This window comes from Wyeomyia smithii, chromosome 2 (assembly GCF_029784165.1).
Source record: "Wyeomyia smithii strain HCP4-BCI-WySm-NY-G18 chromosome 2, ASM2978416v1, whole genome shotgun sequence".
Classification (NCBI taxonomy): domain Eukaryota; kingdom Metazoa; phylum Arthropoda; class Insecta; order Diptera; family Culicidae; genus Wyeomyia; species Wyeomyia smithii.
The window spans coordinates 191,329,190-191,617,547 of record NC_073695.1 but is presented as its reverse complement, the minus strand read 5'-3'; the positions used below and the strand labels follow the sequence as shown (position 1 = coordinate 191,617,547).

Sequence of the window (288,358 nt, the reverse complement as noted above, 5' to 3'; positions counted from 1 at the left end):
GCTTTCTTGCAAGCTATCCAAAACACATACTCATTGGTTCATGGAAACTCATTTGCACCTGTTTGAAAATACAAAACTCGTGCCCATCCAGAACAATATTCGCAACTTCGGCAACTCTGTTCAGACAGTATGACATATATTCATTTCATGTAAACACTGGGGGACGAAACGAAACTGTTTCTAATTAGACATTTGAGGTTGATGGGTGAGATTCTCATTATGTGTGGATGAAGGGAGCAAAAATGAATCTGATCGTTGCATCAATACAAATGCAGCGAGTGAAGTCTTGCTGACACATGCACTGCGGTGCTTGGCTGTATGTTCTCCTGCAGAAACACATACAAGCGTATGCCCGTCATAATTTTTGTTACTTTTCGGTTATTACTATTTGTGTATAATGCGCAGTCATAAGACACAATAAGTAATAAAAAATTGCCCTAAAGTAATAAAATGCTCCCCGTTTGCGTTGGGTGTATCAACGCCTTGTCAACTTAAAGGAAGATACCACGATCTTCGAGCAACAAAGCAGCGGCTCTACAGTTCACGCCGTGAGGGACAGGAAGAGTGCACCGTATCAGCGAAATTCTTCGAAGAAAGAAGGCAAGAAACCGAAGACACTATGTTGGCAATGCGGTCAAATGAATTTTGTGAAGGACTGCTTTTTCATCAACCACCTTTGCAAGGACTGCAACCGCATTAGCCACAAAAGAGGATACTGTTCTTGTCCGGAGAAGACGAATCAAACGATGGAGATATCCTGAAGGCTCCTGCTTCTAAAGATTCACTAGCTGAACATTAAGAAGTTCAAGTGCTTCCTCCACCATCATTAGAAGCTCCACCAAAACTGATGGCTGAAGAACAACAACCCCTCCATACTGCTGAACAGTCGACGATGAAGAGCCAGAAACCCCTGATCGACCTAGACGGCTCATTTCGCTGCCTTCCAGATTCCAAGAGTAATGGCTGTTTTAAAGGGGGAGATGTCACAGCAAGGCAACCAGTGAAAAGTTGTCCTTGACATCAGAGTGGGAAATTTGATTATTCTTTGTCCAACCTCGAATAGAAATAGATGTTCTTTAGTAAAAACTCTTAAGTTCATTTAAACCTTTAGACATATCAGTGATCAACACAATTTTTTTTTATTTTATTAACACTCAACTGAACTCAATTGTAATTTAATTTACACTAAACGTACCGTAGAAAGATAACAATAACAATGTCGTAATTAAAAACCATCTTCCTTTTATCCTCCGCAAGTCGCTCCAGCGCTAATTCAGTAAATTTTTCACGATTGTTGTTAACCATCTGTCGATGCACACTCACCAAGCAGAGAGCACTCAACCGCTGTTCAACCTCAGCCAGGTTTTCACCCGACGTAATGTGCTGAACGACTGCAATTTCAATTGCTTTCAAAGTCGCAGGGAAAACAACGGGCTTTACAGCTCGATTCCAATACTCCAAGCTAGTTGATACAGGCGGATTTGCCCGGTACTTTTGCCGCTGCAATGTCCTTGGTGGATCAACTGAAAAATCTGCACAATTCCACACAACAAGCATTTCAATCAATTATTTTCCATCTGGCTGATACTTTACACAGATGTTTCTATGGGCTAAAGATGTCGTTTTGTGCTATTAGAGTTATTAAAAACAAAACTCTGCACCAATGTCCAGAACTAGAGGGAGGGGGGCTGCGCCCCCGCCCCCCCCCCCTGCCCCTCTCTGACTACGCCTACGGTCGTATGGTAGTCGAGAAGAGTACGTAAGCGTCTATTTTTCATAATGGGCGGCGTATAACAGCGTCTGATCTGGAGCGAACGGCTGATCTATGGAATGCAGTGTCTCGCCATCTGTATCAAAGATGGGAAAAACACAAATCGGAACAATCAGTATCGAGCCAGGCGAACGAAAAGAGATAATTATTGAAAATTTGAAACGTCAGAACTCTACTCGAACCGGTCCATGGGAACTTTGAGAAGTGAAGGTGGAAGTCGCAACCATTCAGAAAGTGCGGTGACCGAAGAGGGGTGAACTTGAGTAGATCCTATCGCGGAGACGACTTCCAAAAACAACATTTATTACAGAGGCGGCTACAAAGGTAAACGAGGTGTCAGTTTCGTTTACAAGGGACTGCTTATGCTTAGTAATAATCAAGCGTGGATTCTTCAATTACAGTCTAATCATTGAATACGCACCGACAAACAATAAACCGGATGACGTTAAGGAGTATTTTCATGAGATTCCCGATAAAACTTACGTAAAGTGCAAAGCAAAGCGTTACACTGCATGTGGCAAATATGTAAAATTGGGTTACGTGGGGGTGGGTTGGTATTGAAAATTGCCAAATTTCGCGTTGTGTAATCTTTGAATGGTTCCTTAGGCTGATTCGTGCCACCCTTGACAGTTTCTCATCATGCGTCAAGATAGTGGGCGTAATTCGAACCATTTCGTGATGTTGGACGGTCTAAAACAAGTAGACGGGCTCAAATCTATTGTTCAACATTGCATTAGATGGCGTAGTACAAAAACCTGGTGTACAAAGAAGCGGTACCGGTACGTTATTACTGCGAGTTCGAAGTCTCATATGCTCCTTGATTTTGCGGATGTTTTTTTGTTTGTTGACTTGTTGGTCGTCCGACCGTTCACCAGTCTAGGGCCGAGCAAATTAGAGATGTCCAGCTTCTTTTGTCCTAGACAGCTGTTCTCCAATCACCCCGTACACCAGCAGATCATGCAGGTTCTTCCATAGCGCATATTCACTTAGTGCGAAGCCTACCACAGAGTCGACGGCTCTCTCGTCAGGCATTCTGACTACATATCCAGCGCGACTGATGTCTAGCCAGACATCCACACGCATGATTTTGACCTCTCCAGTGTCATACGACTCTGATTAACTGATTTCGTCGGGACCCTGTCTTGCAAAAAAATCCCCAAAATCTACTAACGGATGGCGAGTAACTTATCGAGGATCTGTCGCAGGGTGCAATTACGATCCATTGTGGAATACGTCCGTTGAGAACTATCCTGATATTTACCTACGAAGGATTCCGTTAACGGTCTCAATATGAAGAACAGGATACGGTAGAGCACTTCGCGGGCGGATTCGAGCAATGTAATGCCTCGGATCGTCGGCTGATCTGTGATCCGTTGATCCCGCTCACTGGCATTCTTCTGCCACGCCATCAGCCTTAAATCGCTGTATGTTGAAACGCATAGTCCACTGTGTACAAGATTTCAGCACGTTTGACAATCGTGCGCGGATCTTACATACGACGAGATAAGGGTCAGAGTCAATGTTTGGTCCCTGAAAAGATCCAACATCAGTAACATTCAAAAAGTGTCGTTTCTCTATTTGGATTCCTCCAGGTGTGTTTCCGAAAATTCAAACGTGGAAAATAGGAGCTACACATGGCCATTCCTTAGGCCGTTTTCTTTGACTAGCGACTGAAGGTTATGCCTTCCTATGACCGGACGGAAGAATTCCTTTCTTCCAACCTTGCAACAATCACCAGCGATGTTGGAGCGGATCATAGAGGGACTCTTTTCACGCCACGTGCCAAATTCTTGGCCTTTGGCTGCCGAGTCACTTCACCAACGTTCCAGTATCTCAAACTCAGATAAGAGGTGGTCGGCCAACCTATCGTACACCCAATATATGAGGGACGCCGTGCCGAGGTGACTTTGTTCATACTGAGGTACGGCTAGCCAGCGTGGTCCAGAGCACTAGGTACTATTTAATACCGAAATAAGTTGGAAAGTACCTACAGGCTCATGCCTGAGGGTTGTGAGCAATATGCGTCCTAGCTTGAGCATGACGCCTATCACAGATTCTATCAGGCCATAGCTGCGTGTCGCACAGTGTCGTACGAGGCAATATGCGTCCTAGCTTGAGCATGACGCCTATCACAGATTCTATCAGGCCATAGCTGCTTTAGACAGTATCTGCATAGTTTCGGGCACATGAAATCCCCCATGTGTCCCGAGTACGTAGACACGCAGGAGACTGCTGAGCATATCCCCTTCGTATGCCCACACCAAGCGCGCGTCTGGGTTATATGGCAGCGATGAGCGGGATGGACACTGCTCCGGACAGCTTAGTGCGGAGAATGTGCGAAGATCCGAACACATGGAGGACTGTAAGTGCGGCCGCTTCCATAATAGTGTTAGAGCTACAAAATAGCCTCCCTGCCGTGCCTTATGATAACGGCCATCGGTGCGTAAACTTTGCGGCCTCCCGTGGTATGGTAGTCCGAAGTACCTTCTTTCCCATCAGGATTCCAGTCCCCGAGCTCCTAGAGGTGGAGGAGGAGATTGGCCGGCTGAAAACAATAAAGCTGCTAGAGTGGACCATCTTCCTAGCGAGCAATTGAAATACGGTGGAGAAACACTGGCTAGAGCCGTGCATTGGGTCTATGTCAAGGTTTGGGAGGAAGAACGAGTATCGGAGGAGTGGATGGAGGGTATTGTGTGTCCCATCTATAAAACGGGCAACAAGCTGGAGTGCTGCAATTACCGGGCAATCACTATACTGAACGCCGCCTACAAGGTACTCTCTTAAATACTCTACCGTCGACTATCACGATTAGCGAGGCAGCTCGTGGGGCACTACCAGGTGAGAGTCATGGGTGCCCGCGCCACCACGGATCAGATATTCGCGGCCCGGCAGGTTATGCAGAAATGCCGCAAATACAACGTGCCTACACATCATTTGTTTATCGATTCTAAATCGGCGTACGACACAATCGAACGAGACCAGCTATGGCAAATTATGCACGACTACGGATTTTCGGACAAACTGACGTAGTTGGTTAAAGCGACGATTAAAACCCGAAGAGGTTTAAGGCAAGGTGATGGTCTCTCGTGCCTACTATTTAACACTGCCCTGGAAGATGCCATTAGAAGAGCGGGTTTTAACACGAGTGGCACGATATTCCAAAAGCCGGTTCAAATGTTTGGTTTCGCCGACGATATCGACATTGTGGTTCGGAACTTTGTGAAGATGGCGAATACGTACATCGGACTAAAGGCCGAAGCCAAACGGATTGGACTGGTCATCAATGCATCGAAGACGAAGTACATGGAAGGAAGGGGTTCACGAGAGGACAGTGCCAACCTCCCACCTCGAGTTCAAGTTGGTGGTGATGAAATCGAGGTGGTCGATGAGTTCATGTATCTGGGCTCACTGGTAATATCCGACAACTATAAGCAAAGCAAAAAGCAAAGCCTTGGTGCTACACTCCGTATCGGAACTCGACCTTCTGTTTATTATACACAGATTTCGCAGCCAACTGTTAAGTGTACAGGACAATTGCGGGGCTAGCGTTACGATCCCACTGACACTAACAGTCTCTCCCGAGCCGAGACTCGAACCTACAACGACTGGCTTGTTAGGCCAGCATCGTACCTCGAGACCAGCTGGGATACAACTATACTAGCAGAGAAATTCAACGGCGCATTATGGCAAGAAATCGTGCATGCTTTGGTCTACGGAGGACGTTCCGATGGAGTAAAATTCGTCGCCGCACCAAGTTAACCATCTATAAGATGCTGTTCAGACCGGTAGTCTTCTACGGGCATAAGACATGGACAATGCTAGTGCAGGACCAACGCGCCCTTGCGGTCTTCGAGCGGAAAGTGTTGCGTAACATTTTCGGTGGACTGCGGGTGGAGAACGGAATGGGGACAGGACGAATGAAGCACGAACTGCAGGAGCTACTTGGGGAGCCATCAATCGTCCACACCGCTAAGATTGGCAGGTTGCGGTGGGCTGGGCATGTTGTAAGGATGTCGGACGACAGCCCGGTAAAAATGGCTTTTGAAACTAATCCGTCAGGGACGAGACGGAGAGGTGCACAGCGGGCAAGGTGGATCGATCAGGTGGAAACGACCTGTGTACCCTACGCAGACTGCAGAGCTGGCGAACTGCAACCATGAACCGGGTAGAATGGAGACGACTTTTACGTACAGCAAAGGCCACACAACGGCTTGGGACTGTTTGGTAAGGTAAGTAAGCTATAAAATAGGCATCAGGTTGACCACCAAAACACCGGCGTTAGCCAACTGCCAGTCTCCAGTCTTAAAAATAGTCCTAGAAGTGCCAGGAGGATGCTCAGAGCATAAAAGTCGCTCCCCGGAGCAATACCTAACGGTGACACTGGGGTGTATTATGGGCTGGAGACTTGAGGGGTTTTAGTGGGTCGAATTCCACACTGTTTGCTGGACAGAGATAAATTTCTAGCTATTTACCAACTGTATAATGGTATAACTACTGTGAAAATATAGACTCTAATGATATCCGAAGGTAACTAAGCGATCCAGTATTGAAAATCAGTTGATTTTCACCGTTCATACTCTTTCCTCCAATGCAGCGGTTTTTCAACCGGGGGAGAATTCCCCCCTAGGGGGGAATTCGACCGTTGCAGGGGGGGAATTGCGGGTGGAAAAGTTTCACATGTAATGCGCTTTTGTGATTGACGGTGGTGCGACGACATTTTTTTCAGTGTCCAATGAATTAGCTCGCAAAAAACCCATGCAGCAGTTTCATGCGCATTATTTTGCTCTATAGGTATTCATTCGTCAAATGTGCTTGTTGACGATAAATCGTCACACACACATTCACAAGAGATGCTGAATTGTATGCCCGTGTATTGGTGTTCTCCTGCTCCTGCTTGAAACCTGTTAAAAAATAAAACTTAAAAAGCCTTATATTTTTTAATTACTACAGCTTTTTTTTCATGGTTCCGATAGGGGGGAAAGGCTTGTGTAAATTATCAAAAGGGTGCAAGAAATGAAAAAGGTTGAAAACCACTGCTCTAACGCATTGAGCAGTAAGCCCTTTGGGGCCGTTCCTAAACAAAGTGGTCTTATTTTTATACCTTCCGTACCCCCCCCCCCCCCCTGGCCTTTCGTGTTTTTTTGGACATCCCCTCCCCCTCCGTCCTTTTCCGACTTTAACCACGTGGTCTTTATTATTTTTCAGAAACAGAAAAAAACGAATATATAATGATTGCTTAAAATAACTATAGCTATTCTGTTTAGTATATTGATTCTATAGCACATTTTTTGTATAAAAATATTTAAGTTTGTTTATGGTTTGATCATCTATGATACACTTAGTGTCAGGTTCAATATATTTAGTTGATATTAAGTGAGTCCTTCCTCTTTTAATTATCAAGTTTCTACAACTGGTCTCCCAATCTCACTCGATTTTCTCAGAGATGGCTGGACCGATTATCATGAAACTAATTGCAAATGAGAGGTCCAGTTGCCCCATAGAACCCTATTGAATTTTATCGTAATCGGACTTTTAGTTTCGAGGTTATGTATCAAAATGTGAAAATCACAAAACTTCAATATCTCAGTAACTACACAATCGATTTGAACAAAATTGGTATCAAAAGAACAGGATTGTTTTTTGGACCATTTTTAAATTTCAGTGTTTGGACATAGTTCAGAAGTTATGCAAAGAAACGTGTTTCGAAGACTGTTTCATCTCACTCACTTTTCTCAGAGATGGCTGGACCGATTTTCACAAAATTAGTGTCATATGGAAGGTCTTGTTGCCCCATAAAACCCTATTGAATTTTATTGTAATTGGACTTTAACTTTGTTCGTTATATATAATATTGTGAAATCAGGCTATGAAAAGAAACATTATTCTGAGACTACTTGAACTCACCCACTTTTCTCAAAGATGGCTGCACCGATTTTTACGAAATGAGTTGCAAATGAAAGGTCTAGTTGCCTGATAAGACCCTATTGAATTTTATTATAATCGGACTGTAACGTTGTCTTTTATGTAACGAAATGTCAAAATCACGAAACTTCATCATCTCAGAAACTACACAACCGATTGGAACAAAACAGGTATCAAATGAACATGCTGTCTTCAGAACCATCGATGATTTTCACAATGAATAAACAAGTGGTCCAGTAGTTATAAATATAAACGTTTTCCGATGAGTTTATATCATTCACGAATTCTTGCCTTTCTTCAAGGAAGGTATAACTATCTCTGGCAAAACCGAAAGTATACATTATAATAACGTAAGTATTATTGGATTTGGTGTTCGAGGATATAGAATTAATTCTCACTTTGACGCATTACGAAAAATTCTTGGTGCTCTTTCAACAAGAACGATATGCTTGTGCCTTGTCAAATACATGTTGTTTGCCAAAAAATACTACAGGCTAATACTAATATCGCCAAATATATATGATATTCTTTCGAGTGTTGTTGAATATATTTCAAAAAATTGATTTCCAGGGGAGGCTGTAAATAAAAATACGTACAGTCGCTGAGCAAACACCTTGATTCTGTCAGCATGCTCTGTATATTTTGTAACAAAAAATCCCCTAATTACAGTGTTTAGTCACACGTCACCATTTTATACAACCCTAGGGCTGTATACCTTGTAGTATTTTTTGAAAATCGGTCCAGTCATCTCTGAGCAAATCGAGTGAGGTTGAAAATTTGCACATACACACACATACACACACATACAGAAAATGCTAAGCTCATTGAGTTGAGTTGATTTGGGTGATATATGCCGTTCGACCGTTTGCTTGCTTTTGTCTTATTTAACTCTGATTAAATCAAATCTATAATATGGTTCTTACTTTCAAAATAATATAGAAGCCCTTACAAAGGTTCATTAATTGGCAGACATAAGAAGATATGTTAAACAAAATTAATAGCAAGTTCCAGCAAAAAACCGTAACAATCAACAATTCCATTTTTGTTTTTTGCTTAACATTTTTTTTCATTTACCTACAACTACATTCGCTGTATTACGAAGACTGCTAATATACATACGTTTATTATAGTAAAGCTTTGAATTTTCTGCAACAACAATTAAACGAATTTTCACACTGGTATGAACTGAATCGCATGGTTCTTAATCACACCAAGTGCCAGCTAATTACTTTCACGAAGAAAAACAACCCACTGAGTTTCGAGTATAATCTGAACGGCGCACCATTACAGTGTGTAGACCATGTTAAAGATCTTGGAGTTATTCTCGACGCTAATATCACATTTAAGCAACATGTCTCCTTCATCGTTGCGAAAGCTTCCAGGCAGTTGGGACTGATTATTTGAATGACACGCGACTTCAGGAACATTCACTGCTTGGTTTCTCTTTACATTTCACTGGTTCGGTCCTGTCTGGAATACTGCTGTCCAGTTTGGGTCCCTCATTTCAACAACGTAATTCATCGCATCGAAAGCATCCAGCATCGGTTTATTCGCTATGCACTCCGTTTGCTCCCTTGGAGACAGCCTATGCGGAAAACTCGGTACGAAGACCGTTGTCAGCTCCTTCATATTGACACACTTCAACTGCGCCGAGAAACAGCACGCGCCATGGTGGTCTCCGACGCCCTCAACGCTAGGATTGATTGCCTTACAATTCTCCGTCAGATCAATTTAAACGCACCCTCAAGAGTATTACGCAGAGTTTCATTGCTTCACATTCCATTCCGCCGCACCAACTACAGCGAAAACAGTGCCATTATTGGCCTTCAAAAAGCGTTCAATCGTGTTTCACAAGTGTTCGATTTTCATCTGTCTACTCGCGTCATCAGGTCTAAATTTGTTTCAATGTTCCGTAGTTTATTGTATTGATGTATTAGTTTATTAATGCTTTAGTAACCACTAGGGCTATTTCTGCCTGTTGGTAATTTGTAAATAATAAATAAATAATAAAATATCATCTAACAATTTTGAAATGTAAAAAGAGATTCTTAGTAAATAAAAAGTAAAAGAGAATCTTAGTAAATAAACCAAAAATTCACAAGCATTTGCAGGTTCCTACTCTTCTATAAATGTGTATATGTGGAATTTACTCTTTCGACACCATCCGGTCACAATTATTTAGTGAATAACGAAGATAAAATTGAATAAATATCCGTTGCAAAAATTTACAATTCTTGTTGAATAGTTTATGGTAATCATATTTATGAGATGAACTTTCAATCACCATCAACAGCAGCATTGCAGTTTTTCCTCGATTGCACACAAATAGAAATGTTCGAACATAAGTGTACCACTGCAATACGAATAGTACCGCTGCAGTATGAATAGAAGTGTTCCGCTGAAATGTACGAATAGAAGAGTACCGCTGCAATCATAAACGACGAGATACCTGCGGTTCTTTACTCCACTGATACTGGTACTGCTTTTACCGGCATGTTTTCTTTCAAGACATCAGTTTTTATTAGGTTCTGAAAGCAAGATTAGAAATTGTTCAAGAATGGGGATTGTTTCAAACTTTTCGGAAAACTTTTACCTTCGAAACATCATTTTAGTTTAAGCTCATGGAAGCAAAATTAAATTGACCTATTGGGATGGGGAGATTCTGTCAATTTTTATATCGATATTGATACATAGAATATCACGGGGAATGGTGTCCATTCACGGTGTCTGTGCAAATGAAAGTTCTAGTTGCCTCATAAGACCCTATTGAATTTTATTATAATCTTATCTGTTATGTATCAAAATGTAAAAATTATGAAACTTCATTAACTCAGAAACTACACAACCGATTTGAACAAAATTGGTTTTAAATAAACGGGCTTCCTAAAAAACCCTTAACTTTTGAATTTTATATAGATTGGACTTGTAGTTCAAAAGCAATGGACAGAAGCGTGTTCTGGAGATTATTGAATCTCACACATGTTCCTCAGAGGTGGCTGGACCGATTTTCATAAAATCAGCATCATATGGAAGGTACAGTTGCCCCATGATACCCTATTGATTTCTCCTGCAATCGGACTATTACTTTGCCTGCTGTGTTTAAAAATGTGAAATCCAGCTATGAAAAGAAAAAAATATTCCGAAGACTACTCAAACTCACTCACTTTTCTCAGATAATGTTGAACCGATTTTCATGAAAGGATTTCATGAAAGGTCTAACTTCCTCATAACACCCTATTAAATTTTACTGTAATCGGACTTTAACTTCGTCTGTAATGAATCAAAATGTGAAAATCACAAAACTTCATTATCTAAGAAACTACACAACCGATTTGAACAATACTGATTTCAGATGAACGGGCTAGTTAAGGGTTAACTGACGAATTATTATGATTGTACACGTGGTTCGAAAGTTGTGAAAAGCAAGTCATATTCGATATAGCAAAAAAATCTTACTATAAACAATCGAATCAAAAATTATATTTTAACGAAAAATATATCGAGCCTACATATAATCGAGTCCAACCTATATATGAGTACAGTGACGTTTCGATTATACCACGATCAAAAAAAAATTTCACGTCATATATTTGAAACATATTTATTTCATGTTATTCGCATGTGTTAATGTATGTTCATATATGTTTGAAGATTATGTTTTAAATGTTCGGTATGGTTTCACTGCTACCAATGATTTGTTATTTTAGAGTGATAAATAAATCCAGCAAATATTATCAAGGGGTATTTTTTTCTAAAATGAAGTGTGTCGTGTAAATCTATTTTAACAAATAATAAAGACTGGAACGCGCAAAAATTGGTCAACTTTAAATTGGTGTGTTTCTGTTAAAAATGCATTTAAAAAAACATGAAAGGTCACATTTGGAAGTTGAGTGTGGTTGCTAAAATGAGCTTTCACCGGTTGCTCTCCAGTTTTCAAAATGGCGTCCAAGCAAGAGGAACAGCGTCTCAAAATTTTGCTCGCGCCGCAAGAGAATCCGACGTTCTCACACGCCAAATTGGCAAAATTGCTGGATGTGGCCAAATCAACCGTAATATATATTTTAGAAACGTTCGGGGAGCGTCTGTCGATCGCCAGGAAGCCTGGAAACGGCGGCAATCATAATTCGGACTTGGCAGCGACGATGAAGAAGGTGGTAGCGAATTATAAGCGGAATCTTAACTTCTCCATCAAATACGTCACTGGCAAGCCCATTGTCCCCCATACTAATGTGCAGTGAGCCAAGAAACGAGCCGGGTTGTCGACGTTTGAGACGGTGAAGGTGGCGAACCCAGGTTACGAATAAAACACCTCGACGAAGCGGTGGTCCGGAAAACTGTAATCTGCTTACAAATTTACACCGTGGGTGTCGAAACTTTTGTGAAGGTTGATTTTAAGCAGCTTCCGGGACAGGAATTTTATACCGTACCATGGAAAAGAAAAGTGGCCTAAATTTTAAAACCATCAAACTATCGAAGTTTCTGAAAAAATACTTCGTGTGGCAGGCCATATGTACGTGTAGTCAAAAAAGCGGCATTTCCATCAGTACGAAACCGTCAATCAAGAGATCTACGTCCAGGAGTGCCTGGAAAACCAGCTGCTACCATTCCTAGAGCAACATAATAGGATTGTACTGTTCTGGTCGGACTTGGCAAGCTGCCACTATGGGAAAAGGGCGATCGAGTGGTACGATGCGAACAACGTGGTTATAGTACCCTAAGATCAGAACCCTCCTAACAGCCCAGATTTCCGCTCTATCGAACAGTATTGAGACATGGTCAAACGGAATATTAAAAAAAAACTAATAAATCCATCGAAAACGAGCAGCAGAATAAATCTAACTGGCGTTTGGCGTCGGATAAGGTCGATAAGACCACTGTACAAAATTTAATCAAATGGGTTAAGCGGATGGGGCGGCAGTTTGGATTTGGCAAACCAATTAATAATTGAAAATTAATAAAATTAATAATTGAAAAGCATGTTTAAGTAGCGATAATAAAGCGATTGAATGACGAGAGATGGACAAAAAGTGTCATCAAATTTCTAGTTTTGCAGTGCTTCGAAAATGAAGAACAACTTTAAGAAAATTATAGACATCATAATCGCAGGTCCTGAAAATGTATGCTTTATCCTACTTTCAACATCCAGATCCCATCTATTACTTTTGAGACTGAGACGTTGAGTTTTTTTATTAGTCAAGGAGTATTAGAATATACTCCCAGGAGTAATGTCACAAATCTCGACACATTGCAAAATACAATTAGGCGTCGTACACAAATCACGTAATGCATGAAGGTGGGGAGGGGGGTTAAGTCTGCGTTACTTATTGTTACATAGGATGGAGGGGGGGGGGTTTCTTGAGACCGTTACGTAGCTGTGATGTTTGCTCAAAATTAAAAATTCGAAGGGGAGGGGCCAGGTCTGCCCAGCGTTACGTAATTTTAGAGGGGGAGTCATATCGAACGTTACTTATCGTTACATAGGGGGGAGGGGGTCTGAAATCTAGGTTTTTAGCGTTACGTAATTTGTGTACGACGCCTTATCAATCCTTGGAGGCAAATGCCATATTAGACAAATCATTTTTATAAACCGAAATAATTTTTTTCTCTTCGTTCCAATAAATTTAAAATATGTAGTATGGCTTTAAAAATTTGATTAGGTTGGTTAATTGCTGACAAATCGCAAACCTTCCTTAATACTTATAAATTATCAAACCGTGTCAAATAAATTTAAAAAAAATTGCCAACGTTTCATTCATAACCTGGTGGCAATAATAAATTATAAGTCAGGAAAAAAGATCATTTCGTTTCACGCTAACTACTGTCTATCGGTTTTTCAGATATAAACTTATAATGGATAGAACGCTTTAAAATAATTTCTAATAATTTTGACAAGCTACGAGTACTTTACCACAGTAAGTTAAAAGAATTGAGAAGCCGATTATAACAAGCAGTTCACGAATATGAAGATTGCAAATAAACTCCCCACGGAACGCAATATCAGTACTTTGCAAGTGAAGCCTAATGAAATACTGCCTACTTAATTAATCAGTATTGTCCATTAAGGCAATTTAATCGATTGAAAAATATCGAGCGTTCAATCACCTGCCGTGCTGCAACTATCGGAACGTCATCCGACCGACAATTTGTATGAGGTTCTCTATACCAATACCAAGTAGCGAGTAGCCTTGCCGTGCCTGATGGCGAATCAACAAACAAGTTGCAACACAGCTCTGACGATGGCACGCACTATGATTGATTATTTATTCATTGCAACGAAAATGGAATGAATTAACAAATAATTTTAAGCAGTCGTTCAAATATGTGTTCGAAATATGGTTGCAAATTGGTTGCTGGAATATGCTTGCGATGATATGCGAACGAAGGAGGAAAGCGGGTAACGTCATTCGAAATCACGAAAAATGCGGGATGAGAGACGTTTTATTAAAATTTCCGTTTGCCAGCAAATTTATGCTAGGATGGAGGCATACATTTATAGTGGTTCGTGTTGCCCTACGGGACGAAACGCTCTGGTGAAAGTTCGGAAGCATGGTAATGGGCACATATTAAATGTAGCGAGCAAAACTGTCGACGGTTGATGGGCTTAACATTCCAATCCTATTTCAGTGACATGAGGACCACGCATTCTGACACAGGATGGTTCGAAAAAAAAAACGGTGTGAACAATGAATGCGCCTTGCCCATTCCATGACCCAACGGAAAGCCCAATCACCTAGAACAGGGGAACGTCAGTTTTTGCGGTGGCGTTTCTGATTATACTATTTTAACGAACCTAATCAAATGGGCCGAGTGATTTTGCTTTTTCGAGTTTTTCCATTATAAGACATTTGAAAGCGACCCGGTATTGAATACAATCCAGTGGAACGAATTTGTACAGCAAAAAGTTCTAACTGCAACGCACATATGCCAATCGACCTCAGACCGGAAAGTGGACTTTAGGAGATGGGGGGGTCTGTTCCGCGGAAAATTGTTATGAAAATGTGTTAATTTGCTTTTCATATTTCGCTTATTATGAACGAATCTGCTGCGGTTCCCGGCTGAATGTAGCCAGGTAAGCACTTAAGCTGTAACTCTGACTTTGCGTGCATTTTTGAACGAATGGGTAGAACCTCCACGGTGCTGGGAAATTGTTAAAGGGGAGAAATTATTTATTTAAATATGTATATACGTATACGTACGTATAAATTAGTGCAACAACGAAAATATATATATGTCACAAGATTGCAATCTGCTTCGTGCGTTTCGTAGGGGTTGTGTCGAGGCTCGCATACACAGCGCGTTTTACGACTCTTCACCAAATTATTTATCATTATAGCAGCCATTGTTACGGTGTTTATATTTTTTTCAACATTTTTCTGGTTTGGTTGTTTCTGCACTTTTTTTCCGCAAAATGATGATTTGTATTCATTAACAAGGGAAACGCATCGAGGCGCGTGTCTCATCTTCTGTTTCGTGACAGTTTATGGCCACTGGTTATCTTCGTATCATGCAGTAACTTTGGAGGACCATGAACGAGCGTGCAACATGGCTTCAATGGTAACTCCTCATTTACAACGATTTGCGACGATGTAATAACCGTACAAAAACAGGAATACACTAAGGTCGCTTTTTACGCGGTTTTTTTACACGGCTATTTTTACGCGGATTCCGGAATTTACGCGGTATTTCAACGCGGATTCCGGAATTTACACAGTATTTTTACGCGGATTCCGGAATATACGCGGTTTCTTTTTACGCGACACGTATCCCCCGCGTAAAAAGCGACTTTAGCGTACACTATAAAATCCCAGAAAGTAATACACTAAAGTCACTTTTTACGCGGGGATACGTGTCGCGTAAAAAAAACCGCGTAAATTAGGGAATCCGTTTAAAATAACCACATAAATTTCGGAATCCACGTAAAAAAACGCGTAAATTCCGGAATCCACGTAAAAAACGCATAAAATCCGTAATCCGAGTAAAGAAATTTCGAAATCAGCGTAAGAAAAAAATACCGTGTAAATTCCCAAAACTATAGTGGTCAAAATCAAATTTGCAATCTAAAACGAAAATTTCGCCTCAGAAACACCAAACGTTAAATCGCCAAATTTTCATCACAACGGATAAATCATAGCGCTGTAATCTAAACCATTTTATCTAGCGTATTTAAATCTATTTCAATTTTGTTTAAAATTGATTCCATTCTTCCAATTACGAGGGTATATTTAAAATAAATGAAAATTATGAATCAATCTCGAATCGATTGACTTTACCTTATTCAAATGACACGTTACTGTATTCTCTCCTTTTAAACTTAGTATATTTTTTCAACCCTAGTTTTTTTTTCTTCCCGTTACATAACACTACCCTAACAAACATGCGTTCGGCAAGAACGAATTTTAATCGTGTAAAATTGCAATAAAAACAGTATCTGACATTTTATTATGAATTTTCCACTGCGTCCGTTTAAAAAACAAGATCCCCACCTAAGAGCAAAACTGCGAAAAATAATAACTGCCGGATTGAAAAACGGCAATTGCAAGGATTGAATTGTTTTCCCAAGCCCAAGCTTGTACGGCCAACCGAAGCGAGAGGTGGTGCAAGTGGCACAAGCTGAACCCAGGATCGGGAGGAAAAACATCCAAACTAGATTGCATCAAGCTGCAACTGGGGAGCCATAGCTTCTCGTTGTTGAATATTGGGAAGCAGATTCAGATGGGCCAAGCCAGAGATCAAAAATCTCCAATCGATACTTTCGGGCTCTCTCTCATCCTCCCAGTGTCGGATTGCATTTTCGACTTAGGGTTATACGGGCACCGAAGGATTTGGGAAATGTGTGTTTATTTTTGCTCCGGAACTGTCGTATTCATTTTCCGACCGATGGCTGCCTGGTTGTTTGCGTCTACTTTTCCATGCCCTTTTGCATCATATGTGCGGCTGTATGCTCTTTTATGTTGTCATTCTCAGAACGGGTCTCAGGTTTTGCACATATTGCTGGTGCCTCTCATGTCTTACTCGACTGCACCGTACGAGTCATGATGTAGCTCTCAGTTGTTCATTCAAGTAGAAGTTTCTTAGGGTAGGTCGTTCGTTTTGGTTGTTCTGGTTTACGGCTTGGGCACTAACTGGTAGACATGAATATGTGGTTGATTTCTCTTAAACAAAACATCTGCATACGGCAGGATAATAATTTCATTATTCGTGCCAGATAACAATTTATGACGTAACATACGATTAGGTCAATGCCTTTGTCGTGAATGTTAAAAGAGGAGAAGATCTTTTTGATAATATTCTCGGGCGCACTTTTTTGAAATACAGTACAGTCAATATATGATCAAGATCAATGTTTTCAAGAAGTAAGATACGAAATATACACAGACAATAATGATAGGTTTTTTCTATACTTCATCAAAAAGAAAAGTGAACAAGAAGTATGTTTTATAGTTTTAAAGTTGTTTTTTTTTTTCTAGCTCATGTCTGTTAGCTTGACGGAGCAGGAGAGAGAAACTGGCAACAAGGCCGATTGTTTGTGCGCGCTGTGCGCTTATCTCTTATTTCTTCATTTAAAGGGTGTTTTTCGAGAAAATAAATAGTGAAATCTACTAAAATTACTAGTGTTGGTGTTCCAAACAACAGAACTATCGGAATATGTAGTCTTTGGAGGATTTTGTGCGCATTATTTTTTTAGATTTTTTTTTGTTTGAGTTGTTTGTGTTGACATACTCAATCAATTGTTTTTTGACATGTGCGCTGCGTTTTTTTTTTGCTTTGATTATCGACGTGTAGAGGTAGATTCATACAAATCTGTTTTGTATGTATTTTCGGTTGAGAGTAGAGGGAAAATAAACTAATTTTTTACTAGAATGTTTGTAAATATACAGAGGATTTATTGTTCATACGAATGTGTCACTTAACAAAAATGTTTAGAGGTTCGGGTTTATGTTTCGGACAACATTGGACTTTGTTCGCGTGGGTCTTATTTGACAATATTCGACTATCCGATTAGATGTAATGGAAATATATGATGTGGTGAAACTTTAAACTGGCTGTCTGAAGATTAATTTGCTACTAATAGGAATTATGTCAAATCGGTGGATAATAATAAGCGTATAAATACTGTCTATGTATACATTCACCCATAACCACAAAACATAAAATAGTAAAATTGCTATATAAATAATCTAAAAATTCAACTAATAAAATACATTTTCAACTAAAAAGTCGGTAAATCACAACAGCCTCAGCCTTTATTAGCTCTCAAAATTTATACTTATAATAAAACCAATTATCGATCCGCAACATCTAACAGATGTATCCCAGGATCTCCCTTTCCTACTAAAATTTCCCATCTCATGTAACATTTATGAGAGCACGTAGAGTTCTCTGCGGTTCTCTTAAGTAAATGTTGGACGAACATTCCTTTTCCGTTCCCCTAAGTTGCAAGGACGTGGCCAGAGCGGTAACAGTTCTCTGAAGACATCTGACCTTTGTTTAGTAACATTTAATTAGATCCCAAATTTCATGTTACTGCTCAGGAACGAACGTGATTTGTTCTCGTAAACAGAGTATTGTTGCTAGCACCAACTACGAAGTTGTGCAGCTGTTTATGCTATGCTATGCTATTTACGTTAGCTTGACGGAGCAGTGTTTACAATACATTTTATTTTTACAGGGTAAAAACAAACTTGTTAGAGGGAGTCATCGCTACACCCGATTCACTGGGGTTAGTATGGTTTTTCAATTTTCTGGTTGGGGGTTGTTGGGTTGGGAGCTTGAGTTCGTTTGTATTATTAAGTAATTATTAACTACAGTCATGGAGAAAATAATAAATACACTTGCAGTGTTGGATAATTTTTCGTATTTGCAAAGTGATTTTAATTGTTGTATGGTGTTATGTTACGTCATAATGATCTGCAGACACGCTTTTTAAAAAGGAACGGAGAAATGACTGGAGAAATTTATTTGTCGGTGATTCCGAAAATTTTTTGCGTGAGTTAGTGTTTTTGAAGTGGCGAAAAAAATAAAAGCACTATTGAAATATATATACAAAACAATCCAAATTAGCTTTATTTCTCTACATACCGTTTGCAAAATTACCTTTCACGTTACAAAACTCACTTTCAATATTTTGTGGCTTGTCCTTTGTTTTGTAAAACCATATTCAATCTTCGTGGTATGTTTACCACAAGGTTTTCACGAGTAGAAGCTGGACTAGCATTTCACGCTGCCTGTACGCTATTTCTCCGTTCCGCTTTTAAAAAGAGTGTCTGCAGATTATAACGACGTAACATAACATCATACTACAATTAAAATCACTTCGAAAATACGAAAAATTATCCAACACTGCAAGTGTATTTATTATTTTCTCCATGATTGTATAACTATTCTAGGATAAATCTAAACTAATTTCTAATTGTTTCAAACACGAATAGTTAATCCTCACCCTGTACACGAAAGCAGGAGCATCGAGTTTGTAGAAGGCGGTAAAACTTTCGTGGAAAACACCGAAGCCAGTGGACTCATCTAGATTAGATCCGTCAGTATCAGGGATGGTATTCTACGCTTTTTTTTGGGACTTGAAAGTAATCTACGTAGAAAACGGTATTCTACGTTTTCTACGGTAGAAAACCTCTCGCAAGTAGAAAACGCTCAAACATTCGAAAATTCACAGTATGAGTCATAAGATGCCATTCGCTGCGGTGTATTCAAGCAACGGGAGAATTAATATAACAAAAAAAAAAAAGAAACACGAAGAAGCAGGAAAGTGTTTTCCGGACTATTTTGCGATTATGGCAAACAAGCAATAATGTTGTCATCCAAAAATGCTAATGAAGCAAAATCGCATAATATACGTCACATATAATATCAGTGCAACAGGAAAGGCGCATTTAAGGCCTGTTTTCTACAGAACTATACTGTTGTTGTCAAATCTCATATATTTAGAGCGTACCCAACATCTCAATGGTTCGTGGTTCCCCTGGCATATATATAAAAAAAGCCCACCAAAAATTCCATGCAACTTCAAACGGTTGCAGGAAGAATTCTTTACACCCTCGGGAAAAATAACTTTAAAATTAATAAGTTTTGACGCATTTTCGTAAAAAGTGGAACAACTCATAAACTGAGTAAATACTCCGTAAATACGCATAATTGAGAAACAAGGCGTTTTAAAAACAGAGTGATGGTTACTCACTTTTTGGGTACTGTATTCTGTATTCTACGTTTTCTACGGTAGAAAACCTCTTGCAAGTAGAAAACTCTCAAGCACTCGAAAATTCACAGTATGAGTCATCAAAAACCATTCGCTGCGCTGATTAGGTGTATTTAAGTAACGGGAGAATTAATATAACAAAAAAACATTCGGCCCTTTGGAGCACTTTTATACTTTCGGTTTTGCAAGTGATTGCTATACCTTTCTCGGAGAAAGGCAAAAAGAAACACGAAGAAGCAAGAAAGTGTTTCTCTGGACTACTTTATAAATATGAGAAACAAACAACGATAAAGAAACTCAAAAAAGCAAACAAAGTTTTCACTCAATAATCTCAATCGTAATTCACGGTTTAACAACATATTCATTGACATCCAAAATACTGATGAAAGCAAAATCGCATAATATACGTCACATACAAAATCAATGCAACAGGAAAGACGCATCTAAGGCCTGTTTTCTACAGAACTATGCTATCGCTGTTAAATCTCATATATTTAGAGCGTACCCAACATCTCAATGGTTCATGGTTCTCCTGGCATATATCAAAGAAGCCCTCCAAAAATGCCATGCAACTTTCAACGGTTGCAGGAAGAATTCTTTACACCCTCGGTAAATAAAACTCTAAAATGAGTAAAATTTGACGCTTTTTCGTAAAAAGTGGAACAACTTATAAACTGAGTAATTCCGTGAATACGCATAATTGAGAAACAAGGCGTTTTAAAAACTGAGTGATTGTAACTCACTTTTTGGGTACAGTTTTACTCATTTCTGAGTTAAGTAGTTACTCATTGTTTGGGTTCTGAATTACTACTTAATATAATTTACAAATTTATATAAAGTTTCGAAGATAAAAATAAACATCACTGGGTTTGTTGTTTGTACTAGCTAGCATGCTTGTTATTCTCCTCGGTATGTGGAAAGAGCGGAGAAAAAATTCACCGCGCACTTCCCTTTCAGTATGTGCCTACGTGTAGCAATGCTTTCATCACACTGCTTCTTTCTCCTCTCCAAAGTGTCTCAAGTTGAGACTCTCAACCAACTTACAGAGAGACAAACACACTTTCAGCTCATCCCTCATCTGATAGAAACAGGAGGGGTGAATCACTCTACAGAGAAAACGCAGAAGTACACCACAGTGTTCACTGGCGAGTAGTCCGAAAAGTGAAGAAAAACAAACCGAGCAAAAGTGTAATAAACTCGACCAACACGAGAAACGCAGTCTATTTTTTTCTCCCAATCTTTTTTCCTCTTCTGCCATGCTCAAGAAACAAACTGTAAAGTTTACCGCAGATAGCTCTGCTGAGCAGTGATACCACATATACAGATTTATCTGCATTTATACAGATTTTTTGCGTATTTTTCATACAGATATCTGCATATACAGATTACAGATTTTCTGGAAATCATACAGATTTATACAGATTTTTTTGGTTTTCATGGGGTCGTAAATTAAACTTCTTCATATAGTTGAAAAATATAAATTAACTCAAATGCGGTGGAGCGTGTCGGATGTTTTATTATATTCATATGCTACGCATAAACGTGTGCATGAATGAATTCGCGGCAAAAATGTTAAACAAGCTCTATTGCATTTTTTTCGAGAAGGATATGTCCATTACATATGCAAATTTTATTTTACAATTTTTTTCAAATTTTACAAAGGTGATAAGATTTTTTGAGCTCCAAAATACAGATGAAAATGTGGCATCACTGCTGCTGAGTAATTATTGTCGGTGATGTCCATACGTGTGAGAAAGTACACCATAGTTCATTGTCTCGCAAGAGAGAGATTTCAGATTTCACCGCTATGCCTTCATGTAGCTCACCAGATAAAAATCGCCCGTCGTTCTCTTCAAGCATGTGCGTTGATTTGCTCTTTAGTGTGAGAGCAGTGGTTTTCGTAGTGAAACATCTTGCACTCCTGCTCTCTAGAAAGCCCTCAATTATTTTGCAAACGGGAGGTATTTCTAATCCGAAAATTTATGAAACACATCAATAACAAATTCAATCGATGGAGATTGAAAGCAAGGATTTTAGCTGTTAAATTCGTTCTCAATTAACACAAAATATTCATCATAATTAAAAATGAAGAATATTTTATAAAACTGGTCGAAAACTACATGAGGTTTTCTACATAACATCCCTACAGTTAAGTAATTATTCATTTTTTTTGGGTTCTGAATTACCACTTAATTTAATTTACAAATTTATATCAAGTTTCGAAGATAAAATTAAATATACCTAGGTTTGTTGTTTGTACTGGCTAGAAAGCCCTAGAATATTTTGCAAACGGGAGGTATTTCTAATCCGAAAACTTATGAAACACATCAAAAACAAATTCAGTCGATGGAGATTAAAAGCAACGATTTTTTATGTCAAATTCGTTTTCAACTCACACAAAATAATCATCGCAATTAATAATAAATAATATTTTTAAACTTAAATTACGTTTATTCTTCATAAATTCACCACAAAAATCTCTTTGCAGGTTTTCGTAGAATACTTGTAGAATACTCGATTTTGGTTTGGTATACTACCAGAGGTATTCTACGTAGAAAACTCGTCGAAAACTACATGAGGTTTTCTACATGACATCCCTGGTCAGTATAAAACATTTTATCACAACTCACATGTCTAAACTTTTTTGAAAAAATCTTGGGAATCTCTTGCGATCGCAATTGATCTAGGATACCAATAATGTCTTCTTTAATGGTTGTGTCGAAGAATATAGCATTATTAGAAGTATCGAAAGGTGCGACATTGAAGAGAACATATGAAGAAGGGTTAATATCTTGAGCCATATAATCAAAATATAAAGTCATAAATCTGGATTGAGGTCGACCAATCTCTCGAAATCTTCAATTACTAATAGGTTCAAAACCGTACATCGAATAAGTAACCGGTATGAGAGATTTCAAAAACGATGTTTCAGCGGAAGAATTCCCGCTAGCACTTCAAGACTCATCGTATGGGTCGACTGCATGCAACCTAAGGCAATACGCAAACAACGATATTGTATTCTTTCTAGTTTTATAATGTGTGTTTTCGCAGCGGAGCGAGAGCAGAAACAACCGTGCTCAAGAACTGACAGTATCGTTGTTGGTATAACCTTAGATGGTCTGCTGGGTGGGCACCCCACCAGGTTCCGGTGATCGTACGAAGAAAATTAATCCTCTGTTGGCACTTTTGTGTCAAATACCTAATATGACAAGCCCAGGTGCATTTGAAGTTGAACCAGACCCCGACATATTTAGTGACTAAAACCTGAGTGATTGTTTTACCCGTTAGTAGGAGCTGCTCCTAGAAAAAACGACCAGCTCAGTTTTCTCCGGAGAGAATTCGATGCCCAGCTTAAGAGCCCATTCAGACAAATTGTCTAAGGTATCTTGCTATGGTCCTTGCAGAGCGTTAGCTCCGCTTCCAGCAATGGATACAACGCTGTCATCTGCAAGTTGCCTTAGCGCGCATGAATTTGCAAGACATTCATCGATAGCCAAAAAGCTTTGTTTCGACCCATTTGTCTAACCCTAAGAGGATCATTTTTTTCATTAATTTTCGGAGGCAAGAGAGCATAGCAATCGGTCTATAAGAATTGTGATCAGAGGAAGGTTTTCCGGGTTTTTGAATAGCAATGACTTTTATCTCCCTCCAGTCGTGCGGAACAATGTTTAGCTCAAGAAACTTGTCGAACAAATTCAACAAGCGTCTTTTTACAGAATCGAGTAGATTCTTCAACAAGCTGAATTTAATTCTATCCAACCCTGGAACTTTATTGTTTCACGAAAGGAGAGCCATTAAAAATTCCAACATCGAAAATGGAGGCTCTTCCGTAGTTACTAATAACGCGTCGCGAAAGGTCTTCTGTTTCTGTCTCCGGACAGACCTTTTTGGCAAAATCGAGTATCCAGCGATCTGAATACTCTTCGCTCTCGTTTGAAATGTTACTATTCCGCATGCGCCTGGCGGTATCCCAAAGAGTGCTCATCGCTGTTTCCTTCGACAACACGTTTACAAACCGCCGCCAGTACCTATCCACGTTTTTTCGCTTTCATCAAGCTCTTCATCTGCCTGTCCAGTACCTCGTACCTTCGAAGCAACTTAACAGACCCGTACTTTCGGTAGTCCTTATATGCCGAGGACCTTTGCGCGTACAGTTCAAAGCACTCTTTGACCCACCACTTGGTAGGAGGACGCCGTCTAATTGTTACTTGTATCGATTTCGTCGGAGCTTGAGTTGCGGCGTCGATGATCAAGCCAGAAAGGAACGCGTATTCTTCCTCTGAAGGAAGTTCCTTGTGAGACACCATGAATTCCGCTATGATAGTCTCATAACGCTTCCAATCAATATTACGTGTGAGATCGTTGATTCGATTCGTGGGAGTTGAACCATTAGCAATTGAAATAACGATTGGAAGATAATCACTACCATGAAGATCATTGATTACTTTCAACTGGCAATCTAACGCTAGTGATGTCGAGCAAAGAGATAGTTCAATCACACCTTCACGTGCTGGAGGATTAGGTACACGTGTCACTTCCCCAGTATTCACAAGTGTCATATTGAAGTCGTCGATCAAGTTACAGATTAAAGAAGATCGGGCGCCGTCGTATTGCGACCCCCATTGCAAACAGTGGAAGTTAAAATCTTCCAAAATCAAAAAAGGTGCGGGAAGCAATTCTGCTATGTCAGAAAGTTGTCTCAATCCGCACGGATGGAGGAATATATATCGAAGCAAGGCAAAGGTCTTTTCCATTCATTTTTGTTTGAATGACAACGACTGCAATATTCGAGATCCGAGGGAGGTTGATTCTGAAAAAGGGAATAGCACTTTCTGATCCCTAAAAGTACCCCTCCATGATGTGAGTCTAGGTCTCGACGGATTATGTTAAAATTGTGGAAATCGGGTTGATTTTTTGAATTAAGGAAAGTTCCACAAAGCGCAAAAGCGTCACAATTATAAGTGTTTATTAAATGAGAAAATAAATCGAATTTGGGGATGATACTTCTGCAGTTCCACTGTGACACAGTGATCAAATTCCTGACCTCTTTCGACGTATTAGTCATCGAAAGATATGATAGCTGAAATGAGGGGCCAAGTTGCAGTAAGTTGCTTTAAAAATATTTTTACTGTAGGAAGAAGGGCAAAAAGAATATTTTCAAGGGAATCTGGTAGGGTTGAACGTTGTAAATATCCAGTCCACGTTGTCAAAAATTTTTATGAACCCTGTTTTTTTTATCTTCGGATCAAGAAATGGGTGCACGAGGGGTTTTTGGTGCCCCCGGAAGCGGTGGCTACTCCTGGTTATACTTGAAATTAAAACCAGGAGGTACTGGCTTCGGTTTTTCTTCACCGCTTCCTTTTCGTGTAGGCTTATTGGTAATTCCGCTAGAGGTAATCTCACGACATTTGCGAGAAAGATTAGGAGAGTTAACTATTCTCCAAGATCCTTCTGGCATGGCATAAGAACACCCTTCAAAGGGATCGTCAGATGTACCCTCATCGGTTTTCAAAAAGGAAAAGATGTTTCCTGTCGAAGGTGACTCAGCTCTCTTTAGCATTTCTGCAAAAGAGCGCTTTGATCGTTCCTTGAGGGAACGCTTTATTTTCTCCTCGCGCTGTTTGTACGCGGGACATGCCGGAAAGTCATGCAGAGTTCCTTCGCAGCAAAGACACTTTTCAATGTCCTTGTTGCAAGCGGTCTCAGCATGATTACCTCTGCATTTGCGTGCCTTGTTGCAACAGTAGGTGGCTGTATGACCTAACTGCTTGCAGTTCTGGCAATGCGTGACACGCGGTACAAACAGGCTTACAGGCAGACGAGCCCTGTCAAAAGGACGTAGTTCGGCAGTGCAAATCCGGCAAAGGTTATCCGAAAGGAATCTGAAGGGGAGAATTCCTTCTTCCCTTCTACGACGGATACTAAATGCAATTGCATGACATCCAGTATTTTTACATTTTTCATTAAGGGGTTCTTGAAACAGCCAACCCCATAACAAAAAATGTCATCGACGGTGAGATTCCCTTCGGTAATCACACCGTCGATCTCCATGTCCTTGGCAGGGATGTACCAGCGATACTTTCGCGTAATGTGCTCGCAGTTAGCAATCACGTTTGCTTGCTTCAAGCATCCCACGACAACTCGTAGTTTATTCGGTCTCACCTTGGTTATTTCGGTTACGGCAGAAAACTTTTTTGCCAGGTCCTTGCCAATTTATATAATGTTTAACGGAGCCTTCGGTACTGGGCTAGGTACAGGGGACGGTAGAGGGGAGGTGGTGGTGGAGATTTCAATTTCTTCCCCATTTGTTCCAACATCCAGGAATAATTCCACCTGCATGTTTCCATTCCAATCCCTTGACGTCAAGACGTATCGCACGCAAAATTTTTAAGCAATATATTACTAGAATCAGATAAATCAGATTTTTTCGTTGTTCTTTGCTGTGCGCAGGCTATTATCACCACGGCACTGACTGAACCGAAAACAAAACCGTAACCGAAATGTACTGTTGAGCAAAATACCTGCGAAATGATACGGACTGAAATAATATGCGTCTATTCGCTTCGCAAGCAAAACAGCTTCTGAACCAGAAGTATGTAATAGATAAATAATTCTCCGATTTTGGAAATAGGAGATATTGTATAAATTACCAATGAAATCTTAAACAATTTAGATCCATTTTATATAGGACCGTTCATAAGAACTAAAATGGATGAACCGAATTACGAAATTAAGCACTAAGACACCTTAGGGGAAACAAAGGTACACAAAAAGAGAACAAAAAATTTTGAAGATAGAAAAGCTGAAGCAAAATTATTCACAAATGACCGTATAACATGTGAAACGGAGCTTAAAAAAAGCTTACAATGAATGATCTTACGGTTCCATTTAATTGTATCATTCTCTTAAAGGGGGAAGGTGTAGTGCATTAACATTTTTAGATAATTTCGACCGTCAATAACATGAAACATGCATGCCGCCTAAGAAACCCTTGCATCATCATGCTTGACCAGACGTTCCCACATTTCAAATCGTGGGTCCCATACTTTCAGGTTATTTTTACGCGGGGAATGCGTTCCGAATTTGTATGAAACTGTGAGAAAAGACCATAAACCATTATTGAGTTGAAAAAATAACGTAGGAAACTGTTCCAAAACGTTTGAACTTGGGTTGAATATGAGGGTGGCCAGTCTCAAAGCCAAAATGCAATATTAAAAATTTTCAGTATTTACACAAAAAATTGTGAATTTGAAAAAAACAGATACAGTCATCCCAGTATAATAAACCAACCAGTATTATGGGCCAATACACTTTGTACTGGTTTCTAACGTACACTAAAGTCGCTTTCCACGTGGGGGATACATGCCGCGTAAAAAAAAACCGCGTAAACTCCGGAATCCGCGTAAAAAACCGCGTAAATTCCGGAATACGCGTAAAAAACCGCGTAAATTCCGGAATCCGCGTAAAAAAACCGCGAAAAAAGCCACCTTAGTGTATGTTAATAACTCGTTATAGTCAAATTTTGGTTTGATGAACGTTGTTTACGTTCACTAAACTTAAATTTTACTATTAAAAGTTATTGAAATATGTTAGAAACCAATACAAAGTGTAGACTGACCCGTAATACTGGTTGGCCCATAATACTGTGATGACTGTATAAGATTATTTTTGTCCTAAAACGGAAAACGTGATTGTAATGAGGCTTTGTACCGTTTTTGAGTTACTGGAGAAAACAACCCGCGTAAAATATCGCGTGAAAAAATCCTTACCTCAGATTCACAACGTCATCACAGAACAGATATTCCACTGAAGAACCAGAAACCAGACCATATCTCTTTATTTTGAGTATCAACATCTAGTGGTGGAAGGGACGCATTTTACACTCGTTGCACTTATACCATTCATACCATATTACTGCTTGTGGTGAAGAATTACAGTCAGGTTTTTTTACGCGGTTTTTTACGAGGTTTTTTTTACGCGGATTTCTGAATTAAAGCGGTTTTTTTACGCGGATTTTTTAATAAACGCGGTTTTTTTTACGCGGATTTTTGAATCAACGCGGTTTTTTTTACGCGATACCACGCTAATTCGAAAAAAATTTTCACGAATTTCCGAATCAACGTGGGTTTGGAACCAGAAACGTTTAAGTGTTTATTTAGTAAAAGACATAGTCCAAAAAAAACCCTCCGCCCACCGAAAGATCCGGAATGACCGTCAAAGAGGAACATTGGATACTGTATTAAATACTGGTTCTAGAGTGTCTCGGGTTTTTTCTAAAGTCCTTCTTGCTGGACTACTTTACGCGGATTTTTAAAAAAACGTGTTTCTTTTACGCGGATTTTTGAAATAACGCGGTTTTTTACGCGGTTTTTTTACGAGGTACGTATCCCCCGCGTAAAAAAACCTGACTGTATTTAGGTCTCAGGAGCATGAGTTATTATATCTTTTTTAAAGGCCGTTTCGCCCCACTTAACCTCAATGAAAAATTGAAATTTTGCAAAACCTCCTACCTTGAATAAACAAACGAACGCTAAAAATTTCAGCCAAATCGGAGAGCATCAAAACAACGTCCCTCAGAAAGGTGGTTGCGGCTCTCGCGAACTGGCTCTCAATGAAGCATGTATATAAGCAAATTGTTCGTACACACGAGAAAAGAATTACCATAGTATTATACATATACTTTCTTGGACCAAAAACTAAGAAGCATACTGCATGAAAATCTTAGGAGTTGTCTTGAATCATTATCTATTTCCCGCATGTCCCATTATTTCTGTTTAAATTCAATTCCCAAGCGGCTGCTGATAGTAGTTCCGTACATTCAAATCTGTACGTATGCGTATGTACGAATTTCTGCGCTATAAATCACCGGTTCTTCCTGTAGCAAGAAATAGTCGGAACGATACTATCGGGGCACCGTGGAAATAAAAGTTATATTCCCGAATAAATCAACCAAATGGCAAACTTTGGGTTCAAAATTAGAAACAGACCTTAACTACTATGCGAAGGACGAAACTATCAAAATCCGTTTGCACTAGGACGGTGACCGAATGCACCATGAATCACTTGGGGACCCAATAGCTCGAACGGAGTGTCATAAATCTCAATTTAATTCTGCTAAGTTATTCCTTTCTTTTCATACAGCCAGCCTCGTGAGCCTTGTAATTTTTAAATATAAGAAATACTTACTAGCTTTACCATCATAATTGATGCCTCATCTCTCGTATGTATGTCGTAAAAAAAATGAAACTATGATAAATTGCTTGATAGTTCTGGATTACTTTTTCTCACTCGTTCAACTAAAGAAGGTGTACTTTTTGTTGAATTTTCCGATCTAGAAAAAAAAATATTTCCGGATCGGTCATTCTAATCACCAGTTTATCAACTAATCTTTCTTAGTCAGTAAATAAAAGTTGACTATGTATAAAATGGCTCATTATCGTCTGTTTTTTACTGAAACTTCTTCAGTGTTTTTACTATATGATTGTAAAATTGCCGCAGGACACTGGCATCCAATCGGACTCCACCGCTCGACGCACGTTAGCCAGTTCCACATTTCGGAATGCTCCGTCCGTCGGTACACGTGCGCGCCATGTCCAGATAATTGAATGTGCACATTATGAAACGCCGTTACAATCAATAAAACCGATTATAATTGAAAAATAAAATGACAAAACCTGTGTGGAAATATTCTGCAGCACTTTATTTTTTAAAGCGTTCATTTGCGATTTGAGATTCGTTCTCCGATGCTGAGTACTAATGCTACCTACATTCAAGGTAATTAACAGTCTATAACGAATTAATCTAGTTGCATGAATGTTTCATTTGAACAATAAAATTCAACCATAGATTTCACTGGAAGATTAATAGCATAAATACTACGTAATAATAACGATAATTTTATCTATTTACACAATTAGAAGTCGTTCAGGGTGGAGGGTGAGACCTACTTGTTAAGTGGCAAAAAAACATAAGTGGAGTCCATTTATAAAATTTATGGACAGTGAAATAAAAGAATTTCTCCCATAGTTAAAAATGAAAAAAGTGAAATAATGATATAAACGGTATAAAACCTGAACAGAATTATTCTGCTAACTATTTCTTTTCACTCTATATTTTAAATTTTAACCGCGGTGCAAAACTATTTTTATTTGTTTTACGCTAAATCAAGTGAATAATTTTACATTTTGGAAGAAAATATTTGTTTGTTAACACAGTGAATGTGATCTTTTCTTTACACGGTTCAGTTTTATTCAAATGGAAATGTTGTCCAATCTTCGACTAATACGTTGGATTTATAATTCATTACATTTTTTGATAAGAGAGGGGGGTTTTTTTAATACTTAAGGTAACTAACGAATTTTCATTGGCAGAAGACTTGGAAATAGTTTTTTTTTTAACTCAAGCTGGCATAAAAACCCTCTCATCTTTTCTTGTTAAAAATACATTTCAAATTACAATTAAATAAAAATAGTGTGACTTATAACTAATATGTACATTTTCCTATATAACTAATAGCATTGAGGGATGATAAGTCCTTGTCTCTCGGAAATCAAAACCTGGGATGAAAAATAGAGAAAGGAAAACGATGATAAGTATTGTTCATGAAGATCTCGATAGCAAGAGAGGGACAGAGAGAAAGATAGAGAGTTCAGATATGATAATTTGTTTCTTTAATGAATTCGTATTTAGGGATAAGAAAATTGGCATTATGGCTGGCAAGTGCATCACGGACTTGCATTGTGGGTGGTGCATTCCGTTTCCGGAGGGAATCGAACAGTTTTTTTCTTGCTCTGTGGTATTTAGGGCATACGAAGACAATGTGTTCGATATCCTCGTACCCTCCACATTCGCAAAGATTGCTATCAACTAATCCAATTCGGTATAGGTGTGTATTAGCTATGTAATGGTTTGACATTAGGCGCGAAATAACTCCCGAGTTAAGTCGAGCCCTTTCGCCCATCGCCCTAGGTCGCCAGTATCTCATCTTTCCTGCCAGTTTGCTAGGGCCATTTGTCGGGGCAGGTGAAAATATTCGGTATAGGAGATCGGTCTTTCAAACGTATCTCCTTCTATGGCCCTTTTTTTGCTAGTAAATCAGCTTCTCCATTGCCTGGGATTGAACAATGAGAGGGAACCCACACAAAACAGATAGTATAAGACCGATCAACCAGCACTTCTTATATCCGTCTAATTTCCGGAAGGAAATAGGACGGGTGCTTGACCGGTTTAATCGATCGGAGAGCTTCGATAGAACTGAGGCTGTCCGAAAAGATAAAATAATTGTCTGTTGGTTTGAGCTTGATAAAATGTAGCGAATTATGTATGGCAGCTAATTCAGCTACGTATATGGAGCATGGTTGTGCCAATTTTCGGGATATGCGATGGTCCGTGTTGAAAACGCCATATCCGGAAAGCCCTTCCATTACGGATCCGTCCGTGAAAAAGGAATTCTGTTCTGAAAGGTGGCCGAATTTTGCCGAAAATATTGATGGCACAACTGTTGGTTTAAGGTGTTCGGGAATTCCATGAATTTCTTGTTTCATCGTCAAATCAAATCAAACAGAACGATTGTCTAGCGATATTAAAATCTCACGGGATGAAGCAACAACCTAAGGGTTTATCTCCATGGATATGAACCGCTGGTATACTGACATACAGGGTTTCTGAACAACTTCCAAACATTTCCCATAGTTCGCAATAAGCATTGGATTTGCTATTTCCGATTTAATGAGGAAACGAAAAGCCAACTCAAACAGCCTCTCTTTGAGTTATTATTCCAGCTATGACCTCTAGGGACATGGTATGTGTCGACTGCATGCAGCCTAGAGCGATACGCAAACAACGGTATTGAAGGTGTGAAGCTGCGACACCTCTTAAGCATATGCTGCCGTTTTCTATAACGGGCAGAATCGTGGTTCGGTAGAGTCGTATCAAATCCTCTGGATGAGCTCCCCATGATGTTCCTGTTACCATCCGAAGAAAATTGATTTTTGGTTGGCATCTTTGCTTCAGGTAATTGACATGTTTTTCCCATGTGCACTTAGAGTCATACCATACCCCGAGATATTTAAAGCTAGGTGACTGAGTGATGCAGGGGGGATCTATCTGTCAAACATCGTGTAACCAACATATTCGGCAACATGGCCTTTGTTTTGCTTTTTGTTATTTCTGGTCATGAATTTGAAAGATGTGAAATTTTATAGAACTGGAACGTTGTTTTATCCAAACTCGAGAAACCGCGGAAAACTTTCATGAATGTGTTGTGTAGTGATTTTTTCCCCCATTATTGTTCCTAGTTACAAACATCATGGACCAACAAACGTCATGGACCAGCGATGATCTGCGATAACGCACACATATATGAAATTTGACAGCAGTAAATCCCCTCTGGAGTGATGGGTCTTCCGGACAAAACGAGCTCCAAACGGGGTGGTGGTCTCTTTTTTGAAAAGACCACCATCTCCGTTTTTTCGAGCGAGAATTCAATTCCAAGACAACTGGCCCAACCGATCAGATTATCTAGCGTATTTTGCAGGCTGTTTTTCATGTCCACGGCCAGAGACGCAGTGTCTGATATTACGCAGTCGTCAGCTAACTGGCGCATTGTGCAGCCGTCCGTCAAGCATGTGTCAATGTCACTGATGTAGAAGTTGTACAACAACGGACTCAGACTAGAGCCTTGGGGAAGACCCATGTAGCTTGTTCGTATTATTGTTGAAGAACCGTGGTTGAAAAGTAAATGCTTTTCAGACAGCAGGTTGATCAAAAAGTTTGTCAATGTAGGGGAGAATTCTCTTTGATGCAGTTTCTCGGAATTAATTTCGATCGAAACTGATTCAAATGCACCTGTGATATCCAGGATAACCGAGGTCATTTGTTGTTTGCTGCCAAGAGCCATTTCCGCTTCTGTGGCTAGCAATGCCAGGCAATCGTTAGGGCCCTTGCCCCTACGAAAGCCGAACTGGATCTATGACAGTTGGTTAGTTGTTTCTGCCCAGTTGTCAAGTCTGCGCAGGATCATTTTTTCAAGCAATTTGCGTATGCATGAGAGCATAGTTAATGCGTTACTTATGAAAACACTGTCTTATGTTCTCATCACCATAACAAACATGAGGATATATTACGCATTAACTATCACTGAGTGGTATGCCGCTGAAAATTCGAAGTCGACCACGTGGTGGCTCGAAGTCGGCCATTTGTGGCTTCAATACCGTTTCACCTTAAATTTCTCCATAGAAAACGCCATCTGTACGAACTTTCAGTACCACAGCACTGCATAGTGTTTCGCAAGCTATTGTTCGACGGTTACAAAGTTTTGTTTTTGATATTTGTTGTTTTTTTTGCATAAGATAATGAAAGAAGTAAGTATTTTTGTTCTCGTAATCACTCACTTGTTATTCATCACTATTTACGTAATTATATTACGTAATTAATTAACGTAATAATCGTGTTTATTTTTATAAATTGTGTGAAAATAGTAATCTATTACAGAGAACGAGTCGAAAGTCATTTTACTTGACTGACCAATTTTGGTATAACTGTGGTCTAATCGAGTGAATTTTAGTCGAGTAGCTCGACTTGGTCGACTGCTTGCTGGTGTATCGTGTTCATATAATATTATTTTAGTCAAACGTGTATCAAGCAAATCGTCTTATGTAATAGGGCCAGGGCTGGATTTGAGATTCCGGGGCCCGGGGGCCTTGTAGAGGTCCCCTTTCCAGTTTTCGAAATTTCAATAAAGGGACATGTCATACAAAAACATACGTTAAAGGTAGGTTAAAGTAGGATTGTATTGATTTTATTAAAATTTCCTTTAATTTGAAAGTGTCACGAAATGTTTTGATTTTTTTTTATTTTGTATGAAAAATAAACTTTTGTGGGGCTTTCAAAATGTGGGGGCCGGGAGCCCCCTAAATCCGGTTATGAATAGGGCTCATACTTAAAGCCCGCAATTCCGCCTGTGACGGTTCTCTCAATTTTAGTTTAGTACGAATAAACTCAAATTATTGAGAACTGGAGCAGAGGATCCAAAGCTCCTGGAAAGGAGAAGTGATGTAATAGGTTGAACCCTTAAGCTACACACTTAGATTTTATCACCGAGTACGGTAAAAAAATTACCGAGATTTCAACAGCTGTGATCTCGGTAAAAATCTCGGTAATACATCAAAACACCGAGATTCTGTAAAAGCAATAATCAAAAACCTGTCAACTTTAACGAGATTCTCGGCAATGTTCAACTATCAAACTATTACGAGAACTTCGGTAAATTTACAGAGGTACATATTTTGCGATATTTGTTCGTCAGATAACCCAGAATATGATTAAAACGATTAAATATACAAGTTAATTTATTGATTACTAAGTCAACTGATTTTACGGTATTCGGAGCTTAATACCAAGCTTAAAAGCCTGGCTAAAGCAAAGAAACGCGGATATTGGCGTCGGCTCGTGAACGAGACGTCGAGGGAGACATCGATGAGCACTCTTTGGAACACAGCTCGAAGAATGCGGAATCGCGTAACGGTCAACGAAAGCGAGGAGTCTTCAAGTCGGTGGATATTTAATTTTGCCAGGAAAGTATGTCCGGACTCTGTTCCTGAGCAAAATATTGTTCGCGATGCGTCTCCGGGCCACGACGCGATAGAATCACCTTTTACGATGGCAGAATTTTCAGTTGCCCTCCTGTCCTGTAACAATAACGCGCCTGGGTTAGATAGAATCAAATTCAACTTGTTGAAGAATCTACCCGGCAATGTCAAGAGGCGCTTGTTGAACTTGTTCAATAAGTTCCTGGAGCAAAACATTGTACCGCATGATTGGAGGCAAGTGAAGGTGATCGCCATCCAAAAACCAGGGAAACCAGCTTCTGATCACAACTCTTATAGGCCGATTGCAATGCTATCCTGTATCCGGAAATTGATGGAAAAAATGATACTCCGTCGTTTAGACCATTGGGTCGAATCAAATGGTCTACTATCAGATACTCAATTTGGCTTCCGCCGCGCCAAAGGGACGAATGATTGTCTTGCGTTGCTTTCAACAGATATTCAGCTGGCGTATGCTCGCAAAGAACAAATGGCGTCTGCGTTCTTGGACATTTAGGGGGCTTTTGATTCCGTTTCTATTGACATTCTTTCGGGTAAACTTCACCGACAAGGATTTTCTCCAATTTTGAACAATTTTTTGCACAATTTGTTGTCCGAAAAGCACATGCATTTTACGCATGGCGATTTGGCAACTTTTCGCATTAGCTACATGGGTCTTCCCCAGGGCTCATGTTTAAGCCCCCTTCTTTACAACTTTTATGTAAATGACATCGACGAATGTCTGGCAAATTCATGCATGATAAGACAACTTGCAGACGACAGTGTAATCTCTGTTACAGGAGCCAAAGCTGCCGATTTGCAAGGACCATTGCAAGATACCTTGGACAATTTGTCTGCTTGGGCTTTACAGCTAGGTATCGAATTCTCTCCGGAGAAGACTGAGATAGTAGTTTTTTTCTAGGAAGCATGAACCTGCTCAGCTTCAAACACAATTAATGGGTAAACGATTTCTCAGGTTTTGGTACACAAATATCTTGGTGTCTGGTTCGACTCTAAAGGCACCTGGGGTTGTCACGTGAGGTATCTGATGAAAAAATGTCAACAAAGAGTGAATTTTCTTCGTACAATAACCGGACAATGGTGGGGAGCCCACCCAGGAGACCTTATAAGGCTTTACCAAACAACGATATTGTCTGTAATTGAATACGGGTGTTTCTGCTTCCGCTTCGCAGCAAACACACATTTGATCAAACTGGAGCGAATACAATATCGTTGTTTGCGTATCGCTTTAGGATGCATGCAGTCGACCCATACGATGAGTCTGGAGGTCTTAGCTGGAGTTCTACCATTGAAAAACCGCTTTTGGAGCCTCTCTTCTCGTATTCTTATTAAATGTGAGGTCTTGAACCGTCCTGTGATTGATAATTTTGAAAGGTTAATCGAACTCAATTCTCAAACCCGTTTTATGACATTGTATTTCAATCACATGTCTCAGAATATTAACCCTTCTCCGAACATTCCAAATCGTGTCAACTTATTAAATACTTCTGATTCTACTGTGTTCTTCGATACATCCATGATAGAAGAAATTCGTGGAATCCCGGATCATTTACGCGTGCAGCAGATCCCTAAATTTTTTTCCAATAAATATCGAAACATCAACTGCGACAATATGTTCTACACTTACGGATCACTTCTGGATGGGTCCACTGGCTTCGGTATCTTCAATAATCATTTAGCCGTCTCCTATAAGCTCGATAATCCTGCTTCTGCTTACGTCGCAGAATTAGCTGCAATTCAGTACACCCTAGAGATTATCGAAAAAATGCCCACGGACCATTATTTCATCTTTACGGACAGTCTCAGTTCTATCGAGGCTCTCCGATCGATGAAAGATGTTAAGCACTCTCCGTACTTCCTGGGGAAAATACGGGAACATTTGAGTGCTTTATCCGAAAAATCGTTTCAGATTATCTTAGCGTGGGTCCCTTCTCACTGCTCGATACCGGGCAATGAGAAAGCGGACTCTTTGGCTAAGGTGGGTGCAATAAACGGCGATATTTATGAAAGACCAATTGCTTACAATGAATTTTTCGCATTTGTACGTCAGAATACGATCATCAGTTGGCAAAATTCATGGACTAAAGGGGAACTGGGAAGGTGGTTACATTCCATAATTCCCAAGGTATCGACGAACCCGTGGTTCAAGGGGTTGGATGTAGGTCGAGATTTCATTTGCGTGATGTCTCGGCTTATGTCCAACCACTATAGATTTGACGCGCATCTCCGTCGTATTGGGCTCGAAGAAGGCGGTATCTGTGCCTGTGGTGAAGGTTATCACGACATAGAGCACGTTGTTTGGTCATGCCCTGTTCACCGTGACGCCAGGTCTAAACTTGTAGCTTCCCTTCAGGCCGGAGGTAGACGGCCAGCTGTTCCTGTTCGTGATGTCTTGGCGAGCCATGACCTACCCTACATGACCCTTATATACGTTTTCCTTAAATCCATCCATGCCCCAGTCTAGTCCCGTTCCCCTCCGTCTACACCCAAAAAAACGACAAGAACACGTTTGAACCTTAAGCACAAAACCAGCAACCAGACCCCGCACAATAGAACCAGGACCCAAGGACTACGAGCCTCTGTCCCAACTCACGACATCGTGGCTCAGCAGTACGAATCCATACATGCCATTCGACGATTATCAGACGACCATTGAACAACAAAACACAGATTGGAAATTCCATGCTAGTTTTAAGTTAGACTTAATTTCAGCTCGTAGTCGGCAGCGAGGATAAAAAATTTGCTTTAGTTTTTAAGTCATCAGATATAATTGGCGCCGTTAAACATTAAATTGTATTTGTGCCGTGTCAAATAAATGTTATGTGAAGAAAAAAAAAAAGTCAACTGATTCAACTAAACACAGCTTTGGTAAAAACTGTAATGTTGTATTGCTTCCAGGAAATAAAGTAACATCTATCACTCTGCAACTTCCATCCTGAGAGCGAGTTGGTGACCTACAAAATTGATTGGAGAAAGAGTTCATCGTTTTCTTCAAATATTTTTTGCAGCAAAAAAACGAGATCTGAGAAAAAATAGTGTATACTCACTCAATATTTTAGTTAATCTGAACTTTGCAGATTTCTCCATAATAATAATCAGCCGCAAAACCTGCTCCTTTTCTTTCTACACAGAAACACGAAAAAAAAACTGTTAGTGAAGCACTCGTTATTTTGACAGTTCAGTTTTTCGTAATCTCGGTAAGAGTTTTTTTTTGTTCGACGAAATTTCGGTGAAATGATGTCAGGGTTCCGAGATTCGGTATTTTAGTTTACTGAACTCGGAAATTTGCGGTTTTACGGATTTCGGTAAAAAAATTTATGGTATTCCGGTAAACACTTACGGTTTCCGATTTCTCAGTAATTTTCTTACTGAACAACGGTAAACTGAAATGTTTTCAGGTAGTTCGGTATTTTACTTTACCGAGAGAACATTAAGTGTGTAAAGTTTAATGCGACCTATGCCGAGAGATGAATGGTGAATTGGGTTCAACGCTTTTTCACAGTACGCAAGCCACTGTTGCCAACTGTACAGATTTACTCGGAAACGTACAGATTTTCAGAGTACAGATAAGTAGAGATTTTTGAATGATTACAAAAGATTAAACACGACATTGTAAGAGACTCCACAACGATGCAATGACTGCGATATTGCAACCCATACACTTGGAATATACTGCCGAGTCTTAGTAATTCATAGCCGAGACTGGTACCACTGAGTGCTTTTTGTGAACAGTCGAGGTAGAAGCTCAGAACTAACATTAACAGAGTCAATACAGCGCCGTCACAGTAACTTTTTAGGTCCTTTTGACAAGTTACGCAAGAGTTCAGAATCTATTAAACGTACCACGAATCGGAAGGTCATAATATCGCCCAACTTACTATGTAAAAAGTATCCTGAAACTTAAACTAATCCACCTAGTGGTCAGACTCAGCCTTTCTCATTTAAACTTGTTATTTGTAAAAATAGATTTACATGGCTGCTTAAATCCAACAAAGGTATATTCACTCTTTGAGTTCTAAAATATTGATGTTGAATTGGAGTATAAAATATGAAATTTACAACATAACAAACTAACAGCCTCTGTTACATTTCTAGAGAAACATTTCAAAAGGTCCTATCTGCTTTGATCGATTTTTTGATCGATCACTTTCATTCAATCACCACAACTTATAAAACTTTTTTTTAGACACGTTATTTGCACAAGTTGATAGCGGAGGGATCACTCTAGCCTTCTGAACGAAAATCACTTTTGGGACAGAGACTAGAGCTGAACCATTACCAAAATGAAAAGACACTTCGGAAAAACGATGAAAGCAGATAGAACCTTTTGAAATGTTTATCTAGATTTTTGTTTTTTCTTTCTGATCGGGTATAGTTTTGAATAGTCTTTGAATTTCTTTTCTTTCCAAAACTTTTGAACAACATATCAAATTGATATGAAGTTTGTTATTTGTAAGTTTGAGAGATGACTCGTTTGTATGACACTAGTTATGTTCAAATAAGTCGTGTAGTACTTGAGATAATAGACTTTCGTTGTTTTAACAATCTAATACATAACGGTTGCTTAAGTTCGATTATAATCAAATGAAATGAGAACGCATAGGGCAGCCAAACTTTGAAATTACGTGTTTAATCATAATTCATCAGTTAATCCTTAACTAGCCCGTTCATCTGATATCAATATTGTTCAAATCGGTTGTGTAGTTTCTAAGATAATGAAGTTTCGTGATTTTCGTATTTTCAAACATTACAGACGAAGTTACAGTCTGATTACAGCAAAATTCAATAGGGTGTTATGAGGTAGCTAGACCTTTTATTTGACACTAATTTTGTAGAAATCGGTTCAATCATCTCTGAGAAAAGTGATTAAGTTTATGTAGTCTTCGAAATATGTTTCTTTTCATAGCTGGATTTCACATTTTTAAACATAACAGGCAAAGTAATAATCCGTTTGCGAAAAAATCAATAGGACCTTATGGGGCAATAAGACCTTCCATATGACACTGATTTTATGAGAATCGGTCCAGCCATCTCTGAGAAACATGAGTGAGATTAAATAGTCTCCAGAACACGTTTCTTTCTATAACTTCTGAACCACAAGTTCAATCTTCAGAAAATTCAAAAGTTAAGGGTTTTTAGATAGCCCGTTCATTTGAAATTAATTTTGTTCAAATCGGTTGTGTAGTTTCTGAGATATTGATGTTTCGTGATTTTTACATTTTGATACATAACCTCTAAACTAAAAATCCGATTACAATGAAATTCAATAGGGTCTTATGGGGCAACTAGACCTTTCATTTGCAAGTAATTTAATTGAAATCGGTTCAGCCATCGCTGAGAAAATCGAGTGAGATTGGGAGAGCGTTACATACACACACATACACACACACATACAGAAAATGCTCAGCTCGTCGAACTGAGTCGAGTGATATACGACATTCGGCCTTTTTTTAGCCCTTTTAGTTTTTGCAGTGATTGCTATACCTTTCTAGGAGAAAGGCAAAAATGTAAAAATGACTTGTTTATTATTCGAAGAGAAAGTAAACAAAAAGTGTCTCAATGTTACTTAGGTCCTTTTGAAAAGTTACGCGAGAGTTTTCTCTAAACAATAAGCAGGAATTGTTGAAGTTGTTCCTTTTTTTCGAAAAATTACAAAATAAAAACCATGGAGGTACAGATTTCGGTACAGATTTAATCCAAAATTAGTACAGACGATTTTGCAGCTTCCAGTACAGATGAAAATGTGGCAACACTGATTCTAGTCTGCTGCGTATGGCTATCGTGATAACAAATGGAGCTAACACATTCCATGGCATGCAGTCCTACAAGGCCGCACGCAACAGGACCGAGAAGATGGAACTGAAGAAGAACTTATACTTCGACAGCAAATCGCCTGACGGGCTGTCTTCTCGATCCGGAAGTGCAGACGAATGACAAGACTTGAGTTCTCCGAGTCTCCTCGTGCTGCTATCAAAAAACTCTCCCAATCCCTTCTCGCGTGAGTAGCAGTCTGAAAAGACTGCTACTCACGCGAGAAGGCCAGGGTCTTAGCTCGTCAACCAATCGACCAGGCTAACCGGCCGAACAGCAGGCATGTCCAAACCCACCACACCACCGCTTGTGTGTTTCAAGCGATGTCACGGAGGGTATTTTGATTGCCCTTCAGTGCGTATACAAAACGAAAAACCCACAGTGTTCTAAATAAAACAGCCCTTCGAAAGATTAGACAAACACAGGCCCGAGTGTTCTTGACTTCGTGAGCCCTCGGGAGCCCGCATGCTTACACGTGTTTTCTCAAACGTTTCATTTTTTTTTTCAAAAGTACATATGAAAAAAATATTACAGGTGGTTGTATGCGTTGGCTAACATCCAACTATCCATTATTATTCCATTGTCAATTTCTACGTGGCGACTAATGCTTGTGTGTTCCCCGAAACTGCAAGCCCTCGGTTGCCTCATGTACCGAAGTTAAAACCCTCGCGTGTTTTTTTTTATTCTCGCTTATTTTCCGTCGGTCTAGTTCCGCCACTGTTGTTGTGCCAATTACCGACGCCCAGGGAGGCGACTCCACCCAGGACCCTAACTTACGACCCATTTATTAACGGACAGCGTCAACGGCTTTACTTCCTTATGCGATGAAAGGCGGGATCCCAGAGATTTTTCGCCTCAGAAAATCTCCCGGTGCCGGCTAGGATTGAATCTAGACCAGTTGGGTTGGTTGTGAGTGGATCACGCCACCTCACAACCATCGACACCTATGTCGGCGGTGGGATTCGAACCCAGGCGTCGAGCGTGGTTGGCGGAGAAGTTACCAACCACACTAGGCCCCCGCTCCGGCTCGCGTGTTAACAAATGGCTCTCTAGTGTTTTGTCTTGAGCTCGCGATGAAGGGTAATACGAAATGCCCTGCGTGGTGTATTTGTTAACAGATGGGCCACAAGCGCTTTGGAGTGCTGTGGTTTCCCCATGCCTGCCGAACAGGTCGCAAACAAGCCACATCGGTCGACTGAGACGGTTTCACCAAACACAAGCGCCAAGGTTCCGAAAAGCAACAAGCCTCAGAACCTGGCATGCACCACGAAAATCGTCGGGAGTATTCTATGGGGAAATGCTGGAGGTCACAAGCCTGTCGATCACCTCGATCGACTATCCAGCTTCCCTGCTTACCCCTGAACTTTCAAAACTATTCACCATGCGCATTGCAGACCAGGAATAACCTGTCATTATGCCCAAGTTTAGGAGCTGCCGTCTAAAAAGCGGAATCATGCAACTTTACTGTACCAATAAGGACACAATTAGACGACGGCGTCTTCTCTCAAACCGTGGGAATGAACACACCTTCATGTCTTGCACACGAAAAACCTGCCAAAGGGTTTTAAATTCATAAGGAGAGTGTTTACACCACAAATAAGAAAATTCTCCGTCTACTCTAAAACCAGAACGACGGTTTTGCTACCCCTGCATGGCAAGTATACCATCGCAACGTTACTAGAAAGTCTGTCAAATGAACGAATGGTAGAGCTGGACCAACAGTCTGCTAATCTCATAGCGGCACAGAGCTGAGCCAGTCAACGCTTAGGAAAAAGACTGGAGAGCGTTTCTCCTCTACCATAGGCCGGTGGCATATTGAATACAAAGCAAACCGTTTCATATGTGTTTCCATTGTTGATATTATTCCCCACGTAAGAAAAAATGTGCTTCGCACCATCTCGCTTCCATCCTTTCATCGGCCTTAGACCTCTGCCAGACTGAACGCCAACGCGAGCGATCGGGCGAGATTTTTGCCGTAGGTTAATGAACAGCTCTACTTACGGCTGTTTTTACCTACGGCAAGAACCTCGCCCGATCGCTCGCGTTGGCATTTAGCCTGGCAGAGGCCTTACTGTCGTGAATTATAATCACCTGACATCCTCGGATTCGTGCTGAAGGATGTCGAAGATTATAGGCTGTCATTTGCGACAGCTTGGAAGAACCAACAGACATAACGAGATGAAAAATAACAGCTCGTTTGCCATTGCTTGTGTGTGCTGTCATCAGTTACTGTCGGGTTATGTACCGAATGTACGGGGAGCAGGGAGAGCTGTGCAATGCAATGACAGCCGAATTAGTTGAAAACTTGCTGTCATGGATATGCAGTCTTTTTCTGAAGCTTGCGCCCACAAGTACGGCAGACCACGCATGCGGCAAGATGTCAAGGGTGCTCTAACACAGGCGTAAAAAGTAGGGATACCATCCGTCCTGATTTAGCAGGACATGTCCTGATTTTGAGACCCGTTTGGAGCGTCCTGATTATTTTTTTTTCATATTTTAGCATTTGTCCTGATTTTTCTAAATGCTGCCGGATATTCAGAAATGTTGAAGGTTTTTCAGTACTTTTTCTTGACCCCGGAAAGAAAAGGACTCATTTCAAACGATTTTTTTCCTTGGTTGAATCTTGACGAGAGAAGTTGTCTAGTCGTTGAAACCGTTAAACATCTGACAATTGTTAAGTATAATTTCAAACAGTTTACGTTTGCTACATTTTTGGGTATCTATTAATGCCTAAGGAATCAAAGTTGCAAAAATGAATCGTCCGAGAAATACGTTAAATAAATAAATGAGTGTTTTGGCGTATGTTGCAGAGCAAATCTCAGATTACATGTTTATTTGTTGATATCTCAGAAAAAAAAGCTTAGATCAAATTTGTGCCGGAAAAAAAGTTGTCCTGATTTTTAACTCCGACCAAATGGTAACCAGTTTCTATGTGAATTTATTTGCTACGCTAAAGTTTATACATTTATCAAGGTGGCAGCACTCAGTTGTGCGTGTGTAGCCAAAAATGCAGGCGTAAGTTTGTTTTGTGGCTGCATATTTTTCATCAAGACATCGTCACCCACCTTAAGGGATGATTCCTTTGCACCGACACGCTTGTCTCTATACTCCTTTGCATTGTACTTCGCTGTAATATCTCGGTCTCTAATTTCATCATCGAACAGAAATTCGTGCTGTATATTTGGAATAACAAATCTAAATTTTCGGCCATATATCAAAGTAGCTGGGGGTACTCCCGTTGTGCTATGCGGAGTAAGCGAGTACATATATAAGTATTCCTGTAAGGCAGTTTCTAGACTAGAACCGTTTTGCTGGCTTATTTTCAGCACCTTTAGAAGTGAACGATTTTGGCGTTCTACCTCGCCATTAGCACTAGGCCAGTAAGGGGTTGTATGCGTGAGCTTTATGCCAAAATCAACACAGTAATCCTTGAGTTCCCGACTTGAGAAATTTTTAGCATTGTCTGCTGTTAACACAAATGGCAGACCGGTTCGCGTGAACAATTTTTTCAGAAAGCGTATCACAGCTGTAGAGGTTGTATGCGACATGAATTCCGCAACCACGAAACGACTATACAGGTCAACAAGCACGAAAATATATTTACCATTGGGAAGAGGTCCAAGAAAGTCCATACTCAAATGAACCCACGGTGCTGATGGCAATTCTCTAATACGAAATGGTTCGGGTTTGCTGTTCTGTCCCACTATCTGGCAGTCGAAACAATCTCGGCAAGTAAAACGTCATTCGCAAAACAGAACTCAGTGTTAAAAGGTGCGTATCCTTTTGTAACATCTTCCCAGTGACCGTTATGCAGTGCCTGTCGAATCTTTTGAATATCCTGATCTTCCTCGGAGCTTTGAATTATTTCGCTCATGGTAAGTGCAACTGGTTCAGGGGCGTCTCGCCCATAGGTGCAACCTGTGCATTGAACACGGGGACGCCAGGCAAGAAATTAATTTCAAATCCAATATCTTTCTATTCTATTTCTATTTATATCTTTTTTTCAGTGTTATTTTTTAAAAGTTACAAAAAGGAATAACTTGCGTTTTTTCGCGGACATGATAATGATTACTTCCCCAAACTGTGATTTTCTGAATTTATAATTGAACAGGTGGGTTCAAAAGTCACGAGTCGCCCCTGAACTGGTTTATTACATTCTACAATGGAACACAAAACTTTTTCTGAAGCCTTATCAAACGTTTTCATCGCTGTTGTTTCACATAGCCGGGAAAGGCAATCAGCAATATTGACCTCTCCAGGCACATACACAATTTTATGGCGATACGATTGCATTCTCAAGACCCATCGTTCTTGTCGCTGGTTAGGAGACGATGAATGACTGAATATTTGTACCAAAGGTTTATGGTCAGTTAGTATAGTAAAATCTTATCTGCGTAGATACATCTCAAAATGTTCTGTGGCCCAAACAATTGCCAAAGCTTCTTTGTCCAACGTTGAATACTTTTTTTCAGTTTTACTCAGGCTTCTACAGGCATAGCACACTGGGCGTGTAACCGATTTCACTGTTTGTAGCAGTACCGCTCCTAAACCGTTTTCGCTCGCGTCTGTTACCAGTGTTGTTTCATACTGAGGGTTGTAGAAAGCTAGATGTTGTGGATTTGATAATGCTTGCTTGACCTTAGCAAATGCACGCTTTCTTTCTTTCGACCAATGAAATTTGCTGCCTTTGGTTGTCATTTCACGAAGCGGTGCTGTGATAGCTGATAAATTAGGTATAAATCGACCGACGTAATTTGCCAAGCCTAAAAAGCTACGTAATTCCGTTGTATTCTGAGGTCGGCGAAAACTTTGTATAGCGCTCACTTTCTCAATCGCTGGTAGAATTCAGCTCTCGGAAAGTTGGTGTCCCATAAACCTTACCGACCGTTTTCCGAATTCCAATTTCGCCTCATTTATGGTAAGTCCGTGTTCTTTCAACCGGTTTAGCACAGCCTTCAGATTGGCGTCATGCTCTATTTGAGATGAACCATACACTAACATGTCGTCTATTAAAACCTTCACACCTTTCAATCCTTTAAGGACCCGTTCGATGCATCGTTGAAAAACTTCTGCAGCAACGTTCATCCCGAACATTAACCTCTTGTAGCGATAATACGCATCCGTTGTTACGAATGTTGTGAATTCACGTGAGTCTGGAGCGAGCTCTATCTGATGAAAGGCTTTAACCAGATCTATCTTGCTGAAAACCTGACATCCGTTCAGGTGTGGTACAATTTCATCGAATGTCGGTAACGGATGTTTTTGTGGGACGATCGCTTAGTTTGCTTTCCTCATATCAACACAGAGGCGCACACTTTTGCCACCGTCCTTCGGTGTGACAACTAATGGCGATGCCCATGTTATATTCAATGGCGCCGGTTCGATGATATATTGTTGCAAAAGATCAGCAATTTTTCTATCTACCAATTTTTTTAGCGATATTGGTAAACGTCTACAAGCTTGTTGGATAGGTGTGATGTCGGGGTTGACTTTGATCTCCACTTGAACGTTTTTGAGTTTACCGATTGGCATGTCTTCAGCCTCTGAAACTTCAAACACCTCAGCAGAAATTTTTAGGATCCCTAATTCCATTGAGGTTTTTAAACCGAGGAGTTTTGCTCCCTTTTTAACATCGACTACGCATATTTCGTGATGTACTGTTTTCGTTCGAGTCGCAATATCTGCTTTTATAATTTTGTACACTTCCAGCTTCCCGTTGCCGTACACTCTCAAGGATTTAGTTGATTTTTGTACTTCACTGACTGTACAATTTTGATTCTTCAGCCACTTCCACGTTTCCTTGGTGATCACATTAGTATGGGCTCCCGAATCGATTACCCAATTCATTTTCACTCCACTTACGAAGCAAGTTACTTTTCCTGGAACCGATCCTACTGTGTAAACATTCTGTACATCGTCGTCTGAAGAGCTTTCAGAGTCGCTTCCAATAGATGAGTTTTCGGGATTCTTAACCTGGCGTATCTGCTTTTTATTTGATATATTACTAGTGGATGCTTTTTGTTGCCTTGACTTTGCCTTGCACATTTTTTTAAAGTGCCCCATTATATTACATTTATCACAAACTTTTGATTTCGCTGGGCACTTTTTATCACTTGCGAAATGACCAATATTACCACAGCGAAAGCAGACTGCTCGGCCTTGTTTTCCTATTGCATTTATTGTCCCGTCCTCGACTGGTCTTCTCTTTTCTGCTCGGTTTTTCCTCACGGTTTCTAGAACGCGGCCTTCTTCAGCTATTGCCTGGACAGTCATCAACCTTTTTTTCAAAATTGCTTCTCTTAAAGCATCCAAATTGCATTTATCAAACAATTGCTCGGTGATCCGGATATCCAAAGCGACCCCGTATTCACAGAGCTTTCCTTGATCTCGCAGGCGTTGAATAAATTGTTCAATATTTTCCCTCTCCTCCTGAACCATTTTTCGGAACACAAATCTCTCGTACGGAATATTTGCTAAGGGAGCGAAGTAGGCGTCCAGTAAGCGGATTGCTTCAGTATAAACATTTGATCCTGCTGGTGGATTCGCATCACGGCCATCAATGTTGTAAAAAATATCCTGTACGTCTGGTCCAGCGTAGTGTAACAAATAAGACCGTTTCCTAGTAGCTAGGGCTATGCAGTTTACATCCAGGAACAACTCCAGAGATCGCCTATTTCGTCCAACGTTAAACGATAGAAGTAGTGTCCAAAACGTCGAACGGCTGCAAACTTGGCTTTGGTTCCATGCTTATATCCCAATTTAGACGCAATCACCTTTGGAGGTTATGTACGTCCTATTTCAGACTTGGCTCACCGTTTTATACCGTTATCCGTTTTATAGCGTTTTATACCGAAACTCAATCCTTTATCACCGCGAACCGAAAAGTTTATCGTGTTTAGCACGTTTTAGCTCGAATTTAATCAAAAAGTCACAATCTTCGTCGCCAAATGTAATAAGTAGACGAGAAACGTGTTAACCAGTTTCTATGTGAATTTATTTGCTACGCTAAAGTATATACATTTATCAAGGTGGAAGCACTCAGTTGTGCATATGTATTATCGAACTACTACTACACAAGCAAAAAGCTCTAATGCAAAGGCAAGAAAGGTACATTTGGAGACTCCCTCGTGGAGTGTACCGCCACAACCAGCACGATGCACTCCAGCGACAGCGAAGAAGGTTTCGCCGAAAAATCAACGTGAGAGTCGCACTTACTTCGCATGCCGTCTACTGGTGGAGATGCACAGACAACCCTACCCAGCATCACCGCTGATCGCAACCGATGGATGATGGCCAATCGAAGCTCAACCAGATCCAATAAAACATCTGATATTGCAACCAACAGTGGAATTCTGGGACTGCAATTCTGTTGAACAGAAATATTAAATTTGTTCCCATGACAGAGTTCATCCAACAGGATTTGGCCATTGCGGTGGAAGTCTTAACGACTAACAACACACAAGAGATGGTCGTTGACTTTGCTTACTTCCCGGAGGACGTGAACGACATACCTCCATGACGAAGGTCGAGAATTTATTTATTTATTTATTTATTTAACTACTACCATCAGACATAAAATAACTTGTCCTAATGGCTTCTAATTGACGGAGGATGACAGGGCAGTAGATCCGTGATGTCAGGATATCAGAAACTAGCATAGCGCGAGCTGTTTCTCGGCGTAATTGAAGAGTATCGATCTGGAGGAGCTGGCACCGGTCCTCGTATCTGGTGGCACGCATGGGCTGCTGCCAGGGAAGCATTCGAAGAGCGTATCGTACAAACCGCCGTTGAATGCCTTCGATTCGATGGATGGCATTGTTGTAGTGAGGGATCCAAACTGTAGAACAGTACTCTAGTGAAGACCGCACAAGCGAACAGTAGAGTGTAACTAAGCAATGAGTATTTTTGAAATCACGTGTCATTCGGAAAATGAGGCCCAGTTGTCTGGAGGCTTTCGCTACGATGTACGATATGTGCTGTTTGAAGGTGAGTTTTTCGTCCAGAAGTACGCCGAGATCTTTGATGAATTCGACCCTCTGAATAGGGGAGCCGTTTAGAGTATAGTCGACATGTATTGGTCGGTGTTTCCTGGAGAAAGTTATCTTGGAACACTTAGTCGGGTTTAGTACCATGCGATTCAGCTCGCACCAATGGGCGAATATATTAAGTTGTTGCTGAAGAAAAGCGGCGTCGGCAGCATGTTTGATATTATTGAATAATTTCAAAGCATCAGCAAATGCAAGACGAGGACATTTAACGGAGTAGTGCACGTCGTTGAAGTACAGCAAAAACACTAATGGGCCAAGATGACTACCTTGAGCAATCCCGGAAGTAGCAGAAAATGATTCAGAAATTTCATCGTCAATTTTTACACTCAGAGTACGCCCTACTAGATATGACTCAAGCCAGCACAGCACAGCAAGTTGCCGCTGAAGCCAAAACGGTCGAAGCAATGCGATGGTTTATTTTGTCGAAAGCGGCAGAAAGGTCCGTATTGATTGTGTCCGTTTGAGATCGTCCAATAAAGCTGTCGATTACGAAACTTGTTAGGCAGAGTAAATTCGTTGTACAGGAGCGTTTCGGAAGAAACCCATGTTGTTCGTCGGCAATAATATTTTGGCATTGCGAGTAAATAGGTTGCAGTACGATTAACTCGAAAAGTTTCGATATAGCACACAGGGCAGATATTCCACGGTAGTTATCAATTTTCGTGCGATCACCCTTTTTATGGACCGGGAACACATATGCATGTTTCCAGGCAATTGGAAATCTTCCTGTGGACAGTGACAGGCGGAACAAAAAGCTCAATGGTAAAGTTAAACCAGAGATACACTTTTTTAACAATGTGGCTGGGATACCGTCCGGACCAGGACGGCGAGAGTGTTTCAGTTTAGTAGCGGCGGCAAGAATCATGTCGTCATCGATGTTAATCGAGGCCATAGAATGTCCGGTAGGGAGAACGTTGTTTGCGGCTTCAAGAACTTGATTATCAGAAAGAACTTCATTGTTGAAAACGCTCGAGAATTTTCTGGCAAACAGCCGGCATATTCCAGTGGAACTATCAGCTTTCTCACCAGCTAGCTCCATAGAGGAAGGCAACCCTGATTGCTTCCGCTGCAGGTTAACGAAATTCCAGAACTTATTAGGATCCTTCTTCAGTTTACTCTCCATGTGCCGTCTATAGTTAGAGTAGCAACGTCGCCGTAATCTTTTATATTCGTAATTTATCTGACGATAGTGCTCGCGTAAACAAAGCCTACCACTTGCTGAAAATTTTCTCAATGCGGCGTTTTTCTTAGTTTTCAGACGACGTAGCGCAGATGTTTGCCAAGGAACATTTCTCCGGTTACGTACTTTGGGAACGAAACGTTCCATCAGTCCGTAGCAGACAGAAGAAAAATCGCTGACGGCCAAATCGATGTCGGTAGGATTCAAAATATCAATCCAATTTACGTTCAGTAGTGCGCTCAATAAACCGTCATAGTTAGCTCGGCGAAAATTGAATCGGATCGAGTTAGATGTAGTCGGGTTTTAACAAGAGGGTCGGGAGCGTATGCCATCACAGGGGCCGTGTCGCATGTACTGACGAAGCAAAGGTCGAGGCAACGTCCGTTTTCGTTGGGATTACTATTGATTTGCTGTAAGCCCGCGGCGTTGTAACCGTCAAGAAGATTCAGTGCACAATCATGAAAAGTGGACTGAGTCGGGTCGGGGTAGTAATAGCCGTCGCGAGAGGGGCGCCAGAACAGACTGGGCAGGTTGAAATCTCCAACTACTATGATTTCGTCGCACGGTTTAGCCTTAGCGGTTATCGAATAAACTGACTGCAGATGAGCATCGATCAGTTGCTTATCTCGGGTACGGTCCGGTGGAAAATAAACAACGAAGATGAATAATTTTCTATCGGCCAGCTGGACAGACACCCAAATCTGTTCGAGTGTATTCCATGAGGGATCACTGATAATGTTAGCTTTCAGGCGGCGGCGAACAGCGATAAGTACTCCTCCACCGATCTTTTTCACGCTGTTGAGTGAGCTCCTGTCGCAGCGGAAACCCTCGTACTTGTCCCCAAACAAATAAGAAGACAAGGTACGATCGTCCAGCCAAGTTTTTGTTAGTGTTATGAAGTCGTAACATCCTTCTGAAAATGCGAGCACATAGTCGTCGATGATAGAATTCATGCCGCAGGAATTTTGGTAGTAAAGTTGAACCAATGAATCCGGGTTGCGACAGCTTGGCGTCCTGGAACATGTAAGTGGCGGGACTGGTGGTGCGGGTGCATTGTTGAATAGACTAGAACACGATTCGGAATGTTGGCATTCGTTGTCAGAGATATAAAAAGGCGGTGGATACTTAACTTGTGCGAGAGTCAGTTGACTCTCGCTGTCCAATAAAAAGGCATTAGGAAAGGTCGGTCTATTGGCGAAATCTGTCAGGTTTTATTTGGTCGAAGTCAAATTCACGAACGAACACTCCCGTGGGCCATGTAGAAGCACGTAAAGCAACATCCTTTAGCTCTTTGGGTATCTCCACGCGAAAAGAAATGAAATTCATTTTGGCGGGATCAGCATTTTTTTTACCAACATAATTACGTTGGGTTTTACTTTAATATCGAGGCACTCATGAGTCATCGCAACGACGTCATCAACTGTGTGGCATGGATCTAGCCTGCTTAAATAAAGCCAAAATTGCTGCCGTTCATCAGCAACAGTTTTGATTTGACATTGTACTGATCTCGTACCACAAACACCGGCCACTGCAGCACGCACTTTCACATTGTCTTCGCGGCTCCTTTTAGGTGTCGGTTGTTCTCCGGACTGTCGCTGAGAATAAAAGATCTTCTGAGCTGGAACAGCCGCGCTGACAGGGAAGTGTTTCTCGATGCGATTTGATAAATTTGTGACAACTGTATTTAATTTAGCGACTGTTTCGCACAGCATCGTTGTATCGGGTGCGGAAGGTATAATGGGAACTGGAAGCTGCAACCACTCGTTGAACTTAGTAGCACACTCATCGCATAACCAAAACATATTGTCACTATAGGTTGATATAACATCCAAGATAGAACGCTACAGTCCCGGTATGCAGGTGCGGTGAAACATCGAGCCGCAATTTCCCCGACAGACAACTCTGTCGATTCCGTTGATTAGTGAGCTGCATGTTTTGCAAGCGGAGGCCATGATTCAAAACAATAGAGGCACAGAGCCAGTTAGCGCTAACTTGAGAACGGTGATTTTGCAGCAGGATGACTGGTAATACTTTCAACTCGATATCACACACTTGACAAGTGATCCAAAAAAGCAGCTGGTAGAAAGCAATATTTATTTTTTAAACTTTTACTCGAAAAAACGTCGAAAAATAAAATAACGGTCAGTGCAAAGTAAACAAACATTGACGTGTTGTAAGTAACACTTAGCTTAGAAGTCACTAAAATCCGAAGAGACGGCGGTATGCGCTTTTCTTAACCCTTTCCCGGCGGAGAGAAATCAGATTTTACCTCGAAAAATGCCCTGCAAAATCTTATTTCTCAGCAACTACATGCATAATTAACACGAATCGTATTGAATATTGTAGATCGATTTGTTCTCTAACCGTATTAAATAGTTTCATTGTTTAAAACTAGAAGTGTTGTTGGGTGTAGAATTGTTAAGCTGCAACCAAAGTTTAGATGAGTATAGGTTACTTCTGAGGGAGCTAAAACGTCCTTTGCATCTATTTACGCGATTCTACAAAATAAGGAGTCGATTGTACTACAATTGGCAGGATCCAAGCAGAGCTTACGAGCAGAAGAATCACAGCTGCATTGGGAGTTGCGTCTGTCACAGTATTGGCAATCAAAGGGTGTTCTCATGGAGGAGTTCTCTCTTCTTTGCTCTGGTCACTGGTTGATGGATTTTTTTTTTGTTGATTAAGAAAAAAGGACGTACTGTTCGAAAAAAGTGGGCAATATTAGTAAAAGACAGTAGCCAAATTGACGCAGATTTTTTTCCAAAGTTATTGAAACATTTAAAATATTGGTTAATGGTACGTATACGTTCAATAGATTCTGAGGCAATTCAGTTTTAACACTTCGTTCTTAAACAAAAACTTCATTCATTTTTGTTCGTAAACAAAAAAACTTCATTTATTTTACTTAACGATTATTTTACTTTGATGATAGAGATTTTTTTCCTATCATTCTTCACATCTCAACCCGGTTCAGTTATAAATGAACATTTTCAGAATTATCATTTTCAAGCATACAGCGTACATAATTTGATTTTGCAATTTTGGCCTAGGTGAACACAAATTTTACGTCAATTTCTTATGCTAAATCATCCAGTAAATTCGTATATAATTAAATTTTTTTTTCGCTACATTTTTATTCCTTACTGAATAATTTGGTCAAAAACTTATCTCGCCTCTAAAAAATCAATGCTGCGATGTTAAAAAAATTCAAAAATAGCGTATCAACAGAATAAAAGTATTATTTATAAATAACTTAATTACATTAAGCCGTGTGAATAAAAGCGTTTTCTTTACTTATTCTGTGCAAATGCTATGGAAGAAACAGAGTAAACTCTTTTATTATTACTGCTTATAATGCGAAATACTCAACAAAATGCTAAGAGCGGCAACGAATTCGTGCAATATTTCGATAAGAAATGAGGAGTAAAACCAATTTATTCCTCGAGTTTGGTACATGGGGTCGTATCACAAAAGCTTCGACGAGCAATTTGTCTCATTTGAAATGCATGGTCGAACATATCTACTCGACATCTGTAATATGACACACATCATAAAAAAAAGATTTTACCATGTTCATATCGTTAAATTACAATATCCAATACAAGACTAAGAATAATGTCCAAAACATAAATTCAAAGATTACATTACATTACATTGATTACACAGATGTTTACATCCTTTCGTAAATCAATAACTTAGTTTTTGAAAAATAATATTTACATACATACTATTCAATTTCAAATGAACCAACGTTTCACGCAATGTCGAAAACTTTATGAAGCGCTCAAAGAATAAATTGCACTTTCTCTTATGTTCAAACTGCAGTAGTTCGAATTAACGTATCCGATCAAAAATATAGTGATCAAAATAATATATACATTTTGCTGTTATATGACGAAAAATTGTTGAAAAAAATAATAATACCAAGAAATTCAACTCCACTAATATGCCAGAACAGATATCCGCGTAAATCAGGCTGGAAATAAGATAAGTAAACAGATACTAGAAACACATAACACTCCGTTTTGTCTGCTACACTGCATTAATGAACACCGCATTCATGTAAAATCTTTAGTCACTCTAGTTTCTAGTTTATCTGAAGAACAATTACTGCGTTGTACCTAATTTTAACTTTATTTAATTTTAAGCACCTTTGTTGATATTTTGCGAATTTCTTTCAGTACATAGAAACTCAACATACAAAAATGTTTCTCCCTAAACAGAGTTCAGCGTGACGAGTAACGATAAGAGCCGGTCTGCGGCATTCGAAGGCAAACATCATTCGCACGCATCGATGAGAAATGCTGTCTCAGTGGTACAGTGATTAGAATAATGATTGGGTATATGTTTGACCCTGTGTGACTAGGATTGACGATCCGTCTCAACGATTCCGAATGTCTACGTCCTAAGCCGGAGGTCCTCCATTATTGATCCACTCCATTTCGACATCGTCGATGGGTTTTCTTTGGTAACGAGCGGGCAACTGCCATTCCTCAATTGTCTCACCGGATGAAACCGATCTCTGAAAACAAGTTACCTTTATAGAAAGATGTTTGGCAATCATCCAAATACACTTAGAAAGCCCAAAACAATTATGTAATAGCTCATTCTAGGCAATAAGCGATTTTTCTAGTCAAACTGTGAATTATTGGAATACTAACCGTTGAGGTACTACCGGGCGCTCCTGCAGCCGCAGCGGACTGATGTCCAGGAGCAGTACTATCTAAATAGGGGCCTCCCTTTCGAAATTTGATCATCGGGATGCGTCTGGCGGTGTGCAACATCTGTCGCAGGAAAACCATTACGACAGCCAAATCTACAAAATCACAATACGATTCAACAGCGTGTTGTGTTTGTTTTCAAACACTTGACTTTATGTCGGCGAATTATGAACTAGAATAAACTGAAATAAACTTCAAGAGGCAAAAAGTACCTCTCATCAAAGGTTGCCTTGTAGGATTCCTTTTTCTTCAACTAGGAATAAGAAAGGGAAGAACGAAAACTGTCATGATCCAGAGATGCCAGATTTTTGGCAGATGTTACGCCACACACGCTCCTTTATTTTGGTTCTATAGTGAGTAACATTTACTCAGCCTTTAATTTTCTTTTTTTTGTCCAAATAAATACTCCGCACACTTATTTGAAACAAGCGTAGCACTGGCGAAGAAATCTTCCAAATTAACTATGATTCAGAATAAACTGCTCGAATAGCCTCTACCTTGGAAAAATACTGCTGCTTGAGTAGATCAAGAGAGCCGTGCATCTGCGCAACTTCATAAAGAAAATCCCGTTCATTTTTTGTCGACTAATTTGAAAGGTGTAAGAACCAGCATTACCCGGGTGTATCTAAAAATAATGGCCAGCGTCGCGCATGTCTTTAGTATGTATGTGGTAACACTACATTTTCAAGACATACGTAACACTGATGAAGAAAACATCCACAAAATTTATGGTTAAGCATGAATAACACGAATGGTCCCTTGCTGTGGAAAAAAAATACCAAGGAAAAAAACTACTAAGCCCTGCATCTTATTTCATGCACACTCGAAGAATGCTGGTCCCCGTGGCTCTGTGGTTAGCGATGTCGGTCAGCTAGCTCTCCCACATGTTTGTGATATCGGGTTCGATTCCCGATCGAACTGGAAATTTCCTCGACTCAGCACTGGGGCACGGTGTATCCGCAGACAGACGAGCTCGGAACGAGTAGAAGGCGAATTATTGCAGTTGATCTTCGAGCAAAACTCACATTAGGGAACATTCATAAATGAGGTAGCATTCGAGGGGGTAGGAGGGGGTTTGCAGTTTTGTGACGAAAGGTGACGAGGGAGAGGGTAGGGGGTCAAGCCAAGCTACGTAGCAAATATGAAACTAAGAAAAAAACTTGGATTTTTTTCTAAATGTTCTTTTTTATCACTGTTTTGTATGTTTTGGGTTTTTTTATTATTTCCTATTTTTGTTGTTCATTTATAACCCAAGGTATGTTTTTGATAATAAAATTTGCAAAAAAAAAATTAACATGTGGGGGGGGGGGTTGTTATAAAGCTATGTAATTATCTAGAGGGGGTCCTGATTTTGTGACGAAATACTACGATGGGGGAGGGGGGTGTCAAAAAAAACCTTAAAAAAGTTACGTCATTTATGGATGTTTCCTTACGTAATGGTTTGATCGAGCATTTTTTAGCTCGAAAGTGACAAAAAGTGGTCGATAAGTTGAAGACGTTCGTTTGTACCTAAGTTTGTTGACTAAAACATGAATAATTTCACTAAAAATCTGTGAAGCGGAAAAATATTAATTTGGTAGGATTCACTAGCGAGTAGATTCAAAGTAGAGGCCAACTATAACGGAGCAAGAATTGTACTAGTGCAGTTTGGAGGGAAATATTGTATTTCAAATAGGTTTGACTGCTCCCCGCCTTATCTTGAAATGTTGACAAAACCATAAAAAAAAACAATTCTTTTGCATCAGAAAATAGCTAACTTTGTTTCATTTAAAGTAAGCCTAATTCGCTAATACTCATAATTGTTTACATTTTTGTATTCCTTAAACCATTTTCATCACTAGAAGAATCGTAAAAAAAACATTTAAAAAAATAGTAGCCAAACACCCCACATACATAAGACATACGTAACACCAGAGATGCCAGATGTTTTTGAAAAATGTCTGCAACTGCTCGCAAAACCGGAAAAATGTGCTCGAAATCTGAAAAAAATCTATCCGTAATCCGAAAAAATTTCGCTCCCGCAGGCAAAAATCTGTGAAAATCTGCACACATTTTTAGAAAATCTGCGCAGATATAAGGAGACTCTGACAAAAATCTGCAGGAACCGTGTAAAAACTGCAAATATCTGCACAAGGACTCCAAAAATCTGCGTTTTGCAAACAAATCTGCACATTTGGTATCCCTGCGTAACACTCAGGAAGAAATCTTCCAAAAAAGTTGGTACAAAATGAACTACTCGAATGGTACCTCGCTCTGAATAAAATCACTGTTTGAGTTGTTTTTTGTGCAGTGTACCTGCGCAGCCCTGCATTTGTCTCGTTCCTACTCGAAAAATGCTGCATTGATTTTGTAAATAACTTTTTGACAGTTCCTTATGGGATTTTCTTTGGGGCTCGATAAAGCCGAGAAAAAGAAAATTCAACGAGTACCAGAAAAAACGCCAGTGTTACGTATGTCTTATGTATGTGGGCACACTATTGATATATGGCGGAATATTTCCAATATTATATATATATATATATATATATATATATATATATATATATATATATATATATATATATATATATATATATATATATATATATATATATATATATATATATATATATATATATATATATATATATGTATTTATATATATATATATATTATTATTTGTTGTTGCATCATTAGACGTCGGTGTGATGTCAATGTGTCGGATAAACGATAAATATCGAAATTTATCAACTGATATCGTATTATATTACCGAATATTTTTCATGAAAATAAAGTTGTCTAGCCCCTAGAGAAATCTGACATTTATTTTCGAGTCAATGTTTGCTCGAAATAAACTGCAATAAAATTGGGGTGTAGTGCTGGGACTTTTAACCGGATATACTCGTGATCCGGTTAACCGAAGCTCGGATCACGGATGGGTAAACGACTCAATAGGATACTCGGATAATCGAAAAGTCGGATATTCGGATACCCGGATATTTACTATCCGGATATCCGCAATTTTTTTCTGTCTTTAGAAGTTCGGTCAAATAAAATGTAACACGGAAAATGGCTTTTATACACAATCCCCCACCCCTTCGTAAGTAATTATTTACATAATTCTCTTTAAACTATGTTCGGATACAAAATCCGGATATCCGACTATTCGAAAATCCGGATATCCTGTCGGATAATATCCGGATATCCGGTTGACCCGGATTTTGGATATTTGTCGGATATCCTATGCCGGATATACGGATATTTTAATCCGAATATTCCCAGTACTGTTGGGGTGTCGAAAATAATACGCAATACCAACTCCACTTCGAAACGAGTTTGATTTCTCTCGATTCGAGTTACTCGAAGCGAAATGCGCAATATCACCCCAGTTTTATGCTGTTATTATCGCATTACCTAATACACTATAGTCGCTTTTTAAGCGGGGGGTAAAAAAAAGCGTAAATTTGGTTGTTTAGCTATTCACGGATTTCCGATTTTTATATATCAACTGAAAGAGTGTAATTTTCTGAGCAAAACGTGATTTATTAAAACTTCATATCACTGTCCTTCGATTTTTAAATGAAGAATAAAAATTCGCTCTAAATCGCGACAATGACAGTTTGTATATGGGCGAACTGTCATTGTAGCGATTCGAGCATATTTCGAGCAGTTTTAAATTTCGATTTCAAAAGCGAAGGACAACGATAGCATTTTTTTAAATCACGTTTTACTTGGAAAATTCAGATCTTGCAGATGATACAAAAATCTGATATAGCTCAACAACCCAATTCCGGAATCCGCTTAAAAAACCGCGTGAATTCCGGAATCCGCGTAAAAAAACGCGTAAATTCCGGAATCCGCGTGAAAAACCGCGTAAATTCCGGAATCCGCGTAAAAACAGAAAGTATTGAATCACAAATCAAATCAAATCATTCAATAATCAGTCAACTTCCTAACCTGACTGTAACGCACGACACACTGGACAGTATCAATACACTGCTTTCTGAATTGAAGACGGAAATTAAAAAAGTAAATATTAACACAAACAATGCGTCGGCAAAAACCATAAATCGCATTTCGACGCTGTTCGGCGAACTTGGCCATGACTCCATATCGGACATATCGGACATTAGCAAAGAAAACCGGCAGCACACAAAGAACATACAACAGCACCTGGAAAAAGCATTTACTAATATAGAATCAAAAATTGACAATATGGAACACCAATTAGAAGCTATACAAAATAAGAAAACAAACTGCAGTACAACGGCGCAGGAACTAATTAATGAATTAAAAGCGCTCAAAGAATCGAATTCACTCCAGCCAAAAACAGACAATCATCCCAGTCTGGCTGAAGAACTTCGCCTTTCGTTGCCACTTCCAGAATCGGACTCAGAAGAACACCGTACTCCAAATTTCACATCAGGCTGGCGCCTAATTGGCAATAAAAAAGTATGGAAACGCGACTGGACTGAATATGACGCCAGACAGCGTAAAAGACGCATGCAGGAAAAGCAAGCAGAAAAGGCCGCTCGTAAACGTATGCAGCAACGCAAACGTCAGCAGGAAAACTCAAACCCTATCAGCATAAGTAACACCTATAAACACGGAATAAACCATTTCGCCTGCAACTCAAAGAAAATTGCTGAAATGCCAAAACAACCACTACCCTCGGACAAAGACCTCCTGGCAGCTGCACGCGTTCAATTTGCTGGGCCGCCGAATTCAGACATAACATCAAAATTTATAAATTTCCAAAAAGGCGAAACTATCAACCCATATCGGACAGAAAAAAATGCAACTAACAATGAAAATTCTGCACCGGCTCCTGCCAGCAACGCCAGCATACAATCAGCACCGCAAGACAGCCATATATATATATATATATATATATATATATATATATATATGTATTTATATATATATATATATATTATTATTTGTTGTTGCATCATTAGACGTCGGTGTGATGTCAATGTGTCGGATAAACGATAAATATCGAAATTTATCAACTGATATCGTATTATATTACCGAATATTTTTCATGAAAATAAAGTTGTCTAGCCCCTAGAGAAATCTGACATTTATTTTCGAGTCAATGTTTGCTCGAAATAAACTGCAATAAAATTGGGGTGTAGTGCTGGGACTTTTAACCGGATATACTCGTGATCCGGTTAACCGAAGCTCGGATCACGGATGGGTAAACGACTCAATAGGATACTCGGATAATCGAAAAGTCGGATATTCGGATACCCGGATATTTACTATCCGGATATCCGCAATTTTTTTCTGTCTTTAGAAGTTCGGTCAAATAAAATGTAACACGGAAAATGGCTTTTATACACAATCCCCCACCCCTTCGTAAGTAATTATTTACATAATTCTCTTTAAACTATGTTCGGATACAAAATCCGGATATCCGACTATTCGAAAATCCGGATATCCTGTCGGATAATATCCGGATATCCGGTTGACCCGGATTTTGGATATTTGTCGGATATCCTATGCCGGATATACGGATATTTTAATCCGAATATTCCCAGTACTGTTGGGGTGTCGAAAATAATACGCAATACCAACTCCACTTCGAAACGAGTTTGATTTCTCTCGATTCGAGTTACTCGAAGCGAAATGCGCAATATCACCCCAGTTTTATGCTGTTATTATCGCATTACCTAATACACTATAGTCGCTTTTTAAGCGGGGGGTAAAAAAAAGCGTAAATTTGGTTGTTTAGCTATTCACGGATTTCCGATTTTTATATATCAACTGAAAGAGTGTAATTTTCTGAGCAAAACGTGATTTATTAAAACTTCATATCACTGTCCTTCGATTTTTAAATGAAGAATAAAAATTCGCTCTAAATCGCGACAATGACAGTTTGTATATGGGCGAACTGTCATTGTAGCGATTCGAGCATATTTCGAGCAGTTTTAAATTTCGATTTCAAAAGCGAAGGACAACGATAGCATTTTTTTAAATCACGTTTTACTTGGAAAATTCAGATCTTGCAGATGATACAAAAATCTGATATAGCTCAACAACCCAATTCCGGAATCCGCTTAAAAAACCGCGTGAATTCCGGAATCCGCGTAAAAAAACGCGTAAATTCCGGAATCCGCGTGAAAAACCGCGTAAATTCCGGAATCCGCGTAAAAACAGAAAGTATTGAATCACAAATCAAATCAAATCATTCAATAATCAGTCAACTTCCTAACCTGACTGTAACGCACGACACACTGGACAGTATCAATACACTGCTTTCTGAATTGAAGACGGAAATTAAAAAAGTAAATATTAACACAAACAATGCGTCGGCAAAAACCATAATAAATTTAGTACAAATTTTCGCAAGTAAGGACGCCCTCTTCTGAGGCAGAACCATTATATTTAAACATAAGTAATAACTTGACTAACACTTCTTCGCTTCCTCGACAGAATGCGACTGAAATTCTTATCTATTGTCAGAATTTCAATCGCATGAAAAGCCCAAGCAAAATGAAAGAAATTCAACAAAATCTATTGTCGTCATCTTTTAAAATCATTTTAGGAACTGAAAGTAGCTGGGACGAAAGCGTAAGAAGCGAAGAAGTATTTGGAAACAATTACAATGTATTCCGGCACGATCGGAATTTGTCTACCAGTCAAAAAAAGTCAGGCGGTGGAGTCCTCATTGCCATTAATGTAGACTTTACTTCTGAAGAAATAATATCCGACAAATATAAAGAATTTGAACACGTATGGGCCAAAGCATTTATTGCTGGCGAAGAACATATCTTCTGTTCTGTGTACTTTCCACCGGAACATGCTCATAAAGACTTCTGTGTAGATGCATCATTGACTCCCATCTGGAAAAATGAAGCATTCCACACAGCAATTGAATATTCAATAGTAATGAATAACACTTCGTACCCCAGCGACTGCGAGTACGAGGATGTACCGGAATACCACAAAACTGACTTCGAACAAGTCAAACGTAGACTTCGCATAATAAATTGGCGTAGTATAATTTGTAAAGAAGGAAATGTCAACGAAGAAGTATCAAAATTTTATGAAATAATTAATCAAATTAATCAAATCTGACATTCGTAATTATCGTGGAATTGCCATTATTTCATGCATTCCAAAATTATTTGAATCAATAATTAATGAAAAAATCTTTCAACAAGTAAAACACCAAATTACAACTCAACAGCACGGCTTTTACAAAGGCCGATCAACTACCACAAATCTTTTGGAATTCATAACTTTCACTCTGACTGTAATGGACAACGGTAACCACGTAGAAGCTCTTTATACGGACTTTAGCAAGGCATTTGACAGAATCGACATACCATTATTACTCTTCAAGCTCGAAAAATACGGAACTGAAACAAAATTTTTGGAATGGCTGCAGTCATACTTAACAAAACGAACACAAATAGTCCGCTTTCAAAATTCCTTTTCAAACCCAATAGAAGTAACTTCTGGGGTTCCTCAAGGTTCCCACCTGGGCCCTCTTCTTTTTATATTATACGTAAATGACATTTCCTTTCTTCTTAAGTCAATACATGTGCTTGTATATGCTGATGACATGAAGCTCTTTATAGAAATAACCAATGCAGAAGACTTCGAAATATTCCAGAATGAAATTAATGTATTCTACACTTGGTGCAACAAAAGCCTATTACAACTCAACATTAAAAAATGTAATTCAATAGCCTTTAGCAGAAAAACAGTAACACCACCAACAAACATTTTCTTAGGAAACCAACCAGTAGAAAAATGCAAAATCGTTAGGGACCTAGGCGTAATCTTAGACTCCAAACTCACATTCATAGAACATTATAATACAATTATCAACAAAACAAATAGTATGCTGGGCTTTATAAAACGCTTCGGCCACAATTTTCAAGACCCATATACAATCAAACTATTATATATTACATACGTCCGACCAATTCTGGAATATTGTAGCATTGTATGGAATCCCTATATTGCCACACATGAAGAACGCATTGAATCTGTCCAAAAACAATTTCTTTTGTACGCGCTTCGTAAGCTAAATTGGACATCATTTCCCTTACCATCATATGAAGCACGCTGCATGCTTATAGACATACAAGCACTTAAAGAACGCCGCGATCTTTCAATGCTTTATTTTATCAATGACATTATTTCTCAACGCGTGCAATCTACTCAATTATTATCACAACTAAATTTTTATGCACCCAGTCGTCAATTAAGAAATCGTAAAATATTTTCGGAAAATTCTCACAGAACAAACTACTCAAAAAATGGCCCAATAAATCGCATGATGCGTCACTATAACCAGCACTGCGAAAATATCGACATCACCATGGGCAGAAATCAAATAAAAAAACGACTAACTACTGGAAATAATGTATAGAATATAAGAAAGCATTGTATTATTATAACTGTAGTCTACATTTGCTTGACGAAATAAATAAATAAAAAAAAAAAAAAAAAAAAAAGCCGCGTAAAAAAACTCGCGTTAAAAAAACCGCGACCTTAGTGAATGTTTCCTTGAAATCGAACAACGTTCAAACAAACACACTTAGTTTCTTTTACCGAACTCAGCAAACTTTTTACTGAGTTTTCAACAGCTGAGCCATCAGTAATCTGTTCGGTAATTCATTTGCTTGACGAGTGTTCGGTATTTTTTCACTGCTGAAACGTCAAATAAAAAAGATAGCTCAGCAAATATTTACAAAACGTTCATCAAAAGTTGCTGCATGAGTCGGCGTTTACGAAGCTGATGATTCGTCACAAATTTACAAGTGTTCCGCAAAATGCAACGTAAGCTTTTTCCCGGTTATAATAATATAGATAAATATGTGAATGTAACTATTCCTATATCTGCTATTGCAACCGATGATTAATTTTATACAGGTATTTCGGATTGTTCAGACCTGGGAGGGAGAAACGAATACTACACTCAAAACCGAAAACACGCACATGCGTCGTTTTCTGATAGCGTGTAACTATCTTCTTGCTGTAACGCATGCATGACTCAAACGAAGTTTTTAGTAACATCAGGAATACTGAATGTGCAGATTTCACAGACCAACTTTTCGAGTCTGTGTTTTTTTTTCAATTTGCCGTTGTATAAGTTTTTTCTGAGTTTTGAGTTCGACCGTGATGAAGAGTGTTAGAAATTGTAACCAAAGCCTTAAATCACGAGAGGCGCAAGTTTAATAATCGAAGTACGCTAGCCTGATTACTACTTAAAGCTTATGAAATTTATTATTTTACGTAAAAACAAACCAAAATATTTTGTAAAACGACAATGAATACAAAAACTGTTTGTGATGAATATTTTTTCGAGCAACGCGATACCTTTCAGTTATAACAATACTCATCGCAAAAAAATGTTTTTTTCTCCTTGGTTCAAATTGACAGTCAATGACAGCTCGTTCTGGTTCATTTTGACACTCACACAGCTTCGTATCCGTTTCTTCCTCCCAGGTTCAGACCATTATACTGATGTTTCATTCCTTTCTTCTTAAGTCAATACATGTGCTTGTATATGCTGATGACATGAAGCTCTTTATAGAAATAACCAATGCAGAAGACTTCGAAATATTCCAGAATGAAATTAATGTATTCTACACTTGGTGCAACAAAAGCCTATTACAACTCAACATTAAAAAATGTTATTCAATAGCCTTTAGCAGAAAAACAGTAACACCACCAACAAACATTTTCTTAGGAAACCAACCAGTAGAAAAATGCAAAATCGTTAGGGACCTAGGCGTAATCTTAGACTCCAAACTCACATTCATAGAACATTATAATACAATTATCAACAAAGCAAATAGTATGCTGGGCTTTATAAAACGCTTCGGCCACAATTTTCAAGACCCATATACAATCAAACTATTATATATTACATACGTCCGACCAATTCTGGAATATTGTAGCATTGTATGGAATCCCTATATTGCCACACATGAAGAACGCATTGAATCTGTCCAAAAACAATTTCTTTTGTACGCGCTTCGTAAGCTAAATTGGACATCATTTCCCTTACCATCATATGAAGCACGCTGCATGCTTATAGACATACAAGCACTTAAAGAACGCCGCGATCTTTCAATGCTTTATTTTATCAATGACATTATTTCTCAACGCGTGCAATCTACTCAATTATTATCACAACTAAATTTTTATGCACCCAGTCGTCAATTAAGAAATCGTAAAATATTTTCGGAAAATTCTCACAGAACAAACTACTCAAAAAATGGCCCAATAAATCGCATGATGCGTCACTATAACCAGCACTGCGAAAATATCGACATCACCATGGGCAGAAATCAAATAAAAAAACGACTAACTACTGGAAATAATGTATAGAATATAAGAAAGCATTGTATTATTATAACTGTAGTCTACATTTGCTTGACGAAATAAATAAATAAAAAAAAAAAAAAAAAAAAAAAGCCGCGTAAAAAAACTCGCGTTAAAAAAACCGCGACCTTAGTGAATGTTTCCTTGAAATCGAACAACGTTCAAACAAACACACTTAGTTTCTTTTACCGAACTCAGCAAACTTTTTACTGAGTTTTCAACAGCTGAGCCATCAGTAATCTGTTCGGTAATTCATTTGCTTGACGAGTGTTCGGTATTTTTTCACTGCTGAAACGTCAAATAAAAAAGATAGCTCAGCAAATATTTACAAAACGTTCATCAAAAGTTGCTGCATGAGTCGGCGTTTACGAAGCTGATGATTCGTCACAAATTTACAAGTGTTCCGCAAAATGCAACGTAAGCTTTTTCCCGGTTATAATAATATAGATAAATATGTGAATGTAACTATTCCTATATCTGCTATTGCAACCGATGATTAATTTTATACAGGTATTTCGGATTGTTCAGACCTGGGAGGGAGAAACGAATACTACACTCAAAACCGAAAACACGCACATGCGTCGTTTTCTGATAGCGTGTAACTATCTTCTTGCTGTAACGCATGCATGACTCAAACGAAGTTTTTAGTAACATCAGGAATACTGAATGTGCAGATTTCACAGACCAACTTTTCGAGTCTGTGTTTTTTTTTCAATTTGCCGTTGTATAAGTTTTTTCTGAGTTTTGAGTTCGACCGTGATGAAGAGTGTTAGAAATTGTAACCAAAGCCTTAAATCACGAGAGGCGCAAGTTTAATAATCGAAGTACGCTAGCCTGATTACTACTTAAAGCTTATGAAATTTATTATTTTACGTAAAAACAAACCAAAATATTTTGTAAAACGACAATGAATACAAAAACTGTTTGTGATGAATATTTTTTCGAGCAACGCGATACCTTTCAGTTATAACAATACTCATCGCAAAAAAATGTTTTTTTCTCCTTGGTTCAAATTGACAGTCAATGACAGCTCGTTCTGGTTCATTTTGACACTCACACAGCTTCGTATCCGTTTCTTCCTCCCAGGTTCAGACCATTATACTGATGTTTCATTCACATTCGACTAAAACAAGATACGTTTTATATCAAGGCGAATATAAACTTTTTATTAAAGACTTTATGTAAATTAATCTACTGTGGTGGTAAATTTGAAAGCACGATACCGGTTTTAGAGTTTTTTTGTCCAAATGGCTCGTAGAACACTTTAAATAACACAGCCATCAAACTTTTCTGAAAATCTCAATATGGCAGACTTCTGATGTGCGATTCTGTTATGACAGATGCAGAAAAATTACCGAACAGTATAGTAAAAAAAAACAAAAGTTCAGTAAAACAATTAAAGATTTTTCAGCAACATCTGGATAAGTACTGATAGATCGTTAAATATTTACTGAACTATAAAAAAGTGCAAAAAATATTCTAGTTTACTGAAGAGGTCAGCAATGTTTTTTACTGAACTCGTCAAGTGAATTTTATTGAAGTATTTCGGCAAAAAAGTTAACCGACATCAGTAATTTTTCAGGAAATTACATAATGATCAGTAAAATTTCAAGTTTACTGAACGCGGCCGTAATAAAAATTACCGAACAATCAAGGCGGAAATAAGTGTGAACAAACAAATTCGAAAGCAGATTATTTTCAGTGTGATAATTTCTTTTACCTGAGAAGCAACCACCTCTGGCAGCTCTGTAGTGTTTTTGCGTCAGTGAATCCGTCACCAAGTTTGGCTCTTTTTTGATGTAGTAAACAAACTATTTATTTCGTTCCACAGTTGGCTAAAATTTGTGAGTTATTTATAGAATAAATATTCAATAGTGCTTGAAAATGCCGGTGGACATCAACCGGCTTACGGACGGTTGGCTGGAGCTTGAAAGTGACCCTGGTTTGTTCACTCTGCTGCTGGAGGATTTCGGTGTAAAAAGTGTTCAAGTAGAGGAGATTTACGATCTGCAGAAAAATATTGAAGGGCCAGTGTACGGATTTATTTTTCTTTTTCGCTGGATCGAAGAACGACGCGTCCGTCGGAAAATCGTCGAAACAACGGAAATCTATGTCAAAGATGAGGAAGCAGTAAACAATATTTTCTTTGCACAGCAAGTAGTTCCTAACAGTTGTGCTACCCATGCTCTGCTTTCCGTACTGCTAAATTGTTCCGATATTGATTTGGGCACGACACTGAGTAGACTAAAAGTGCATACTAAAGGTATGTGCCCGGAAAACAAAGGCTGGGCCATCGGAAACACACCGGAATTAGCGTGTGCTCACAATTCTCATGCTATGCCTCAAGCCAGAAGAAGGATGGATCGAAACTCCGGAGTGAGCACTGGAAGGTAGTTTATACAGAAAACCATTGCTTTTGAGATATGTTTTCTAATCTGTTTTTTTTTTTTTTGCAATAGATTCACTGGTGAAGCATTCCATTTTGTCAGCTTTGTTCCTATAAACGGACATCTTTTTGAATTAGATGGGCTGAAGCCTTTCCCAATGGACCACGGGCCCTGGGGAGAAAAAGAAGTTTGGACGGACAAGTTTCGCCGTGTAATGTCTGAACGATTGGGAATCTCAACAGGCGAGCAAGATATCCGATTTAATCTAATGGCCGTTGTGCCGGATCGAAGAATTGCTATCACTCATAAGCTGAAAATGCTTCGCACCAATCAGACAATTGTTTCTGCTGCATTAGAGAAACTGCTTAAAAGTAAACAACCCGAGGGTAAATCGCAAGCAGAGCTGAAGGAAACAGTCGACAATATAAAGAAAGAAGAGAATTCGCCCGTTAAACTAAGTTCGGAGTACTCCCAGTTGCTAGATATGAACGAGAAGGAGGAATCTGCAGTCCCCATGTCCAAAGAGTTGGAGTCGCTAGTTTCACTAAATAGTTCATCTGATTCCGTTGAAATAATAGGCGAAACAGAAATAAAACAGGAGAACCCTCCCCCATCGCCACCACCTTCTTTCATCGGTGCTGGTACATTCTCTCCGAAGGATCTACTGTCACTGCTCAAAAATCTTGAATCAGAAATAAATATTACTGAGCAGCATTTGTGCGATGAAAACGAGAAACGAGCCATGTTTAAAGTAGACGACTGCCGTCGAACACACAACTATGATGAGTTCATATGCACCTTCCTGTCGATGCTTGCTCACCAGGGAAAACTAGGCGAGCTCGTGTCGCAACACCTAATCACAAGCCGAAAGCCCAGTATGGGCGGTGTTCAAAACAGTGGATCTCGAGGCGTGGTTAGAAGCTACAACAAGAAAAATGCCACCAATGGTTCTTCGCCCAAAACGCCGAACTCCAAGCGACGCCGTGGCCGGACCAAGTATCGCAAGAGGAAGTAACGAACCAGCCCTGAAAACTCCTATAAGACTGGAGAGCCTTTCGTTGCTGCGGCGGAGGGGGAAAGGGCATTTGAAGAAGGTATTTTATTTATTTCTATCTTCCTAACTAAATAATTCGAAATTTCAATAAAAAATAGGCTCTTACTGAAAAGATTGTACACTAAGGGTAGTGATTTTTCACATTTTCGGTTAACTATCGATTGAATTGGTAATTTTTAGAGCAGCTCAAGAATTGATCAACTACGAGTGCCACAAATGGTTTTTTTAAATAGTTTGAGCTCACATCTCAAATACGTATTATATTAGAAGACTCACCATCGATTGATGAACTTCAAGACTGCGTACGTTTAAGTTAGAAGCATGAGTCTCAGAAATATGGCTAGGACCATGTAACTTCCGCCTTTTCCGAAGAATTTGAAATTAGTTCAAGTCCACCAAGTAGATGACGTGACAGAATTAGGAATTTTTCGGATGATAAACATTAAGCCACGAAAATTGTCGGAACGTTGGTGAATTACAGCGATCTGGGTGAGGCGAATAATGATATTTTCTTTCCAATGGCGATCGCAGGAAAAAAGGAACAAATAAATATTAAACGGATTTCCAAACGTTTAATGATTTATTGTTCAATCTGTTTCGGCTTCAGCTCAATTTGAAAGCCTACAAAATTTCGATACAATTTTTATTTATTGGGTTTTAACTCGTATATCACTATCTAAACACTACTCACTACTAATGTTTGTTTATTGTTGCTTTATGCTCCAAACTATTCAGTGGTTGTTGGAGCTTTTGTCGCCGCTATAAGTAGCAGACTACTAATCATGAACGTTTTAATTCAGTACAATATAATTGTTCGCTTTTTAGGCTATGTCTGTTTAGTGGCTCGTATTACGATCACATGTGATTTTTTTCGTAGCTCGTTAGGTAGAGAAGATGTAAAAGTTTGGAACGCTGACTAGAGCGCGTTTTATTTATGCTGTTTGAAATCGTTTCGCCCCAACAGTTTAAAAGGGTTGTAATAGTTGCTAATTAAAGATTTTCTTTGAAAGCTATAAAAAATAATCATTGCACGGAAGTTTGTGGTGTTGAATCTTGATTTCTACAACGATTAACACCAACAACCTATTTTTTGTTGTTTACAACTTACAGTTGTTATCGAAACAAAGGCAGAACAGAACTAACTGATTGATGCGGCTTCAAAAATGTGTGCGTTTTTGCTCTTAGCTTAGTCAATAATCACTAGAAAAAAGCTCAGCGATTGATGGAGAGTGTTGATACACTATAAACTAGGAGTTTGCTATTACCAAAAATATATTTTCTGGTATTATTGCTACAGTTTCCAAACTTAGTGCCTACCAGAACTACACATAACTAAGGAGACAAACGAAATCTACAGACTAAAGAAAAACAAACTTGTGTTGATCGATGATTATTAGTTGCGCACAGAAAGTGCGTAGGGGTAAACCAGCAGCAAATGTAGGTATTTTTACTGCCGAATGTGATGATGTGAGCTGTTATTTCAGCTGGAAGGACTAACAGTTTTCTGCTGCTCAGTGTTTGCTTCCTCTACTGTACTGCTCTTCTCTGGCTTTGCAGTAACAGGAAGCTCATGCTTGTCGTGCTCCTCAAACGGAATTCCGGCAGCAGTCTTCGCCATTGTCTCGGTCAGCATACGATCAACCTCCTCTTGGTTTGCTTGTACCACAGCCGGCTCCGAGGTACCGTCTTCTTTTTGACGTTTTTCGATTTCGTTCTTTAAATTGGCAATTTCTTTGGAACTAGAAGAAACCCCAATTGTTTTTGTTATTATGTTAAAAAATGCCTATTGCACCAACCTGATTTGTACAAAAATAATACCGTTGATTGCATTCAGCATGTCCAACACTGAGCCCATCGATGGCGGCTGAATATGAATCGGTGGCAGACCACTTGTTAACTTCCCGTTCGAGTAGATATCGTTCATCTTTTTCTGTAATACCACTGCTTGTTGGGTTAGATGACGCAAACATTCGGAGGACTCCTGCGTTTTATCGTGCGTTTCACCAAGCTAAATTTGTTGTATGCATAAAATCATTTTAGATATATTTTTATAAAAACAAACTCTTCTATACAAACCTGCTGCTTGTAGATAGCATAAGTCTCCTTTTCATTGTTCAGTGCTGACCGGAAGTCACCCATACAACTTTGAGTACGTGCTACCAGGTGATAGCTTACGGCTACCTTAAGAGATTTATCACCGTAATATTTGATGTTCAGCGCCAGAGCATGTTCGAGAAAACGCAGGGAAAGTTCATACTCGCCTACAGCGTGCAGAATTAAACTTATATTGCTCTGCAAAGTACGATGAAATTTATTACTTGTTCACGAAAAAGCGCACAAAACTCAAATAACTTACATCCAACAAAGCGATGTCCGGGTGGTTCTCGCCACACACGATCGTAGCAAGGTATCTTGCACGGTACAGCAGCTTAAGGGCAGTGCTAATTTGACTGTTGGCAAAGCAGTAGAGTGCGAGAGGAGCCTGTAAGAAACAATGGCGGAATGTTGTTAACATTCAAACTTCTCACAAAAAAATGACAGGAAATAAAAAAGATATTGAAGGAATGAGGTATTCTCAGCAAATTTACCGTTTGCATGGATACTCACATATTCAGCAATCGTGTACGGATGATCGATACCATTAACGCGCTCGCTCATAAGCACCGCTCGCTGCTGAATGGCCAGCGCTTCCTGGGGATCACCCATGATGTAGCTCAAACGAGCCAGCATGCGCAAACATTGCGCATTCTCCGGATGCATCGCACCGTAAACGTTATTCAGCAGATTCAGCGCCTCACTTATAAGGTCATAACCATCTTTGAAGTAACCCTGCTGTATCTTGGTCTGGCCGGTAGTGTAGAAGTTGTACGCATCCGAAGCCCGCGGATTGATGTGCTTAACTACCGGGAACACATTGACGATATCATTCTCGCCGAAAGTAGGTTTGTTCTTCATCTCGAAGTTATATTCACGCAGCAAAATCTGAACTCCAGTCTTTAGACAAAATGCACGTAGAAGGCTAATTTTCTGCAGTCGGTAGTGAGCAACCACTGGTTCAACAGAATCATGCGAGTTCGTCGGAAGCAAATCGTAGTCCCAATAGGATTTGAGCTCTTGTTGTATTTGGTTCCACAGCAACTTGGGCGTTAACAGCTGCCACTCGTTATTGTCTTGTGTGCACTGGAATGACGATTTACCGCCTTTCCCTCCGCCCGATCGCTTGTTCTGACGACGCTGTTGTTTATTTGATGAACCAGATTTTGTTACGGAATCTGTATCAGTATGAAACACTGCGGTAGTTGTAGTCAGGAAACAGTTGAGAAAGTGACTAAGGGCCGATGCCATGCTCATCATTTCGGTGTTCTGCATATAGGTGGTAAAAATGTGCTTCGCTGCCCGATTGATCAATTCCGAAACTGCTATAGTGTGAAGATATTCGAGTTGTTTGATTTTAGCCAGTAGATTCGCTACTTTGCCCAGGTAACGTACATTAATACCGCGACTGTGTAAAGTTTCAGTCAATGTTGTTCCGTCCATTGGAGCAGCCGTATGATCCAAGCAGTCATGCACAAAACTGGGAATTTGATGCTTGACCAAAAATTCAGCAGCATCCTTTACCAACTGTTTCTGTTTCTTTAACGAATTGGCAGCATTGGAATCGTCCACATGCTTAATACCAGGTGAGTACACATCCGGATTAAAGCGGATGTCGAACTCATACTCTTTGAGCGAACCAACCGCTTCGCAAGCACGTTTAACCACTTCCTTGCTCTCGTTTTTCTCATCACTAGATAGAAGCGATTCCATTAGTTTTTTGGCTTCCTCTGTTTCTACTTTTGGCACTCCCGTAGGTTGTTTTTCTTTCGTTAACTCAGATGTTTCTTCCGATTTAACAGACTCTTCTTTTGAGTCAATATTATTGTTCGATTCCTCTGCCGGCGTTGTACCTTCCTTGGCCGACTCAATTGCTTTGGTGTTTTCAGTTTTTCCATCTTCCTTCGGTTCATGTTTCTGTTGTCGTTTTGTCGTATTAAGCTGTTGCAACTGGAAAGCTGCGTGCTTGATAAATAGCAAATACCGACTCTCCACGAAAGCTTCTAGCAATTCCTGACGCAAACAGCTGAGTTTATGCTTGTGCTCAATGGGAAATCCAAGCGTTTTGCAGTCTGTGCTAAGTTCTTCGTCCAGCTTCAGGAAATTTACATCTGGTGGAAAAGTACGCAACAAATCCAAAATATAATGCCGTCCATCGTTACCAATGATGCCCTTACATTCAACGGAAGAGCATAATTCGATTTGTTCATCCTTATCATTTAAGACACTGTGTGGCAGTATTTTCAGATGCTTTCCAGCGTTGTTCAGCAGCTCTAGATACTTTTCGTGTGACAGTACAGTTTTGCCGAAATCTATCGACCCATAAACAACGGATTGCTCCTGCTCTCGTTCTAGAATTCCCGGAATAATTGATTGCGCTGTAACTCGATATCCTCGATAGTCGATGACGACTGTCCCCAGCGTATACAATCCTTCAACATCGACCGCCGAGTAGACGCGAACTCCGTGCAGATCATTCCTCGGCGCAACAAATGCCGCTGCATCTCCACCGAGTTCCTTGTAGTGATCACGTACATCGAATCCAAGCGAAAAGAAAATATTATTCCAGATGAACATTTGCATTTTGGCGTCTTCCCCGGGATTAATCGCCATCACATTTCCATCAATAACGGCCATCGCCCCACGAGTAGCAGCCGTCACGAAATCACTATGAACCTTGAATATGGCACGTTCACGTAACAACCGTTCAGGTAGTGTTTCCCTTGGTAGCTCCCGCGTTGTTTGCAGTTCTTCATTCCAATCTCTCGTTTGACCGGGAATATGCTCCTCGTAGCCCAGCTTGGACGAAAAAGTGTCTTCTGCCCGGATGGCATCAATCGTGTGCTCCAAGGCCGGCGCTGACCAGGTATAAATCTGATATGGCGTGGCAACTCTTTCGAATGGATGCCGTTGGGTTCTCTTCTTCTGCATTTGAGCGAAGCACCGCCGGAACGTAGGCGAAATTTGCCCTAGAAGGTCGATCAATGAATGGCACAAATAACTAGGATTGTCTGGTCGTGGGTCGAATGTGTCATCCGTGGATTTGTTAATAAAGAATCCACGGGGGCATGCCGAAATATGGAATCTCTTATCTTCCATGGTTACCACGTACAAATACATCAAATCACCATGCAACTTTCTAGGTCCAGGTGGGGGGTTCCAAGCTGACGTCGTCAGTACCTTAAGCGGTTGCGGTCCCTTTTTCCCCACACCAGGTTGCAGGGGAAGTAACGGTCTATCCTTAGCCCCGGGCATAATATGCTCTGGCGGGGTACAGTCCACACTATCCGAACGACCTTTCTTCTTCTCCAAAATATCACCTTGCGTTATCGTGTGCAGGAAAGTCAACGAACTGCAGTCTATTCCGTTGTAAGCATCCGCCGGGTCCATCGATTTGAGTAAATCTCGTACATGACGCACATGGATTCTAGCCTCACGCATCGTGTAGGGTTCTTCTACAACCTTGATGATCGACCCGTCCTTAAGCCCTTCGATGTTCTTCAATTCGGCGAAGTTATCTAATGTGACTCCATCCAGTTGCAACGAAAAACACGTTCTATGACACGTATCCTCTCGATCCATCAGCAACTGATGGATCTCTTGCACCAATTCCATACTAGAAACCTGAATCGAAAGTGACTCAACTCCTGGGGAGAGAATCTGTACCGTAAATCCTTGCTCTTGGATAATTTCCATCACTTCACCGTCAGACTTTTTCTTGTTGCCAGTACTGCTTTTGCCGTTTAGCTCCGTTTCCGAAGTATGTCCGTTCAATCCATTCTCTGCGGCAGCACCGTGGCCATTGACTAGCGGATCCTTGCTCTTTCCATTCACCGTAGGTGGCGGAGTCGATTCCTTATCTTTGTTATTTTTCTGCTTTCTGCCATTGCCTGCGAAGGAGAAAACAAATAGAAAAGCAACATTAGAACAGCATTCTATACGGTTGCTAAAATTGCGCTCGGAAAAAACATGCCACTCATGGTTGTTATGTAAATTCATTCACACTGGTATGCATGAGTCGAACGTTTGCCGGCGGCAGACGACAAACAAAGCATTGAATATTACAAAAATTACCAACACAGCGCACGATTTCCATACCTATAGCATTCGGCGCATAGACGAATTTTCCCCAACAGACATCAGTCTATAAATATCAGAAATACACGATAGATGCAGTTTATGGCAAAGATTGTTGGTCAACTCTAGGGGCGCTGCATAGACATGCGGGCAGAAAAATTGTATAATCTTCTATCTATAGACTTCACTTTACACAGCGTTTGGCGTCTGACGGGTTAGACAGTCGCACACTCGTCATTACACTCCCGTCGTGTCACATGTTTAGTTTGTAGATCAACGGCGTTACGCGAATCGAAATTAAAAACCTTGAACTTCAATTATATGCTTCCGACAGGTCTTCCCGGAATAAAGTCGGTGTGGGTTATTCACTTTTCATAAAGTGCGTAATCTGATTAATTCACTGAAACGCTGTTTTTGTTTTTTTTTTGATGGCCACAAGCATTTAAGTTTTTTTTTAAATTTTTGTAAGGATGGAAATTATTGAATGTAACGAATTAAGTATCTTGAGGTAACTTATGAAGTTCTAGAAAAACTCATGACACAACATAATAGAGGGTTGGTCGCACAAGATACATTCGTAAATAACACATCAATTATCAAGTTTTCGAAGGTAGGAAGTGCATGTTCAGTCACAAATACACAGGTACCAAGTAGCTGCCCGATTGAATATTTAATTTTCTTCCGCGGGAGCGAGTTCAGACATCGGTTAGTGTGCAGTGCAGCTGCCGTTGGGGAAATAAACAGAGGCCGAACGAACACGAATCCACCTTTATCACTAGTCGCGTAATCAAATAGCAACCGGCAGTAGAAAAGGCGAACAGAAGTAGAAAAGTAGGTCGACAAGACATGAAGAGCAATGTTCTCAAAGATGACAGCCTGAAGAGCAATATTATTTGTTCATTACCTCTTAATAGAGCAAACGTAGAAACAATTAGTAAAATATTTAACAACCCAACACCAATTCAAGAAAAAAAACAAAAAAACATTTGAGATAATGTTTCGTCCTTTGTGTTTTAAAACAAATTACAACTGCAGTCCGTTGTACAGTAATCAAATAGTTGCAGAATGTTTTTAATCTTTAAACTGAGGTCTCATTTGCGCTCTTCTGATTAATCTTACAGCTAGTGCAAAATTAACTCGAATCGTATACCGCTGTTTAAATTGAAGTACACAACGCTTTCATGGCATGCGGACAAACATAGAAAATTAATACGATCACAAAAATATAATTGCTGACCGTCTGAACAAACGCTGCAGCTTTTTCGTAGATAGAATTATGTATTTTAGATATGTTTAAAAAGATTTATTTTTTCTGTACGGAGGATGTGTCCCGTGCAAAAACGCGCGTGTTTAGAAAAACCGTGTAATTTCGAGAAACCGTGCAAAAAAGGCTTGTTAAACAATCCGTGTAAAAAAGACCGTGTACAAAAAGAATCCGGTGTATATGAATATTCACGAATGACCGAAATCACAATCGGCTGAATCACGAAAGGTCGAATAGTCGTATCTCGAAAAATCGAAACGTACCAACCAAATGGAGTAAAAAAGGTGTTTTATGTTATGCTGGATTTATACAATGAAAAAAATTGAGATTACTAGTTGTTAACAAAGAACCGAATCCGCAGTCTGAGTTGACCACCGACTTGTTGTCGGAAGCGGCGGCCTCTTACAAGTAAGCTACTGATCCGAGTGTGCTACATTCATATTATAGAGCCAACTATGAAATCTCAGTGAAAAAAGTATTCGATTGGATATGAAGCCCGCAATGGTTGAAAATAGTTCCCCGACCAAAACGTTGTCTATGGACAAGGTGTAGAAAACTGATTTCTAGACTTGGAAAAAATTTCGTAAAACGTAGATTTTATGTCATTGCGAAACTTCTCAAATTTGTCGCAAGACGGAGTAAAAATTATTATTCAATTTTTTTTGGTAGAACCAATTTTTGTACAATTCTGAAATTTATATTTTTCACGAAAACATACACTTTGATTGCAAGTATTGAAGAAATTCGTCCTCGAAAGTCATACTGTACACATCACTCTGTCCTTCGCCGTAAGTTCGTAAAGAGTACTTGCCGCAGTGCAAAGATCTGGCCTATGGTGACGCGGATCCTCAATTGGTCACTGTCAGCGGCTTTGTTGTTTTTTCAAGGCTTGGGGCCGGGAACCTGTTGTCATTCGCACGTACCACGATTGATTGCCGTACCACCTTCGTCTGCAGTAAAATCGCCGTTAAGATGCTCATCTCAATTTGCATCATTTTTTGTTGGCGTCTGACGTAGAACTACGTCTTACGGCAACATATACAAATTTAAAAACCGAAAACGTCGAGAGCATCACGAAAATTATCCACTATTTAAAACTCAATCAGTTTCCAATCGATTTCCTCCTTTTAAAATGTTAGTGATTTTTACAATTGCATGATGTTACAAGGTGCGCTCTTATTATTGCAACAAGAAAACAGAGAACCGTTAACCATGTTTTTGGCAAGTAATATAACAAATTTTGAAAAACAATCAATTCATTGAGTAAAAACTATGAAAAAACAACAACTCATGCAGTGTGTCCTCCTTTAGCTCTGATGTCCCTTAAGCTGGAAGTACAAAGTCTGCAGAACAAATAGTTAATAGCATGAAAATTTAGTGCTCATTCGATGCTCATTTAATGCCATATCGCCGAATTTAATGCTCCATCATTTCTTTGAAAAATGCTTTTGTTTGCTAGCTTAAGAAAATAGCTAGCAGACAATATTTGAAAATAGCATTTTTAGTCACAAAACAGTTCTGTAACGATCAAAAACATTTAATGCTCATTAAATGCTCTTGAAAAAACCTGATTTTCATGATAATTTTATTTATTTTGTATAATTTTTTCAAAAATATGATAATATATGAATAGCTTTAATTTTTACAAACATTTTCCTTTGAAAACAATTAAAATCCTTTTGATACGATTAGATACCAATTAGATGCTTCCATATACGAGCAGTTTTAATAACTTAGGTGCATTGTTCATTAAATATATTTTTTTCAAAAATATTGTTCTGCTATCTTAAGAAAAAAGTTAGCAGAACATTGGCCAGAAACATCATTTTCAAGCAACAAGCTGTTGTAGAATGGTCATAATAATTTAATGCTCATTAAATGCTCTTGAAAAATCTGATTTTCATGATAATTTTATTGATTTTGTATAAATTTTTCAAAAATATGATAATATATGAATAGCTTTAATTTTTTACAAACATTTTCCTCTGAAAACAATTTAAATCCTTTTGATACAATTAGATACCAATTAGATACCAATTAGATGCTTCCATATACGAGCAGTTTCAATAACTTAGGTGCAATTTTCATTAAATATATTCTTTTCAAAAATATTGTTCTGCTAGCTTAAGAAAAAAGTTAGCAGAACATTGGCCAGAAACAGCATTTTCAAGCAATAAGCTGTTGTAGAATGGTCATAATAATTTAATGCTCATTAAATGCTCTTGAAAAATCTAATTTTCATGATAATTTTATTGATTTTGTATAAATTTTTCAAAAACATGATAATATATGAATAGCTTTAATTTTTTCAAACATTTCCCTCTGAAAACAATCAGAATCCTTTTGATACGGTTAGATATCGATTAAATGCTTCCATATACGACCAGTTTCAATAACTTAGGTGCATTTTTAATTAAATATATATTTTTTTTTTCAAAAATATTGTTCTGCTAGCTTAAGAAAAAAGTTAGCAGAACATTGGCCAGAAACAGCATAGCTTTAATTTTTACAAACTTTTTTCTCTGAAAACAATCAGAATCCTTTTGATACGATTAGATACCAATTAAATGCTTCCATATGCGAGCAGTTTCAATAACTTAGGTGGTGCATTTTTCATTGAATGATAATTTTATTGATTTTTTCTAAATTTTCGAAAATATGATAAAACATGATTTCCATCCTGTTTTTTGATTTTTAGATCAATTCTTTTGGCCTGAAAAAGTCGGAAAGATCGTTTATTTTTTTATTTGTTTTTTTTTTTCGAACTTAAATAAAAATATTTTTTAGCGTGCAGAACTTTTTTTATGCAATTTCGAGTGATTGTCAGGTATCGTGTACCATTTCCAATGTTGTCTTATCGGCTTTTGAATGGTTGCGTGCGATTATTACATCATCATGCCTCCATATAGTCCATTCCATTCCTGTCCATAATGCAACTGGTGATGCACTAGCAGTAATGAAATGATCGAAGTACAACCAGATCGAACCAAGCTCCAAAAACATGATTTCGAGTCATCGGTGTTCAATGTTCTAGGGATTTTTTGTAATTGGGGCTTATTACAGAAAACGCGGCGAGCGGCGAGTTACTCGCCTGACCAATTTTGATGCAGATGGCTGGATTTTGACAAGTAGCTGGCCTGCGAAACTGTTCGACTCAGCTGTCACCAAACATGTTTCACTCGCATTCTCTAATACAACATTTTGCTCGTCCGTCAGTGACTGGAGGTGAGGCGAGTTGCTCGCCTCGTCATCTGTAATAGGCCCCATAATATCATTATGAACTATTTAAATGATTTCTATTCTTCATGAATGATAGATTATTCATTCTCACGTACACTGGTGTTAATACCTAACTCAATTAAAAAAATGGCGCTTGGTTCAGTGAATTTCACAGCGCCTCAAAAAAGTGTTTTGAAAGCTCGATTCAACAGAGATAGATCCTGCAGCTCCGATTTTTTAGTTGGATCGATCCTGGGACCGCTCAGCTAAATCGATCTTTCCCGCCCAATCCCTTATTTCGTTTCCTTTTCAATAACAATAACTTCTCTGGCTATTTTCTAACAACTGTTGGTCCCTTTTTTCGATTTGTTGGGTACTATTTGGTCACTTGTTTCATCAACTGCTTATGCTTATTAGCGGCGAGTGCTTATTAGCTGAGTCAATTGACGGCCATTACCGTCTTGTTCAGTATTGAACTGATAAGATATACAAATTTTTAACCTATGACATCAAGAACGCCAAGCCGGTCAAGGTTGTCTTGAAAGGTCTCACCAACGATCAAACCGTTAATGAGATCATCATCACCGCTCAACCACCGATCATCAAACTTACCCCAACAGAATTAATTGGCATATCTAATAAAACGAAAATCACGAGGCGAGAAAAGTCAGAGAGCTGGAATTTCTATTGTTAATTATTTAATTCATTTTAACCGCACTTATCTCCCAGATGGTCTCGATGTACGATGCTGGCCTAACAAGCCAGTCGTCGTAAGTTCGAGTCTCGGTTTGGGAGAGACTGTTAGTGTCTGAGGGATCGTAGCGCTAGCCCCGCAATTGTCCTGTACACTAAAACAGTCGGCTGCGAAGTCTGTGTATAGTAAACAGGATGTCAAGTTCCGAATCGGAATGTAGCACCCAGGCTTTGCTTTGCTAATCGCACTGAGGTTAACAATTTGAAATTTTTTGACAAACCACATGCCATCCATAATGTTCAGGTAAAGTGGGAGTTATATAGAAAGTTTGGGAGAGGAGAAAAGCCCAATTGCGAATTTGCCAACGTTGTGGCCATGGTTCCATAATCTGTAACTTGGACCAAAAATGCCTCATTTGTCTCCCTCTTCTCACAAAAAGGATATATGTCTTGTGACAGAGAGTAAAAATTTTCGCTGTGCGAATTGTAACGGCAACCATATGTCAATTTTTTATCAATGCTCAGCCCGCTTAGCAATTGTTAAGGCAAGACAAGGTAAACAAAATTAAATTTTCCAATCAAAACAAAATTCTCCAAGCTGTATCGCCCATTTTTTACTCTTTTGCTTACCCGCTTAAGATATGCACAGGTAACAGGTTCGAACATTATTTCACCTAAGGTAGGTAATTCGAAAATGAACGATAATATGGGAGGTAGACAGAACGCGGCAGAAGGTAAAAATACATTGAAAAAATCCATCAACAATTTTTTTAGTACTAACAGATCAAAGTCTTGTATGTGAATTGATCACACATGCTGATTCTGACAATCTTCCAAACACTTTTTCTGTATCACATGAATCAGTTTTAAACCCTATGAGCTCTGTTTTAATTATCACAAGGCTGATTGGGAAATATATAAAACTCATATTGAGTGTAATTTCAATAATGAGCTGGATTTACAAAACGAGGTGAATATTGATTCCGCTTTGGAAGCAATAAAATGGACAATTATTGATGCCAGGAATTATTCTGTTCCAAAGGCTCACGTGAAATTTGATTCACCAATAATTGACGAAAATCTTCAACTTCTAATTCGTTTGAAAAATGTCCGCAGACGTCAACATCAACGTTCTCGTGACCCTGTTTTCAAAACTATTTGTACAGATTTAATGAAAGAAATTAAACATAGAGTTACTCTTATAAAAATCAAAATTTTGAAACTAAAGTTGAAAAACTGAAACCATATTCAAAACCCTGAGATTGATTGCAGAATTGTCAACTTTCAATTTTCATAATCAAAGTTTTGAAAAATTATCTAACTGATCGAACTCTACAGGTTGTCTACCAGAATTCAAAATCTGATTTCCTGTCAGAGTAGGTGTGCCTCAAGGTTCAATTTTGGGCCCAGTCCTGTACAACATGTTTACTTCAGATCTTCCTGAATCACCTCCACGATGCACAAAGTCATTGTTCTGCGATTACACAAGCATTTCCGTAAAAGGAAACAGTCTTCGTGTCATATGCAGTCGATTGCAGAAAAGTTTAGACATTTTTTCTTCCTGATTGCAAAAGTGGAAAATCTCTCCCAATAAGACTAGGGCTTCTTTCCTCAAGCCAGACAATAATCACGTTGTCAAGATGAATGGGGTTATTTTAATTTGGTCTGACAAGGTTAAGTACTTGTAACTGATTTACGATAGGAAACTTATTTTCAAAGAGCACATTGAGAGTATACAAGCCAAGTGCATCAAATATACGAGATGTTTATATCCTCTCATCAACAGGAATTCTAAACTTTGTTTTAAGAACAAACTTTTGATTTACAAACAAATTTTCAGACCAGAAATGCTTTATGCTGTACCGATCAGGTCAAGTTGCTGTTCAACAAGGAAGAAAACGCTCCAAAGGATTCAGAATAAAATTCTGAAAATGATTTCGAAGCGTCTTCCTTGGTTTGGTACAATCGAATTACATAGTATTACTAGTGTTGAAACATGAAGCTATGTCAAATAAAATTATTAACAATTTTGGACAAATCCTCAATTGCTACGATGAGCTTTCTTTATAGTAAATAAGTTTTGAATTAAGTTAGTTGTAAGTTTATATCCTTTATTTGACAAGTAGGTTTAAATCCCTACGAATGATCAGTCCTAATTGTGAAAGCAAACAAATCTCAATAAATTAAATTACATTTTTTAAGTTTTTGAAACTTCGTATATGGAAGCATTTAATTGGTATCTAATCCTATCAAAAAGATTCTGATTGTTTTCAGAGGAGAATCTTTGTAAAAATTAAAGCTGTTCATATATTATCATATTTTTCAAAAATTTATACAAAACTAATAAAATTATCATGAAAATCAGTTTTTTTCAAGAGCATTTAATGAGCATTAAATTATTATGACCATTCTACAACAGTTTATTGCTTGAAAATGCTGTTTCTGGCCATTGTTCTGCTAACTTTTTTTTAAGCTAGCAGAACAATATTTTTGAAAAAAATATATTTAATGAAAAATGCACCTAATTAATTGAAACTGCTCGTATATGGAAGCATTTAATTGGTATCTAATCGTATCAAAAGGATTCTGATTGTTTTCAGAGGGAAATGTTTGTAAAAATTAAAGCTATTCATAATTATATTTTTGGTAAATTTATACAAAATCAATAAATTAACATGAAAAAAATCATTCGCTTCTCTGCTACCGTTGCGATAGGAAGCATTTGAACACAGCTCCGTTATTCTTTGCTCGCTCGAACAAACAATACCGATTGGTGCGCGCGTGGCTTGTTTTTTTCGGTATAGTGAAGTATACAATAGACGTCCAGCAGTCGAAGCAAATTCTCGCGCCGCCGGGCGGTGGTTACTTCTTGTGGCACAGAAGACTGTGCATTGTCTCCAGACGATACACGTACTACTTGTGTTTTCGGTACCGATACTGGAGTCAAATCAAAAGCCGTTCAGTAGTTGGAGCAAACCCCCCGCGCCGCTGGGCGCCGACTATACCCTAGCGGTGTGGTTACTGTGCGTTGTTTGTAGACGGTCTAATGTCGTTTGTGCTACCAGTGCAGTACTATATCAACCGTTCAGCTGCCGAAGGAAACTTCCCGCACCACCAACCGTTGGTTAGTCCCTGGTGCTGGCTCAGCTGAAGGAGACTGATTGCGATTCCTGCCACCTACTGGATCAACCCAACTATCAGCCAGTGTGGCGCGTAGGTCAAAATTCGAAAAGTCTGGTGAAGTATTCACATTTGTTTTTCCTCTTCTTTTTTCTTTTCGGGTTTCAATTGATTTTTTTCGGTGAGATTTATTAAAACAAAATAACTAAATAGTTTACGTTTCAGCTTACTAATTTTTCAGCCATCCTCAGAAAAACTTCTAGAGAAGTTAGAGGGATCCACACGGTGATGCACACGAAAAAATAGTTTTTCTGAGGATGGCTGAAAAATTAGTAAGCTGAAACGTAACTATTTAGTTATTTTGTTTTAATAAATCTCACCGAAAAAAATCAATTGAAACCCGAAAAGATTAAAGTTACGGTGATTCGAACCCGGAGAACACATTTGTTTTTCTTATTATATATATATATATATATATATATATATATATATATATATATATATATATATATATATATATATATATATATATATATATATATATATATATATATATATATATATATATATATATATATATATATATATATATATATATATATATATATATATATATTTATATATATATATATATAATTTTTCTAATACAATAGTCTTTTTTTTCTATTCAACACATCTTATTTTGGAAAATTGTTTTCACATTTTACAAAAATTATTTGACCCCCCCTATATACACATATTTATATTTTGCGTGCGGTAGAGCTGAACGCTCCCGCAAAAATGGACAGCACCCAGATGGAACTATTCCTGGATGTGGAAACAAATGGGGAAGAGATTGAAATCTCCCCCTGCAGTTCCCCCTACCTACGGGCAAAAGCTTACCCAGATGCCGCTGGCGGTCCTTTCGTAGTTTTTTTCAGGCCAATTTAAAAACCATTGAATATTTTTCAAATCGGCAAGGACCTGGCAAAAGATTTTTCGGACGTCACTGAAATTACGAAAGTGAGACCGAACAAACTGCGAGTTGTCGTGAACAGCTTGAAGCAAGCAAACGCAATTGCTTGCCACGAGCTCTTCACGAGAGAGTATCGCGTGTACATCCCTGCCAAGGATGTAGAAATCGACGGTGTGGTCACCGAAGGGAATCTCACTGTCGAAGACATTTAGCGTTACGGGGTGGGCTGTTTCAAGAACCCCCTGATGCAAAGTGTAAAGGTGCTGGATTGCAAGCAATTGCATTCAGTATCAATCGAAGAAGGGAAGAAGAAATTCTTTCCTTCGGAGTCCTTTCGAGTGACATTTGCCGGATCCGCACTGCCGAACTACATCCGTTTGGACAGGGTTCGTCTACCTGTACGCCTGTTTGTGCCGCGGGTCATGCACTGCCAAAACTGCAAGCAGTTGGGTCATACAGCCACCTACTGCTGCAACAAGGCACGCTGCAGCAAATGCGGAGGGAATCACGTTCAGACCGCTTGCAGTGAGGACACTGAAAAGTGCCTTTATTGCGGTGATCCCCGGCATGACCTTTCGGCGTGTCCCGCGTACAAACAGCGCGAGGAGAAAATAAAGCGTTCCCTCAAGGAACGATCAAAGCGCTCTTTTGCAAAAATGCTTAAGGAGCTGAGCCACCCTCGACAGGAAGCATCTTTTCCTTTTTGTCAACTGATGAGGGTACATCTGACGATCCCGTCGAAGGGTGTTCTTATGCCATGCCAGAAGGATCAAGGAAGAGGAGAATTATTAACTCTCCTAATCTTTCTCGCAAAGGTCGCAAGATAACCCCTAGCGGAATGACCAATAAGCCAACACAAAAAGGAAGCGGTGAAGAAATGCTGAAGCAAATACCTCCCGGTTTTAACTTCAAATCAAACCAGGGGTATCCACCGCTTCCCGGAGCACCAAAAACCCCTCGTGCACCCATTTCTCGATCAGAGAATAAAAAAGAAACAGGGTTTATAAATTTCTCTGATATTGTGGACTCATTATTCAAAACATTCAACATAACAGATCCACTTAAAAACATTCTTCTTGCCCTTCTCCCTACAGTGAAAACATTTTTGAAGCAACAAGCAGCAACTTGGCCCCTCATTTCAGCTATCATATCTTTCGATGACTAATACGGCGAAAGAGGTTAGGAATTTTATCACTGTATTACAGTGGAATTGCAGATACTTCATTCAGATCCCCAAATTCGATCTATTTTCTCATTTGATAAACACATACAATTGTGATGCGTTTGCGCTCTGTGAGACTTTCCTTAATTCAAATGACCAACCCAATTTCCACGATTTTACCATAATTCGTCGAGACCGAAACTCACACGGTGGATGGGTACTTTTAGGGATCAAAAAGTGCTATTCCTTTTTCAGAATCGACCTCCCCTCGCTCTCGAATATTGAAGTCGTTGCCATTCAAACAAATATGAATGGAAAAGACCTTTGCCTTGCTTCGATTTATATTCCTCCATCCATGCGGATTGAACAGAGGCAACTTTCTGATATAGCAGAATTGCTTCCCGCACCTTTTTTGATATTGGGAGATTTTAACTCCCACTGTTTGCAATGGGGGTCGCATTACGACGACGTCCGATCTTCTTTAATCTGTAACTTGATCGACGATTTCAATTAGACACTTTTAAATACTGGGGAAGCGACACGTGTACCTAATCCTCCAACACGTGAAAGCGTGCTTGACCTATCCCTCTGCTCGACATCACTAGCGTTAGATTGCCAGTGGAAAGTAATCTACGATCCCCACGGTAGTGATCATCTCCCAATCGTCGAGTGGGGGCCTAGTGTGGTTGGTAACGTCTCCGCCAACCACGCTCGACGCCTGGGTTCGAATCCCACGTGGCGTGATCCACTCACAACCAACCCAACTGGTCTAGATTCAATCCTAGCCGACACCGGGAGATTTTCTGAGGCGAAAAATCTCTGGGATCACGCCTTCCATCGCATGAGGAAGTAAAGCCGTTGGCGCCGGTCCGTTAATAAACGGGTCGTGAGTTAGGGTCCTGGGTGTGGAGTCGCCTCCCTGGGCGTCGGTGATTGGCCACAACAGTGGCGGAACTAGACCGACGGAAAACAAGCGAGAAAAAAAAATCTCCCAATCGTTATCTCAATTGCTAATGGTTCAACTCCCCCGGACCCAATCAATATTTCATACGACCTTACTCGTAATATTGATTGGAAGTCATATGAGACGATCATTGTGGAATCCATCGAGTCTCACGAGGAACTTCCTCCGGAGGAAGAATATGCGTTCCTTTCTGGCTTGATCATCGACGCCGCGACTCAAGCTCAGACGAAACCGATACCCGGGTTAACGATTAGACAGCGTCCTCCCAACAAGTGGTGGGACAAAGAGTGCTCTGAGCTGTACGCGCAAAGGTCCTCGGTGTATTTGACCTTCCGAAAACACGGTACTCTTGAGCTGCTTCGAAAGTACGATGTACTGGTTAGGCAGATGACGAGTTTAATCAAAGCGAAAAAACGCGGATACTGGCGGCGGTTTGTAAACGCGTTGTCGAGGGAAACAGCAATGAGCACTCTTTGGGACACGGCCAGACGCATGCGGAATCGTAATGTTTCGAACGAGAGCGAGGAATGTTCAGGCCGCTGGATACTCGATTTTGCCAAAAAGGTCTGCCCGGACTCTGTACCGGAACAGAAAACCTTTCGCGACGCGTTTTTAGTAGCTACGGAAGAGCCTACATTTTCGATGTTGGAATTTTCGATGGCTCTCCTCTCGTGCAACAATAAAGCTCCAGGGTAGGATAGAATTAAATTCAACTTGTTGAAGAATCTACCCGATTCTGCAGAAAGACGCTTGTTGAACTTGTTCAACAAGTTTCTTGAGTTAAACATTGTTCCGCACGAGTGGAGGGAGGTCAAAGTGATTGCTATTCGAAAACCCGGAAAACCTGCCTCTGATCACAATTCTTATAGGCCGATTGCTATGCTCTCTCGCCTTCGGAAATTAATGGAGAAAATGATCCTCTTACGGCTAGACAAATGGGTCGAAACAAACGGTTTTCTTTCAGATACTCAATTTGGCTTTCGCCGGGACAAAGGAACGAACGATTGCCTAGCGTTGCTTTCTACTGAAATTCAACTCACCTTTGCTCGAAAAGAGCAAATGGCTTCTGCATTCTTGGATATTAAGGGGGCTTTCGACTCTGTCTCTGTAGAAGTTTTAACCGAGAAACTTCATTCGCAGGGACTTTCACCAAATTTGAATAACTTTTTGCTCAATTTGTTGTCAGAAAAGCATATGTATTTCTCACATGGTGATTAGACAACTTCCCGAATTAGTTACATGGGTCTTCCCCAGGGCTCATGTTTAAGCCCTCTCTTATACAATTTTTACGTCAATGATATCGATAAATGTCTTGCAAATTCAGGCACGAGAAGGCAACTTGCAGACGATCGCGTTGTTTCCATTACTGGAAGCGAGGCTAACGACCTGCAAGGACCATTGCAAGATACCTTAGACAATTTGTCTGAATGGGCTCTCAAGCTGGGTATCGAATTCTCCCCGGAGAAAACTGAGTTGGTCGTTTTTTCTAGGAAGCATAACCCAGCTCAGCTGCAGCTCATACTATCGGGTAAAACGATCACTCAGGTTTTAGTTGCTAAATATCTCGGGGTCTGGTTCGACTCTAAATGCACCTGGGCTTGTCATATTAGGTATCTGACACAAAAATGCCAACAGAGGATTAATTTTCTTCGTACGATTACCGGAACATGGTGGGGTGCCCACCCAGGAGACCTTCTAAGGTTATACCAAACAACGATATTGTCAGTTTTTGAGTACGGGTGTTTCTGCTTCCGCTCCGCAGCAAACACACATTTGATCAAACTGGAACGAATACAATATCGTTGTTTGCGTATTGCCTTGGGCTGCATGCAGTCGACCCATACGATGAGTCTTGAAGTGCTAGCGGGTATCCTTCCGTTGAAACATCGATTTTGGAATCTCTCTTATCGGTTGCTAATTCGATGCACAGTTATGAACCCATTAGTAATTGAAAATTTCGAGAGGTTGGTCGACCTTCAATCTCAATCCAGATTTATGACTTTATATTTTGACTATATGGCTCAAGATATTAACCCTTCTTCATACGCTCCTTTCAATGTCGCACTTTTAGATACTTCTGATAATGCTATATTCTTCGACACCACCATGAAACAAGACATTACTGGTATCCCGGATCAATTGCGACCGCAAGAGATCCCTAAGATTTTTTCCAATAAATTCAAACATGTTAGTTGGGATAAAAGGTTTTACACTGATGGATCTAATCTAGATGAGTCCACTGGCTTCGGGGTTTTTCACGAAAATTTTACCGCGTCCTACAAACTCGATGCTCCTGCTTCCGTGTACGTCGCAGAACTTGCTGCCATTCAGTACTCTCTTGGGATCATCGAAACCCTACCCATAGACCACTACTTCATCTTCACAGACAGTCTCAGTGCCATTGAGGCTCTGCGATCGATGAAGCCTGTGAAGCACACCCCGTATTTCCTGGGGAAAATACGGCGGTTTTTAAGTGCTTTAACAGATAAAAATACCGGGTTACCTTAGCCTGGGTCCCTTCTCATTGTTCCATTCCGGGCAATGAAAAGGCTGACTCTTTAGCTAAGGTGGGTGCTATTGATGGCGATATTTATGATAGACCAATTGCTTATGATGAATTTTTCAGTATTCTGCGTCAGAGGACGCTCAAAAGTTGGCAAACATCATGGGATGCAGATGAACTGGGACGGTGGCTACATTCCATTTCTCCTAAGGTATCGACGAAAGCATGGTTCAAGGGGTTGGATGTAGGTCGGGACTTCATTCGCGTGATGTCCAGACTTATGTCCGATCACTACGCGCATCTCTTTCGTATAGGGCTTGTGGAAAGTAATCACTGCATTTGTGGCGATGGCTTTCACGACATTGAGCATGTTGTTTGGTCGTGTACCGAATTCTCTGGTGCTAGGTCCAAGCTGATAGATTCCCTTCGGGCCCGAAGAAAACAACCGAACGTTCCCGTCAGAGACTTTCTGGGAAGCGAGGATCTCCAGTACATGACACAGTTGTACTGTTTTTTTAAAAATGCTGACGTTAAAATTTAAAATTATTTTGTCTATTTGTCAGAATACCACTATGCTGGAGACACGAAAACGAAGAGCCAACATCTATGTAAACACTTCAGACCAAAACTGCGTCACATCACTGTTACTGTTCTACCAGTTGAAAAACAAAGTGCTAAATAGTTTTAATTCAAAATTGTACCTCCCCTCCTTTAACCTTTAATCCCCACTAGCTCGTAGTCGGCCGCGAGAAATAAAAAAATGGCCTCCCTCTTTCTCCTGCTAACTTAGACATAATAAGAATTGTATCTGGCTCAGTAAAGCATAAGATGTATCGTGCCGTGTCAAATAAACCAACCTAAACCTAAAAAAAAATCATGAAAATCAGGTTTTTTCAAGAGCATTTAATGAGCAATAAATTATTATGACCATTCTACAACAGTTTATTGCTTGAAAATGCTGTTTCTGGCCATTGTTCTGCTAACTTTTTTCTAGCAGAAAAACAGAACAGAAGCAGAACTAGCAGAACAATATTTTTGAAAAAAATATATTTAATGAAAAATGCACCTAAATAATTGAAATTGCTCATATATGGAAGCATTTAATTGATATCTAATCGTATCAAAAGGATTCTGATTGTTTTCAGAGGGAAATGTTTGTAAAAATTAAAGCTATTTATAATTATCATATTTTTGAAAAATTGATATAAAATCAATAAAATTATCATGAAAATCAGCATTTAATGGGCATTGAATTATTATTACCATTCTACAACAGTTTTTTGCTTGAAAATGCTGTTTCTGGCCATTGTTCTGCTAACTTTTTTCTTAAGCTAGCAGAACAATATTTTTGAAAAAAATATATTTAATGAAAAATGCACCTAATTAATTGAAACTGCTCGTATATGAAAGCATTTAATTGGTATCTAATCGTATCAAAAGGATTCTGATTGTTTTCAGAGGAAAATGCTTGTGAAAATTGAAGCTATACATATATTATCATATTTTTGGAAAAATTTTTCAAAATCAATAAAATTATCATGAAATTCAGGTTTTTTCAAGAGCATTTAATGAGCCTTAAATTATTATGACCATTCTACAACAGTTTATTGCTTGAAAATGCTGTTTCTGGCCATTGTTCTGCTAACTTTTTTCTTAAGCTAGCAGAACAATATTTTTGAAAAAAATATATTTAATGAAAAATGCACCTAATTAATTGAAACTGCTCATATATGGAAGCATTTAATTGGTATCTAATCGTATCAAAAAGATTCTGATTGTTCTCAGAGGGAAATGTTTGAAAAAATTAAAGCTATTCATATATTATCATATTTTTGAAAATTTATACAAAATCAATAAAATTATCATGAAAATCAGGTTTTTTCAAGAGCATTTAATGAGCATTAAATGTTTTCGACCGTTACAGAACTGTTTTGTGACTAAAATGCTATTTTCGAATATTGTCTGCTAGCTATTTTCTTTAGCTAGCAAACAAGAGCATTTTTCAAAGAAATGATGGAGCATTAAATTCGGCGATATGGCATTAAATGAGCATCGAATGAGCACTAAATTTTCATGCTATTAACTCTTTGTTCTGCTGACTTTGTACTTCCAGCTTAAGGGACATTTAGCTCTGATGACAGCTTGGAGACGCATAGGATAAGACACAACGGCGCACGGTGGGACGAAATTAAAAATAGTAGGACATTGGTGTTGGGGACGAAACGTATGGTTTTAGCGTTTCGATGTCGCGATGGCTGTTATTCAATTGGAAATTTGAAATGATCGTTTTTTTGTGACGATGGAGCAAGGTTCCAGTGTTACGTCTGTTAGTCTGTGGTATCACATTACAGGATTTTTATTATTTTTACTCAAACTAGGTCATTAGGCCTAGTTGTTTGTTTTTACAAATAAACAAATAGGCATAAAAAACATTTAGTTGGAGGAGAGGCCACATTTCATCGGTTTAAATATAGAATGATATAGATTAGAAGGCATTAAAAATCATGTTTTTTTTTTACTTTTTACGTAGTTTAGTGAGTAACAGTACATTCTTCTGATTTTATTGTAGTGGAGAACTAAGCATGAATATTCATTAGGGTGGAGAATCGTTATATGAAAAAAAAAACAATAGCAGAAAGCCAGAACCAAGTTCTCGCCAAACATGTGAAAAGGGCCCATGTGCCATATGTAAACAAGCCAAATTTTCTCGTTTTTAGATTAATACAAGCGAACTCTAGCCTTACCAATAAGATTTATTGATAACAGAATTTGCTCTTATCAAACAATCTTATTTGTACGGGTAGATTAAGTTTGTATTCATTAAAAAACGTGAATTTGTGGCTTGTTTACATATGGCACATGGGCCCTTTTCCCATGTTTAGCGAGAGTTTATTTTTGTTCTATTTGGGGCCCCAAACAATCCTGAATTTATCGGAAGTCGATTGGTTTTGTCTCCGCATGGCGCATTACATTTCAAATTTATATGGAGATTTGTATGGAAAACCCAACTTTTTTGCCTTTTCCATTCAACATGTCTCAAACCATAGCTTTCATGACTTCAACTGGTAGGCTTTTGATGCCTAACAACTTGACCGAAGACACTAAAAAGCTAGGGTGTTCCAAAAACATACGAGAGCTGTTCAAAGTTGATTATGTCGAAATTTATGTTGCAAATCATGTTTTCTGCCAACACCGTCAGTGTACCGGCGTCAGTCAGATTTCCATCAAAAGTAACCTCTGGTACACGTAGTAGATTCTACCTACGCCTAAAATATTGACCTAAATGTGTTTGCTTGATCCAGCTGAGTGTATAAACTCGTTAATACAGGTTACTTCTGATGGGACGCCGGTACATTGGTAATGTTGGCAGAAAACAAGATTTTCTGCATTTTAATCGACATGATGAACTTTGAACAGCTATAGCTCTTCAGTGTCTTCTGCAAAGTTGTTAGGCATATTTTTTTTTCTTGTAGGAGCCTATGACCACTGCTACACGCAAAACTTTTCCTTATTACTTTAGAAGCAATAGCGCAAAATTGCCTTTTGGGTAACAGACCTATTACTTTAAAGGCAATAAAATTCTTCCCCAGTCAAGTAACAACACATACTGACATAAATTTAGCACGTGTTACGGGAGTACGACTATCTAATAATGGTCGTTTCAACCACATGCAAGATTTTTTCTGTCGAACACTGCTTACTTTCCATCTCAAGCAAAAAAAAAATCACACACCGTCGCATATGTTGCACATGTTACAAGTTTCTTCAATCTCCAATTCATCCGGTGTGCGTGTATTAGTTCGCATACGAAGTAGAGAAAAAATATGACAAGAGCTGCCAAGCAGCATTTTCCCCGTCATAGAGTATGCAAACGTTGATGATTTCAAAGACTTGAAATGCGTCTTTAAATGACATCACGATCTGTAAACTGCGTTAGAGAAAAACAAAAACATTCGCTTTCCTGCAAGATATCTAAAACACATACTCATTGGTTCATGGAAGCTCATTTGCACCTGTTTGAAAATACAATACTCGTGCCTATCCAGACAATATTCGCAACTTCGGCAACTCTGGTCAGACAGTATTACATATTTCCATTTCTTGTAAACACTGGGGGACGAAACGAAAGTGTTTCTAATTAGACATTTGAGGTTGACGGGTGAGATTCCCATTATGTGTGGATGAAGGGAAGCAAAAATGAATCTGATCGTTGCATCAATACAAATGCAGCGAGTGAAGTCTTGCTAACACATGCATTGCGGTGGGTGCTTGGCTGTATGTTCTCCTCCAGAAACACATACAAGCGTGTGGCCGTCATAATTTTTATTACTTTTTGTTTGTTACTATTTGTGTATAATGCGCAGTCATAAAACACAATAAGTAATAAAAAATTGCCCTAAAGTAATAAATTGTTCCCCGTTTGCGTTGGGTGTACCATAAGTTAGACATATTGTGGTATACTCCGCGTTACTTCATATGCACTGTCAGTTCGTTCCATCACTATGGGTATCAGTGATAGTCGCCCCCAGACTTTGCATTTCACCCCAAGACTTTGCATTTCACCCCAAGAAGCCGGCTTCTTTGATGAAGTTCCTTACCTTCGTTAGTTCAGCAGACCATATCTCGTTAGGCGTAAGGACACCTTTTCCAAGAATACGCAGTCTTCGCTGAATCAATGAATCTTGTTAGGCATATGAAATACTATACTTTAACATAATGTAGTGCATTATTAGATTATTATTGAGCTCTCTAGAAAGATAAATGCAAAAAAGTAGGTTTTCCTATTGAAATTTTCACTAAAATTTGAAATGCAATGCGCCAAGCGGACACAAAACCAATCGCCTTTCGGTAAGTTTAGGGTTGTTTGGGGCCCCAAAAAAAAAACTAAAAAATCTTGGTTCTGGAAAATCGATCACTTTGCCTCACCCTAATATTCATGCTTAATTTCTTTTACGTTGATTTCTTTCTTTGAAAAGTGACAGAAAAAAGGTTTTGGGATGGCCCAACAACATCTTGAGTTCCTCGATGGCGATTTGCGGTTTCTAGAAAACAGCCCTAAATGACCATCCCATATTTGATTATCTATGGAATCGTGATGATTCGCAGAGACTGGCAAGGCAATCAACTCCGCCCAGGATTCAGAAAAATAACCTAAAGTGGTATTTGGAAGGTGGAATACGTCATTATGAAATCCGAACTTCCAGTTAACGTAATATTTTTGAAGTGAATTGTTGCAATGAAGCAGTAAAACAGAAATGTTTCATAACTTTGAAATCTTCAATTGCGAGTAACGCCGGGAACGTTTAACTAGTCTCTAATAAATAGATTAAAATAAAATTTCAATACATGCGAAGAAAAATATCTTTTTATAGTACTGTGGATAAGTTTACCACTACCTGCAATGTTTTGGCACGGAATAGAATTTTTTTTCCTACTTCATGCAAATCAAATGATTGCACAGTGGTCCACTCTAGAACAAATCACGGTCAAAACCACAAACTCATTTTTGAACGATTAATATTGATGAATTATGGTTTTCTAACACCCTTGAACTTATTCCATATCAAAATAGGCTTCATATATGTAATATTTTCGGTTTTCATAGACAAATTCTTTGTTGTTTTTGTCCATTTGTTATTTTTGATTTCTTCCCAATATTTCAGTAACCACCTGATCGATTTAGCTCCAACAACCGTCAAACAAACGGTTTTTAAACCGTTCGGTCGAACAAACGGTTTAAAACTTTATGGACCAATAGGTCTTAGTTATAAACAAGGAGAGAAAAAAAACGGTTTAAACCCTATTGTTTGTTATTTGAAATCGAAATAACCGTTCCGGAGATATGACCAAAACAGTGCCTAAATATGTACATAATATACACGAGTCATCACCTGATTCTGAGCCAGACTGTGATTCATCACGTTGTTAATATCCAAAACTACCGATTGTGAAGCACGTGTTCCACGGCTACTACGATTGAATGTTCTCGTTCTCTTAAATTGTCCGAAATGAAGGCTTATGAATTTACCTTTCAAATGAAACCTATTGAATAACGGGCTCTCATGGGCAACTATAGTTTCAAGGCATATTTAACCCGAAATATGTTTATTAGACAATTTTACACAACCTATGGTTTTTTTTAAGCTTCTTCAATTAATAGAAATATGCCTTGGGCATATGTGAACAGATTCTCTGGAGATATCACTCATGCACGTATTCTGTGCGGCTACAAGATGGTCTCAAATTATGTAATGCATACAGTGATTATCCTCGAAAAACACGATGTTTGTCCATTTCGAATACTGTAAAAAAATCAAAACTCAACGGATTACACTCAAATTTTGGATTTTTGTCCCGAAAGGATTAAGGAAGTCTAGAAAAATATAATTTGACGGATTGGTTTACTTTGACTTTTGGACCATTGTGGATTGTGAGGCGCTAAGAAAATAATTGCAGATTGCCATTGTCAAGACGTGTGGAATGATTCTCGTTCTGTTGTTATGTCGGTAGCTACTAAGTTGTTTATAACAACTAGCAGATGGACAACAGAATATAACGATACGCAGTTTGAGAGTGTTCATAACTCAAATTTGAATTTTGTGAGTCCAATTGAAAATAAAGTCACACGTCAATTTGATTTAATTTCTTCCCAGAATTTTTTACCTGCAGAAATAATTGAAACTAACTTGAATGAGATTAAATCAATTATTAAACATTTCAAAAATATTAAAGCACCTGGTGACGATGGAATCTTTAATATACTAATCAAACATCTCCCTGAGAGCACAATGGAAGTTTTAGTGAAAATTTTCAATTGCTGCTTCAAAATTGCATATTTTCCCAAATTATGGAAAAATGCAAAAATTACTCCAATTTTAAAACCGGATAAGAACCCAGCTGAAGTTTCAAATTATCGACCAATCAGTTTGCTTTCTTCAATAAGTAAACTGTTTGAGAGAATTATTCTTAACAGAATGATGTCACACATCAACGAGAATTCAATTTTTGCAAATGAACAGTTTGGATTTCGCCATGGGCATTCCACAACTCATCAATTGCTCAGAGTTACTAATATGATACGAGCTAACAAATCTGAAGGTTATTCCACTGGAGCTGCTCTTTTAGACATAGAAAAAGCATTCGACAGTGTTTGGCATAAAGGTTTGATTGCGAAATTGCAAACATTTAATTTTCCAATTTTCCTAATCAAAATTTTAAAAAATTATCTTACTGATCGAACTCTGCAGGTTGTCTATCAGAATTCAAAATCTGATAGATTTCCTGTCAGAGCAGGTGCACCTCAAGGTTCAGTCTTGGGTCCAGTCCTGTACAACATATTCACTTCAGATCTTCCTGATTTGCCTCCAGGATGCACAAAATCATTGTTCTGCGATGACACAAGCATTTCCGTAAAAGGAAAAAGTCTTCGTGTCATATGCAGTCGATTGCAGAAAAGTTTAGATATTTTTTCTTCCTACTTGCAAAAGTGGAAAATCTCTCCCAATGCTTCTAAAACTCAAATGATAATTTTTCCGCATAAGCCTAGGGCTTCTTTCCTCAAGCCAAACAATAATCACGTTGTCAAGATGAATGGGGTTATTTTAAGTTGGTCCGACAAGGTTAAGTACTTGGGACTAATTTATGATAAAAAACTTATTTTCAAAGAGCACATTGAGAGTATACAAGCCAAGTGCATCAACTATACGAGATGTTTATATCCTCTCATTAACAGGAGTTCTAAACTTTGTTTAAAGAACAAACTTTTGATTTACAAACAAATTTTTAGACCAGCAATGCTTTATGCTGTACCGATCTGGTCAAGTTGCTGTTCAACAAGGAAGAAAACGCTCCAAAGGATTCAGAATAAAATTCTGAAAATGATTTTGAAGCGTCCTCCTTGGTTTGGTACACTCGAATTACATAGACTTACTGGTGTTGAACCATTAGAAGCTATGTCAAATAAAATTATTAACAATTTTCGACAAAAATCGTTGCAATCCTCAATTGCTACGATAAGCTCTCTTTATAGCCAATAAGTTAGCAATTAAGTTAGTTGTAAGTTTACTTCCCCTTTTCTGACAAGTAGGTTTAAATCCCTACGAATGATAAGTCCTAATTGCGAAAGCAAACAAATCCTAACAATTAAAATTACAAATTTCTAACAGTGTTGAGAACACACATACTCATTATTTACTAATATTTATCATAAATACTTAAGCTACTAACAAATCCCCCCTTTTTAAAAAAAAAAATATAACGATACGAGCAAGGCTCAGAAAAATCTCAACTACTCCACAACCAAATGACTTGACAATGTGTGTAACACAATTTCTAAACTTATAGCAGAATACATTGACATAAGGCAGGCTGTCGTAATTTTACTTTAACTTTGCGAACGTGTCTTGCAAACAACCTCTAACTATTTCCTCCCGTTAGATTAACTCTATTGATTTAAACTAAATCTGAGATCATTTTCTTGTTTTTGTTTTTTTTTTTTTCGTTTGGACTCCAGGTTGTTTCATTGGCTTCATTTGTTTATTTTTTTTCAGGGGAACTTTTCATGTTTCTAAATGTTATTTTTCCTATATTTTTCTGTACCTATGAAGTATTTTCCAGGTGTTTTTGACTAAATTTTGATCATATTTATACTGACCGTTTCTACCTAGTTAAACCGTTTTAAACCATTATTTCCATTGTCGTTTTTCAACCATTCTGAGCTGGATTCGGAACTTATTCTTTCAAGCTATTCGAAATACTTTCAAGCTACAAGTTTTCATGTATTTTAAATTAATTGTAATAGTTTTGACGTGGGACTACGTCTTTGTTTACTATACTGAGATGCATTCTGAAAAACTGGCAAATGTTGTGTTAGATTTCAAACGTTAATAACAGTATAACCACATGATGGATTACAATAACCAATATGTTGTTGGATAGATAAATTGTAGAACAATTTTGTAATATGCTAGTTATCACTCTAATTTCATTGCTAAGCGGTAAAATTGATAAAAAGTATCAATGACAAATTTACGCGAACAATGAACCAACTACATGCAAGCATTCCTAGCACAGACGACGTGAATGGACACCAACCGTTCCCTGTGATATTCTCTGTATCAATATCGAAAAAAGAATCGACAGAGTCTCCCCATCCCAATAGGTTAATTTATTTTTGCTTCCATAAGCTTAGACTAATGTGATGTCTCGAAGGTAAAAGCTTTCCGAAAAGTTTTAAACAATTCCCATTCTTGAACAATTCCTGATCCTGCTGTCAGAATGTAATAAAAACTGATGTCTTGAAAGAAAACATGCTGGTATAAGCAACAGTACCTGTGAAGCAGGAAGCAGCAGGTCTCTCTTCATCTATGATTGCAGCGGTACTCTTCTATTCGTACATTTCAGCGGTACACTTCCATTCGTACTGCAGCGCGCGGTACTATTCGTATTGCAGTGGTACACTTCTGTTCGTACATTTTTATTCTTGTGCATTTGAGGAAAAACCGCAATGCTGATGATGATTGACAGTTTATCTCATGAATATGATTACCATAAATTACGCAACAAGAATAGTACATTTATGCAACGGTTATAAGTTATATTTATTATATTTTAAATTCGATATTCACTGAATAATCGTGACCGGATAGTATCGAAAGTTCAACTTCTACAAATATACAAATTTATAGAAGAGTAAGAGCCGGTGAATGCTTGTGAATTTTCGGTCCATTTACTAATATTCATTCCGAATTTTTTCTTACATTTCAAAATTATTAGATGATATTTTATTATTTTAAACTTTTCCATAATAAACGTTTATTAGCTGGCTTCGATATACAGCGAATATAATTGTTAAGCAAAAAACTAAAATGGAATTTTTGATTGCTATGATTTTTTGCTGGAACTTGTTGATAATTTTGTTTGAAATACCTTCTTATGTTTGCCAAATAATGAACTTTCGTAAGGGCTCCCATATGAATTTGAAGGTAAGGTTCATATCATAAATTTGATTTAATCTGAGTTAAATTAGACAAAACCATTCATTATGATAACGTAAGTATTATTGGATTGGGTTTTTGAGGATATAGAGTTAATTCTAACTTTGACGCATTACGAGAAATTCTTGGTGCTTCTTCAACAAGAACGATAAGCTTGTGCTCTGTTAAATACACGTTGTTTGCACAAAAAATTCTACAGGCATAATATCGCCAAATATAAACGGTATTTTTATTTTAAGGCTGAAAATAAAAGTACGTAAGTCACCGAGCAAACACATTGATTCTGTCTGCGGACTCTGTATATTTTGGAACCAAAAATCCCCTAATTACAGAGTTTAGTCCCACGTCACCTTCTCATACAACCCTAGGGCTGTATACCTCGTAGTATTTTCTTGAGTTTGATATTTTTTATAGTTTATAGGTGCTTTTTTAGTTCATTAGACACTAGTTTGAGATCCATTTTTTAGTTATTTCTTATTTTAGAGACGTTTTTCTGCTACTTCGAACCGTTTTCTATTCAATTTGGTTATAGTTTTTGTTGTTGCCTTTTTGCTATCACTTTTTTCAGGCATTTTGGCTTAATTTTGATCATGTAATGTTCTGGTCGTTTTGTCATCTAGGAGTTGGATATTATTTTATTTTCATGCTTTTTAAACCGCTTTAGGAGCCATATTTTTTTTTAATGTGTTTCTCTAAGCTTTTAAAATGCTTTTAGTTCATCAAGGGTGCATTTTAGATTATACTGTTTTTGATATTTCTAGCTGCTGGGAGCGCTTCAGTTAAATTGAGTAATTTTTGCCTTTTCTAGTCTATACGGGGGATTGATTCCTTGTTGGGAGTATTTTAGAGGCTGGTAAAGGGCCGCATTTGACGAAAAACACTGTGCTACGCATATGTCCTAACGTTACCCTACCCGGAGTTATTTAAGTTTTAAGTATCTTTGATACTCTAACATAACGTGACTCTATTTATAAGTGTACACTGGGGTCTTTTTTTACGCGGTTGGCTGTACCGCGTTGAAAAAATCCGCGTATAAAAAACCGCGTAATTTAAAAAAATCGCGTAAAAAAACTCCATTCAATAATAAGATCCGATTAAAAATAATGGCACGTAAGTAAATATAAACTTGAAAAATGATATAAAAATGGTAACGAAACAAACAAAATGAGTTTTTAGTGCTTCTAAAATGAAAATTCGTTGAAGAACATGACAATAACTTATTTATAATAATTTTGCTACATGTTCAAGCTTTCGTTTCTTGAACGGAAGTAAATCGCAACGACCCTGACTCGTATCGTTGTACAATTATTAATGTATTTTTGTTCCTTCTTCCCGAATTAACGGAAATTGCCTATTTTTTGATAATAATAGCAAATACATTAAAAATATGCGTTATTTAGATTAATAAAACAGAATATCTTATTGTCATGAACCATACGATTGATTTTTACTTTATTGGATTCACTTATACTAAACTTATTCAATACCGCGTAAAAACAATCTTCCAAATCGCGTAAAAATAATCCGCGTTTTTTCAAGAAACCGCGTAAAAAAAATCCGCGTTATTGTAAAAAATCGCGTAAAAAGTCGCGTATAAAAAAACTGCATAAAAATAACCCGCGTAAAAAAAGACCCCAGTGTATACCACTTAGCGCAATTTTATTGGTTTCATATATAAGCTGAGAAAAATTTCTACTAGATACTACTTTCACATGCCTCAATGAACGTAAAAAATAATGTTCAGGAACCAAAAATATTCAGAAGTAAAACTGTTTTCAACGTATTTATATACACTAAAGTCGCTTTTTACGCGGGGAATACGTGCCGCGTGAAAAAAAACGCGTAAATTCCGGAATCCGCGTAAAAAACCGCGTAAATTCCGGAATCCGCGTAAAAAACAGCGTTAATTCTGCATTCCGAGTGAAGGGAAACCGAAATCCGCGCAAAAAAAATACCGTGTAATTCCGGAATCCGCGTAAATTCCGGAATCCGCGTAAAAAAAAACCGGTAAAAAACCGCGTAAAAAGCGACCTTAGTGTATTTTCTCACCAAAAAACGTTGCTTTAGTTTATGATGAATTAAAAAGTTAATGTTTTTTTTAGATTGTACCTATTCGCACAAAAGTAAACGATAATTTAACTAGGTGCACATATTTTTCAAACATAGTAAATTTAAAATTGTCAGTATAAAAACAATTTCATTGCATAAACCATCTTGGTGTTTATTTAACGCGTAAAAACATCTGATCACACTGTCTCACTAGAGAGAAACTATAAACGATTCCTCTCTCAAAAATCTCCTATATGGAAAAGGTTCCGTAGCCGCTTTACTTTTCAAACTAGAAGAAAATTACCGCACCGAAATATCTAATTTACGAAAGGACTCATTAGATTAAAGATTAGCAAATCGGCAGCTCACGAACAAATTGACGCAACGTAAATTTGTCATTCGGACAAAATCCAGTACTCGAAGGAGAGACCGTCGAAAGAGAGTCCAACCTCAAAACCGCATCAACGTGAAGCAAGCATTTTTCCGAGTTACGGGAGGTAATTACGTAACTGGTTATATGACTTCTGTAATCTGGTGCATGTGTTTTCCGAAGACACATCCTTTTTCACCAAAGCGGATGAAAATCACGGGTGGCAACTTTACTATATAGACTATATTCATTAATCCACTGCTTTCAACCAACCCACACTAAATTTTAATTATTCATTTTGTACTGCCAAAGTGACGAAATTCTGGGTGTGATTTCGGTAAGTTTTGAAATTTTTCCTAACCTTTTTTCTTCGGTTCTGAATTTGCCGTGTGTCCTCCCTTGCTGCCAATTGTTGCCGGTGTTGGTTCGCTGATCTTCTCCGTTCCAAGGGCCATTACGCTTACGGGATTAGAATTCGCCGGATAGTTCAAGATTGGCGCAGCAAAATTCACACTGCGCTCGATATCACATAAGATATATTCGTCGCACCGTTATCGTTAATAGCTAGAAGACACCGATAATTATGACTTTTTCAGCTAGGTACACTTCTCACTGATGAAAGGAAAATCGGAAGTCGCGTGTTTAAACGAAAACACAACCTTTCAAACGCGACGAACGAGTCCAACTGTGAAGAATGAATCGAATGCTGCTTTGATAGAAATCAGAGAGACGAGACTCAATAGATCCTTTATTCAACTGAGCACAAACACATTTATGCAGCGTAAATTGTCATCTCTCACTGTTTCGACGATTGAAGGAATAAATTTCACAATACGCTGTTTTAATAGTAGCACAATCGTTTATTGATTTCGATAAGGTATCAAAACTGTATTTACTCCAAAAATAAGGAACAATTATTACTGGATACTTGAATTAAGCACAAATCTCACGTTTCAAATTATGCAACACGCGGCCAACCACGATGTAAACATACGGCTACGAACTCACATGTGCAAAGTCTTCAATAAGAGATGCCAGATGTTTATTTGCAAAATGTCTCCAACTGCTCGAAAACCAGTGAAATCAGCTGAAATCCGAAAAAAAATACTTTAAAGTTCTATAAAATTGCGCTCGTACTCGTATCTTTAAAAACCTGCACACATTTTAAGAATGTCTGCACAAATAAAAGCCGACCTGCAGAAATCTGCAGGAACTCTGACAAAACTGCACAGATCAGCTGCATATCTGGTATCCCTGCTTTTAACGGTGTTATTCTTATTTGATAAAAAGTTGGATGCTTAGGCTACTGACATACTGAGGCGTCAAACGAAGCGAAGCAAAAAGCGTCGTAAAGGCGTCTGAGCTACTTCTTCGAACGTCTATATGAAACGCTCAAACCGGTCATACTGGAGCGGCAAAGACGCGTCGGTAGAGGCGGCGAAACAGAACGAGTAGTGTTTTGACGCGCGTATACGTACGCGGTACTACCATATTCAGACTAAATTTTTCATCGCCAGGTGCTTAATATTTGCTTTGTTTTGGTTTGGTAATTGAAAAAAAGCAAATAAAATACATTTTCGTTTACACAATGTTTAGAAAATGTTAGTGTAGTAATACCATGTTCAGACTAAACCTGATATCGCCAGGTGCTTTATATTTGCTTTATTTCGGTATTAAATCTTAAAAAAGAAAAAAAGTAGGATAGGAAATACTACCGAGAAAAGTTTTCAGGCCGTCGGAAAAACAACACTGGTATTTTTGATTGATGTTGAGTATTGATTCGAATGGTCAGGAATCTAGCATGCTGAACTTCTTTGGTCGCGAAAATGCAAGCCGCTGAGTAACTAGCTGTGCTCACATGGGTTTTTTAAATCCTAATAGATATTGTAAACTAGTTGAATGTTGCTCGGGGTCAACGGGTTTAAAATTCAGAATAATATCTTATATTTTTTACTACGTCTGTAGCGCAACTTACTTCAGTAATATTATTTTATTTCATAAAAAAATCTCTATGTTTACTAAAAACGTAATTTACCGTGCTTGAAGAAGCAAAAAAATCTCCATTGGACGAATTCATATTTCCTTCAAACAAAACCGCTACTGAAATCTAGGAATATGACAATACAACGCATTTGCGACGCTCGCTCCAGTATGTCATAGGAAGCTTCACCCAACGCTTCTGTTTATTCTGCTTCTCAAACGCTCAACGCTTCGCTTCCTTTGACGCCTCAGTATGTCATTAGCCTTAGGGTTAAGACAAGACGCGACAGCTGGCTTCTTATTTTTCTTTTCGTAACGGCCGTCATCCCCGTCGTAATTTTTTTGAACGTTCCATACCGTTGATGCCAGAATGATTATTTTTAACAACTTCTGCAGGTCAATGAAAATAAAACAAATTAAAATTGCAATATATAGGCGAATAATACTCAATTTTTATTTATTAGTTTATGTTTAATAAAGCATACTTCTACTATCAAATTTTTTCTTCCTAAGTTTCTTGGTACCCAAATTTTTTCTTCCTAAGTTTCTTGGACTTCAACCGAAATAGTAAAAAACGATTAAGCAATGCATTTCTAAGTTATAACAGTGAAATACATTACTCGGTAATATCATGTACCTTGCATACTTTTGCATCATTATTCATGAACAATTATAATAGCTAAATTATGACTCTCCAGCATCACTGCTTTACAGTGAAAAGTAACCTCGTTATATTTTCTACGTGACGATTGCGTTATCGGATACAGCCAATCAGCAGCCGGTTCAAATTGGTTGAATGTCACGGTGACCAGCTGTCACGTCTTGTCTTAGGCTTAGGGCTTTAAAAGCTTCAAATGACAGTTATAGCCAACGATGCCAGATATTTTATTACAGGGTTGAATTGGGTTGTTGAGCTATTCACGGATTTCCGATTTTTATATATCATCTGAAAGAGTGTAATTTTCTGAGCAAAACGTGATTTTTTAAAACTTCATATCATTATCCTTCGATTTTTAAATGAAGAATAAAAATTCGCTATAAATCGCTACAATGACAGTTGGTATATGGGCGAACGATCATTGTAGCGATTTCGAGCAGTTTTAAATCGTGATTTAAAAAGCGAAGGACAACGATAGAAAGTTTTTTAAAATCAAGTTTTACTTATAAAATGCAGATCTTTCGAATGATATGAAAAACTGATATAACTAAACAACCCAATTCAAATAATAAGGATTATAATATAATATATGTTGAAAAGGTTAGAAAAGATTGCGATTCGAGGTAATTTTTTTTATTCTCGCTTGGAATTAATTAATGTCATATATTGTTAAGTAACTAACAGAATCAGGATATGTCACATGTTGAAATTACTACCATCTACCAAAGAGAAATATAAGAAAATCACTCTAGGAGTTATCACATAATTTAAAAAATTCTTTCTGTTCATATGATTAGTAGGTTTTTAGTTTGTTTTCAAAAAACCGATGCAATTTATTTTTCTTCAGTGTTTTCAAATAAAAACTATTATAGTTAATACGAGTATATAAAAAAATTGAAACAGGTTTTACTTAAAAAAAAAAACAAGCAATAATGCATCCAAAATATGTTCTTGATAGTTCTTGCTTTCCCGTGACAATAATAGTTCTGGAAACAGTTTTTTTGTTCTGCTTCGATTTTCGAGGACAATAAAATGTTTCAAGCAAAACAAACATCCGAACACGTTTTATTTTTACTTTTTCCTAGTGATTCCAGAAAACAGACAACAATTTGACGAATGTAAAAAGTATGCTTTCTAACGTCGAGGCGATATGACTACTTTTCTGAACACAAGTAAAAAGAATCAAATGTCGATCTCGTGATTAAACTCAGTAGGTATTGGAGAAAAATATTAGCATTTATTTTACATTTGAATAGATAGTAAACACTTATCAGGAACCGTTGCTTCATTACAATGGACCAATTTATTCTGAACAAACAGAATGGTGTAGCATTCTGACACTTTAGTGAGATTTGTTACAGTAAGAAAAACAAGTACCGTAAGGCGCCCTAATTCTGCGCGGTTCTTAATTCTGTGCACTTCGTATTAAAATGTTAAAAAAATATCAATTAAAAGCAGATTTTCAAAAATGAAGTTTGGAAGTGATTTCCTATATATTAACTGTTAACTTTCTGCTTATGTTTCCTTTCTTACTAAACGGCATCAACATTTTGGTACGAAGTGCGCAGAATTAGGACGCCTCACGGTACTCTAATGCAATTTTCAAATCTCTGAAAAAACTTATTCATCCTTCTTCTCGTTAGATTCACATTCTAAATGATGATTGTCAGCATGTGTTTTCTCTTCCTGAAGAATTACTGTTTTGCCACCATCATGGTTTTCTAACAAGCCTTCGGTATCCCGATCTACCGTAATTGGCATTGATTTTTCATCTTTTGAGCCACAATTGTTTTCACTAGCGTTGACTTGCTGTTGCTTGTCATCGTCTGCAATTTCTGTCGTACTGCATTCGTGACTTGTACTACTTTGTGCTGTCTCATTACCATCCGCAGCACTCGATTCCTCGTTTGTATCGCCAAGCTTTTCTTCATCATCACTCTCATCTTCTTCGCTGCTCTCTGGTTGCTCTACGTTCTCTTGTTTGGGTTTCTTGCCTCTATTGGCTTTTTGCTTAGCTTTCTTCTTCAACCGTTTGGCTCGATTTTTGGCCGTCTTTTCTTCCATTATTTGGCGATTCTGTAGAAGCTTTTGCTGGAATTCTTCGTCCAACAATTCAGCACGACTTTTTTCCTGAATGTGCTTTTGCCTAGCGTATTCCTTTCGACGCAAATGCCGGTATACATGAAACTCTCCTGACCCGGCCCCAGCGCTTGATCCCATAACGTTGCGAACGAACGCCGGTACAGCGGATGAAAAATCGCGCTCCTTTGGTGAGTCTGGAATTATCACTGGTTTTTCCTGGAATGTTGTTTGTTCAACTTAATACAATTTCTTTCATTACATGTGTGGTATGTAACTTACGGGGTTTTTCATAAGCTTGTCCAGCTTAGCTCGCTGAATATCAGCAGCATTTCGAACAACGAATTTCTTTTTCTCAAAGTCTTTATCTGTAGACTTTACTTCGTTTTTGATGTCCATGGCGCTACCGTTTTCCAAGAAAATATATTCGCGCAATACATCAGCTTAGTTTAGTTTTCACCTTAAATTTGCGTTGTTATAGAATGGATAGACTAGAAATACCCTGCGTAAACACTATTACCAAAACAAAACAATTAGCAATGGGCGATATTGTATCGGTATCGGAAATATCGATACTTTTGAGACGATATTTCGATTTTTTGGATCGATGCACAAGCGTCCGATACTCGACCGTATCGATACTGAAAAACGCGATATTTGTATCGATATTCTTTTATGCATACGGACCAGCTAGCTGACATGTTACAAGGGCTAACATCTCAATGTGTACACGGAATCACCGCCACTTTTGATACGCTATGTTATGCTGTCTGTCAGCGTCAGTGGAGCCCACACATCGTAGAACCGCTGCGATGTTGGCTGCGATAAAGCAAAGCAAATCGGATGGAGATGCCAGTTAGTTGATACGAGCTGGAACCACTGAAAAGCTGCCACTGTCAGTATAAGTATCGCACAAGTCTATTTGCACTAGCAAAACTTAAGCCTGTATTACACTCTTTGACCAAGCGTCAAATATTTGACACTTTTTGACAGATAAAAATTTGGTCGAAGATAATTATTTGTCACTCTCCAATTTTAACATGAGGCAAACACGGGCAAACAACAACCATGATGTCAAATAAATTTGACCATTATGTCAGAAGGTCAAAAATTTGACCATTAGACAAAGAGTGTACTACAGGCTTTAGATGGAGAAATAGATAGAGAGAATGTTGTGAGCCAAACGAACTGTCAAAATCTGAGACAAACGCAGCATAGGGCCAAATTCGAAATTTGTTTTACTTAAGCCACACATTTAAAGCCAAAAAGGAATGCTCAATAATAACGTGTTCTCAAATACTTTCAAAAATAGGCATAGCTCTACGTTGCATTATTAAGGCACAAAACTTATATTGTTTCTCTGACAATTGATTAAAATATTGTTTGTTTACATTTATACTCAGCTTCATTTGTTTTTATTTCAATTAATTCTACTTTCTGCGTTAAAATGCATCCACAAACCCCTCAAACGAAATTCAACGTTATCAGAAATGATGTTTGGCTTCGATTTAGTTGGGCTATAACCCAACGAGCGGGAGCCCAACTAAAACGTAGCCCAACTAAACATAGCCCAACGAGCGAAATTTGACTGTATTTTAAAAACAAATATAATTTTTTTGGTTACACTGTTCAGATCGAATATTTGCAAGCGGAAACTACACACCAAATTTTATTTGCTGGAAACCAGCAAAATTTTGCTGATTTTTGGTGTGCTGTATTTCCAGCAATCTGTCCAGCAAAATGAAGTTTGCTGATCAATCAGCAATACTCAATTGCCTAAGAATGACAGATCGCTTGCTGTATGTTCAGTAAAACAAAATACTGCTTGCTGGTCAACCAGTTATTGTTTTTGCTGGAGTTCAGCAAGATTTAATATCGCTTGCTGATTTGTCAGCAATAAAGTTTTTGCTGAACGTTCAGCATAGCGGAGTACATTTTGCTGATTTTACAGTTTTTGTTATTTTTTTGCTGAACGTCCAGCAAAACAAAAATTGATTTACTAGTTAATCAGTAGGGGCCTGAACACCATGTTTTGTTCAGGCATCAGCTTTCGCCCACCCGCAGAATCATAGCCAAATTACAGTCGATATTTTTCATATTCCTTATTTTATTTTAACATTATCCAACTTAACTGTAATTTAACTATGAATGTGCGTGGGCGTAATAAAATGCCTAGACAGAATATGGTAGCCACGCACCTTTGAGTTTTCTTTATGTACTTCCAATAATAACAGAAAATAAAATGAAAATAAAAATTACAGAACATTGTGAACGAACATTAAAAATAAATGAAACAATAGTTTGAACTAAAAAAAAATTATTACGGAAGAAGTTTTAACTTTTTATTTCAATTGTAAAAGGAAGCTGTTAGTGGTGGTTGTAGGTTTCGTTATCTTGAGTACAGTAGAAGTAAAAAAAAAGTAGAAATTCGAGAGTGATGGCTCGAATTTCGTATTGAAGTAATAATGCGATTTGATCAAAGTAAAAAAAGTAATGGGTAATTCGGAGCCCGCATAGAAAACGTTTTTTCCTATACGAACGTACCCTTCTCCTGAACTGTATATAGGGGCCTTCACAATTAGAACTGGGTTTTTCGTGGCTTTATATCTCTCAGCATACTGCTCGACATCTTCTTCTGGCTGAAAATAGAGAATATTATTTGACTGTAAATTCAGTACATATTTTTTTCATTGAAGAAATAACATACATCAATCCACTCTACAATTCTCTCCAGAAGGTTATTAACTTTCTGTGAACCGTCATTTGTCCGCTTCGCGCCGCGTGATGGATTTTTTTCCTTTACGATTAGTAACATGCGGATGAAATCTAAAAAAAACAAATTAATTTGGATTAATGCATTTTTTTTTTAAATAAACATAACGGTGACTTACGATCCGGTATCGTTGAGTGTAGGTGGGCAAATCTATTGGTAATTTTGATCTGCAATGAATCTAGTTCACCTTCAATGTTGGGATTAGCGGATGGAAACATGTCATTAAAATCCAAGTTAATCTATATGAAGACACATGACTAATAAAAATAGAAAAAATAAATCTCACTTCAAAATTACCAAGGCTCCTCTGAACGCCGTAGAAAGTGGGAACATTTCCAACATTAGCTCGGGTTCGGTAACTTTTCTGCGATGCTCTTGGCGAATTTTGAAGGTCTTTATCCAGTTTGCTCGTATCATCTCTAGTGATTCGTCGGATGGCACGATGAATTTAAGGTTTTCAACCTAAAAATAACAAATATTAAGATGCGAAAGAAAGAAATTTTAACGAAAAATTCCCCTATGTAAAGGATGGTAACGCTCAAGGATACCCTCTATCCCCCCTATGAGCGTTACTTAATTTTTGATTGCCGCCAAAGTTGTGTCGAACACAGTTTTTTCACGTGTTAACTAAGAACAGTCCTCGAATTAACCTAAGCTTGCATCAGTGTCTACAACTTGAATAACTCTCGGATGGATGGACCCTTGGACACCTACTTGGGAAAAAATCGACTAGTCTTTCCAATACTCTTCTCTTGAATATATCTTACGTGATATAGTTTGCGCTTAGTTTTGTCAGGTTTACAATGTTTCTGCATGATTTGAATGGTCTTTTCAATTTCGATGGGTAGCGACGCGAAGGCATTGGTAAATTTAACTGCTGATTGAAATTTTCATGTAAATATCTATGTAGGAGCGGCTTTTAAACCCTTCTGCAAATTAATATCAGGACGATATGAAACTGACTTTATCGCAAACACGGTCCTGTATAACAATACTATAAAATGCAAGCACAATCACCACACCGAAGATTTTCCCATAGAGGTACTGTTTGTATAATAAAACATATAACAAAATCGAATAAATGTTTTATATCAGAAATTCTTCTAGGGGCCGTCCAGCTTTTTGCTTCGCTTTCAAAAGCGAACTCTCGAAAGAGAACAAGAGCGTTGGAATGTTCAAATGTGGTTGTCATCACAGAGAAAATCGAGCTTTTGTATAAACACACACATCGGGGTCCTATTACAGAAGATGAGGCGAGCAACTCGCCTCGTGTTCAGTCACTGACGAGACGAGCCAAATGTTGTATTGCAGAACGCAAATGAAACTTGGCTGATGAAGCTGGGTCAAGAACGAGTCAAACAGTTTTGCAGACGAGCTACTCGTCCAGCCGACTCGCCATCTGTAATACCATATTGGTCAAACTAGAAACTCGCCACTTGTCGTCTCCTGTAATAGCCCCCATCAACTGTTTTAAAACTATGTCGATTGGTATATGACTCGCCCGGTCAGTTTTTCGAGAAACGTTATAAGCGAGCAACATAAAGTATGAAAAAGAACTCACGATTTCTATCAAGTTTTCCTCAGTAGTTTCCGAACTGGTTCCTGTGGCATTGCTGGTTGATGCATCGAAGTTGATGTTTACATTAGGAATAACTTTGTTCTGACGGATCTGCTTTTCGTGCTTCTTCACCATATATTCAATATGGTAGTGTAGTTTGCCACTATGTTTTCCGTATCCTCTTCCGTGCGGGTAAAACCACACAGCCTAAAAAAACATGTTATACTCGATATTGAAATGAACATCTTAATCCGACAGAACCTGGGGTACCTCCGCAAACTCCGATTTCAGCATATCATATTTGTTTACCAATGAAACGGCAATAATATTTTTATAATGTGTGCTCGGATGACTGAAAAAAAGGGAAAAAAATTAAAAACGTAAAAAGTACGGTCAAAAATATATATGTACACCAGAAAACTGTTCGGATTGGACACTTCAGCGACTTAAGTGATCTCCATCAACGATCCTATTTCTCAATGCTTAAAATCTGCACATTTACCTGTGCAATTAAAATTTTACGCCCCTACCTATTCTCAACTTCAGAACTCAAATATTTTGAACAACTCGCTGAGAAATCCGCGAAAAATTACCTGCTTATTACGGTATTGCACCCTTCATTGTAAGAAACAAATCATTACTATAACTTAAAAACGCAAAACACTTGATAAAATAGAAAAAAAGCTTGGAAGTAAACATTATAAACGCTGAAGGCTGCTACTGCTCAACGAAAATAAATCAATGACAGTGTGCGCGGTGATCTCAGATATAATTTCGAAGATATAAATCAATGATGTTAATGTTGGCACCGTAATTTATAACTGATTACTTGCCTCTTTGTTTCACATCAAGGAAGAAAACATTGATAAATTGAAATCAGAAAAAAAAACATTTCAAGCCATATTTACTTCCTCGTAGAGTACACCGAAGTCATCACATCATTCGAGTAACATTACAAAACACAACAATATAAAATGCTAATCGTTGAAATCGAGTACACGTAAAACTGAAATAAAATACTTTTCAAATCAATAAAAGGCAAACGATTTTTAATTCCGTTATATCCATTACTATATTGACGAACAACCGAACTATTATACTATTTACATATTGACACGAACAAAGATGCCAGATTGCTTTAATTAATATCTGTATCTGCGCGAAACGCTCGAAACCTGTAAAACTAATCCCAGTTCGGAAAAAATGCACTTTCTCTAACAAAAGCCTGCACACCTTTTGAGAAAAACTACGCAATTATAAGTAGGCTCTAACAAGAATCTGCAGAAATTGTAAAATACTGATCATATCTGCAAATCTAAAATGCAAATTCTAAAAATCTGCATTTTGCAGATAAATCTGCACATTTGGTATCCCTGGACACGAGGGAAAGGGTGAAAACATTCCCATTAAAAATTTAGACAGCAACATCATGATTTAAATCTAGTTTATTTGATTTCATAGTTTAATAAAGCACTAAGAACAATCGGAATATTTTATCATTCCAATTAAAAATAATAAACATTTTCTCAAACGTTCGAATAATTAAATCTTGGGTATCTAAAATTCAACGGAAAACCAAAATGATTTGTACTGATTTTTGAACAGAGATTCTACCGAACGGTACAGTTGGTCTAATTGTTTAGCCAAATGAACAGAAATACATGTGGGAACCCTATGCTTCTGACATTAGCAGAGGTAAATAGGTTGACAATTGTCTCCTTGTAAATAAAAGCTGCGTCTTAGATCAAACATCAAGACAGGTAAGATTTTTGACTAAGTTTGTTTCACTAATTACAATCTCTGTTTTAGATATTTCTTTTAAATGCATGCCTTTCGCTCGGTCTTTCTCAACCTTGTCAGACAAACTGATGGTGAAAAATTGATCGTTTAAATTGAATAACGAAGTCTCTAACAATAAAATATTTTATGGTGAGTTGATTTTCAAGAAATGTAAAAGTTGATTACAGTACCGTCGCGCACAATTAGGGAGCCTCACGATAGTTAATTTGAACATTTCTTGAACTAAATATATAGGTATATATTGTTAAATCGAAAGTTCTGATAATTTAATCTAATGAATGCCTTGCCGGTAGGTGATATTGTCATTCCGTGCGGCCCTTATTCCGTACACTTCGTATCAAAATGTAAAAAAATATTAAATATAATTTGTTTTAAAAAGTATGTTTGAAATTTATATATATTTTGTCACATTTTGATACAAAGTGCAAGGGATAAGACGACGCACGGAATTAGGGCGCTGGACGGTAATGACGATCTGTTCTTGTTTACTCTTAATCTAGAAGTGGAAGTACTTACAAACCATAATTATTGATCAGGTATTCGCATAGAATTTTGGTAATCGATTTGACCAGTTTATTATTTAGCGGGTTTTTTTCTTTCAACGATGCCATGACATTTCGTCCTTCCGGAGTTTTCTTAAAAATCAAGTCGATATCGAATTCCTAAAAAATATGCTATTAAATTTTACATTACAGGTTTTGGTTTAATAGAAAATACCTTTTCTAGTGAAACAGAGCGCTGTGCCGTTGCTACTTGCGAGGTCTCTAACGTCTCATCATCCTGTTCGATGTATTCATACTGTTCGTATGAAGTGTCGCCGCCGGTTGACTCTTCGGTCATATAATCTTTAATTTCATTAATTTTTTTTTGGTGTTTTAAAATTTGTTTTCGCTGACCAGTATTGAGATTCATTCTGTTAAAATCATTTTCGTTCAACATGGAAAAAGTCTCCATATCAAGGATTCCTTCGTTCCCTGTTAAAAAATATGTTTGGATTTAAAAATCATTGTTGTAAATTCTGCGAGAAATATAACAAACACTATCGTTATATTTTCTCCAAAATAAGAACACCGCATAGCAGTGCATTTCTGTTAGATCGATCAATATGTTTTTATCTTCATCTTCGACTAAATATGCTTGAAGGGTTTCGTCAAAATCAACAGCTTCCCATGAGGTGACAAGTACTCTCACGATATCATTTATAACGATTATCTCCTGTATATTACCGAAACGTGGCAGTCCATTCTGCTTTAGTTTATGCAGCGAGATCACGCAATTTTTTCGGAATTCAATTCCGTTTAAGATTAGTTTGTTTGGGCAAAAGCATCTATCATCTGGGTTAAAATCTAACAGCTGAGATGACATTGAGTCTTTAATCATAATCACATTTCCTGACTGGTAACTGATTTTGTCCTTGAATGGCTGTTCTGCAATACTAACTGCTTGCGCAAATACTTGTCTTTTCGCTAAACTTAGACATACATTTTTGTAGTTTCGTGCTGCATTCATTTGAGTTTTTATGGCTTTATTTTTTTGTTCGAAAACACGACAGTCATATTGTTCCAGTGGCCCGATTTCCTTTATACACTGCGGATAGTGATATAAGTGATGAAGCTTATTAGGCCGATTTTGAAATAGTTCGATGAACAAATTGTGAAAAGATTTTGTATCAAACTCCAATTCTGCAATGAGGTAGTCTGGAACTGTTGGTGAAAACGAAATCCGGGTAATGTTGATAAGCAGGCTTATGAGTTCCATGTATTTGCAATCAACTGGTACTTTGTGCGCAAAAAGGAAGGGAAAGGCTCGCAACAGAAGCAGGTATTGTGACGCAGTTTGCTTCATTCTGTGTTTTGTTGGTTGTAATAGCATAGAAGCAGTAATATTGTTCGAAGGTTTGTTCTTCCTATCGTGGTAACCATACTTAAAAGACTTCAGTCTGCTATTTATGTAAGTTATAGAAAATCCAAGTTTTTTATTCCTGTAATACTGTGCCAAAACTAACTGAAGAGTCACCGGAATCACTCCTTCAGCTAGATCATGCATTACATCGAACGAATGGTTATTTGTTAGATGGAACTGCCCAAGTTCATTCAAGATGCATCCACCATGTTTCAGCCCGCAATCCTTTGGAGATATTCCATTATTCCGAAGTCGTGTAAAATTTTCCTCATACCATTGACGATCACGTAAGTGGTATTTACATGTGGATGGATGTTCAATGAATTCGTTTCGCGTTATGATACACTCACGACAAAATAAATTAGCAGATGGTCCTACCAGTCCTAATAACTCGTGCATCGCCAAGGTGTCTCCGGCCACGACAATAACTGTGCCTCTAACAAGAATAGTTTCGTTTTCAACACAAATGGTGACTCCTGTTTCCAACCTTTTTATGTCTTCAACCAGAGGTCTCAGAATTTTATTGAATCCATGAATCTTAGCGTCAGCTGATTTAGCATATATTAGTGGAAATACTGACTTCGTTGATGCATTGTATTTTTGCGGTAAATTTTGTATTTTGAAATAAATTGCGGAAATTTTGTTTTTTCCAGATCTCGAGCTCAATGCATTACAAGGTTCGACGTCATCCTCATAAATGATTATTCTCAGAGCATCAGGATGTGCTTTGAAATAGGGGCTATTTTTGAAAACCTTTCCATCAGTGAATGATTGGTATGTTCCAAAACTTTCCGTTGGCGATACATTTTGCGTACTTCTTGTTAAAGCTAACCGATTATGTGAATTTTGCATTACCATTTTCAAAGATTCAACAATCGGTATGTATTGGAATGTATCTTTAATCTAAAAACAAGTAAAAAAATAGATGTTCTAGGTGAACAGTTATGGGTTACACAATTAGAGGTCGATTCATTCAAACTCTGTTCGATTTGTATGAAATGACTCAGCAATTTGTGTTTTCTTCAGGGACAAGATTATTGCATGCTCTTAAAATTCGTGAAAGCTAAAATATACCTTGAAAGATTTTTCTTTGCCATCGACGAACCTTTGCCCTTCCCTTTCTTTTAATATTACAGCTCGAGGCTCGGGAATCGTTCCAACAAACTTATTAAGAAACTTCTTTTGCTTAGCAGATGTTTTGGCATCTTTGAAGATCTCATCCAGTTGCAGGCTGTTTTGTAGTTCAACAAGGTGCTCTGGTGGTATATGGGACGCATGACGGTCGATGAATGAAAATAATTTCTGACGGACAAAATCATTGATTTGTCCAACGATTGACTCGCAACAATTAATTACTTGCTGGAGTTTTTTATCCGTGAATGAAACGTCTGCCTTCAATCGGCATATAGATATAGCCGCAAATTTTCTTATTGAATCCAAGGTGTAATTCTCTTCGTCTTCTATTTCAGATGTATTTTCAACTTCTTGGGGTTGCCCAAAAGTGCCATCGAACTGCACATCATCATTGTTCGCTAGATTCAGGGAGTCAAATGTTGTCCTATTTTCCGGTAGAGGATGTTTCGTGACAATATGCTGTTTTAAGTTCCTGAATGTTCCATAACTCATTCGACAACCAGTTTCCATGCAGGTGTAATGAACAAATTTTTTATTGAACTCATTTTTGTCGATGTGAGTTTTTAAATGACGTTGCAATCCATCGACATATCCTTCCACAGATTGTTTGCAAAAAAAACACTGTACTTCATCTGCCATCTTTGCTTAGTTGTGCTGAAAATATGAAATTTTGTGAAAAAAATAAACTTTACTTACGGAACAACATCTCCCAGTCGAAGCCATCTCTGTTTTGCAGTATTTTAATAATTTGCTGCAATTCCGCTTCCATTTTTAGGCGTATTTTTTAAACACACACTTTTTATACTTGCGACAGCTTCACAACGATTTGGCGGTTTTCACTTATGACAGCTCGATGTAAAACTTTTGACATATGCGTTTGTTCACTGGTTTCCAGCAAACATTTTTTTGCTGTTTTGTGTTCAGCAAACAGTTTTGCTGTTTTTCCGTGAATCACTGAATCGATTACTGGTTTTCAGTAAATTGATCAATGAAATACTGGTTTACAGTAAAAAATAAATAACTGAACGGAATTCAGTAAATCGTGGTACTGAATAACAGCAATTATTTGAAAAAAATGCTGTTAATCAGTAAACAAGTGGTTTGCTGGTATGTTTCCAGCAAAAAAAATTGCTGAACCATGACAAGAAATTTTGGTGTGTAACTCATGCTTTCCGTCGACACCAGTTTAAGTACAAGTGAAAAACAAAATTGCAATATTTATTAGTTAGAAAAATTCAGCGGTAGACTTCACTATCTTATTTTCGCTGACATATCTAACTTTTTTATGTCATCAACTTCCTCATCAATTAATATGGAAGTGTGTCAATAATTTATACAAAGAAGACGGGAGCTTCACAACCCATTGGGCCAGTGAATACAAATCTTGAAGATATAAGTTGTTTAATTCATTTGTTTGCCAAAGCTCAGAATTTCTGCATTACCTGTATGTATTTGTTTGTGAAGTCATTTGATTCATGCTGCTCTAGAGAATGCGGATAGATACCAGAAAAACAACAAAAAGTCGGCACATCAAATTTTCATTGCTGGAAACCACCAAAATTTTGCTGATTTTTGATGTGCTGTGCTTCCAGCAATCTGTTCAGCAAAATGAAATTTGCTAATTATTCAGTAATGCTCAATTGCATAAAAGTGACAGGTCGTTTGCTGCATGTTCGGTAAAACAAGATACAACTTGCTGGTTGTCAGCTATGACCAGCGTTGCCAGGTATCCAGATTTAGCTGGATTATCCAGATTTTTGAACAGGTATCCAGGTAGACAGATTTGATGTCCAATTATCCAGATTTTCCATGAATGATCCAGATTTTATCCAGATTTTATTTTCTCTGTTCCGCAAAAAGGTCATCACTTCAAATTTGGCGCGAAATTTTGCAATTCTGTCACCTCAAATTTTACGTACCCCAAGACTTTTATCCGAAGAATTTACCTTTCACCCCACGAAATGACTTCCAGATATTTTCCAGATTTTTTTTTGCCTTTTCCAGATTTTTAAAAAAATTACCTGGCAACGCTGGCTATGACAATTTGCTGTTCATTCAGCAAAGCATAAATCAATTTGCTGGTTAACCAGTTAATTCAAGGGAACCATGTTTCCGTCAGGCACCAGATTCCATCCGCCCATCGGATCATAGGCAAATTACTGTTGAACTAGAGATGTATGATTATCATTTCAACCTTTAAGTTCATCTAGCCCAACAGTGACTTAGCTATGGTCCCATATTCGCTATCAGGAGCTTAGCGATGATCCCGTACCAGCTGCACAGCGATTTGGCGCATTTTACTAAGGACAGCTTGACGTAAATTTTTTGACATATCAATTCTTTTGCTGGATTCCAGCAACCATTCATTTACTGTTTTCTGTTCAGCAAATAGTTTTGCTGTATTTTCGCGAATCACTGAATCGAATACTGGTTTTCAGTAAATTCAGGGTGGCCACTCAATATCAATTTTCAATTTCCCGGTTTTTTCCCGGTTTTCCCGATGATATTTAGTGAAATTTCCCGGTGTTTTTTTTTTTAAACATATGAGAAAAAAATCAATTTTCACATGCTTATTTGTGCCTTGCAAAAATAGTGTTACAAAACTATGAAAAACATTCCTCCTTCATCGTGTTTAGCTGTTTGTCGACTTTAGCAAGTACCTTCATGGTGATCTGCTGCACAATTTTCGCCCTCTTTATCTCCAAATCGTTGACAATCTTTGTCTTCTCGCGCTTTTTTGCTTCCTTCTGCATCTTTCTCTGTCAACCTTCTCTCGAGCTTGCAGTGCTTCTGTATCAGGATGCCAATGAAATGCGTGGGATAAATTCAAGAGTTGGGGCATAGAGTTTTTGTCTTCTAGAAAAATGTCCTCAGGCAAAACTTCAAGCGGACTTTGGGAAGAAGAGCCTCAGAGTGACCAATGAAAAAAATGCACATGAAACTGTCAAGATGCATTTTGCAAAATGCATGAAACGTTGAGATCTGTTATTTCCAAACAATTTTTTTTTCGAAAAACTGAGACTTTAAAATTTTCGAGCTGGGGTCAATGTAATGTATAAGAAATTTTCTCATGGTCCGTAAAATAAATTCAACTGACACTCTGAATAAACAATTTAAAAAAAAATAATTTAGCTACTGTTTGTTTTTGATATAGAAAAAATCTGAGAAATCTTTAACAAATAGCTCTTCAAGGTGGCGTCTTTCCCCAACAAAATCAAGTAGTCAAAAGGTCCAACACAGAATGAAAAAATTTTTTTTGCTGCTTTTTGCTGCTTGTGGTTAAAATCATACCAAAAATCGGGAAGTACAAACCGGGTAGCTCCGTTCCGGTCCGGTTCGAAATAAAATCGAGACTCGAAGTTTCCGGTCCTATTTGACTTTTGACCGGATTCTCCCCGATGCGATGTCGAACACTATTCACAAGAAGTTTCAATACGCCTCCCGCGACGCTGATAACTTTTTGACTTCTTTAAAATCTGACAATATATGTTACGGAACAGTAAATTTATCCACCTGATCAAGCCTTTGACGCAGATCTTATTTGACGCAGATCTTGCTGCGAAGCCGCTGTCGACTTTAACTGAAACCAACAACCAGCTTTCCTCTATCCGGCAGAATCATGCCAGTTAGGTAAACATAAAAAAACAGGGTCTCATGTTGACATTTCCTCAGAAACTGTTGAACAAATAAAGCGGCAGACATAAAGGAGGATGATTTTCCCGGCGTGAAGCCTATTTCCCGGTTTTCCCGTATTTTTTTCCCGGTGATTTAAAATTCCCGGCTTTTTCCCGCTTTTCCCATTTTTCCGGTAGAGTGGCCACCCTGAGTAAATGTATTTATCAAAAATTCAAAAAATGATCTCAGCTATAGTATCGATACTTCTGGTATCGATACTTTTTGACCGATATTTTGAGTATCTCGATACTTTTGGTTCTTCCGGTATCGATACTGAAGTATCGATACTCTCCGTCGTATCGCCCAATGCTAAAAACAATCATTTCAACATTTTGACATTCCAAAGAACATATAGAACAAAGTAAAGGTATGATGTGTTTATTTGTGCCAGCGATGCCAGTCTCTCGACTAAAATATTGAAATATTTTAGTTTGGTGGGTGGCAAATTGTGTTGTTTAGCTATATCAGCTATATCGGTTTTTTATATCATTTGCATTTTCTAAGCAAAACGTGATTTTCAAAAAATTTCTCTCGTTGTCCTCCAATTTTTCAATCAAGAATTACAACTGCTCGAAATCGATACAATGATAATTGGTTTGTTTAGCTATTAACGGATTCCCGATTTTTATATTTCATCTGAAAGAGTGTAATTTTCTGAGCAAAACGTGATTTTTTAAAACTTCATATCATTATCCTTCGATTTTTAAACGAAGAATAAAAATTCGCTCTAAACCGCTACCATGACAGTTGGTACCTTCCTATCTGCGCAAGTATTAGTGGCCGTTTTCACTAATACAAGTTTTATTTTTGGTTGCAAATAATCAATACGCTGGTGGTAACAAAAAATTTCCTCCTGCCCCGAACTTTTATTCAAGTTGCAAGCCGATTTTTAGGCTTATTTCATCTATTTTTCCACTAAAACAAAGTTTGTTTAAACGGGTAACACTAATGAACTGGGATTCATAAGTGGAATATTTTTCGAAATTGAATATCAGCTGATTTTTTGGTTGAAAACAAATCGATTTTATAAGGATACATGACTAAGCCTGTATTGGTGAGATCTGGCGTAGAAAGCTCTATGGACGATCTGTCATTGTAGCGATTTCGAGCAGTTTTAAAACGTGATTTAAAAAGCGAAGGACAACGATAGAATTTTTTTTTAAATCACTCAACACTAAGAAAATGCAGATCTTTAAGATGATATAAAAAACTGATATGGCTAAACAACCCAATTCGCCCATATACCAACTGTCTTTAAGCGATTTGGAGCGATTTTTTTTTTCTTCATTTAAAAATCGAAGGACAATAATATAAAATTTAAAAAAATCACGTTTTGTCAGAAAATTATACTCTTTTAGCTAATGTATAAAAATCAAAAATCCGTGAATAGCTATACAACCCAATTGAGTTGTTTCAGGGGAGTTCTGCTGTCAAAATTTTGTCTACCAATCATAAATTCATCGTGGCATCAAAATTTCACTTAAAATGCCTACACACAATATATTGTTTATTGCAAGTGCACATTGTACTAAAACAAATGTTAAGTCTTGAATTTTTTAACTTATGAAAACAATTATTTGAAAAAAAAGTCAATGGCAATTATTGGACGTTCACTCTATATCTGTTGTTTTAGGGCAAACCAATTAAAAAGTGGGTACCAGAAACGCTACTACCAGAATCAATGAGTGGTAGATAGAAAATGTAAGCAGTTTGACAGCCACATCAATCCCCTGGGTTGTTTAGCTATTGACGGATTTCTGATTTTTGTATATCAGCCAAAAGAGTGTAATTTAGAGGAAAATGTGATTTTTAAAAATTTCATATCGTTGTCCTTCATATTTTTAAAGAATAAAAATCGCTCTAAATCGCTAGAATGATAGCTGGACGTACACGCTCGTAAATAATAACTCATAAACTGAGCAACTCTGACTCAGTTTAGAACGATGTTCGTAGACGTCAAAAAATGAGTAGAAGTCCTTTTTGATTTTGAGTAACTTTGACTCACTTTTTGGGTTCCCTTCATATAACTTCTTTCTGAGTAACGTCGCATATAGAGTTCTCCAGGCGCGTTTGTATTAGTGCGATGTATTCGATTTTTCTTTGTTAGCTGTAATAATTTTTTGTCACCTGTGAGAACTGTCATCTAAAAGGGAGAAAAAAAACTACCGAGTTTGATTCACACTCTCACAAATTTCAATATACAGTGTAAACCGGGCCGTGTCGTAGTGTTCGTGAGTTTTCACTTGGAGAACTCTATAACGACGTCCATTTAGAAAGATGATTACGATGTGCTTCAGTTTGTGACATATGTTTTTTAATTGTGTGCGCCTCAGAAGGCAATATAACTGTTTACTTTCATTACAAGGTAATTATTGATGTCGTTTATTGGCCGTGGCGGATTTCTAGCCAGTAATGAAACTGAACTGTACCAAAAAATGAGTAATATCGTACTCAAATTTTGAGTAATAATGACTCATTTAAAGACGCCTAGTGTTACTCAGTTTTGAGTATTTGTGGAGTTACTCAATTTAAGAGTTGTTCCACTTTTTACGAAAATGCGTCAAATGTTACTCATTTCAGAGTTATTATTTCCGAGCGTGTGTACATGGGCGAACTGTCGTTGTAGCGATTTCGAGCAGTTTAAATTGTGTCCTAAAGCTATACCAGTTTTTTTATATATTTTATGTATAAATATGCGTCTGAGCAAAACGTAATTAAAAAATTATCGTTGTCCTTCGATTTTTGAATAACAAATAAAAAACTGCGTAAAATGTCTTAAATGACAGTTCGCCCATGTACGATATATGGGCGAACTGTCATTTAAGACATTTCGAGCAGGTTTTTATTCTTCACTTAAAAATCGAAGGACAACGATAAATATTTTTTTAAAATCACGTTTTACTCAGAAAATTACACTCTTCCAGCTGATACGTAAAAATCAGAAAACCGAGTGAAACTTTAGGACCAAATTCGTGATTTAAAATAAGCAGGACAACGATAGTAAATTTTTGAAAATCATGTTTTGCTTAGAAAATACAGTTTTTTCAGACGATAAATAACTGGTATAGCTAAACAATCCAATTGGGTTGCTTAGCTATATCAAGTTGTCACCTGAAAGAGCTGCATTTTCTAAGCAAAACGTGATTTTCAAAAAAATTTTATCGTTGTTATTCAATTTTTAAATCACGAATTAAAACTGCTCGAAATAAGCTCGAAATTGCTACAATGACAGTTCGTCCATATACCAACTGTCATTGTAGTTATTTGAAGCGATTTTTTATTTTTCATTTACTAATTGAAAGACAATGATATAAAATTTTAAAAAATCACGTTTTGCTCAGGAAATTACACTCTTTTACCTGATATATAAAAATCAGAAATCCGTGAGCTGCAAAACAACCAAAATATAACTGCCAAGGTTCATTCTCAGGTTTACTCTCATATCCCCACTTTGACCCTTCCCTTACGCTAGAATAAAAAAAAAACTAGCCCCTAACCGAATGTTAGGGCCTAGCCGACGTCGTTATCGGTCTATAGAAAGCAGAAGCTGCTGAATTCTCGCTAAACATGTGAAAAGGGCCCATGTGCCATATGTAAACAAGCCACAATTTCACGTTTTTCAATGAATACATGCTTAATCTACTCGTACAAATAACATTTTTTGATAAAGAGTGAATTCTTTTATCAATAAATCTTATTGGTAAGAGCAGATTTCGCTTGTATTGATCAAAAAACGAGAAAATTTTGCTTGTTTACATATGGTACATGGGCCCTTTTCACATGTTTGGCGAGAATTGTTGTACATTGAAGAGGGTGAAATTAATCCCAAATTTACGGGTTCTTTGTGCAACTTGACTATTATATAGATCCATCACGGAGGAGCACGAAATGTGCGGTCTTTCAAGCTCAAGCTGTACTGATCAAAGGTTACTCTTTATAAGGCCGTGAAAACTGCGCTTGGAACCGACACAAGTTCAGTAAAAACGTGAATAAAATGTAAAAATTATCTCCAAATTAACCTTGCACAGTTCTAGCAGTTTTAGAAAACTTGGAGCGTTGTAAGATAGTCTTGGAAATCCTTGGTTAGGTGAGAACAATATTCTTAGTGCAGCAAAAGTTTCTTTGTCGGTGCAGCAAAAAGTTTTTTGTCGGTGACAATTTACTGCCTTATTCGGGACTACGGAGCTGCTGATGTTTGTTTGGTTTTTCGCATAAGATTCAATATTCATGAAAATTTACAGAATGACTGCCTAATAGGCCGTGATCAGATCTCTTGTTCTACCAAAGTTGGTTGGTTAAGATTGCATTTTGAAGGTATTTTCAGTACTTTACAAATTATAATGAACAGTGTACTGTTACTGTTACTATTTCCGTTACTTTCGATCCACAAGCTAAACATTATGATTTATTCGTTGCATTACACATGATTGTTTATAGATCTTTTTAAATTTTTTTCGGATCGTTATCCTTACTTAAGTCAAAACCTCGGATACGGCTTTAAGCTCTAAACTTTGAAATATAGGAGAGTATAGTTTTTTATTCGATTTCATTCAATATTAAGAATATCAATAGGTTCGATTAATTATAAAAAACAGACTGCAACACCAAATAAAAAATTTTCAGTTTTAGTTGGAACGTTGCTTCGTAGTTCATATCATGATGTATAGCAACTCATATTCAATTTCTTTCAAACTGATGGCTGATGAATGCAACTGATGGGATGAATGCAAAATAATATCTATTGGCTGCCAAATATGCGCGAACAAGAATCTAACAATATTCTCAAGTCAGCAATTTATCAATCTGCATGCAACTATCGGCAACAAATTTTGCAACGAATTTCTTTCGTCAATAAGCACAAAATACATCGGTTTTAAATATATGTTATTACCATTTTCAATAGTATTTACAAAGAGAAGTACGCCAATCTCAAATAGTTTTTGTTTGAAGAAAATTTTATATTTGTATTGTTTGTAAATCACGAGTAATTGTTTGTTTTAGAGATGCTTCAGATATTTTTTTCCTGCTAATCCCATGCCGCTAAAAGCTTCCAGTTTTCTCTGTTCATTATTTTCAACATATTGGAGGCATAGGCTTTTATCGCAAAATTTATAAAACGTTATAAAAAGAATTTACTGCATCATTTCCTTTTTCTTCATTTAAATAACTCAATTGACATAAAAATTAGAACTAAAAGTATTTGCACTCTCTCTAAACGATTACATGATGCGCAGTTTGTTTCTGCTAAAATCTCCATTTTTTTTCAATCAACCAATAGCCACTTATTTTAATGAACTCTCGCAAATCGGGAAGGAATTAATTTATGCAAACTTGCTGTTATTTTATGTTACATGTAATTGCAACACAGCATTACCGTTCACAGGATGATACAGATCGACTAGTCACGATTGTAAATTTTATTTGCTCATTCGCTCAAAATAGAATCAAATCGTTTTCGTCGAAACGGTAGCTCAGCAATTGAGAACTAAAACACCTACGATGCTAGCTGTCAGGTTAAGCCACTCTTGTCGTTCAGATTATGTGTACTAGCTCCATAATGTAAATCTATCGAATAATTCGCATTCTGCATTGTTTCGTGGGAAAGACTCAAAATAATTAGCATGAGACTAAATTATTAGAACTGCTTCCCTGACAAATTATAACAAGCAATGTTCCCTTTATAATTTTCATTGTGTTAAAGGGAAATGGGACGGCTGCCGTGGCATAGTGGTGTAGAGAAAATCGATCAGGTAGGGTTAAGCTATGATTCTACGGTTGGTTACGCGACACTCACCAGAATACTCTTTTCAGACATTGAGTATGTCAGTTAGAAAAAATAACGTGAGGAATTTTTCATTCTTTACAACTTCGCTTTTTATGAGCAATACATTTTTCTGGTTTCAAAATATAGTCATAGAGTCGTAATAGTTGCAATTCATATAAGGCTCGAATAGCAGAAATGTTCGCTAGCGTAAAGCGTGTGTAAAGTATCGATCTAACGGTTTCGAACCAATTTTGCTTGCTCCGTGGGTTCCTGTTCACATCAACTTGCAAATATCTGGTTTGCTTAATAATGCAATTGTTTTGTTTCTTGACTTGCTATAGCTAGAATTCTAGTAATTTGTATGCTTTTTCATTTATCCTAATAGCAGTAACTGTAATTAATAATTTAATAACCTTCGTTCAATCTTTTCATTTCTCTTGTTTATCTCCACATGAAAACAGATGCTCTCCGGTCGTTATGTCTGTTTAGTTGGCGTTAGTAATGGGCATTTATACAAAATGGACTAAATGTTTTGAAGACTATTTCCTCTCGGCACTTTTCGGCACAGGTTTTGCATTTATTGTACGCACCCGCTCTCGCTTGGTATCACTCATTCTCCCTCGTTTGCTCTAGCATAAGCTTCACTTGTAACTTATGGAACAAAAAAAAAAGTTTTCTATATTATTTGTGTTTGTTGTCGCAATTATTATAACTAACAGTGACAAAATAATGCACTAAATCACGAAAATACGTTCAGTTACGGTTGCAATTTCGCGATAAAAATATGTTGTAGTTGGCCTAAGATTTTTTTTTGTTTAATTGTAATTATATCTACACGGAAAGAAACACATGCTGGCACCATACAGAACAGTAAATTGCAGGGTCAGCATCGCAGCACATTGAAGGACAGCGTTCCAAAAGGCAATCAGTCAGAATACATGGTAAACAAACGTTCCTAACGACTTATAAGCGTTTTAAGTCGGGAAAACAATTCACTAACGAGTAAATGTTGAATTACAGATGATACTGAACCAGGAAACTATAAATATTAGAACTTTCAGTGAAATTATTGTAGCGTACATAGTATGCTACCTATAATCACATTCAGTTCAGTTTGACAAGTTTTGAAAGTAATGCAGCATAAAATGGTCCACAATGAGGTGAATCTTTTCCAGCAAAAGCACTCCAGATGTACTGAGTGGAGAGACGATACACTGAGAAGATACCCGTACATGCAATTGCGCGATGTGGCAAGAGAGAAGTAATCAACAAACAGTTAACCATGTGTAAATTGATTCCCCATTTTCGGTTCGTTCTGTTATTTGGCGTTCGTCTTTTTTTGCGCCTGATGTCGTTCAATTCGCATAGTGTCGTATCGTCTGTGGGGCATTTTTCGTTAGCTGTTATCTCCTTTTCTGCTGTCTAAACTCAAGTTTCATCGCCTATCGTTTGTTTGTATTTATGCTGCATTTTAGCTTCCAATATGAATTCTACTGTCTAAGAATAGTAATTATAAGAATATAATGTGATAATATGTCTGCTGTTTTTAGTTTACATGCTACTCCTGTTGCACGACTATATTCAGTATTGTTTTTGCTGTTGTGAACTTTGACCTTTATTTCAAATTTCATATTAGTAAAACTATCAGCATTGCTTCAATGCAGAAAGTAAAGAAGGTGTTTCTATTTTGAATGTTAAACTGGTTTTCTGTCCTTTTAGTTGTTCACCATGTTGTTCGGTTTTTGTAACTGCTTCATATCTTGTGTGTAATGATGAATGTTAGCGAATTTGTTTTGGTTAGTTGTAGTTGAAGTCGTTAGCATATAGATATTTTACCAGCGCTGCCCAGCTGCTGCTGCTGCGGTTGTTTCTGTTCTCATCACTATCGAGTTAGTAAAAAATGGTTGCGCAAACACGCGACCAGCGGATGTACGCTTAGCGACATTCCCAAACTTTTACTGTCGTATCCACGCTACCCGATATTACGTACGGATGAGACTTATGCATATCTGCAGATAAAAGAAAATATTCTAGAAAACGTCACAGTAGAACAAAAAACTGATTCTTACCAAGAGATGTGCAAAAGTGTGAGTGAGCATAAAGTGTCTTCATACAGCGCTTGTTGCGCAAATCCCAGACGCGTAACGTCTTGTCGTCGCTTGCAGAAATAATATACTTGCCCCCGGGGTGGAATACAATACCGCGAACCCAGTTATCGTGGCCGATAAGCGTGAATAGACATAGTCCTGAGCTAACGTCCCAAATCTGTGAAGGGAAACAAAGCTCATTACCGACTTTTCAAAAGTATTGATTTAACAGCAACATACCCTTATTGTTTTGTCTCTTGATCCAGAGGCTAGGAACGGACCCTGATGAGCTCCTTTCTTGTTGTCTGCTCCGGCTGCTTCGTTGATGGCTGCTGCCGCTGATTCCGGCGCCCAGGCAATGCACTCTACTGTATTCTCGTGTTCCCGCAATTCGGCCTGCAGAAAAATGCAAAGTAACGAACCAGTGAGTTTGTTTCTAATGTAATTCTATTTTTTGCAAATATAACCTGGTCTACTATTATGATTGGAATTGCACTGCAACCGATAATCTACTTCTTGATTATCTAATATTTCCAACATACAATAATTTATATGAACGTAGAACTAATCCAAAACTTACGATTGATAAAAAATGATTAAGCAAATCAGTGCAGATTCACTGTGGGACTTACAAATTATGCCTAAAGTATATGAATGATATCTAACCAAGACATGCTGTAACTCATGCCAGATAAACATGTTAACCAACCATCTCTTGAAAAAGTTAAATAATAGCATCATCTCCTCTTTAACGCACCTTGCACTCCTTTGAATTTGTCTGCCAAACTCGAACCGAGTGATCATTCGAGCAGGATGCCATCAGTGAGCCGTCTACATTGACCCGAACCATCCGTACCCATTCTCGATGGCCGGTGAAGGTCTTAACGCAGTACCCGGTGGCTACTTCCCACATTTTAATCGTTTTATCCCGAGACGCGGAAAGAAGATAATCACCGGCCGGAACGAATGAGACGGAGGATACATTATGGTCATGCCCATGCATGGTTTTGACACATTCATACGTCTGCTGGAAATCCCATAATTTAATCGACAAATCGGAACTGCAGGATGCTGTGGATGAGAAAATGTTATCCGGTCAGTGAAGGAACAGCAAAATAACGAGCATCATGCTTACCTAGAACTTTTCCTTGTGAATCGAATGCAAGGTCTTGCACGGAATCTGTGTGACCCTTGAGGGTTCGTTCGTACTCGCCGGTTTCAAAGTCCCAGATTTTGATGGTAGCGTCTTCGGAGGCTGACACCATCATGCTGAATACGGGATGAAACACCACCCGAGTAACTGTTGCTCGGTGTCCGGCGAGTGCAAACTTCTCCGGCGGTCGCGGTATCCAGTCGGTGGGCGTCCGTTTGGCCTTGGTAGGTGCCCCTTCGATCACTTCTTTTTCGGCCTCTGAAAGTTTCGCTTCTAGTTCCATGACCTTTTTTTGTAGTCGAATCACCGAGGTCCATTTTTTCTCTAGCAGGCCGCCGTACTTTCGTTCAATTTCGTTGGGCATATCTGCCTCTTTTCTAAATGCCTCGAGGGCGTCTGTGTATCCATTACTTCCTAGGTAGTCGGCAATCGCTTGGTTACTGCAATGTACAAAGAAATAAGAGAAGAAAAAAATGTCACTTAGCTGGCAGGAAACGTTATGATGGAGTCTTAATGTGAGTGGTCGAATGAGGCAGTGTACTTCTAGGAAGTATATAATAACTAACGCCGTAAACAAAAACGTATGTCTGACGTCGAATATTTTTAGCAACTATACTTAAAGGTATTGAATCACACAACTGCAATAAAAAGGTTATGAACTAGGAAGAACGGCGGCAGAGAACATCTTGAGCCTCGAAATTTACCTAAGAACTTGTGCAAATGTTGTCAAGTTCAGACACAATAACCTGATATGAAATGACAACCTACACTAATCCACTTAAACGGTGAATGCATACCTTTCTCATGAAGTTCAATAATCTGAAAGTAAATTAAGTTGGTCATATGAACAACAATAACAATAAAGCAAAATTGTACATTTGTTTACAAGAAAGATTGCATTCGATCGAACACATGAAGCGCTAAGTTGAGTGGTTTATGTGAAATTGTACTACTTTTGAAGCAAAATTATAACCCTTCACGATCCGGGAGATAAAACAGATAATCTAACTTTGTTTAGAAAATGGAACATCATGCTATATTTGTACCAGTTTGTATGTACGTGAGAAATATATCAAAGCCACCATACATTCTAATTTGCGCGTCCCATTAACGTTGTGTTTAGGGGTTGTTGCAGCAATCAAAATGCATCTTTCCATATTACCCAAGTCTTCTAATTAGCAGTGATTAGTAAAGATGTTGCAACCAATTGCGGTGCATGGGGCGTAAATCCGTTGGAATTTCGGATTCACATTCGTTTATCAACTTAAGTGTCCCTCCAACACGGTCTAGCTCAGGGCTCATGCTTTGACAATAGTCCGTTGCTCTGATAATAGTGAAGTTCAAAGTCTTTAGTGAAATCTCCTCAAAGTCATTCCAATTCGCAGGTACGCTCAATCTAGGTGTGAGATGGTTCGACATTGACATTGAGTTAGGAGGAATCCACTCAGTAGTCGTAACTGTTAATGCTTGAACTTGAGCGATAGCGTGCGTCGTGTTACTCAGATTCACTGAAAAATGTGTCACAAAGCCCTGTATAGTGCTCTAATTGAAGTGAAACTCCAATACAAAATGTTGCAGGGGAATGGACTTTTTCACATAAATTTTCTTTTTTCTTTTCGGTAGCGGTCAAATTCCCGGGTGCATAATTCAGAATCTGTTCGACGAATTTTGTTAAAAAAATAGGGCTTTTGCCATGACCATGACACAACTCAACAGAGGGAAAAATGTACATAATGCGAATGACATCGGGGCAAATTGTTATCAGTATACGGGGTAGATGTTATATTTTCCCAAAACTATTGATTTGATTTTCATTTGAATTGTAATTAATAACAATAAGACTACTAAGAGTAAAATTATTAATCATTGTTACAGATATTAAGCTACCTTTATGTGTTCTGTGCAAATATCCATTTGAATTCATTTGTAGTAAGATTATGCTTTAAAGGACAGAGTTTTTCTTTCATCTGGATTATTAAACCTTTTTCGTTACTCGTATGTGATGAATTATATGTAATAATGTATTCACATTGTGGCTACTTCTCAATTATTTATTAATTCGATATGAAAAAAATAGAGATCGTCGGGTTCGTCGCTCTAACTTTATGTTTACGAGAAAATTCATTTCAGTCATTGAAAAAAGTTAGTGGCTAGGGACACCAAAATTCACAGGAATGATTAAATACCTAGTTATAATCTTTTATTTTTTCCGGTTTGAGCTTTTGGAGTGCACCAGTGTTATCGAAATTCCAAACATCACCAAGAGTTTTGCTGTTGTGACTTGTGATATTTCAGGAAACTCGGTAAACAACAACATCCAAGACATTTATTCAAATCTCACTGGTTGAAGGAATATCGCATGCGATAATGTTTGGTTTCTTTTTCTTCACTTTCAGAATATTACTTCGATAAATTGCAGCTCTAACTTCTATAGTTATCCTGGTTCTATTGCAGTACGGATTGCATTCGATTATTATTACCGATCATATAGTTAAGAGTTGTATTTAAGCTTATTCGACCGCAACGCGTTTACGCGATTACAGCAGTAGTGCCTAAATGAAATAGAGCATTTATTATTAGTTGTATAATTGCAGTTGCAGTTCTACATGCAGTTTTATTCTTTATCCTTGATAATTATATGTTTCTCAAATACCAGCGGAATAAGTTTAAATATAGTCGAGAAGATGCTGTTCATAGTACGCAAGTTGTATATTTACTGTATAGCAGTCGACCAAACGCCAGTTCAGTAATAGTACAGTCCATGTGGTTTTCGTAATCCTATCGGTTGGCAAATGATATACTACTCGAGTTTGATTGGTAAGTACAGTACACTAAAGTTGCCTTCACGCGTTTTGATATTTTCGCGTTCTATACTGCCGCTCCAAGCATGACTGTCTCATACTCTATGCAAACCTTATGGACGCTGGGACAGTTATGCTTGGAGCGGCAATATACGTGTTGCGTAAAGAGCAACATTAGTATAATAATCTATTTTCTTGAGAAATAATGTTTAGTCATACTTCATTAGGATTTCTTCAGGAAAACTAGAAAACGACATCTCCGTTACAACCTTGAAAATCTAGACTTTATGAAACATCTAGGTTCGGTGGTACCTACCTTGGGTTTTTTTTTTGAAAAAAAAAAACTTTTTGGAATTTGAAAAAAAAAATGCGAAAAATTTATTAATCTAATGGCCTTTTTATGGTGTATTTGGTTACGTTTAGTTTAGAACATTGAAATTTGTGGGCCACTTCTTTCCCCCAGAAGATGTCCAGAAGACGCCACCTCAATTTCCCGGTTTCTACTTTTTATGACCTTTCTGAAGAGACTTTTGAATGCGGTAAACTTATCGCAAGGTCCAGGACAGTAGAAACCGGAAGGTGGAGGTTTGCGGTTTGCATGTAGGCTAAAGGTAACCAAATGCAGTCCGGTACGCTCTATCAGGAAGCTTGCCAAGGATGTCAACATTTCTGGAATCGATGCGTAGCATCATTATAAAAGACTTGTACGCATCTTCCACAGCTAGAGCGGACGATGGAGTACCATATCACACATCAAATCGAACCCAACGATGGGCGATGGGAAACATGTAGACCTGATGGAAAGAGACTCCCTAGCAGTCCGGATCTTGACCCGGTGAGTATTCGGTTTGGGGCGTATTGTAAAGCACCAGCCTGCAAAATATTTCATCCTAGGTTGACTTCTGCCATGACGCGCTTCCTACATTGTATTGAAGATGTCATTGATGACCAATCGAATAAATTTGTTTGAAAGAACCTCATATAGATAACCGAACACGAAAATTTAGAGATGCTTGTCTAACTTGAAAATGGGTTTTGAAGAAATACCATAAATTTTTGCTTTTTTTTCTATATTGAAATATATCCTGGGGTGACAACATTGCGTATTCGTTTCGAGTAACTCGAACAATTGGTGGTTGGCGTTATGTTTTCGTTTTTTTTTTTTTTTTGGGCCATCCACATACCATGTGGACAGATTTTGCACCTCTGACAGCGAGAATTAAAGTGAATATAATTATGACGAAGGCATCGAATCATCTATTTTATTGGATGGAAGAAGCAAAATATTTCAAAATCTTGCAAACATTTGGCGTTTGGAATAATATTACCAAATCTCGGAAGCAGATAACAAAAGCTGTTTTCACCAGTGCCTTAGAATATCAATGTTTATTTATGAGTAGATGAATTGAATTAATCTCAGTGTCAGCACATTTATTCTCTGATGCAACTCAGTAACCTATGTTCATTGCGACGATGCATGAATATCATTTCTCATATTCAATGACAGAACAGTGAAATGAATATCAAAGGCCTCGTAATGATATTCAAAGAAGCTTCGGTGATTATCAATCCAAGTAGTACAAATCTGTTCAGACGCTGTACACTGCCCAGTACAGTATAAATGGTCGAATAAGGTTAATTTTGATTTTCACTATTTTGATATGATTTTCATTTTTGACGATCGAAATATCAACACGAGTGATAAAGTTTATCTTGACGGTGTTCATCGGTTGATTGGTATCATGAATATCAACGGTCGCATGGGTAGTATGATTATCAATATAAAGACGGCTGAAAACCGCTGCTTTTGAATATCATGACAGTGAATTTTCTCAGCACTGGTTTTCACACGCAAAACTAAACACAACTGGCAGATTATGATTGCCAGCTTCTCAAAAAATTTTTGTGTGTTGCCAAAATACGGCAGAGCTTTGCACTGAAAGGAGTGCCGGCCAATGTATGTACCGCTGATGTTGCCGCTACCGCACAAAGGCAGCTGTTTATTAAAAGAGAGGTACCGCTGCAACTACCACTGAAGCTGCTACCACCACCCCCAAGTAACAATTTAAGTCGTATTGCATTCTTTTAGCGGTTTTCATGACCAATTTCGCAAAATTGCTGTTAAAACTAAAAATACTATCAGAACCTCCTAATAAGCGCTATAAGTTTGCTTTACAGCCAGGTGGCCCACCCTTGCCAAGCTTATTGAATCAATTATAAGAATGGCAATAAAACTACTTTAAAACCACATGGAAAGAGTACCGCACACTATAAGCAGCTGGCATCACCTCTTTAAGAGCGCAATAAGTTTGGTTGCATTATTGCGCTCTGCTACTTGCCACAATAAGTCCAAATCAACTTTTCATTGCTTGATAGCAACCGTAATAAGTTGATTTGTTGGGCCGTTCCTGCACACACACCAGAACATGACGCCACTTTTTTTAATAAGGAAATCTCTCGTCGCGGGAGAAATATTTCACCTGTGTTGGTTATCATCGTGCAATCGATTTTATTTGATGGTGATATTGTAGAAAGATAAGGAATAAGGAGGGGTTTTTGGTAGGTTTTGTAGCTCTCAAGCATATGCGCATGAAATTTTGTCGTTCATTTTGAGATCATAGGCGCTTAAAATTTATGCGCCATCAAAATAGTACGGGCTTACACAAATGATCTCATTGTTAGCAAAAATGAATTGGATTGTTTCAACTCAGTTTTTCAGAAAAAAAATCTAGCCGTGTTCTTCAATACAGAGATAGATCAAAGTCAACTTTGGATATTCAATTTATTTGTTAGTCAGACGACGATTCGATTTTCGTTTCAAGATTATAAAAAGTTTCAAAAATATCAATATGGCGCGGTTGGTAATTAGTTGGCATTAATCGTAGCCGCAATAAGCCTAGTTCAATGATATATATGTTGTAAGGTGCGGCAAAGGTTGGATGCCTGTATTATTAGAGAAAAATATGGTAAATCCCTGGGGCCTAGACAACTTTATTTTTATGAAAAATCTGACATCACACCGACGATAATGAAGAATCAACAAACTTTGATATAAATAAAGAGGTGCACGAAAAATGCAACGATACATACTTAGTTTAATTCAATATTGAATATATTTCGAAATATATCAATAGTGTCTTGCCCCTACCTTATTTTTAAGGACGCATAATTTAACGACATAGGAAATTATTTTCAACCAAAACAAGACAAACTGGCGATAAAATTTAAAAAAAAACTACCGAAAAGTACTAAGTTTGCTGTGTTACTTTATTAGATTTTTGGAGTTCTACGTCATCAATGTTTACAAATGCGCTGCGAGATGCTCTAAAGCATTTTACACACATCTTACGGAGACTGCGACAGAATTCTGCATCACACTAAACCAACTCAGCCGCTTTTGTCTCACCTGTATGTATATCATTGCCTGCATATATTTGTTTACAAGTTTGACAGGTTAAAAATTGTGCATTCCCGGTAAACCAGGTACAATATTCTGTCAACATTTCGAGTGGAGTGTAATAAATAAACAAGATATTAACTTTTTTTTCTGTGTGGACATTCATTACTGCAACCAGAGCTCAGATCTATTGTGATATCGCCCAGGTGTTTTCTGTACTCCGCACTTCATAATATTGGCGGTAACACTATTGAAGTAAGTGATACGCTTATCATTCATATCAGTGCTTGTGTGTAATTACCTTTCCGTTTCATGCTTACTGCTCTACTATACCGAGCCTCTGTCCATCCTAACAATATCGCCTAGTTACAATTCCCTGGAGAGAACTTTCATCACACCAGTTTATTTGTAATAGGGACTTATTTTTGTTAGGAGGAGAGTCAACAGGGGTACTGTAGAATCCAGATTGAATGAAGGATACGTGGTGGGAAACCTGAGAATAAACCCATGCTGAAAGTCCTTAAGCAACCAAATGGTCTGATTCTACTAAGATTCGAACCCACGACTACCCGCTTACCAAGCGGACTCTGTACCCTTGCGGCTGCGGAGCTCCTCTTGTTAACTTTTTAATAAAGTATTTAATTTTCCTTGAAAGAGCAATTTGTTGTTTATTCTAAGATCGGATATGATACTGATCGCATCTATGTACTATTTGCGACAGCGGGAATAACACATTCTTCTAAAACACAGTGAAAAGCTGTTTTCACACTGAAAATTTTACGACCCACATATTTTGATTGCCAACATTACAAAACGTTTGTGTTGTCAGAATATGGAAGCTTTTGAAAAGCCGCTACTGCTGCTACTTAATTAGGACTGTACTAGTCGTCATCTACTAGTGAAATGATTGGTTTGAGCAGGTACAGTCTCCCACATAGCCCAAAGAGTTAATTTCCGGCTAGCTAGATATATAGTTCCGTCGACCGTGCTAAGGAAAGCGAGTATTTAACGACCAATCAGTGGTCGGAATCTGCGTTTCAACAAGGCTTGACAAATTTCAATAGTACAATAGTTAGAGAAAACAATTTTTTTGCCATCTGTACAGTGGTCAGTAGGATCGTTGCACTAGCCCCGGAATTGTCCTGTACACTAAACAGTCAGCTGCGAAGTTTGCGTATAAAAAAACAGAAGGTCGGGTACCGAATCGGAATGTGGCACCATGGCTTTGCTTTGTTCTTTCGTTATTACTTCAAAACTTCTCAAAAAATGGAAAAATCAACCCTATTTTAAATTTGTTGAATCAAAAATAAAAATACGGTGTAACTTTTTTACCTACAACTCATTCTCATTCAGTTTTTCTATACAATCAACGATTTCAAGATACAATATTTCAGGTATTTCGAAATTAAATGTTTTTTTAGGGAGTTAATCTTTCACAAAAGATCTTTTTTTTAAGTTAGAATTTTTTTATTGTTTATTTTTTTTTTAAAGGGGGGAATTTGTTAGTAGCTTAAGTATTCATGATAAATATTAGTAAGTAATGAATATGTGTGTTCAATCACAAATGGTGACTTCTCAACACTGTTAGAAATTTGTAATTTTAATTGTTAAGATTTGTTTGCTTTCGCAATTAGGACCTATCGTTCGTAGGGATTTAAACCTACTTGTCAAAAAAGGGGAAGTAAACTTACAACTAACTTAATTGCTAACTCATTGGCTATAAAGAGAGTTTACGGTGGCAATTGAGGATTGCAACGATTTTTGTCGAATATTGTTAATAATTTTATTTGACATAGCTTCTAATGTTTCAACACCAGTAAGTCTATGTAATTCGAGTGTACCAAACCAAGGAGGACGCTTCAAAATTACTTTCAGAATTTTATTCTAAATCTTTTGGAGCGTTTTCTTCCTTGGGGGCCGTTCAATAATTACGTAAGCATATTTTTCCACCTTTTCAAACCACCCCCCCCCCCTTGTAAGGCATCGTAAGATTTTTTGATACCCTTCTCCCCCCTAGTAAGATCTTACTCCCAGCGTATATAGATTTTTAATTTAGTTTTATCATTATAAAGCAAGCACAGTACTTCGTTACTTCGTAATTTCCTTTTCATGAATTTTACCGTCCACGCTGTAATGAACATAGTTATTTGAACAGCTGCATTAATAATGTTTTTCTTATGTGAGAAAATCAATTCAGCCCCCCCTTCCTCCCTTGTAAGACAGCGTAAGAAAATTACACAACTCCCTCCCCCAATATTTGCTTACGTCATTAATTCTCGGACAGTTTTTCTGTACAACCATTTGAAAGTGAATAGTCATCAGTGAAAAGTGCTCGGTTTGCTTAGCCAAACACGTGTGCGGGGTTCCATTCAAATCAAAACTGGTCGACTAAATTTTTGCGAACTTTTCAGATTATTTGACATAGAAACGCTCATGAGCGACCAGTTGACCAAATTGCTAAATTGCATAATATTAGCGTAAACATTGCCTCGTTGGATTTATTATTTACGTCATATTACAGGCAGGTTTTCAAATGTGTCTCGTAACAACCCAATGCTCAAAAGTGTCATCCGCACTGTTTTCACTTAACAAGTACACTTCGCGCTCATAGAATTCTATTGATTCACTAAAAATATTAAAAAATAAAAGCTGTGCCCTTTTCTCTCAATATAATTCCTATCCTGTGATGCTTGTAGAAATGCAGTGGAACCCGCGTTCTCTGAACAGTAATAGTACTGTCTTTTGGTCGTGGCCAGCGTCGTTGTTGGCCATTGAATAAAGTATTGTGAACAAGTGAAAATTGCACAATAAGAATGAAATGCTAGTCCCAAGTACCATTCATCTGGTTCATTTTACAATTTTGTTGATTTAACTAAGCACGGAATGCAACTACGGGCAGTCTACCTAAGCTAAGGCTAGGATGCTTGAAATTAAACCTATGCCAAAATGCATACAAACCCTTTTAGGAAATATCTCTCAAGTCTAAAAAAACCTCCATTTGTGAGAAATACTCAGTTTTCTAAGCCAATTACGAGTGCAAACTCAAATCAGAAATTTCGATCAAATTTTTGCGTATTTTCAGATCATGTAGCGTGGTTTTAGTCTAAGGTGAATCCTCGAATATAATAAAAAAGGTGATTTCTAATAAACAAAACACCAAGTTCTTAAAAAAGAGGAAAAAACTGAAATGAGAGAAATGAATTGACAACCTCTTATCGTTTGTGGAGACTTCGTGTACATATTACGTTCTATGCTGCTTCATGTTAGTACCTAGTAGTATCTATGATTACAAGCGGTTGCTCAAGCCGCTTAGCATTCAACTATTCGACTAATGATGATACATTCTACACTACATCATCTCAATTCATTGCCCTCACGTACAAAGAACAGGAGGCGGCAAACGTTTGAATTTATCGCCACAATCGGTAAGCAACAAAAGCCAAACAACCCTTTTCCATGATGTCACTGTCTTCCTATTAGAAAATGCAACCGATAATGTAAAATTTTAAGCTCACCTCTAGAGCTGACCTTTAAATTGGTAACTAATTCAAGCGGCTTCACGGCGATCGGTATTATATCCAATGTTTTTGCTGCGGTGGCTCGTCTAGTCGTTGCTACATGAACTTCTACCAGGTGGGCCTAGTGGGCCAGAGTCATCCCCAAGAAAAACTCGTTTTCTTTAGGAACCGCGTACGTCTGTATCATGATATAATAAACAAGAAAAGCGTACCATTATAAAGTAGCAAGAATATAGCGTCGTTGCTTCGCTCTTTTGCTCCAGCGTCTTCTAATGTGCTTCGTTTCATGGTAAAGCGGGCTTCGAGCTCAAATCAATGTTGTATATTTCGACGTTATATTCGTTGGTCGAAAAGTTGTGCAATATGCAAAAGCCGCCTAGTTGAGAAGAGCGCATGTGTTTTCAAGTGCAGTCGCCGTTTACCGGTTCGTTTAATTTGACAGAGCTCATAGAGCATGTGGCTATCAATTTTCTTAGGTCTTAGCACGCAGACTCTGCTGAGGCGGGTCGGGTAAGAACACGCAAGAGGGTTCTAATAAATTCCCGCTCCCATGCACTACCTGCACCGTTCTGTGCAGCGACCGGTTCCGTAGATCCCATAATTGTCCAAGGTCAGCATCGAATCGTGGTTCAACGATCCGTTTGACTGTAAGTAGCTGTTTGCAGTTAAATGTGCGGTGCGCGCAAGTGCACTTTTGATTCCGAGTGCAACTGCAATATCTAAAATGCATGCTTGACGATCTGATCAAAACACATTGATCTGGTTGCACTTGCGAGCCCTACTGAACTAGTGACTGAGAAAAGTTACCGCCGGCACGCTCAGCCCAGCTGGGGCGCGTAGACCACCGAGTGTTATCGCGATGTATGAACTGTAACAGATTGGATTTTGAACGGCAGCTTTGCAGCTCATTGATCAATGAGCTTAATTTTAATTTAGATTAAGGTGCAATTGCAGATTGGGAAGTACCATGGTTGTAATAACGTGGCTAATAAGAAAAAAAAATCAATCTAATCTAACACAATGAACCAATTACAAACCAATATTTTCTCGCTGCAATTCGTCTAACAAGTTTGAAAAATTGAATACAATACTTTATTTACTGTATGCTATCGGTATTGTAGGAACGCATTCTCAACCTCAGACTGCATCCCTTCAGCATTGAAAAAATTATCGGCACAAACCACTGATCATGAGAAGTCGATAATAATTAATGCTATATTTCGCACCTCCTATTCCACAGTTCGTACCATTCACACCCAACTATTTCGCGCGTATACACGTACGTGTAGTCACTTACTTTCGGAAATACGAACCGGCAGATTTGTCGAGTTACCAAATCTTTGTGAATGAGTTCGTACCGGCTGACTGCTTTAATCGAAGGCGATCATCGATGCTGTAATTTGCGGTCGTTAACATCAACTTATTATTGGCAGTGAGTAACAGATCAAAACACTACACACGGAGCGCGAACCAGCAGTTGGAGGTTGGCGGCGTGTTTCTGTATTTTATGCTTTCGTTTTGGCCCTCGACACTTGTCTTTCTTTTTATGCAACCTTTTGATTTCCTCGTTGCAACCGAATGTGACCGGTAATAATCATTGATTGTGTTTTGCTAACCACCGTATCGGTGCTGCTGCAAATTCCTAGGAGCAAAATAACCGCCTATTTTGAGGGCCATCCGAAAAGAAGGGGCCGAAGCTTTCGGGCATAAACAAAACTGCGGGGCATTTCCGGCTGCTGCACCGTCGAACCTTGAGTGGACCTTCGTTCCGGCTCGACCTAGAACAACCGACTATTTCGCCCCAGAAAGTATCCTTAAAGAGTTCACCATCAAGTACAAGTAAAGATGAGTCGTTATTTCGGTTCGACTCGATTCATTAGGTTTTGGCCATACGTACTAAATTGCTTCTTTACATGCACAAATCTTTGAGCTGTGACGGATTAAAATTTTCGATCGATCAGCGTCGTTCAAAGACAAGGCTTCTCCACAGATGACTTCAGTTCGGTCAAATTTTCTGAATTTACAGCCCGTAGCGAATGAGAACTCAACATGAGCGCAAAATATAACCTACTAAGTTTAAAGGTATTATCTTGTGCTGCTGGAAGTATGCCACCTACCATCAGGCGAACCTTGTTGCCACTCATCGAACGTTTGGGTCGTTTCGGCTACCTAACCAATGAAACCAGTGAACTGGCAGAAATAGCAGTAGATGATTCGAATATAATATCGTTCTAATGGTTGATGTGGCAGAATATGTTTACAAAATATAATTTGGTCCTCTATAATTTATACATTCAAAAAGGTAAGATGGCTCATATTATTTATTCCCTGTAAATACTCACACAGTTGGCTTTAAATGGTGAATTTCTTCGTTCTTCTCATATAAATCTAGCTTTCCTATAGTTCTCATATGAAAAAGTACGTCATAATGAATAAAATACCTTAAAACTGTAGAAACGTCTTTAACTCTGCCTAACGTGTAATTATTAATTTTTTTTTATAATTTTATGGTTAACTGACCTGCAAATTATATTAAAAAACTGTGTTCCTCAAACTCTCACACTTTTGTAATTTGTAATACTATGAATATTTTAATTTATTTCACTAATTTTCATAAACTTTGACCTGAAATGATCAAAATAAAATTGTGGTAAAATGAAGCGTTGCAGAAGATTGCTTAACAACTTAGGGTATGTTACAATGCTTTTGATTTCATTGAGACTTTAAGCACTTCGCATGCTAATTTCTGCTAGGCGCATGTTAACCTCTGTATTGAAGCATATTTCCCTTGTTGTGGTGCGTCTTGGCTAGGGTTTGCAATTCCGGGAACGATTTCCCGAGAAATACCTTTTCCCAGGATTCCCAAATTCCGGGACCAGAAAATATGATTCCCGGGATTCCCGAATTCCTCGAAAAACTACGCAAGATTTACTGTATTTTCCTATACAAGAGTGCAAAAAAATTAAATACCCTATTAAAACATTAAATTAAATACCCTATTAAAGCAGCATTAAAGTGGGAATTACACGAAGTAAGTAAGTATTTGCTTGAAAAGACGGTCAATATACCGTAAATTATCAAATTTTTACTTTAACTATTTGTCAAAAATAATTGCTGTCTTATTCAGTAAACGGAAAATTAAACATTAATTTACTTAGTCTAATGTCGTTCAATGCTGGATAATTCACTACTAAGCGAATAGTTGTTTGATTTTATTCTTTGTTCAATATAATAACAAATAATAAATAATATAACAATAAATAATAAGAAATAAATAATTTAATAAAACTCAAAGTCAGTGTAACATGGGTCGTGGCCGTGATTTCAACGTAAAAATCATCTTTGCATATTAATAACGCATTTGAATGCCCCCCGTATACTCTAAAACGGAGTTATTTTGAGTTCGTATTGAACTCTAAAAGGGTTTGAAATATTGTTTTGCCTATGAAACTAGATTTGCTAGCAATTTTGAATAATTCACATCGTGCAATGGCATGGCAAACATATTTGATAAATGAGAGAAGAGGCTTTGCTACCGTTCAAGTAAACAAAGTTTCGAACGAATATTTGCTATAGTGTAATAATAGAGCATATATATTAGCCCGAACAAATATTTTGCCCAAAAAAGTCCATACCTAACATGGCAAATATTTGCCTCAGCTTATGCTTGCGTCACACTCAGTATTATCTTCAACAAACTGAAAGGATTAGACACTACAGTTTCTAATAAAATGTAGCAAGAGCTGAAATCGGTGATTTGTAAGTATTCTACAAATCAAAAAACCAGCGGTGATTCAGCGGACTTTAGCAACGTTTTACAGAAGGAAATCAGGGATGTTACGGATGTGATTTTTTAGACATCTGCAGATGAGGATGCGGATATGTGATTACGGATACAGATGTAGGAACGGGTGTCAATTTTTATGCGGAGGCGGATACGGATATCCATAGCATCCCTTGTGTTTCATTTTGCTTATATCAAATGACCATATCCCTAAAATTTTATGAAGCTATATTTTTTTCAATATCCGCATGGTATGATGCGGATGCGAATGCGTATGTCAATTTTAATGCAGATGTGCCGCATTTGCGGATACGGATATCCGTAACATCCTTAAAGGAAATCACATTATTTAGGCCTGACGGAAAATTGTCAGAGATTGTTTGACGACATGAAGCACCTGAAACCTCCTTTCCTATACAAATTTACAACAAAAATCGGTCGCGAATATCTGATGTTTTTTTTAGTTTGGTTTTTCATGCGAATTGTAGTAAAATTGTAAACAAATTTGAAAATATTTTTTTGTTATCTTTTATTAATAAATTTATTTGAAATCTCATTTTTGCCTTGATTTTTTTCCATTCCCCGGTCCCCGGAATTCCCGGGAAATGAGATTTTTTCCCGGGAATATTGCAAACCGTGGAGATGCACGGATAAACTCGCCCTAAACGTTTAGCCGAAGATCGCCCCCGTTGCTTCTATAATGGCACGTATACCTATCAACATTCGCGCCTTCCTTTCCGAAAATACTCGGGAATAGTAGTATTTAAACAAATTTTTAGGCACTTGGATGTTTCTGGTAGTGAATAGTATTCGCGCGCGCCGCTCATATAGGCCCGCGAGGTCTGACAAGAAAGACACTTATTGTTCGTCTTTGCTACTCAACTTCGCGCGCAATACTGTCCGACTCAGTCTCTTATCACGGTGACCAGCGTTGCCAGGTATCCAGATTTAGCTGGATTATCCAGATTTTTGAACATGTATCCAGGTAGACAGCTTTGACGTCCAATTATCCAGATTTTTCATAGATGATCCAGATTTTATCCAGATTTTACTTTCTCTGTTCCGCAAAAAGGTCATAACTTCAATTTTGGCGCGAAATTTTGCAATTTTGTCACCTCAAATTTTGCGTACCCCAAGACTTTTATCCGAAAAATTAACCTTTCACCCCACGAAATGACTGCCAGATTTTTTCCAGATTTTTATTTTGCCTTTTCCAGATTTTTAAAATAATGACCTGGCAACGCTGACGGTGACACAACCCTTCTTTTCGTCGCAATTGTGGGGATGCAGAGGTAAACGGTCGGTCTCCGACAACAACGACTGTTACACCTCCTTCCTTAAAACATCATTCCTTACCCTAACGATCGTGAAGACGTGACCAACGTCTTCATTTTTGCGGATTTTTTGTATATTAAAATTTAATGTTTATTTATCATGTATTTTTGTACAAAATGTTTTTCATGGTATTTTTTTTTTTTTTGCTTTATTATTGATTCTTTACAATTCATTCTCAGACAGTTCCATTTCAACAACAAATAGTCGATTAAATTATTGCGTATTTTCAATTCCACAATTACAACAAAAATGAGATAAAAAAGTGTATGGGAATATATTGGACACGGTTCATATTTGTTCGTAGGATTGTCGATGTGAAGGGTGATAAAGTCGTCGTAAAAATCTGTTTGGTTTTATCGTAAAATACCGATTGGTTTCATTAGAAGGTCATTAGAAGAGCGGGGATTAACACGAGTGGCACGATATTCCAAAAGTCGGTTCAACTGTTTGGTTTCGCCGACGATATTGACATTGTGGCTTGGACTTTGTGAAGATGGCGGATACGTACATCGGACTGAAGGCTGAAGCCAAACGGATTGGACTGGTCATCAATGCATCGAAGACGAAGTACATGAAAGGAAGGGGTTCACGAGAGGACAGTGCTAACCTCCCACCTCGAGTTCAAATTGGTGGTGATGAAATCGAGATGGTTGATGAGTTCATGTATCTGGGCTCACTGGTAACTGCCGACAACGATACCAGCAGAGAAATTCAACGGCGCATTATGGCAGGAGATCGTGCATACTTTGGTCTCCGGAGGACGCTCCGATCGAGTAGAATTCGTCGCCGCACCAAGTTAACCATCTACAAGACGCTGATCAGACCGGTAGTCCTCTACGGGCATGAGATATGGACTATGCTTGTGGAGGACCAACGCGCCCTTGCGGTCTTCGAGCGGAAGGTGTTGCGTACCATCTTCGGTGGACTGCAGATGGAAAACGGAGTGTGGAGAAGGCGAATGAACCACGAACTGCAGGAGCTGCTTGGGGAGCCATCTATCGTTCACACCGCTAAGATATGCAGGTTGCGGTGGGCTGGGAATGTTGTAAGGATGTCAGACGACAGCCCGGTAAAGATGGTTCTTGAAACCAATTCGTCAGGGACGAGACGGAGAGGTGCACAGCGGGCAAGGTGGATCGATCAGGTGGAAGACGACCTGCGGACCCTACGCAGACTGCAGAGCTGGCGAACTGCAGCCATGGACCGAGTGGAATGGAGACGACTCTTACGTACAGCAAAGGCCACACCACGGCTTGGGACTGTTTGGTAAGGTACCGATTGGTTTCAACCAATCTTATGAGACAGACTACTAAAATGAAGAATAAAAATATGGCAATGTCCTTGGAATTCTAGGGGACAACTTAGGGGGCAATTTGAATCTAGAGCTCGATAGCAATATACTTGATAAAAACTTCAATTTATAAAATTGTTATATATGATGAAACGCCTATTTTCATGTTATCAAAAATTAAGGTGACAAAAACTTTCGATGAGATCAAAAATCTAACTTTCTTATCTTTGTAGAAATAAGGATAGTTCAACAATGTTGTAGCCGCGTTGATTTATGCAACCATGTACAAAAATTTCTTTCTGCAACGATGTTACAAAAAAATTTCGAAAATAATACATGTTTTTTAGACTGAAATTTGACATACTTCGAAAATGAATAGGGGAAAGGGTGATAAAATGGACACCCCAAGCTATTTCTCAATTTTCTACACAATTTAACACTTAAATCATGAGTCGATCGCGCACATCAACTGAGCAACTAATAATTGATGCAAAAAATAGGTAGAGATACTCTAATATAGTGTTTTTCGAAATTTTCTTGAGCTTTTTAAAAAGATTTTTCTGGGGGTAAAATGGACACCTTGGACGTGAACGTTAATTATCGCTTTACTGGTAGCAAAATGTTGTTCGATTACACGTGACACAGTTATGCATTCACCTACAGTTCAATTTTCACCGGTTGTCGTAGAATTAATATCAATATATGACCTTATCCGCAAGAAACTGGGAAATTGGAGGAAGCTTGTTTTCTGGACTTGCCGCATTCAACGGCACGCTTAGCCGCTGCCATGTGTTCATCGGTTTAGGTTTAATTTTGCGTTTTTACAAACAAATACATACAAACACAAAGCATCTCTAATTTTAAATGGAAATTTGCACAATTTTTCTACCATCACTATGGACTGTCCATTTTTCCCACACAGTACGTGTTATTGAAAATACTCAAAAATATTGAAAAAATCATTCAAACAATTACTAACCTTTAATGATCTCTGGTGCTTAGTAGTCTGAGTACAGATATTACACAAAAGTCTTTACGAAAAACTGTTTTATACTAAAAAAAGGTTATTTCCTGTGAGCCAAAAATAACATCACTATCACGAATGTGCACGTGACTTTTGTTTTTGTTTAGTATATTATTTTCGTTGTTTGACTGTTTCATTTCGCACAGTTTGTCTTAAATAGCTTCCAATGCACCTAAGATAAGGGGCCAATGGAGTTTGTATTTTTTCTTTCAACGTAATAGTCGAGATTTAAGCAGGTGTCCATTTTACCACCCCTGTTCATTTTACCCACAATTCCCCTTAAAAAACCCCATTTTAAAAAGATGATCACAAAGATTATTATGGTTTGGAATGACTATAAGAACCATTTGGCATTATTGGCAGTGCATTAATATATTAAGTACCACTCAACTAATCTCAAATTGGCAGCAAGGCGGTCAGCTGATTTCCAATTTTTAAGTCCTGATTTTTTTAGAATCATCAACTGCTCTTCTCTGTCAGCTTGTAGTGTTTGTGAGATGGCAGAAATATTTAATGCTTTTAACTAATAAAACTGATCTCAAGCATGCAGTAAATCAAAAATACAATGTAATACTGGTTTTATAAACCTGATTGTTTGAATCGAATATAACTGATTTGGTATTAAAAATTCCCAGTTTTCCTGCAGTATTTTTGACACAATTAAACCTCTGTGTAAGTATAGTCATCTAGCGTGATTAAATAATCTTGTGGCCAACCTTGTTCTATTATTGAATTATTTTGAAGGTTTAATTAGTAAAGCCATTACTAACAAAATCGAAGGAGGCAAAAAATCAAATTAATTGATCTCATATAAACATAAAACACATTTTTATAAATTTATAAATAGTTTTCAAACTAAGTCTTCGATCCAAAAATTATACAATAATAATCAACTAGTTGTCATGTTTAAAAGTATTCATATGCGCTCAAATTATGTTAGCCTTTGAAAACACAGCAGTGAGGAAAGCAAAAAACCACATCGGTTGTACTACTTTTTTCCTACCGAAGAACACGAGTACAGTTCTTTTTACGGCAACTAATTGAAGTAATTTGCAATTTAAAGTGATAAAAATATATTTTCAAATAAAATATTAAATCAGTATTAGGTATTACATTTTTCATTTACAAACAAAGTGGTATGGTATTTCTATCAAAACATGTTCAAGGTAACTAATGACCTTGATGAATTCTTTAATACAATTAGATGTACGATATACTCGAAACGCATTTGACCAGTGCCATCTTAAGTGCGAGCCCCATCGCCTTTGCTTGCCCAATCAGCTTAGAATCTCTCTGCTGTTCGAGACAAGTTAGTTCCGAAGACCATTCTCCCTGCTGTTGCGTCCCACGCCTGTCGTCTGCCATCAACCACAACACAGAATGCATCTTCATCCCCGGGTGCAGTATCATGATCTAAGCCTAGAAAACTGGTTACATTCTGTTCAAGCGCAGGATCGATTCTAGCTAATAGATTCCGTTTTGTTGAATGCCACTTTGCCCACGATTCACTATCTATATTTGTTGCACCGGTATGATTGCCACTTAAAGCTGCGCACGGTAGGTTAGGTGCACATAAGCACCAACCGAACTTTTCGACTGCCAAACCCTCTGTGTGGCGAAGCCCGGCCGCTGTTGAGTAAAGCGCACGAATTTACAGTTTTCGTGAGTTGTATACGAAGACTTTTGCTCGTCAAGGACATCTCAATCTTCGCGCTCGCGACTTTCGTCTGTAACCGCTCTCGGAACCGGGTGGGAGCTTTTCTCGTTTACTTAAAACTTAAGAGCGAATCAATTCTATTTACATCCATCTCTGTTTTGCTCCTTCCTTTCATGCTTGATCACACCGGATTTATACTAGATCCAAGCCATTCATATGTATACTATTAAATATATGCTATTCCATCTTTTCTGTTGGAAAAGCAAACTTAGCTTGTCGGTGGTTTGAGAGAGAGAGGGATGATCCTTGCTTGCGTGCCACTTAAGGAAACACAGCAGCCATGCAAGACTTCCGAATCGTTCGTTCTAGATTTTGAACCACCAGTGAGGTTCGTTGCTTTTGGAGAAAAATCTTGTGTTGTTGGTTGGAAAGAATTCAGTATTCCTTCTACGGCCGTTCGGTTTGGAGTATTTGATCTCCAGTTCTATTGAGTGGTGTAACTAGTTAGCTGTTGCTTTTCGCAGGTGATCGCGGCGTTTTTTAAGGTGTCACTACGGTGTGCTAGCGGAATTATTGCCATTTTGATCGTGAATGTAATTCTTAGCATGTTGACATAGTGCCCTAGAAATTGACTAGAACCGGTGGTACTAGTTTTTCATGTATACCGAAGGACACGTGGAAATGATTTGATTCTAAGCGGATGCTTTTGACGGAATCTGGTTCAGCCAGTGTGGTTTAGATTGGCTTCTAATTGCAACGCGGTCAAATCGAGTGAACTAACAGGTTTTTTGAAGAGTGAAGTGCATTGAAATGGCCACGATGGACATGCGGGATAATTTCACGGACATATCGTGGGCCTCTAATTACATTATGAAAATGGCCTTAGACGAATATCAGGCAGAGCGAAACTGGACGCGTCTTATATACCAGTATTGGGAACTGGTAGAAGATTTGCTGGCAGGTAATTACTTAGAATAAGTCAGTTTTAATAGTTTTGCATTGCAGCAATCTTACATATTTTACTTTACAATTATAGTGTGACAATATTGACTGGAAAACGTTTATTATATGGTAGAAAAAGTAAGCTATACAATAATTTTTATGGATGTTTTACAAAAATTTTGATCGTTCAATATTTTAAATTTTTCTCGTTCGTTTAAATACGTCACACACCCGAACAAAAAGAAAAGAAAAACTTCAAAGATGTTGTTTGCCAACTTTCGAACCCTTTTTTTATCTGACATGACATGTGTAAAATGCGTGCTGGTAAAAACTAAAAAAAGTGGAGTTTCACACAGTTTGACAATAGGTAATTTAGGGCAACCAAGGATCTCAAATTAAATCATTGCTACTTCCAAGCACAATTTTCACAATTTTATTCTAGCTATTTATCTCAGCTCATCGCGGGTGATGTACAGACGGTAAAAATGAATTACACTGGTAAATATAGGTTTAACTCAAAAGCAAAACTGGAAAAGATGGAAGATTACAGCTTTTTAATAGATAACCTTTTTAGAGACTTAAACAAGTTTTCTCGTAAGCAAACACAGAAGCGACGAACCCGGCGAGCAATTAGTTTTCGGTCTTTCAACGCACTTCTGTGTTTACTAGGGGCACCAAATATCACAAGAATGGTTAAAAAGCTATAATCTTTTGGGGCAAATATTTTTTTTCGCTTTTGTTGTAATAAAAACGTAAGAATCAAAAACAAATCAGGGAAATATGCATTGCGACTGATATGCGATTATTTCTAAGATGGAACAATTTGACCCCATTTTTTTCTACTTTTCTGGAATAAAACCAAATGTATTGTGTTCTTAACCAATAGTAAAGCAAAATAAAAAGAAAATCTGATAAAAAGGCAAGTCGGACTACATGCGATTCGAGGCAAAGCACCTCTGAGCTTGAAGAAAATAAGTTAAGGCAGTGTTTTTTAAGCTTCCTTAAAATATGTAGAGTACTCGGATTCAAATTTCTTTTTACAGTACACCCGATTTATTTAAAGTATAATACTTCTCTCAGGAAGTTCGGCTACATAGGGATGCAGGGTGGCCACTCATTTTACATTTTCGAGTTGCCGCATTTTTCCGACTTTTTCCCGCATGATTGCAAGAAATTCCCGATTGTCAGAAACGGTAACTAGGTTATGTTCTATCGACGGCTGAACGTCGATTTTTAGACCCTAAATCGGAAGTAATAGCTCATATCATTTCTACCGAATTTGCTCGGGACATTCTACATAAACAGTTGATTAGTTACATAAAATACAACCTTTACAACCTAAAAATATGATATAAGCACCCTTTTTTTCAACGCATAACAACCTATGAGGGGAACAACAACAAACCAAACAGCACTTTTCGTACAAACTTTTTTTTCGTTGTTCAAACCATCGGGAAAAGTCGTGGGAAGTTAAGGATGAACAAGAAACTACTTAACCTAAGAGTAATAAATATTTTGATTGAATTAATTATTTAGGGAACAAAACTTGCGACATGGATTTGCGTTTTTTTTTCTCAAATTAAAGATATTTTTTTACATTAAGGAAAAATACTGCGATTTAACTGTACTTCGTTTATCACGCATTACATAGATTCTGAAAACTTCAGAGTTGCATTCACAACTTTTTCAGTATTTTGATTTGCTAGTTCATCAAAGTTGCATCTCGCTGGTTATCTGCCAACATCTCCAACTTGTTTGCATCCAGCGCTCAAAATGGCCAAGCTGATAAAAATGATATTGGGTGCCAACATTTCGAAATAAGTGATTTCGAAACTTAAAAAATAACCTGGAAATCAGAAAAATGATCTTAAATTATTATTTTTCAAATAAAAGGCTGCACAAACTGTCTTGCAGAAACCGTTGAAAATGGAACAAATTTATTTTTAACTTCTTTTAAACTTTTCAAGAAAAAAAAATGTTGCCCGAAATTTTCCCAAATCCTTATTAGGATTTTTTCTGAAGAATTTTTAGTTTTTGTTTCTCCATGATCATCAATAAAATATTTTTCGAAAATCAACTCTTTGAAATGTTTAATTTAAAATATTTTTAATACTCAACTACTGCCAACAACTTTGCCGAAAACATCGCACTAATCATTGCTCGATCGTTCTGGTTTCGAAAAAAAAAACTTTCAGAAATTTTAACTTCTTCCGTGTTCAAATTAATCAACGTTGTAACATTTGGCAACTTAGAACTCAAAGCTTTTTTAAAATATTCAATAATTTTTTTTCAATAGAACTACTATCTAAAGCTTTGCCGGAAACATCACACCAATCAAGCTAATTATTTTGGCTTTTAAAACATTTAAAGTATTTTTGTTTATTGGCCACAGATTTAGCAGCGGTGCACAGAACGATTGCAGGGCTAGCGCTACGATCCCGTAGACACTAACAGTCTCCCTCGAGCTGAGATACGAACCTACGACGACTGATTAGTTAGGCCAGCATCGTACTCTAAGGCCAGTTGCAATACGAAAAGCATGTAAAAAGTCGTAGGAAGAAACAAATAACATGTTTTCTTGAAAAATCTCGAAAACGATAATATTGTTTTCTTAGGGTATTTACATCAAAAATAGTTTTTTTACAATCAAACTGTATAATTTACAGAAAAAATACGAGTTTGAAATATGTACAAAAATTAGTTTCTCAAAAAATTTCAAAATAATGTTTGCTTTATTTTGTGGCAAGTTTTAAATGTTTTTTCAATCAACTGCTCCGCATAGTAAGTTCGTCCCAAACCCAAATTTTCACCAGGATTGAGTTTCTAAGCGGGAAAGGTAGCTAGTTTCGCTGGAGTTCGCCAAATACTTCTTCTAAAAGACTAGCTGAAATAAAAATCTATTTGAAAAACTGGAGAATCAGAACTGTGTGCCACTTATTTTATCGTCAATTCGTTCATTCAAACAACTACTAATAACTGGTAATGTTAGTAAGACTGTACAGTGCAACTTATTTTGCATTGCTCTTAGAAATTGAAACAGTTTCTATTGTACATATGTGAATTTATGATTAATTCTCTCACTAAGAACGTTTTCTCGACAAACTGGCAACTTTCATTCCCAGACTGCGGACCGATTTTTGACCCCGGTTTCAATTCGCTTTACCATCTTGAGAAGTCCCACAGAGTCCATTCAATTTTTTGGATACCACCAGATTTCGACATTTAATGCTATTCTAAGACATTTGGTGTCAACACTTATTTCATTTGAAAAGCAGAACTGCATAAAGTAGTCAGCTGGTCAGCGGGTCAAAACAAGTAAGTTTAGTGACTTTTTGGTCAAAAAATTGACTGCTAAAGAAAAATGTGACTTTTAAGGGACCGACGTGCAGTCCTGCACTTCCAACTTCTCCATCATTTGTAATTGCATCATGCACAATACTTCGAAAAAATCTTGGTAACAAAATCCCGATCAAATAAAAAAATTCCCGACTTTTTCCCGCATTTTTCCCGATGTAATTTAATTCCCGACTTTTTCCCGCATTTCCCGATTGAGTGGCCACCCTGGGGATGTGAAATGAAAATCTAAAACCGAAAAAAGTGAAAAATATGTCCAATTTCAAATGCTAATAAATCGGTTAATTTTCGATGGATTTCGTTCGTTTTTGCAGCAATCGATTAGAAAATCTTCTAAGATTCCTACCAGATGTATGAAATTGCAATTTTATTATTCGAACTATTGTACTATTGAAAGCCTTGTCAAAACACAAAATTCGACCTCTGATTGGTCGTTATACGATTGCTTTCCCAAGCACGGTCGGCAGAGTTATGGACCTAGTAAATTGAGAATGCATCATTTGGCCTATATAAGAACTTCATCAGATAATAAACAGACATTTCATCGGATATTAAATTGAACAACAGAAATTTGAAGAACAAAAATGAATATTTGAAGGGATAATATTTTCTCGTTTTGCGCTATAATCTAAAGTTAATTATCTTCATCTACATGCATACTCTGACTATTATTACGTGTTACGTGCGTCGCTTAGTTTTTGGCTACGGTTATGCAGAACGCAAATAACGGCGCGATGCGATTCGGCAAGACGAAATGTGTTGAAATGTATAGCTCTACTTCGCCTTAAAAAGAGCTGTACATTTCACCACGGTAAGGCGAATCGCATCGCGCCGTCATTCGCGTTCTGCATAACCGTAGCCTTTGTTCCGTTCCCGTTTAATGATGTCGTATTAAATGTGCATATTACAATTCGGCAGCACTTCAACTTCTCATTTGCACAAAATTTAAAAATATTCAATGAACATCATTCAAAATATCAAACAAAAAGAAATTACAATACTGCCAATGAACGGTCAACGTTTATTTACTAGAAAAAATTACTGACACGCAAGCAGCCGAGTTATCTTTCTTGTAAAAGTATTCTACTTCAACCTTGCGGTCGTGGCTTTGCATACAACCTTCCTGTGATTTTTTTGCACGGGGGATGCGTTCCAAAACGAAGAAAATCGTCCTAAAATGTTTAAACATCGTTTGATTATGATAGTGTTCAATCTAGAGACCAAAATGCAATATTTTAAATTTTGAGTATTTATACCAAAAATTGTGATTTTTTTCAAAAACTGATATATGATCACTCATGACCTAATACGGAAAACGTGATTGAAATGAGGTCGATGTCTTGACCCGTTGTTGAGTAATGAAGGAAAGCGATCCGTGTAAAAAAGACGGTGCGCAAAAAGAGAATCCGGTGTGTTAGAAAGTACAACTAGGACTGCTGCACCGCATCACATTGTTCAGAATTTTCGTTGCTATGAAATTCAAGAGATATACCTAATGAAAAAGTGCATGTATTTTCAAAATCATGTTCCCAACGTTGCCGACAATACCAACCAGAGTGTTGGGGTGTTGTATCATGATCGGTTTAGTTAGAAAATGTACAATAATCGGATCATTTTTTTATATGCGAGATTTCCCAACTATTGAAAAAAAACTGTATCAAATATGTAGCAGCATCATCTAACAACTTCTTTTGATGATGTTTAGAAGGTTTCATTAAGATTACTTAAGTATTACTATTAGAGAAAAAGTTTAAAAAATTAACTATTTTCGAGAACAATTTCTTCTCACAATTGTTATCAAGTCTTGTTGTCAAGCAGTGATTTCAGAATCGAATATTAAAAGATTGCAGTATATTTTCCAGTAATATGCTCCTGTAACATTTGAATTCAATGTAGGAACTCTTTTTACACGAAATACTTGCTTTAAAGTTGGAACTAAGGGTGAAACGCGAAGGCCTGTTTTGTATCATGATCGGCTTACTTCTGAGACATCACCGTTTCACTTTGCTTATACGTGATATACCCAATGAAGGATTCCACGTTTAATTCATTGGAACAGAATATAAAAGATGAAGCTTTTTTATACAGAAAGAAACCTCTCAAAAACGGCGTAAGGTTCGCAAATTAAAGCAATACCGTTTAAAACTTCACTACAAACAGCCCATTATGCTTCAAATAGAAAAATATAACTCAATGTCATCCATATTTGAGAAACCCATTTTTTGCGCGTATTTCCGTCCAGTTTACGAGAAAGTGATAAATTAAAACATATGAAAATTTATATTTGGTAATGTTCGGTTGTCATAGCTTTCATCGAGGCACCTCAAACATGGTTAGCTTAATTAAAACGGTCGTCGATATTCAATACAATGAGAAGTATAATATCTTCATAGTTTTGAGAAGTATAAAATACTAGCTTTCAGTTTTGAAAAAATAACAGATAGTACCTAAATTAAAATCGCATTGCAGCGCCTTCGCGAGATATTTCAACAAGCAGTTGAAATACTATGAAAATATAACGTTTTCAAGAGAAAGGTTGGTTTAAAATTAAAGGAAAAATTAAACAAAAAAAGTAAAACTTCTGAGTGCTTTAACAGAACGTACACCAATTGTTTTTTTTCAAAAAATACATACATCTCAGTAACATACACTATTCTAACTATTCAGAAGAAAATTTGGCTCGAGTTAGTGAAATGTTAATAAACGTTCTATATTTTAAGTGGAATTTAAATTATTTCATTGGAAATTTGACTAAAGTGTTGCATAAATATAATCTCCCAGTTGGTCTCGAGGGACGATGTTGGTCTAATAAGCCAGTCGTCGTAGGTTCGAGTTTCGACACGGGAAATGTAGGGTCTAAAAATTCAGTAGAACTTTCAATTTCACTATTCACTGCCATAAGCTTTCTCGATGGCTGAAAGCGATGCACTTAATATAGGCTCTCACACTTCAGGCATAAAAGTTAGAGCATTGCACTATACGACAAACTTGTAGTACTACTTAGGGACTACAAGTTTGTCATACATCTTTTCTATAAATTGTACTTGTGGAGTGAGCTATCGGCAAAATGAAACGGCAACCGAAAAACACCCAGTAGTTAAACAAGCAAACTTGCCGTATTTGGAACTCAAATATAATTCATAACGCTTTCGAAATAACTTGATGTTCGAAAATATGTTTAGAAGCCCAAATCAAATGCCATGCAAGTAAAGCCCAGCACGCAAAGCGAAGAATTTTTGTATACTAGACAAATATGCTTTCCCGATAATTGTGTTTTATTTACATGTAACATTAATGGTGAAATTTGACATAAAATGCGATGTACATACCTTGAAAATTGGCTAAATTGGTCCGATCATGATACATTACCCTATTTGATTTTTCTCGTTGCCACATACATTTTTGTCAATTATTGCAAGCATCGATTTACTGTAAAATCTATTGCTTATACCTTATTTTCACACTTTGTTAAGCAGATTTATACTTTCTCACACCTGTGCTGAATCCGTAAAAATGTCTCAATTTTATTTCTTTAATTGTCATTTATAATTTGGTTGGAAATTCGTTATTCCTATGGGCTGAAAATGTCAGTTGTTGCTATTATTTTTTTTATGTTGACGACTGTCCGCGTGAAGCAAGACCAAAAACCTTCGAAGACGCTTAATTTGAGCAAATACTCGATAAAAATCCATGTCAAACGCTTTGGTATTAGTGTTTACCCGCAAAGCCAGCTCCATTTCCTTTGGAAATGGTTTAAAAATGATTCTCTCTGTCCCAATAGGTTAATTAATGTTTGTTTCCATGAACTTATATTAATTTAATATCTCGAAGATAAAGGTTTTTCGAAAAGTTTGATACCATCCTCTCCCTTATTAAACAATTTGTTAACCGGCTGTTAGAACGCAATAAAAACTGATGTCTTGAAAGAAACATCCTTATTAAGGTAACAGTATCGAAGAAGTTATTGGTGCTTATTTAACAACAAAGACAGACTTGTGCTATGTCAAATAAATATGGCTTGTTAAAAAATACACTAACGGATGACAACTAAAAATGCGGAATCTCCACAACAAACATCCTCAGAGAGAAATGAGAGTATGCATATGAAAGCTCTCTCTCTCCTCTTTGTGCCAGAATTTTTGTTTTGTTCATTCATGCCCAGTTCTGTTCAAAATGGCGTCGAAACAAAGAGCATTCCACAAGCGCATTGTACAGTTCGCTATAAACTATCCAACAGTTTTAGCAGTGAACTATTAAAAAATCAAAGCGAAGCCTTGGTGCTACATTCCGATTCGGAACTTGACTTTCTGTTTTTATTATACACAGACTTCGCAGCCAACTGTTTAGTGTACAGGACAATTGCGGGGCTAGCGCTACGATCCTACTGACACCGACAGTTTCTTCCGAGTCGAGACTCGAACCTATGGACTATTTTCAAAGCGAAAATCTCCCGGTTTCTATTACATTTGTATAATTTCCTGCAAAACTTACCAATATTGCGCCAGAAAGGTATTGGAAGACCGCTAAGAGTAGTGGACACAAAAGGTCTTTTTCCTTTCTGTCTAAACCATGGTTCAAGCCTGGTGGCTTGGCTATCAATCAAAATGTATACCAGAACGAATGTTTGAACAAAATTATGATTGCATTTCTTACATAACACCATACCAATGAAAAGTATGTGTACTGGTCAAATAAAATATCATCACATTACGTCAAAACACACAAACGTTCCTGAACAACCACTCGACTACGTTTTACGTTTATCCCAAATACGCATCTCAAGGAACCTACCTCAGTGTCGCTTAATCGAAGATTTATTTGAGATTTTGAGTTTCTTTGGTGCAAAAATAACAGGTGATCAACGAACTGTAAACAGTTGGTTGGAAGAATCAAGACATGCATTCGAAAAGCCGACGTGAAGACCGAACAATGCTCTTGTTCCGGCATCATAAGAAAGCTTCGTGGGAAGGCCGGTAACGGACCTTTCTCAAATGTTCAATGTTTTTTGTTAGTTCATAATGAATGTGTCTTTATGAAAAATAAATCAGTTTTTCTTAAGGTTCATCCATCTTTTTTAGTAGCAGTAGGAAAAAATCAAAATTTTCAGTTGCCACCCGTTACAGGCAGGCAGTATAAACGAAATAATTTCAAGTATAATATTCAATATATTTTTGAAAAAGATTTAAAGGGAAGGCTGAGAAAAAACGTATTTTGCTGAACAAATGAACTGATTCTCTCGGCTTACAGAGTTAACCTTTTAATCTAACAATCATGTGGCATGTGAGGATTGTTTAGTGCTACGTCACCATTTCAACCAAGCCCTAGGGCTGTATACCTTGTAGTTAGTTTTTTCCTCTATGCAGCACAATACATACACTGCTTTAAGACATTCTCAAACATATTTGTTTATAATCCTTTTTAAATAAAGCAGTAATAATTTAAAAAAAAACAACAATTTACAATGTTGACGCTACTGACAAAACTCTAAAGCGAAGCGAGGGTTGGAGTTTGCGTTCAATCTTTCTTGAGTATCTGACAGGGCGCTAGTGGGAAAATGTTGGCCATTATTTTGGTGCAGTACTCTGTGAATGTCAATGACATTGCAGCTATTTTGGTTTCCGCATCACCCCTCATTAAAATGAAAATTACTACAACAAATACTTTACGACTGGATTCAGCCACTTGCACATTCACGCATCATTCAGCACTGACTAAAATTGATACATATAAAAAATGCATGCAGCAAATTGTTTCGACGGTATTAGAGCATTCCAGATATCACTGTACACCGTCAATACATACATTTCACAAACATAAACGTAACCACTCGTTCGAAGGCTCACTAAAAGATAGTTCCTTACCTGACCTTGCACTTCAAGGGCCACCCATTAAATTGCATTGTTATTCGGTTGGACACCGACAAGATGATCAACGCCTCAGTTGCTTGTAAAAGGCTAATATAATTATTTATGGGATTTAAGAACCAACCCCCTTGTCATTCGCGGTTTGCAGATTCAGTTCTAGATATCTCGAATCGTCCAATCATAAGTGAATGGCGAGGGTTGCATCGAACGTGGCAAAAATAAAGATAATAAAAATGAAAATAATCGTCCTGCAGTCCTTTCGTTCTTTCTCTAGGTCACGGGGTCCACCACAAGTAGAACTTCAGTGGCGTCCTTCTGGGTGCAGCTCTCCGATGTGATAATATTTGTTTTCCTGTTTTCCTAGCCATTGTCGAAGAGGAAATGGTGCTGCCTGGTAGTGATTCACGAGCCACTGGCCCATGCAATAAAGTGTCGATTCGGATGAAATGGACAAGTTATGACGGCCGGTGGCGCAGCAGTGCATTGTCCAACTAGAAGGCTTCGATTTTCTTTTGTTCAGATTTTTTGTCCCCAGAGCGTGCAAATTATGACTGAGAGGAGTGGATTCTGATTAATTTTAGTGTTATTGTATTATTAATGAGCTACATATGCTTCTCGCGTATTGTGTGCAACAGTGAATGTAGACCAGAATTTGTTGTTTAAAAGTAAACAGATTAAACAATTGAACTTTTTACTTTATAGAATGCAGAGAATTATTATTTTATGCAACCTTATCACAATTGATCAAGTAACCTAAAGCCACAATAATTGCGTTATTCTTATTTTCCCACTAATTAGACCCACGTGCGAAAAATCTGCCCTTTATGGATAATCCCCTGCCCACGCTAGGAATGATTACAACCTATCTGACGTGGGTCCTGATAATCGGACCAACGTACATGCGGGACCGGAAACCGATGCAGTTGACGAGGACTCTATTTTACTACAATTTATTTCAGGTGCTGCTGAGCGCTTACATGTTTTACGAGGTATGCATTTATCACTACAGTTTGAGTAGTTCGATCGAAACACTCGCGTTTAAATGAGCCTCTTTTCAGCATCTGATGGCTGGCTGGGCACGAGGGTATAGCTTGACATGTGAACCTGTGGACTATTCCGACGGTGCTTTGTCGAGGAGGGTAAAATCGAACGTCGTTTGAAATGAGGTTTAATTATAATTGTAAAAATGGAGCTTCAACCTTTTTTCCAGATGTTCGACTTGTGCTACATTTATTATCTTTCGAAACTGTCCGAGTTCGCAGATACTGTCTTCTTCGTATTGCGGAAGAAGAAATCACAGATATCCTGGTTACATTTATATCACCATTCTTTGACTCCAATTGAAACGTGGATTTTAACAAAATTTTTGGCTGGTAAATAGGTTACGTCGGATGCATTTTTCTGTTTACATGATTTTATTTTACTTTCAGGGGGAAATACAACACTGCCAAACATAATCAACAATTTTGTGCATACACTGATGTATTTCTACTATCTGCTCTCGTCGATGGGACCCCAATATCAAAAATATTTGTGGTGGAAGAAATACATGACCGAGATTCAAATAGTACGCTAAATAGTGCCTAAACTTGTTGATTTTTTTACCAACTTGGTTTTTTGTTCAAGGCTCAATTCATCATATGTATCCTGCACGCCATTAATGCATTGCTGACAGATTGTGAATTTCCAAAGCTGATCACGTTTTTGCTTCTCTGCAATGCCGGCATATTTTTTGTGCTGTTTATGAATTTTTACATGGAAAATTACAAACGAACCTCCACAAGAACTAAAACCACTGCCAATAGCGATTTGCCAGGGTTGGAAAACAATAACTGCATTGAATTGAAGGATATCAACGAAAGGATAGATTTTGAGAAAAATCAATAGTAGGTTTAGATTTAGCATAGACGCAGCCGAAAAAAAAACTTCAAAGTCTGAAAGGAACCTACTAGTGATTCTAGAAAGTGTTTTAGCTCATTGTTATACAGAAACAGATTTCTTCCTACTGTACTCGATTGAAATCGATGCTTGCTAGTTAGATGTTAGATGATATATAGTAAATTAAGGCTTCAGTGCTATCTAATTCACATGTAAATAGAATGTTCTGATAAATTTTAAGACTGTGAACTAATGCGACTACCAAGGCAAAATCTGTACTTGGTCAGTTTTTACATTTTTATATTGACTGTAAATAAATACACGTTACCCATTTCGATATTCAAAACAAACTATGGTTACGAAGAACCTCCACAGGAGCGTTCTTTTTTGAACGATAATATTGCTCCTGCTTCAGGTTCAACGCAAACACGACAGGATTTCCTGCAAATCATGCAAATGAATTACCTTTTAGTAGAGGTGGCACCTCCAGGATCGATAAACATAAACATAACAACCGTTGGGTTTTTACCGGTGCTTTATTGTTGAAAGGCAGCAACCCGGCTACTGCTGATTTTAACACCACACAGGACGCTTGACCTTCAACTCGGAAATTGTTAGTTGGTGGCACGCGAGGTTCACTGCCTTGGAATGAAAAATCATTACCAGACAGTTTTGCTATACTATAAAGTTTCTGCTATAAAATATTTTGGGGAATACTGAGTCAGAAAAAGTTACAGATATGTGTCTACAACAGGTTAATTTCAATTCAATAACGCGAAGTGAGATTTATTAAATTAGTGGATTAGAAGGTCCGCAGCCGGTGTGGTGTAAGGGCCTTCACGTCGACTTTTCGAATGCATCTCTTGATTTTACCAATCAACTACTGCAGTTCGTTGCTTTCCAGTTTTTTTGTACACCGAAAAACTTAAAATCCCAAAGAAATCATCGACACTGAGGCAGATTCGTTGGGTTGCGTATTTTGGGGGCAAATGGATGGGGTCGAGTGGTTGTTCACCAGCAACGTTAGTGTTTTTGGCGTAATTTGATGATGATTTATCTGGCCAAAATACTTATCTTTCACCGGCATTTTGAGAAAATAGAATCAAAACTTTTACACATACATTCGTTCTTGTGCACATTTTTATTGATAACCAAAGCATTGGACTGAAACTATGATTTAGACAAGAAGAACGGAGCCATTTTTCGTCTAGAACATTGAACGATCTTCCACTACCTTCCTGGTAAATTATTGTTGAGGGTTGCAGGAACTTATACACAGTCTAAACCGGTAGACTTTCGCTTTTAAAATGGTATGTCGCGAACTTTTTGCCAAAATTGTTGTGCAATTCAATTAGAATTGTGCAATGCGCTTACTCAATGCTTTTTGTTTCGACATCATTTTGAATAGAACTGAAAATGCATAGGTAAGACAAAAATACTGGCCATAAAGAGGAAAGAGAGTTTACATATACACACTATCATTTCACTCTGAGCGCGTTTGTTTTGGAGTAAAGAGCCACAATTTTTTTTAATATTTTGGTGCCACCCGTTAGCTTGATTGAAAAGGTCCCGGTTTTTAAAGTAGAAAAAAATATTCCTCTGATAACAGTTATCCCTATTACACAGCGCAACAATTTTTTTGCCTTGGCTCCTATGTATGAATTTTTGATGGAGTTTGATGCGAAAATAAATTTCCCTGAGTTTGAACATATTTCAACTTAAGGGGCAACAATGGCGCCATTTTGAATTTTTGAGAAACCGGTATTTTTTGTGATTTTTTCGACGCCATTTGGTTTTGAGGCCAAATATCGAAATTCTAAGAGTTTGTCCACATATTAGATTCCTTTTACTCATCTTGTGAAAAAAAAAAACAGATCTTAAATCGGACAAAAACTGAGCTCAAAACGGTGATTCTACGAAACCGGTTTTGGCATAGTTTTAGTATATTTCACAAAGCAAAATAATATCGATTATTTCTGAGTATTAATGATTATTCGCTAATATCTTAAAGTGGTAGTCAAATTATATCTTATTTTGAGTAAAAAAGTCTCAGATATCAAATGGTAGGTGTCTGATCAACGTAAAATGTCAGCAAAATGTCGATTTTGCCCCAATTCCCCTACAATACTAAAATAGGTTTATCTGCTGACATTTTACGTAGATCAGACACCTACCATTCGATTTCTGAGACTTTTTTACTCAAAATAAGATATAATTTGACTACCACTTTAAGATATTAGCGAATATATATAAAAGTCAATTTTTGTTGCACTGTGTTATTCAGCACCGACACAGCAATTCCATTGATTTTTCAACGTTTTATAACATTTTGGTAGTACGGCCTCAAAGTAGCCTTTAATTCAGCAATTACTACTCAGTACTGAATCTTTTTTAGCAAGAATTCCATTTAAGATCCTGAGAGTAGGAAAACCCATTGAGGGTCATACCAGGAAATTAAGGCCGTTGGGGAGTAATGCAATTTCGCATATACGACACATTGCTTTGTTCAAACAGAACTTTTTGACGTAGAACTACGTATTACAGCATTATAGGGGTGCGAATTGAAAAACCGAAAACACCGAGAGCGTCACGAAAATTGTTCACTTTCAAATGCTTAAAACTCAGTCAGTTTTTAACGGATTTTCTTCATTTTTACAGCAATCGATTGGGAAAATTGTTATTCTGTGATTCTAGCTACTGTTCTACTTAAAAATGGAGAGCCCTGTTTTGAACACAAAATTAAAGCTAAAATTTAGCTAAAAGTAGGCTAAATATCATCCAACATAAGTATTTTTAGAACCGGGTGGTACTAAATACTTGGTAATCGGCACCATTTAGAATTTTAAGATGGTGACTTCTGGTTTATGGATGTATATTTTTTGTGTATTTTGATGCAAAACCTAATTTCCCCGAGTTTGACCATATTTCAACTTAAAGAGCACTAATGGCGCCATTTTGAATTATTGAGAAAACGGAAATTTTCGATGTTTTTTCGACGCCATTTTGTTTTAAAACCAAATATCGAAATTAAGTTTGTCCACATATTAGCATCTTCTTACCCACCTTTAAGAAAAACAGATCTTAAATCGGACAAAAACTAAGTTCAAAACGGAGATTCTACGAAAAGGTTTTGGCATGGTTTCAGTATATTTCACAAAGCAAATTAATATCGAGTATGTCTGAGCATTATTGGTAATGCGATAATATCTAAGAGTGGTAGTCAAATTATGTCTTATATTGAGTAAAAAAATCTCAGGAATCGATTGATGGGTGTCTGATTTACGTAAAATATCGGCAACATGTCAATTTTACCCCAATTCCCCTACAATACTGAAATAGGTTTATCTCGACGTTAGATTAGCTTATTTGAAATCTGTTTAATGTAATATCAAGAGTGTAAGCGATACACAAAGTTACAATAGCAATTTGTGTTTACATGATCTTCCACCTTTTGCGGGGAGCGGGTTGCATATTTGGCCAGACTGGTTAAAACATAAAAATCCCGCTACAGCTATGCGACAGAATCATCGCGTCTTCGATAAAGTCAAATGCGACTTTTTTACTCAATATAAGACACAATTTGACAACCACTTCCAGTTATTAGCGCATTACCTTACCATTAATGCTGACGTACTCGATATTATTCTGCTTTGTGAAATATACTAAAACCATGCCAAAACCGTTTTCGTAGAATCACCGTTTTGAGCTCAGTTTTAGTCCGATTTAAGATCTGTTTTTTTTTTTAAGATGGATAAAAAGATGCTTATATGTGGACAAACTCTTAGAATTTTGATATTTAGCTTTAAAACAAAATGGCGTCGAAAGAACATCGAAAATTTCCGATTTCTCAAAGATTCAAAATGGTGCCATTGTTGCCTCTTAAGTAGAAATATGTTCAAACTCGGGGAAATTAGGTTTTTCATCAAACTTCATCAAAAAATCATACATAGAAGCCAAGGCAAAAAAAATCGTTGCACTGTGTTATATACCACCTAATACGAGTATTTCCGCAAGCGAAATGATTTTTTTTTGTTACGAAATTAAAATTACGTAGTCCATTGATGTGAACTTTTGTAATTTCGTAACATTTGTGATAGCGATTTGCTACCCAGTGGCCGTAAACAAACGTTGGACGCTATTTGCATTCTAGGTTGACCTTGCGGCCGTGTCTTATACACAGTCTCTTCAACTTTTTCTTTAAAATATGAGACAGGTTTTTTAAGATTTCATCCTTCAATCGCTTCAACAGCGTAGTAGTCACTGCTGATTTTGTTTCCTTTCGCGAGGTAGACGATGGATATCATTCCGTACACATCCCAGAATACAGACGCCAGAACCTTTTCGATCAGCCATTGCGTTTTTCCCTCGCTTCGGAATCAGAGTGAAGTGATGAAGCCATATTTATGTCACTTATTGTTGCAAAAAATCGTTTACTGCCGTTGAATAACTTTTAATTTTGTTCCGAATTATAAACACATCGTTGACCTAGATCGATTGTAAACTGAAGCGGCACCCGAATTGGACAGAGCTTCCTCATGCCCAAGCCTTCATGCATTATATGTCTAACAGAATTTTTTTGAGTCCGTAACAAAGAAGCGTCAAAAAACTATACATGTGACGCTAATTTTCAGTAAGCGTAGTAGCTATTGAGCTATTGTTTCAGGTAGTTAGCTATACTGTTTAACTTCGATAGAAATTTTTTGTGGAATTACTTATAGCCAATTCGCTAAATTTGCAGAGAAACCATGCGAGAGTAGCTTTCAGAACGTATGTTTTACTCACTTTGGAGACACTTTGGAGCTTAGAGAATACCTTTTTTATGAAAACATTATTATTAGTATGAACTTCATGCTACGTTCCGCAATCGGAACTTACCCTTGTCCTTGTTATATACAGACTTCGCGGTCGAATATTAGTGTACAGAACAATTAGCAGGTCAACGCTACGATCCTACTGACACTTACAGTCTCTTCTAAGCCGGAATACGACCATACGATTACTGTACGACTAACTGGCTAAGCTATAAGCTATAAGCTGAATTTTTATACCACAAAATCTTTTTGTTCTGCTTCAACTTAATTCTGATTGTGATTGATTCGACAATTTGTAAACAAAATTGGAACTCGGTTTACCAGTTTTTATTATCAGAAGATGCCGAAGAATTTCAGTTTTGCCAATTGGGTTTGGTTATCTATAAACGGAGTTCTATTTTTTATATATCAGCTAAAAGAGTGTAATTTTCTGAATTTTAAAACTAAATGAAGAATGGAAAATCGCATTGAATCTGTTAAATGACAGTACCTATCTTCATGGGCCAACTCACGTTTTGCTCAGAAAACGCACCTCTTTCAAATGATACTGGTATAGCTAAACAAGCAAATTCACCAAAGATTTCGCGATCTCTATTATGATTGCTCCCAGTATGATCATTTCAAATGTGTCTCATAATCAGGGTTGATATTTGTTGACACTCTTGAGTGAAAGTGAAAAAAAGCATCCATAAACGTTATTTTTTTACAATCCTTTCAGAGTTCTCCCTTCCCCTTTTTGCATAGAAGTGAACTGTCAAAACACCTCATTATATTTCATGCGATGGAAGCAAGAAAACAAATTCAGTTTATCAGTTAACGAAGATTGTCAAGGCATCGGTCAGTGCCAGTGAAAAAATGTTTCGGTGAGGTTCATTTTGGTTGAGTGGACTGTTTGTTTTTCTTTTTCGCTTTGAAGTGAAGATCATTTGGTTGGATTTGTCGTCAAATTTTATTCCGTAACCGTGAACGATGCGCGCGACCTATTTCATCTGAGTATAACAGCACGTTACTAGGACGAAAATCTAGTGTATCTGAAAGAGTGCTGCGATCATTGGAAGTGAAAATTGAAAATGATTGGCTATAATTTTCGAAGAATTTTGCTGAGGAAAATGACCTTTATCGGCACTGCTCATAATAACCTTGTGTTCAGATACTTTGCCCGCGTTACATTTTCGGCGTATCATCGTTGTAAAAGGTTAATTTGTGAATAGATAGATATGCACAAAACCCATTTTTTGTGTGATACGTATAATTGTATGATTTATTATTATCGATTATTGTATGATGTAGAAAAAATCAATTACCTATACAATTTCTAGTATACCGACACTACGATTATGATAGAATTTCAAATATATTGTGTCCCGGATTTGTTTTTTAAAACTAATACGGGACACGTCGGGATGCGGTATATTTTTCCAAATCTGTATCACATTTCCAATTCGCTTATTTTTCGCTTTCCCTTCTGCACATACTGTCTGCTTAATGAACTTGTGTTTTTTTTTTTTTTTTTTTTTTTTTTTTTTAAGGGGGGATTTGTTAGTAGCTTAAGTATTTATGATAAATATTAGTAAATAATGAGTATGTGTGTCCAATCACAAATGGTGACTTCTCAACACTGTTAGAAATTTGTAATTTTAATTGTTAGGATTTGTTTGCTTTCGCAATTAGGACTTATCATTCGTAGGGATTTAAACCTACTTGTCAGAAAAGGGGAAGTAAACTTACAACTAACTTAATTGCTAACTTATTGGCTATAAAGAGAGCTTATCGTAGCAATTGAGGATTGCAACGATTTTTGTCGAAAATTGTTAATAATTTTATTTGACATAGCTTCTAATGGTTCAACACCAGTAAGTCTATGTAATTCGAGTGTACCAAACCAAGGAGGACGCTTCAAAATCATTTTCAGAATTTTATTCTGAATCCTTTGGAGCGTTTTCTTCCTTGTTGAACAGCAACTTGACCAGATCGGTACAGCATAAAGCATTGCTGGTCTAAAAATTTGTTTGTAAATCAAAAGTTTGTTCTTTAAACAAAGTTTAGAATTCCTGTTAATGAGAGGATATAAACATCTCGTATATTTGATGCACTTGGCTTGTATACTCTCAATGTGCTCTTTGAAAATAAGTTTTTTATCATAAATTAGTCCCAAGTACTTAACCTTGTCGGACCAACTTAAAATAACCCCATTCATCTTGACAACGTGATTATTGTTTGGCTTGAGGAAAGAAGCCCTAGGCTTATGCGGAAAAATTATCATTTGAGTTTTAGAAGCATTGGGAGAAATTTTCCACTTTTGCAAGTAGGAAGAAAAAATATCTAAGCTTTTCTGCAATCGACTGCATATGACACGAAGACTTTTTCCTTTTACGGAAATGCTTGTGTCATCGCAGAACAATGACTTTGTGCATCCTGGAGGCAAATCAGGAAGATCTGAAGTGAATATGTTGTACAGGACTGGACCCAAGACTGAACCTTGAGGCACACCTGCTCTGACAGGAAATCTATCAGATTTTGAATTCTGAGACAACCTGCAGAGTTCGATCAGTAAGATAATTTTTTAAAATTTTGATTAGGAAAATTGGAAAATTAAAAGTTTGCAATTTCGCAATCAAACCTTTATGCCAAACACTGTCGAATGCTTTTTCTATGTCTAAAAGAGCAGCTCCAGTGGAATAACCTTCAGATTTGTTAGCTCGTATCATATTAGTAACTCTGAGCAATTGATGAGTTGTGGAATGCCCATGGCGAAATCCAAACTGTTCATTTGCAAAAATTGAATTTTCGTTGATGTGTGACATCATTCTGTTAAAAATAACTCTCTCAAACAGTTTACTTATTGAAGAAAGCAAACTGATTGGTCGATAACTTGAAACTTCAGCTGGGTTCTTATCCGGTTTTAAAATGGGAGTAATTTTTGCATTTTTCCATAATTTGGGAAAATATGCAATTTTGAAGCAACAATTGAAAATTTTCACTAAAAAATCCATTGTGCTCTCAGGGAGATGTTTGATTAGTATATTAAAGATTCCATCGTCACCAGGTGCTTTCATATTTTTGAAATTTTTAATAATTGATTTAATCTCATTCAAGTTAGTTTCAATTATTTCTGCAGGTAAAAAATTCTGGGAAGAAATTAAATCAAATTGACGTGTGACTTCATTTTCAATTGGACTCACAAAATTCAAATTTGAGTTGTGAACACTCTCGAACTGCTGAGCAAGTCTTTGAGCCTTTTGTTCATTGGATACAAGAAAACGTTCACCATCTTTTAAAACTGGAATAGGCTTTGAAGGTTTCTTAAGAATCTTCGACAGCTTCCAAAATGGTTTTGAATATGGTTTCAATTTTTCAACTTTAGTCTCAAAATTTTGATTTCTCAGAAGAGTAAATCTATGCTTAATCTCTTTCTGTAAATCTTTATAAATAGTTTTAAAAACAGGGTCACGAGAACGTTGATATTGACGTCTGCGGACATTTTTTAAACGAATTAGAAGTTGAAGATTTTCGTCAATTATTGATGAATCAAATTTCACTTGAGCCTTTGGAACAGAATAATTCCTGGCATCAACAATTGCACATTTTAATGCTTCCAAAGCGGAATCAATATTCACTTCGTTTTGCAAATCAAGCTCATTATTGAAATTTCTCTCAATATAATTTTTGTATCTTTCCCAATTAGCTTTGTTATAATTAAAAACTGAGCTCATAGGGTTTAAAACTGATTCATGTGATAAAGAAAAAGTTATTGGAAGATGGTCAGAATCAAAGTCAGCATGTGTGATCAAATCACTACATACATGACTTTGATCTGTCAGCAACAAATCAATTGTTGAAGGGTTTCTTACAGAAGAAAAGCATGTAGGACTATTCGGAGACAAAATAGAATAGTATCCTGAAGAACAATCATTGAATAAAATTTTGCCATTGGAATTACTTTGAGAATTATTCCATGAACGATGTTTAGCGTTAAAATCGCCGATTATGAAAAATTTCGAACGATTTCTGGTGAGTTTTTGTAAATCACCTTTAAAATAATTTTTGAGCTCGCGTGTGCATTGAAATGGTAAATATGCTGCGGCAATAAATAAAATCCCAAGTTCAGTTTGAACTTCAATTCCCAAAGTTTCAATAACTTTCGTCTCAAGATGGGGAAGAGCACGATGTTTGATTCGGCGATGAATAACAATTGCAACTCCACCGCCGGAACCCTGAATCCTATCATATCTATGAACCACGTAATTGGGATCATATTTTAATTTTATGTTAGGTTTCAAAAATGTTTCAGTAATAATTGCAATTTGCACATTATTTACTGTTAAAAAATTAAAAAGCTCATTCTCATTGGCCTTCAATGAGCGAGCATTCCAATTTAATATTTTAATTGTTTTATTTAAAATCATTGCTAAATTTTAAATTAGAAACAATTTTAGTAGTAAAATTTGTGCCTATTTGAATGGCTTCAAACATTGATTTTGCCTGCAACATGGCGTTCATAAGATCAAACATTGCCTGTTGCAAAAAAGAAAGTTTACCTGCCGTAATAGGCCCCAGGCAGTTGACATTAGAAAAAATATTTTCGGCAGCAATATTAGCTGGAGTAATAGGTGTACAATTATTTTCTAGCGTGTTTTGCTTACCCATATTAACGGTCATTTTCGAACTACCAACACTAGGCGGTATAATGTTCGAACTACCTGTAACCTGTGCATAAGTTAAACGGGTATGCAAAGGAGTAGGTAAACTATGCGTCACTGGTACGCTTGGAGAATTTTGTTTTGAAGTTGGTTTTAATTGAGAAATTGAATTTTGTTTACCTTGCCTTGCCTTAACAATTGCTAAACGGACTGGGCATTGATAAAAATTTGACATATGGTTGCCGTTACAATTCGCACAGCGAAAATTTTTACTCTCTTTCACAGGACATGTGTCCTTTTTGTGAGAAGAGTCTCCACAATTAAGACATTTTTGGTCCATGTTACAGAATTTGGAACCATGGCCATAACGTTGGCAAGTACGGCATTGGGTGATATGCTTTTCACCTCCGCCATACTTCCTATAAGTTTCCCACTTTACACGCACATTATACAAAGCATGTGCTTTTTCAAAAAATTTTAAGTTGTTAACCTCATTGCGGTTAAAATGAATTAAATAATTAACAAGGGAAATTCCAGTTCTCTGACTGTTTTCGCCTCGTGATTTTTGTTTCATTAGAATTACTTGGGTAGGGGCTATGCCAAGTAATTCTGTTAAAGTAAGTTTGATCTCATCAACGGTTTGATCGTTGGTGAGACCTTTCAAGACAACCTTGAACGGCTTGGCGTTCTTGGTGTCATATGTAAAAAATTTGTACATCTTGTCAGTTAAATACTGAACAAGACGATCACGACCCTTTACTGAGTCGGCTAATAAGCGGCATTCACCTCTACGGCCAATTTGATAGGTAACTTTAACGTCAGAAACAAACGTTGAAAGTTCCTTTTTGAATATATTAAATTCAGAAGAAATAGTTACCACAATAGGTGGAACTTTCTCCTTTTTTAAAGATTTTATATTTTGTATAGTTTCATTATTGGTAACTTCCATTTCACCAGCTTCTTGCTCAGGCAAAATATCAAAAGGATTGTCACTACAGACACTCGATGTGTCAGAAAGAGATGCCTCTCTTTTCCTCCCCGCAGCGATGCGAGGTTTCTTTTTCCGTCCAGCCATTTCAGGTGATACGAAAAAAGTTAAAACAAATGTTAAATTCAAAAGTAGGTAGTCTTGAGAAAGACTGATGGGAAATAACTTTCAGGTAGTCTTTAAAAGACACACTGACAAAACACAAACTTTGAAGCTATAGGCAGTCAAAGACCAGTCCACAAGCAACCGAAAAAACGTCTGATCTGTAGGACAGTTCAAGACGCACTGTTAATGAACTTGTGTGTTAACGGGTAAAAGCCGTTGTTAAAAATAAAAGTTTAGTTCGAAAAATTTCCTGACATTCCTTGATTTCCAGGTTTTCGCTACCCTGTAAATATATAGCAAAATTCTTCAATTTTCAAATTAACAGAGAAGTTCGATCATAAACAACTTTTTTAAAACAATGAAAATGCCAACAACAGCCAATTTCGAAGTTTTCCTGATTTTAACGGTGTCTAAAAAAAGAAATTTCGGATAGTTTCAAATTTGCTCAATTTTCCAAGCGTTTGACGGACTAAATTAAAATGCTGTAACAGTGTTAAGGTTCACTGAAATATGATTCAATACTGAAACGACTAAATTTACCCTGTCAAACCCAGGGAAAGTTAAATATTTAAAAAATTCATATATGATGATGGCTATTCACAGTTACGTCATTAATCCTACTGATAATGCTTGTAAATTGACAATTAGAAAAAAGAGTGCAAATTATGTCCAATCCGTTTCTGCGATGTCAATGTTTCAGACACTTCACACACGATGATTCGAATGGCATTGCACGTTTTACTGTTTCGGGTTCATTTCTCTTCTTCCGTTTTTATATTAATAGAGAGGAAAAAATGTACGAACAAGTGTATTGACGATTCGCGCTCTGCGTCCTCGTCTGAAGGGCCAAAAACTGGTTTGGATGGTTGAATTGTTACAGTGCGAGGTTTTGATAAATGATAGTACATTTTGCCAGTGGTGATTATATCACATCTATTTCGGTGCATTGAGATGTTCGAAGAGGGAAACACTGATAGAGGGAATTCATTAGGAAAACAGATTATTGACAAGTTCATTTTTGATTAATAGTTAAGTCTCGCAATACCGACACCTTATCGTGCCAAAGTACTCTTGGATGTTTGTTCAATATAGAAAATAACCTTTTTAAAACAATACCTGTAGGTGAGAATTTATATTGGGTGTAACTAAATGAAGAAAGTTTTGAATCTTGTTCCAACGTAGTTAATAGATACTTAGTAGTAATCAACATAACTAAACCAACCGAACAGTCTACCATTTTACAGTTAAAAAATAGCACTATTCAATTATCACGTATGAAACGATCAGAACCGTAAACAAGCAACAAAGTCACGAAATACAATTAATTGCTTGAGTGTCACGAAAATAATTTCATTGACCCCTAAGACCAATCTCCAAACGGATTGCGCTATTAGGTTATCGAACATGATCATACAAAAGCAAAGCAGCGCAACATTTATTTTGTTTCCTGATGTCGTGCAACATTCAGCACAAATCTCACAAACAGATGGCGGTGCAATGCACTTTTAAAGTTAACGAGAGATGTTGACACAGCTCGAATTAAAGGGCAGTTTTATTCAAAAACTGGTAGAGTGTAGAGATCCTATTGAGTGACTCATACGCTTATATGCATGGGAAAATAATATGGGAAATAATTTAGAAAAGAATATTAAATATTTAAGCTTTATTAGCATTATGACACATGAAAATAATCAATTATTAATCAAATATAATGCCAAGAGCTGTATAATTGTGTTTATTATTTACACAACCGAGGTACATACGCACACTTCAGTTTGTGAATTATATTAGCAACGGCCAGTTTAATTCAAGATCAACCTTGCCCTGCACACTACTTCTGCGTTTTTGCGAATGTGGCAGGCACAAAACGATCACTTCGGCGCTGGTCGCTCGTTTGTGACAACATTTAGCGTCCGTTTGAACCGCACATGTATAAATATTGCTAATGGTGATAATAGCGATGATTAGTGGGTGGACGTTTGTTCGTACTCACACACTTAATCATTTTGAGGGCCGTCAAGGTTCGGAAATATAGTGCATATCCACGGTAGAAAGGTTCCGTGTTTGTTTTGATATAAGAAGTGATCATTAAAAAAATCATGTTCTAGAGCAGGTTGATGTGACCATATGGTTGATGTTACTCGTCTCTTCGAAGTAATTAATGCAACTCTAATACAAGTCGAAGGAAAAAAACACTCCCCCAGGTCTACCACCGACGAATCTGAATGTCGCGAAAAATAGCGCGATCGCGAATGGTTTGTTTATTTTTTATTTACTGCTTTTCGCTGCGGACTAGTGACTTGTCCGTTCTTTATGTACCGTGGAATACACTTCGTAACAGATGTTGAAGTGATCGGGAAGTGAGTCAACATTTAATGACGATTTATTGGAAGCGCACGTTTATCGGAATCGTTTTCTTGGCTGAATCGTCCACCTCGTATCATGACTAGATAACTTTTTCTGCCCTAGTTTTACTGTCAAAAAAAAACTAGATTAAAATGATTCGTTACGGAACCCAAGATTTTTTACATTCCAAAACCAAGTTTTATGTGAACTCTTCTAGTCCCTCCACTGCAGTAAATAAACAAATTAGGTTAACAGGATTCGCCATGAGCTCGAAGATTTTTCAAAATACAAGTGCAAGAAATCTAATAACCAATAACTAATAATAACCAACTCTAATAACCAATAACTACACATACTTCGAAGCCACCTATTAGTGTACAGGACAATTACCAGGTTAGTGCTACGATCTTTTCAATACTCACAGTTTCTCCTGAGCCGGGATTCGAACATACAACAACTGGTTTGTTAAGCCAATAACGTACCTCGAAACCCGCTGGAAACAATTGATTTCAAACAACACCATATCTATTGTCTTCGAAAGAAACAGTTAATAAGTACAAAAAAATAATAATACGTCATCCAATTGGGTTACGCAGTATTTCAAGTTCTACTAAATGTCGATAAAACCTACAACGGTGGCAAGGTTCCTAAAGTTATAGGTTCATGTTCACACGGTAAGCGTCGGAAGTAGATGAAATGTATAACTGGTCAGTCACGACGTTAAACGTTATCCTCAAGTCACGTGGATAATTTAGTATTACGATACCGTACGCACGTACAGGTGAAACGTGATATCTTCCATGTGGGTGTACTACGTTATAGCGTAACATTAGAGCCCGACAGAACTTTGCTGATGATTCGATATATGTTTATCAATAAGGATAAATTCTGGCCTCCACTGCAGTAGGTTCAATAACATTATGGTATTGTTGTAGGTTTTAAACCATATGATTTATAGGCACAAATTTTATTTGAGCTCTCAAATTATAATTACGAGTGTTCTTACTCCCGCGCCGTGTAATAAGCAGTTTACTTATCCCTTTCCTATCATTGCAACCGCTACCTAGTTTAAGAGGAAACTTCCGAAATAATTCTCTTAATGAACGGTTCTCAAGTGGTACTTTCACCAACCGAAGATAAAACAAACCGAAATCTGCAGTCTGGGTCGCAACCGAGTTCGACATATTTTTGGAGCATTCGTCTCCTTTGCTGAAAACCGTCGCACTGAGTTTCTTTGGTTATCTTAGAGTTTCCGTAGCAAAAACAAAAACATTCACTCCTAAGCCATACAACACAGTTTGGTAGATTAATTGAAAACCAACAAACAATTGAAGCTGTTCAAAGAAGCTCGATTGAACGGTGTTCTATGGGCTATTGAAACGGAAGAATATTGCGACCATCAGATCTAGAATCAAATTTGAAGGTTCGCGCTCAGGTCTGCAGCGTTCTATCCGGAGCAGAAGTCCAGATCCAACGAAATATTATTTTTATCCACGTCGGCAAAGAGTATGGAAAGCGATCGACACAATTTCGGTTATTTTTAGTGAGACTAACCATCCAACCCGATGGTATCCGATTTGGTGTTCTACAATGAGTTTTGAAATGGTTGACTTTTTACAGAAAAGCAGCGGTCACGAGCAGCGTTGCGCATCTGTTTGGATGCACAAGAATTGGTGTCTGAAATAGAACGGTGACGCTTGAGACCGGTCTGTCGGTCACAATTGATGATATGTCGTCAAATGATCTGTTGGTGTTAGGAAATAGAGCGCAGTGTGAACGGTTGTTTGTAGGCACTCTTATGTTATATCCACTAACAGATCAGAGAGGAAGATTTGCGGTTGGACATCATTCGACCGTTTCATGCATGTACAGTATAAGAAAAAAAATCAGATTAACTTACAGCTCCTCGCGCTGCCGTTGTGACAACACCATTTTCATGTTTTTGATGGCGGTAGTAATAGTGATGCTTTATGTTGGGATCCAATTTCTGGTATATATCGTCACTTGTTCTGACTTGATTGGCTAGACAAATCCAGCACACACCGTCGTCGGTAGCCAATTCCGACAAATGCAGCAAAAATATAACTTCACCTTTCACTTTCACTTAACCAATAGGCCTGAAAAATTACTGCTCAATACGGCCAAAAAATGATCCTCCACTGCCGCTGTGTCACTCACTGACTTTTTCAGGTTAACACTTCTTAGTGCCAAAATTTCACACACACAATGGTTGGCAATAAAACAAACAGATAAAGATTCACTCCAATATTGATCTTTCACTACTGAATGCTTCGCTCAGAAATATACGACCGTATAAACGATACCTTCGAGATCACTAAAAACAACAGACAGAAAGAGGGGTTCACTGCCTAAAATTAAAATTTATTGATGTGCTCCACAATAGAATCATCTGGAAAGAGAAAAGGGGGAAAACACATTAGACATGTTGTATCAACTGTTAATGGGAGAAACATTAGCATTTCAATAAATCAGTATGTATATATGTACATGTATATAAATCAGCAGAACAGGCTCAGGTGACACGTTTTCCGTTTGCGGTATAAACCGATAGCACGATAGTAATCATTTTTAGTGTTATTATAAGTATTATTAAATGCAATATGTTGACCCCCCCACGCCCTGCCCCCTATCAATTCAAACCTTATTGTATACTTACGTCAAATTGCAAAGTTATGTGCACACAATAAGGGGTAAAACAGTGCCCAAGCGCTTCAATATTATTGAGGCTACATTAGCAAAGCTACATTAGCATCGCAAGCTTGGAACGGTTGTTTAGGAATGCTTGCAGATCAATTTAGCACATTTCAAACGCCGAACTTACCATTTTCGTAGCAACTGCTGGTGGTAAGATTACCTTGAGATGTTGGTATTTGCATTAATTGAACAAAAAAGCTTGCAGCACCCGCTCTCACACGTTCCAAAGAATACTGTGTGCGAACAGTGCCCCGTCCCAGTGCACGAAGTTCATCTTCAAATGCCAGTCACCAGGCTCGAGCATGATGGAACTACTACTTGAATGCCTAACGCCAGTTTCAAATTGCCCTTTGCCGGAGGTATTGTTTACAGAGCAGATCAACAATAAAAACAAAAACAAAACTCAGGCGCAAGTAAAAGTTTCAGTCATCGCTATCATTCCGAAACCGCATCTTTGTGAACCCATCGTCGACTCACTTCGTGTGGTTCTGTCACGCAGTGGAACGGTGCTCACACACACAAGTGGACGGGGCACCGCGGGCATGACCTGAACAGGTATGACACTTGATATGACTTCATTTTCACGTTGAGTTTGCCTGTCACCGAATAGTCAGCAAACAGATGTTGATGCGAGTCATATTTTCTTCATCTCTTCGGGGCGCGAACAAACCATTCCATTGTCAACCAACCGGTTAGACTTACGTCTATTCAATCCAACATTCAATCGTGTAGAAAAATCTACATATGGGTGCATAAAATATTTACTATTATCAAACACTAGTCGGTTAGTTAGGAGGGATACAGGTATCGAGCAGCAAATACAAATCAATGAACATTCTGCGTCATCTGTGAGGTGGCATCAATCATTCGCGTGTATTTGCGAAATTGAGATTTTCTTGCTATTCATTCACAGTAAAAGCGAATCACATTTCAATTTTGCAATCCCGAGAAGCATGTTGCTGTAGGATGACCATTGAAGCAACTGATAACGAGGTTATGGAATTTTCAGACGGCTATTTTAATCTGTTCATGTCAGCTGGAGCGTGATTGTGACAGGTTAACCTCTCCTGATAAAATTTATTGAAATGCATGAATGAAATTTGAAAGCTAAAAGTAAAAATCTTTGAAAAATTACAGATGAATGCAAATAATAAAACAGTGTTTTGGGAAAATCTACTTCTAGCACTCAACCGAAATCAACCAAAATCATGAATGTTGTTTTCCGACAGAATCATGACCTATGACTCATGATATCATGATGTCAACCCCGAATGTCATGAGCTATGAAAAGCGTTTTCAAGAATGTGACTCATGGCTATTATAAGCGTAACACATCGCTGTCGCATGGACTCATAGAATCATGAGTTATGACTCATGATACCATGGGTTGGACTCTGAATATCATGAGCTACTCAGAGCGTTTTTATAAATACGACTCATGACTGTTAAAAACGTAACACATATCTGTCAAACTGTGCGCCGGTATATTCATTGATTGCAAGTTTAGAAACCGTGATTAATACCGTAGGTGGACTAGCGTATTTCATGTGCAAAACAAGGTTTTCGCGAGTGAACGTGTTGATAAAACATAAGACGAGTGTCCGGTTGCATAAATTTACTCAACACAGTATTATCAAGTGCGGTTGAAACTGAAACAACTGTGGTAGAGAACATACGATTGCTGCTAGAATTGATGAATAAGAAGCTGTGCGGCGAGTGTCATCTGCCTATTAATGATTTGAAACCAGTGCCCTTTTGTCACATCGGCTAGCAATGTTGTGAAATAAACGGTCGTGCCCACAAGGATTCGCACAAAGGAAGGCAATGCTTATTTGTCCCGCCTGTAAAGATAAATTAGGCGGTAGAAGAATTCGTGCCTATTTTGCCGAAAACGAACGCTGTTCAATTTAAACAGCTGTGTGTGTACGTAATTCTGCAAGCCGCGGCAGTAACTCGATCGATTTGAATGATCTTTCGGTTGCATCTATCACCCCCGCTCCCCAATCAGTTAGGTGGCGGTTGTATTCGCTTCGCATGAACTGTAAACCGCAGATTGGTGAAATACCTGTGTGTTCTCCAACCAGGTTTTCTGACAAATTTCGCTAGCGGAAATTTGGAACTGTAAACTATCTTGACACATCACTGAAGTTGAGCATAATAAAGACTTGTTTTTTTAACGTAGAACTACATTTCTCAGGAAGATCGGCTACATTGGGGTGAAAATGAAAATATAAAAACGGAAAAGGGGACAAAATTTGTGTTTTCACATGCTTATAAGCCGCTCAGTTTCCAACGCATTCCCGTCGTTTTTGTAGCAATCAATTGAAAATTATCCACGCATGAGCTCCCAAATACAGACGATTGTAATTTGATTATTTGAACTATTGTAGGTAGCGAACGGCTTCGGCAGTGGTTAAGATTGCTGCAGAAAACCTGCCGAAGCCTTTCGCTACCCTACTATTGAAAATTGTTATTGAAAAGTGTTAAAATAACAAGAATTAAAACAAAATTTATTAAAAAGTCTTAAAAAAGCAATCAGTTTACTAGTGAAGGATGGGTGCTAACTATGTAGCAGCGGGCAGCAGCGATAGCGAGTGCCAGTAGCGGTGGTAGTAGCAGCGTCAGCGGTAAGTGTAACGGTATTACCTTTTCTAGTAAAAAGCTGCTTAAGTGCGGTAGCGACAATTCCTCCAGTAAAAAACTGCCGTATTTTGGATACAAACGGGGGTGTTGGCAATCAAAATCTGTCTGTCGTCAAATTTTTAGTCCGAAAACAGCTTTTAATGTCAGGAATAGCACAGAGATGGGATCAGCATCATATCCTAAATTGAATTAAAAAACTAATTGTCTTTTTAAGGATGAACTAAATAGTCAATTGAAGAGTTAAAATTTTGTCGTTCATACATTACACCTTAATCAAAATGTTGGTGTGCCTCGATATAGACGATTGTAAATTCGATATGATCTTTATGTCTAAGTACGAGTTCGAAATTTAAGTGTGCACCAAGGAACAAATAACTGAGTGACCAACTTTTTTATAAGTAGACCCTGTTGATGTTTTCCACAATAATGCGAAGGAGCCCAGTTTAGAGTAACCATCAACGTCAAACAATAGTTCTTCTTCAGGATGTCCATGATGTTCAACATATTGCTTTCTGAGAGAATTTGAGGCGACATTTTGATGACAACTTATAAACATTTAAGCATCTGATAGGAACAGCTTTTACTACATTTATACAGTTTACCTAACTATAATCGATCCGCTGCATCACGCCACGCCATTCCGATGCGTCTTGAAACAATTATTTTTGGCTGATCGTGCTCGCGAGTAGGGGAGTGCACGCGAATAAGATCGTAAATAGGAGTGTGTATCCATGATTTCGGGAGCGAAGAAAACTCGCAAGTGTCAACACTCGGTGGTGTGAAATGAAGGAAGTGTGAAAGAACGAGAGACAGTTCGAATGGTGGAGGTACTCCCTTGTGTGTGTGATTTCGGTAGCGGTGAGAACACTACTTGGAGTATCGCATGCTTGTTTAGAGCGAGTTTAGCAACACTGGAGCATACAACCATTTGTAGTTAAAAAAAAACTTTAAAACAAGTTGTTTTCCTTCCTATATATATATATATATATATATATATATATATATATATATATATATATATATATATATATATATATATATATATATATATATATATATATATATATATATATATATATATATATATATATATATATATATATATATATATATATATATATATATATATATATATATATATATATATATATATATATATATATATATATATATATATATATATATATATATATATATATATATATATATATATATATGTTTTTTTTTTGTAAAAAGTAAAATATGTCGTGCATATTTCGAAGTATCGACAAGAAACGAAATCATTCGACGTAAGAATGTGACGGTCATAGCACATGTTCGTAAGTGATACAACTTGTAAGCACTTAGTGCCTAAAAACACATAGATGTTCGATCACTGGTGCTTCGTTAATTTTATTGCTTCAATAATTCGTAAATAATTCGGGCCCTTTACACGCAATGACAAGGTGACGGAAACTGGAATCGAAAGGCTTCTGGCATAATGATCGCTTAGACTGTTTGATTTATTAGTTCGATCCTCGTTAAATATTAATCATCAGAAAAGCTAGCGAACCGTTCCGATCGCAAAGAAAATGACGAATAAGAATAATGAAGAATAACATTTCCCGTTGATAAGGGTATTCTACTCGGATACAAACCGTTCATTACGATACGCTTTTACTTTTCAATTCGCATCGTTCGGTAGGTTTGTTACGGCATTACTTTGAATATGTTCGCAGTGAACTTAATGAGTGAATTTGGACACAATGATGGGAATATTAGGCGCCCTATAGATGGGTTTCATTATGAAATCTCGATTTGAGCAAGCCAGCGTTACGGACGAATGAACGATAGCTTTCCGGAAATTTAAGTTTGAATATTACAAAATTCATTTATACAAACAAAAAAATAATTTATTCATAAGAGCAAATACCCTCAAAAATGTTGATGTTGGAATGATGATTTTCCCGCATTTTTACAATGTTTTTGTTCAAATTCTATGTCATACCATGTTGCCACCAGGCGGAGTGTTGTGCGAAAGAAAAGAAAAGGAGGGGAAACACATGGAACACTTTTCTACTCTTTTGTCCCTTCCTTCAAGACACCAGTTTCAATAACATTCTAATCGTTAGATTGTTCGCTTCACCTTCGAGACATCAAGATAGTCTGGACTCATGGAAGCAAACATCAATTGACCTATTGGGATCTTTATTTTGTTTCTAATATATAGGAAAAGTAGCAACAGTTCGTGTCTACTCATGAAGTCTGTACCAGGTTTGCTCGCGCGTGATTAGTTCATTGTTCGTCGAAGTTCGACCTTGAAACTTTTCACCAATTTTCACTGCTGGACAATAAAGTAATAATGATAACTGAAGTATCACTAAATTATCCATCATTTTATCAATCCAACGAAATGCTGATTCTTTCCGACGTCACACCATGGTTTAGCTTCCTCAGAATGTACCCCAATATAGTGTGCTAAGACGTAGTTCTACGTCAAAAGACAAAAACAATGAAAACTCGTGCTGATAAATAAATGAACTGGTAAACATTTAGAAAAACTGGAAGATTTAGGCATTCAACTGGTTGCCTGAATCAATTGAAACGAAAAACTGGAAAAATCGAGTTTCTACCCGACCTTTGAGATTGGTTAAGTGACAAAATTGGTCCGATAATCCGTTTGAAATGCTTACAAAGTATTGAACAAAATGATAAAAAGTATTTTATTGAAGGTCCTAATAGAATGGAATTGAATATTGAGAATGGACTGTTTTTCCATTTGATTCTACTACAAAAAAAAAAATTTACGCGGATTCCGGAATTTACGCGGTTTTTTTTACGCGGATACCGGAATTTACGCAGCACGTATCCCCTGTGTAAAAGGCGACTTTAGTGTATAGCTTATCTACTATATAAAAATGGAATTCCGTAACGCTTGATCTTGATATTATTCCCTTCGTCTCTGAGGTGTACAGTAACTACACTGAAAAAACTGCGCACGCTCCATCCAAGTGTTTCATCAATTGGATATGAAAATGAGTCTGCATTGTTATTTGTAGAATTTTTTTCATCGCATTCATTCTTTTTCACTTTCGTTTCAAGTTGTCGCACACATCAACTTACATCCATGAGCCGCACTTCATTTACGTATGATTTCAACATCTCTTTCAAGTGGATTGCACTTGAATCTGCCCCACTGTTTCATCACAGTGATTATCATGTGCGAAACACTTTCAGATGATTTGTTTTGTTTTTATATGTCAAATGAAGTGCCGTTTGTTCTGAAAAGTAGAAAAATGGCGACAGATGTAAAGTCAGCGAGTGTCATACGGCTTAGAAGTTCGACGATTTTCCGGACTACACCTTTAAAATTTTTGCAAGGTTAGTGATTTATGTCACGTAAAAGTATCGAATTCTAATCTTATTTCGTCCTTCCAGCACATGATCATAGAGATTCTGAGAGATAGATGAGATGAAAACATCTTTACGCTAGAGGCAAGTATTTGTTTACAGCATCAATTATTTAATCTAAATTAATTTAATTATTTGTTACAGGCTTCTTCAACAGAAAAGGATAGTTTTTATTTTGTGATGAATTTTTATAGTAAAATTCCAATTTTATAAATAAAACAAAAGTTGCATTATATGCAATCATTCCCATGTACAACTGTTTTCATTTTGAAATCGAATAAAAATCATTCGAAGCTCGATAAACATTCTTCTGAGATTCAAATTTCAAACACTTCATGTTTATATGTCATAACACGAGAATTGAAAGTGTTTTCCTTTTGAAAATGAGGTGTTGCACGATAAATAATTCTTAAGTGTTTCACATATGAATTCTATATGTTTTGGCCAGTAGGGTGAATTCAAGTGCAAAACACTTTATAATGTCGTGTCGATTTCTTTCAGTGTACGTAAAAACATGCACAATTATGACTTTTTGTGCTGAATTTGCCTCTAAATCAAAATTTAAAGCGATGAAATATGATTCTTTTTTTATTAAAACGTTTGTCATTGTCCAGAAAAGATATTTGAAGAAAAATTTTTAGTATCTGATCACTAAAACTTGAGATATTATTCACAAAACTACGTAAAACATGCAAAATAATGACTTTTTTTGCTAAATTTGCCTCTAAATCAAAATTTAAAGCGATGACATATGATTCTTTTTTTATTTAAATGTTTGTCATTGTCCAGAAAAGAAATTTGAGGAAAAATTTTTAGTATCTGATCACTAAAACTTGAGATATTATTCACAAAACTACGTGAAACATGCAAAATAATGACTTTTTTTTGCTAAATTTGCCTCTAAATCAAAATTTAAAGCAATGGCATATGACTTTTTTTTTATTAAAATGTTTGTTATTGTGCAGAAAAGAAATTTGAGGAAAAAATTTTAGTAACTGATCACTAAAACTTGAGATATTATTCACAAAACTACGTAAAACATGCAAAATTATGACATTTTATGCATATTTCGTCTCTAAATCAAAATTCAAAGCGGTTATATGTGATTCTTTTTCCATAGAAATGTTAGTTGATGTTCAGGAAAAATATTTCAGGAAAAATAATAGGTATCTAATACTAAAATTTGAGATATTATTCTCAAAACTCCGTAAAACATGCATAATTATGACTTTTTATACGCAAATCGTCTCTAAATCTAAATCAAAATTCAATCATATGCCATGATTCTTTTTTCATCAAAGTTTTCGTTGATGTTCAGGAAAGATATTTGAGGAAAAATAACAGGTATCTGATTACTAAAACTCAAGTTATTATTCACAAAACTACGTGAAACATGCAAACTCATGATTTTTAATCTTGAACTTGCCTCTAAATCAAAATCTGTGATTTTTTTACATATAAGTGTTCGTTGAGGTTAGGGAAGTTATTTGAGGAAATTACATGGAAAATGGAAAACCATGATTTTTTTTTAATTTATTTCAATCAGGATTTCAAGCGAGATTGATTGGAAGAAAGACTACATTTCATTGGTTTGAACATCGATTGAGGGGCGACTTCAGCATTAAAACTCATGCTTTTTTAATTTCTACGTAGTTTTGTGAATTAAAGCACAATTGTTAGTTATCAGAAAACCTTCACTTCTTCTCAGACGGGTTTTCTTTGGACACTAACAAACCTTTTTCAATTTGAAAAAAAAAACATGTCATCTCTTTAGATTTCATTGTAGAGGAAAACTGAGCGAGGCTGGTCATGCTAATGCTCAATTCTTCTTACGTTAATTTCTTTCTTTAAAAAGAGACATGAAAAGAGGTTTTACTGTAAACGATTGTGGAATGGCCCGGTTTCGGGAAAATAGTCTAAAGTGGTATTTGACCAACAATTTCAATACTTCCGAAAGTGGAACTCCATACGTCATTTCGAAATTCCAAATGGTGACTTCAAGTTTACGTTCTGTGCGTTCTTAGAGTATTGATGTACAGTCCCTCTACAATTATGGGTCAGTTAACGTGTTGCCTAAATGTTGAAAAATGAATATATAATCAGAAATGTTATCAACTATGAATGTTTTACTTTCCATTTTTGTATTCTGATGTATACTTTCGATCGACAATTTGTTTCACTGCAGCTGATGCGTGTAAATCGGTTAAGAAGAAAAATTGTACTTGCTTAGCAAAAGACACAATTATGGGTCACTTTTGGCATTCAAGATCATTTAGTTTATAAAATCATCAAAATCCATCACGAAAGTTATTTTATTGTTGTGAAAGATTTATTATAAGTTATTTTATTAGGTCGTGATGTATTCTCATGCAAAAGTAATAAAAATAGCCAAAACATGGACTGACCCACAATTGTGCACCGCAAAACGTATCATTACTACAATTATGGGTGATTCACTCATTGCAACGAGCAGAATTATTGTTTTTAGTAACATTTTCATTTCAATCGTATGAATAGGGTTACAATTGAGTTATAAAAAATACCACTGCCAATGAAAATTGTTCGGTTTCATGAGAATGGACGTATTTGTGTAAAAGTGACCCATATTTGTAGCTGACCCATAATTGTGGAAGCACTGTAAACGATGCGAAATATTTTTGAAGTGAGATGTGCTAATGCATCAATGAAATATAAAAATTGATTCTAAATTTTGAAACCTTTGATCCCGAGCATCGCCGGGAACGTTCAACTAGTTCTCAATATTTACCAATCGTAGTGTTGATCAGTAAGGGGAAAAGCATCGGTTTTGGCCATAGTATGCTATGTATGAGAAATATTTGTCCTTCTTTCTCCGAAAAATATGTAATTGAATAATTTCAACGTGGAAATCGGATGAAATCGTCTATATTCTGCACTAACAATGAGTTTAAATAATCAAATTATGTTGTATTGTTAACATTTTTTCCAATCAAAAAACTTCTCTAGGCTCCTGTTTTGGCCTTAGCATTTCTAAGTTGGCCACTTGGGTCTCCTATTGTGGCCAATTCGCGAAAAAGTTGAAGTCACGCAACTTTATTTTATATTTTGACTTTATCATATAGATATGTTTTACTGGCAGAAAATCCTCGTTTTTAAACTAACCAAAGGGCCAGTATTGATAATAATCAAACTAAATAATGATATTATATTCACACATAGCTAGCAGGGTAAAGTCCTTCAAGTTAGAGTTTGTTTAAACTTAGTAGGATGTTTAATAACACTGACATCACAGCGTTGACCTATATTAGTTTTTCGTCTGTCATTGATCTACATTAAAAAGCTTCCTTTTTCACATGGAAACTATTTCGTATTATTTGCTAACATCAACTTCGGTAACTCAAGTGCCATATATTATAGTCAAGTTAAGGTTGAGAACCCGAAGCGTTAGTTTTGGTAAATACAAATGAAGTTACAGATTTGTAAATAATCTGAACAAACGGGGACTTTCTAATCCCAAAACAGGTTTGTACTGCATACATTTCATGTTTTGCATAAACACATAAACATCAATACGTTACCATGGTTTTGTTTACATATGGCCAATATCAGGATTATGAATCATGGAATTGCATTAATATGTGGCCAAGAATGGATCAATGAACGTTTTTGGAAGCTGTAGGTAATTTTGATATTGCCGAAAAAATCAAACCAAAATGTCTACTTTTTTATCCATGTGCTGTAGTAAGTTGTGCCTGATGCTGGTAACAAGATTTGTTATAGAAATGGGCAAATTTAAACAAAGTTATGCTCTATGGAAAATAGCTTGCAAACTACCCAAACGTTAGGCTGTTCAGTGAACAGGAGAAAGCATAGTGAGTTCCTTTGTTAAAACTAGAATTCGCATATTTATTTGCTTAAGTTTGTAATAGTTTTGTTGAATAGTATCAGCAGATTCAATAGGAGACTTCGAACTAGGAGTAATCTAAGATACTTTTTCACAATTATCAATTTTATTCTATCATGGCCAAAACTGGTGTATGGTCAAAACCGGCGCTTCTACCCTAGTCACTTTTATCTGACGCTAAATTTTGCTTGTTCGTGCATTTTATATCGTGTTCAATCCTCGTTTTTTTTTTTTAATTTTTTCCTAAAACTACAAATCATAAACAGAGAAGCAAAATAGCTATATAAATCCGTCGGAGGAGCAAAAACGTATAATTACACCTATGTAGTTCAGGGTGGTGTCGAGTCGATTCCTCATAAACTCCCATGTCAAACACGAAGGAAACGTCTGGTGGGTATGAGGGAAGATACATTAAAAAAAAGGTTCAGTCAACATAAATTAAGTCACGAATCGTAGGTACACAGTAGAGATGGTCGGGGTTCGGGTTTGAAAATGTCGGGTTCAGGTCGGGTTTGGGTATGAAAACCCGAAATCCGAGTATAAAATCTATGAAATCTCGGGTTCGGGTCGGGTTCGGGTTTCACAATTTCGGGTTCGGGTCGGGTTCGGGTTTCAAAGAAATGAAATTTTCGGGTTCGGGTCGGGTACGGGTTTGAAAATCATCAAACCCGACCATCTCTAGTACACAGTGTGACCACGAAAGTGGCAGTATCGATCGGTAAAAGCTAAAAACGAGCTTTCAAAAAGTGAGAGTTTTTGCAGTGAATCCGAGACATAGACGGTGGCACAGCACCGCACTCGCTGCCGCAAACCATAAATTAAACTATTAGCTGCACAGCCAGCTCTCAAGTCATCGGAAGCGCCCTACCCTGCATAGGCGGTAAAATGGCTGGATAGCACTGCTGTATATATGTAATACCAGCGAAGGTAAGGCCGCTAATGGTTTCACATCCCTATAAATAATCTAGGCCCTTGCTAGCCAGTTTTGGGACAGGAAAATGATTCGATTGCACAATCAAATGTCGACATTACACCGCGTCCATCATTCGTTATATTGCTTGCTGGCTGGTGATGGGTCCAAAAGTGGTAAGGGCGATTACAAAAGGGGGATTCTTTTTTCCACGCCCAGCTTACAGATACCAATCAGTGATTTCTATCCGGTTTGTTCCGATAGTGGGTAGAAACAAAAATGCATACAAGATTATCAGACACGATTTTTGTGCTGAAATATTGGTGCTTATTACGGGAGTCACTTCACGGTGAAATCAGAGTGAAGTGAATGAAGTCCTATTACGGGACTCACGTAAGTGAGAAAAACGTCGCAAAGTGACATCTGCCGTGGAATCTGGATTATTATGAGTGTCATATCAGTGAAGTGAGAACGGAAAAAGCGACGTTTCGCGTGGAATTATTTCACGACCATTTTGAACGATGGAATGTTCCACGAAGATGCCATAAGTCTTATAATTGATTGATTTGTGATCTAATGATAAATATTGGATTTGTTCTTTAGTAACGAAGCGAATCAGACCCGTAATAAGCACCTGTTTCCCAGCACAAAAATTTCCAAGTCCCAAAAAGTCGTTTTTTCCCGTTTTTTTAGATAACACCAGATCTTGACGTGTTCTGCACTTCTAAGACAATCGGCATCAAAAAAAATGTTTTTTTCGGTGTCGAAAATTTCCTGAACTAGTTTGCATTTTTTTCATCGGGCAAAAAAATGAAAAATTGACCGCTTCAAGGCACGGATCAAACTTTGACTCGTTTCGTTACTGAAGAATAAATCCAATATTTACCATTAGATCACAAATCAATCAACTTTAAAACTTATGGCAGCTTCGTGGAATCATTTCACCGTTCAAAATGGTCGTGAAATAATTCCACGCGAAACGTCGCTTTTTCCGTTCTCACTTCACTGATGTGACACTCATAATAACCCAGATTCCACGGCAGATGTCACTTCGCGACGTTTTTCTCACTTACGTGAGTCCTGTAATAGGATTTTGTTCACTTCACTCTGATTTCACCGTGAAGTGACTCCCGTGATAAGCACCTTTTAGTCCTATTCCCGATTCCACCTCAAGTGAGGTGACCAAATTCACCTCCGTGGAGTGAGATTGACAGTGAAGTGAAATTGAGAATAGGACAAGTGAAATGAGATTGTTTCCCAGCTCAAAAATCTCTAAGGCCCAGAAAGTCGTTTTTTCCGTTTTTTTAGATAACTCCAGATCTTGAAGTGTTCTACATTTCTAAAACATTCGGCATGAAAAACAATGTTTTTTTTTGGTATCGAAAATTTCCTGAAACAGTTTGCATTTTTTTCATCGGGCAAAAAAATGAAAATTTGACCGCTTTAAGGCACGGATCAAATTCTGATTCGTTTCGTTACTGAAGAATAAATCCAATATTTACCATCAGATCACAAATCAATCAACTTTACGACTTATGACATCTTCGTGGAATCATTTCACCGTTCAAAATGGTCGTGAAATAATTCCACGCGAATCGTCGCTTTTTCCGTTCTCACTTCGCTGATATGACACTCATAATAACCCAGATTCCGCGGCAGATGTCACTTTGCGACGTTTTTCTCACTTACGTGAGTCCCGTAATAGGATTTTGTTCACTTCACTCGGATTTCACCGTGAAGTGACTCCCGTAATAAGCACCACAATCTCATTTCACTTGTCCTATTTTCAATTTCACTTCACTGTCAATATCACTCTACGGAGGTGATTTTTGTCACCTCACTTGAGGTGGAATCGGAAATAGGTCTAAAAAAGAGAAGTGAGCGTGAGAGTGAAATATATTTCACCGTGAAGTGATTTCCGTAATAAGCACCATATTCTGTGTTTAAGGAAAAAGGCATAAGACTTTTGCAATAAAAAGAAAGAGAATATGTTATGTACATTTCTGTTGAGCTTAGCGGATAACTAATTATAAAATTGATTATCATGAGTCATACCTTCAATGCTCGGCTTATCAAGCAAACCTTTTCTTTCTGTTTATGGGTGTTACTTATAACAACATGTGACTGCGACTTTGATTTATGTAGAGACTCTCGCATGTCAATAGACGGCTTAAACAACCGTTCCCACACGCTGAGGACGTGTCGATAAGCTGATGTTAGCGTGTCTGTAGCTGTAATTCGCTAAAAATTCGAAGACTTGTTGGCAACCTATCGCATCCAGTCTTTTCCCATACACTACACATCCTTCATAATAGCGATCTTGAATAGACAACAAAAAAATGTTCAACGGGCCTTCAGTTATGTCATCGACTGATACTACCTATACGTGGACCAAGCAGCGCTTGATGACTCATACGGCATATCGAGATTCTTTACTCTTCGTTACGCAAACACCCGGAAGAAATTTGAAGTGTGTTTAAAAACCATCGAAAGCTTCTAACGGGACCGATCTCGCCAGTAATCATCCGTTGTCAATCGGGCCATCGTTGGTGGCAGTCTCTAGGATGAGTTCGTACGTTTGAATAGCACCAGCATAATAATATAAAGATAATGATGGAACGAGGGGAAAACGAAATTTAAGACCGACAGCAAATCACCAATACGGATGCAAGCGTAACTGGAATCCCATAGATCGTCACAGTCGAGGTTCGATAAGGTTAGGTAAACTTAAGAGCAAGGAAGCTTGATTTTCAACACGTTCCAAAGAGAACAACGCACTCTGAAGTAATAATTTCCAACAATTTTTCTCAGTTATTCCAACTACTTCCTCCAGCAGACTGAAATGTTCACGATCAACCGAATCTTTATGCCTTGTTTTATCGGCATCTTATTGGCACTCTTTTCCCCTTGTTAACTGGGTTGCGTTCGCTGCACCGACACCAGCAACCTATAATCTGCACTCTAGAGATAAAACAGCACCCGTTGGTTGAGTTTTTCCGCCGATGTGTCATTAAAAACCGAATATTTCCAATTCTCTTCACTGTGTGCTTCCTTTAATCTCAGTGACGTGTTTGAGGATGGAAAGGTGGTTGAATTACAATCCATAGGGCTGCATAAAATATCCATCGTCGTTTCAACACATCTCGCTACGCTTCTGACTTTGCGGCCCTGTGGACGATCGGTTTGTGCGAGTAAAATTGAAAGAGCCAAGCGGAAGTAGTTTTTCATTTTGTTAGAATTGGTTAAATTTTTTACCGATTTCTTGTTCCAGTGAGCATAATTGTTAATAGTAGGTTTCCGGTATGGGAAAGCTCTCCGGTGGTCCAAAGAAATTACACTCACGAAGACGACCTATGATTAGAGGCATAGATTATTGGTAACTGGAAAATAATTCCAGAGTTGAAATAAAAAACCTGCGCAAGAATTTCAAACTAGTGAGTATGTAGACAGGATTAAAAAACGCGAAATGAACATGCGAAACAGTTATTACCTCGATATCCACCATCGACACGAGTTTCTCGTGAAATTGCAAAACTGTCACAATTAAGCCGGCACCAACTCAACTGTTGAGCTTCATCATAGCCAAAAAGCTGATTTAGTGATTGACCAGTTTTTGGTGGCGTGACGTGATAAAAAGAAGAAACAAACCAAAACAACAACCGTTCAGTAATCCAATTATCCAGTCCAGGCGGCGATAGAAGTTTTTTATTTCTCAAATGGCGAAACTTCATGTATTACCGGTATTGAAGAGCGACAAGTGAAAGTATAACTTAAGCTCTTTTCACTGATCCCCTAAATTAGGTAATTGCCAATTGTTTAGTTCCGCACAGTGGGAAATCTAATGAATCCACTACCGATTCATCAGAGTTTCTGCTGGAATGGCTGCCGTAGCGAAAGTGTGATTAACGAGTTTGGACTAACAATGGAAATAAATAGCAAAGCAGCACCGGAGGCACCTTGGGTAAACATTGATGATGTTTGCTAATAACTGTGCTCGGAAACTGGGCAGTATTGTTAAATGGTCTTGTTGGAGTGAGGATTGAAACTTTACTGCCGGTAGGATGATAAATAAATTCGTATACTGATGGAGTGGTTTTTGTTACATTTCTATAGCAACATGTGCTTGTTATAATTTCCGTGTTAGCAATGAAAATGGCACGAGTGTTTTTTTCGTGATAAAATTAATATTTACCCTGGTAAGGCTGCTAGCCAACAAATTATATAATTAGGCATTTTAGCGCTTTCAGTTGCAGTCGAAAAATTTCGTCAGTAGATCATCTTGTTTCAACTTTTTTTCATCAGATATTAAGTTCAAAAATTGAGCCTCCCAGACGACCTCAAGATACCCTGCTTGGCAACATGCGTCGTCGTATGTTTGGATAATGGGTGGAGAGATAGCCCCCAAATTGTCTGCCCTGCACACTAACAGTTGGCTGCGAAACCTGTTACTAATAAACAGAACAACACTTGACCACCTTCGCTGCAGATTTGGTAAAAGCACCGCTCCAAGCCGCTCGGTGACATCGCCAAATTATAGGCTGCTGGGTGCCACGAGCGTATTATCTTCTCAGGCGACATTCGTAGTAAGCACCAGCACGGCGCAAGAACTAAAGAAGCTACGAATGCAATGCGGTAACTTTGTGTTTGTCACCGGAAGGCACTTTGAGCATTTTCGTTTCATTTTGATCCGTCAGGGCGTCAGGTCGGCTGGGCTGAGGTCGCTCGCGCAGAGCATATCTGCCGCTCATGACAAGTCCGTCCCAATTGCATTTTTGTCAATTTTGAGTTTATTTATGGAATCAATTCCGTTTTATATCTACTTTCGATAAACAAAATATTTTTTGAATACTTCGTTCTGAGGAACTATGAAAAAAATAGCAAGTCGGTTTGTCCCATATAAAAAGTGATCGCAAGTCGGTTCCATTGCAAAAATCTTCGCAATTTAACCCCACAGCCAATAATAATTATGAAAAATGCGATATTTACCACAACTTATGGTCTTCAGGATTAGAATTGGATGTACCAAGTGATATTCGATAGGAGGTTTGATTGAATTTTACGCGTTCTACATCGTGTGGCTCTAGCTGATAGTACAATGTTTTCTTATGTCGTTTTCGTTTTTGCGGTGTAGCTACCCCGCGGACTACACTTTGTCCTATCACTGTTTTTTTTACACTTTCCGGACTATCCCGGACTACCCTTTTTTCTGTCCCGGACAGTCCGCGCAAGAAAGAGAGTGCAGTTTTGAAGACACCAACACATTCACACGTATGTTGCAAAATCAAAAAAAAAAAAAAATGTGTCAAAATCGGTTTGCTTTGATTATTGTTCTTCGCGTGTCAAACATCAGGTTGAATTTTATTTATTTTATTTGGTTATTTTGTGATTTTTCAGTAAATTGGCAAATTTTTCGTACAGTAGCACAAACGCGAGAAAAGACAATGACGATAATGACCAAAACAAAAGTGACAGCTACCTCTGGTATTACGCACACCATTGCAACTGCTCGGGAAGTGTTTTTTTTTTAGCTGCAAAGCGTAGTCCGGGACGGGATAGTCCTGCCGTAAAAACGAATTCGACATTAAAGACAAATTTTCCACCAGTAGCTTCTTTCAGCTGTTGTTTGTTGACAGTGAACGCTTTAGGTGTGTCACTGTATTGTTAGTTAAAGCATTCTATAGTAAATACTACTTTTCGTGTTTTATCCGTATTTTATGTAAAGACGTGGGCAAGAATTGTTCAATTATTATCGCGAATTTTGAAGAATTTGTCAGTCATATCAAATACTTCGGTACGCTACTTAGCTGTTTTTTAACGGAGCAAACATTTTCCTAAGCTATAGGTGTTCTTTCATATTTGCTGGTACTGCTACGTGGAAGCTGTACGCCGTCACGAACGTGTGACCGCTCTCAGGAAAATTTAGAACAAGTTCCTACAAACTGATTTCGAATTTATCAGTAGTATCGAATGTAAAAACAAAATCCAATTTTATTTTGAGCGGCGCGGTTGGTACATTGTGTTATGCTTCTTAAAAAAAACTTGTTTAATGAAGCACGAGAGAAGGTCATTTATGAATTGACCTGCGATGGATTCATTCCAAACGCAAGCTATAGCACCGCCATCGATTTGCAGTTGATTGTTTTTCATCACCGGTCGTAGCTGGCTATGGGACTGACTTGCTATCATTCTGGCTACGTACCCTAAATGTAATCGCATGTGAGTCCCAGCTTATGATTTTCAACAAATTTTAGTCAAATTTCGGTGTGTATGCAAGTTTTATGATGCAAAAGTGTTAGATTGTCATTGCAGTACTAAATTCTGTTGATGGTCTTGATTGAAAAAGCATTTGAGTACAAAATTTCACCTAAAGCGTTACGATTTTTAATTGCTGTTTTCTCATCAGCATCAAAACGCAAATGGGACGGACTTGCTATGAGCGGCAGATATGATGTTTAAGAACACCTTGCTTTAATTCTTATTTTTTCAAAAGAAGTAAATTAGCCACCTGGTTTGCGCACGTGTGAAATAAAAACATCAAATGTGAGAACGAAACAAACAAATCCAAGTAATTGCAACTGTTGCAAGTAAAAATTTGTTCTTTTGAAAATATAGAAAGAGATAGAGAATCAGTTTGCACTACTGATTAATTATCACTTGAACGCTTTTCCCCATCTTTGGCTACACCGGTGTTGTTGAACAGAGCATTATTTTGCTGCTTCATTACATTAAATTTCATTTCATTACATTCATGACATTTAATTCCAAAAACACAAATATTTAGTCACCCACTCACCCGCATACGTCTTCAGCGTTCACCCTGTGCACTAGCTGAAACGTGTAATATACATTGCAAGGAGAATCAAAGTACAAGGAGGCGGAGATGCCACAAAGCCAAAAAGCAAGCAAAAATGACTCGAGGCTACACCATGCGCTCCATGTAACTTTAGAAAAACACCAACGAAGAGATATCCGCTCTGTGGTGCTATTCTTCATTCTTCGCGTGCCGAATCGTCGACCGAAGCACCCAGCTCGAGTGCGTGTTACCTAGCAAGCAAGAGCTCAATTTTTGTTCCGCTTCGGTGCTGGCGGTGCGTGCTTTACGAAATTTAGACGAAAAAGAGTGTTTGTATTGTATTTTAAAAATTTTAGGAATAATTGGAGAATTAAGTTGGTCTGTTTCCATTTTTGTATGTTTTACAGATCGCAGTGAATTTTTTTTAACATCACGCGCATCAGATGAAATAAAACAAAAAAATATAGAACTTCCTCGTTGCAACTGTTGAATTGATATTTGCTTTCATGAGCCGAAGCCAATTTGGCGATACTTTCCAATCATTCATTCGCTTTATCCCACTCCAGTACCTCCCTCGTATAGTATACCCAGTCCGGCCAGTGAATCGTTAAACCGTTGTGAGTATTTACGAGAGCGAGAAGCCGTTTTTGGTGCAACTCTTTCAACAGGGTGACGAACTTTTTTCAAAAAAAATTTCCCTGATAATTTTCAGCATTCAGAACAAAAAAAAGCAATGTAGATGAACAGAACTTTGACATCCCAATAAAAAAGGTATTCGATCGGATGTGATACCAAACAATGAAGTCCCGTATTAGACTTTTTGGCCGGAAAAATCCGTTTTAGCACTAAAAAATCGTTTAAAAAAGTTTCCCTGATTGATTTTCAGTTTTCTCTGATTTTTCCTGATTTTCCAGATTTTTTTGTCCAAATACACCTCGTGAGGCAATCCACGCAACTTCGCAAATCGATGCTTTCGAAGTAGCGTGGACTGCCTTAGGCGCAAAACTAATAGAAAAACCTGTCCCTACCAAATCTCTTAACTCCCGGTTCTCTAAATCTGGATTCACTTGATATAAACACGTACGGTTTAAATTGGTTACCTAGTATGTTCGTCTTATTTGTACAACCTTTTGATTACAGGGTTAGTCGGTGAGTTACGCATATCCAATTTTAACAGGGTCAGTATAAAATGATCGATTATGGTACAAGAACCATGCTCTTAGTGATAAATGTTTGACAAAAAAATCCAAAAAAAGTTCAGAGTGAAAATGTCAAAATACACAAAAGTTAAGATAGCAGTACATATTGTTATCCTCAATGTATAAAAAAAAGATTTAAAAAATAGACTTTTTGAGAATTTTGTGACAATTTGGAAAATTTGGCACAGAAAAAAATATTTTTTTCCAGTGTTAAAGTTTCAGCGAAATCGGAAATGACATACTAAAAATTTTTTTTTTGACGTGGGACTACGTCTTTGTTTACTATACTGAGATGCATTTTGTAAAACTGAAAATGAAACTGGCAAATGTTGCGTCAGATTTCAAACGTTAATAACAGTATAACCACATGATGGATAACAATAACCAATAAGATAGATAAAATGTATAACAATTTTGTAATATGCTAGTTATCACTCTAATTTCATTGTTAAGCGGTAAAATTGATAAAAAGTTTCAATAACAAATTTACGCGAATAATGAACCAATTACATGCGAGCATTCCTAGCACAGACGACGTGAATAGACACCATCCGTTCCCTGTGATATTCTCTGTATCAATATCAAAATAAAATGACAGTCTCCCCGTCCCAATAGGCCAATTTATTTTTGCTTCCATGAGCTTAGACTAACGTGATGTCTGGTAGGTAAAAGTTTCCCGAAAAGTTTGAAACAATCCTCAATCTTGAACAATTCTTAAACCTGCTGTCAGAACGTAAAAAAAACTGATGTCTTGAAAGAAAACATGCTAGTATAAGCAACAGTACCAGTGGAGCAAAAAGTAGAGCAGAAAGCGTCGTCTATGATTGTAGCGGTACTCTCCTATTCGTACAATTCAGCGGTACACTTCCATTCGTACAAAAATTAATTAATTAATAGTTAAAAATTATCAAGCAAAAAACAAAAATGGAATTGTACGTTTTTTGCTGAAACTTGTTGATAATTTTGTTTAACATACACGCAAAAGTTGGATGGTGCGAAACCAGTACAAAATTGTGCGTTTTGAGCGCAATTGTTGATGTAATTTGGAACCAGTACAATGATTGTGTGTTGGGTATAACGCAATTAATGCTCTAGCATTTGTTCAATGTATTTGGCAGCTCCAAACTACTACACCTAAACAATTTCAACTGGTATCAAGCAGCATTGCAAAGCGAGCGAGAAGCAAAACCTTTCTCATCCTTTCTGCTTGAGAACGAGAAATATGCTAGGCTTCTCAAATCTTTTGCACACACGCTTTCGAGATACTTTTTCTTCTTCATGCATTTCCCTGAGTTGCGGCAAGCACGCACCGACAGTATGAGTGAGACTAACAACACTATGGTATCCAGAATGTACAACACGGGTGTCTCGCTCATTTCGTGAGGCGACGAGACATTGCCTTGCGCGTCGCAATCCGAACCGAAAGAGAAGCGAAAAAGCAACCTGCAAATTGTATGTGATTTGTCGGATTTGTCTAGTCTCGTCGCACGTACATGGAAATCATACGAGCGAGAGAGAAATTTCTCCGTCACTTGAAAAAAAAGCGGGTGCACAAGTTGTTGTTTGCTGCTTGCCCTGCTCCATGAGTAGCAGTCACTAATACACTCGACGCGAGAAATAAAGTGTCGGTATACGATACATATTCTGATTTCATTCTATGTCAATGTATTCGCAGTACAACTGTTGCGTTATGCGTTTCACACATTTATTGTGCGATTTCTGTGCAACATTTGTGCGAATCGGAAAGACACAATGATTGTATAAAACTTCAACTTTTGCGTGTATCTTCTTATGTTTGCCAATTAATAAACTTTCGTAATGGATCCCATATTATTTTGTAAGTAAGATCCATAATATGATTTAATCAGAGTTGAATAAGACAAAACCATTCATTTTTGAGGATATAGAGTTAATTCTGACTTTGACGCATTACGAGAAATTCTTGGTGCTTCTTCAACAAGAACGATAAGCTTGTGCTTTGTCAAATACATGTTGTTTGCATAAAAATTTTGACAGGCCTAAGTCGCCAAATATAAACGATATTTTTTCGAGTGTTGTTAAGGCTGAAAATAAAAGTACGTAAGTCACCGAGCAAACACATTGATTCTGTCAGCGGACTCAGTATATTTTAGAACAAAAAATCCCCCTAATTACAGTGTTTAGTCCCACGTCACCATTTCATACAACCCTAGGGCTGTATACCTTGTAGTATTTTACCTATTTTTCATGGAATGCCTCTCCTGTCCATTTCTAGTACTTAAGCTTTTGGTCGTACAGCTTTTTGCGACCGTATTTTTTGAGACCTTCCGAACCATAAACGTACGTAATTCAGCTTGAGTGTTGGCATACTGCACGAATAATTGCTTAAATGCAGTTTTTTGCCACATCTCGAAAGGATGCATTGTCTTTTTTCGGATCTTGGCATCCGTTCGACAGTCAGACGTTCTCCGAACCGCTTGATGATACCAGAAACCGTGTAAATCGTGATTTCCCACTTTTTTGATATCAGGATGCAACAGATTCATATTCTTGAAGTACTAGTGCAGGAATTTTGGTGAATTAGAACATAGAACTTCAAAGGTAAAGTTTGTCAATTTTATTCACAAGCTTTGGGTTATTGAACAATGCAGAATGCCATTTCAAACGGTATTCGCTAGTTGACGGAGTCACAACCCTAAAGCACGTATTTTTTGCCTATTGTTCGCTGCTAATACAGACAAATTTCCTTTTCCCCCACACCTACACAAAACTATGTTCACTTAAAATTTTAATCATTTTTACCTAATGGATCAAAAGTTAGAGCAATTTGAGTTTGTGGCGATTTTGACCCGTACATCTAGTAAGAGTCAACCGTCCTCATACTGCAGTAATCGGTTGTACAATGAAGACTGGCATTGGCCGATACCGTATCGATACATTCGGTACTAATACCTGGAAGTCAGAATACCGATATCATGCTAAATCGATATTTTTGCCCCGATTTCATAATTTGGATAAGTTGAAGGATGGAGATAAGCTTAGATTTATTCCTCCAATCATCTTACTGTCAAAGAATGAATTGTGTTATATTTATTATACTTTTCAATGGATCTATGCTATGCGAACTACGAACAATCTACGAAAAAAGCGTATATTCATGAAGTGCTCGAACTCTCTCACCTAACTTTCAAATATGTTGAAACGGATGCACTCAAAAAGTTAGTTGCCAAATGCTTTATGATTCGGAATTTTTATTAAAACCATATCGCATCATTGAAATTTGTTTATTCTTTTAAAAATGGAAATTGAAAAAGAACTTTTGAACATAACTTTCAACTAAAAAATTGCCTTATACTCCTCCATTATGAACTTTTACCAAAAATTTTGGAATGAAGTCAAATTTCAACAAAAAATACATTTCGCGGAAAAACTGAAATTGAACCTATGCAAAAATGCCTACGCCCTTTCAGGAAAGTACACTGGAGTCGCTTTTTAAGCGGGTGATTGTACCGCATTTGAAAGATTAGATTAGATATACTTAAACTAAATTTATTTGATACCGCGTACAAATGATCGAATCGAGTAAAAATAATCCGCGTTATTGTGAAAATATTCGCATAACGCATAAAAACAACTCGCGTAAAAAGCGACCCCAGTGTATTCTTGAGTCTACAAAATTTTCACCTTGCGATAAATACTTAGTTTTTTTTAGCGAAATGCGTGTTTCATTCAAATCAAAAATCGTCTAAAATTTACCGAACAGAACTAAGTATCTACTATTGATAATTATGCAATATAAGTTTACTTCAAACGTCCCTCCTTTACTTTTTTGAAAAATATGGTTTACTTCAATCTTTAGTTAGCCCGAGCATTATCGCAGCAGTTGTTGATGATCATTCCAGAGCATATTTTACGAAAACCCACATAAGTCACACTCTCAAACAAACAAAACCCATGACGTTTAGTTCCTGACCGACCCACATAAACAATAGATTAAAGCTCTTGCATATTTGACCCAACTTCCTCAGCGCAATCTTACTGTCGAAATGTGAATGCAAACGAGGCCCAATTAGACTCAGCAGCCGCCTTGATCGACTTCGTGCCTGAATATGTAATTAAGCACTGCGTACGGCAGTGTTTACCGCAATTCGTTCAGTTCAATCAGCACCTGCAATTGCTTTAGTGATGTTGCACACATCGGACGAGTCGAAAATTTGGCTTTTGCTGCTGTCAACCGTTCAACCGAAAAGTTCAACAGGGAACGGTTCCAACGTGCAGACATCAACAAATCTACGAAATGTGTGCAAGCAAGCATAGCAAAATTTTTCCTATGCACAGCATAGCATAGCATAGCATAGCATAGCATATTTGATCGCCCGTGTGTTGCCCGCGATTGACCAGAATCAGCTGAAATTGCACAAAGAACCGTCAAAATGGTGCCTAGGAGTAGCAAGCCATTTTCAGTGTACAATTCCTGGTGATTTTTCTTTTCACTGGTCAATAACGTAGCTGGCCACGCCCAATGCAGATCAATAGAGGAAGGGATATCGGGAGTGTTAGTTTAATACTTGTTGCTACTAGAGACCGAGGAATCCTCTGCATCATCCACAAGTATCAAAGGAAGGAATTAGTGTTAGTGGAAAGGAATTGATCTGGATCCATCGAGGTTGATGGTGCGATCTTTTCTACACAAATTCGCGCCCGATATGGATATTTCTCGGTCTCTGCGCAACCGGCCATCAGAAGACGATATAAATAGAACCGCATCACGATCGCTGTATCGGCATATAGGAGAATCGAAGTTTCTAGGTATCATCGGCAACCAATCGTTAACAGTCTGTATCACACCAAACTTCGCGTTTCATCCCGTGAACTATTAAAATTTACCTCGAAACGAATGAATTTCGTAAAACGCACCGCACGCCGAACGCAAACTACTGGTACCAGCTCAAAGAACCGTTAGAGCGAGTAAAAAAACCCACAAGGCACACCAGAGCATTAAACGATGTAATGGTCATTGAGCTCCGAAACCGCTGTATTAAGATAGTTACACTGAGCGCTGTCAAAATAACGTGCGCGAAACTGAGCTGACTTCCCCGAAGTGAACAATAGCGTGCCCACTGCACTCCGGAAACCCCTAGATAAACAAAACTCACCCGGGCCGATGATGCGTTTCACCGGGGCATTATGGACGACCGCTCCATTTTCTCCTACCGCATACGCGACATGACGTTTCGCACAAAAGACACCTACTGAATATAAAAACTGACAAAGTTACATGCATTCATAGCCCAAAAACTTAAAAAAATGCAAATAAGCATATTAAACAAAACAGAGTTCCAAGTTTATTATTAAAATGCCAAAATATTTGCAATCAAAGTTCAGTTGTCGTGAACTATTTTCACGCCCAAAACGATTTCAACATAATTAAATAAAAGTTACTTATGTATATCAACATTTGTCCAAAAGCTAGGAAAATCATAAAACAAGAACATAGAACTGAATAAAATGTCACCGCCCTGCCAGGACTCACAATTGTAGACGATGCATCAATTGCATGCCGCATTGTCATGCTCGAATGATAAATTTTGAAACTATATTTTAAAACTGCCAATTTCGACCTGTGAGAGTGCACCGTACAATCTGGTTTGTAAATATAAAAAAAACTCCACCCGCAACCGAAAAGCTACCACACTTTGTGCACCCAACAGATGACACATTTACATTTCTGGCAAAGTCCTAAACCCGCTAAAAACCACTACACACAGAGCCTATGCATTCTTAAAATGTTTGATACAAAAACTTATACTCATCTGTTTTATTTTGGTTATGCCTGTGCCAGCGAAACAAACGCCGACAAACACAGCGCAACACTAATCTCTTCGCTCTCTCGCCAGATATTATTGTTCTCTTCGCTCACACCGCCATGCATTCCATTTTCGCATGTTAATAACGAACCGCTAGTTAGCGCGACGCACAAAGTAGGCACTCACACTCACGCAACTTAGCTGGCCTTACAATTTTCAATTGCAATTCGAGGAAAAAAATACTATTTTCACGCAAAGAACACTGTGTTTTTCACAAAACCTTCACTTTTCTCACTTAGACAAAGCATCACAGATCACAACTTGACACTTTTTAACAAGTTTGGCCACTTAATTCACTTATAAATTAATAACTTGAACAGATAGCTTTCGGGGCACCGCAAAATTTTTCCTATGCACAGTCATACAAACTGCTTGCAGTGCGCAATGCATTTTTTCGAAACAGTCAGCTATTTTGCATTCAATGATACGAAGCTGAATGAGCGTGGCAAAATGATTAGCGTTGTTGAGCTTTCGGAAGGCAGCGTCTCGCAGCTCCGCTTTAAATGACCCGGTGCATCGTTCGGCATCAGCATATGAGAGAGGCTATGGATAAGGAAATGCGTTGGAAAATATGTTCGAAAGGCTGATCTTTCTATGCATCTGTAAATTAACAACGTTACTGTATATAAAAATATATTTTATGCAATAGTAAAACCACTTGATGCGTACGAGGGTTTAAGCCATGCACGCCATATTTTTCTTGAAAGCTGCCAATCAAAGATATTATCCATGATAACGCAATTTTGATGCATCAGCGACAACTTCACGCGCTTCTATTACATTTCATGTGCTTATCCACTCCAGGGTTAGGTACCCAGCAAAATTAATAATTTATCATTTTTCCAAGTAGACATTAAACGGTACTAGTATTGACAGTAAATTCCGTTGCTATGAAAGTCATAGCGCACGACTCTGGTGTGCTATAAAAATCCCGCCACCTAGGGAGAGGTTTCTTCCTGACTGGTTTAAAATCTCAAATCTTGGACCAAGCGGGTACATAATCGTTTACAACTTCGTTGCTAATGAAGGCATACAACAGTTGGCAACTTTCAAGTGACACAACACTGTTGCTTTACTATCAACCGGCCATACCTCCGAGGAATGGCACGGAACACACCAAGCTAGCAGACATGTCTCGTAGGCATGGGCACACAGGTTCGCCTGGGTAAAACCTCAATCATGCTTCACCTTTCACTTTGCCCTCTTTCAAAGATGTTGTTGCGTTTTTGCTACGTGCAGGATTTTGTGTTTTCAGCGGGGAAAGGATTCCCTGCCGTATGCAGGGGCTTATTGCGCCATCGGTTTCTTCAGACTTTTGGTGTTGAGACCCACAAAGAGTTTGTTGTTAATGTGAGATCCCACGGAACGCGCACACCTTCGACGTTTTACAACTTTCGCCAACAGCACCGTCGGGTATTGGAATAAGAAATCAGAAGCAAAAAGCCATCGACCATCGAATCAGTTACATAACAGGATCTGTTTACTAATAAAACGACGTTGATTATCATTCATTTTTCTGGTGCTTTTTGACTATTTTATGCCTCCTTTTTGGTTTATAATGTTTTTAATTAAAAGTTATTAATTGAAATAATAACCTTTCTCTTATCCCACTCTTGCAAATAATTTGAAATTGGCTCGATATTCACATTATTGCTCAGTGGTTTGAAAGTGCAATGTCGCGAACTTAATTCTACCACGGCTAAGGGCTTTAGGACACTGAAGTCACTGAAGAAATTATTAATACTAGAACTGCTTTGTAAAACAAGCATTTTTATTGAATCTAAATATTTCATTTGTCTTTAAAAATAAAAGTTGGTTTCAGTGAAGTTGCAGGTTGTTTTATTACAAATAACTTTGCCAAAAAAATTTCTAATATTCAGTTGTTTTCAAGACATGAAGTGTTTTCTATAAAAGTACCTATCAATGAGGTTTTTCGGTTCCTTTTTTGCATCCCGGACTGTCGTGGTTGCTATCAGTGCCTTAGAATATCAATGTTTATTCATGAGTAGATGAATTGAATTAATCTCAGTGTCAGCACATTTATTCTCTGATGCAACTCAGTAACCTATGTTCACTGCGACGATGCATGAATATCGTTTCTCATATTCAATGACAGAACAGTGGAATGAATATCAAAGGCCTCGTAATGATATTCAAAGAAGCTTCGGTGATTATCAATCCAAGTAGTGCAAATCTGTTCAGACGCTGTACACTGCCCAGTACAGTATAAATGGTCGAATAAGGTTAATTTTGATTTTCACTATTTTGATATGATTTTCATTTTTGACGATCAAAATATCAACACGAGGGTTAAAGTTTATCTTGTCGGTGTTCATCGGTTGTTTGGTTTCATGAATATCAACGGTCGCATGGGTAGTATGATTATCAATATGAAGACGGCTGAAAATCGATGCTTTTGAATATCATGACAGTGAATATTCACAGCACTGGTTGCTATATCGATCTGAAAAACTAGTCATCGTATTTGTTTAATTTTTAAATTGTAAATTATAACCAAAATGAACTATAGTTTATTTTCATTTGTATTCCAAAATTACTACTGCGAGGGAATACTAAACAAACAAAAAATTCCCCTGTCCAGCTTATGCACGCGTACTTCATTCATTCGAAGTAAAGTCCGTTTCAGCTTTCAGGTTAAATGAGATCTTATCCAGAATGAAAAACAATACAACACACGTGAATTTAAAAAATCAATCTTCTGCTCTGTGTTTTCATGTTTTCACGTATCCAGATTGAACAACGTCCAACTAACCTATAACAAGAGTGAAAATTAGGTTCATAAACTAACGCCCCCACACGCGTTGATTAGCTCAGCACTGTAACGAGTTAGTAGCGCTCGCGCGAACCAATCAAAAGAGAATTTGATCGGAAGGTAGGAATTACGATACAACATCCCGCGCCACACGATGCGGGCCAATCAATTCAATTGTATGATGTGCTTCTCTCGTCTTTGTGATGGCGGTAAATCAGGCATTCAACGCCGTACAACAAGACATAAAACATGGCATAAACCTATAAAAAGCCAGTTTCAAAAATCGCATAAAATATGGCAAACGGGGGAAGAAAACCGTTATCGCCATATGTACACCGCTGCCAGACGGTCTCTGCCGGGTGATTCGATTTGGCGGAGTTGGTCAGCTCTTTATTCACCCACACCTAGACGAATGCTGCGGTACAAGTGATGCAGTCCGCCCGCCTAGCATTGAGAAGCAGCACGAAACTAATCGATAACCAAGCAGCATGGCCTCTTTCATAAGTGGTTAGTGTGTACTGTAAATACACGACGTGGTTCGATATGCCCGAACGGATACACGCTGCCGTTAACATATCCAAGTTCACTTGTAAGGATTCGACGGTACATTATGTACCCATTCAACTGAATGATAGATGTTCCTGTAGACTACGAGAATGGCTTAGAGAATATCACATAACTGGTATCCAAATAACTGCTACCACACGGAAACCATTACAGCGTAAGACTTGTCTTAAACTTGAACTAGCCCCTGGGCCTAGGAGAAACTTTAACTCACTCAATAACACCGTCGGTATGAATCAACCGATACCGGGTACCGAGGTATGTATTACACAACCTGCATTACACTGGATCACAAATTTATTTCTCGAAAAACATATTTTCTGTTTAACAGATGCCTTGGTAGAAGGCCAATTTTTAGTCGAACCTAATGTTTTTTTCTTGTATGAATCAGAAAGTGTAAAATAAAAAATGTGATAAGGTATCCGATAGTACCTGATACCATTTGACCCTTTACGCCGCAGGTTTTGCATGAGGATGGATGAAAGCTTTGTTCGAGGTGAAGCGATAAGCCCAGGGGGCAATTACCGTTTGATGTTTTGCATACATTCATGTTGATGTAATATCTAAGTAACCGCATAAGTTTTGCATTGAATATTTATCTAAACTGTTTAATACATCTTAAGTTTATCAGTAGTGGTTAAGATATCATTTAACTGGGAAAACTAGTTTTTGGGCAGTATTTAGGAGAACAAAGTAGTTAAAAAGCGATATTTTAAAACTAAGGAAATACGAAGAAGAGTCCTGTTACTGAAAAATATGTATACTTGCACTTCAAAGCATGCCAAAACAAATGACGCTGAGTAATACCTCACAGAAATTCACAATTTTAAATAATTTGATTTTAAAAATTGACATAATTTTACCTCCAAATCGCTCTATCTCGGAGTTGGTTTAACTTTAAATTAACTTCTATTATTGGAAAAATTGGCATTTTGTAATTAAATAAAACTTAGAAATTTAGTAAAACTTAAAAAACTTAAGACATCATCGAAGAACTTCAACTTTTTGAAGACATATAATTTAAGTGAAAAACCTGAATTAATCCTCCTATCAGTGCAGAAACCTTTGTTATACTAACTATTACTACATATAAATTTATAGTAACTATTACTACATATAAATTTGTTATGCCAGTAAACCATAAATCGATTAAAATTAAATTCAAAAGATAGTTTTCCAGAGGGTGAACCAAATAACATCACTGAATCGAACCTGGATGAGGTTCTCACATACATTCTCAATACCACAACGGCTTCGTTTTCAAAAATCGCGAGACCCAAAAAAGAACATAATGATTATATATTATGGATTAGCATCGAATATATCCTACAAATTTCAGCAAAGTCTTACAAACATGCTCTCAAGAAATTAGAGCTCAGAATTATACAGCGCGTTAAATGCTTTGTTACCATAGAAAAGTTGCTTGGATTACCGCGCTGGATCGAAACCCGTACAGTATCGATGTTTTTTCAGTTTTAAGCATTATAAAAATGAAAATTCATATGATAGTTACATGTACATTGTACATGTAATCATCATATGAATTTTCATTTTTATAATGCTTAAAACTGAAGAAAAACATCACGGTGTACGGATTTCGATACTGTACGGGTTTCGATCCAGCACGGTATACGTGTGATCATTTCAAGAAATCAACAAGAAATTTGATAAAATCTGTGAGGATCAAGTGTTGAAAAGATTTCATTGAAACTCCTATAACTGCTGTTGAAATGTCAATTCCTAGTACACATCAGATGCTGTTAAGAGTTTTTAAAATAATTCTATTTCAAATGCTTTTTTTTCAATATTAAAGTTTTTCACAAGACTTAAGACTTTTGACTGTTTAAAGTGTACTCGGGAACGTAACTCTTATTGGCGACCTAGGCTGTATGGTAAAATCTGAAACACTTTCAGAACTTCATAAAATTTGCTGCCAAAACGAGGATCGGGATAACATGGATACTCTGTTTGCACTGACCTTTAAATAAATTTAAAATAAATTTAGAAAACAATATTTATATTATACAAAAGCGAAGTGTATCAAGTAAACGAGAACCGGACTTAAATAAGCATTGCAGTTTCCTCTGAAATCTATTAAATATTGTTAGTAAAAAGCTATTAAAAATAAAAGGTTCACTTATTACACAAGTTAGAACGAACTACACAGAGTATGAAAATTATGCACAGATGTCTTTTACTCTTAGTTTCTTCTGTGAAATTAATAGTAGTTGAAAAAAGAGAGAGATAGTGATATAAAAAAGGATAGAGAGAGAAATTATGAACATGATTGTTTAGTATAACAAAGGTAATAGTATAACAAAGGTAAAAAGCTGTCTATGATTCTTATTTTGTTAATAATAAAAATGAATAGATATAAAAAGAGCAAGAGAGAAAGAGAGAGATAGAGACAGTAAGAGAGAAAGAGAGAGAAATTTCTTTCTGACTGAAAGTCTTCGAAAATATTTAAACAGTTCAATGTCAAAAGTATTTTTCGTCCATTATCTTGAATCTTCAGTAACTAATAGAAACTCAAGCCACTAGGATATTAGGGGAGCTCAGCAGCTTTCATTTGCACCTAAAAACATCAAAATCGGATGTCGCGTTTTGTAAATAATGTGTATCATGATGTATCATTACATACATACACACATACCGGCACACATAGACACGGATACAGGCATTGCTCAACTCACCGAGCTGAGTCGATTGGCATTTCAAACCTAATCCTCCACAGATCGATTTTGCGTGTAAAGTTAAATACCCCATGCAAGAAAATACTCTTCAATCAATATCTTAAAATCTAAGCCATTAATCGAAAATCCACTCGGTAGCATTCTGGGGGACCACAGTAGCTTTCGTTTGCGTATAAGATCATTAAAATCGGATATTGCGTTCTATAAGAAAGGTGCGTTAGTATTTTGCGGCACATACATACAGACAACATACATACACACACACATACACACGAACAGACATTGCTCAGTTCGTCGAGCTGAGTCGAATGGTATATACGGTTCGGCTCTCCGGGCCTTGGATCTGTTTTGCGTTTTTTGACCGATTTTATAACCTTTGTTTAGTATAAAAAAGGTAAAACTAGTTTTAAGGTAGTCTTTTCAGAAAAACTGTCATAGCTCTTCAGAGATAAGACCTAGGAATTTTGCTGAAGTCAAAAATATAATATCTAGTAAAATAGAAGAGTTAATTTTTCTATGTGTAATACTAGCTTAATAAGCAATTGAATGAAAATGTCAGATATTTCTAATTAGTATTATGAACATTTTTTTTCCGAAGACACCAAACCCCTAAAATGTAAGGAAAGGTGAGAAAAGACTTTTGACCCACTGGGTGGCTTATTGAGCGACAAATACAAAGAGCGAACCGCTTCTCAGAGCTGATGTAGTCTAATCATGTGTCTGTTTTCTCCCAGAAACCTATGCACCATATCATCATTTCATTATGGGTTGAGAGTATTCAAGTTTAGTCCCGGTCTGTAACACGTCAGGATCTGTGCAGATCGTGCGTCTTGAGCTACCCGACAGGTCAGACGTATTTTCGGTTGCTTGTGGACTGGTCTTAGACTGCCTATAGCTTCAAAGTTTGTGTTTTGTCAGTGTGTCTTTTAAAGATTACCTGGAAGTTAACTTACATCAGTCTTTCTCAAGTCTACCTATTTCTTTCTTTCTCAATACTTGCAATTTGATATTATTTTTGAACTTTTTTCGTATCACCTGAAATGGCAGGACGAAAAAAAAAAACCACGCATCGCTACGGGGAGGAAAAGAGAGGCATCTCTTTCTGAAACTAGCTTATGCAGTGAAAATTTATATGATATTCTGCCTGAGCAAGAAGCCGGCGAAATTGAAATGTTCGAAAGTAAAACTATTCAAAGTGAAATTTCTGTAAAAAAGGAGAAAGTTCCACCTATTGTGGTAACTATTGCTTCTGAATATAATATTTTTAAAAGAGAACTTTCTACGTTTCTCTCCGATGTCAAAGTTACTATCAAATTGGCCGAAGAGGCGAATGCCGTTTACTGGCCCAAACATTGAAAGATTGGAATCGTCTTATTCAGTATTTAACTGAAAAGATGTATAAATTTTTTATATATGATACGAAGAGCGCCAAGCCGTTCAAGGTCGAATTGAAAGGTCTCACCAACGATCAAACCGTTGATGAGATCAAAATTACTTTGACAGAATTACTTGGTATAGCCCCTACCCAAGTAATTCTGATAAAACAAAAATCACGAATTTCCCTTGTAAATTATTTAATTCATTTTAACCGCAGTTAGGTTAATAACTTAAAATTTTTTGAAAAAGCACATGCTTTATATAACGTGCGTGTAAAATGGGAATTATATCGAAAGTTTGGCGGAGGTGAAAAGCATATCACCCAATGCCGTGTTTGCCAACGTTATGGCCATGGTTCAAAGTTTTGTAACATGGACCAAAAATGCCTCATTTGTGGAGACTCTTCTCACGAAAAGGACACATGTCCTGTGAAAGAGAGTAAAAATTTTCGCTGTGCGAATTGTAACGGCAACCATATGTCGAATTTTTATCAATGCCCAGCCCGTTTAGCAATTGTTAAGGCAAGGCAAGGTAAACAAAATTCAAAACAAAATTCTCCAAGCGTACCAGTCGCATAGTTTACCTACTCCTTTGCATACCCGTTTAACTTATGCACAGGTTACAGGTAGTTCGAACCGCCTAGTGTTGGTAGTTCGAAAATGACCGTTAATGTGGGTAAGCAAAACACGCTAGAAAATAATTGTACACCTATTACTCCAGCTAGTATTGCTGCTGAAAATATTTTTTTCTAATGTCAACTGCCTGGGGCCTATTACGGCAGGTAAACTTTCTTTTTTGCAACAGGCAATGTTCGATCTTATCAATGTTTGAAGCCAGCAAAATCAATGTTTGAAGCTATTCAAATAGGCACAAATTCTACTATTAAAATTGTTTCTAATTTAAAATTTAGCAATGATTTAAAAAAAAAAAAACAATTAAAAATAAAATAAAATATGAAGGCCAATGAGAATGAGCTTTTTAATTTTTTAACAGTAAATAATGTGCATATTGCAATTATTACTGAAACATTAAATTAAAATATGATCCCAATTACGTGGTTCATAGATATGATAGGATTCAGGGTTCCGGCGGTGGAGTTGCAATTGTTATTCATCGCCGAATCAAACATCGTGCTCTTCCCCATCTTGAGACGAAAGTTATTGAAACTTTGGGAATTGAAGTTCAAACTGAACTTGGGATTTTATTTATTGCCGCATTATATTTACCATTTCAATGCACACGCGAGCACAAAAATGATTTTGAAGGTGATTTACAAAAAACTCACCAGAAATCGTTCGAAATTTTTTATAATCGGCGATTTTAACGCTAAACATCGTTCATGGAATAATTCTCAAAATAATTCCAATGGCAAAATTTTATTCAATGATTGTTCTTCAGGATACTATTCTATTTTGTCTCCGAATAGTCCTACATGCTTTTCTTCTGTAAGAAACCCTTCAACAATTGATTTGTTGCTGACAGATCAAAGTCATGTATGTAGTGATTTGATCACACATGCTGACTTTGATTCTGACCATCTTCCAATAACTTTTTCTTTATCACATGAATCAGTTTTAAACCCTGTGAGCTCTGTTTTTAATTATAACAAGGCTAATTGGGAAAGATACAAAACTCATATTGAGAGAAATTTCAATAATGAGCTTGATTTGCAAAACGAAGTGAATATTGATTCCGCTTTGGAAGCATTAGAATGTGCAATTGTTGATGCCAGGAATTATTCTGTTCCAAAGGCTCAAGTGAAATTTGATTCACCAATAATTGACGAGAATCTTCAACTTCTCATTCGTTTGAAAAATGTCCGCAGACGTCAATATCAACGTTCTCGTGACCCTGTTTTTAAAACTATTTATAAAGATTTACAGAAAGAGATCAAACATAGATTTACTCTTCTGAGAAACCAAAATTTTGAGACTAAAGTTGTAAAATTGAAACCATATTCAAAACCATTTTGGAAGCTGTCGAAGATTCTTAAGAAACCTTCAAAGCCTATTCCAGTTTTAAAAGATGGTGAACGTTTTCTTGTATCCAATGAACAAAAGGCTCAAAGACTTGCTCAGCAGTTTGAGAGTGTTCATAACTCAAATTTGAATTTTGTGAGTCCAATTGAAAATGAAGTCACAGGTCAATTTGATTTAATTTCTTCCCAGAATTTTTTACCTGCAGAAATAATTGAAACTAACTTGAATGAGATTAAATCAATTATTAAAAATTTCAAAATATGAAAGCACCTGGTGACGATGGAATCTTTAATATACTAATCAAACATCTCCCTGAGAGCACAATGGAATTTTTAGTAAAAATTTTGAATTGCTGCTTCAAAACTGCATATTTTCCCAAGTTATGGAAAAATGCAAAAATTACTCCAATTTTAAAACCGGATAAGAATCCAGCTGAAGTTTCAAGTTATCGACCAATCAGTTTGCTTTCTTCTATAAGTAAACTGTTTGAGAGAATTATTCTTAACAGAATGATGTCACACATCAACGGAAATTCAATTTTTGCAAATGAACAGTTTGGATTTCGCCATGGGCATTCCACAATTCATCAATTGCTCAGAGTTACTAATATGATACGAGCTAACAAATCTGAAGGTTATTCCACTGGAGCTGCTCTTTTAGACATAGAAAAAGCATTCGACAGTGTTTGGCATAAAGGTTTGATTGCGAAATTGCAAACATTTAATTTTCCAATTTTCCTAATCAAAATTTTGAAAAATTATCTTACTGATCGAACTCTGCAGGTTGTCTATCAGAATTCAAAATCTGATAGATTTCCTGTCAGAGCAGGTGTACCTCAAGGTTCAGTCTTGGGTCCAGTCCTGTACAACATATTCACTTCAGATCTTCCTGATTTGCCTCCAGGATGCACAAAGTCATTGTTCTGCGATGACACAAGCATTTCCGTAAGAGGAAAAAGTCTTCGTGTCATAAGCAGTCGATTGCAGAAAAGTTTAGATATTTTTTCTTCCTACTTGCAAAAGTGGAAAATCTCTCCCAATGCTTCTAAAACTCAAATGATAATTTTTCCGCATAAGCCTAGGGCTTCTTTCCTCAAGCCAAACAATAATCACGTTGTAAAGATGAATGGGGCTATTTTAAGTTGGTCTGACAAGGTTAAGTACTTGGGACTAATTTATGATAAAAAACTTATTTTCAAAGAGCACATTGAGAGTATACAAGCCAAGTGCATCAAATATACGAGATGTTTATATCCTCTCATTAACAGGAATTCTAAACTTTGTTTAGAGAACAAACTTTTGATTTACAAACAAATTATTAGACCAGCAATGCTTTATGCTGTACCGATCTGGTCAAATTGCTGTTCAACAAGGAAGAAAACGCTCCAAAGGATTCAGAATAAAATTCTGAAAATGATTTTGAAGCGTCCTCCTTGGTTTGGTACACTCGAATTACATAGACTTACTGGTGTTGAACGATTAGAAGCTATGTCAAATAAAATTATTAACAATTTTCGACAAAAATCGTTGCAATCCTCAATTGTTACGATAAGCTCTCTTTATAGCCAATAAGTTAGCAATTAAGTTAGTTGTAAGTTTACTTCCCCTTTTCTGACAAGTAGGTTTAAATCCCTACGAATGATAAGTCCTAATTGCGAAAGCAAACAAATCCTAACAATTGAAATTACAAATTTCTAACAGTGTTGAGAAGTCACCATTTGTGATTGGACACACATACTCATTATTTACTAATATTTATCATAAATACTTAAGCTACTAACAAATCCCCCCTTTAAAAAAAAAATCTGTGCAGATCGAGATTAAACGACGATTGCATAATATTCGTTTCATTTCCGACATTGTTTACTAGTGGCGACATAGGTTGGAAAATGAATTTGGGAAAATGCTTTGTAGGCGGCATTCAGGATGGTGATCGCACGATAGTACCACTATCCAGTTTGTTGCCTTTTTTGTGCATAGGGCACATAACCCCACCGTTCCACTCCCCTGACAGCTGTTCGGAGACCCTAATCTTAACAATCAGTCGATGCGGCTGCTCGGCCAACTTATCCGCTCCGATACCATCTCTGCCGGCCTATTTGTTTTTCAGCTCCTGGATGGAATTCTTAACTTCGCTTATCGTTGGGAATGGCACGTTTCCGTTCTCTGCAGCATCGAGGGTGTCATTTCCATCGCCGTCATGATCCTCTTGCTGTACACCATTCAAGAGTTCATAGAAATGCTTCCACCTTTCGGTCACCTCACGATCGTCCACCAGAATATTCCCTTCCTTATCTCGGCACATTGCGATTCGCGGTACAAAGCCTGTACGGGATACGTTGAGTTTCCGGTAAAACTCTCGAGTCTCATGAGAGTGATTCAGTTGTTATAGTACCTTGAACTCCGCTTCTTAGCGGCGTTTCTTCTCCAGGAATAGTAAGTTTTGCTGTCTCCTCTTCTGTCTGTATTGCTCTACGTTCTGATAGATTTCATTCCACATGTCCCAGGACATTCTTCGCTACGCTGTTGATGGCTGTTTTTACGGTGCTCCAACCGAGGTGGCCACTCAAAACCCGAAATTAAATTCCTGTTTTTTTCTCGGTTTTCCCCGGTACTTCTGAATTCTGTAGTTTTTCATACAGTTAAGAATTAAAAACGCGTGACTTTCGATTTACATTCCAATATGCTCAAAGTCACTTCTTAAACGTGTTTAGCCTTATTGAAATCAAGTGATATTGTCGCAAAAATTCGATAAATGTGACGGACGTCATCTTTTCCGAGAGGAGGTGTTTCCTACAAGTGTCTTATAAATAACGCATATAAATATATAATCTCATAAATAACGCATAACTTGAAACACATTCTCCTCATCCATCACGCATCTCCTCATCCATCAGTGCTGCTCCTTTCTGGGTGTCTGCGAGCAGTTTTACACTTTTTGGCTTCTATCACCGTGGCATTCTTGTTCCGGGTTTCTTCATCTTGATCTGACTACTCCTTCTTCTTTGCTTTCAACTATTCAACATATCGGCTATGTGAAATGCGAGCGTAATGGATCATCGACTTGGTGATATCAATTTGGTCTACACCACCGGCATCCTGTACTGCATCGTACACCAAGCGCTTCTCAATAAACACGGTCAAGTTAGGAAGGTTCTTGCCTGAACCGGTTATCAGATCTCTACAAAAAGTATCAAGGCGCTTTTCGCTACGACGGTTGGAAGTCCGTAATATCTTCGTCGAATGCATTGTGAGTATTCTTAGAAACATCTGTCATCTACACTGCCGCTCAGAGCAAGTCCGTCCCATTTGCGTTTTGATGGTGACGAGAAAACAGCAATTGAAAATCGTAACGTTTCAGGTGAAATTTTGCACTCAAATGCTTTTTCAATCAAGACCATGAACAGAATTTAGTACTGCAATGACAACCTAACACTTTTGCATCATAAAACTTGCATAAACACCAAAATTTAATTAAAATTTGTTGAAAATCATAAGCTGGGACTCACATGCGATTACTTTTACGGTACGAAGCCAAAATGATAGCAAGTTAGTCCCATAGCCAGCTACGAGTGGTGATGAAAAACAAACTACTCCAAACCGATGGCGGTGCTAATAGCTTGCGTATGGAATGAAACTCGCTGGTCAATTCATAAATAACCTTCTCTCGTGCTTCATTAAACAATCATTTTGTGAGAAGCATAACACAATGTACCAACTGCGGCTCTCAAAATAAAATTTGATTTTGTTTTTACATTTGATACTACTGATAAATTCAAAATCAGTTAAGGTGTAGGAACTTGTTCTAAATTTTTCTAAGAGCGGTCACACGTTCGTGACGGCGGACAGCTTCCACGTAGCAGTAGAAGCAAATATGAAAAAACTCCTATAGCTTAGGAAAATGATTGCCCCGTTAAAAAACAGCTAAGTAGCGTTCTGAAGGATTTGATATGACTGACAAATTCTTCAAAACGAAATTCACGGCAATAATTGAACAATTCTTAACCACGTCTTCACATAAAATACGGATAAAATACGAAAAGCAGTATTTACTAAAGAATGCTTTAACTAACAACACAGTAACACACCTAAAACGTTCACTGTCAACAAACAACAGCTGAAAGAAGCTACTTGTGGAAACTTTGTCTTGAAGAAAACATTGTACTATCAGCTAGAGCCACACGATGTAGAACGTGTAAAATTCAATCAAACCTCCTATCGAATATCACTTGGGACTTCCAATTCTAAGCCTGAAGATCATAAGTTGTGGTAAATATCACATTTTTCATAATCATCATTGGCTGTAGGGTTAAATTGCGAAGATTTTTTCAATGGGACCGACTTGCGATCACTTTTGCTATGGGACAAACCAACTTGCTATTTTTTTCATGGTTCCTCAGAACGAAGTATTCAAAAATACTTGTTTTATCGAAAGTAGATAAAAAAAGAAATTGATTCCATAAATAAACTCAAAATTGATAAAAATGCAATTGGGACGGACTTGCCATGAGCGGCAGTACAGTTCCCGTGAGATTATCATTGTGAACCATTTGCTCAAGGCAAAATTAGAGCCGTTTGACTGCTACTTCCAGGGAGCACACCATGGTCAAGTTAGCATCCAAGAGGAAGATGAATAAAAACAAAAACTGATATATGGTCGGCGTGCGACTAGACCGAGCCAAGCGCCATTTTCTTCAAAATTGAGTTATTAGCACCAGTACAGTCAATACTGGCATAATTCGGCGGTATTTATTGTCACTCGATCAAAGCGAAATTTTTGTGGAGGAATATGGTTATGGTATGGGGAAGATTCCTTAATGACGAAAAGCTTTCTATCTGCTGGATCACCACCGAAATGAATTCCAGCAACTACTGTGAGCTCCTGGAAGAAGTTTTGGTTTCGGGCTACATATTGCCCATCGACAGGACGAGATCCCATGTCCAACCCATGGAACCCATGGTTGCCTGTATAATTTTTGATTGCTGAAGAATTTTTGATACAGATTGGACTGAGAGATAAAGCAGCGTTGATATCCATATATTACTTTTTACTAGTGAGAAAAATTAGCTTGTTTAATAGTCAAGTTGATATGTTGTAGTAAATACGTTTGACCAGGCCGAACTGGAGACTATTTTTTTAAATTTTTGTTCGACCAGAGTGAACTGAGTGCATAGGTGTCAAAAATAAAAACCAAATATTCAATTACATATTGCTATTTTTCGGGTATTTATGATAACAGAACATTCATTATACGTGTTAGCATTGAATTAATGATAAGTTCAAACACGATTGATTTATGGGTGGTCAAACTTCAAATGCTAATTACTCAGAACAATGTGTTTGGCGCTTGGCTCGGTCTGGTCGCACGCCGACCATATGCACTATAAGAAATGAGTTGAATATACCGTCAGCTGGAGTGAGATTGTGCCAGGGGCGACTCGTCCATAGGTGCAACCTGTCATTGCACACGGGAACTCCATGCAAAAAATATAATTCAATCGCAAATTTATATTAATATTTTATTGGTTTTTAGTTTCACTTTCAAATAGTAACAAATAGAATGACTTGCGTGATTACGCGGACATGATTGTGATTACTTCCTCAAACTGCGATTTTCAAAATCTGTAGTTGAACAGGTAGGTTCAAAAGCCACGAGTCGCCCCTAGATTGTGCCATCAAGCCCGTGATTTGTCAGCCATCTTTTGCGGGTCAGAAGACTAGTTTTACTTGGTTGATTATTCGATGAAACTTATTCAAGAAATTTTGGTCTTGTGATCGCCATGACATGGCTGACAAACAATGGGTTTGTATGGCACAATCTCAACCCCACTGGCACAATCTCACCCTGACTTACGGTACTCAATCGATGCAGTATTCAGTAAAATTCCCGGTTTTTCCCGGTTCCAAACAATTTCAGGTTTTTTCCCGGTCTCGAAAGAAAATTATTTGCGTCTGTAAAACTTATCAACATGCATGAGTACATAATTTATTTCAAGTAAATATAAGTCTAATCCATATGAAAGAACGATCTCAAGGCTGAAGTAGTACATCTAAGAATATGTTTCTTCATTGTGTACGGTATTTGTTTGTTAAAATGTTAGAAACCGTTTACAGTTCTAATTCACAAGACATCAGCCAAAAAATGGCAAGTTTTCTCTCTCGTTACTTTTTGGCAGGCGTTTTACCGTATTCAAAGGCCATGTACGCGCAACATTACACCGCAATTAACCATGCAGAGCCCGGTTAGTCTTGGGCTGTACTGACTGGCAACCGGTCAGTTGCGTGTTCCATATTGTGTTGAATTCGCTTCAGGGTAACGCCAAGACTCCGACAATGAATCACTCCACCACTGGGGCCCGGTAATTTGCTCAGTTTTCATGGGGTTTGTTAGTCGCTTTATTGTGGTTTACTTTTATCTACCGTTTGTGACCATGAATAAGTGATTCACTGTGGTGCCTTTTAATCCTGGTTACAGAAAATGCCGCCAGTAACGTCGATGTAGGAAAGGTTTGTTCTCACGGTCACCTCACCTCTTCGCTTGGAAGTGACGGCGGACGATTCACTTGTTATGCATTATTCGTCTACCGCTATGGGAGTACTACATATTAAGAAAACTTCAGTTTACCTGAACTTTACCCTCTTCATTCACACGCCCGATTAGATTAATGATGTGGTCTGGTTTCCCGCAGCGAACACGCGGCTATTAATTTTGCAAATGCTTCATTCGAATCACCCTGCTCGGGAAAGTATGTCACCTTTTGCTTGCCTATCAAAGGTAGCGATCTGCTCTCTTCGTGAAATGCCGCTGTGATTATCTTTTATATTTCTTTTTGTATTCTACGTGGCTCAGTTTGCGCTACTTTATTAGAGCATGCGCGCCAATCCTATCGCTCGCGCATTCCAGACGTGGATTAAGCATAATTAGAATAGCTGAGTTCATTCCACCGACTGGTACGTACCTGAGAGTACGTACCATAGCTATCTATTGGCAAGCAAATTTCGCCATCTGGAATACCGCAGGTGACTCTGCAACACATCTCGCTCTGCATGCCTGAACAAGGGCTCGCGGTACAGCATGTTTGAACATAAATCAACTTAGTCCATTTTTTTCAGTGACGGAATAAGCTGCATTACATCTGCCTTGTTAGATAACGCAGTCTGTGCCTCCGCAGAAGCTACCGCTGCCATCGAGCTGTTATCACGGACACATTCATTCCAGATGCCATGGAAACATTAAACAACACACATCGTGTAGAGGAAAATGTATGCACATGTACGGTATCTTCCTTTGAACGGAGCTATAGCAAATAAAACCGTTAGGAGAGCGCACTTGCTGCTTCAGGTAACCTGACTTTTCGTTTGTTTGTTTTTTTTTCGCTGCATTCTATGCTCATTAATTCATTCGGGGTCGCGATCTCCGTCTGATGGCATTTGCTTTCTCCCTTTATTTTGTCTAGTCGTCTACAACGAGCTTCGGTAGCACCGTTCGTGTGCCTTTTGTAGTTAACTATTAATCATGCAATTAAAGGAATCATGTGATTTGGTTAAACATTGCTGGTTGTTAATAATTTGCATAATATGAAACTTGATACGCTGAGTACAAGCTATAATTTGATGCGTCTCCTGGGTATAGTTTTACAACTGAGCTCTGTTTCTCGTATTATAACTAAAAAACGCTATTACATTTCGCATTGAAATAGTTTTGTACTCACTTAGTTTCGAACATGGATATTAGGTTGAAAACTTACCTAGAAATAGAAAATACAGACGATCGTAAGAAGAGAATAATAATAATAAATCTTTTAAATCAAAATTTTAATAACGTTTATTCCGTGCCGTCTATAGTCACTTTGACATGCTAGTCACTTTGGATACCGTGACTAAAAAACATAAAACCAAAGCCCAGTGTGAAAAACACTTCCAAGCGGTGCTTTTCGACGAACTCCTGGTACCATCAGCTAGTAAACAAACAAAGCCAAGCAATCGGAAGCGTATCCTTGACTGTGGCACCGGCAATCCTTACCCGCACTGCCACCAGTCGACAACGAGCACCGTTGCCATTGTTGAAAATTTAGATCAAGGCCCGTAGCAGTCTATCCGGTCTCTAACGGTATTCAGCTTTCTCGCGGCATGCGAATCTGGCAGATCATCGGTTGGGGACACCGAACAACTTCAAACGAAGTCAACGGCACAAAGAAGATGCCGACCGTACCAGCAGACACGCCTTATTACGAAAGCTATTTAACAGAACATAACGAAATTGCAATTGCAAGGGCTGTGGCGAACCTAACTTTATTCATAAATATTGACCAACAAGATCTAGACTACTAACAGACAAGACCCTTTTAAAATCATGTGAACGAGAAACAACTGAATAAAATAATTTAAAAAAACAACAGCAAACAATGATCCCAACAGTATTGAAGCTGATCAACTTCTGCCGCCTGAGATTGATGAATGCTAGTGTGAATCGAGGTCAAGCCGTAAAATCAATCAGCGATTGCCACAGACAAGCTTCCCCTAAAGTGAATCTAATCTGCGCGAAAAATTTTACTACCTTGATGAACTTGACTTTGGTTGCGACGAGAAAGAGAGATTCGCCACACAAACGGCTTCAAACCAAGCGGATGGCCTGAGACAGGTGCGGACAGCAACTGGTTTGTGTAGAATTGTTACTTTGCAATTTTTCGCGGATTACCACCACATCTAGCTTCAACGAGGAGAACGTAACTGTTTCGTGAGGGAAGTCAGATTCCGTTTCATGTTCAAAGGGTTATCCATTTCATTATTCCATTCAAGAGCTCTGCATGCTTACAGCTTTAAATGCGTTGGAAGTGGCTGAACTGCTAGGTCCATTTCTTTGTCTAGGAAATGGTTCGTTTCGTAAAATGTGATCACATCTAGGGATGATCCCTAACCAGCGCTGTACACTGTGGCATGATGAACGAAAATAATTGTAAACTTGGCTGCGCGCGTCAGATCGTCAGATGTTTACCAACAAAGAGAAATGATGAGTGTAATAAAAATATGTAAACCCGCTATGCGCGTTATGAGGCAAAAGAGAAAAAAAAGTAAGTGCAATTTAGATAATGACTTTATAGGTATCCACGTTCGCGTGGCCGAAGGTTTGCGGAGATTTAATTTGCAACGAGTTTCTTTGGCTAAGCCAAATCCGCAGAAGCCTGGATGCGTCAAAAGGAAATTGTATTGAATGCATGACTTCCATTCTTTTGTTCGTCTGAAAGCTGCGTTAATATGAATGTTTGTTTTAAATGAAATGCAAATTTCATTCTTGCGTAATGTATTTATTACATTCCTATGCAGCATTTCAAAATATTTTGGTTTGTTCTTTTTCTGACAAGGTTTAGTGAATTTTATTTATTCCAAATATAAAGCGTCAAAACTTTTGTACGAGAATGTGATTTAGTTTTTCAAAAAGTAAATCATTACCATTTAGTTCGAAAAATATTTACGATATTTAATTATTGTACTAATTAAATACAAACATTGTTCATAGATGTGTTTATTACCAAGTCATAATATAAACTGTAGAACTGAACAAAACCAGAAAAACTCTGATTTCCTTTATCATATAGAATATATAATTGAAAAAATACGAAAAAAACTATGGATACGACCAATAGGGGTGAGCATCTGCTTGAGTACCTTCCTTCTAATGACGTCAGTTTATGCAATGTGGCGAACGCGGAGTCTGCAACGGTGCAACACAAGGTTTCCTTTACCTCACTCTAGGCAATGCTTCAATAGCCAAGAGAAGAGAATTAATAGATAAAATCAAATAAATATGATATAAAAAGCTAGTGATCTCGTCAAATTTAAAAATATTCGAGATATCGTAAAAGCTATCTATCATTAAAACATATATAACACCAAGATCTAAACTTGAACATGTCAGATCATCCCATAAACATTGTTTCCAATATTTCGAAAATACACACGTTATTTCGCTCAATTACATCAGATAGAAACCACCCCACGTATTAAGTTTACGTATGAAATTCCACATGCCGACAGATTCTACAAGTCTATTATCGATGATGCACGTTCTAAGTTGTTTTAAGTCTCGGTATTGGACAGAGCGCTGGTGTTCACCTTAGGTCTTTTTTGTTGAACCTAAGAAGCACGAAACAAAAGCAAATCAAATCGTTTGTTGCTATATTTTGCTATCGGAACTTCACCTTTTGTGTATTATACAAATGCAGAGTCCGGCAATCGAAGTTCAATTTCACTTGAAAACATAAAACTTTTCGAAAATTTACTCGTCAAGTTCAACCTGTTCGCCCCTGAGTTCATTCACCCGCCGCAGATGATCGACGCAGATCATCGCACGAGGCCCGAGGTACTCCTGTGGTATTTCACATCAGGCTGCCGCCAGATGTCACATCGAGACCTCCGCACCTTCATGTTTCCAGACCTGACTTCGGCTTCTAACATAATCCAGACAACAAATAAACCTTGACCGTTTCACTCTTTGAATCGTGCTGGAAGCAACTGGTACCGAAATGACGATGTGCCCAAGGTTCGACGACGTTCTGTAAAACTAGTTCCCGATATGTATTTTGTTTTATCTTCACTCCTTCAGGGACAAAAACCAGCGGAATCCGGTCATCACGGGTGATTCCGGCCTAAAGCGGTAGCCGTCAGCACGTTAGCATAAGTTCGTGATCTCTCTGGTAACCAAACTCGCTCGATCTGCTTATTTACGAACTGTTGTACGGTTAGGAAATTCTCGATGGTAAGCAAGATATTTTTCAATCTAGCGACTTTGCTCTTTTTACCCGTTCTTGAACCATCTGGATCTTGTAGAGCTTGATCTGAAGTTTATCTTTCAGGATTCTACGGAGACTTCGATTAGAAACGTTGACATTCACCAACAATTTAGTGGCCCTACATCGAGAAATTCGCGATTCTCTTCCATGTCGTTTTTCGGTACTTCCTGTGTCCAAGTATTTTTTGACTTTTTCACCTCGGAATAAGGCAACCGAGATTCATTTTTTCGGATAACATTTGATCACACAAGTAAAACATGCATCCGCTGAAAGACACAATGTAATTAAAGCGACGAGGATAATGATAATGATAATGAGTGTTAAAATAATGTAGCAGTTCAACTGTCAGACCGTGTACTTCGTGAGTCACAAGTTAGCGTGGGTGACAAGCTAGTGTTACAGTTCTATCTTGAACCAGGGTTCGATCATACGATGACGAGCTTGTTAGACCAGCATCCTTCCTCGATCCTTCATCTCAGTACCTATATTGATCTCATCACGCCTTTTTGATCAATTTATCGTAAATTTTACCATATTAAAACGTAAAACTCCCAACCACTTGACAAAATCGAGAAACAAATAGATTTACTTTCAAAATTTGTAGAAATTTGACGGTAAATTGGACAAATGAGAAAATAAGATGAATACAGGTGCACCTAGCAATTGAGATGAATATTGGAGCGATTACTATTCAAACATAGTAATCGTATTCCATAGCAGCATATATTTCTGCCTAGATTATTATTTCACAGTGTCTCATGGGAAAGAATTTGTTATTAGAGGATCGTGAACTCCCGTGAATTCATTTATTTTTAAACTGTTTGTGTGCTTATTGAGTCTCCTCTTCTTGTGGGATCACCTTGTCCTCAAATTTCTCACTCGCTTTCTAATATTATATAAGCATTATCAAAGTATGGTTTAATTTCTATCCATTCCCCGTTATTCATTATTATATTGTTTATTCAATAATCATTCAGTATTTGTTTGTGTTTTGTTGGAAGTTCTTCTTTCAGATTGGGCTGACGAGTCTAAGACCCCTTTTTCCGCCATCAGTTGAATCATCTGATGACGTAAAACAAGAAGAACTAGCCTTCGGTGGGGTAATTTTCATTAAGCTTGCTTAATTTAGAATTGGAACAAACTTTTGCCAATATTGTGCCGTTCCTGGTGGACGGATTATTTGTGCCCACGTGTCGGGAATGTTGTTAGCTTTTTGATATTCTGTAAAACGGCTCTATTTTGTAAACAATCAACATGGAAGCAGAAAGAAAAGGAGGGAAAATGTGCATTTTTTTTAGAAAATCCATTGTGGTCTGCATCTAGGCTCGCTAAACAGCTGAAATTGCCCAGAAATAACGTTATACGGGTTATCAAACGGTATAAGGAAACACTGACGACGATTCGGAAGCCTCAAGCCAATCATCGGAGTAGAACTGTCGACCGGAAACTGCGTGGTAAGATTTTGAAAACCATCAAGAGGAATCCCAATCTGTCGGACCGTGATTTGGCCAGAAAATTCGATGCACCGTGAGGAGAATTCGACTCCGGGAAAGAATCAAGTCGTATCAGGCTAGCAAATAGCCAAACCGGAGTTCGACGGGTGTCTTCTGATGGACGATGAAACCTATGTCAAGACTGACTTCGGGCAAATCCCAACTCAAACATTTTTGCTTAGCATCGTCTCAGGGGAATGTTCCAGCCAAATTTAAATTTTGTTTTTGCCAAAAAATTTTATTTGAAAGGGTCTTTGCAACTGAGGCAGAAAAACGAAAATTTCCTCTACAAATAAGACAATGACGTCGAAACTGTACCAAAAACAGTGCTTAGCTTAGTTTGAGTGGAGAACTCCCTAGTTTTTGGTCTCCAGACATCAAAAACAGAATTAATTCTATTTTCACAACAGCCAAGAGCTGAAATAATCATGAATACACCAAGATGAACGATGTGGTCTTATATTGGTCTAATCAAGTCCATCACTAAGGACTGACTAATTATATGAATCTGACTTTGAAGAGGTATAGAAGACAAGACAAATCTTCTAATAGTTTTGAAATGTAGCCATTCAGGCTAAGTAAATAATGTTTTAATACGTTTTCTGGCATACGGAAATCCATTAGGTAGGATACATTATATTTTCTAAAACTTTAAATCTGATGTAAAATTCATTTCATAACACATACGAAAAATTACTCGCGCCAAAATACATAACAACAAGAGGTAAACAATGTTCAAAAATTTATAGTTTTTTTTAATTATTTTAATATGAAGTATGCCTACAAAAACTACATTTTCGTGAACCACAAATTAAGAGCTTTCGATTGATGTATATATCATCGTTGTCCGATTCATTTGAAGCGAAATCATTTTCAGAGATGGTTTGACTCAGTTTTCTGAAAATTTCTCAGAAATTACTCAACCACAAATTACCACAAATTGGATTTCGAAACCACAAATTAACCAGTGAAGTTTACGTAGACCAAATAAACCACTAACTACTGGTGCTAAAAGAATTAAAAAAAATACTTTGTCAAGCCATCTTGAAATGAGCGAAAGTGTTTAACCGACTTTTAAGCGCTAAAACGGATTTTTTCAGCATGGCGGGCTACTGTTTGGTTTAATATTCGGATGAATACTTTTTCACTGGGATTCCGGAGTTGCGTGCAACTATTTGTGCTGAATGCTAAAAAATATCAGGGAATATAATGATATATTGTATTTTAGAGAGAACCAAATTTTGAAAACTTTCTGACCACTCCGAATAGTTGACCTATTGGGACGGGGAGTGTCTGTCATTTTTTTTCCACTGACGTAGAGGATATCACAGCAAGCTTTTGATGTCTTCTCGAAGAGTCTTTGCCAAGCGTGCTTGACTTTGAAACTTTTCATCAATTTTCACTACTAAACAATGAAGTAATCATGATAACTGAAGTTTCACAAGATTGTCCATCATTTTATCGATCCAAGAACATGTTGATTATTGTTATCCATCATGTGGTTACTCAACTATTACCGATTGAGTTATTTTGTTCTGATGACACAACTTGGTTTTGGGTTTGGCATGTGCCCCGATATACACTGGGATCGTTGGTTGTACCGCATTTAAAAGATTAGATTCGATATATTTATACTAAACTTATTTGATACAGCGTACAAATAATCTTCCGAGTCAAGTAAAATAATCCGCGTTATTGTAAAAACATCCCGTTTAAAAAAACGCATAAAAACAACCCACGTAAAAAAATGACCCCAGTGTAGTAGGATATTAAACATACGGTGAACAATTGGTAACAACATTATCAATTAGAACAAAATTTTTGCAGATGCACATTTTTACAAATTTATTTTCTATAAATTATTCTTTCAAAGAAATAAACACGCAATGAATCTGGAACACGTCAACTATTCGACTATATCCCGACCGCCTTTGTAGCTTGAATCGATTCCAGTTTTACATTTTCACCGGCGAAACCCATTGCCGACAGCCTGGTTTCGTACAAAATCCGCCCGCAGTCATGTAGCGCAACGAACAATGTCTCAGATTACCAATCCTGTTAGTCGACGTCAGATTCGTTACGCTTTACGTTGACTATTCTCAGCACAGTTACGTTGAACTGTCGCACTACGGTTGCCAGAGGCTTCCATCGCAAGCTGTCGCCCCAGCAGTAGTGTGCTTTGCTTTACAATCTTGCTGAAAAATCGATATTTTACTCGGTTCATAAATAGCCTCTGATGATGACTAATCGAACAAGAAGCCGAAAGCTGCCGGCTAACATATTGGTAGCAACTGCGTGCGGTGTCTATGCAATAGCCTTTATGCAGTAAAATACGATTCAGTCGAAAACAACGCGTTAGAACATAAGTTTATAAATTGCTTCATATGCTTCGCTGGCAATGGTCTACCACTGGCCAGTATCGGCCGCGGCTGGTATACAAACAATTACGTAATCATACAGTCGGCCCAACAACAAAGCTGCAAGGCTCGAATCTTCTCGCAGTCGCATGCTCCCACGCACGAAAATATCCTACACCCTCTCTCACATGGGGCAGCACCAGTACAGTAGCTCACAGGAATCCACGAGTGAGTCAGAACCTTCAGTAAACCAAAGAAAAATCAATGATTTGCGTTTTCTCCATTCTACACCACTTGTGGATGTTCTGAGCATTGAATGTTGCGATTGATAGAGGATGTAAATAATATAGGGTGCTGTTGAAATACGAACCATTCAAAATGGGTTTAAAAACCGTATGCTCGATATGTAGTTTTGTTGGAGCAAGCAGCCAGTTCGGCTGGGGAAACGGAAATCTCCAATGGGCTAACTAATCGATAATAATGATGATGCTGCTGCTGCTGATGATGATGACGTTCGAAGAACCCTGGAAAGGCACAACAGAAAATGGAAAAACCGGTTTCCACTAAGTCTTGTCTCCTTCGAAGCAACAATAAGCCTTCTTTAGGTTATCACTCGCAACAAATCACTGAAGTATGATTGTCCTCTCGGTCTTCTTTTTCTTCTGTATGCGCCAAGACACCAAAAACCACAGAAATGGGTTACAATTTCATTATTTTCACTCCACGCTACTTCTTGGCCCCAATAATGTGTGCTTCGTTTGATTCCTCAATCACCCTGAATTCCTCTGTATTCTTCAACCAGCGATCGAAGGCTGTATCTCTTTAAATGACCACAACCGGCTTCGTGACACTTGAATCGTTTTGCAGATAGCAAAGGTGACGACGTTCCTAAATAGGCACTAGTGCTGGATAACAACAATATGGTTTCTTGCTGCACTAAATTCCATACATAGGTACAAACACAACACAAACCGACTGACTTGACTAAGGCGAAATGCAGAAACCCACGCAGTTCTACACTCGGCAACGTGTGAATACGTAATAAACCGAAAGAAAGTTACACTCCACCGATCTCCATCGGTTCGTCACTCGGTTGAGCCAACCTGGGAGCGGCAGCAAGGTATACACAACAAAACATAAATACGGCGCTTGCTCTCTTTTTCTCTGCCTGGAGCAATTTTCGGTAGCTAGCAGTAATAGAGTAAGCTGTTATACCGGACTAACAAGTCTTTGAATAATTCCGATAGTTGCAAAAACGGTTGTTTGGTATTCAGTAGAACCTCAATCTCATTAAAAAAAGATACTCAAAAATCTCACTTTTTAATTTTTAAATATTGTTCACCAAGCCCCATCAACCTTTTCTCTCCACAAGCTGAGTGTGCGCGCAGTGGTGTTCTCCTACTTTTCCGCTTCTCACCTAACGCTCTTCACTATGCACTTTTCCAAGAGGAAAACTCCTGCACATTCCCATCAACCATTCATTCCATTTTTCCTTCTCCCAAAAACGCGAAACGCTTGCCACGATTGCTGGTTGCAGCATAGGTAACAGTTCCCGTCAAAGTTTGATGACGATGGCCAGTATTTGTTTTAGTGTTTTTCAGAGACAGAGAGAGGGAAAGGAGAACCGTCACGAATCGGAAAATGAAAAATTGCATCTCAGCTATGGAAACTTGAAAGGATGATGTGCGATGTTGAATGGAAAAAATACTTGGATTGTAGAGATAACCAGCATATGGTTTAAAATAAAGAAAATATCTATGCTATTAATCAGCAGAGATTCACGAGTAATTTTACCTTTGTTATTTAGCTTCAAAAATTTCTTGTCAGACAAATGGTTTTGGATGATTCTATACGGAAACCAAAAAAAATACTACAAGGTATACAGCCCTAGGGATTGTATGAAATGGTGACGTAGGACTAAATATATATCATCAGTTGAATTCATTACTGGCACAACTAAAATTTTTGCAGTTATGAGTTATTGATGGCAAACGATGCCAAATACTATAAAGTTTCATCTCACAAAGACCCGTTTCAAAATTCACAATACTTCTAGAAATATAAGTAGATGTGCTTTTATTGCACAAAGCTAGAATATCCCTAAAAAGACGGAAAAATGAGGTTCCCACTCTTATCATTTGCTTATTACATGCACATCATAGACCCGAACAAGTTCAATTAAAATAGAAAATCTTAAAATTGGAATTTTTCACGAAAATGAACAAAGAAATTTTCGGCGCAAATTTTCAAACGCGTTTTTCTCGAAACTATGAATTTTGAGTTGTGCCAGTATTGAATTCAACTGACGATATTATATGCTGCGCTAAACTGTTCATAGGCAACACTACTGTTTATTTTTGATAGTCGTTATTTTGAAACTAACGATGCATGAATACATGAAAATTTTACACTAGTAGTAGTTGCGAAAATTCTCATAACTCTTATCTTCAAGCATCTATAGTTCTGAAAAGAACCGATTCCATAATATTCAGTTAGAAATTCGTGCTACAAAACGCTGATAATCGCACCATGAATATTTTGCTTGACCGCGCATAATAAAGTTTGCTCTCCGCTGTGCCCTCCAGTAGCTGTGCCAGCAAAATATTCTGCAGCGTACGATGGTAACTGTTGCTGCCGTATGCAAATTAAGGTGTAACATGTTCCGCAGTGCCTGTATCTTTTGTATCGAGTTCAGAGCAGATTTTTGCAATTGAGGCGTGGCTACGTAGCTTGTAGAAAGAGGAACAAACCAAAACACCTTCGATACTACTGAGTGATTTTCATAAGCATCAAAAAAAAGTTTTTGCTTTCCCGATGCGAAAATCACTCTGGTTCTTAGATTAACTAATTTTCGTTTCTAATATTTGACTGATAACGGTGTTCGAGTGGGCACAAACATACAATTAAACCGGAAAATCACTCAATTTAGCAGTGAAAATTCTTGAAATGAGGGTTATGTCTTGTTGTGATAAACCATTCATAGGCAACACTACCGTTTATCTTTGGTGCGCATTGGTCGTTATTGTAAAAATGATTATTGAGAAATAGATGAACATTTCACACTAGGAGTAGTTGTGAAAATTCTCGTAACTCTTATCTTCAAGCATTTATAGTTTTAGAAACAACCGATTCGATAATCTTCAGCTCGAAATGTATGCTATAGAATGCTGATGATCGCACCACCACCGGTAGTATTGAATATTTTGTTGGCCCGCATAAAATTTGCTCTCCGCTGTGCCCTCCAGTAGCTGTGCCAGCAAAATATCCTGCAGCTAACGATGGTAACTGTTGCTGCCGTATGCAAAATGAAGGTGTAATATGTTCCGCAGTGCCTGGAAGTTGACTCGTATGCAGCTCTCGTTTCTCAATGTCGCGTACCTTCAACAGCTGCACTGCTCTCGCTTATGTGTAACAAACTAAACTGAAGCTGAATTTTCTACACGCAGTCTTTTGTATCGAGTTCAGAGTAGATTTTTGCTATTAGGGCGTGGCCACGCAGCTTAGACAAAGACAAACAAACCAAAACATTTTGTTGAATCAAAATATGTAGGCTGTGGAATTTATTTCGTCCATGTTATTGTTATCTGTGCTCGGGAAGCAAGCCGATAACGATGGAAATGTATGGGAAAGCTTGACCTTGGAACTTTTCACCTTTTTCCACCATTAAGTAGTTAAGCAACAATGTTGAACATAATATCAAAAAATTGTTACACATTTTATCTATCCACCGACATATAAATAACTAAGATGCATTAAGTCGTTCGCTTGCTAGAACCGTTTGAAATCTGACGCAACATTTGCCAGTTTCATTTTCATTTTCACAAAGTGTAATCTAGTATAGAAAACAAAGACGTCAAAAAACATTTCATAAGCATTTTGTTCAATCTGAGAATAGATCAGCAACAGACATAAGGGACCACATTCACACATTCCTATTTTTTTTTTTGTCTTGTTATGTCCACGGTCCATACAAATTTTTTAGAATTTATATAGGCAGTTGTCAACGGAGGGGGAGAGAGGGGGTCAAAATTCTTAAAAATCTGTCCACGCTTTGTACACATTGATTGACTTTTTAGTTTTTGTCTATTTGCGTATACCACATATTGGTTGAGGGCTATCCCAAAGCAAAATGCAGACGCCACACAGTGTTTTATTTTGCTGATTTTGTGCTCTAAATTAATAGCGTATTCAAATTTGATTTTAGTGATACACTTCACTTGGAAAAGTTTCTATGTATTTTATTGCACTTTGCACTATTTTAGAATGGACGATTAAATGATTAATTCATCTGGAAGTGATATGAAAAATCTATTTTGTCAGATCACTGAGATGAGTCTGCTAGCAACTTTGTCGAAGATGTCAAAGTTCTACTCTTATGTTAAAAAAGATATAAAAAGTTTGGTACCATGGAACGGGGTGAAATTGATCAATTTTTATAATATTTTCCAATTAACTAGCCTCATATACATTTTTCCCGAAATGGTAAATTTTTAAAACAAGTACTGGTATGTGCTCTAGAAAACCTCTATGGCTGTTGGTGAAATTTCTATCGTCTACTACATGAAATAAATTCTAGAATTCTATGAGATACATCGGGGTGAAATTGATAACCCTTGATATCCATACATTCTGTTGGAAATAGGCTTTTTATCGATATGTTTATAATGAATCATGAATTCTGAACTAAAAAATATCAATCATAGCTAGTTTGGAAACGAAAATAACGATATTTCAGGATAAAATTTATTCTTTTTGGATCACGAGCGGCAATTTGCTAAATTTGCTCTCATTTGATCATCATTAGATCGATTTCAATTCGGTTTGTTGCAAAAGCTCTAAAACTAGTTCTGAGTTTAAAATTTTTGTAGTTTCATGCGAATTTACCAACCTAAAATTAGTTTGAGTAAACGAATTTATCAACCTAAAATTAGTTTGAGTAAATTCAATACTAATTTTTGTTATTTAGAAACTTGTTTGATTAAATTTGATTGAGTTTAGACTGATTTAGAAGAATTTTTCAAAAATATGTTAAATTCGCCGGGCATGCAAGGGTTAACCGTGACAGATATGTAAATTAGCTTGATTGACTGCACATATCAATGGTTGCACTCCGTGATTGATCCGAATCAGTAAAATTGCACAGTGAATCAACTGAATGGGGTTGGGAGTGACCGACCGTTCTCATTGTACAAGTTTTAGTGATTCAATACTTTGAAGGATCAATAACGACGCCGGCCACGTCCTTGCAATCAGGTGGGAAGAAGGAAGGGATGTTAGTGTGACCCTTGCAATTCGGAGACCGTGTTTACCTCTGCATCTCCACAAAGGTCACAGGAAGGAGGTTTTTGTTAGTAGAGAAGGGCTCGTTGGATCAGGATTCACTTTGATAAGTGATGCGATCATACATGTAACTCCTACCTGTCTCTATTTAGCTATTTTTGGTTTATTCTATATTCAGCCGACTGACTAGAGGAGCACACTTAGCTTATTCATATTTGGTACCGGTTTAGACCAAGAGACATTGCTGCGGGCGAAGTTAGCTCATTACGAAGGCGAAAAAATATCTTTAATGTCAAACATCGGGAATATTTAGGAGCGGCGCGCGCGTAAACCATCCACCACCCGAAGAATCCAAATTTTTAAACATTTGTTTATGACCAATCCCGTATACTCTCAAGAAAGCGAATGCACTTCGGAAGACGCGATTCTTTGATAGGTATACATTACCATACCAAGACTGAGCTTATCCCACATCTCTACTCCGCGACGGAGAGAATGGTTTGTGTAGTTATGTTTCCGTGGCAAATGATGGAATCGAATGACGATTCGCGCGAGGCTCGCGTATTACGAATACCAACCCCGCGATCCTATGCGAATGACGGGCGCGAAAATCATGAAATATACGAAGCATCAACGTATTAAAATAAATGTATATCACCAAACTCAAATACCTGCAAGAAAACAAGAAACAATTTCAATAATTTGTCGTTAACTTTGACAGATATGTAAATCTTTCAAAAGTTGCATTTTAGGACACGTAAACATTGCCTAGTGTTGTAAGATCATCTTTTGATTAATATTTTTTATCACGAATTTTCAGGTGAAGGTGAAAGGAGATGAAGTTGCCTCACTGATCAATTTCGCCCCATTTCACGGTATACAAAGTTCATTCAAATAATAATTTTCAATATAACTCTTTTCCTAGATTTTCTACATATTTTATATCTCCTATAAAATTATTATCCAAATAGAAATACATATTTCTGCTGAACATTTGATCATGGGCGCAACTACGGGGGGGCTAGGGGGGCCCCCTAGAACGTGTTTAGCCCCCCCTAGAATTTCTCAGTGAATGATTGTATTCAATATATATACATTCCATACTACTTATCAGAGCATCAAAATCAACACAAATTGAGATGTCGTCATTCATTGGCTAAGAACCAGTTCTGCACCCAGGATCGATTCTCAACCCTTGCTCTCTTACTCACTTTACCAGTCAGACGAGAGCTGTAGTAACTCGTGCTGTATCAAGAAGTCGCTAGTTTACTCGGTTTTGGGCTGTGTTTCACCAGTTCCCCAGACGTCTCATCACTCGCAAGTCTCTTTCGATCTGGTCAAGCCATCATGCACGCTGCGCCCCTTAATTTCTTGTGCCGGTAGGGTTGCTGAAAAGAAGTGATTTCACATGGTTGTCGTCCGGCATTCTTAAGATGTGACCGGCCCACCGCAACCTATTGTCTTTCGCCAGGTGTGCAATGGGGTTCTCTCCAAGCAGCGATTGTAACTCATGGTTCATGCGCTGTAGCCATTATCCGTCGTCCGCTTGTGCTCCTCCGTAGATAGTCACCTTCTGTTCGCCGATAGGCACCTTCTGTTCGAAAATATCAAAAGGACTTCCATAGAGGACTACCGGTTATCAGGGTTTTGTAGTTTTTTGTATCGAAGTGGTCATGTCCGATCATCACCGTGAATGGTGCGTACGTTTGTAATGTCTGAGAAGAACGGGCCGTCGTTGAGAACGTGGTCAATTTGTTTTGCTGTACGTTGGTCGAGGAAAGAAGTGACTTTGGCTGTGCGGGCCGATAACCGGCTTATATAAGGCTATCCTTCCGTTCATGTCCCCAACGACGATCTTGATATCTCTACGCGAGCAGCTATCGTAGAGTTTCTCCAGCTGTGCGTAGAACGCTTCTTTCCCTGCATCAGGTCTTCCTTCGTGAGGGCAGTGCACATCGGGAATAGTGTAGTTGTGGAACCGGCTCTTAATTCTCAACAAACACAACCTGTCGCTGATTGCCTGCCGCTTTGGTGGTACTGTGCCTTGCGGCGTCAAATCCACCGTACCTTCTCTCCTTTCAGGCAAAGCTCCTGGAGCGCGACGATGTCGAAGTGGCGGGGTTCTAGCTGATCCAGCAGAATTCGGTCGACATCCGGGTCGTTAAGCGATCTACTGTTACATGTACTGAGCTTCTAATCGTCGTCCTTATTTCGTCGGCTGGGTCATTGCCGATTGTTCCGGTTCGTTTTGAATTCTTGATTCTCCGTAGTATGTTTATTTTAGTATGCTGCCTCACTAGGGCTGCGATACCTAGTCTCGCGACGGAGCTGCCGCCATGGATGTGGCAGGCGAGACACCGCATTTCATAGTTCAACCATCCGGTCCGGATCAGTCGCTGTTTGAGCCGCTCCTAGCCTGTGGGGTAGACGCGCAGACAAGCTGCTCCCCAAGTAGCAAAATTTGTTTCGATAATGAACTTTGTGCATCACAGCAACAAATTCTTATGCGAAATTAAGTTGCAGTTACATCTCAGTTTCATATACAATGACAAAAAAAGCGCAGGAGATGGAGCCAATTGCAACATTTTCGTTGTTTCAACACAAGTTTCAAGAATGAAACCGCAATGTGTATGAACTTATGCATGGAATTCGATAACAACATGGTAAATGCTGCATCGCAAGTTCATGGCTCAGTTTTAAATACTGCTTCCCTTATCATGCCAATGCAATGGTCATTAACAGTTTTTAATTTTGCTTCTTTAATTCATCAGTACCTTAGCGTGATAATGAAATTCAAAGCAATTTATCATATTTCGTTTAGAGACCCACACTTTTTGAACGACTTCTAGTCCAAGCACCCAAAAGTTACAACGCAGTAAATAAGCTCATCTCAAAAACAAATATAAGGCGAACGATCGAGCAAAAGTTGCTGTTACATGGCTTCTGAACATGACAGCAACTTTTAGAAGTATTTTTGTGTGTTTGTTTTCTGTATCTCGCAAGCATCACGTTGGCAACCTATATGCTCAACCCACTAGATCTATTCAGTGAAGGTTAGGTTTTCAAATTCCGTTTATACGTTTCAACAACAAATCTATCCTCGCGAATTACGTTGTTGGTGTGAAGATTTTTGAAGCAGCGATGCAACTTTAGTTGTTGCTTGTTTCTTTACAATTGCATCGTAGTAACAAAAAATGTTTCTTAAAACCTCGGAATTTCATTAGTGCAACAAATGATCACAATTTATTTTTTTATTATGTTTCAATTGTTGCTTGGGTCTCTAGGAGAACAACTACCCCACCGGTTTACCGGTTTTTCCTTGGTTGCTCGTATCCCAGTTGGTAACACGTGGAGGTAGGAATAGGGCAATATGCCTTGAACCACACTGGGGTCTATTTTCTTCTAACTAGTACGGGTGAACTGTGAAAAAGCACTGCCCAGCCGTTTACCAAATCTAGCTCTTCCAATATCGAATCATTGTTGCTGAAAGAGCTTGGCGTTGACGATGTGTTCAAGATATTCAGTACATCTTCGGAGAAGTGATTTTTTTCTGCTTTTACGATACTATTTTAAGCGTTATTAAATAAGCATATTCAAACTCTTTTTTCTCTTTTAAGTGACATACATGAAAACTAGCCCCCCCCCCCCTAGAAATTTTCCTTAGTTGCGCCCATGCATTTGATCTAGCTTCAGTTCGAAATTAAAAAGTTATTCAACCATTAACGGTTTTTCAAGGGTTAGTTTAACGTAAAATTTCTTATTCGTACGCAAAAATACGCAGATAGCTATTTGATATACTGAAAGCACGTCGATTCTACTTCCAGAAGATTATATTATAACATTTGTCTAATAGAGTCTTTTTGATTGTCTTAATGAAAAAAATCTTTTGCATGAATATTCGTACTTTTTCAAATAAATTTGTTATTTTTATATATAGAGTTTTGAAATCTTCAGCAAAAATTGAAACCATTGAAAATCGGACAATTCTGTAGAAGGTCATCAAAATACAGAAATTCATGGGAAAGAGTTATAATGAAAAATAAGTATTTTCAGTCACAGTTTCACACATTCGTGAAAAGCATGGTTTTCCATCACATGTAAAAATGCCTCAAAATATCTCAACCCCCGATAAGACATCAAGGATGTAAATTTTCGCCTTGAATCCAGCTTTGCAGTACAAATTCCAGTTCTTGATAAAAAAAATTTTTTTTTGTGTTTTAAAGCGTTTTATCTAAAATTTATAGAAAAATCCACTTTTCTGCGATGTTCAATGGGCTCTATGAAGAGGGTAGCCACTAAGTTTTGAATAAAATCTGGCAAAACGAAAATAAAAACTCTGGCAAAAATTTGGTACACATTTTCGGATAAAATTGCTGGAGCTTAAACAGAAATCTGGCAAAATTCAGATTTATCTGGTAACAACGTTGTCTGTGAGTCAAATAATTGAATGCGATGCTGAACTAAACCATGCAAAATATTCGAAAACAACCCCACAAAAATGAAAATAATATGGGAATCAAACAGAATTGAAAAAAGGGCAAAGAGTGGTTTTGTAACTTTAAAAAAGTCATTTTTTCATAAATCACGTTTGGGCAACCTGAAAACATTTTTTTAGAAAGTCGAAATGTTCTACAAAAATGCTATAAATATTATTATCTTTCAATTTAGGGCTAAGCACCTTTTGCAACATCGTTTGTTTTGGGACAGCCTACTCTGTAATATTCTCAACAAGGGATCTCACACTCTATATGTCTGAAACATTTAGCACTGATGGTCCTTTGGTCGAGATATATTCCAAGGTGGCCCCACCAAGTAAGCCTCCAGAAGATCCGGAACTACCTTCCCAGTTTTTCCAGAACAACTCATAGTGTCACAGCGTTACGTCGTAGTAGTTATGTAGTAGAGATGGTCATACCGGGGGTATGCCTTTTTCTATCCCTCACTGTACATTGGCAGAGTATAACATCGAAGACACAAAAACGTCAAACCTGATACAAAAACATCAATAGAGGTCGGATTGTTTTCATTGTTTTGTAGACACAATGGATCTGGTTTTCATCTAAAAAAAAAATTTAATCTAAGTAAAAACACTTCATAACACGAGCAGAATATAGAAAAGAGCAAGAACATTAGATTTGACGTCTCTATGTTGTACTCGATGTTATTGCTCATAGCACATTCCCTCGAGTCGTACTCGTAGAAGAAGTTGTTGTTCAACATTTGAAATGAAATGAATGAAATCAGAAAAAAATATTTCGATCATCTCTACCCTAGAAAATGCAGGTTATTCTGAATAATGATGATATTATGTTTAGATAGATAAATATATCTCACCATGTCAAGGTTAAACAGAAGTTTCGCACACATGAAAACACAATTTTTAACTAATTTCAAATACTTGAAAAAGGGATTTACCCATACCCCGTACCATCTTTATACTCTTCTTAAATTGGAAGATGTCAGTCTCAACTATTCAAAAAATCTAATTTTCAGTGGTGGGCCCCCCCTAGAATTTCTCAGTGAATGATTGTATTCAATATATATACATTCCATACTACTTATCAGAGCATCAAAATCAACACAAATTGAGATGTCGTCATTCATTGGCTAAGAACCAGTTCTGCACCCAGGATCGATTCTCAACCCTTGCTCTCTTACTCACTTTACCAGTCAGACGAGAGCTGTAGTAACTCGTGCTGTATCAAGAAGTCGCTAGTTTACTCGGTTTTGGGCTGTGTTTCACCAGTTCCCCAGACGTCTCATCACTCGCAAGTCTCTTTCGATCTGGTCAAGCCATCATGCACGCTGCGCCCCTTAATTTCTTGTGCCGGTAGGGTTGCTGAAAAGAAGTGATTTCACATGGTTGTCGTCCGGCATTCTTAAGATGTGACCGGCCCACCGCAACCTATTGTCTTTCGCCAGGTGTGCAATGGGGTTCTCTCCAAGCAGCGATTGTAACTCATGGTTCATGCGCTGTAGCCATTATCCGTCGTCCGCTTGTGCTCCTCCGTAGATAGTCACCTTCTGTTCGCCGATAGGCACCTTCTGTTCGAAAATATCAAAAGGACTTCCATAGAGGACTACCGGTTATCAGGGTTTTGTAGTTTTTTGTATCGAAGTGGTCATGTCCGATCATCACCGTGAATGGTGCGTACGTTTGTAATGTCTGAGAAGAACGGGCCGTCGTTGAGAACGTGGTCAATTTGTTTTGCTGTACGTTGGTCGAGGAAAGAAGTGACTTTGGCTGTGCGGGCCGATAACCGGCTTATATAAGGCTATCCTTCCGTTCATGTCCCCAACGACGATCTTGATATCTCTACGCGAGCAGCTATCGTAGAGTTTCTCCAGCTGTGCGTAGAACGCTTCTTTCCCTGCATCAGGTCTTCCTTCGTGAGGGCAGTGCACATCGGGAATAGTGTAGTTGTGGAACCGGCTCTTAATTCTCAACAAACACAACCTGTCGCTGATTGCCTGCCGCTTTGGTGGTACTGTGCCTTGCGGCGTCAAATCCACCGTACCTTCTCTCCTTTCAGGCAAAGCTCCTGGAGCGCGACGATGTCGAAGTGGCGGGGTTCTAGCTGATCCAGCAGAATTCGGTCGACATCCGGGTCGTTAAGCGATCTACTGTTACATGTACTGAGCTTCTAATCGTCGTCCTTATTTCGTCGGCTGGGTCATTGCCGATTGTTCCGGTTCGTTTTGAATTCTTGATTCTCCGTAGTATGTTTATTTTAGTATGCTGCCTCACTAGGGCTGCGATACCTAGTCTCGCGACGGAGCTGCCGCCATGGATGTGGCAGGCGAGACACCGCATTTCATAGTTCAACCATCCGGTCCGGATCAGTCGCTGTTTGAGCCGCTCCTAGCCTGTGGGGTAGACGCGCAGACAAGCTGCTCCCCAAGTAGCAAAATTTGTTTCGATAATGAACTTTGTGCATCACAGCAACAAATTCTTATGCGAAATTAAGTTGCAGTTACATCTCAGTTTCATATACAATGACAAAAAAAGCGCAGGAGATGGAGCCAATTGCAACATTTTCGTTGTTTCAACACAAGTTTCAAGAATGAAACCGCAATGTGTATGAACTTATGCATGGAATTCGATAACAACATGGTAAATGCTGCATCGCAAGTTCATGGCTCAGTTTTAAATACTGCTTCCCTTATCATGCCAATGCAATGGTCATTAACAGTTTTTAATTTTGCTTCTTTAATTCATCAGTACCTTAGCGTGATAATGAAATTCAAAGCAATTTATCATATTTCGTTTAGAGACCCACACTTTTTGAACGACTTCTAGTCCAAGCACCCAAAAGTTACAACGCAGTAAATAAGCTCATCTCAAAAACAAATATAAGGCGAACGATCGAGCAAAAGTTGCTGTTACATGGCTTCTGAACATGACAGCAACTTTTAGAAGTATTTTTGTGTGTTTGTTTTCTGTATCTCGCAAGCATCACGTTGGCAACCTATATGCTCAACCCACTAGATCTATTCAGTGAAGGTTAGGTTTTCAAATTCCGTTTATACGTTTCAACAACAAATCTATCCTCGCGAATTACGTTGTTGGTGTGAAGATTTTTGAAGCAGCGATGCAACTTTAGTTGTTGCTTGTTTCTTTACAATTGCATCGTAGTAACAAAAAATGTTTCTTAAAACCTCGGAATTTCATTAGTGCAACAAATGATCACAATTTATTTTTTTATTATGTTTCAATTGTTGCTTGGGTCTCTAGGAGAACAACTACCCCACCGGTTTACCGGTTTTTCCTTGGTTGCTCGTATCCCAGTTGGTAACACGTGGAGGTAGGAATAGGGCAATATGCCTTGAACCACACTGGGGTCTATTTTCTTCTAACTAGTACGGGTGAACTGTGAAAAAGCACTGCCCAGCCGTTTACCAAATCTAGCTCTTCCAATATCGAATCATTGTTGCTGAAAGAGCTTGGCGTTGACGATGTGTTCAAGATATTCAGTACATCTTCGGAGAAGTGATTTTTTTCTGCTTTTACGATACTATTTTAAGCGTTATTAAATAAGCATATTCAAACTCTTTTTTCTCTTTTAAGTGACATACATGAAAACTAGCCCCCCCCCCCCTAGAAATTTTCCTTAGTTGCGCCCATGCATTTGATCTAGCTTCAGTTCGAAATTAAAAAGTTATTCAACCATTAACGGTTTTTCAAGGGTTAGTTTAACGTAAAATTTCTTATTCGTACGCAAAAATACGCAGATAGCTATTTGATATACTGAAAGCACGTCGATTCTACTTCCAGAAGATTATATTATAACATTTGTCTAATAGAGTCTTTTTGATTGTCTTAATGAAAAAAATCTTTTGCATGAATATTCGTACTTTTTCAAATAAATTTGTTATTTTTATATATAGAGTTTTGAAATCTTCAGCAAAAATTGAAACCATTGAAAATCGGACAATTCTGTAGAAGGTCATCAAAATACAGAAATTCATGGGAAAGAGTTATAATGAAAAATAAGTATTTTCAGTCACAGTTTCACACATTCGTGAAAAGCATGGTTTTCCATCACATGTAAAAATGCCTCAAAATATCTCAACCCCCGATAAGACATCAAGGATGTAAATTTTCGCCTTGAATCCAGCTTTGCAGTACAAATTCCAGTTCTTGATAAAAAAAATTTTTTTTTGTGTTTTAAAGCGTTTTATCTAAAATTTATAGAAAAATCCACTTTTCTGCGATGTTCAATGGGCTCTATGAAGAGGGTAGCCACTAAGTTTTGAATAAAATCTGGCAAAACGAAAATAAAAACTCTGGCAAAAATTTGGTACACATTTTCGGATAAAATTGCTGGAGCTTAAACAGAAATCTGGCAAAATTCAGATTTATCTGGTAACAACGTTGTCTGTGAGTCAAATAATTGAATGCGATGCTGAACTAAACCATGCAAAATATTCGAAAACAACCCCACAAAAATGAAAATAATATGGGAATCAAACAGAATTGAAAAAAGGGCAAAGAGTGGTTTTGTAACTTTAAAAAAGTCATTTTTTCATAAATCACGTTTGGGCAACCTGAAAACATTTTTTTAGAAAGTCGAAATGTTCTACAAAAATGCTATAAATATTATTATCTTTCAATTTAGGGCTAAGCACCTTTTGCAACATCGTTTGTTTTGGGACAGCCTACTCTGTAATATTCTCAACAAGGGATCTCACACTCTATATGTCTGAAACATTTAGCACTGATGGTCCTTTGGTCGAGATATATTCCAAGGTGGCCCCACCAAGTAAGCCTCCAGAAGATCCGGAACTACCTTCCCAGTTTTTCCAGAACAACTCATAGTGTCACAGCGTTACGTCGTAGTAGTTATGTAGTAGAGATGGTCATACCGGGGGTATGCCTTTTTCTATCCCTCACTGTACATTGGCAGAGTATAACATCGAAGACACAAAAACGTCAAACCTGATACAAAAACATCAATAGAGGTCGGATTGTTTTCATTGTTTTGTAGACACAATGGATCTGGTTTTCATCTAAAAAAAAAATTTAATCTAAGTAAAAACACTTCATAACACGAGCAGAATATAGAAAAGAGCAAGAACATTAGATTTGACGTCTCTATGTTGTACTCGATGTTATTGCTCATAGCACATTCCCTCGAGTCGTACTCGTAGAAGAAGTTGTTGTTCAACATTTGAAATGAAATGAATGAAATCAGAAAAAAATATTTCGATCATCTCTACCCTAGAAAATGCAGGTTATTCTGAATAATGATGATATTATGTTTAGATAGATAAATATATCTCACCATGTCAAGGTTAAACAGAAGTTTCGCACACATGAAAACACAATTTTTAACTAATTTCAAATACTTGAAAAAGGGATTTACCCATACCCCGTACCATCTTTATACTCTTCTTAAATTGGAAGATGTCAGTCTCAACTATTCAAAAAATCTAATTTTCAGTGGTGGGCACCATTCCGCTAATTCGCTAATTAGCGACGCTAAAATTCAGTTAGCGATTTAGCGATTTCGCTAATTTTTGAGCTGGTTAGCGAAACTGTTAGCGTCGCTAAAATTTTGGCCTTCGAAACGCTAATCGCTAATTCGCTAAATTTTGTAGAGAAGGGACAATAGAAATATTTAGAATAACTGTGAATTGCTGATGGCGTACGTAAATTGCTTCGAAAGATGAACATACTTTACTGCGAAAGTTACTTTTGTCAGTTTTTTTACCCTAAAATGTAGTTCCAGTTATCGTACAAGCCACAGGAGCGTTTTAAAAAACAAGCATAAGGTCTAGATTGAATTTTCGGCACACCAAGAACTTTGGTAAATTGCAATGCGCTTGAAATTATGACAACTTTGGTTCTACTTTTTCGATTCAGATAATAATTAAATTTTTATGAAAACATTCCTAAGAGAATCTATTTTCAATGCAAGCTAAATAACTTTTGTTATTCTTGTTTTTACAAAATCAAATATGAATACCGTTTCGTGAACCTCTTATTGTAAATAGCTTTAAAAAGTAATTGTTTTCGTTTGTTTTACCACAAAAGATCAAAGTGGTCCAAATCTTACAAAACACGAGCAAGAAATATAGCGATATGACTATTTACATATCAAAAAGTTAGCGATTAGCGAAAGTTCCACTAATGTGGGTTTAGCGTTTAGCGATTATCGAGCTAAATTTTCCGGTTAGCGACTTAGCGATTAGCGTCGCTAAATTTTCGGTTAGCGGTGCCCACCACTGCTAATTTTAGTTTCGCTTTCTGCCGCTTCAAAGTTATTTGATTTTTGGTACATGTTTTTACTTATAAATCGGGCAAAATTGCTTTTTAAAGTGCAGTCAATTCTGTATCGGCTCAGTTGTGTAATTGGGACTACGGAAACACGTATTATAGTGGAAGTGAACTAGAACGATGCTGCTAAAGATAAGTATAGTGCACATGCGGAAGGTAGTTTAAATTGATCTTGTTACTTCCAAAATTGTACTTCATACATAGGAAGTGGCAATCAAAAGGAGCGTTATTTGCTTACTACATGAAGGTTTGCATGAAAGATTGGGTGCAGGTCCGAGTGGACAGCCAGTGCTGCTGTTTTCACCGTAAATGGAGCAAATGCATTGCAAATAGTAAATGTCTTTTCTTTTCTTTTTTGCTGAAGTTTTTACTTTATCATTAATATTTTTAGTTAAATTTTCTAAGTGTTGCATTTGCGGAAGCGATCGATTTACACATTATTTATTACAAGTTTAGCTATATGTCATCAAATTTTAGGTAATATTTTGGCACAAACTTAGGTTTTATTTTAATACGTATACATGGTAAGATTTATTCATTCTACTATTTGGCACTCCTCTAGTCATTAAATATAACATAACATTATATACGGGTCATTTTTTTATATAAATGTATCAAAAAATTGAAATTCTGGAAATAATAAAATCTTTAAGATTCTAATATTATTTTGAGGCTTGGCTTACCGAATGGAAAATTACTCCGGAATATATTGCAAGTACTCAGTCATTCTGTGAAGGGTCTTTGGAAGGTTGGTAGAGCCGACACCTTCTAGATCCCGAAACTAAGATATTCGCAGAAATGAAAGATAATTGCAACAAACAGGTAATATTTTCAATATTTACTTCTCAAATTTCTAGTAGAGTTTATTGGAAATTTATAATTCTTTTTTCTGATTTTTTATATCATTCTTCTAAGACGCTCAGCAAAGATTTTTCAAATTTGACAATGGCATCCAAGCCAAATGAGCCAACTAGGTTTTTAAAGTTAAAAAAGAGCATTGAGGATATCCACAAATCTATTTCCTTCCTTAAGAATTGTTTGAAATACCATGTCACTCCCACGAGTCATAGAGTAAAAGTTGAAAATCCTATAACCCTTTCCATGGGGAAAAATATGGAACGGGAGTGTTTGAAGAGTAGCATCAACTTTCTTTATATGAAAATTTGCGCGGCACAATCTTTAAAAGCCCATATCTTCTGAACTAAAAATAACACCAACTCGAAATTTTTAGGAGTTTCGAAATTTTGTCAAAAATACTTGAGATTTTTCAGTGTCCCAGAACTAAATTTTTTGACATGTTGTTTCAAATAGTTGCTATTGAAAAAAAAATTTCAAAAAAAATATTTTCATAAACTACAGTTTAGGATGCATCTGCTGTGAAAATTCATCAAATTCGATGCAATAGTTTTAAAGATATGTCTATTTTAAAAGAACATTGACCTAAAATTCAAATGACAATAACAACTTCAAAATTTATTCAAATTCAATAAAAATTGGAAAATCAACTTCCCGACTGAAATTCTTAAAGTTTTTAATATTTATTTGGAAATATTAGACATCGCGATTTTTAGTGATCCGTTTCACGAATTCTGATCCACCGAGATGGTTTGGTGGATAAAAGGCATCTTTTCATCATATGATCCACCGTATGGAAACTTTACCTCTAAGACCTCTAAGTAAAGTAGCCTAGCAAAAAGAACTGGAATATATTTTCGAAAATGCCAAACTAAGCGGCTATAATGAAAGTATCATTCAAGCTTTTGTTGATGAAAAGAATCGTGCTCGATTTCGGAAATCTTATACCCTGAATTATTGATACCCTGAAAAGGGTATCCGTTGAATATGACGTTAACTTGACACGAGCACTTCGTTCAAAATTTAGAAAATGTGGGATGGATATTGTCTACACTAGTAGAAATACCCAACTCTAAACAAAATTGGGGTCTACCAAAGACCCTATTGACCCTGAACAAAGCTGGAATTTATAAAATTGCATGCAGTCACTGTGATATGGTTTACATTGGACAAACTAAACGTAACCTAGGGATACGTTTCAAAGAACATTTCGCAGAAGTAACAAAAGCAAGTATAGTTTCATAAAATGCCCCACCACACCTTTTAAAATCAAAAGTGGCTGAACATATTTTAACGCGGAACATCCACTAACTTCGGATAACATCCACCTGCTCCGTCCCGTTAATAATTTATGGAAATTAGACGTAACTGAAAGTTCAGAAATTTAAAAACAATACTCATCCACACTTCTCAACAAAGACGCAGGTAACTATTCAATCTTCTTTCCAAAAACTCTAGACATAGTACGGTAAACTACCGACCGCATAATACACTACCTAACTCCAATTAAGGGTAAGGGGGCTGAATTTCATTTTTACCTACTACAAATAAGAAACAGGATTTACGCTTTGCTCTTTACCAGTCCACATAAGCACTGATGATCACTGTATGTCGCAGTCGATATACGTAATTGTACGGACTAGTAATATTTTCAATATTAACCTCTCAAATTTCTAGTAGGATTAATTGAAACTTATAATTCTTTTTTCTGATTTCTAATTGCAACTGTCTTTTTTTATTTTCCACACACACATGTTTTTACTTATAAATCATGTGTTTCACTGCAGCTTTCTATGACGACATTTAATATTTTGTGACAATTTGTAAAATTTGGCAAAGAAAAAAACATTTTTCACAGTATACTTATTTTTCCTAGAAACGAAATCTTATTACCTACAGCTTTGCTGAAGACACCATTTCAATCAAACGAGTCGTTTTTTTGATATAGGAATTTTTATCCAACAGTCGCATTTTTGGGTTGGTCCTTTCAAAGCAGCAGTCATGGGTTAACATAAACAGTGGATACCATAAAATGATTTTATTATCGAAAAGGAACTACTTTGAAAAGTTTCAACGAAATCGGATATGACACGCTAAAAAAATTGTTTTTATCTATTTTCCATGTAATGCAATCTACTATACTGCCCATAATTCAAAAATTGGCTAATATGACTTTTTACCAAAATCGAGAAAACAGTTTCTCGTGATGGTAAACACCCTAAACAAGGTCCCTGAGGATTGTCAAAAAATTCATTCGGGAAGGCAGCAAATGTGAAACAATTTTGGCTAATATCCAAAATAATTGAGAAGTTGGCTAATATCCAATATGTTTCTACCTGTGTCATGATCACGAACCAGTGTATTATTGCTGTACTTTGTTTCGTCTAACTTTCGAAAGTGTGTTGTAGCCTGGTGGTTACTGGCGACAGGTAAGCGAGCCCTTGCATCTAGTTTGACTTTTTACGAAGAATATTTGATGCAACAAAAATTTATTTGTTGTGCTGCGAAACCCAATGATCAAAACGCGTTACTGTTTCCTTCTGTCATGAATTTTTACATTCTATCTTTATATGCTATTTAGCTCTTTGATTAGAAATAATATTAAAGAGAAGATTCAGATTTAATTTGGGTTTTGATGAAAAAAATAAATATATTTTCGTTATTTTGTTATACTGTTGCACGAAACAATTGTCTCGTCGTCTTTTTCGTCCTCACTTGTGCTTCTGTGTTGTTCTACTAAATTTAAAACCATTTTCATCACCAATGTGCACGATATAATTCACATCGTCTGGATATTAGCCAAATTGCACACCGTTTTTTTCAATTAACCTTTCGTTTATAAAAGTTAGGAAAACCACTACTGCGTTAAAAATACGTGGCGTATTTTTAACAGATTTCTCTGTTTCAACTCAACGGCAAGGTTCCAGCATATATGAAGGGTGATATACTCAATAAAGAAGTTGTCATGGACAGTCAAAATATGATGTACCGACAAAAAACTTTAAAATGCGTTTTTCTCGATTTGATGCCTATGGCATATTAGCCAATTTTTGAATTATGGGCAGTATACTGTGAATTAGGAAAACAAAATGCTTGTATCTAACTGTTAGGGGGATTGATTGTAAAATTTAAAACGTCAAAAGTATGACTTTGTTTATGAAACAAACTAGCTGAAGACACCAGGAATACCAGATGCGCAGGTTTTTGGAGTTCATAAATTTTACAGATTTTTGTCAGGGTCTCATCATATTTGCGCAGATTTTTTCTAAATGTGTGCAGATTTTTGCAGACTTTTGCCTGCGTGAGCGAATTTCTAATCACGGATAGATTTTTTCAGATTTCAAGCACATTTTTCTCATTTTTCGAGCAGAAGTCGACATTTTTCAAAAACTTTTGGCCTTTCTGCTAGATACATGAATTCAATTTTTCACCTTAAAAATAGAACGTTCATCGTTTTTCAAGTTAAGATAGGATGACTAGATTTTATCGAGGGGAAACGGGACAGAAGGGTTCTAAACGGGACACATGGGAAGATTAATATTTAAAACTGTTTATTAGCCGAAGCATACGAACTATTAATCATTGCCTTGATAAACCTGCCTCGTTCTGTACAATATTTATTATATTTTACGTAGTGAAGTGTGATTTTTGGCGACAAGGGCGTGAAATTTATGATTTTGCAGGCTACATACCGTTCGCGACTGAGAAGGTTCTTTCCAGTAGCGCGAAACTACCAGAAGGCACGAAATTTACTCAGTAATATTGACAAATTCCTGGCAGCGCAGGAACTTATTTTTCTATTTAACAAATTTTAATGCAACGCGTCGTTACGAATAAAGTTGCACCGAATAATAGGGCTGGGAAAGTTTTTTTTTAATTACTGAATATTCGGATTATCGAATAATGATTTGAAATAAAATATTTGAAGCAATATTGCTAACTAGTTTCATGATTTGATGTAAGGAAACTTTAATTGATCACTGTAAAAGTTTGCTAAATCAGTTTCTCAGTCTGAAAAAGTACTGATAGAGAGAAAGGAAGTAAATAAATCGATATGCTTATGTTTGTGGTTCACCTTTTCCACATTTAGTGTTTTTTGTTTCAATAAGCTGGAGGTTCAATAAGCTGCTTAAAATAGGTTCCATGTCCTCTTATATAAATGTATTGTTTTATTAGATGCGAGAGAAATTTAAACTATACTCTTTATGTTAGATCAGGTCCGTCATTGTAACCATTGGAAAACTTATTCAGTTTACTTTTTTCTGATATAATAGGGTATCGAACGTCTTCATCAGTTTTTCTGCAGCAATCTTATGCAAAAGGGGGCCGAAGAAAACCCCTGGCGAAGACGTTCGATACCCTACCTAGTCAATTTATAAAGAAATGTTCTGCATAAAGTAAGATTTAATACTCTTTGCACTATTCTTAAACACAATAGAAAACAAACCACTAGCAGATTATTCCGCATTTCGATGCTATGTGTCATCGATTGAGTGCGCCTCACTCAAAGTCGTGCGTCCTTCCCCTCTAACACCGACACTACACTTTCCACGAACTGTTCCAATGTCAAACTCTGCAATTATTCCAGCCGTCGTCCATCAGCTGGTGATGGCGATTTCATGCAACGGAGATCTAAGAAATTTCATTTTATTACGCAATTTATCTGTGTAAAATTGAATGCATCACGGCGAAACAAAAGCAAGACAATTTGTAAAAGCAGACACTGTTTAGATATCCATTACTAAAATCGATTTTTTCGCTTCTTTAGACAAATTTTCAAAACAGCCATCTTTGATAGTGGCTTTGCTAGGGAAACTTTTCTTTTGAGCCCGGAGCTGTCTACTTTAAGCTCAGATTTCGGAGGCTGTTGATGCAGCAAAAACATTACAACCGTATAGAATAGATTTTCGGCAAAGCAAATGTTGCCTCAACCGAGAAATAAAACCCAATCGATTGCACAGTACTTACAGCAACAAGAATTCGCAGTTCCTGGTGCTTTTCCTTCCGTCGTGTGGATTTATGACGGTGTCACTGTTTCGCAGCTTTGCCACCGCAACAGCTGACGTGATCAGCTCTTTTTAACTTTCAGTTCCGGAAAACGGGTGAAGAAAATTTTCGCGAATGGCCTATGAATCGAAAAAGCGACACACGACACTGCACTTCAGAAAAAAAAGTCAATCAACGACGACGACGACGTCTTTTCGCGACTCTTTCTCGAATACCAACGCAAAAACGTAGCTCGCTAATCAAAATCGAACGTTTGGCTGCTGTCGAAGAATAACAGTAAAAAAGAGAAGCCACGATTTGACGGAAAATCGATCAATATCGGTGTCCGCTGATTGCACAATCCAGGCGAATGGTCCCACTACGACTGCTTGCTTGACATCAAATTCAGTACAGCAAATTTTCTTCTCAAGGTCCCTACGAAAAAGAGATGAGTTGTAATTTTCGACAGTTTGTTTTTGAAATCTCACTCAATGTTTTGACAAATTATTTATCAAAATATATAGTAAAAAACTTGATGTATTGATGTCTGAACGGGATTTGTATCATTAAAATATATGTGTAACCGTAAAACTAACAACATTGCAAATAATTTTGAGTGACAGCTGCATGGAAAAATTGAGCTAGTATTATTATCCATATTGTTCCCAAATTCAGTACAATTTCCGCAATGGATAAGGTTCAGTCAAAGCCCTACTACGCAATAGTATCTGGATTATGTGCTTCTACGGCTAGCTTTTTTGGAAAATTAAGTTCACTGGGCGAATATTTGGCCGAAAATTTCGGTAACCAACAGGTGAGTAGAAACCCGGTAATAAAAAATATTCAAAACGTAAACCCCAATAAAAAAAGAATCCTACATACACAGTGAAACATTTCTACATAACAATAGGTTGAAATTACCCAAAATCCTATTGGCCCTGACGACTCTGTTGATATTGGTTTGGTTTTTGCTTGCGAAAGTGAAAAAAGGAAATATTTTTGCTTTTGTTTTCACACATAGATTGACAATTGCATATGAGAATCCGCGTAAGTGCGAACAGTCTTAAAAATCTCTTTTACTTGTGTCAGGGTCCAATTGAGTACTCCATAAATTCAGAGCAGCGACAACCCTAAACATACAGACTTCGCAGTCAATCAAGGGACTGGCAAAGTAATCACCTTAACTGCCGTCACAATTTGGTTCACTTCATTTTGGAACAAACTGAGTATACTGAATATCACATAAAGTATCGAATAATATGCTTAACATTGCGGAAATCGCTTAAAATTATCAGAAATGCAAAAAAAAATTACAGACATTCGGTTATTTTGCTCGATTCAACAGAAGACAAGGGGTGTCCATTTTTCGGGTGCCAGTGCCAGTGATGTTGGTACGGCGTCAAACGTATGGTAACTGACAGCGATGCTATTCCCTTGCAGTCAATCCTTAATGTAAAGGGCGGGGCTAGCGCTACGATGCTACTGACACTAACAGTCTCCCGAGCCGAGACTCGCACCTACGACGACCCGCTTGCTAGGCGAGCATCGTACTTCGAGACCAACTGGAAGGTTAATCCACAGACAGACGTTCAAGCAACGTTCAAGCAACGTTCAACCATAATGATCTAAAATTCCGTGTAAATTTTCAAAGAGGAATGCGTTATGAATCACTTGTACACTAGCGCCACATAGTGACCTGATTGCTTCATTGTTTTTCCGCGGGTGTACGAGGCTGATGTGACTAGCAGCGCTACCTAGTTACGTATTGCTACACACTCAACTGCATTATGTTTTCTCGGTAAAGTAAATACCGAACTACTTGAAAAAATTTTCGTATACCGTTGTTCCGTAACAAAATTACTGAGAAATCGGACACCGAATGTCTTTACCGGGATACCGTGAATTTGTTTGCCGAAAAATCCGTAAAACAGCAAATTTCGGAGTTCAGTAAACTAAAATACCGAATCTCAGAAGCTTGACACCAGATCTCGTTGAACCAAAAAAGCTCTTACCGAGATTCCGAAAAATAGAACTGTCAAAATAACGAAAGCTTCACTATCAGTTTTGTTCGTGTTTCGGTTTAGATGTAAAAGGAACAGGTTTCGCGGTTAATCATCAGGAGAAATCTGTAATATTCAGATTAACCTAAAATGTTGAGTAAGTATACAATATTATTTCTCAGATTTTGTGTTTATTGCAAATATAATACTAAAAAAAAAACAATTATTTTCTTACTCAATTTTGTAGGTTAACGACTCGCTTCGCAGGATGGAAGTTGCAGTGATGGATGTTGTTTTATTTCCAGGAAGCAACACAACTCTCCTGTTTCTACCAATGCTACACGCAAAGTTGGAGTGTGCGTAACTGATTAAAATTGGAACCAGTACAACGCATGTGCGTTGGGCATAACGCATTTGATTCTCTAGCGTATTTTGAATGTATAGCGCAGCTCCAAACCACTACACTTATAAAGCATCAGCCGATGTTCAGAAGGTTGGCATCGTTAAAACAGTGCAACTAGCAATCAATACTGATAAGTTGGGTACTGACTCCATTGAAGAAATTATTGTCTGATCGATTCACTTTCATGAATCAGGTCATTTGAAAACATCATTCAATCATTAACAATAAACAAAAACATGAGATTAGTCCAAAACATTTTGCATTTAATTATGACTCTGGTTTCACTCACATGCATTCGGTTCTGCGTTACTGGCACCAGCGTCAATAACTTCCGCGGCAACAAGGCTCGCTATTGGCTGTTTCGGTTGCTGACGATTTTTAGGGATGCACGAGCCGTTGATACGCACCGGCTCGCGAAAGTAAAGAACGGTTTTTTGAGCGCCTCGAAGCTGATCGTTCGCCCGAAGCCGAAGTTTACCGAGACATTAAGATTTTTGTGTATATGATACATATTTTGATTTTGATCTCTGTCAATGTATTCCTTGTACAACTTTTGCGTTACGCGTATCACGCATTGGTTGTTCGAAGTCAGAGCAAATTCTGTGCGAATTGAAAGAACACATTGGATGATTAAAGCTTGAACTTTTGCGTGTATAATAAGTTGAATCATTTGACAAAATAATTATTAAAATATACGGAATACGGATAATTAATCGTTTTCATCATTTCCTGGATTGATCTGAGAAATCGCAAAATGCGTACTTCAGTAAATTTTACCGAAATTTTCGTAATAATTCGACAATTGAAATTTCTGAGTCCCGGTAAAATATTAGCGAGAATTTCGTTAGAGTTTGACAAGTCAATTGTTGTTTTCACAGATCTCAGCTGTTGAAATCTCGGTAATTCATTTTACCGTACTCGGTGATATTATCTAAGTGTGTAGTAAGTACAGTCGCCGTTCGATAACTGCAACGCTTTTTAACTGCAAGACCGATAACTGCAACAACTTTGCAGTTATTGGACCGCAATCGGTCAAATCTGAAGTCAAAGTCATATTTGACATTAAAGTGATAAATCTCGCGGGGGTTCTAAACAGTGTTGCAAAGCTCACTCGCTCCAGCTGCTTGGCGGGCCCTCCTGAGTTCGTATTATCAGCTATACACACAGTGGAGTTTACTCCAAGCAACCCATGCACACGCTGGATTTATATTTCATTTGCTCCGCGCGCATGTGGAGCATCATAGCAGCCACTTCGACCGCCTCGCACTCCGACGTGAGCTGCAGGCATATGCATCGCTCCGGAGCACTTCGCGGAGCGTCACACAGCTTGTGTTTGCTGCGATTAGTTTTCCTTTTCGCGAATAAAATTGCAAGCGAAACTGGTGGGGGATAGGACTTAATAGTAATGTTCCTTATTATTAAATACATTTATGATGACAATAAAATCAAGGATTGAACGGGAATATTTTTTTTATTCACAGAACTATATAGGTACCGCGTTATAAGAAGCAGAAGAGACTGGGTTTTTGCTGTTACTTTTAAAAGCCTGTTATGTAATCTTAGCACACTTCCCGCGGCGAAAAATAAGTATCTACCTCGATAAACAAAATTCAAACTTTGACCAACTAGTTACAAACCTTATATGCACAAGCTGTATAGCGTGTTTAACAGTTTTTATTTCAAAATTTGAAGTACAAAAGGTAAACTCTGATCTAAGTTTAAATGTCAGGTGATGTCAGTGGTGAATGGGTGTATGCAAATAATAAAAAGTGCAGTTTCAGCGAAAAACATTTTTCGAAAGGTGAGTCTCTTCACTTGTTGGGGAGGTTATAACGAAATTTAGTTTCAATACTATCTGTTTTCCCCTGAAAACTAAAAATACAAATACATGTCTGTAAGTGGCAAGTTTCATCCAAATCAAAAATAACAATTTAAAAAAAAACTAATAAATTGGGCCATCCTAATGGAATTTCTCATATACAGTGGTAATTCGCTCGTTAAGTGTTCGCTAGGCCGTCACCCAACTATAAAGCACTCTAATATCAGAAGTCAACATCATTCAAATGCTTTTAAGTAAGGGGTCCGAGAAATGAAAAAAAAATTACTAAAATATAATATATTATTTATTGTTGTGAAAAATTTGTAAATATGTTTAGTTGTTACGCTTAATTCATTCAGTATTGATATGTTTGTTCCTCAGCGCTACTAGCTGGACACTTCATGCAGATCATCTCTGACATAATCAATCGCGTAATTTAAATAGTACATGTTATACATCTACAACATTTTGTGTGTAAATCAGAGATTTATTGTTAGGTTGTTTGTTCTTTAATTTCTTTAACGCCTTCACCGGAAATATCCAGCGTCGCGATCCTCCATTTTTTAGGCAGAAAGAAGAGTGATGTGCTTGCGCTTTATCATGCTGCTTTTCGTTGGATTTTAAGTATAAAATAGTAGGAGGGTGGTATCCAAGACACGACCGCATAGTTGACGTAGGACTACAATAATTTTATATTTTTATTTTGAAGCTAAGTTTGATTTGAGCTCGTTTTACTTTTATAGTTTGCTTGATTTATTTTAACCAATTTAAGCTCAACATCTTCCAAAAGGAAGGTATTTTGGTTCAGGTGGTAATATCAAGTATCTAGGTCGTCACCCCAATTTCATCAAGCGACATCTCAAACGACTTGGAACTAAAACTAGTTCATTGGTGGCCATTTCTACTGTTAAGGTCCTCTTTGACCATTTAAAAAGCCAAAAAAGTCATGAAAAAAGAACCGTTCATTATTGGCATGGTTTGATTTTGGCAACAGAAAAAAAACTCTGGCGTGTTGCCAAAATCGAACGGGGTCTGTATTTTGATTATTTCTTTGCAGCACTCTATTTTCGAAGAAAAAATATTCTCTTTAACATTGACAATGGTTCAGAAACCAAATTTTGGGGGAAATTTGGGTCTAGGTCTAGAGCTCTATAGCAATGTTTTAGAGAAAAACTTTTTTTCGCAAAGTTACTTAAAATTATTGGAGCTATAAAATTGTAGAACAAGGTTTTCTATCTACAAAATAAAAAAGTTAGATACTTGATAGCATCGAAAGTTTTGATCACCTTAATTTTTGATACGTTTTCAATAAGCGCTTTATCATATGTAACAAATTTGTAGAAGAAAGTTTTTCTCTAAAATATTGCTATAGAGCTCTAGACCCAAATTTTCTCCTGAATTTGGTTTCTGGACCATTGATGAATACCTTCCACTCTAATACACCGAATTTTTTTTGATACCTAAGCAAAAAGGCAACCAAAATAAAATATTTAATTGAGTACGATTTAGTAGAGTAGAGTACGATTTAGTAGAAATTAAACTTTCTTCTATATCTATTTGTCTTGTTGAAGTTGGCTCACTCACCGATCACAAAGCGGCAAAGATGTCACCTAAATTTTTTTCCTGCAGTTACAAGCTCGTGGAAAAAATATCGATAACGAATTACAGTTTTAGTAGAAAATGTATATTCACAGAAAATTTGAAATTGACATAGAATTTTATGAACATGTTAACATTCAATTCAGGTCAATTTAAACATTTTATCAGTATACAGAATCAATCAGAAAAAATTTGATCAGTTTCAAGATACCAAAGAACAACGAAGATACCATATTTGAAAGTTATGTCTGTTTTTTTCGAAAATAAACTGGGCTAGATTGATGCACAACATTAGCCGCAGCAATTAATGTTTGCATAGCGTTGTCAATTACAAGTAAGGTTATGGAAAGTTATATTATCTTGCAAATGCTAATTCAAAAAAAATTCAATTGAAAAATACAAATACAACTCTAATATCAAAATTAAATGAATTTGGTTTTCCTCTATACCGCCACCGCGGGATGCAACTAACATTGTCATATTGGACAAAATTCATTTAGTTAGTAAAATATAATCATCAGTACAGCTTGTTTAACTATCTATTCAAAGATCTATATTCAGTTATTTAAATAAACCTGAAAAAAAACAGAGTGTAGAGTTCAAAAATAAAAAACACATTTTGTTGTCCCCGGCGGCGCAGCGTGTTTTGCGGCATCCGAAAAATCATATTGAATTCTGATATTTGCTGCTATACGAAACAAGAAGAAGAAGAAGACAATTCAAACGGCAATTGTATTGTGTTCCACGCCCCACTGTGCGTCAACAGCGGCAATTTAGTTTTCACTTTGCTTGACTACACAAAAATGAATATCGAGTTTTTTTGCACTGATAGACGACGAGTAACCAGCGCTCTGTTCATGCATTGCTCGGTGCAGTACTGTTGCCTGTGCCATCATATTCTCCTTCAAGACATCAGTTTAATTAACATTAACATATTTGTTAACAGCAGAACGTAATACTGTCTGATAGTGGAGGTGGTTACGAACCTTTCGAAAAGGCTTCACCTTCAAGACATCAAAATAGTCTAGGCTCATGGAAGCTAACATTAGTTGACCTATTGGGACGGGGAGATTCTGTCAAACTTTTTTTTGCCACTGCTATACAGGATATCACAGCAGGCAGTTGGTGTCTATTCATGAAGTCTGTGCCAGGCGTGCTCGCATATGATTGGTACATTGTTGGTCAAAATTCGACCTTGAAATTTTATTCAATTTTCACTGTTTAAAAATGAAGTGATAATGAAAATTGAAGAATCACAAAATTGTCCATCATTTTATCAATCCGACGACATATCGATTATTATGATCAATCATGTGGTTACATCAGTATAACCGTTTGAAACCTTGTATTCCGACGTTACATATTGGTTTTAGTTTTCGCGGAATGTATCTCGATATAGTGCGGTTAGACGTAGTCCTACGTCAAAAGTATGGACCAAATACATTTATCACAGCAGCAAGACAGAAGAACGAAGTTTATTTTCTTTGACATAGTTTTAAAAACTCGTAAATGACAAACAGACAAATTTTCTCTTGGTGAACGGTCATGGATACATGCGTTTTTTTGACAACGACATTTTTCGATAATCAATCAACCGAGAAATGAACCAGCGATAAATATTTTCTTAGTGTAATAAGTTTGTCAAATAATTTTGACGAACAATTATCTCCGACTAGAAATCTGTGAAAATTTTATCTGTCAAAAAGTGACAAATATTTGATGCTGGGTCAAAGAGTGTACTACAGCCTTAACGAACACGATTCGCTAGTTGGGTGGCAGCCGTGTTCCAATCAACGAATTCCGGCTGTACATCCAAACTCCGTTTTCCATTTCACACCAAGCACATTTGGTATAAATATTATATGACTTAATATTGTGCATTTCCACGTAAAACAGGTAAATGCAAAATACGATTATTTTAATGTATCAGTTATGCCAAATTCGAATTGGTTTTTTGAAATTTAATATATAAGTTAAGGCGGACGAAAGAGTGATGATCATATTGTAGTTTATCTTAATAGTAATCTGTTCGGACCGTTCAAAATTAAACTCAACGCCATTAAAACCACAAGTAGCACATTTACATTGCAGGTTGTTTTTTTTTGCATTTTTTTGAAACGGCATAATAGCAATTGAAGTGGCATATCGCAGAGAAAATACATATACATATGTATACTGAATATTTTTAAAGACTGTATTTTTTATATGCTGATGAAATAAACCTAAATAATTTCTACCACTGTGCAAAAACATGGAGAACATTTTCTGATTTTTTTTGTAATATAAACGATCACAATTCTGTTTGAAAAATTCATGTAGGGTATGGAACTACTCCGGCTGCGGTTTCTCCGTCAGGTTTTTTGTAGCTTCCTGATGCAAATCCTGCCGAAGAGCGACCACTGCCGAGGTGATGCAATTTTATATCTGGTAATGAATCACACTACATCGATAGCGGTTGCTATTTGGCAGGTTTCGCATTAGAATGCTGTAGACAATCTGACGGAGGAACCGCTGCCGGGGCACTTACCCCTCACGCGTGTTTTCTCAAACGCATCATGTTTACTAAAGTACATACGAAAAAAAATTGCAGGTGGTTGTATGCGATGACTACCGTAAAGCTTTCCAATATTATACCATTGTCGATCTCGTCGTGGCGACCAATACTTGTGTGTTTCGCGAAACTGCGAGCCCTCGGTTGCCTCATGTGCCGAAGTTAAAAACCCTCGGCTCGCGTGTTCACGAAGGGCTCTCCAGTGTTTTGTCTTTAGCTAGCGACGGAGGGTAATAGGAATAGCCCTGCGTGGTGTTTGTTAGCAGATGGACCCCACGCGCTCTGGTGTGCTGTGTTTTCCTCATGTCTGGTCTAACCTTTTAATAATCTCCAGTTATCTGAGCAAAAGGCCGACATTTCATAGCAAGAGAGATACCTCATACGCAGCATTTGGCGCAAACTATCGTATGATAACATAGGTACATTGTATCAAACATGTGGTTCAAATTACATTTGCGCCCAAATTCAATCATAGCAATCGACTCACTCCTGGTGTTCGCTCATATAGGTGCCCTCCGGCGTGATAAATATCGCGTCGGAGCGTTGAATATAAAAGAGTAACCGGAGTGTTGCTTTTGCTAGTCGCGCTCCGGCTGGAGCCGTGAGCTTTCAGGAGCTTCACCAAAGTGTGCGAATATGATTTGGAAAACATACCATGCTGCTCGTGCTCCGGCAGGAGTGTGGAGAAGGTTTTATTTTCGCACTCTAATCGCAACACTGATTCTAAATGCATTCGAAAATGAAAATTGTTGAATCTCTAGAAACATTTCAAAAGGTGTTTTTCATTTTTCTCGATTTTTTTCGATTTCGTTTACTTGTCTCTTCATTCTAGATGGAAGATTATAGATCTCCACCTGGGAGGGAGAAACGAATACTACACTCAAAACAGAGAATACAGACATGCGTCGTTTTTTTGGTAGCGTGTAGCAATCTTCTTGCTGTAACGCATGCATGACTCACACGAAGTTTCTAGTAACATAAGAAATACTGAATGTGCAAATTTGTTTGTAAAACACAAATTTTTCGAGTCTGCGTTTTTTCAATTTGCCGTTGCATAAAAGTTTCTTCAGAGTTTTGAGTTTATATATATTTGCGCAGACTTTCTGAAAATGTGTACGAGAGCGTAACCTGTAAGGCAGGTTTTTCGGGGTTTCATGCAGTTTCAAAAATTTTACAATCCTACTTCTCACTATTTTGTGAAACGAGGCCGTGATGAATTGTGTCCGAAATAGTAACCAGAGCCTTAAATCCAAGTTTAAGATTCGAAGTTCACTAACATGAATATTACTTAAAGCCTATGAAATTCATTAAAAGCAAAGCCTTGGTGCTACATTCCGTATCGGAACTCGACCTTCTGTTTATTATACACAGACTTCGCAGCCAACTGTTGAGTGTACAGGACAATTGCGGGGCTAGCGCTACGATCCTACTGACAATAACAGTCTCTCCCGAGCCGAGACTCGAACATACGACGACTGGCTTGTTAGGCTAGCATCGTACCTCGAGACCAGCTGGGAGATATGAAATTCATTACTTCACGTTAAAATAAACCAAAATATTTTGTAAAACGACAATGAATACAAAAACTGTTTGCGATGAATATTTTTTCAAGCAACGCGATAACGTTCAGTTATAACAATACTCTTTACAAAAACAACGCTTTTTTCTCTTGGTTGAAATTGACAGTCAGTGACAGCTCATTCTGGTTCATTTTGACACTCAAACAGCTTCGTATCCATTTCTCCCTCTCAGATCTCCACCATTAATCACTGAAGCAAAATCACCATGTTATGTGGTTCACTTTCCGTAATTATTATAAGAGAAAAAAAATATTCCTTGTGCATTGTTTGGCTAGCTTTCACTACTCAGTGAGGCAGTGCATAGTAGATCACAAACAATATTTTGTGACCTAGCGTTAAATAGACCATTTTAGGAATCGACAGGTGTCACGGATCCTGCTGACATTGATGTTGCTTTTACATGTGTTCAGCGCTCAGCGGTTCCGAGCTTTCTGTCAAAATTTTAGTCATGACTTGAGTTCAGAAACGTCTCGTAAAATGGTCTTCTGTAGTGATGAACTTTATCTTCGCCTACATATTGGTTATGTTAAGTAGTTACTAAAACGCAATAAATTATGATGCGAAAATATGACTATCAAATTGATCAACCAAAAAGCTTGCCTATTTTAGTTTTCTACTATTTTTTGCCACTATTCCATTAAAAAATACATTTCGACATCATTGAAAACAAAAATGGTAGTGACCTCTAAATTTTGGCATGTGTCAAGTGTTGCAGTTATCGAACGGCATTCGATAATTGCAATGTAAAGATGTTGCAGTTAGCGAACGACGACTGTACTAAAAATTTTGATATTTGGTTGATATTATACCACAGACAAACAGTCGTGCCACTCGATGATGCATGTTGACAAATTTACATTTCGATTTTCGCCGCTCCGAACTTTATTTGACATTTTTCTGTGTTTTCGTTAAATCAGTCGTATACAGATTATGATCTAAAAAAATTTTTTTTTTCTTCATCTAAGGATCTAGAAAACATTACCTTTTGAGATTTTCGAATTCGTGAACCAAAAATGGAACTAACATTTTTTTATTTTTATATTATATAAAATTATATAAATATATTATTAGTAAACTGACTTATGTAATTGAAACTTTATGTTGAGTTAGAACAACATTTACATGGCATTCTTTCCAAAAAGAAATTTCGAAAATGTGCGCGGCAATCCGTAATAAACGAGAGTCATGAATAGATGGTAATGCACACAGTCGGGACCAGGGTAGGGAAATGTACTGGTACGCTACAGTAATCACACGACAGTTGCGAGATTTTTGTGATTACCACTGTGGAATGAAACACTACGCGACAGTAGCCGCTACCGAAGTTGCATACGATCTGCTTCATCTCTTGCTTTTTGTCACGAATTTAATATGAACAACAATTCTCTCGCTCACTTCTTTTCATATTGTTGTCAATGTATAGACAATCTCTGGCTCGTGTGTTATTGACTGTAGCTATCTGTGGTATTTATTGCATTTATTACGAATTGAGGTGGAATCAAATTACTTAGCGTCGATTTTTATTTGGGCACGAGGACGTTAATCGAATTTGTAAGATTCATGCTTTTATTGTCCTGTTTTTGATTAAATATGCTAAATTTGGATGAGACTTTCGCTACAGCGAACTATTTTCGAATAAAAAAGTTTAGAAGTTGGGATTCAAATTTTCTGGTGTACACGATCGATGATAATTTTCGGCAGTACATACATAGTAATTATTAATTTTCCATCTTATTACTGTGCTTAACTGTCGCATGATTGCCAATTATTGTCATTCGCACAATGCGACAGTAGAGATATCGAAGCGGCTGGAGATCGGAACAAAAGAGAATCGTTACCTATCCGTGTGGGCCTTTAGTCTCACCATTCTCTCAAATAGAGAAGCGTACAGTTGAACGCTGCTGTCGAAGTCAGCAAGAGAAGCAACAGTATTTTTCGATAGGGTGTCATGCAAAAATGTCAACTGTTCGACACACTGGTCGGGACAGTGGGATGTTATGCACGTCTTATAAATATTGATTATGCGGGGTGTCTACGTAGGGCGCCATTTTGTTTTTCTCTGGGTAGAAATAAAAGAATCGATATAGAGCAGAAACCATCAATCGTGTAACTAGCAAATTGTCGAATATCTTTTTGACAGTGGGTTCTTTAAAAACTGTCAAAGTAGAATTTATGACGTCTGTGTTGTTTGTAAGTTTTGTGATTGTTTGAAAATTTTGCTGGGAAAACATTAATTACCACCAATAGACCTAAAAGAAGTAATAAAACAGTATTTGAGAATATCTGTGAAATAACTAGCTGCTGCAGGTGCATTAGCACGATATCAAAATGGGCCCTACAAAGATGACTCCGGAGGACCAGCAATTCAACATTTCCTTCGTAGCAGAAGTGAAGAAGCATCCTTGCCTGTTCAATAGTAGCAGCACAGAATACAAGCAGGTTCAGGTGCAAGACAAAGCCTGGCAAGCGGTGTCGGCTTCGGTTAATGAAAGCGTCGATATGTGTAAAAAACGCTGGAGAAATTTGCGTTGCTGCATGACAAGGTATCTGAAATCGGTGCGCGATAACACTGATAATGCATCAAACTTCCGGAGAAAGCCGTACTACTTGTTTAATCACATGCAGTTTGTGATTCCCTATCTTAAAATGAAAGACGGAGAAAGTGCGACTTACGAATCCGAAGATACAATCTGGCTAAAAAGTGGCAACAGCGGCGAGTTATTAAAACATGACGAGGATGAAGAGGATGACGAGGAAGGTGATCAAGAAGTTGAAACTATTGACGTACAAGAAGATGACCATCAACAGATTAAGCAAAGTATTATTAAATCAATTAAAATTCTTCCCATGAGTCAGGATCAACAGACACAAGAAACCACCACTACTACTACCACATATGAAATCTTCGAAGCAACTCCATCTAAGCAGCCAAGAATCGAAGTAGTACAATCACTGGCAGCAGTAGCAACGCCTGTTGCGAGTACTCCTCAGGTAGTGAAGCAGAAGGACCCACTAAATATTAAGCAGTTCACATACACCGTTGCTGCACCCCAGCAAACAACAACCCCTCTGTACACATCTACTCCGGTAATACCCGAACAGACAGTCGCTACTTGCGGATTTAGTACACCGCGACAGCAAACACAGTACTCTGCCAATACCGCCGATGCAGATAACAATTTCTTCAAAAGTCTCATTCCCGACATCCAGTCAATGAATATGGATCAAAAACGAAAACTAAAAATCGGAATCCTTCGCCTGATTGATGAAATCCTCAGTTCAACGTAAAACAGCATCAGCCACGCTCAGATCTATTTTTAATCGAATTTTACTTTTATCATTTGTCACGCTAAATGTATATTTCGTCAAGCTATAATATATGTGTACATCATTGAAAAACTTAAGAATAAAGATTTTACTAAAACCATCGTTCACGGGTTGGATTTGATGACAAACCTTGTTAAGGAAAAAAATATTGAAAATTTTAAAATAGACCCGCTTGAGCTATTCTGATCACTTCATCGAATTATTATTGCAAAAATAACGCCCGCTACGCTGAAGTCTTGATAGTATAGCGTGCTGGCTTTGCGCTCAGTAGACCAATGAGCACAAAGATAATTTGTGGAACGTGCACAAAGATAAATAAAATTATTTGCCCGATTTTTCTGAAAAGATGAACGACAGAACAATATACTTAATCTGTTGCGAATATTTTTTTCATTGTGACTGTAATATGACCACCGTTTTATTATGTTTTATCACATTCGTGACTTTCGTATCATGATCTGTTGCTGATGATGGACAAATCGTTTACCAGGTTGCGTTTATAAAAACGAATAGAAAGAAATCGAGTCGGCTTGACGCTTGAATTTTGAATGTAATCTCTTTTACTGCGCATTCCAACAATATTCGTTGATTACATGCTGTAGTTTAAATCTTGTATGAGATCGGCGTATAGAGAATATTTGACGCAGAATAATTTTATTCGCTATGAAAATTTTAATAAGAGCTATAAAAATTGAGCGATGGGACGATTGGAATGAAAACTTTTATTTAAAAAAATGTATGCATGGTGAGAGACAAAAAAATGTATTGTCTTTATTTTTTACAGTTCCAGCTGCTGATTCAAATCTTATGCATTGGTATCATGGTCATGCTGAACGCTTGCGTCTGGCGATTTTTTGTCAAGGCACTTCATACAAATGGGGGAACCCTGGTGGCCTCATTGGTGAGTGCAGCTACTAACTACATCGTATCGGTGAGTATGTACTACTTTATAGATTGGTAATATTGATATTAGCTATACTTTTCTGTCAAATACAAAGGCGTTATTTGGATGGCTAATTTTTCAAGAGCAAACAAGTATATGGTGGTGGTTTGGCACTGCGCTTGTTCTAGGAGGTCTACTGCTCATAGTGAACGATGATGACGAGAAAATGATAAAGAAAAAACAAACATAGAGAAAAATATTCGTTGTATTAAATGTAAAAAAAATCCAATAAATATGCTTAGCAACTGATCCTTTTTATTTATTAAAGAGCCTGTTACGGCTCAACACAAAAACGCTTTGCTTAAAGCGTGGTCCTCAAAGCTGTTTTAACTCTGCTTATAGTTGCTGTAACAGGGTTGATCACAACGTATAACGAAACTGAAATCAACCCTATCAGTAACGCCAGTCGAACTTGTGCGTTGTTATCTTCCTGGAACCAGACAGAATATATTCCCAGTCCGATGGTAATCATACCTAGCATGTAAGTTATGGTGCCAGCTATTCCGTGGTTAATTTTAGAATAAATAGGTCTGATTAAGTGCCTCAGTTGAAAACCATACTTGGTGAATACACCGCCACCAATGGATATCAGTGTTGCTATGACCGTTATAAGGCCGAACAGACCGTGGGTTGTCTGAAAGTGTGACTTTCCCATGCGAACCTTGTTAACAAAAATGCACACAAACGCGATAGTTATAAAAGTTGCACCAGTGACCTGCAGAAGCCAGTGTAGGTATAATTTAGTCTTATGATGTCTATTGTAGGTGAGTAGATTTGCTCCAGAGAAGGTCAGTATCGCCTGGGACATTAAAATTAGGTACTGGAAGATAAATTTATTAACATAAATAGCTTTAAATAACATCGTTCTGTATATATTCTTACCCCAATGCTCATGAAAGTCGGATGCCATGAAAACAGTACCGTAGCTTTATTGAAGCAATGGTAGGTTATAAAACCGGCTATCGCAAACATCAAAAAGTTGGCCAACACATTCAATAAGACTAGCTTTTTACTCAGCATTCTTACGGGTGACGATGTGCGTTGGGTTCGTTCGTGCTCCCTTTGTGATTGCGAACCCGTTTCTCTTTTGCCTAAAGCTTCCGATGCTGATATAATCTCATCTGCCTCCACTTCATCCATCACCGTACTGTTGTTGATAAGGTTGTTTTGATAAGATAGTGGTGCGCTTTCACTATGCTCATTAGTTACAGTTCTAGTTAGACTAGCTGCCGGATCCTTTGAATAATTATTTCGGTTATGGTCACTTTGAGGGTTGCCTGTAGAAATACATAAATATTATGAGTGATGTGATGACGTATGCATCAGGGTTGAATTAAGAGATGCCCAGATGTTTTCTAAAAATATATGCAGCTGCTCGAAAAGCAAAAAAATTTGGTCGAAATCAGGAAAAATGGTTCAGATCTACTTGAAGTTGAAAAGACAATAAATTCGCTCAGGTTAGTCTGCAAAATTATCACACATTTTGAAAAAGTTCGCGCAAACTAAAGAGACTTGGGTACAAATCTGGAAAAACTACAAATATCAGTAAATCAATAGAAATGTGCACGCATACTCCAACAACGTATGTTATGTGGGCAAACCTAAAGGCCTAGAGTTAAAGTTTGGCCGACTGTCACTAAAATTTCCAATCCAACTGTCAAAACTTGTTCCGATCGGACATGAGCAATGGTAAAACTATAATGAAAAAACTGTTGACTGTTCGATTGGAGCTTTTCAGTGACAGTCGGCCAAACTTTAACTCTAGGGCTTTAGGCAAACCTGGTTATTAAAATTAGTTGTCACATTTCAATCGTGATATGAATCTGAGATTAGAGCCTTATGCAGCAATGTATCATGCTTGGTATTGAATCATGAAATTTTGCAAAACGACACTAACTACACTAGTTTAAGAACGTCAACTATTTGAATAGCAGCTTTTAAACAACCGGATGTTGAAATATGTGATCATTAACGTGCTCCCACGCGTGTTCACAAGCTCATCGCTAATTTTGCATCTTGATGCCACGTTCACTCGTTATTTGTATAATGTTACATCGTAATTTATCGTACCGGTGGCCCCATAGTGTTTTAAACTCTTGTATGGAATACTGGTAGTTTCACTTCCGGTTTCGTGTTTTAACATGGCAGTTCCTATTTAATACGATTACTTGGTTCTTCAAACAACAGAGCACAGTTGATTCCTGGAATGATGCGAATGTCTCAGTTTGTGAACAGATCAAGCGTGACTGGACTCAGCGAGAGAATATCTTATCTGTCGGTGATAAACCGTGTACTTCAATGTGAAGTGCGCTACGCATGTATTGAACAGTTCATGCTAATATATTCAATAAATCTGATGAGTACTTTCTTACATCGGTTGCTGTCGAGCGCTAATCTTTCGTCGGAATAGATCGATTATTTAAATGTGATTAGGAAAATGCATGCCGGGACTTTTAAGTGTTGATGAGATTATACGAATGAAACGCTTCTGTTTTATTTGAAGAGTATACATCTAACAGTCTTCAAATCATCAGAAGCCGTGGAAAAATGATAAGTAAAACTAAAACTATCATTTTAAATTTGCATTTCGGTACAAGGAACACCAAAGTGTTGAGTTTTATAGCTATTCACATGAATTCTGATATATATCAGCTAAAAAAGTTTAGTTTCTGAGTAATTTTTCTCTTAATTTTTTTGTTTTTAATTTATATCATTGTCCTTAGATTTTTAAATAAAGAACGAAAATCGCACTGAATCGCTACAATGACAGTTGGTACATGGGCGAACTGTCATTATTCCGATTTAAAGCAGTTTTAATTCGTGATTTAAAAATTGAAAAACAACGATACAAAATTTTTAAAAATCACATTTTGCTTAGAAAATCTAGTTTTTTTTCAGATCATATGAAAAACTGATTCACGGATTTCTGATTTTCAAATATCAGCTAAAAGAGTGTAATTTTCTGAGCGAAACGTAATTTTTAAACAAATTTCATCATTGTCCTTCGATTTTTAAATGAAGAATAAAAAGTTAAAGGGTATGTGCTTGACTGAAAAAACGTAGACTTGCCGTGGGACTACGGTGAGTGTAAAGATTTAATTCTGCCATAGCCATAGTATATAACATACACCAAACGTACAAATATCTTACACAATAATCCATGAACATTTCACAAAAAACCACACACATCTGTCATAAAATACAGTATACAAATACCAATACCCACATGAACTGCCCATAAATGCATAACAGTCCCATGTAATTTCTCATCACTTTTTTCTTAAACCTCAAAAACTTCTTCACATACCCGGTGCTCTCAAAAAATCGCAAGAAAAAGCTTTTTTGTTGCTAAATTGATTAGAAAAAATATGAATTTTGGTCAGTCTTATGTTACAAATAAACGCAAAACAAGCTCTGTGTTGAAAACAACTAGCATAAAATTATGGTCACTCTCATAGAAATACCAACTGAAGTACTAATTGGAAAAATAATTAACTTGTTGCCTATTTTTGCACACACATGTTATACACACATACTGCCGCTCATAGCAAGTCCGTCCCATTTGCGTTTTGGTGCTGACAAGAAAACAGCAATTGAAAATCGTAACGCTTTGGGTGAAATTCGGCACTCAAATGCTTTTTCAATCAAGACCATCAACAGAATTTAGTACTGCAATGACAATCTAACACTTCTACATCATAAAACTTGTATAAACACCGAAATTTGACTAAAATTTGTTGAAAATCATAAGCTGGGACTCACATGCGATTACTTTTACAGTTCGTGACGGCGGACAGCTTCGACGTAGCAGTGGAAGCAAATATGAAAGAACAAATATAGCTTAGGAAAATGTTTGCTCCGTTAAATAACAGTTAAGTAGCGTACCGAAGTATTTGATATAACTAACAAATTCTTCAAAACGAAATTCACGACTATAATGTTACAATTCTGGCCCACGTCTTTACATAAAATACGGGTAAAATACGAAAAGTAGTATTTACTCAAGAATGCTTTAACTAACAATACAGTGACACACCTGAAGCGTTCATTGTCAACAACTAACAGCTGAAAGAAGCTACAGGTGAAAACTTTGTCTTGAAGAAAACATTGTACTATGCTATGGGACAAACCGACTTGCTATTTTTTTCATAGTTCCTCAAAACGAAGTATTCAAAAATATTTGTTCTATCGAAAGTAGACATAAAAAGGAATTGATTCCATAAATAAACTCGAAATTGACAAAAATGCAATTGGGACGGACTTGCCATGAGCGGCAGCATACGGTTGTCCGACTTTTCCTAGAAAACCATTCCCCAGAAAATAAAGTGTCGAAGGATTTTTCCCAGAATGAACCATTCTCCAGAATACCAAATCCCAGAATATACTAGTTACCAGAAATCTAAACCCCTGAAAGTACTAGTTACCAGAGAACCGTTTCCCAGAATACACCAATGCCCAGAAAACTATTCTCCAGCATCACCGTAACCAGAAAAGAAAACATTAGTATTCAGTTATTATATTGTTAACATTCTAAATTATTTGACATTTGAATTAACACTTGCGTACCAGACCCCTCCAGAGCCGAAAATATAAAAATTCTTTTACCTGCCATTCCGCAAGATCTAAACCGAATTTGATCGAACCATTTTCAAAGGATCACAAATTTATCATAGTTTTTGGGACAGTAGGGGACATTTGTTCCGGATTTATCGAGGGGATCGGTGGAGTAAGTAACCTTCAAGAAACACAGGCTAAGTTAAAAACGGTAACGAAACCTTGCTTCCACATATCAAGCTTTAGGTTTTTGCAAAACAACACTAGTAACGATCGGTATTTCGCCACTTTGTTTTAATTCGATAGTGGGATTCCCTCAGCCGTGCCAGTTCTGAATTGACTGTTTATCGATGACTGCAGCCCAAGCCGGGAAGCGTATGAACCCGGGCGCAGCGGACGAACGGGCGGCCCACACCACCACACGGCCGGACGCCCCGGAGTGCGTTGAGGCAGAAGCGCCAGCAGGCCCACGGCGCGACACCCGCACGAAGCGGGAGCACGACCGCAGACCCGTGACCCGGCAGCCCCGTAGCCCGAGTCATCCCAGTCTTCAGAGCCAATCATTATCCCGAAGTTACGGATCTAATTTGCCGACTTCCCTTACCTACATCGATCTATCGACTAGAGACTCTAAACTTTGGAGACCTGCTGCGGATTCGGTACAAGCTGTTGAGAGAGAGCTTCGATTTTCAAGGTCCAAGAAGAGAATATCGACACATTAATTTAATACCATGCTCTACTAGCTTGTCCAACCGTATCTCTCTATGAAAGACTTCCATGGCTAGTATGACTGTTAAACAGAAAAGAAAACTCTTCCGATATCTCTTGTTGGCTTCTCGAAGGAAAGGATTCATGTTGCCATGATTACAAAGGCGCTACCGTTTCCGGTGTGCACGCCAATGCAAACGTATACTCAACAGGCTCCGGAATTGTAACCGGGTTCCCTTTCGCTCGTTTAATATATACTAATGGATGTTGCATCAACCCAGGTAAACGAACGAACCTCTACAGAGGTAATTTCTGCTGGGGGGCTGCCCCCCATGTGAACTAGAGTAACCGAATTAAGATAAGAAGGGGTATTTTAGATTTTTGGTCAAGGAGCCTCAGAAATCAATTCGCTACTGTGTTTTGTGGTCGACTTGTGATGCTCATTCAGCCAAAAACGATTACTGAAAGTTGTCTGATTTTATGACTATGGCCTGGTGTCAAGCGCTTACTTATTTACTCCATGAAAGTACAAATGTATTAGTTGACAATAAGTTGATTCAAATGATAGAATCGTTATACATTTCAGATATACATAAACTCAGTTTTAACAGATTTTCCATGTTAAAAAAATAAAAATGCATATTTCTTCGTTTTTGGATAACAGTTTTCTGGGCATTGATTCATTCCGGATAATAACTTTCTGGGGATTAGTACTTTCTGGGTAGCAGTTTTCTGGTGATTGGTACATTCTGGGATTTTGTTTTCTGGGGAAAAAGCTTCGACGTTTTATTTTCTGGGGAATAGTTTTCGAGTAATTGTTCTACAATCGCAGCATACACATATACACATAATACACACACACGCTATACACACACAAACACAAACACACACACTACTCACACACACACACACACACTACTCACACATACACACTACTCACACACACACACACTACTCACACACACACCATACCTACACTCACACTACTCACACACACACACACACACTACTCGCAACATCAAAACGGATAACAGCATGCAAAGTTATACAGCTTGCTCGTTTTAATGTTGACGTAAAGTTGCCTTAACGGTGAGTGTCTCGACGTCTCTCTGGTGTATAGGCTGACTACCTAATAGTGAAGAAAGACGTAGTCCCACGTCAAAAACTGCTCGAAATCCAATCATGAAAACGAACGGAATCCACCCGTCCAAAATAATCACAGTAGGACAACCCTGATAATTAAAAAAATCGTTTCGATGGCAACCTCATTTGAAGTTCCAAGTTTTGCGCCACATTTGAGCAGCAGTTTTCGTTGCACGGTTAAACGTAAAAGTTAATTTACGGCTTCTCTTCAAGAATAAAGCAATCTTTTTTCACTAACAATGGACTCCAAATCGCCCAAGGCTATTTCAAAATCCAACCGAGCTGGACTAACTTTTCCTGTAGGGCGTACACTGTCGTCACTTAAAAAGGGTAAGTACGCTGACCGCATCGGCGTAGGGGCCGGTATCTATATGGCTGCTGCCCTGGAGTATCTAGTGGCGGAAATCTTGGAACTAGCAGGAAACGCGGCTAAAGACAACAAAAAAATGCGGTAGGTTTTCCTATATGATGCCTTTTGATATTGTGTGTCTGAGATGTTCTCTTTAAACAGCATAATTCCTCGACACATTCAACTGGCTGTTCGTAATGATGATGAATTAAGCAAACTGTTGAAGGATGTATGTATTTCCGAAGGCGGGGTCCTTCCTAATATTCAGGGAATTTTGCTGCCAAAGGGTACGAAGAAGCAAAAATCAACGCCAGAAGGTCAAAGCCAGGAGTATTGAAGGAAGATTTTGTCATTTATCAGCTTCATTGCTGCGGGATTTTTTTTAAATATGTTTGTATATTGTTTTATTGCCTTGAATGTGGATATAGTGTAGCTTAAGATGTGTGAATTTTCATGAATAAATTCCTATACTAGAATTATTACCTTGTGTCATAAATTGCTTTGTTTTAACTGCCCACTGTAACTTTCAAAAATGTTTAAACCAGACTTTACTTTTAGTTTACTAAATTATACACTTCAGCCTTTTTTGATCAGCAAAAATGATTGTTTGATTATCGATTTTCAGGACTGGTACGGTGAGGCTCGTATAAAAAGTATTCTTATACGAAATTGTTTCACAAATGATAAATAATGAAAAACTCCAATATCTTAGATTTTATAATGCTGTTTTCGTGAAATTTTCTGTTATTTTATTAACTGCGGTGATCGACTGAACGGTCAACACAACCCAAGTTTAGATACAAAGTAACATAGAATGTGGTTTAAAGTTTCATGCGATCAGAAAATAATCAAATTCATTTATTAAATGATTTGGTAGAGAGCTGAATGTAAGTACAAAACAATTGTTCAGGAAACACAAAGGTTTTGCAATTATGCGAGGCAAAAATAAAAATGTAAGAACGCAAAACTACTGCAGCGACCCCTGTATAATACTAGAAGAACCACAAGAAAACCGATTCAGGTACCAAGAACCGCTTAGGTACCAAAAATCGTTTCAGTAATAAAACAACATATAGACTATAAAAAAATGTCACGATTACTTCAAGTGTTTTTGTATTGTGCATGCAGAGAAAAATCGGAAGCGACGAGTCGCTCGTCTGACAAAGATTTTCCAGCGAATTTCGTAGTATTTTAACATAATGTAGTCTTTGATTCAACATAAAATGACCCGAAATATGCGACTGTAATAATTTCTAATAGTTTTGATTGTTTTATGGTCGCAAAACTATGTCAGTTTAGTCAAAGAACATTAAAACTGCATTGTTCTGTGCGAGAAATAATCATACAAAATGACATCGCTAGAAATCTTCGCGTCGCTGGACTCATCAGCGAATTGCAGAGTAGTGTTGCAGCGACAATACTTGACTCAATTCGTCACATCACACTGCAAGTTGAAGTTATTTAGTGTTGATTTCTCGAAGATTAACACTTTCCAACGAAATGATCTTGCGTTGAATCAATTGAATTACAGCTGCAATTCCAATTGACAAACGTCAAAACCATAAATCGAAACAAAAAAAATGACGATGGCGAACGGCGCAAGCAACACATTTACCCAGAGATCAAAAACTTATTTGAGCGTAAGTTTTATTGAATCTTTTAAATTAAAATAACGATTAAACGACTCTTTTACAGATCTTGAAATCGATTGCATCGATACAGTGACAGGGATAATCTCTAGGATCATCTTGTTATTTAATTGAAAATCTAAAATAAAATAAAAATGAAAAATCTAAAATAAAAAAAAGTATCATGAATTTATTGTGAATTTATATAATTATCCAACTGACCGACATTCCGTATCTCAAACATAAGCATATTAATAAATATGAACATAACAACAGAAAAAAAGTGATTTGCTGTTGATTTCATCGTTCTTTGCATTAATATATTTCGACCACAGATTACAGATATCCAAGCTAGAACTTTTTCCGCAACTTGCGACTTTAACCATTTCAGTGATGGCAGCGCTAGATTATAGTCAAAGCTGCCAGGCGCATGAAAATTCTCACAAATAGTAGAGTCGCTGTTTTTGCAACGATATAACAACGTTTTTGTGTTTTTTTTTTATATTTATCGCAAATATTGACTGGGATTGAATAAAATTGTTGATTATGTCAAAATTACGACTGCTCAAAATTTCTACATTAAAAAACGGTAACGCTTCTTATTGCAATAATATCGATAAGAACTGGAAAAATATCGATTTGATCGAATCATCGACCACTAAATGTTCTTAGCGCGCCCATACTGCGTATTGCGACATGTCAATAACCCGTTGCGTCTTTTTACACATGAAGCAAAATTAGCTTGGATGTCTGTTATCTGTGATTTGATAGATTTTCATTCAACTTTGGAATGTTAGGCCAGTAGTGCGAATTCAACAGCAAATCACGTTACTTCGACGTGATTTTTATTTACAGTGGAGAGAATAAATATTTTAACTACATATATTAAAATATTCCGAAAGTTTCGATTGTTAAAAAGAAACGAGGCGGGCGGGTGAAAGTTTACACCTTTTATTATAGACTTGACATTATCGATACAGTCAATCAATGAAGAGTTCCTCATAAAAAAACATTTGTTTCTCAAAACTTCTTTAAGCATCTGAGCCTAAAGAAGTATAACGTTTAATTCTTTCCAAGATAAACCTGTGATTATATTCTTCGATACATTTACCGCTAAATTACCTCTCTAGCATGATCGGGATGATCGTATGCGTATGATTTGTCTAGGTTCACATGCAACAGCGTTTTGTCGGCTAAGCCTAACTTCATTAATTTTCGGGCGACATTGATCATGCAAAAGACTGAAATTCGAATAGACGTTATGCAATTATTGAGATTATTGTGCTCTAATTATGCTCACCTGGTTTCAGAGTTGTACTGTCTAAATTCTAAAACCCGAACCGGTAGAGTGTAAGGCATTCTATTAAAGTAGCTTGTACGAAATCTCTTGACAATTTCCGCTTGTTCTGGTTTGCATTGCAATAAATGTCGTTTCAGTACCAATGGTTGTTCAGCAATTTTCTTAAGGGGATCTTGATTCATCCTACGAATACGATGGCGCACATATTCGATCGTATCCTGCCACCAGATACGGGCACGTGGTGTCATGTTTGGTGTAAGCAAGGACAACTTTTCGTCGCTAAGCACTGATAAATTATGTTCACTGTGGACAGCTGCGAACTTTGGACACCACTCCTGGTTTAGATCGAAAAACATGAATTTGTGCTCCATCGAAGAAACTCGATGATGATGGCCTCGTTTGATTGAGGCTTGGGTAGGGGCATTAAGACGGCTTATTAGAGAATCCATGTTACTTCCTCGACGTTTCAGACGACGCTTTCGGTTTTCAAGTTCTGCAGCTTCCCGTTCATCAGATTTTTTCTCTTGGCGTTCAAATACTTTTACGTTTGTTCTTGGCTCTGAACTAGAACTATTACCCCCAAAAATACCCCTGAGCTCGGCTATTTTGATTAGATATTTGGAATCGAGCCGTATAACTTCTTTTCGCTTAATCAGAGACAGGAAGACACCGTCTTCCTCGAAACTTAGGCAGCCATCTTGATTAGAACAAAAATCTGGTAATTCTGTCGTCTCAAATTGATCATTGAGTGGCACCTCAATCACTTCCTCGGAAGCTTTCTGGAACTCACTCTCCGTTTCGGATTCATCATCAATAGTATCGTCACCTTTACTTGTTTTGTTGGTATCTTGTCGGCCTAGCAATCGGTTAACCAGTTGATTACCGGCCGCTTCGGCAAGGGCGACCAACTCTCGTTCTTTTGTTGCTTGTAAATGTTTTTCGTACACTTTTTGATTGATATAATCGATCACCTTGTCTACCATAATGCCGTTCTCGGTTTCAACCACCGAATGAGTCTGGTACAAAACTATTTGAACCTGCGGTCGAGACATACAGTGTTTCAATGTCTCGCGCTGCTCTCTCAGTAGTGAGGCGACTCGCTGTTTACTTTCATCTGTCATTTCCGATTCAGAAAGAATTTCCAGCATGGAAAGATCTCCTCCCCGACTGCAGATTAGATCGATCGGGTCGCTTACGGCTGAGTATGAACTTGGAGGATTCGCGAAGATACAAACAACTTTTTCAACCACGCCAGCATTGTGCGGAATATCTATGAAACTCTCCGCATGAAGGTCTACGTTGTTCACACCAAGCGCAGCCATGTACTGCTTATAGTCGTTTAGTTTGTTACCACATCCAAATGCTACAAAATTGCGAACTCTTCGGCTATTTGCTAGCAGCGATGCCAAATAAGCTGTCGATCGAGGCGAGGATATATGCGTTAGTACTACATCTCCATTGAGTTCGTAAAACTCCAGCAAGTTGGCGAGAATTGATGGGCCAATCAAAAACGACCGATCTTGTATCACCATTTCGTGTCTCTGGAAGATTTCCGATCGAATAAACTCTGTTCTTCTATCTGGATAGATGGACAATACTTGAGGGCAGAGCCTGTCCCATTTGTACCGTTGCACTTCTAGGGGTTTATACAACTCTTCCTTGGGATTGAACGAATTACTCGGGGTAGTATTAGACATCACAGTTTCAGGGATCACATCGAACCCAAGCGATTTAAGTAACTCGTTGGCTTGATGCTTGGTTTTGATGCGAAACGTGTTAATCCACCCGGTTACAATGGGATTCGATACGACGACGGCTACTTTTTCGTCCTGCAAATGGGGTGGTAGTAGCGTCGTTAGGCTGTAGGCACTATTTTGAATGCGAATTCTGGTAAGAGCTGCGGCAATCTTAATACTGTTGATTTCTAAACTATGCTCGATCTCTGTAATTGAACGATAAATGTAATGTATTATTGAAAAACCATGCAAAGCTTCTAGTTCGTTACCTAATAGACCAGCTTCTTTAAAAAGTTTGCTCTTCAGCATTGTTGTTTCGGGTTCTCTTTTTTCAAATTTCCTCAGGTACATATCATAGAGGACAAGCCAAACACGCGTCATGTCATGTTTCAGCTGGAAGATATTGTTTAGCTTCGTAAATAGATTTCGTCTACATTTTGTACCGTGACTCAAACATCAAATGACGTGAAAGTTTGTATTTAAACTTACCTGTGGGTAATTTTCGAAAAAATTGATATTTTTCAGAGCTTGTTGCAAAACTAATTTAACTGGAAAATATAAAAAAAAACATTGTAAGTAAATGGTGACACTACAGTATTTAATATGGATATCATAAGTTATCAAGAAGAAAACTCTAAACAGCTCTAAGATGAAAACCTTATGTAAAAGCACGTTGTTGATATTTTTCTTATACATTTTACATAGAATGTTTAACGGAGCCAGATAATCCCTTTTCTAGGGTATCTTATAAACTAAAGATAAATTTTTCATCCTCGCTGTCGACTATTAGCTAAAACTGGAACTAGAATTCAAACTAGCATGGTTTTCTATTCATTGGTTCGGTTTGTTATTAGATAAACACTTTGATTAGTTTTAGAAGCCACGAATTAGGACATAGGGTTGTGAACCTCGGATCTTGAAGGTATTTCAAAGTAGAGATCTGGCGTCACGCAATTTGCACAATGGTCCAAGCGACGGAGTATCATTTTCATAAATTTCCGGATGCAAGACAACATTGCAATCGGTCTATACGAGTTGTGGTCGGAAGCTGGTTTTCCCGGCTTTTGAATGGTGATTACTTTCACTTGCTTCCAATCCTGCGGTACTATATTTTGCTCCAGAAACTTATTGAACAAGTTCAACAAGCGCCTCTTGGCAGTGCCCGGTAGATTCCTCAACAAGTTGAATTTGATCCTATCTAGCCCAGGCGCACTATTTTTGCAGGACAGGAGAGCAACTGGAAGTTCTGCTACCGTAAGAGGTGAATCTATCGCGTCGCGGCCCGGAGACGCATCGCGGCAATGTTTTGTGCAGGAATTAAGTCCGGACATACTTTCCTGGCAGAATTAAATATCCACCGAACGTGAAGACTGGATGTCTCTCTCGTGGTTTCGTTTACGAACCGACGCCAATTATCGCGTTTCTTGGCTCGGACCAAGCTTTTGAACTTGGTATCAAGCTCCGAACAGCTTGGGAGGGAGGAATTCTTCCGTCCGGTCATTGGAAAGAATAGCCCCCACTCGTCAACCAATGAAAACGGCCTGAGGCTGATAAACTTTGCCGCGGCCAGAGGAATGGCCATATGTAGCTCCTATTTTCCACGTTTGAATATTTGGAAACACACCTGGAGGCATCCAAATGGAGAAGCCTGCTCCCAGATCGATCACGTACTGATTGACGGTCGGCACTTTTCGGATGTTACTGATGTTAGGTCTTTTCGGGGACCAAACATTGACTCTGACCATTATTTCGTCGTTTGTAAGATCAGCGCACGGTTGTCGAACGTGCTGAAATCTCGCACAGAGAGGACGACGCGTTTCAACATTCAGCGGTTAAAAGCTGATGGCGTGGCAGCATAATACGCCAGAGAGCTGGATCAATGGATCGCAGAACAGCAGGTGGAAGGAGTGGAAGACATAAATGGGCTGTGAAGCAGTATCCACGGTGCCATCGAAACGACTGCGAGAGAGGTGGTAGGTACGACGCGTGGAAGACAGCCTAATGGCTGGTTCGATGCCGAGTGCCAGAGAGCGACAGATGAGAAGAACCGTGCTAGGAGCTGCATGCTCACTGCGGCTACGCGTCAGAACAGAGAGAGGTACAAGGTGGCAAGAGCCGAAAATAGAACCCACCGTCGGAAGAGGCGCGAATACGAGGAGCAGGTGCTCGGCAGTGCAGAGGACAGCTATGCTCGAAACGACGTGCGGAGATTCTATAGAACTGTCAACAGAGTCAGAAGCAGGAATTTCCCTGTGCCGGTCATGTGTAATGACAAGGACGGTAACCTGCTTTTTGATAAACCAACGGTTGCAGCCAGGTGGAAGGAGCTTTTCCAGGCGCTATTGAACGGTGAGCAGAGCAGAGCAGGAACAGGATGACGATTGTGAGTGACGAACAAGCTGTGGAGCCACCAACACAGGAGGAGGTGAAAAAGGCGATTGGTGAGCTGAAAAACGGCATGGCCGCTGGGAGGGACGGTATCCCGGTTTAACTTCTAAAAGCGGGAAGCGAGCGGCTGTACTATGCGATCCACCAGATAATACTAAGGATCTGGGTGGATGAACAAATGCCGAACGACTGGTTGGAAGGCCTCATATGCCCTATCTATAAGAAGGGCCATCGATTGGATTGTGGCAACTATCGAGGCATAACGTTGCTCAACTCCGCATATAAAGTGCTCTTTCGTATCCTGTGCTTCAGATTGAGACCGTTGACGGAATCTTTGTTGGCGAATACCAGGCTGGTTTTCGACAGGGGCGTTCCACGACGGATCGAATCTTCACCCTGCGACAGATCCTCGATAAGTTCCGGGTGTACAACCAACCGACTCACCATCTGTTTGTGGATTTCAGGGCGGCATACGACTCAGTGAAAAGAAACGAGCTGTGGCAGATCATGCTGGAGCATGGTTCCCTACGAAACTAATTAAGCTGAGTCGTATGACGCTGGAGGGATCATCAAATTGTGCGTGCGAATAGCTGGCGAAACATTAGCCGCGTTTGTAACGTTGGATGGACTGAAGCAGGGGGTCGCGCTCTCCAGCTTACTGTTCAACATCGCTCTTGAGGGTGCAGTACGAAAAGCAAACGTGGAAAGAAACGGTACAATCATCACGAAATCTCACATGCTTCTTGGTTTTGCGGACATCGAAATCATTGGTAGCAACCGTAAGGTCGTGGAGAAGGCCTTCGTACCTTTTAAGAGGGAAGCACCGAGAATGGGACTTGTCATTAACTCTGCCAAAACGAAGTACATGGTAGCTTGCAGAGAACGTGGGAATCCCCGTGGTGTTGGTGCTGCGGTGGAGATAGATGGGGAACGATTTGAAGTGGTTGACGAATTCGTTTATCTTGGTACACTTGTGACATGTGACTACGATATGAGCCGTTGAGTGAAACGACGAGTTGTAGCTGCGAGAAGGGCCTCCTACGGACTACGTAGCCAGCTAAGGTCCCGTAGTTTGCAAACTCGCACAAAACTAGCGCTGTATAGGACGCTGATACTCCCGGTGGCCCTTTACGGACATGAAGCATGGACGCTGAAGGAAGCTGATCGACGAGTGCTCGGAGTTTTTGAGCGTAAAGTTCTGCGATCGATACTTGGCGGTAAACTGGAAGATAGAGTGTGGCGCAGACGCATGAATCACGGGTTGTACCAGGTATACAACCATGCTGATATAGCGGAGGTTTACAGCGGGACAGGCTTCAGTGGGCTGGACATGTAGCCAGAATGCCTGACGAGAGAGCCACCAAAACTATCTTCAGTAGAGAACCAGGGAGGCCGTCGACTCCGTGGTAGGCCTCGCACGCGGTGGATGTGCGCGGTGGAAAAAGATGCACGATCTGCTGGTGTACGAGGAGACTGGAGAACGGCTGCCCAAGACAGAAAAAGCTGGACATCTCTAATTCATTCGGCCCTTGACTGGTGAACGGTACGTTAGCCAACAATGTAAATGTAGGGTAAGTATCAAGCTCCGAATATTGAATAATTTCGGCAGGTTTGCCTTCCTCCCGAAAGGCCTTAAACGCGTCGGATTTCGTCTTTTAATCTTTCCGCCGGGATATCGTTCTCTTTGGTTTGTAACGTGGCATCGAGAATCAAGCTCGCGAGAAGATTGTATATGATAAAAGAATTCCCAAAAGTACTCCCTCGTAAGGGGTATCTAGGTACAGGTGAATAATAACAAAATCATGGAAGTTAAGATCCATAGTGATCCGTCGGTGATTGGCCACAACAGTGGCGGAACTAGACCGACGGAAAATAAGCGAGAATAAAAAAAAAGATCCATAATGAGTGAGGAAATACATCGCATTTATATTTATCAATCAAAACTTTAAGTGAATCAATTTTGGGGATGATACTTCTACAATTCCACTGTGAAACAGAGATAGAATCATTCTCTTAGGCGGATGAATTACCCATCGAAGGATACGATCACTGCAAGGAGAGCCCATTCAGCGGTCTCTTGCTTCAAAACGTTTTAAACGGGCCATCAGAAAAATTTCAAGGGGATCAGTTATGTTGAAATTTCCAAAAATGTAGTCCACAATATCTAAAAAATGCAGCAGTTTAGATTCTGGTTAAATCTCGGACGAAAAAGAAGGAACGAAGGAGTTTGCTTCAGATTTTCAACAGCACTTTTTTGTTTGAAAATATTAATTATTTTAGATGGGGATCTCTTTTGACCTTTCCTAGGAAGTTTAGAAGAAGAAAGGTTTTTTCTCTTCCTGGACTTCAAGGGCTCAGTAAAAGTAGGTTTTCCAACTCAATCGTCAGAGCCAGACTCATCGGATGACAGAACCTCGAAAAAGTTCGGGGAAACCAGCTCGGTGGCAGCAGCCTCTTTGAGCATTTCTGCGAAAGTGAGCTTTGAGCGCTCTCTAACAAACTGCTTGATCTTGTCTTGGCACTGTTTGTACGCGAGGCGTGTGGACAACTCATGCGGAGGCACTTTTCAGCACCCTTATCGCAGGCGTTATCCGCATTTGCCACAGCGTTCTTCATCTACGCAGTCGGTGGCATGTTAACTGCTTGTACTTGTGGTACAAACAAGCACAGGGCTAGACGCACCTTGTTCGCAAACACATAGCTCGGCATAACAGTCTCGGCGAAAGTCACCCGAAACGAGTCTGAAAGTTTTTACACCCTTGTCGAGCGATACTGAATGCAATTGCTTGCAATCAAGTATCTTTACCGGCTGAAGGTTGGAATCCTTAAAACGGTCGGTTCCAACCTTCAGCAAATCCAAACTCGGATCGGTGACCACGCCGTTGATCTCTACTACGCGAGCTGGAATGTACACGTGGTACTCTAGCGTAAAAAGTTCACAAACAGCAATCTGGTTTACATGCTTGAGGCATGACACCAAGAAATGCAGTTTATTAGGGAGGACTTTTGTCATCTCAGTCACGACTGAAAACCACGCCAGATCTCTGCAAATTTGCATTATACTTTTACTTTAATAAATAGACAACCCAGGGCCCAGGATATCCTTCCAGGTACAGTTTTGCCCGATGGATCAACTCCTGAGGTGCTCCTCTTCCGACTAGTGGAGCCTTGTACTCGTCCGGATCGGGAAGTGGAACGAAAAGGATTTCGCCTCTAGAATCGCAGGAGTCAATCTCTTCCTCGTCCATGTTGGACGGGAGAATCAAATCCGGAAAAAGTTGGTTTTTCCAAAATGGTAGAAACAAAATAATACTACAAGGTATACAACCCTAGGGTTGTATGAAATAGTGACGTGGGACTAAACACTATAATTCAAGGGATTTTTTGTTACAAAGGTTACAGAATCCGCGGACAGAATCAATTCGTTTATTCAGCGACTTACGTATTTTTTTCTCAGCCGCCCTTTATTTTTTTTAGAAAAATATTTAACAACACTCGAAAGAATATCATTTACTCTTGGTAATATTGTGTCTTTAGTGGTTTTTTGTGCAAGGCACAAGCGTATCGTTGTTGTTGAAGAAACATAAAGAAGTTCTCGTAATGCGTCTTAATCAGAATGAACTCTGTTTCCTCAAAAACCAAATCGAAATCCAAAGTAAAAAAACATCATCTTCGTAAATAGAGTAGGGAGCATATTCTCAAACTCCTGCATTTTGATCAATATCGACAATTTCAATGATGAAAACGAAAACTTTGATTGTCTAGCTGCCTTACGAACATAAGAAATACCGTTAATATCAAAGAAATCTGTGAACAATTACAATTGAAACTACTGCAGCCATTCAGGAGCCACTTCGGGTGCTGAAAAAAACACCTGCTAAACAGATGGAAACTGCTTAAAATAGGTTCGGGGTGATTGGAATAGTGTCCCTCGATTGGTAACTTTAATTGATGATTGTTAAAATTTGCTAACTTAGTTTTACAATCTGAAAACAAGTTCTGACAGAGAAAACGATAGAGAACTGATTAATATACTACTGTTTGAGTTTCACCCAACACATTTTGAGTATTTCGTCTGAATTCACAGGCGGTTCCTAAAGCTGCTTAGAATATGTTCCCTACCCAACAAGAGAAGTTGAAGATCTAAAATAATGTTTTCTTTCTAAAGAGGCACTGGAAACAAACTTAAATAAAGTACGATCTATTGTCAAGAACTTCAAAACCACAAAAGCACCAGAAGATGAAGTATTTTCCCATATCCTTTTTAACCGAGCTTGTAAATATGCTCTCATCCTCACTTTTTTTTAACTATAAGAGGCTTCGTGAGGGATTTTCATATTTTTTACAAATTTAAATGTATGTCAAATTGATTTTTAAGATATAAAAGTTATTCGAGAAACAAATCAATTTCTCACGAGATTTCTTCTGAAGATTGTGGTGTCACTTATAGTAACAGGTTATTTATAATTGGAGAATTTTATTAATAGCTTTTAATCTATACAGAAGATTCACACTGGTTCTAGTTCCATAGAAGTGCTATTTCCTCTTTTTCTTTGCTTACCTGTTACCTAAAGCGATACACACATTTCTCTTTGGAAAGTTCAATCCTATCGACACGCACAGGCAAAATTTGATGATTTTGCCCAACTTTGTGTGTTTAAAGTAGCTGCTCAACAGGTGTCTAACTTACGCCTTCGTTCCTCACTAATAGGTGAGAATAACAGCACAGAAGCATGTATTGAAACCACAAGTATATTCGCGTTTGATCGACTGGAGCGAACTAGAGTGAAGTGGAAGAAAATTTATGAGAATAACGATAGCTCTTTGTGTTGGGAAGTTATTCTGCTTTCACAAGCGAAATTTCGGTTCGGTCATAAAAGTAGGGAGAAGAACTGTTATCCTTGAATGAATACGGTTTACCATTCATAAATCAAGTAACAATTGATTTATGCGAGTTGTTTTATGATATCGGCCTATAGGAGACAACATGCACATGACTGCTTGGTCCTGAATTGAGTTGCTGTAATGACATTGAACGGGAACTGATTGAAAATCGAACTAACAAAATGCGCTATTTAGTTCAATGTCCTAAATATACTTACAGCGAAAAACGTCATACATCATGGAGTAGACCTTCCGCATCTCGAACTCGTCGTCGAAGGAAACCGGCAGGGGAGGCTTCCTGAGCAACTTTCCTGCTCTTGCGATATCCTGCGGTAACCAATCGTTATACTCGTCTATATTGCAAAAGTCGATGGGATTGTCCAGATAGCAGCGGCGATGCTTCCGGCGAAGCGCTGCCGTATCACCGGGGGCAGGCGATGAAAATGGCGAAAGCTCCTCGATTGACTTTGTTTTCGGTTCCCAAAGTGTTGTGTCCTTTAGCTCGAGCGATGTCTTTAGTTGTCTGAAAGGGGTAAGTTGTAATGTGTAACATTTTTTTGTCAACTTTAGCAATCATGTTTAGAGATTTAGATTTTTTTTTATTTTCTTAAAAACGAAATTTATTTGAAGTCACCTAGTTACCTCACCTAGTGAGAGGAAAAATCATAATTCTCACAGTCGCCTAGTGACCCCTAGTTATTAGGTGTTCATAAGAAATAACTAGTCACCTAAGTAATTGTGAGAATCGTCCTGGTGAGTCAGGTGACGGTTGAGAGCAGACTGTGAAAACGGAAACACTAAAATGGTTTCAGGATTTTTGAGTGTTATTTTTTCACATGCAGAAGAGCATAGAAAAACTATAACAGTAAATCATACATTTACATTCTTGGCATTTTGTTTTATAAGAAACATATAAATAGAATACTTTACTGGTGAGAGGATAATAAAGCAGCTGATTTTTATCGGCAGCGTGATTATCACCCTGCACTAAATAATAGCCTTTTGACACGCTATTGGAGCTACGATGACGGGTAGGTTCCCTTGTAAACTGCTTTGTTTTCACTGAGTCTATAGGGTTTTGTGAGTCTTGTGAGTCTAGGCGTACGGCGTATTCTAGACTTTTGCTAGAGTGCTATGAACGAAAAACAATGCGCCTCCATAATATTTTTCACATGGAAACGCATATTCGTTTATATTTAATAAAAAGTAAATGAGTTCTACTACAACTTACATTCCTTTATCCTCAGCAGCATTAATTTTTTTCTGTTGCTCCAGAAGTCGGAAATACTGTTTCAACTGCCATTCAAATTCACTCGGCAGTTGAAGTTGCACTTTTTCGGCATGTGCGCTACTGATACCCTTGAAGGAAGTACTTTTCTTCCCCCGGAAAAGTTCCTCCAAGACTAGAATCTCCTGTAGAATGGACGGATATACGGAAAAAATATCCGCACGGCTAACGTAGAACAGGTAATCCGCACACATATTGTTCACATTGACGGGAGACATAATTTGCACAACCAAACTCCACTTGTACCGTACACATGTCCCGAAAACACATCCAACCCATTCGCACTCATGGTTGATTGTGAACCGACCTGGATAGGTCTAGCAACCAAAAGGCTAATCCACCACTGTGGTGTGAAACTTTTCCACTTTGCTACCAGACAATACACAATGCTAGAGAACGCACTAACCATTCACTTTCGCATACTTTTCCAACGGACCTCACCGGGTACAAGCAACCTACTTACCGTAGCGTGCAGTATGACGTGCTTCCTGTAGCAAAAAAGGATACGGAATGTGCTCACTTACTGGCTGATCTAGTGCCTGACAAACTGGTACCTACCACTTGCAGCACGTACCGCGAATTCCCGCACATAGCCTTTTAGCCTGGGAGAAAGCCCACCCACTCACTAACTCTCTATCTGCCAGACAGTTTGTGAATGGTATCGCAAGTCTCACTCATTGCGGTTTCCCCATCTGCTTCTGTTCATTCTTGAAGCGTGGTAGGCTAGGTAAGTCTGTTGCCAGATATTCAGTAGTACAATGATATGAAAACGATCAAACTTGTGCTTTTTTTTTTCTAGGGAGTTTATTTTTTGTAATAATTCAGAAACGAAAGATGGAATGCGTATTCACTTCAGTTTAAGAGGCAAAATACAAAGATGCAAACATTTTTTTAGAAGCACTGTCCTGCTAGTGAATTGTTTCTATCATAGAGCTCTTGTCGACTTAAGGGTATTTTTCTAATATTCATCTCATTAATTCGGCGGTTTGTGGCAAATATACGGATTGAACACCAAATTTCCACAAATTTTCGACTAAACAAAAAAAAAAGTTCTTCAACTCTTATGGAATCTAACAGCACCGATAAATGATATATTTTCCGAAATTTATGCGATATTTCGTAAGGTAGTTTGCCAGAAAAGAAAGCTTACTCTGGTTTTCATAGACAAAGGCGTCAAAGTCAGTGTTGTTCAATTAAAAATGGAAGTTATGGAATTATTACCCCGGGACTTCGGAAACTGTTCGGAGATGATCACTATGTGTTCCAGCAAGACGGTGTACCAGCGCGGCTGATGCAAGGACAATTTGACGGATTTTCTGGATGAAAATGAATGGCCGCCAAGCTTTCCAGATTTGAACACAATGGACTTTTCCTGGTCATATATGATGTCAAAGCTTCCTGATTGCAAGATCTTCAACTTGGAACAGTTCACAGCAATTATTATATATATTTGCAAGGCAGTAAGATAACACTGGTAAACACAGGATTTGCCGGACCACGGACACTCTCAGCATGATCCGATGTAAAGCACGATACAGCTATTCGCTCCCGACTTTGAAGAGTTCGACTGAAATGCCGTTCTTACCAGCTGCCTTGCTGTTCTTCAACTCTTTCACTGCTTTCTTCATCTCGTCCATGGATGTTGGGTCCACAGCTTTGCCATCATCCTCAATCACCACCCTGCTCCTTTCGACTACGCACGCTAAAGTGTTCCTTCCTTCTATCGGTAACCAGGTTCCCCCAGGGCTGATACGTTCAGCGTCAAACCACGACGTGGTTGTCGCAGATGTACCCAACACTTCTCCTGCTGTGATGCTGATTGCACTGTGGATATGCCCCCACTGTTCATTCAGGCTACCTCCAACTTGATCCTCGCTCCGCTCATCAACCTTCTGTAAGTACTCTGTAGCCACTTTTCTAGTTGATAGCCGCTGAATGTCCAACTGTATCCTTCTTGTCGTTCTGGATTTTAACACGTTGGACAACCGGGCGCGAATCTTGGATACCACGAGATAATGATCCGAGTCCGGTCATCTAAACGACGTCTGTAACGTCTGAAAAGTGTCGACCATCAATCAGAACATGGTCGATCTGAGAGTAGGCCTCTCCATTTGGGTGCCTCCAGGTGTGCTTACGTATATTCCGGCGTGCAAAATAAGTGCTACAGATAGCCATACCTCTGGCTGCAGCGAAATTGACAAGCCTCAGGCCGTTGTCGTCCGTAGTATAGTGGAGGCTTTCTCTAACAATCACGGGGCGGAAGAAGTTCTCCTGTCCGACCTGCGCATTTGCATTCCCGATGACGATCTTGATGTCGTGTCCTGGGCACTCATTCTACGTTATTTTTTCAAGAGCTCATAGAACTCCTCCTTCTCTTCATCGTTTTAGCGTTCTCAACACGCATATACGGTCACTGATCGGCCTCCATCGAATGACACGCTTCATCTGTTCCCCTATGAGCACGAAACCGACTCCCCTTTCTGTTTTCGCGTCGCCACTGTAGTAGATGAGGTACTTAAATAAAGTACTCGCAATAGAATCCACTGCCCGGACTTCGCGTTCTCCCGTTTTCGGTCACTTCGCCTCCTTGATGGCAGCAATCTCCACCTTCTGCAGCTCTCTAGCCAGGATACCTGCACGTGCCGGTTCGAGTAGAGTCGTTACATTGCACGTACTGAGTTTCTTATAATCGTTGTCCTTTTTCGTTCGCCTAGGTCCAAGCCGTCCATGAAGCATGGACGTTGAAAGAGGCCGATCAGCCAGCTCTTGGTGTTTTTGGGTGAAACTAGAAAATGTTGTTTGGTGCACACACATGAACCATGAAGTGTATGAACCATGATGTATACAAATCGGCGGATATAGTTAAGCGGATAAAACACGGCAGGTTGCAGTGGGCTAGGCATGTAGCTAGAATGCCGGAAGAACGACCAGCGAAGACTACATTTAGCAGAAATCCCGATAGAGACCGTCGACTTCCAGGATATGTGCTGTCGACGAGGATGCCCGCGAAATAGGTGTTAGGGAAGATTGGAGGATAACAGCCTAAAACCGAGTGACATGGCGACGTATTCTGGATTCGACATTGGAACGATAATAGTGTCGCCGTAAACGTAAGTAAAGTGAGTAAACATTGGTTGGCTCAAACGATGGTAGTATTTAACAGAGACCTCGCACGCGTTTGATGTGTGCTGTCGACGTAGATACTCGAACAGCAGGTAAGGTGCTACAGGAGAAGAGCAGCTTAAGACCGAGTTTAACCCATTCCCGGCAGAGAGAAATCAGATTTTACCTCGGAAAATGACTTTCTAACTCGTATTACTCAGCAACTACATACACAAATAACACAAACTAAGAGTTTTGTTGTTTAGAACTGCAAGTATAGTTGTTAAGCAACAATCCAAGTTCAGATGTCATACGGCATCACCCGCAGGGAATGGTTTAATGGAGGCGTATTCCGAATTCGGTGTAGGATTTCTATCATTTGTGAAACGTTCATATATTTTAGTAAAAACATTCGTAATGAAAAATGAGCAAAAGAGACGTATGATCTGAAAGAAAACTTAAATTTTTGATAAAATGCTTTTGCATTAGTCGTCAAATTTGTTTAGGTGGAAAAGTGACCAGGGCAACGAGATAAGTTGTGAAACAAGAGAGAACAAGGCATTTCACAAATTGCGTGGCAAACTCATCTCGTAGTCTCTAAATCCGCACTACGAAGAATATTCCATACATCTTGTTACGGTTCGTTCATGCAAATGATAAGAGTAAGTTGAAAAAGGGAGTATCTGAAACACAATTTTCATGTCATCACACCAGCCCGTAGTAAGGCGCAGTTTCGTGCTCGAACGGACATTGCAAGGCAAAAAATACCATACATCAAAAACAAACTTTGCTTGCGTGCTAACTGCAGGAAACAAATTAGCCCTAGCCAAAGTGAGGTGTTTTATTCCGCAACAGAGCTGTGTCAAAAAATTGCTTTCTTTCATGACGACAAGCTAACCAAGTTCTATTTCCATGGCTCGGGCACGTTGTTCAAATGTTTATTGTTACAGCTGAGGAAAATCAGTATAAAATTTTAGTGTTAAGAAACTTCGTTCTCTTGAAGAGCACATAAAATAAAAAGTTCTTCACATACTTGGTTCAATGTTATTTTCACACGCGCTAACATGATGTAACGAACTAAAACATATTGTACAGTCGTATAAAGCCCAGTTTACGAGATCCAGGAAAAAAAACAATGATAATTACGCGTTCTAAAAGCAAATCTCAAAAATAATGTAAACTTGTTTCTGCATTCACAATTTATCCTTTGCAAAAGATACGATCATAGAGCAATCAGGTCAACAGTATTCACTCTTTCTACAGCATTCCAAATCCTTTGGAGTAGTTGATGGCCTTAAGCAAACGTTCTTCCAGTTTTTCTCGGCTATCATACTCGGGTAGCAGCAATACATTAAAACATGTATGACTGGTCGGTAGCCGATCGCAATCCGGTCCGTTTCGAGCAATTACCAGTTTTAATCGACTTAGACCACCGACTGGTACCCGATCGGAGCCTATAGGAAAACAACCATTTAAAAAAAAACTATCAAATATTCATACAATGTTATACCGGTGGTGAACTGAAGCAGCTTCCGTTTCGAGTCCATCGATAACCCGTGCACAATAGCCCAGAAGTCCTTGATCGTTTGGGACTCTGCGGTGAAACCGCCTTCGTATTCGGTCGACTGTTCAAGTTCATTGAAATCAAACTCTTTACTGCCGCAAACGATTAGTTCGATCTCCTCCGGCCGGAAGAGCAAATGCAGCGGACTTTCGTCCGTTACCATCTGGAATCCGCGTTTGAATGCTTTGAACTGTTTTTCAATGCTCTGATTGAGCAAAAAGTCGGTATATAATTCGACAAATTCATGCTTGTTGTCCTGGTTGACGAAGATCTTGTCTCCATCCGTTTTCAGTTCGTGATCGAGTGCGTTACCAAACACATCTTTGTAGCAAATTTTGAACGTTTGCATGAACGTTTCCTCCATATCATTTTCCTGATGATCCAGCATCGATTTGAGACTATTGTAAAGAATCTAAAGTAAAGAAAGATCAATTTATATTTTTCTTTTCTGTAATGGAAAGCCTTCTATTTACCGGATTCCAGTCAAACAAATCAGCATACGATCCTTTCATACCCATCAGTTTCCTGTAGACTACCATTGGAAAGTTCACAGCCAGGATAATGTTGTTGTAAATTGCTAATCCTAATACGATACCGATAAGGGTGAACTGTGCTTCGTTCTCGAAAGACGTCGAATTGAACCAAACCGTGTTGGTGTCTTCGTTGTTGATGAACATACCATAATCGGGGTTGAAAATCTCTTCTATGATTAACTGGAAGAACTCCTTAGAGACACCGCCTTCGTCAATTCCTTGCTCTCCGGAAAATTCTACTACGAGCTGCTTTTTGAGGTCTTTCGGATTCGACATCGCAATCATTTCTAGCTCTACCAAGGCGTCGTCGATTATGTGATCTCGCCGAATCTTTAGTTTTAAAAAAGGATTAACACTCTGTAGTCCGCCGCCCAGCTGCTGGTGAAGAAAGCTGAGCCTCCGTTCCGAGTACATTCGGATTCTTGAGTCGTAATAAAGCGCCAGCGTTTTCGTTGCTGGAGTCAAAATGAACGAGTACAGCATAAAACTGAATTTCTTCGATGAGTCTGCAAAGAACGCTCCCTCTGAGGTAGTATTCTTGTAATTTAGATAGTCATGGTCCATCTCGATAACATCGCACAGCGGTTCATTGTAGAACTCCTCATACGGTACGTGTGGCTTCCGGCAGTCCAGGATGTTCACATCCAGTTCGGTTGCCAGTGGGTCCTCCAGCTTCTGCTGTTTAGCTTTCTTTTCCTTGCTATTATACAGCTGTGGTTCGTCGTCCTCGGGAATGAGCGATAGGTAGGTTGGAGGCGCGACATCACCGAGGTCAGCCTCTCGGAAGTGCTTGGGCTCCACATTGCCGGACAGAATGTTGGCGTAGAACACGATCTGGAATTTACAGCTTGCATAAATTATAATGGAAATAACACGTAACGAAACTCGCAGATTTATTTCACTTTAATCAACAAGTTTTAAAATAGAATCAACATGTTTATAGATAAATGTATATCGAAAGTAACATTTCACTTACTTTCATCACCTTCGTCGCATTGCATACGATCTCATTGTCGTGGATTTTCACATCCCGATAGTAGTTTAGAGAGAGCGTTGAAATGGTAATAAGCTGCTGCAGTAGCTGCAATAGTGGCTGAATACCGTCTTTGCAGTGCACCGACCAAATATGCGCTATCCGAGCCTGAGCCCACACTGGCAAGTGACACAGAGCTGCACAAATTCGTGGCAGTGAAACTTCCAGAAATTCGGCGGTTCCGATTTGAAGCACTTCGAAAACGATGATGAAAACGGTGATAACCTGCTCTATGTCTTCCTTTTGCGTAAGCTGTACACGCAGTTCGATGCTTAGTGATTCTCCGAGTGATTGTAAGGCATTGTTAATGGGACCGAAAACGGAACTTTTTCGATCGTACAACGATTTCATTGAGCGACGTAAACTATTCAAATCGACTGAGGTGTGATGTTTTTCCTTTGTATCTGGCAGTTTTTCCGCCAGACTGTCTTCATCCTTATCGAGATCACCCTCAAGCGTTCGTAAATCTTCTTTTTTCAACATCTTCAAATCTTCCGGGGCTCTCTCCAGCATTACGTCAATACTAGAGCAAGGTTTCTTCTGAAAACTCAGCGCAACCGCTTGATAAGAAGAAAAGATGGCACCTAATTTTCTAATTAATGGCGTATCTAAATTATCCCGCTCGCAGGCGGCTATTAAATCGCGAAGCTTTGCTTCGTCTAGGTAATCTACCGGCGATGAATCACGATGTTTTTTCGAAGTTTCCTTAGAGCTACTGCCTGCGGTTGACGTTGTCGTTTTTTTCCGGCCGCTGCTTCCACTAGGAGAAGCATTTTCGCATTTATTACCACCCTGGTGAAGAGCGTTACTGCGGAGCGCATAATTGTGACTACTTGCATCGCCGCCCCCTCCTTCGTATGGGTGATTTTGATTCTTTTGTCCGTTCAACTGATCATCTTCATCCATAGAGTCCATATCTTGATTGGAGCTGTAAAAAAATAGGTTAAACATACTTTATCTATCGTTTGTTTTTAGTAATATTTATTATAGGTACATCGCGAACAATAAGCAAAATAAGCGCGTCAAAAAACTGAACTCGAATTATTCTTGTTAGCGGTCCTATAAGCATTTTACGGTTATTAAATTGGATTTTGTTTCCTCTTAGTTTCATGATTTGGCTAAAAGCATTACTTACCTATCGTTTATATCATCGATATCGACGCTCCTACCTAATAGACCCCAAGCTGCACCAGCTTCAGTGCTAGCAGTCGAATCGTCTAATCCAGAGCTAGAACCGGACGAACTTCCGGCAGATAGATTGCCGCTTCTGTTACCTTCGTCACCACCTGGTGCACTACCGGAAGATGACGCACAGGTCATTGTCTTGGGAACTTTTGGCGGGTGTGTGTCGCACAGTTCTGCTTCTTGAGTGAACAACTGAATAGCACGGGCGGCGGCAGCATTCGGACTGAGCTTCTCTACCTTACCACTGGAGGCACAGTATTTATTATTACATTTCGGATTTCCGCAACCGTCGACCAGCTGATAAAAATATCTCTCGATTAATTTCTTCGCTGAAGCTCGTTTCATGTCGCCTGATTCGGATTTTACGTGGACCGCAGCTGAGGAACAACTGGCTGTACCGATTACGGGTGATGTAGTGCTACCTTTCGGATGGATTTCTGTTGAGTTATTAACTAGAGCAGGCGATGAAACTTGGCTGCTTTTATTTTCAATTAGACCGCTATGCTGCTGTTGAGAAGTCGCTTTTGAAGAAGATATCTGTTCCGTACGTTTGTCACTGGTTGACGACGATTCTTCATTGATTCTACGCCAAGGTTTAGTGAGAATAGGTTTAAGGTAAAAATAGGGCGCCGGAAATAAAACACGCTGTTTGCAAATCATTTCGGATTAATATTTGTTCAATGTTTTGCATTTACTACATTTTTCTTTTACCAAATAATTTTAAGGATTATACTTGCAATATAAATGTAAAAATGTAAGCCAATTGAAAATATCAACATCACACGGTAATGGTAAAAACCAAACAGTTCGTAAGGATAAGTTGTAATTTTAATTTATGGTTTAATAGTGTGATGGGTTAATTGCATTTTGTTAAAATCCGTTAGATTTTTTCTACGTTCGTAAGCACATCATATCTAATTAGTTGTTAAACTTGTGCTATTCAGTGAAATCACACAAAACAAAGCTTGGTTACGTGCTCCTAAAAGTGCGTATGTAAAACATGGTAAAAGCAACCACAAGCAGACGAAGCAATAATGTTCAATCTAGTTTCGTCCTGAAAAATTAGTCACGAGCATGCTGATATACATCTTGTGGTTATAAACCATTTAAAGCGGTTAAAGCAGAAGCCTTCGTTAAATATAGCACTTACCAATAAGCTATAAATTTTTCACTAAAATTTGAATGTTGTTGAATTTGCTAATATTCAGAACGCTTTTAGAATTGAGTTTCCCTAAGCAGTATTGGACACCCATCAGCACACGTAGAAGTGAAAGTGTTTATTCAATTATCACTCGACCAGAAATGGTGTAGTTTTCCATTCGGAATGAATAGACTATTCAACCAATACGAGCCTAACCCGTTGTTATGGGAGAATATGATGGAATAGCGTCTTGTTAAATTTTGAACTGCAAAGGTTTTTCATAAACAAAGAGCAAAATAGTAGGTACGATATTGGACAATGTCATTTCTTCGATTCGCTCATTTTGAAACGCAAACCTTGAAGTATATTGCAAAATAAACGCAAAGAACAACACTGAACAACGAGGTAATAAATATCAGAGATGATTTGCAAATTCAGCGCGTGCTAGCTGCTGCTGGTAGCTTTACTGATCTGCTAATAATAGTAGATCCAATTTTGCACCCATGTATAGATGAATTACCAACCTGGAATCGTCGTCCGTATTATTATGTTCGTCCTTGTTCATAGAATTTTAGTTGACACTACCAAAATCACCAATATAATGCAATCCGATCTGGTTTATTCGGGATACGGCGGATTTTCACGAATACGGAGTTCGTCCACTTTTATTTGTGTATCGAAAATTGTTTATCACAAAAGCAAAGTCCGTTTCTGCCACATTGTTGTGCAATTCCCCGACGATCTTATGGGATACAAACCAATTGGAGGTTTCCGACAGATTTTCAATTTTTACCGATCGAAGAATAATTTTTGATTAAAAATGATGAATGTTTGCATCACGATATGACACTTATATTTTTGACGTTTTGTAGTATATTCGATATTTCGATATCGAAAACCGGTTCATCAGGGTTGTATTGTGATGTGTTTTTCAGCCTCCAATTTTCCACGAGCGGTAATTAAGCTTTCTACGAGCGGTAATTGCGGACAGTGAACGCAGCCCATTTTGACGTTTTCTGTAGGTCAGGGAATTTTCAATCACAATAAAGGCCTAAACACAATGGATACGTTGCGGCTGCATTTGCGGCAATTTGACAGTTACTCCATACATTCTCTGTCAAATTAACATCAACGCAACGCAAACGTATCACAATCAAGGCCCAAACACAATGAACACGTTTGCGTTGCGTTGACGTTAATTTGATAGAAAATGCATGGGCCAACTGTCAAATTGTCGCAAACGCAGCCGCAACGTATCCATTGTGTTTAGATGTCAGATGTTTTTGAAAAATGTCTGTAACTGCTCGAAGAACCGGAAAAATGTGCTCGAAATCTAAAAAAAAAAAACTATCCTTGATCCGAAAAAAATTCGCGCAGGCAAAAGTCTGTGAGAATCCGCACACATTAAAAAAAAACCTGCGCAAATAAAAGCAGCCCATTTTGACGTTCTGTAGGTCGGATAATTTTCAATCGCAGTAACTGAGTGAAAAACAT

The 288,358-nt window shown here is 38.0% G+C and overlaps 13 protein-coding genes and 1 long non-coding RNA gene across 21 annotated transcripts; 6 read left to right on the top strand and 8 right to left on the bottom strand.

Moving 5' to 3' along the window:
* Nucleotides 1-53,637: 53,637 nt before the first annotated feature.
* Nucleotides 53,638-54,540, bottom strand: LOC129721925 (alpha-ketoglutarate dehydrogenase component 4). The gene is made up of 2 exons (XM_055675039.1): nt 54,208-54,540; nt 53,638-54,068 (listed from the first exon to the last, which is right to left on the bottom strand). The coding sequence occupies exons 1-2, from the start codon at nt 54,346-54,348 to the stop codon at nt 53,952-53,954; spliced, it is 258 nt and encodes an 85-aa protein (XP_055531014.1). The 5' UTR covers nt 54,349-54,540; the 3' UTR covers nt 53,638-53,951.
* Nucleotides 54,541-66,362: 11,822 nt separating this feature from the next.
* LOC129722084 (ubiquitin carboxyl-terminal hydrolase calypso) lies at nt 66,363-68,149 on the top strand. Its single transcript, XM_055675314.1, has 2 exons — nt 66,363-66,986; nt 67,056-68,149. The coding sequence occupies exons 1-2, from the start codon at nt 66,481-66,483 to the stop codon at nt 67,996-67,998; spliced, it is 1,449 nt and encodes a 482-aa protein (XP_055531289.1). The 5' UTR covers nt 66,363-66,480; the 3' UTR covers nt 67,999-68,149.
* A 440-nt stretch (nt 68,150-68,589) lies between these two features.
* On the bottom strand, nt 68,590-101,499 carry LOC129723424 (clustered mitochondria protein homolog). The gene is made up of 6 exons (XM_055677632.1): nt 100,864-101,499; nt 70,645-74,021; nt 70,394-70,519; nt 70,114-70,329; nt 69,834-70,045; nt 68,590-69,776 (listed from the first exon to the last, which is right to left on the bottom strand). Exons 1-6 carry the CDS (start codon nt 100,955-100,957, stop codon nt 69,518-69,520), a joined length of 4,284 nt encoding a protein of 1,427 aa, XP_055533607.1. The 5' UTR covers nt 100,958-101,499; the 3' UTR covers nt 68,590-69,517.
* Nucleotides 101,500-103,972: 2,473 nt separating this feature from the next.
* Nucleotides 103,973-105,759, bottom strand: LOC129723491 (PRKR-interacting protein 1 homolog). Its single transcript, XM_055677740.1, has 2 exons — nt 105,502-105,759; nt 103,973-105,438 (listed from the first exon to the last, which is right to left on the bottom strand). The coding sequence occupies exons 1-2, from the start codon at nt 105,616-105,618 to the stop codon at nt 104,761-104,763; spliced, it is 795 nt and encodes a 264-aa protein (XP_055533715.1). The 5' UTR covers nt 105,619-105,759; the 3' UTR covers nt 103,973-104,760.
* Nucleotides 105,760-107,536: 1,777 nt separating this feature from the next.
* Nucleotides 107,537-115,187, bottom strand: LOC129723490 (uncharacterized). 5 transcript variants are annotated; one of them, XM_055677739.1, is made up of 10 exons: nt 115,083-115,186; nt 112,068-112,324; nt 111,867-112,012; nt 109,821-109,902; nt 109,718-109,757; nt 109,554-109,582; nt 108,290-108,454; nt 108,111-108,231; nt 107,927-108,045; nt 107,537-107,858 (listed from the first exon to the last, which is right to left on the bottom strand). In XM_055677739.1, exons 1-10 carry the CDS (start codon nt 115,153-115,155, stop codon nt 107,562-107,564), a joined length of 1,329 nt encoding a protein of 442 aa, XP_055533714.1. In that variant the 5' UTR covers nt 115,156-115,186; the 3' UTR covers nt 107,537-107,561. The 5 variants fall into 5 exon arrangements, with proteins under 5 accessions (XP_055533714.1, XP_055533712.1, XP_055533710.1 ...); XM_055677737.1 differs by having other exon boundaries at nt 109,812-109,902; nt 115,083-115,184; XM_055677735.1 differs by having other exon boundaries at nt 109,554-109,757; nt 115,083-115,187.
* On the top strand, nt 111,039-111,605 carry LOC129723492 (uncharacterized). Its single transcript, XR_008727766.1, has 2 exons — nt 111,039-111,310; nt 111,360-111,605. It is a non-coding gene; the product is annotated as an uncharacterized LOC129723492 (long non-coding RNA).
* Nucleotides 115,188-122,928: 7,741 nt separating the features above from the next.
* LOC129721102 (lissencephaly-1 homolog) lies at nt 122,929-244,374 on the bottom strand. 3 transcript variants are annotated; one of them, XM_055673248.1, is made up of 8 exons: nt 244,089-244,374; nt 215,278-215,313; nt 172,701-173,210; nt 127,048-127,505; nt 126,670-126,983; nt 126,153-126,308; nt 125,895-126,090; nt 122,929-125,834 (listed from the first exon to the last, which is right to left on the bottom strand). In XM_055673248.1, the coding sequence occupies exons 3-8, from the start codon at nt 172,736-172,738 to the stop codon at nt 125,761-125,763; spliced, it is 1,236 nt and encodes a 411-aa protein (XP_055529223.1). In that variant the 5' UTR covers nt 172,739-173,210; nt 215,278-215,313; nt 244,089-244,374; the 3' UTR covers nt 122,929-125,760. The 3 variants fall into 3 exon arrangements, with proteins under 3 accessions (XP_055529223.1, XP_055529221.1, XP_055529220.1); XM_055673246.1 differs by lacking the exon at nt 215,278-215,313; XM_055673245.1 differs by lacking the exons at nt 215,278-215,313; nt 244,089-244,374 and adding an exon at nt 222,576-223,249.
* On the top strand, nt 146,330-158,254 carry LOC129721103 (elongation of very long chain fatty acids protein AAEL008004-like). Its single transcript, XM_055673249.1, has 6 exons — nt 146,330-146,833; nt 156,831-157,021; nt 157,091-157,171; nt 157,243-157,405; nt 157,463-157,599; nt 157,659-158,254. The coding sequence occupies exons 1-6, from the start codon at nt 146,683-146,685 to the stop codon at nt 157,917-157,919; spliced, it is 984 nt and encodes a 327-aa protein (XP_055529224.1). The 5' UTR covers nt 146,330-146,682; the 3' UTR covers nt 157,920-158,254.
* A 193-nt stretch (nt 244,375-244,567) lies between the features above and the next one.
* LOC129724654 (uncharacterized) lies at nt 244,568-258,571 on the top strand. The gene is made up of 3 exons (XM_055679731.1): nt 244,568-244,920; nt 258,170-258,316; nt 258,384-258,571. Exons 1-3 carry the CDS (start codon nt 244,795-244,797, stop codon nt 258,516-258,518), a joined length of 408 nt encoding a protein of 135 aa, XP_055535706.1. The 5' UTR covers nt 244,568-244,794; the 3' UTR covers nt 258,519-258,571.
* LOC129724653 (uncharacterized) lies at nt 256,202-257,478 on the top strand. The gene has a single exon (XM_055679730.1). It carries the CDS (start codon nt 256,387-256,389, stop codon nt 257,344-257,346), a length of 960 nt encoding a protein of 319 aa, XP_055535705.1. The 5' UTR covers nt 256,202-256,386; the 3' UTR covers nt 257,347-257,478.
* Nucleotides 258,516-260,586, bottom strand: LOC129724652 (transmembrane reductase CYB561D2-like). The gene is made up of 3 exons (XM_055679729.1): nt 260,399-260,586; nt 259,211-259,605; nt 258,516-259,148 (listed from the first exon to the last, which is right to left on the bottom strand). The coding sequence occupies exons 1-3, from the start codon at nt 260,469-260,471 to the stop codon at nt 258,630-258,632; spliced, it is 987 nt and encodes a 328-aa protein (XP_055535704.1). The 5' UTR covers nt 260,472-260,586; the 3' UTR covers nt 258,516-258,629.
* Nucleotides 260,587-264,844: 4,258 nt separating this feature from the next.
* LOC129722016 (histone H2A-beta, sperm-like) lies at nt 264,845-265,561 on the top strand. The gene is made up of 2 exons (XM_055675195.1): nt 264,845-265,184; nt 265,245-265,561. The coding sequence occupies exons 1-2, from the start codon at nt 264,973-264,975 to the stop codon at nt 265,417-265,419; spliced, it is 387 nt and encodes a 128-aa protein (XP_055531170.1). The 5' UTR covers nt 264,845-264,972; the 3' UTR covers nt 265,420-265,561.
* Nucleotides 265,562-267,713: 2,152 nt separating this feature from the next.
* LOC129722740 (uncharacterized) lies at nt 267,714-278,830 on the bottom strand. The gene is made up of 6 exons (XM_055676436.1): nt 278,250-278,830; nt 277,237-277,541; nt 270,236-270,294; nt 270,016-270,139; nt 268,011-269,952; nt 267,714-267,951 (listed from the first exon to the last, which is right to left on the bottom strand). Exons 1-6 carry the CDS (start codon nt 278,522-278,524, stop codon nt 267,837-267,839), a joined length of 2,820 nt encoding a protein of 939 aa, XP_055532411.1. The 5' UTR covers nt 278,525-278,830; the 3' UTR covers nt 267,714-267,836.
* A 3,480-nt stretch (nt 278,831-282,310) lies between these two features.
* Nucleotides 282,311-287,717, bottom strand: LOC129724384 (ubiquitin-protein ligase E3A). Of its 2 annotated transcripts, XM_055679261.1 has the most exons (6): nt 287,389-287,717; nt 285,674-286,306; nt 284,482-285,466; nt 283,446-284,339; nt 282,919-283,384; nt 282,311-282,862 (listed from the first exon to the last, which is right to left on the bottom strand). In XM_055679261.1, exons 1-6 carry the CDS (start codon nt 287,427-287,429, stop codon nt 282,666-282,668), a joined length of 3,216 nt encoding a protein of 1,071 aa, XP_055535236.1. In that variant the 5' UTR covers nt 287,430-287,717; the 3' UTR covers nt 282,311-282,665. The 2 variants fall into 2 exon arrangements, with proteins under 2 accessions (XP_055535236.1, XP_055535237.1); XM_055679262.1 differs by lacking the exon at nt 285,674-286,306.
* Nucleotides 287,718-288,358: the final 641 nt, after the last annotated feature.

Coding starts and splice junctions, on each gene's coding strand:
- LOC129721925 (XM_055675039.1), bottom strand. CDS start 54,348: ATGGTTTTCCTGCGACAGATGTTGCACACCGCCAGACGCATCCCGATG. Junction 54,069..54,207: donor CGCCCGGTAGTACCTCAACG/GTTAGTATTCCA, acceptor ACTTGTTTTCAG/AGATCGGTTTCATCCGGTGA.
- LOC129722084 (XM_055675314.1), top strand. CDS start 66,481: ATGCCGGTGGACATCAACCGGCTTACGGACGGTTGGCTGGAGCTTGAA. Junction 66,987..67,055: donor TCCGGAGTGAGCACTGGAAG/GTAGTTTATACA, acceptor TTTTTGCAATAG/ATTCACTGGTGAAGCATTCC.
- LOC129723424 (XM_055677632.1), bottom strand. CDS start 100,957: ATGGCCCTTGGAACGGAGAAGATCAGCGAACCAACACCGGCAACAATT. Junction 70,520..70,644: donor CGTACACGATTGCTGAATAT/GTGAGTATCCAT, acceptor TGTTTCTTACAG/GCTCCTCTCGCACTCTACTG. Junction 69,777..69,833: donor ATTATTTTTGTACAAATCAG/GTTGGTGCAATA, acceptor GGTTTCTTCTAG/TTCCAAAGAAATTGCCAATT.
- LOC129723491 (XM_055677740.1), bottom strand. CDS start 105,618: ATGGACATCAAAAACGAAGTAAAGTCTACAGATAAAGACTTTGAGAAA. Junction 105,439..105,501: donor ACAAGCTTATGAAAAACCCC/GTAAGTTACATA, acceptor ACAACATTCCAG/GAAAAACCAGTGATAATTCC.
- LOC129723490 (XM_055677734.1), bottom strand. CDS start 115,155: ATGGAAGCGGAATTGCAGCAAATTATTAAAATACTGCAAAACAGAGAT. Junction 112,013..112,067: donor GCTCTGTTTCACTAGAAAAG/GTATTTTCTATT, acceptor CATATTTTTTAG/GAATTCGATATCGACTTGAT. Junction 109,903..111,866: donor CTGATCAATAATTATGGTTT/GTAAGTACTTCC, acceptor CCTTTTTTTCAG/TCATCCGAGCACACATTATA.
- LOC129721103 (XM_055673249.1), top strand. CDS start 146,683: ATGGCCACGATGGACATGCGGGATAATTTCACGGACATATCGTGGGCC. Junction 157,022..157,090: donor GCGCTTACATGTTTTACGAG/GTATGCATTTAT, acceptor GCCTCTTTTCAG/CATCTGATGGCTGGCTGGGC. Junction 157,406..157,462: donor TTTAACAAAATTTTTGGCTG/GTAAATAGGTTA, acceptor TTTTACTTTCAG/GGGGAAATACAACACTGCCA.
- LOC129721102 (XM_055673248.1), bottom strand. CDS start 172,738: ATGAAAATGGTGTTGTCACAACGGCAGCGCGAGGAGCT. Junction 126,309..126,669: donor CAAATTCAAAGGAGTGCAAG/GTGCGTTAAAGA, acceptor ATTTTTCTGCAG/GCCGAATTGCGGGAACACGA. Junction 126,091..126,152: donor CAAGAGACAAAACAATAAGG/GTATGTTGCTGT, acceptor TTCCCTTCACAG/ATTTGGGACGTTAGCTCAGG.
- LOC129724654 (XM_055679731.1), top strand. CDS start 244,795: ATGGATAAGGTTCAGTCAAAGCCCTACTACGCAATAGTATCTGGATTA. Junction 244,921..258,169: donor AAAATTTCGGTAACCAACAG/GTGAGTAGAAAC, acceptor TATTTTTTACAG/TTCCAGCTGCTGATTCAAAT. Junction 258,317..258,383: donor CTACTAACTACATCGTATCG/GTGAGTATGTAC, acceptor TCAAATACAAAG/GCGTTATTTGGATGGCTAAT.
- LOC129724653 (XM_055679730.1), top strand. CDS start 256,387: ATGGGCCCTACAAAGATGACTCCGGAGGACCAGCAATTCAACATTTCC.
- LOC129724652 (XM_055679729.1), bottom strand. CDS start 260,471: ATGTTAAAACACGAAACCGGAAGTGAAACTACCAGTATTCCATACAAG. Junction 259,606..260,398: donor AAAACACTATGGGGCCACCG/GTACGATAAATT, acceptor GTATTTCTACAG/GCAACCCTCAAAGTGACCAT. Junction 259,149..259,210: donor CGACTTTCATGAGCATTGGG/GTAAGAATATAT, acceptor TTTATCTTCCAG/TACCTAATTTTAATGTCCCA.
- LOC129722016 (XM_055675195.1), top strand. CDS start 264,973: ATGGACTCCAAATCGCCCAAGGCTATTTCAAAATCCAACCGAGCTGGA. Junction 265,185..265,244: donor AAAGACAACAAAAAAATGCG/GTAGGTTTTCCT, acceptor CTCTTTAAACAG/CATAATTCCTCGACACATTC.
- LOC129722740 (XM_055676436.1), bottom strand. CDS start 278,524: ATGTCTCCCGTCAATGTGAACAATATGTGTGCGGATTACCTGTTCTAC. Junction 270,295..277,236: donor GATGTATGACGTTTTTCGCT/GTAAGTATATTT, acceptor TATATTTTCCAG/TTAAATTAGTTTTGCAACAA. Junction 270,140..270,235: donor TTTTCGAAAATTACCCACAG/GTAAGTTTAAAT, acceptor AATATCTTCCAG/CTGAAACATGACATGACGCG.
- LOC129724384 (XM_055679261.1), bottom strand. CDS start 287,429: ATGAACAAGGACGAACATAATAATACGGACGACGATTCCAG. Junction 285,467..285,673: donor ATCGATGATATAAACGATAG/GTAAGTAATGCT, acceptor ATTTTTTTACAG/CTCCAATCAAGATATGGACT. Junction 284,340..284,481: donor ATGCGACGAAGGTGATGAAA/GTAAGTGAAATG, acceptor TGTAAATTCCAG/ATCGTGTTCTACGCCAACAT.